Source organism: Calypte anna, chromosome 13, assembly GCF_003957555.1.
Source record: "Calypte anna isolate BGI_N300 chromosome 13, bCalAnn1_v1.p, whole genome shotgun sequence".
Lineage (NCBI taxonomy): Eukaryota > Metazoa > Chordata > Aves > Apodiformes > Trochilidae > Calypte > Calypte anna.
In genome coordinates, this window is record NC_044259.1 from 5,089,583 (window position 1) to 5,328,611 (window position 239,029).

Sequence of the window (239,029 nt, forward strand, 5' to 3'; positions counted from 1 at the left end):
CGCACCCCGGCCCCGGCGAGCCCCGAGCGAGAGGCAGCGAGGCCCCGGCGAGCCCCGGCGCTGCCCTCCCCCTCTGCCCCCCCACTCCTGCCGCCCCCGGCCCCTCCGCCGGTCAGGCTGGCCCGCACCGCGCCCGCCCGGGCCCGCGATGCCAGCCCCGCTCCCGCGGCGGGGCATTGCCGGAGAGGTCGGGGTGCCGGGGCTCTCCCGGCCCTGCATGGGCGCTCCGACACAGCTCGCCTGCCCTCCAGCGGCCACTCCGCCGACCCGCACCCGCAGGAACGCTCGTGCAGGCCGCGCTGGAGCCGAGCGGGCTTCCCCCGCCTGGGCTTTTGCTTCAGGTAAAGAAAAAATTTCACACGCTGAGAGCGTGCGGTAACTCTTTCCCCGACTTCGAAAGCTCGTTTATAGCAGAAAAAAATGCCAGGAACTGTTAACCTCCACACATAGTCTAACTCTCCGAAGAGAGCCTAACGTCAGTTAACACCTTATTAAGTGAGAACATAACCATAGCTCGTAACTCCAAGCTTTCCAAATTCTCCACTCAAATAACAGCGCACATTGGGGAGGCATGTTGGGTCCTGCTGCTCCCAAGTCTGCAGGGACCGAAGTGCTCGTTCCCCCCATGTTCTCAGCCAGAAATCAAGCAGCATCTTAAATCCCTAGAGTTAACCACAGGGAACCCTTCAGACACCAGATCAGTGTTTTTCAGCCTATAGCTTCAGGCCCAAGAGGCATAGAAAACATTAAGAAGTTTGAAAATAATGACCAAAGAAGCTCATCTAAAATCTCCACAACTGTGGAGATTTTACACGTGATACATGTGTAAACATGTAAAACAACATGTAAACGTGTAAAACAACACGTGATACATCAAATGGACTTCACACTTCTGGTCTTATGGAACCACAAGTCAAATAAAAAAAAAAAAAAAAAAAAAAAGGAAAAGAAATGCAGACCAGAGTCAATTACTGATGCCATCATTATCAGTGGCACCGTGCAGTCCTGTCAGGGCAGTCCCACAGCTGCAGGTGAAAAGGCTGTCTCCAAGGTCGGCTGAGACCATCAGAGCCACTTTCCTGAGCCTTGCAAGCTGATCTCACTGAGAGGCCTGTGCAGAAATGGTACAAGCAGAATTTGGAGACTTGCAGGATGAGAGCTTTTAAGCTTGGACGTGAAAATGTTCAATATATTCCTAATCACCGCCAGTGGTCAAACCCAGCATTTCCACATCCATCAGCCCATGGCCCTGCTAAGTCCAGGATCTGCTGCTCTAGGAGACCCTGCACAACACATACAGCAGTTCTGCAAAGCCAGGACACAAACATTTGCAGACTGTCAGTAGTTGTGTATGCATGAGCTTCTATTGCCCCCTCTCAGCTTTCCTGACCACTAAAACTCAGAGCAATCAGAAAATTAACCTGAACTGTCTCAGAAACAGCCTCCAGGCAGGAGTTGGGCCCCGATGGGTTTCTTTGTCTCTCCTTAGGTAATTTTTTTTCCTTTAACTCTTCTTTAGGCACAATTGCAAGGCTGCAAAATTGATCTGCCCTAAATCACATGTGAAAGGGAAAGATGGCAAAGGTTGTGTCTTCTCCATCCAGCAGAGCTCCTCCTTTGTCTCTTTCCAACCTGAGTTATCCTGAAGGAAGCAGGATCCATGCAGAAAGGAGTACCTGAAACATGGTCCCTTGCTTGCCATGGTGATGCCAAGATGCTGTTCTGTTGCCATTAGGGCTTTGGTCCATCCTGCCAAGCCTCAGATCTCAGTCTTCCATACAGGTGACATTTTTGTGCAAGTTGAAAACATCCTCTTTACCTCCTTCTCCAGGAACAGAAAATATTCAGCACCCATAATACAGGCATCAGGATTTCTCAGGGAGGTTTTGAAATCCAAAGCATCCCACAAAACCTTCTCTCCTACACCAGCAAAGCCTTCAACATACATCAGCTGCTTCACATTACCAACATGTGGGCCGGCCTGGAGGACCTCAGGGTCTTTGGGTTGGATGGTGTTTAATACCTGAACATCCCAGTGAGGCAAATGGAATCTCCTGCTTTCTTTTACCTGGTGCCTTTGTAAGGGCAATCTGATGTGGAAATGTCATTGGTGATGCACTGCAGAGAGGATTAGAATTCCTACAGTGGCCACAAGCACCTGTCCCACTACTTCAGGGCCTTGCATCATGGCAGTCCCACCAACTGACTCTGTGAAAAGGCTCCTTGGTGACTGATGCCATTGTCCAAGGCTGCTGTGCTCCTTTTTTCCTTTCAAAACACACTTTCTTTGCAATTTCATGAGTTCTTCATTTGAACTAGTTCCATGTTTTGTACCCCAGTGGTCTGACAAAGCCATTTAATCTTTAAAAGAGATTAATAAAAGAAAGTAAAATCTGGATAATATCAATATTAAGTGAATCTTGAGCTACCAGCCTTAAAAAACAAGAGTTGAACACAGAAAATAGATGAGGCAGCTCACATGCATGTGGGGAAAATTAGAAATGCATGTTGTTATTAAGATACACATATGTCTGTGTAATATTAAGAGTACTGCACTCTTGCCTAACTCTTCACCTCTGAAGAGGTCCCATGAACGGTTTGCTCCTCTTGTCTTCTGCATCTTCAGTCTCAGATCATTTCATAATGCAGTTCTTACTATAAATCCACTTGAAGAGGATTTCTACATTTCAAACCCTCAGTGGAAGGAAAGACAACTTCTAGAAGGGCTATGGTACACGTTTTGTCTTTATCCAGTTTACACACAAACAGACAACCCCAGGTAAGAAGGTATTTTAGCAACACACAGCCTGGACAGGGAAGGAGGGAGGGGATGCTTTGCAGTTACTGCTATTTGAGAAGAGACATCTCAAAACAACCCTGACCTGATACCCAAGAGGACAGGACTTAAGCCTTAGCACCATGACACTGAGCCACAACATTGCCTGGTGAAGAACAGTCAGTAAGGACTGGGATTCAGCCAGCCACAAAGCACTGGGCTAAAGCCCTCATCTGAGGCTGGAAAGCTGCTGGGTGCTGGTCCTCAGCCCCTGAAGCTCCCAGATTTCCCTGCATCCCAGAAGGCGTGGGGAAGGCTCGCTTATCATTTAACTCCAGATGAAATTTAGATTTTAGAACACTGAAGTTTCTCCTCAGATATAAGCAGACCACATGTGGAAGAACAAAAGCAACCCAAACCATATATTGTTTACTTTGACACTGGGATTTCACCAAGCTCTGAGCCAGGGAGATCAGCATAGACCCAACATGTGCCTGCAGTTTCAGAGGACTCTGCCTCTGAAAATGCATGGAGACAGAGGGCATGAGCTATCTAGGAAACAACAGAACAAAAGTGTAAATATAGTGAAGGCAGAAATGCTGAATTCCAACACCAAGTGTAAACACTAAATCAGAACATGCGTAACAGAGCTTCTCCTTCACTACACCAAAAAACAAAAAAAACCAAAACAAAACAAACCCACAAAACAAACAAACAAACAAACAAAAACCTAAACCAAAACCCACCCAACCTAAAATGGTGCTTGTGCTGCTGGGGTCTTATGCTCACTGAGTTTTGACCTTGTGACTGTTGAGCTGTGCTTCATAACCCCCAGAAATCAGATGCCACCCTGGAACATGTGCACTGCATCTCCCCATGCCAGGCAGCAGGGATGCTGACATTAATAGTCAGACATTAATCCTACAAATACAAAACTATCAATCCCATACAGTGACCAGAAGCTGGGTGGGTTAAAGTCTGAGTCAAGAGACCTGAAGACTAGCACGAGTGAGATACTGGTGTGGTGTGAAGCCATCTTTTTAGCAAGAGTATTTGCTATTTAAAAGCTGCTGGAAAGGCCAGTTGGAAAGAGGTGAAGGTCTAACTGGAGCCTGGATGAAAATAACACATCCATCATTCGTCATCGAGGAGAGAATAGCTGTGAGGAATGAACTGAAGTCCCCTAATGGTGAAGAAGAGCTCACAGATGTATAGCTCAGCTCCACTGGAATTTTCCCTGTCATGACCAGGGGTGGCCTCTTTTAGCTACCAGGAACAGAGGCCTTTCTGGGAGTTCTTGGGGATGGAGGCAAGAGCTGCATCTCTTCCAGCTCAAGACCATCTGCATGTCTCTTGCCCCCATGGAGGAGAACCCAGGGGGCTACAACCCCTACTCTAATGTGTATCACCACAGGGAAAAAAAAAATAAAGAGAACCCCCCAAAAAACCTGGACTAACAAACCCTCTTGTTCAGCAGCCAGGGTTCAGGGTTTGCAAGGCTTTTCTGTACCAAACACCTTCTGGATTTCAGTGGGAGGTGGGAACTGAAACCTCTGATTCCTCTGAAAGCTTCAGCACACTCATTAAATAAACTTCAGTGCCTTATTAGAAGAGGAAGGAGTAGAACAAAAACACTGGAAATGGTGGGCACCTCCATCTAAGAGAGAGACCAGGGGACTAGCTCAACACATTGGTGTCCCAGGTAGCCCAGCTCCAATTGCCCAGGTTCCCTCAGCCTGCACATGCACCCCAGCCTGGCCACCTCTGCTCTTGTGTCCTCCCTGTCCTGCACAGGAAGGATGCCCACGGGCTTTTCTTGGCCCTGTTACCCAGGAGCATTGCAGCCCCTCTCTGAAAGCATGTGGCAGCTGCTTGAGTACTTCTGAAGGATGGCAAGAAGAGACAAACCTCCACAGACAACCCTACAAAAACCGGAGGGAAATTCTACTTTCCAGCCTTTGCAGTACTACATTAAATCCTAGGGCTTGGCTTCCTAGATTTATATTCCTCCCTGGTTTCATTTTTCCCTAAAAAAAAAAATTGAAAAAAGAAAGGGGAAAAAAAAGAAGGGAAAAGAAGGGAAAAGAAGGGAAAAGAAGGGAAAAGAAGGGAAAAGAAGGGAAAAGAAGGGAAAAGAAGGGAAAAGAAGGGAAAAGAAGGGAAAAGAAGGGAAAAGAAGGGAAAGAAGGGAAAAGAAGGGAAAAGAAGGGAAAAGAAGGGAAAAGAAGGGAAAAGAAGGGAAAAGAAGGGAAAAGAAGGGAAAAGAAGGGAAAAGAAGGGAAAAGAAGGGGAAAGAAGGGGAAAGAAGGGGAAAGAAGGGGAAAGAAGGGGAAAGAAGGGAAAGAAGGGGAAAAAAGGGGAAAAAGGGGGAAAAAGGGGAAAGGGGAAAAAGGGAAAAAGGGGGAAAAAACGGGGAAAAAGGGAAAGGGGAGGAAAAATAGGGAGAAATGGGGAAAAAAGGGGGAAAATGGGGGAAAAAAGGGGGAAAAAGGGGGAAAAAGGGGAAAAGGGGGAAAAAGGGGGAAAAAGGGGGAAAAAGGGGGAAAAGGGGGAAAAAGGGGGAAAAGGGGGAAAAAGGGGGAAAAAGGGGAAACAAGGGGGGAAAAAGGGGGAAAAAGGGGAAAAAGGGGGAAAAAGGGGGAAAAAGGGGGAAAAAGGGGGAAAAAAAGGGAAAAAAAGGGAAAAAGGGAAAAAAGAAGGGAAAAAAAAGGGAAAAAAAGGGAAAAAAAAGGGAAAAAAAGGGGGAAAAAACAAGGGAAAAAAAGGGAAAAAAAGGGAAAAAAAGGGAAAAAAAGGGAAAAAAAGGGAAAAAAAGGGGAAAAAAAGGGGAAAAAAGGGGAAAAAAGGGGGAAAAAGGGGAAAGAAAGGGGAAAAAAGGGAAAAAAGGGAAAAAAAGGGAAAAAAAGGGAAAAAAGGGAAAAAAGGGAAAAAAGGGAAAAAAGGGAAAAAGGGAAAAAAAGGAAAAAAGGGAAAAAAGGGAAAAAAGGGAAAAAAGGGAAAAAAGGGAAAAAAGGGAAAAAATCTCAACCCCCATCTGCATAGCAAGAAGTAGAAATGGGAATGAGGTTAAAGGGACTATCAAGAATCATAAAGCTAGAGGGAACCTGCAGAACCCTATCTCCTAATTAAAGGAGAAAAAAAGTAGCCAAGATCCCCCAAACTCACTTTTCTTCTATGGTGTCTGGAGATCACAATTGCTGAGTCCCCTTAATGTGAGCCCATGACAAGTTATTGCTTTGAAGGGGGTCATTTAGTTAAATCTATTTCTGTATGGAAAATACGAAGGAAATAATGTATGGGGAAAAGAGTTAAGGGGCAGGGAATAATGTCCTAAAGGTCAGAGTTGGCCTAATTATTAAATAGAAAGCTCTGCCTGGCTGCCTGCAGTTCTTAGGGTCCCCACACACACACATTTACATACAAAGAACAGAAAAAGCAAGTACTTGAGGAAGCAACAGTCAAACACTAAGATAGTATCCACTAGATCAATATAGAGAGATCTGTGTCAGTAGAAGCCTCCAATTAAGGACATTTTAGGGAAAACATCACAACTACAAGCTTTGGGACAATCTTGAGGAGTAATAGGAAACATTACATGAATCAGGCACGAAAAAGGTGGCAGTGACCAAGTACCTTGACAAGCTACAATAAGCCTTCAACTTCCCATGCAGTTATTTAAAAAACAAAAATCACAGGCTTAATATGAAAACGGCTTTGAAAATTTGTGTCCTTATTCAAGAGGAAACTACTGTATTTTGAATACCAGATGAGACAACAGAATTGGATGGGGATCAGCAGTCTTAGAGCCCCAGCAATTAATTGAAGGGATCTCAAATAAGATTGCAGGACTCTCTTCACAGAACTACTTTCAGTTCTAAAAAAGATTGCTTTTAGTACCAGCATAAAGCAAACAGAGTCTACAATGAACCAGGCACATCAGTTCTTTTTTTGAGTAGCCTGATTATGTTGCCTTCTCTTGCCATTTCCTTTCTGGGCAGTAGGACAGCCCTGCCTGCATGGCCACCTCTGGAAGTGGTAGTCACTGTCAGAGGTACCCTGCTGAGCATCCCACTTGGTCCCATTTTTCTACTTCTCACTTTTGATCCTAAACAAGCTGCTTTTTTTGTTTGCTTTTTTTTTTTTTATACATTGCCCTTTCTTCTTCTGTCATCCCAGAATTATTTTCCTATAAAGGCTCTCCTGGCATGCTTGAGGAGAGCTGTTGGAAGTGGTGGCAGGGGAAAGAGTTTCTGAAGAAAGTAAGGAGCAGAGCAAAAGTCATCCCCATACAAGTGACCACAGGCCATGCATGCATACAATTAGGATTCCAGCAGCCTCCACGGCACAGTTCCATCATATTAATAAACACTTAATATTTTGGTAACTCTATTTTGTCCAAATGAGGCATGACCTAAAATCCACTTCTGTGACAGAAAATCCAACAGCCTCTGAAGAGCGGATCCAAAACAATACACAGAATTGCTCCCAAAAGTGTAAATGTAGATAAAAACCAACCAGGCAGAGAAGGAGATTTCCCTCTGGCGTCTGCAATGGGAAGGACAATCCAGGCCCTTTCAGACACTCCTCCAAGTCCCGTATCTCTTTCCTGTGCCCCATCACACAAGCTCAGCTCTCTTCATTCAGATAAGGAGAGCCAGGGCTAAGAGAAAGCAACCCGTAAGAACAGATCCCAAAACCTCCAAACCTCACTCTACACAACCAACTCTACTTGCTTCTGCTTGCCAGGACCTACTGCCCACCCACCAAGGCCAGGGAAGAAAGGTGCTCCAACTCATTTGCAGCTTTTTCTAGGACATTTCATCAGTCAGATCCAGTCTTTAATTTCCCTTTGGGAAAACAGCAAGAGGAATAAGAATCTATGTATTTGTTCCAAAGGAAAAGAAGAAGGGAAAGTTGGGAGAGTTTGGCTGCTTGTGAGTAATGGCACACCAGAATGAGACAGGACATAGCTCGGGGTATCTGGGTAAGATTTCTCCAGAAGGAGAGGACAGAGAGCATATTCCAGCATGAACTTAGCCCCCAGGGGACTGTCTGGGTGGCAAGAAGCCCAGAACCACCACCCATCCTGGCCCTGTTTTGCATTACCTCAGCCCACACACACTCTCAGCCGCCCTGCTGCCAGCCATGCTCCGCTTGTTCCTCACCAAGGGAGAACAGAGCCCCACACCCATCATGGTGCTTGGGGCTGCGGTGCCATTCTGGTAAGTTGCTTTGATTCACAGGAGTCAACAGAACCCTGAGACAGGCCTAAGGTTAGGGGTAGGCACTTTCCTTGGACTCCCCAAGGAGCAAGCACCATGGCTTAGGCCCAGACAGCGGCAGAGGAGCACAGGGCTGCTCCCTCAGTACTCACCCACTGTGGAATGGGGGAGAAGATGAATAACAGGTCATGGGTAGAGGCAGGGACAGGGAGGGATCACTCACTAATTGTGGTCAAAGGCAAACTTGACTTCCCCATCCCTCTTCCCAGGGCCCAAACCACTTCACTCCCCATTTCTTACCTTCTCCCTGCCAGCAGCACTGGGGGACCACGGGAACGGGGTTTGCAGTCTGCTCCTCACACATAATCTCTGCTGCTCCTTCCTCCTCAGGCAGAGAACTCCTCACACCCTTCCCCCTGGGTCCATCACACAGGAGAGAGCCCTTCAAGGACCCTTCTGACACGAGTCTCACACCAAGTGCAGTCCCCTCAGGAGCAGACTGCTCCAGCAGGGGCTGCCTGCAGTCACAGCTGCTCCGGGCTGTCACCTCCCCTGGTATAGGGTCCTCCAAGGCTGCAGGACCCCAACTGCTTCACCATGGAACTTTCAGAGGCTGCAAGCCCCCCTCAGCTTCCCCGTGCCCCTCCAGAGGCTGCTGTCTCATCCCTGCTCTGGCACCTCTGCCCCCGCTGTCCTGGTGCTCAGGTGCTGCTCTAACCTCACCCTCTCCTCCCTCCTGCAGGTGTTACTTTGCAGTTTCCTTTACCCCTTCTTCAAGATGTTGACCCCAGGGGAACACCACTCACCACCTGTTGATCGTGAGGAACAGTCTGACTTGCATTGTTACCTTGGCTACAGCATAGAAACATTTTCCTTGAGAACTCCCCCACAGGCTCCACCTTCCTCCCGGAATCCACAGCCCCAGTTTGGCCAGTGCCCCGCAGACAGACACCACCCTGGTTCATCTGAGAAGTCTAATACTCGAGGGTATTTTATGGGCTGGATAGCCTCTTACTGAAATTACAGCACAATTTTCACTTGTTTCAAGCCAAAAATTGAGGGCAATTTTGCTTAAATAAGCCTGTCTGTGCCATTAGCTCTATTTCACCAGGGAAATTCGCTCTTACTTGTGCGTATGACATCATCTATTGACACAACCCCACCAAAACAGGCATTTCAAAACCTTACTCTGCTGCTTCACATGCTGCAATTATACTCAAGCTTAAATGAATCTCTGACATTACACCTGCACTGTTTCACTCCTCTACCATGCTCTTTGCTGGGCTTTTGTTCCAAAAAAAGAAATAGTTGCTTCTGGAGACATGCAACACTTTCTCTAACACTCAGAATCCCAAATAGCAAAAGTTGGTTTTAATAGTAAACCTTAAAAAATATTTTCAATGACAATTTTGCAAACCCTGTTACACATTCTGCTTCTGTAACAACTTGGAAAAAAAAAAAAACATCCAGTAAAAGAAAGGAGACTCCATGCTTAATCAGTATAAGCCCAAAGGTTTATACTGTATCTTGCATAGGCAACCACTTTAGTACCCCAACTGTGCAATTCCTTCAAGTGGAAAAAAAGCTCAGGCTGCTAAATCTGCTTTAATAACCTTCTGTTCTCAAAAAAGATTCTGCTGTGAATAAAACCAATTTACACTCTCACACATAGCAAGGATTAAATAAGTTTAATAGTTACAACTTCTTAAATGTTTGTAATACTCGTCTTCATACCATTACTGCAGTTACAACACAGATACAACATTCAAGCATTTGGAGTGATACAGCTTCAAGAGCCTTAAAGAAGAGTTCAGTGCCAGATATGATATCCCTGTTTTCCTTCATCTGAAAAAGCCTTTATACCTTGGCATCCTTACTTTGTATGGTCCAAAAATTGGTTTTAACTTAGCCTCTTAATACCATTGACAGGCAATAATCAGAAAAGACCAAAGGAACCGTAATAGGGACTACCTACCCATCTGAGCTTTTGGGATATGCTGGAGATTAGCTCTTCATCATTCCCAGAAATTTATCCACTGGCACTGATCCCTTAGAGTAAGCTCTCCAGGCACACCCTACAGCATTCAAAAGTTAATTCTGTTCTCCACAAAACCCTCACACGAGTCATTACGTGAGACAACCTCAGAGGCTGCAGCCCCTCAGAGGAACAGCAATACTGAAATAAAAAGTATTACATTTTACAAGTGGAGTCATGAGCCCTACAAACTCCATTTTCAGAGAGAAACCATAAACCAGAGAGCAATGAAGTGGGTCAGAAATCCAAGATGCAGGAAAGGCTGTTTTAAGCAATTATACAATTAGTGGTCACTTCCAGACAAGAATAAAGTTGCCATTTAAGTCTCTCACCAGTCATCTGCTCCACAGCTGTAAGGCTCATGGAGGTTAAAGTAAAGTTGTTTTTAAAGTTGACAACATAAATGAGATTATCTCATGCATACTTGATAAAGAGAAGTAGCTAAAATACTTAGCAGTAGTTCCTAAGAGAAATTTAAAGCCCTGTTATCTTCCAGGCTCAGTATGCAGACTAACCCCAACCCATAAAAAAAAAAGAAACGATAGTACTTTATTAAAATACTAAATTTTATTTTTTTTTCCACGTACATTTAGTCTCCCCACCATTTCCATTTTTCTGACCACCACCATGCCTTATCAAAACATTCCATACATAGTTAAAATGAAGCTGAGGGTGGAGTCCTGTCTTTAAAAACTAAACAGGCATTTTGGACAACACATTCTTGGCAAGGTAATCTGGATGACATTTATCAGACATGGTAAGGAAAGCTCTTTCAGCATTTGAAAAAGGACAGCCAAATAATAGTTACAGAAATAAGACTGCAGATTTCAATGAAATGTTTAAACTGTTTTCTTTTCTTACAGAGTCTGTCTCCACTGCCAGAGAGCTTGAATGACCTGCAAGCGTACACAGAAAGTTAGAAATCGAAATCTAATTTTCTAATTATTTTCAGTTTACTATCTCCATTTACTCCTCCAAATATTGACATCAAATTACACAAACCCGCCCTCCTTTCAAAGAAAATCAAGTCAAAAGCAAGATGCTAGGTCCTGCTGCTAGAAGACTTAATTCAAAGCCACCATAGTAAGAATTTAGTGAAAGTAAAAGAGAGGATGGGTGTGGACCAGCCAGGCAAATATTGGCTGAACTCTGCCTACCCTGGCTAATGTCAGACCAACTCCAGTACCTGAGGCAAATTGCTTTTAAACATTCATTCAACAACTATCAATTTGTCTATCAGACAAGTTTACTCTGAACCACTGAAGGAAGCAGGAAAGCATAAAGAATTCTGTCACTTGAAGAAAGTTTTAACTCAGAGGAATTTTGATGGGGAAAATCTAAGACATTTTCAGCCTGTGTATGTTGAGTAAAAACTAATTCAGTAACTTGCTTCCTGACACCACCTTTTGGCTTGCCCTCTTACAAGATTTCAGTTGACTTTGGGAGAAAATGTAGCAAGCAAGCCATAATCTCAATCACAAAACAGTCTCCCCTCCCAGACACCCACCCCAACAAAAGGCTGAACAGCAGACTGGCCTAGGTGGCCAACTTCAGCAGCAAGGAAAACCACAGCTCATTTCCTTAGCTAATGTGATGCCAAAAGGAAAATTCTGTGGGTTCAATAAGCAAGAGATAATTTACCAACCATATAAAAGCTAGAAAAATGTAATAAAATATTAGCTTTCCCATCTTAACCAACTAAACCCTTAAAACTGTGCCCATTTAATTTGAAGTATTGTTTGTGGTTTGTAACCCTTTGAAACAGTCCAGAGCTTGTAAAGATTAAGAAGTGGAAAAGAATCCCTAAGTCAGGATATAAAAGTTTTTGGACTTCAAAGTTCCAATAAATTCAGTTACCTTCTGGTCCTCTGTTCTGAAGCAATTCTTAACATAGTTGGCAAATTTGGGTTCCAGCTTAGGAAGGGTAGCACCCTATTTTGAAAAAAGCAAGCTTTATTGTACATAAAAGTCATTTATAATCCCAGTAATAACTTAAGAAGCTTCAACCCTTTGAAATACTTTCAACTGCTTTTAAACCATTTGACAAAGTTTGCTTCTCTACAGCACCCAGGTATTTCTCATAGGAACATGGTCTACACACCAAAATGGCTGTACAAACATCTTAACTCGCGCTCATGTCATAACAAGCATTTTAAACCTCAGAGAACCTAGACTGTGGCCAAGATCATATGCTATTCAGCTAAACCAGAACCAATTCCTTATTTATGGATTCTTACTACAGCAGGCACCTTGAGACATTATTATCCATCAAAGGCTAATCTCACACCTACCCTTTCAGGCTCATTATAATACATTAGTTCTATAAATTAGAAGAACTGTTCTAGACACATGTGCTTTAATCTCTGAATGTCTTTGTACAGACTCAAATGTTCAGAACAGATTCAGCAATTCAGGCAAAGTTTTTCATGTTTTCATCTTTCTCAAGGCAAAAAAGTGTTTAAGAGACACCCATTTACTTTCACATGCTACTGCCCCATCAGTAGCATCTTTTGATTTTTCAGGTCCATCAGTTGGAATACATCTAACCAACTGTGATAGTACACTTAGCTGCTACTCAGCAATGTTAAAGAAAACAATGCTACACTAGGAATACCTGAAACTGCAATATTACAGTCAAAAAGCTTGGATTGTACTGATGCTTTCCTGTTAGATTGCTTGAACTTACTTTATGTCTACTTACTACATATTACAGCAGAGTTCCACTCTAATAATTCAATAATTTTAAGCTTCTAACCTGCAGGCTGTTGACACACAAGCCAAGGTATGATCTAGCACCATCTAACAAATAAAACTGCTCTTGCTTCTACTTATGTGCTTATACATAATTCCCCAGTAAAAACTCTCCAGCAACAGAAGCCACTTGACAGTTACCTGGTCTGCATGTGTCCTTCCATAGGGACATCTGTGTGCTGTAAGCAGCTCAGCTACTGCTTACACTGCAGAAACAACATGAACCACAGCTCCTCTGAGTCATGAAAGAAACCACCCAAGCATCCACTAGATCCAAGAGGTTAGTTTGACCCAACAAAATGAGACCATCCATCACCATGCCACATTCACAGTTTAGGGATACCCTTGTCCATCCTGATCACTAACTGACATTGCTCACTCTGCAACTGCCCTATACTGAACCACTTTGTCTTATTTTGCATTCCTGTGACAAAACTGCCTTAGAACATGAAGATTCTTAGCAGAAGAAAATCCCAGTTTTTTAGGTGACTTGGTTGCCCATGTAAGGGGCAAAAAGGTTATCATCTCAAAAAAAAACCTGAAAAATCCAGAATTGTTCACAGCAGTGTATTTTTGTCTCCAAAGAACTATCTGCTTCAGCCATAAACCAGCATAGAATCTCTAAGTGCACTGCTGAGCTAGTGCAGTAAAACCAGGACTCATCTAGCCTAGATGTCAGACACTTGACTCTGCAGTACAGATGTTTACTGAACTGCACCACCAGCTAGCATACTGGTTTCCCATCTTGCCTGAGGGAGAAAAAAATGTTATTACATTGTAGTGTAAAAACACAACAAGTAATTTCCTTTTCATACTTAAATAGCAGCCAAAGAGAATAGTCATAATAATTAATTCAAAGCTGACAGCAACCAAAAGCCCAGTGACCGCCATGACCTTCTAAAAATGAAACATCCATTGACAAAGATAATCAATACCAAACCTCCAGTTCAGAAGGTAAATAAACATTTATGTCTTCATTGATTCAGTAATGCCTATCACAAGCACTTATCTCCCCCTTCTGGAAGTTACAACACCTTACAAACATCTGAGTATCTAAGCTGGATGCTGCTTTTTATGTACAAAGGAAGAAATTCCAAGCATGAGAACTCTGTTTTTGTTTTACTATAGTTGCTCAAAACAAAATGCACTCACTAGTTGAGGCAACTTTAGAATACATATCACACCAAGCCTGTTGCTCTAGGGTTGTTTTTTGTACTGAGTTTTCATTTCTGAGCTTCAATGTCAACATACTCTAACAGCTTGGCAATCAGTGACACGTAAGCATTTCTTGAAAGCTTCTGATCTGTGGAAGTGTGAAAGTAAGGCTGACAAACCTGAAGTCTCCACAACTCACCTTATCTACAGACGCTTGCATTTTTGCTTTAATCTCCTCTAACGACAGAGGAACTTTTGGTGTTTTTGGAGTTAGAGATTTATCCTTCTTGGAATCTGGAGTCTGAAAAAATATTCCATTTGTTAAGAACTTGCACATACATAAAGATGCTTAGTCTACAAGGTCAAGTTCTCTATAAAAAGCCTTTTTAAAGCCTACCTGTGAATTTATACAGAACATTCAAGTTTGGATTTACCACAGTTAGCATAGCTTATCTGTGCCTACACAGCTCTTACTCCCAACAGAATGAAGCTGAAAATAATCCAAGCATTCAGTTTAGATTTGCCCCATTACTGCATCCAGACAAGGCCTTAAAAAGTACACACCTGTAGTGCTTTTTGGATGCCATCCATCCCACACTAATTATCAACCTTCTTTGCATGTATTTTTAAGCACATTCAGCAAGGAAAACCTGCATACGGAAGCTTGACAAACAGAAATCAAGTGAACAAGAGAACTTAGCTCTTCCATGGATCAGCTAAGTGAGAATCCTTTATTAGCAGCCAACAGTTGGCACCCATCTTCTTGCACATGCAATATCCCCAGCATGCTTTATATGAAAATTCAAAAACTTATCTGCATTATTTCAAGTTACCATTAAGCAAGAAAACTAGCTTGTACACTAGAATTAACATTAGGTTTCTCATTTTCTTCACCCACTTTTGATTTAGATGCTGGTGTGGAGGGCTTAGAGTCTTTTCCATTTTGCTTTGCTTTCTGCATATTTTTTCCTGCAGCTTCACGGACAGGCTGAAAAGAAAGCATTCAAGTTCCTTTGTCATGAAAAACTGCTAGTAAATGTTAAGTTCATTAACATAATACTCAGACCTTTGCTCATGCAACATGCCCAGGGTCCACTGCACTAAAGAAACGAGCCTGTATACTACAGGAACTCAAATTAAGAACTATTGGTGTACCACAACACGTAACCAAGTTGTTACGATGCTATAACTCTACATGGGACACCACTCATCTGACACAGTACTTTTTTTTTGCAACACAACCATCACCTAGTTTGGCATGTCGTACACAAGTATCACCTGGGACACATGTCAGCAACGCAGTGTATATAATTAAGAACTGGGTCCTTATATTCCTATATAAATCAGGGAACCATTCAATTCAGCCACATTAGGTTTCATTAGATGGCAGGAAATGTGCAGCTCAGGTATCACCTATAGAAATTCATTAGGACAGAGCAGCATACAGTGAAGTAAAACATGTTTGTTTCTAAGCAGCATATATGCATATACAAATCCAAGCTAAAGTACCCCAAGTTAAAAAAAATTTATACTTCTACAGTAGCTAAGCTGTCTTAGCTTATTTTACCACCAGATGGCACTGAGGGACAGATGTAATTTGCAGTGCTTGGCTGCCTGAATCCTGCCCTTTCGAAGGGCTCACACATTTAGATACTTTTATTGCATGTTTCATTGCTGAAAAAAGATCTCACAGCATGCAAAACTAACTGAACTGGCAAACCACAACCCACATGTTTGAGGAGGATTGTTTGCTGCCCAACAGTCACACACACAATCATCCCAGGATGACAACTGCAGTTGAATCTTAGGAACCCAGCTACCCCTCTGCTGTAAATAAATCAAGGACTGGATACACTTTCACACTGATGTATTCTAATGTCCTATTACAATTTCCTTAATCAGACAAAGCCAAATCAAAAGTATCCCATTCACACACTCCAAATAACTCACTGATTGAAGGGACCATCTGCCCAATTACTGTCACCCCTTGTACAGACACCTAGTCCAATCATCAAACAGAACACTGCACTGAAGAGGAAGCTTCAACTAGCTTCTGCATTACAGTAAAAGCAGAAGTTCAAATCTGAACAGCTACAACAGCAAACACAGCCCTACCCTCCCTTCTGCTTTAGAGGTCTTTGTATGAATCCCTTAAGACAATTCAAATCAGGACAGTTAATTTAACACCTATTAGTAACTTAAGAGGTGTTATCACTTGCTCCCCCTGTCTGAATAAACTCAGATGCAGATAGGAAGTCCATTTGGTGTTACCTTCCCAGTTCATTAAACAGGCTGTTTAATCCCTCAGCAGTGAGGAGGGTCACAATGTGTGTGTAAATATATTATCTGCCACTTACTTTCTTCATTGGTGTTTTCACTTCTTCCTCATCATCCTCTAAGTCATCCTCATCACTACAATTAGAAAGGTACTCATCAGAACTTAAATTCATGCTCACATCTTTCACCACATTAGGAATCAAGTCTTCAACCTCCACCCAATAATATGTATTATTCATGAAAGAAGCAAGTCTAACTTTATACTTTGCTTCAACACATGGCAAGATGTTAGCCCAAATCATCTACTTAGTACTGGGCTACAGCAGTTCAGTGTGTTCCCTTATACTTTAAATACTGAAGGCACATTATTTTAGGACTTTCACTACTGCCAATAAAGAAATTCTGTATTGACTAAGAGCTAATGAACTACATGAAGCTATACTTGATAATCCAGTATCAAGTATAATTTCAGTAACGCTAATTTAGATTGCATCGCAGAGATTTCCTAGGCTACAAAAGCAGAGAAGCACCACAAGTAGAGCTTGGCTCATTTAACATCCTGTTATGACACATAATTCTATTCTGAAACAGTTAACCTGTATTATTTCAGCATGCGCTATCAGAGCAAGAATACGTACTCATCATCCTCATCCTCATCTTCATCATCATCCTCATCTTCTGATAATTTCGCTTTTTTCTTTAAAAAAAAGTATGTAAAGTGTCAATACTGCTTTGTCTTAATGAACAGCAACCTTGATCCAAAAGTTTGTGGTACAATTACAAGACTGTTTTCCATCAATTTAGCTTACAATAAAGTTACAGCTGCCAACTCAAGCAGAGAAAAATTTACAGCACGCCCTTGTGCTGTACACACACAAACTGAGCATTATGAACCTTTCCTGTCCACACTGCAGAGCTTTCATCAGCATTTAAACTGTTGCACTATGCTGTTATGCCAGAATCTGCACACACCTAGTTACTGTGATGGACAAAATGTCTATATAGAAGTAGCTTTCCTACCAGACCTCCTCCAGCAAAGCTTTGGAAAATACCCGTGTTTAACTTCACTTCTGTAACTTAGTACTTGTGAAGATCCAACTACAAAATTATCCTTCCACACAGGTATCAACAGACTACATATTAAGTAAAGCACAGCAGACAATAGAACAACTTAGTCCTAAAGGCAGCTTTAATACCAAACTGAAATAAAATACTGCAGACCAGTTGATTATTTATACCTGTGGTGGTTTAGCTCCTCCTCCACTTGCTGGTCTCTTTGCTGAAGTATTCACAATTTTTGCATCATCTTCCTCGTCATCTGATTCTGGTTCCTCCTCTAATGCTGTTGAAGTGATGGCAATGTGTAAAAAACCCAATTTAATGGTATTTAAAATAAAAATTGCTCTTAAGAAACAAATAGCAGAGTAGCACCCATAGCTCAATAGGCAATGCCTAACTGAGGTGCTGAACTGGCACGAGGAAACTTCCTGCTAGAAACCTAATCACTGAAATAAAAAACTTTTCCAGCTGACTGCAGATACTACACAGAAATCCAAAATGAGAGAATAACCATCTATATACTGCCTGGAAAGTTCCCCACAGAAAAGAAGCCGTAGAAAGACAACAATAAGATTTTCTCCATTTCTGTAAGTGATCTCTGAAAGATCAGTTTCAAAGGCAACCCTACAAAGTAAAAAGGCTGGTCCTGCCTAAGTTTTTAGTGTAAACTCCAAAACAATTTAATGGGCTCTTTTCCCCTCTTTTCCCCCCCAGGAATCTAATATCCCAGGAATCTAATATCCATTTTTAAGGGGAGAAATCAGAACTCAAATTGCAAGTGAAATGGTGAACTCCCCTTAACCACACAACATCAGAGATGCAGAAAGGTATGCAAGCATTCCTTCAAACTCTTCTGTCCTGCAGTTACCTCCTGCCTCTAAGGACTGTGAGTTAAGGATTCAGAGTGTTAAGAGAAAGCACTGCCTGACGTACCAGGTACATCCCAAGTGCTGTTGGGGATGACAAGCAGCAATACACAACACATACCTACAAGATGTTGACCGCTGACGTAAACAGGCCCCGAGCCACATTTCAACCTCAAGACCACAGGTGGTGTGATCTCAAAGCCACCTAATGAAACCTACATGAAAAAGCATTGTTATTTATTCAAGTATTTAATACCAAGTGAACTTAACCCCTCCAATCTGTAGACTCCAAAGCTAATGCAATTACTTCCAATTTGAGAGAATTCCATAAGTGTTTGGTCAAATGAGCCACAAGAGGGCTTACACTACACTTTTGTTGCTTACTGTAATTAAAGCACACTTTTCACCATCAGACCAGTCCACATTTGTTTCTGATCTTGGCAGCAACATTAATTTGAACATTATCCACCTGCCCTCAGCACTGTGCAGTTCCAGTTGTAGACCACAAGCAGCACTGATTCAAATTACATTCCCAATGGTAGGAATGACAAGCAACATGACCTTAAATCAAGGAAGGGTAGCAGTCATCTTCAGTACCTCCTAAGATCTTGGGATTTGCAGGAAAACCAGGTTTTTATCATCCCAGCCTCAAAAAAGCAGTTGTCTATAAGTGCTTCTGCTTGCCAACACATTTGGCTACATTGAGAGGACATGCATAATTACTATCACTTCTTTTAAGACTTGTGTATTTCACTCAGAAGTCTATCGTGACCACATGACTAGAGTAAATCTAAGAGGCCAAGAAAAAAAATAATTAAAAATTCACATTTTGCTAGTACTTACTACACATGCCAGAACTGACACTGTCTGAAATCACTGACCACCATGCAGTTTCATTAAAGTTCAGCCAACAAAAACCTTCCCAAAGTCATCTTTTTCTCACTTAAGACCTGTTTTTCAGTAGTTTTTCAAGTTCCTGTACTTACCGTAGGCTGCACTGACATTTTCAGAGATGCCAGTACTACTTTAACAGGGTTGCCTTCATAGTCCAATGCTTCTGCTTCTACAACATGTAATTCATCTTTGGCACCAGCCCCTAAAGTAACCTGTGAAGTAGAGTGCAGGTTTTGAGAACTTTCCCTAATATTCTGAGGTCTTTCAACTGCTCTCTTTAACACTATCATTTATGCACATGCTTTCTGCATTAACTTCACCATGGACTGAGTGCTGCTATCCCAAAGCATTTCAAAACTGAAGTGCCAGGATTCCTTACACAAGTCTGGCACTTTGTGAATGTTAAAAAGCCATAGCTGCAGGGAGGGAAATGAGTGGCAGACACAGGATAGGCCTGATATTCCAGTTCTCTGGAACTCTGGCATCTTGAGTCAGGCTTACATTAAGGAGATATGAAAACCAAGTATCCCTTGAAGTAATGCAGTAATTTCCAAGACAACTGAACAAGGTTCCCCATTTCCTCTCCCAATGCTCATAAAAATAAACTTTTCAGCCTCACTGGAAGATGTGGGTGTAGACTTCAGACAGTGGCATGCAACTAGAATTTCCTTTCTCCAAGGGATGAGTTTAGGCAGGCTGCAATGCTCAGACTGAAGGATAAGAAACATGAATAGGATTCACAGAAACTTTTGTTGCTGTAAATTAAAAGTGGTTCAATTTGGTCTCTGCTTTCACCTCTCAAATAGTCTAGCAGCAACACTGGACCAGCTGCTGGGACTGCCCAGCAGTACAGGAATTTCAGAGCATGCCCTCCACCCCCAGTCACACCAGGTTCAAGCAATACTCTTAATTTCACTTTACAATTAATTCATGCCTGGCAAGCACCCACTTGTGTGCTTTAACTTCTACGCTGAAGGAATGCACACTGGCAATAAATATGTAATGAAGCAGTGCCCATGCCTCTGTGTTCTCAGCTATCATTGGCAAGGCATCTACTGAAGCCCTAATGCCAGTTTCTACCTCTACTTGCATAGATCCTTCTCCCTTTTCACTTCCATCCTTTTTTATTGCCACTTTATATGGATTGACTCATTTTTGTCTAACGTGTCTGTCAATTCTTCTACCTCTGGTCTTTTATCAGGTGCACAGATCCATCACCTGCTATTTGCTGCCTTCATACTTTATTTTCCAATACTTCCTCCTGCTCACCAAGGCATTTCTGTTTGTTGCTATGTGTCAGTTCTTCCAAGCCTCTTAAACATTTCCAGTTTGACATGTGTTATTTCAAAGCTCATTTCTCAGGTGTATCATTTGTCTTTAAAAAAACAGGTTATTGAATTACAACTTTTTCCCCACAACCCTAAAAACTGAAGCACTGGTATGCATTCAGCCTGCTTCATCCCCCGTGAGGAGTGCACAGCACCAGAAGATGCACTATGTGTAATTTTCCAAAACCAGAATCTTTGGAGAAAGCCATAGATCTGAAGTATAACTCAGTGACTTGTATTACCTATATAGCAGAAATGGTAACTTCTATGGCAGACATTGTAACTATCCACATGAACCTCTCCTGTGCATACTTAACCTGTTATATTCTGCCCTCAAAAGAAAATTCTAATGAAGAACAAGTTAGTAATTGTCAAGCCTAGGCTGTGATTTCATAAAATTCAAGACTTGAAGGCACATGATTCAAAAAACTGTAACACCCATGTTAAGGTATTCTAAGTGTCACTGTAAGTGTGGGGAACATAATTGTACGAGGCTCCTGTAAGAAGCAATCCATTAATATACAGTTCTTTTGTTCTCAGGTATCATCATAGTCTCTTTCATATTTAAACAAACCCAGAAAGAAACTATAAAGTAGAAAGATGCTACAACTCCTCAGTTTCTTTCCTGTAGTTGTTGCATGGTATCTTTCTACTAACCAAGCCTAACATACTCAGGCCAGAACAAAAGCCTTGACTCTTATGTCCTGCCTGCTGTGCTATAGGACACAACCAAGAGACCTCCATGTACAAACTCTGATTTCCAGGAGAACTGTGCTCAGCAAAGAGTCCCTTAGATTCACTATTTGAAAAGTATTTTTTTTCCCAGTACATAAAAATTTTCAAGAGACATGGTATGCCCCACTCCCAATAACGACTTATTATATAGTTTTGCATTAAAAAGACACTAAGACACAATTTTAAGGAAATAAAGGTGCATGATAAAAACCCCACTTCTCATATCACTGCACACCACTGCCTACAAAGAACCAAAGCCCGACCAATACTTGCCGTTCTCAAGGACAGCTGATGCTCATTTTCTTCATCATCTACTTTGAACTGATACTCCTTATCTGCTTTAAGCTCGCAGCCTGTAAAAATAATGTAATTATCAGTGCCCCGTTTGACCAAGGCGCGGGCCCTTCCCCACCCACTCGGCGCTTCGAGCCCCGGTGCTCGCACAGAGAACCGACAGCCCTCCACGAGGCCCGGAACACGTGGGCCGGGGAAACTCCAGCGCATCCCACGGCCTACTGCCGCCGCCCCACTCCCACCAGGGCCCTTCCCGCGCATTCTGTGTCCGAGCCCTTCCCGCTCACCTCCCCCCGGGGCTTTACCACCTCTCGGGTCTCCTGCTGGGGAGTCCCGGGCCTGTCCCAGGCCGGAAGGGGGAGGTGATGTGGTCCGGGGGCCCGGGCCCATCCGGCGCCGTCCCCGCCACGTGCTCGGCGCGGCCGTTCCGGCGGGAACGAGCGGGCAGCGCGGAACAAAAGCGCGCGCGTGGCCGGACCAGGCCGCGCCACCGCCACGTGCCCGCAGCGCGCCACGTGGGGCGGGAGCCGCGGGCGGCGGTACCAGGCTCGGGCACGGCGAGCTCCTACACCCGCATTCCACCCCGCAACGCCCCGCAAAGATGAAGCGCGGAGCCAGGCCGGCACCGGGCCCGCGGGCCCTCGCCGCCATCGGCCGCCTAACAGCTCGGTCTGGCCAGGCGGGGCCCGAAGGCTCGGAGCAGCGCCGAGGGGCCGGCAAGCGGCGGAAGGCGGTTACCGAACAGGAAGGTCTGTGGGCGCAGAGGGCCCATGCTCTCCATGTCCATGGCGCTGTCCTCCATCTTCTCGGCCTGCTGGGGCGGGCGGCACGGGACAGGATACGGCGCTGCGGGCGGACGCGCTCCAAAGGAACCCCTGTCCCCGCCCACCCGCGGTTATACCCCGCGTGCTCTCGCGAGACCCGGCGCGCCGGCACGCCCCCTCGGCGCGCGATAGCTTCTGCGCACGCGCGTCCCGTTCCCCGCCTCCCAGCACACGCAAACACCCACCCCCTCCCTCGCCCCCTCTGCTCGTGGCGCCGCGTGCACACGCAGGGAGGGGGCGCGAGGCGGGGTGGGCGGGGCCGTCGCGGCATGGAGGCGGTGCGCGGGGAGGGAACCCCTGGGCCCGGCTGGTACCGCTGGTACCGGCAGCTGGGTACCCTGAGAGGACGCGAGGGAGGTGGCCCAGAGAGGTGTCAGCGCCCGGCCGCGATCCTCTGGTGACTGATGGGATGACTGACAGACAGACTGACACCGAGTGACTGACAGACTGACTGACAGACTGACTGACTGACACTGACTGACTGACACTAACTGACTGACTGACAGGCAGACTGACACACTGACTGACACAATGACTGACACGGACTGACTGACGGACTGACTGACAGACAGACTGACTGACTCACTGACTGACAGACAGACAGCTCTGTGGAGGACAGGCCTCCCTGTGGGGTGAGCTGTTCCCCCCATCCCAGCTCCATTCCCCTCCAGCAGCCTGAGTGACCCCGAGCTGAGGAGCAGCGCTACAGAGGGCTGAGAGTGCTGTGGGGCATCCACTGGGGCTCTGCCATGTACAGGAAGGTCCCTGCTCCAGTGAAACATGCTCACCACAGGATCTCAGAATGGTTTACGTTGGAAGAGACCTCCAAGCTCATCCAGTCCAACCTTTGACGAACACCATAGTCTAACTGCTAAACCATGTATTTCCTTAAGGACCAGATCCAAACGCCTTTTAAATGCCTCCAGGGATGGTGCAGCTTCCATCCATTCCCTCTGCTCCTTTCACAGTTCACTCAGGAGCAGAGGCTGTTCCCCTCCTCGCCCCAGCCTCCCTCGAGGTGGTTGAAGAGAGCCATAAGGTCCCCTCTCACCTCCTCTTCTCCAGACCAAACACCCCCAGCTCTCTCAGCTCCTCACAGGATTTGTGCTCCAGGCCCTTCATGTTTTGTTGCCTTTCTCTGGACACCTTTCTCTGGACCTCCAGCACCTCCATGTCACTCCTATAGTGAGGTGCCCAGAACTGAACACAGGACTCACCAGAGCTGAGTGCAGAGGGATAATCACCTCCCTGTTCCTGATGGCCACAGTGTTCCTAACACAAGCCAGGATGCCATTGGCCTTCTTGGCCACCTCCACACACTGCTGACTCGTATTAAGTCGACTGCCAACCAATACCACCAGGTCCTCGTCCAGCTCACAGCTCTCTAACTATACTTCCCCAGGTCTGTAGCTCCCCATGGGGTTGTTATGACCCAGGTGCAGGACGTGGCATTTGGCCTTGTTAAATCTCCTACAGTTAACCTTGACCCATTGGTCCAACCTGTCTGGGTCTTGCTATAAGGCTTCCCTACTCTCCAGCAGATCCACACAGCCACCTCATTTGGTGTCATCTGCAAATTTACTGAGGGTACACTCAAAGGTAGAAGAAATTCTTCTACAGCTCCTGTCAGCTCTGATTAAACAAAATAGAAGCAGCCCCTGTTCCTGACTCCACACCTCTGAAGATGAGCTGCCAGTCTCAGTCTGTTCTCCTGTACCACTGGGCTCTGAGGACCAGGGACCAACAGATACTTTGGGACACCCCCCTCTTTCAGCTGGCACATCGGGTGGGACCTGCTCCATGTGAACTGGCACGGGGGAAAATCAAAAATCAGGTTTTTGTACTGAGCCACAAGTCCTGGAAGTGCCTGTGTGTGCATTACCACCAGAAGCCCATCACTGGGATGTCTTTGAGGCACTGTCCCAGGCTGTCCTTATGTTCAGATGTGTCTGGGTGCTGTAAACTAGCTAATCTTGAGATATCTTTACCTGAACCCCCAACTCTTCAAAAACAAATGTATATAGCCTATGAGTGTTTACGTCTTGCCATTAATTGGAAATGTGTAGTTTGTATTTGTAATACCTGCATTCATATTCATAGAGTAAGAAAATCAAATTATTTTGCTGGAAATGAGACAAACTGAAACTAAAAAGAAGTGATGCAGTAGTAAGATAAATCTTACCTGTCAAAACATGGCATTCACCTTCTTTCTAGCTCCCTCAAAAGCTCACCCCTTTGAAAAACAGTAAATACTGTTCCATAGTCCATATGCATTCGGCTTATTTTCAAATCTAAAGCCTCCTATTTGCAAGACACAATTAGTTTCCCACACACGAGGTTACCTGAGCCATGGGTGCACCAGGATACATCCCTCTACAATCCTGTTAACATTAAAGCAATCGTCTGCTGATGTGTTGTCAAGTGGATTGCCACAGGCTAACTAAAATACAATAATAATAAAATTGACTTGTATGTGAAGACAAGGTACAGCAATAAATAGTAGTGCAGGTGGGGGATTTGGGCTGCTGAGAGATCTCGCTTTGCGTGTCACAGGATAATGCCTTCTGAAGTCACCTCTGGAGGCCACCTGGCCTGGCACTCCACTTTGCTGTCACACCAGCACCATCCAGGGCTCTGTCTCTGCAGGGTGTCTGGGCTGGATCGCTGCAGCACCCAACACTAATTACAGCTGGTTCAGAAAGGCTGAGGCAGGTTCAGATTAATGGTTTGGGGTTTTGCTATTTCTCTTCCCGTCTTCCTACCAGCTCTTCCCCTTACATACAAAGTAACGCACCTGTGGCATTTGACAAGAGTATTTAAGCAAAAAGATAAAAACATAGCAATCTTTCCTTTGCATTCTGTAGTACAGGCATGGTTGGTGTGGGAGCTGAGCATCACCTGTGTGTACAGAAGTCGCACCCTGATGGAGGCTGAGTCAGAGGAGAGCAGAGCAATCACTTGAGCACCACGAGCTACCCTTCCCTTTCACTGCACTTGAAATTGCCCTAGGAAACAGGAGCAGTGTTTATTTAATTTTGTAACTTTTGGGTTGGTTCCTTTGGTATTATCTTTAAGAAGTAAATTACTTCTGAAGAGAAGCCTTTCACATAAGAAGAGTGGCAGCTTGGCAGAGCAGCACAGGAAAGATCTGCACAGGGATCCAGAGGCAGGGAAACCCAACATGTATAGTGGATGGTGTCATTGGCAGATTGGTCACACATCTCAGCCAAGAGGAGACCTACAGATGCAGGGAAGATATTGCTTCAATTTGGCTTGAAAATGGGAAGGAGTATCCAAATTTTAAATTAAGTTTTGGCATCATCTGAATAACAAGCAAACTGGAGCAGGAAGGTGAATTCTCCATGGTAATGGTGGATGAACTCTTTGCACACTCTTGCTGCAACTCTTTGCACACACAGCTGGGGTAATACCACCAGAGGTCCATGGCTACTGGTCCAAACCTGCTCACAGAGCAGACCCTGGGCACACAACTCGCGCAGAGCAGTGTAGTCACTGCACAGCCTTGTGCTACAGAGTCACTTTTAATTCAATTACAGTCTTCCATTACTGAGGAAATAAATGTGGGAGGAAACAAAGGACAGACACTGAGAAGCAAAACAGGGGTAGGAAGTAGGAGATATATGTTTACTGCATCTTGCTTGGCTCCATGAGGCTTTAGAAGGGCTGTCATACATCATGACATGTATTATTTCTGTCATGTACTAGGCTGAAAAGTCCATTACATTATCGATCATTTTACTCTGCTCAGCTCTACTCTGCGTAATACTCAGCATAGCTGAAAAAGCTTCCAAGCGATTTAGAAATAGCTGTACAGGGAGAATTGAGGAAGAAATCGGAGTCAAAACGGCTTCCCTTAATGGAATTCTCTTTTAGTAAGCTTTTACAAAACTTCGGAAATTGCATTTTAAAAGTGGTTAGAGCCACAGCACAATCACAGGCAATCGGGAGCTACAGACACAATAAAGATTTCCTATGCAATTTTAATTTATACGGTGACATAATGACAAAATCTCCAGCTGTGTTACTGTCTTACCTGCAGCTGGCTTCTCACTTCTGATCCTGCCATGTGTGGACACTACAACATATATCTGAAAATAGGTCCCTTAACAACAACACATCAAATCTGTACACTAAGTTTTCTTGCATGAAGCTGGGGTTCAGATGTGGCTCTACTCGTGTCCCAGTGGTGGCACTAGCCTGGATCTCAGCTAAGTGTTTGCAATTCTAAATGGAGACTTGGACCAGGTCACAGACCAGAATACATCCTAGGTCAGGACTCTGAGTGCCACAAGAGCTAGATGTTGGAGTACCTGACTTAGTGTGGCCATATTTTGGGAAGAATGGGAGGAAAGAAGACAGGGTGCACGAAGAATGCTCCTTCTGTTGAGTTCTGTGATGTGATGCAGGGATGAGCTGTCTCTGCTTGCCTGCCTTCATGCTGGCCAAGCATTAGAGCCATATCTTGAGAGAAAGAGGAGAAAACTCTGTACCAGATACAACTCAAGAAGAAATAGTCGCCTGAATATTTTCCCCAGCCCTTGCTGGACAGTCCATAACAACTGAGAATCTCTGGTCCTTAAAGAGGATGTCATCAGCAGATAAACTGAATTCTGCCAACTTCTGTAACTTGTGCATATGCATTGCTTTGCAGCAACATTTTAGATGTGGGATCCTGCCTGCACTCCCAGGTGCTGTTTCTTCCCGGGGAACCATGACTCCAGGGCATATCTTGCATACAGATTGTTTCTCCACCTGCACAGGTTTCTGGATTTTAATCCTGGAAAACAAATGGTCCTAAAATCAACATACTTTGAGCCCTGTTGGTCCCAAAGGTGAGACCATCTCCCAGTAGGAGCAGTACACATTTGGAACTGGTATGATATGGGCATGAAAAGCTGGCAAGGTTGCCTGCTGAGTTCCTGGGATGCCAGATGCCCTTGTCCCATGAGCTTGTCTACAACATGTCCCCCTGGAATATCATTTGCTGCTGTACACAGTTACTATACCTGCTGCCAGCCCATCTTCCTGTTTTGCTTATGTAGCAGGCAGTGCTTTAAGCTTTGGAAACTTTGGCCTAGCTGAACTAGTGCTTTGCCCTTGAAGCAAAAGCATTTAACAACTTCAAGTAAGAAGAATGTAGGCAACAGACATAACAAGACCTTGGCAAAAGAATAGACTAACTCATATTTTGCTGATTAGGAAGATTACATTAACCAATTAGAGAAGGCTCCGCTTCTCATGGACAGCTTGTTATAACCTCTAGGCTTTGGATTTCTGGCATGTGAACAACTTGTAATGGCTGGTTATAAAATAACAGGAGCTATGCCTGTACTCATGGACAAGTGTAAATGACAAGTATAAAACCAGAGATGTTTCACAGAATAAACACTGATGCTCAGAAGGATCCCTGGGTGTCAGTCACTCACTGTTGCAGCATGATTATTTAACCTAAAGAACTCCATCCCAAGGTGATGCTCTGCATCACTGAGCTCTGCTGACCACCTCAAGTGACCAAGGCCAGCTGGAGGTGGAAAAGAATACATGGTACTCCATATGGAATTCCAGACTAGTTTGGGTTGGAAGGGACCTTGAGGACCATCTAGTTATATGGTATGAAAAGAACACCTCCTGCCAGAGAAGGTTGCTCAATGTCCTGTCCAGTCTGGGCTGGAACATTTTGTCCTGGTTTGGGCCAGGATAAAGGTGATTTTCTATCTTGTACTTTTGCTTTTAGTTAAGTCTCTTGTAAGTAGTTGGGCTTGCTGAAATTAACAGCAAGTTTCTCAGACAGTGTCTGCTTCTAGGACTGATAACACTTGATGTTTATAGTTACTGCTAGAGACTGGTATGCAGAGCCAAGGACACTGCTCAGCTTTGAGGAACATTTTACTCTCCAGAAGGAATAAAGAGGTCCCACCTGCAACCCTCCTTTGGGGAGGAATGGACAAGATAGATGCCAGAAATTACCAAACAGAGTATTCCATCCCATATACATCATACTCAGTATAAATTTGAGGGATCACGAGGGCCAAGCCGTCCTTCCAGCTTCCTGCCTTTTCCTGCTTCCCTTTCTTCACCAGTTCTCTGGTTCCTTCAGCATCCTGGGAGGATTCCGTCCGTTCGTCTGCCTGTGGTCCTGATCCATTCCAGCCTGAATCTGTGTGTTCCTGCCTCCAGTTCCTGACTGCTGCTGGCCCCAGGAGTCCAGCCTGGACTTTCCCAGGGCTGCCCTGCCGCCTTGGTGGTGACGTGAGGGTTATTGGGGGGGGGGGGTTAGGAGAGGGGTACGTGGTATCAATTTTCCTGTATATTTGTATATATTTAGTAATTTTTCCTATTTATCATTACTGTTTCATTAAAGTTGTGTAGTTTAGTTTCCAACCCATAAGTCTCTCCCTTATTCTCTCTCTTTTCTTTATCAGGGAGGAGAGAGAGATTAATAGAGAGCGTCTGTTACTCAGACGGGCCAGTGTTAAATGCCGGGCCAGTGTTAAACCGTGACACACTTGCAGGGATCACATAAGAGCCTGTCCTGGTGGCCACTTTGATATGTACTTCTTCTTTAATCCAGGCTTTAAAATAGCCCCTGCCTGGCTCCTGCAGGCTCTAGGAAGGGCCCAGCTGAGGCCCCAGGCTGGGGCTGCAGCACACATCCAGTTCCTGATTTTCCTCCATCAGTTGTATTCCTTCACTGCCAGGCTCTCAGGTGCAGGTCCATCAGATCATAGAATCATAGAATCATAGAATTGGCTGGGTTGGAAGGGACCTCAGAGATCATCGAGTCCAACCCTTTTACCACTGTTGCGGTTGCTAGACCATGGCACTGAGTGCCACATCCAGTCTCTTTTTAAATATCTCCAGGGACGGAGAATCCACTACTTCCCTGGGCAGCCCATTCCAATGTCTGATCACTCTCTCCGTAAAGAAATTCTTTCTAATATCTAACCTAAATTTCCCCTGGCACAACTTAAGACCATGCCCTCTTGTCTTGTTGAAAGTCGTCTGGCAAAAGAGACCAACGTCCACCCGGTTACAACCTCCTTTCAGGTAGTTGTAGACAGCGACGAGGTCTCCCCTGAGCCTCTTCTCCAGGCTGAACAGCCCCAGCTCTCTCAGCCTCTCCTCATAGGGTCTGTGCTCGAGTCCCTTCACCAGCCTGGTTGCCCTCCTTTGGACCTGCTCCAAGACCTCGATATCCTTCCTGAACTGAGGGGCCCAGAACTGGACACAGTACTTGAGGTGTGGCCTCACCAGGGCTGAGTATAGGGGCAGAATCACTTCCTTGGACCTGCTGGATGGTTGGGCAGCATGTAAGGAGGGCTCAGTCAGCCATCGTCCAGGGCAGATGCTCCGAGTTCAAGAGTGAACTTCTCTCTCCCCAGAGCTGTCTGATCTCATTTCAAGGCCGGCAGCACCATCTAGTGACCCCAGAGCCATCTCTCACAGGCCACATGCTCCCCCAGTGAGGTCTGGCCCCAGCTACGCCTTTCCTGCTGGAAGAACCCTTACTGGGTTCTTACTCCACCCTTACTCCAACCCTTACTCCACTCAGACAGAGTGGAGTCTGAGGGGACTCAGCCACAGTCAGGGATTTTTAGCATTGCAGCAGCATTCCAGTGTGGTTTAAAGGACTTCTGAACACAAAACATCCACAGTTCACCTTATATGCTTACTTATAGAGATGTTTATATGCTTGTAGGCTTCTGGAGGCTGTTGGACAAAGATATTTACAGCACAAATGGACATTTATCACATTTTCAAGCTACAGGTCTGAAAATTTTATAGATGAAGCAGTGGACTCTGGTCTGACCTCTGATCACAAATGTGACCAGAGATGTAGCACACAGCTCGATGATCTGTCTGAAGCACTGCAAAGGTCAAAAAATCAAATTGAATGTTAGGAATTTACTGGGAGAGAAATAGAAAATAGAATTAGGTCAGTGTATGAGTGCAGGGTACAGCCACATCTTCACCACTATAAGAGGCAATAGTCCTGTTGTGAAAAAACAAAATAAAGGACTATTTAGTAACAAGTAGCATGGAGAATGAGAAACAACCATCTGCTGTCCCTACTAGTAAAAGAAACAGGGGACATAAAATGAAACTTGTAGGTGGCAGATTAAATATAAATTTTAAAAATAAAAATTAGAAAAAAATTAAAAATTTTAAAAATTAAAAAAGAAAAAAGAAAAAAAGGAAAGAGAAAGAAAGGAGAAGGCAGATCCTCACCGAACAGGTGGCAGAGCTCTGGATGTCACAGCCACGGGATGATGGGGACACCAGACCTGTACGTGCAAACACTGTTTGGGACGATATTCTGGTGACAATATCACTGTAGCTGTAACCTGCTGTCATTCATTTCTTCACAAAGTTTTACAAGCACCTGGATTTGTTAGAGGGAAGACAGAGGGCGATGCATTGGGCATATCTGTACACCAGAGGGCACTCCGAAATTACATATGTTGAGGGAAAATTTATTAAATTATTGGGCTAGAAAAAGATCAGGAATAGCAGGAGGAGTGGAGCTTGCACCTGTGAACAAAGAACGCTTAACCTTTCTGCCACAATGTAAGGGTGACTTGAATATTTTAAAGTCTCTATTAGAGAAAGAGCAGATTTTGGTAACAAAACATTTTTGAAGCCTTCAAGTCAGCCCTTAACAGTGTTTATGGTGTGGTTTCCTTTGCCTTTCATTTTTGAGGCTGTCACTTAGCAGCAACTTTGCTGGAATCAGACCCAAGTCATCAACATTACATCTGCTTTTCCGGGCATCTTGACCTGTTATGGACAACTCTGCCTTCCTGCAAAAAAACAAACAAACAAAAAAAAAATCCAACAAACTGCACTGTACCATCACCTTTCCCGAATCAGCCAGGGAGCACCAGGAAATTGCTTCAGGTAAAATCCCTGTGCTCTCTAAGCAGGTCTGAATGAATAACACCTGGGACTGTGGGGCCTGTGGCAGCTGGACCTGCCCTGGCCATCCTGCTTCTGGAAGGCAGCAGCAGACACCCAGAGCACCAGATCAGCTTTCTCCAGCCCTGGAAACACTCCCCTGGGACACAGGACATTGCCACCCTGGGCTCTGTGTGCAGGTGTCTCCTCTGTCACTGTCAGGACAGCATCTGTCACCAGCGTTAGTGTTGGTGATGATTTCCTGCTTGTGCTGTAACAACTTGACTGTGTCACAGCAAACCCAAAAAGGATGAAATCTGCAGGCAAGTGGAGGACTGCCCGGTGGGTTCAGGCAAGCCCTGGAGCAGGTCAAATCCCGCAGGTTTCCTGAGGAAGGGAATCCTGGAAATGGAGGGATCTCTGTAAATCAGTCCAAGGATCCCAGCTCAATAACAGGGAGACAGATAATAGCATTTGAACACTATCTTCTCCAATTCAATTGCATTGATTTATTGCCTGTCCAATGAAGCCATCAAGTTTACAAAATGGTTAATCTGATATTTCTTTTTTTTCCTGCTGTCTTGGCAGGAGAGTGAAGTTGCAAACACAGACCCAGGCAGGGGCAGTGGGGTGGGGGGGTGGTGGTGGTGTGAATATTTACCTTTTTTCACAGCTGATGCTGCAGCATGTCTGTATGTCTACCCTGTTTTAGCATGGGGCAGAGGAAGGACACACGGTCATCCCACTTCAGGCTCCCACTGTGCAGTTGCTCCACTTGCACAAACCTCACTGGTGTCACTGGGAGCATCAGCAAAGCCTGTGAGACCCCAGACCCACCTGGGGGCTTCTGGGCTCCCTCCTCCTGTCCAGACAGGGGGGGTAAGTGAGGGGAACAATATTCCAGCCCGTACAAGCAGACCCAAAACATGCAGGAGATTTCTGTTGTTTGAAACAAGCCACTTCAAAATGGAGGGTGGCACATCAGGCTGGGGTTAGCACATCCGCGGTGCTGGACAGCTGGGAGAGAAGGAAAATAATTTATTTTTTTAAGAGTTTTTCTTTCAAAATGTACATTTGCAATTAAAGGCTAAGTATGCTGTATATTTTATTGATGATGTGGGATAGTGAAGTATTTTAAAGCTCTCTTTTGTTTTGATCATAATTTTTTTGGAGGAGGAGGACAGGAAGGGATTGAAATGGAAAGCTTAACACATAATTTCAAAAATTTGGCTTATATTTTAGGTTCTGGTAACATGCAATTACAGGCACTTAGAAAGAATTCCCTTTTTTGTACTATGCCCTAGAGCATAAAATTAAGAGGCCAATTCAGGCTTTGTACTGCTTTCAGAGGCAGTTTGCTGCTGCATAGATCAACATGGAGACTGACTGTCGCCTTTCTATTGAATTAGGTCTATATTTTTGACAAGTATGGCAGCAATATCATCACTTTAATCACCAACAATCCATTGTGTCTCTTTATGCTAATAAATAAAACATTCTGTGTTAAATATTTCCCAGTAAGCTCTTGAAGACCTGCAATCACCACTCCTTCTGTATGTTCCCAAGTAAAATAATATAATGGTAATAAAATCAAATGATGTCTAGGAGTTTTATAGACAACTAATAGCAGTTATTGCAAAGTGCACATCAGATACCAGTTGAAGGTTACATTTCTCTTTAATATAATATAGCATGCATATTTCACTAACTGCCTCTATATATCAAATGAATTAAACAATATGATGATATAGGTCAAAAATGGAGTTCTTTAGGCCTTAAGGTGAAAGAGTTTTACAGGAGCTGTGTGTAAAGAGTGGGAGCCTCTGCAGTGCTGGATGCAAATCACAGCAAAGTGATCTTAGTTCCAGAGAAATTGCCAGAGAAACCTCCTGCCCTTCCCAGCCAGCTTATGTCCTCCTGAGGGCAGGGCCAGCCACACGCTGGGGCTTTGCTCGAGGGGCTGACAGTGGCAAGAGTCTTGCAAGTCATCACAGAATGGCCAGGAAGGACCCCCAGCCCATCACCCTGGCTTCTGTTCTGCAGGAACACTCCAGTCCAAGACTCACTCCTGGAAACCTCATCACAAAGTTGAGATGTAGGCCTTAAAAGAAATTAATCCAGATCAACAGCGAGCAAAAGAAAGCACCCAAGCATCCTGCCCCATGGGACCCTGCCAGCAGCCCAGCCAGGACTCAGGGCTGTGCTCCAGCAACATCCCCTGGCTACCAGGGACACAGGGTGTACCCCAAGGGCTCCATGGTCTGCATTACCCTACTGACACACTGCCCCTTGCTGCCAGGCCATCCTGGGGCTCTGGGGGCCCTGCAGCCCCTTTGCTGCTGGAGCAGCTCCCATGTCATAGCGTGGGACTCCTGGTACAGCTCTGAGAATAAACCTTGTCTTCATTCTCCCTGATTTCCCTGGCTTCATTCCCACACTTTCCTATGAAGTCCAGGAGCCTTGGAGTCACACTAAAGCAACCTTCCCTGAACCTCAGATCAGTTTGTTGAGAGATTAATTTTTTTTCCCATCCCCATTATTGATATACCTAATATATTTGAAGGGCTCTGCCTCACTCAACATGAATTTTAAACCATTTCTCTAATCCCTTCGACAATACCCATCCCCAAACCTTTTTTTTCTGTCTTAATTAGATATTCCATCCCTTTGGTTTAAAATAGTATTTAATTTCACTTAATGATTTCAACAAAAAATATTAGGATTCCCCAAACAGACATGTTCCCTCTGAATTCTCTCATTCTTTTTTTCAAAGGCTTCAGTTTCATCTTTTTGTTGCTTTGTCAAAACACAGCTAATTGACTGTCCTAAACGTACAATTTTAGTAATTTCTCTCAATGAAGCATCGCCGCCTCCTCTATTAACACTGCCTAATTGGACTTTGAATCCCCAGCCAGTGAATTCACCCATGCTACAGGCCCAGATCACTGCAACAGTAAATATCAGCATCCCAGTTAAATGCAGGCTGGCTCACATTCCCCCAAAATTGGCTTTCTGCTCCTCAGAGTCCAATCTGATGTAATATTACATTAAACTTTTTTTTCTTTTTTCTTTTTTTTTTCTTTTTTTTTTTTTTGTCTCGGGGAACTGGGGGAAGGGAGGAGAAGCTGCAGCTCAGATCTGCATTTCATCTCCTCAGTAAAAGCGCCCTCGCTCCCCAGCGCCGGCGAGGAGGGAGCTCTGCTGCCTGGCAGAGCCTGGAGGGAGCTTTTCCAACCTCCCTGCCATCATTTCCAAGTTTGTTTCCAGCAGCTACAACTCCAGAGAGCACACCAGGCAAGGAGATGGTCCCCGTGGGGCTCCAGAGTGGCAACCAGTGCCCCATCCCTGGCACATCACCTGGAGACAGATCCCTGGACAACTCTGCTGAGGGCAGTGGAAAACATTTCCCATTTTCTTCCCCCTCATTCTGCAAAATGCATGCTCCGTGGCACATGGTTTTCAACCTCTGAAGATCCTGGTGTGTTCCAGGGGGGCCTGGGAAGGTTGAATCCATCACCCCAGTGTCAATGCAGCATCTCCTTATCTTACAGCATCTGCTATTAAAACACAAATGTCAGGCCAAGCTACAAGTAGAAAAAAGAAGCAGAACTCCTCCTTGATGCCTGTAATAGGCACCAAAGGCATATAATTGCATAAATGCTAATTGTTATTACCAGTGCAGGTGATGCCAGCATCACCCAGAGATGCTTCTCACTGCCCTGCGGGAGTTGTTAGGGCACCAAATCCCCCCAGGACCAGGGGCATTTCCTTGGGCAGAGACCAAACCCTGATCCCACTGACCCTGCTCAGGCCATGCCACCAAGTCTGCAAGGGGCAAAATTACGGGCAAGATGAAGTCCAAGATGAAAGCAGGGGGCATATTTAGGAGAGAGGGGCTTCTGCAGCCCCAGTGCTGGACAAAGCACTCACCACACCACAGCTTTCAGCTCCCGCAGAGAAACCCTCCAGGGCCTAATGCAGCCACTTGACCTCTTGCTACCTCCATTCTCCCAGCTGCAAAAGAGGGAATTAACACTCCTGACAGCCAGGCAGGCAAGGCAGTGGTGGGTTTGGCAGGGCTGCCCCTGCCCCACTCACAGCTTCAAGGGGGGCTGCAACCCTGCAGCATAAAAGCAGTTACATGCATACTCGTCATGCAGGGTTTGGAGAGCAATTTAAGATACAAAACACTTTTTTTTTTTTCCCTTTGCTGCAGCATGCCTTTGCCCTCAGTAGGGATCAGCCACAACCTGAGTCTGTATTTCTGAAATACTCTGGATTTTCCATTGCTGATGCTCAGGCAGCTCCCCGATCCACACTTCTCAAGTTTGAAGTCCTTACAAATCCTACCAAGAAAACCTATTTCTACTCCATACTTACACAACCCACTCACAAACTGACAGCCAGCTGAGCCCTTGCTCCTCCAAAGCCATTCACAGGGCAGCTTCTCCTTGCCAAAAGTCCAGGGGGGAGGCAGACAGCTCTGGGGGGTGGGAGGGTGGTGTTTTAACACTGATCCAGATTATTTGGTGCTGAGGAGGGGGGCTGTGGAGCACAGCACAGGGCACTCCAGTCCCTGTGCCCACCCAGCCCAGCCAGGAGGACCCATCTTAAAAGATGTTGCTATCAGCTCTTCCCTTATTGCAGGCAAGTGCTCCAGCGATAAATGTTTTCTTGTAAACATGCCATAGATGGAGGTAGGAGCCAACAAAATGGAGATGCCAGAAGCTTTTTGTCTTCTTGATTTAGTTTCTTATTAGAACATGCTACTGGGAAGGAAAAGATATCATTGATAAGACTGACATTACAGTCAGCCAGTAAAATGAAAACCCCAAGGTCTGGCCTGGCCCTTTGCTTGTCAGGCAGGGATACAGATTCTCTGCCGAACTGACATTTTAAGGTACTCATAAATGGTAGGGATAAAACTTTCAAAATAAAAAATAAAGGATTTTTTCTGCCTTCAGTTTTAGCAGAACAGTTGCAGATGCTTTACAGGGCCTGAATCTCCATCTCAGCACCCAACCTCCTGCCCCTGCGGAGGACCCAGACCCAGGGAGGTGCCAGCAGCCCTGGGCTCAGGGCTGGAAGCATCTTGTGTTTCCATATCCTTCCAAACAGCTTTGGTCTAATGACCAAAAGCAAGCCTCAAAGCTCCCTGGGGAACTTGTAGTTGCATCCAGAGCTTGAAAGTGCATGAGCAAAGGGTTCTTATAGACAAAACCACTTCCAGTGCCTGTTCCTCTTGATGTTTGCAGGCTCACGAAGCTAGAGCAGGAGGTATCACAGCCTGAGATCAGAGGTGTTGGGAGTTTTGTTCCTGGCCAAATCTCCAGTTACTTCTCCAAGGTCAAATAAGTGCTCTGACACTCTGACTGACCTGATTCTTCTCTTTCATTTGTCCACAGAGAAAACCTCCTGTGCAGAAAGCACATTTTTGCACAACAGGGTGAACAGTCCATCCTGTGTCTGGGTCCTTTATTTCAGGGCACAAAGTACCAAGCTTTGAAATCCATCCTTGTAGTGAAATGAGGCAACCAGGTACCCCTAATTGCCAGGTAGTGGGCATGAGCTTGTGTTAAGCCCACCTGTGCCTGATTAGGGCGGGCCCCCACTGCGCATGAGCAGGATTAGGGGGCCAATAAAAGGTGAGGCTCAAACTCACAGGCTCAGCTCAGTCCTGAGCAAGCCACAGGGAGGTTAGCTGCTCTAGGGGATAGCAATAGCACTGATCTATGCTAGTCAGCCCTGGGGGCAATAGACTCAGAGCACTGTTTGTGAGTTTCTGCTGGAACACCTGGTTGCCTCATTTCACTGCACATCCTGGTGTGGATGAGCACCTTGTGCCCTGAACAGAAGCTCCAACCTTGCATCCTGCACTTTGCTGTCATTTGGACCCTCTCGAGATTCCCCTGCAGCAGGTGCCTCAGCAGCTCTGTGTACAGCGGAGTCCAGGATGAGCCCAGGGGGCTGCATCTGCTTCATCTCCTAAAAGTTATGGGGGGGATCCTATATGTGCCCTGCTCACATGTGGATCTCACTGAGCACTGCTCCTTGTGCTTGCACGTTTTAAGGAGGTGTTTATCTTCTAAACAAGTTCTTACAACAGATCTTATGAGAGATTGTTTCAACAAGATGTACCAATCTTCTAGAAAGCACTGAAAAGAACCTGACAAACAAGCCCTTCTCCATCTTCAACTTATAAGCACGAGGGAGGTGATGGGACTTAACCCCACCTCTGATTTTGCAGCATCAGCCCCCTGGCCACACGCTGGCAGCGAAGCAGCAGCAGCAGTAGCGAACCAGCTCACGAGAGGGCTCGCTTAATAAATTCTGATTAATAGAGAACAAGTTCCTCCTCTCCCTGCCCCTTTTCGCAGCCTGGCGAAAAGCAGCCACCCCAGCCCGGCTCCACACGTGTGTACCACCTGAGTCCTCCACCACTGCTCCAGGTCATTAACAAAACATAAACCAGCGGTCACATCTTAACGGGAAAAGTTAAATCTCTTTATGTAGTTAAATAAAGATACCTCGTGCAGTCATTAAGAAGTGATTAGCTTATCTAAGAAATAACAGCCCTAGCGCTGTCAGGCTGGCACACAAACACTAAAAAGAGCAGGGATCAGATATCACATTAGGTTAATTAGAAAGAGAAGGAAAGACAAGCAGAAGCATAAAATAGCCATGTGGACAGTATTTTCTGGATTTTTTTTTTTCTTTGCACGGAAAAGGGCTAAACACATTCTGCAAAAGAGAAATTCGGGTAGTAAAAAAAAAATAAATTCCTCTTCCAGTTTTATTCCTTTACTTCTGGAAACAAGAGGGCCCTTTTTTTTTGAGATTTTTGAGATTTATTGTAGATCCTGATGTGTCCACCAGAATCCCTGTGCCCAGCCCTGAAGTCTAGAGGTTATTACTTTTCATCAGCAAGCAGCTAAACATCCTTTCTGCTGTTCCTACCCTATTTACACTCCTAGACCTGTGCCTGAATGACTGGTAAAGCCAGAAATATCTGGTCAGTGTGGGGGGGTGAAGGGAGGTGGGTTTCCATTTTTAACATTTGCATCCTTTTGAAAGGTTTTATTTGCCAAAATCTAATATTAATAATAATGACAGATCCTATTTTCCTTGAAGTAATGCCAATTTTAATGTATTTTTTTAAACATAACTATAGTATTATTGAGGAACAAATAGTAAGTGATGGATACTTTAATGTAATATGAGTCAATATGTATTTATATGTACTTTATGTCTTGATCGATATTGCTACATTAGCAAGAATAAATATGGTGTTTCCTTTTCTGGACTTGGAAAGGACAAATAAAGAAAGTCACATTATGAAGTTCAGGAATTAATAAAATGTCTGCATTTTGCAGACAATTCAGTAACTCTGAGATATGTTTGTCTGGCTAAAGATGCTCAGAACAAGTCTCAAATTGGACCAGTGTCCTTCAGTGTCACCCAGCACGCCTTCTGCCCCTGCCACAACACCCAAGCAGTCATTCACTCAAAAACCTCCTTCCAGCATCAAAAGATTTGTATTTAAGATGGATGGTTCACTGCCTTCCCTCACCAGCACCAACCTGACCAGTAGTGATCAGCCCAGCTCCACCAGAACTCATCCATCTTCACTTCTGGTCAGCCACAGGCTCAGCCTTGGGCAGAGACCATCCCTGTACCACAGGGCCTTAGCTGCAAGGTGAACCTGAGATATTTGTCACCTGAGATACCAGCTGATATGCTCCTATAGAAGAATGAACCTCTGGAAATTCAGCTACTGTTTACTACTTCTGCCTTTGGCTGAAGACAAGCTGGTTCTGCCCCCATCCTCCACCACTGGCTTTCTGGGCTCAAAACATGGACTTTCTTCCTAGACCTCGGCTAAAACGTAGTGCCAGAAATGCTGAAGTTCCTGCTAGACCCACCTTGGGCTAGCTGTGGTTTGCTTCTTCCAGGCAGGAGCTGCCTGCTCCCACCCCAGTGGCACCAAGTGAATGAGGTGCATCCCCCTCCACCATGGGAGGCTTCTCCATCCCTTCCCAGCACACCAGGGTGACCCCCTTGGGCTATCCTCTTGCCATGCAGGGTTTAACCTGGATTCTGAAGGGTTAGAGCCTGACCTTACAGATTACAGAGCCAAGACTGGTGTAAGGATAGGAGCAGGAAAAAAAAATAATCTCTCTCTTCCATTTGAAGAGTTTGGCAGGATTTGTTTATTTTTAACAAATCATCACTGCCAAATTTCAGATGTTTTCCTGCTGTGATTGTTAGAACTCTTAACTGGGTCATAAATCTTTTATTAACATTTGATATTATACTAATTAAAACTGCTCCACATATGTTTTATTAATTTCTCCAGCACTTCTTGAAAGGGTGACGTTTTTAGCTGGCTTAGCAGAATGCACCATAGTAAATAAGGAGAAACTCATTTCCAGGCAATTAGGCTTGCAGAAAAATAAGTTTCTTAATGGAGGGCATGATCATTACAAATTTTACCTAAATAAACAGGGTTTCTTAATGGTAACTCTTCAAGATAAGTAAACAGATTGGTGTGGTAATGTCCTAAGCAATACTTAAATGTAACTGTTTAATAAATTGGTAAATTACTCATTTCATCTTAGAACAAAATGGTAATACTGTAGTAATAACCTAGCATATATTCTGTAAATATGAAGCATTATCACTTTAGCTCTGAAGAAATCACCACAGTGATATGTCAGCATTGATCTAAAACTGCAGCATTTTATCTCAAGTTTATTACCCATTTTTGAGAATCGCTGAGATTTTCAGAGCATAATGGCAATAAAAGAAGAATTTAAAAAGCGCTTAAATGTGCATAAGTTAATCAGAGGTATCCTCGGGGGGAAAAGGAAATTTGGTAAAACATGAATTATAAGCATCATTTAAACTTACTTTGGACACTAGAGATAATAAATGGCACCATAATTTAGAAATAGCTTTTAACATCAATGACTGTAAGTAGCACTTTACTGTTCATAAGAATTGCAAAGCAATGGTGCTGAGGCCAATTTTATTAGCCATTTTTTCTTTATAAAAGCAATCCAACCATTTCCAAACTGAGCAGACAGGAACAAGAGTTCCGTGTTAATATGCAAAATGCATTTGGGTTTTGGTTTTTGGTGTTGGTTTTTTTTTGTTTGCTTGTTGGTTGGTTTTGTTTTGGGGATTTTTGTTTGTTTATTTTTGTTTGGTTAGGTTTTGTTTTTGTTTGTTTGTTTGTTTTTGCTTTTTGTTGTGGGGTTTGGTTTGGTTTTTGGTTTTTTTTTTCGTGTTGTGCTTGGTTTTGGTTTTGGTTTTAATAGCCAGCAATAAATTTGCCAAAAGATATAGTCTGGAGACAACTAAATGATCACTGAAGAAGAATAAAGCTTTGTCAGAGGTTACATGTTGGGGAAGAGGGGATAAAAGGAGGAAAAGCAGGCAGAGAAAATCGTTCGTACATCCCTATTTCCTGGGGAATGCGGCAGCACTTCCGAAGCGGAGGCGAGCGGCAGTAAATCAGAGGGAGCAGCGCCGGAGGAACAAGGCTTCTCCTTGCTAACTTTTCAGCACTGACAAAGCATCCGAGGGGTCCACACAATACCCCATTAACACCCCTCCCTTCCCGGCCACTGAGCAGCCCACAAAGCAGCTTTCAGAGCCACCATTTATCAGCCCCCTTGCCAATAAATTTTGGCCAGGCAGGACAAGAGCCGCTTTGACCCAATGGCAACAGAGGAATTATTTTGGGGGGTGCCATATCCCAGCCTGGCCCCGGGGAACACCGCACCCTCAGGTATTCCCCCTCTCCCCAGCACCCTGCAGAGGACGCACAAGCCCAGGCTTCCCCCTGCCCTGCCTGTGTGCTCACCAGACTGGCAAACGAGCAGAGCTGAAGAATTACAATTTATTTCATTTGTTTTCAGACTAATCCTCTGACTCAAGAATAAGAGAGATTAATATTCTTGGGGCTTTCCCTGTTGGAAGCATCCTCGATCCTTGACACATGGAGTAGAGCCCTGCTTGGCAGAATAGGGTTGTTAACACTGAAACTCAGGAGAAAACAAATATCTATATTTTAATTATTTCACTCCTGACCACTTTAGTATAATCAAGATCTAACGACAGTCATTACCCCACATTGCCAAACTGACTCCTCTGGGCTTTCAGAGCTGTTCGGAGTTTCAGCTCTCCTGTTTGTCCCCCAACAATTTCTGGGGTATGATGTGGTTAGGAACTATCCCAAGGTCACCTGTGTCATTTCCCAGGGAAATAAATCCAAGCTGTGCTGGTAACTACTGCTGATTCTGTGTTAATGCTAAAAAGATCAGGAAGAGCCTCAGCACAAGACCAAAGCTGTACAACAGAATATGTAAGAAAGAGGAGGCTTCACACTGATTCACCAGACCATCTCTGCTCCAGGATTTTGCACCTTTCCAGCAGGAGAAACCCCTCTGGAAGTAAAGAGAGTGGATGGGAAGCACTTTTTGCTAGGGTGAACAAAAGGAAAACCAGGAGGTGAAGTAAATCTGAGTATCCAGTGAGGGACTCTGAAATGGCAGGACTAAGCAAACAAGAAATGTTTATTCCAACAGCTAACAGCTAAAATTGTACACTTTTAAGGAAAAAAAAACCAAAAACCAAAACAAACAAAAAATACCACCCACAGCAACAATAACAACAACAAAAGAAACCAAAACCAAACCAAAGCAAAACAACAAAACAAAAACGGAAGCAAGAGTCATTTTTACCATGGCTATGATTGGGCACTTAAATTTCAAATCAATTCACCATCATGAGGAATATTTCATTAAAGACTGACTTACTTTTTAAATTGTATCAAATAAGATTGTATCCAGGAGAAATGTAATACCTGTGTATTAAGGCACTGGATTAAGATGAATATGCTGTGGAACAACTATGTTTTAATTTACTCTTCATAAATAAAAGCAAATCTCTGAATACCTTAGGCTTATTTTTTTAAGCATCCATTTTTATCTTCCTGTAGTTCTAAGTGGATATCTTAAAAGACCACAGGTAGGTACATAAAAAATATCCAAACACTGAGATCCCTTGATTCCTGGAGACACATTTTTAATTAGAGAACTCGACTGTTGGGCTCCATCAGCTGGGAAAGCTCAGCTGAATGGAGGAGTCTCACAGCCCTTTTTAAGCCTCCTTTCAGACTGGGGTGGACAGGAGGACAGATGGACGGGCTTCCGTGGGATGCCATGACCCCACAAAGGTGCTGCACCACCTCCAGCTCCCAGTGGCCCTGACTCATATGAAACCAGCTCTGCCATAGCTGGCACCAAAAGGAGCAGCACTAAGCTTGGTTTGTGCATGGAAACTGCAACATTTCCACCTACTCTTTTTTTGTTTCCCATCAGTAGATACTTTGGCTTGGGGCACCAGCAGCAAAACTGCTATTTGAATGCAGCTTTCAGATCATTGCATTCAGATCTCTGTTTGCTCTCTGCATCTGTAAGCAGTACAGACAGAAGGGGTGATACCCAGAGCAGCACTTGAGGGGCACACAAAGCCCTGGTAGGGTTAGGACCCAACCTCCCACCCAAAACAGGACAGCTGACTCCAGTCCCAGAGCCAGATCTGCCATCTCTCCCTTCCCCCAGCTCCCTACCAACTCCTGGCAGTCTAGACAAGCATTGGTGCACACAATCAGGAAAACTAAATGCATGCAGTTATGAAGATGAAAACTCAAACCAGAAACGTGCACGGAAGCATTTGGCAACCATCAGGATTATTAAATGGTACCCAGGAGCCAGATTGTCAGGAAATCGGAGCAGCTCTATGGATGCTCTGTCCCAGCACACGAGTAATTCTACAAGTGCTCAGAAAAGAGACTTGTACAGCAACCACCAGGACACAGAGAGCTCCTCCTATTACCCCCCATCGGTGAGACCCTGTTGTTCCTTGCCTGCACTTAGAGAGAGGGAGGGGGGGGGAAATAACTCTCTCCCCCTGAGTTACAGCAGGGCCGATGGGAAGTGAATGGCCTGAATTTATTTGTGTTATTCTGAATTGACTTTGGACTCTAAACCAGAGCTCTGTTCCTTGAGAACCCTTACTTAGGAAGGGTGTGGGAGGCTGAATCCTGGGCTCTTCTCTGTGCCCCTCAGTCCATTCACTTCCCAGCATGAGCAGTGCCAATTCAGATCAAACCCTATTGACAATAATGACACTCAGACAGCACAAGCCAAGTGCTGGGAGCAGCTGAGCTCTCCCACTGCCTGGTGGGTTCAGGAGGAGTTACAGGTGTAAGATTTGGCTTGGCTGCTTTGTTTTTCCCCTCATCTATTTTCATCCATGTTTGTTTCTTCCGTGACACATTGCTAAGTTCCAGACAAAAAAATCATCCTAAAACAGATTTTTTTTTTTTTTTTTTTACAGTTAAGGAAAAAAAATTGCCCCCCTCTCTAACCAAATGAAATCTATAAAAGGTAAAACACAACTACTCTAGGATTGCCTTCCCCAGCCCAACCCCCATCAGCAGGTGCCAGCCCCAGGCCCTACCTGGGGACACAGTGGCCGCTGCTGCTCCGGTGGCAGCGCAGCACCCGGGGCGGCCCCGGGGGACGGGTGGGGAGCAGGTGGCTGCAGGCACTGCCTCTCCCACCTGCTGCCCCGTGCAGAGCCACAATGAACTTGTCAGGCCCTGCTATTGTCACCGAGCACAGATGTCGGCTGGGCAGGCATCGCCCGCACCCCGCTTTGCCCGGGTGTGCTCCAGCCCCTCGCTGCCACAGCCACTTCCAGGAACATCCTGTTGTTCAGGGAATTCCTCATGCACCACTGCTCTTCTTTCTACCCAGCTTCTTCCACTGCGTGTGTAGCCAGGGCTTTCTCCACTCTGTGGGATTTTTGAGACCTTCTTGCCATGTTTTAGAATGTCTGCTGCCTGCTTGCCTGCTCAGTGATTCAGTAGTTTCACCTCAGAGCTATCCCAGCACTACCTGGCTGGTGGGATCCCAAAACACCATGCACAGAACACATGGGTGCACACCATGCTTCCTCCTTGCCCCTCAGTCCAAACTCAACCAAAGCCTCTCCAGATCTCACATACAGCCCCACTGCACCACAGTTTTAAACACAAAAAAGATTTATTTTCCAGCTGAACAAGTCCTACAGCAGAACTTCCCACTGCTGAGTCTCCACACAACCCTTCCCTTGCTCTCTTCCAGCCAGCCATTCCCATCACTCCCACCTCCTGCTCTGCTTGTTGTTTCCATTCCTGGAAACCTCCATCCTCCATCCTTCTCTGGTTTCCATGCCTGAACAGAGGCCTGGGATGTCTCCTCTTGCTAATCGTCCTCTGCATTTCACCCACTTGCTCCACTTGCACTTCTCCCTCCTCACCAGCTCTCACTCCATCCATCCTTCCTCCATCAGAGCTTTCTTGCCTCACTCTCCATGCCACAGCCAAGATGGCCGGAGTGTGGATCATACCTCACTTGCATTTCTGCCTCTTCTGACATTGTTAATTTTAAGTAATAAGAAGGAAGAATCTTGGACAGGGAAGAAGACAAAGTTCCCTGTAAAGAGGACCCAATGCTACAGGGTTACATCCAGGTTGCAGTTGGAAAGCTGCAGGACAGCATCACAAGCAGGCAAAGAGGCAGAAGTAAATCAGGATGGACAAGGCTGAGGAAGGTTCTCCTTTTTTCCATCTGAAACAGTGATTTGTGCAATGCACTTGGACCCTCAGTTGCCTGAGGTTTAGGTCTCACCTGAGCTGTAGAACCTCAGCCTGGGTCTGGACAAAGAATTGAAAGACAAAACAACCACTTTTGCAGAGCAGCTGGCAGAGGGAAGAGGGAAAATCAGTAGTTCATGTGATTTTTGAGGAGCACAGAAGAAAAAATCTTGAACTGTGGAAAAGGAGGTTTGTGTCAGACAGAAGCTTCCTCTGCCTAGCAGCAGTCTGAGAGTCAGTCGTGCAGAGGAGGTTGGGAGCTTGATCCAAGAAGGTTTTTCGACAAGTGTCTGCAGTTTGAGAGTCCTGGCAAGAAGGGGCACAGGCTGCTGTGTTTTCCCTTCCCTATTCAGTATGGCAGTGAAAAGAGTGATTTCACTCCACCTCTCCACAGGAGGACTGTGTCCTCCCCCTCTGAGAACTTATAAGAGACTGAAAAAGAGAACAGCAACTTCAACAAGATCAATGTAGCAAAGCCACAGGCATGACAAGGCAGAAAAAAAAAAAAAAAAAAAAAAAAAAGCCCTAAATCCCTCCAATTTCTGCCCTTGATGAGTTTAGAGGAGGATCACGTTTCAGACCTCCAAAAAAGTCCTGCAAGTGGTCTCTTCCTGAACACTTCATGTATTCCAGATACTCCAAAAATACTTCAGCCTGGGAGAGCCTGTTTGAGCTCTGAGGGGCAATTTCCTCTTGCCACACAGAGGTGTAGCACAAGGTATACGTGTGTGTGTGTGTACTCTGGGCTCCATCTAAAACAGAGTTTCAAAACAAAACCACTGCCTCTAATCTGTCAAATTAGGGAGAGAAAAACCTCCTTAACCCCAGCCCCATGCTCACCTTTGGCCTCCTGCTGAATAAAGGGGTCAAATTCAAGTCCAAAGCCTTGACAGACAGGAGAATTGTCTGAAGACACAGGAACCTCCACAGCTCCTGAAGCTGTGCCGGGTAAAGCAGCTGCTCCTCTGGGGCACTGCAGTGGCAAAGTTCCCCTGTGCAACACGACAGCTTCAGTGAGCAAATCCCTGACTGTGCGGACTGCTTTCCAAATCAATTAGCCACCTCAGACTTTTCTGGGCAAGATGCAACATCCCACTTCTTTCTTTTTTTTCCCCCGCAACCTTAAAAAAGAAGACAGAGAAATGCTGGGATGCCATTTTAGCAGGAAAATGCTAAGAGGGTCTTGGCTCCAGGCAGAGAGCAAAGGTGTCCTGGTGCAGAGAGGAAAACCGGGAGGAGGCTGATCAGCAGCCACCAAAGAACTGGGCAAAAATAAAGGCTGAGGAACCTCACGAGGCCAGAAAGACACAGGCTGTGAACTGATGGAGGCAACACATGCTGCAGCCCAGGGCAAGAGGCAACCCAGAGACAAAGTGCCTGCTGAAAACGCAGCCCTCAGGCGGGGGAGAACAAACATTTTAAAAGACTCTAGGAAAAGCATGGCCAAGCACTGCTCTGAAGCTCTCCTCAGGAGAATCTATGAAGTAAGGTGCAAGACTGCAGCTCCCCAGAGCTATTTTTAGATGCCACAACCATTATGAGATGAAGTACCAAGAGGTCTCTGCTGCTTATGAAGCTCCTATGCATCAACCCTGCAGATACCCACATCCCACCAGTGCACCCATCCATGTGACAGTCTCAAGGGTGTGAAAAGCACAGGACAGCAGATGTGGGAAAAAGGCTTGAAGGGGCACTGGTGTCTTCTCCCAGACCTGCAGCCCTGTGACAGCTACATCCATCCCTGTCCTCTTTCTTTCTCCCCAGCTGCCAGAGCTGGGCATACATTTAGAGGGGACAGGCAAAGAGCTGGTGTAGAGGAACAGCACAGCCTGGAACCTCTTCCCGGGGGGCTGTGGACAGGAGGCTTCATCTCAAGTTGCTCCTGGGATGCATTTGTCTGGACTTAGAAAAACATTTTGCTGTGACAAAATTCCATATTTTCCAGATTTTCAAGGAATAGACAGCTCAGACCATGGCTACCAGAAATGCTGCTCCCCTCTCCCTCCAGGCAGGGTGCCTGGAGCACCCACCGAAGCACCAGTGCAGGCACCCTCAGAGCTCTCACTCTTTCCCCTCAGTCCAAAGCGAAGATTCGAAGCCTTCTTTAATTATTAACCATTTTGCTTTGTTTTCCCTCTCTCCGTTACAGCACTGGCTCTTTGGAGGCCAGAGAGCAGCTCCAGGCAGCGCCAGGGGCCGGTCCCGGCACCAGCCGAACCCACCCGCCGCTGCCGCTGCCGCTGCCCGTACCGGCTGCTCCCATTACCAGTAATGGGAACGATGTGTGCGGAGGAACGGAGGAGAGAGTCTAATGCCTTTATATTCTACCACCAATTAAGTACCCAGGGTCATGTCCTCAGCTGATGTAAAGTAGCTGAGATCCACTGAACTTAATGGATCTCTGCTGATTTACACCAGATGAAGCGCTGGCCCTCTCTTTGCCTGTATTAAACCAAACTTCTCCAGCACTCCTTGTGTTGAACAGCTTCGTGCTCTAGCCAGGCTTTGCTATCACTCCACTCCATAAACCACAAGCTTTATTAACTAATAATTAGTTTTTCAGGTTAAGTTTCACTGCCGTGTTTTAAGAACTGCTGCCCTCAGGGCAGGTGGGGAGTTCTGGAGAGTCTTGGAGTGATGAACGTGAAGCAGAGCAGAGGCACTGCTTGGGCGGCTTGGGGGATCAGTCCTTGACTATGCAGGGGGTCTGTTCACAGGTTCATAGAATCATAACATCATTTAGCTTGGGAAATACATTTAAGATCATCGAGTCCAACCGTTAACCCAGCACTGCCAAGCTCACCACTAAGCCGTGTCCCTCAGCACCACATCTACAGGACTTTTAACATGTTAGTGCCTCCTGCCTGGAGTTACACACCCTGAATTCAAGCCGAGGCATTTTTCTTGCAAACAGAGCAGGTTTTAACTGCGTGACCAGCCTCCTGGACTTTAACGAGCTGTGAGCTTGTTAAAACCGAGCTGTGCAAAGGGAAGCCTGGATGCAAGCACCTGCCAAACAAAGTATGAACACTGGGACCATGCCCTGTAAAGGACTGCCTACACATTCAGCCCTTATTGGCACGGGGCAAGCAGGGAGATCTGGACAGACACACTAACAATTCCCCTCATTTTTTTTCCAGCTGTACATAACTGATCATTGAGCAGAAAAATGGTGTGGTGCTGGGTCCCATCCTTCCCTTGTCTGTCTGCATACTCCCCTATCTTAAATATGCCAGGCTAATAAAGGAGCTAAACTTGAGAAACATATTGGAATAAATTATAAATAAAATAGTATTTTTCCAATCATAGATAATTTACTCCCCAACTAAAATACAACTTCCCAAACCTGTATATGCCAGCTTCAGCAAGCGTGCAGCTTGCTCCTTCCTTTGATAGCTGGATTGAATAAAGAACATTTAGTGCATTTCTGCCAGCAAAAGGAATAAAAGCAGCATGCTGTAGAGAACTGGGGGGGAATCACGACAGTCTGATAACAGAAATGTTCTCAACAAGGAATGTAATATGGACTGCTCTTACAGAGACAGTTCTTGTGCAATAACTTAAACAGTACAGATTACTACTTGGGGAAATAAAAGACAACATAACTTCGAAACTTGAAAAGCTCTTGCTTCGTTGTAATCAATTGCAATAATCCATGTCAGTGATTTAGATGAAGATCAACTTTACCTTTCTTTGCTGATGACACAAAACTAAGAGCAATAAAAATCTTAAGTGCATTTGCGCACAACTAATGGATTGGATGTGGCATGTGCCAATGGAAGTTGGTATGTATAATGCAGCATACACTGGATGCCAAATTAATGGGATCATTTGGGAATTCTGGAACACTTGTGGCATCGATCTTAAGTCATTTAAGGAGCCTGGCAAGGGTTTATGACCTTCCATTTTTCCAAAGGCTGAAGAAGCTTAGTAATATTGTAGGCAAAACACAACAATGAAGTTTGTCCTGTCCATCCAGATGCTGCTTAGTTCAAAGCTGAATGATGATAAAACCAAGGCAATGAGACTGTGCTTGGTGTCCTTAATAAAAAATAGATTAAAATGGAGGTAGGGAGCTGAAGGGTTAGGCACAGGTGATAGGCCAGTTGTGCATCTGAAGTCAGACCTGTGCTGGGCCAGGGGGCTGGCACCGCTTCCCCAAGGTGTTCACTTCCTACCTGCATTAGGTCCTGAAGGAAGCCAATAAAAGTACAGATGGAAATGCATCCCATGGCCAACAAGTAACATTCAAAATTACCTGACAAGGTGCAGAGATTCATTCAAGCAGCTCATATGAGTGACAGAGCTGGAGATATGGCAGTTTTCTCCCACTTCCCCCTTCCCTTCCCTCGCACTGCAGCACGCTGCTCCTGAATGCTGCCAGATGCCTAAATACCATTGCAGTTCTGGCCTTCCCAGCAGTTTTGAGACCACTGAAATGCCTAGAAATGCAGAGAACCACCCCCCAAAAAAAGGAGGGAAAGCACATAAGTGCCAAATTGCCACAAACTGTGCTATAGGCCTGTCATGAAAACTAACTGGGTGCCTCTTGGAGGCAAAAAGAGATGAGCACCCATTAGAAATACTTATTCTGCTGCTGCTAGTCAGGAAAAAGACTGAAAGTAAATGGACTTGAGAGTGGGCAGGAAAAATAGAGCATCAAAGAAAAATGCCCAAATAACCTAAAGAAAATCATATACATATTTCCTCTACCAAAATGCCCACCTGCACAGAAGACAAATACTTTTATTCCCCCATTCCAGCTTGCTCAGACCACACATGAGGAGAGATTCTACCAGTGGAAGAAGAGCAGTTATATAAGCAAGCGCTCACCTGAGTGAGTCAGGGCCCTTAAATTCATCAGCAGTGATGATGATTGCAGGGCAGAAATATTTGCTTCAAGGAAAACTCATAGGTGTGAAGTTTAAATCTCAGTATTATTTTCATTAGCTATGAATGAGTTAAATTATGACCCAGCTGAGCAAAACACTTTTGTAAACCAAAGCTTTGAATATTGTGTAGTTTGCATGTTTAACAGGACTGGGCTTTCATCAAGGAGTGGAGAGGGAGAGCTAATAACCCATTGATTTTAAGGCCCATTTAAGAAAAGAATTGCCTTTACAGATCTGATCACCATGCATTACTTTGTAACATCTAATACCCTGGGCACAAAATAATGCTGAGAGATGCAAGTTATGGAGCCATTTTTATCCTGAGAGGGTTTATGCCTGGGTTTTGGCTTAACATAAAGTCAGGAGGGACTGAGGAAATGGTTCTGGTTACCCTGAGCCCTGCCTTGTGCATCCACCCACTCAGCTGCTCAGCCCTACAAGGGAGATCACTTAGGTACACGAGAAAGCAAAGTTAAGGCAGTGATCTGCCCAAAGTGAAGTCTCGCTGATAATTCCATGATCCTGAATTCTCATTTCCTTTTTCCATCCCTGCTCAACAAACACATATTTTCCTAGGTTTAAAACTTTCAAACAGGAGTGAACATGAGCACACATCATGGGCAGAGACACACATCATATGCACGTGCAGAGACAGCATTTCACTTGCAGATTTAAAACTGCATTTTTTTTTTTTTCTTTTATGAAAGACCATACAAAAGCTTGGAATCATCAGTTTTTCAGAAGCATCAAGCATCAATGTATTAAACCCAGCTTGATGCTATGAGCAGCATCTCCAGTGCTCTCAGACTACATCTCTATCACCAGGCTTACACCACCTAAACTCAAATGACTGCCCCGAGTCAGCCGAGCTTTGGTACAATTGCAGGAGCTGCTACCACTCTCACATTGCCTGCACACCACGGGTCTTTATCCTCTGCCAAGTGGGGTGTTTTAAGAAGTCTCCCAAAGGGGTAAGAGGAGCACAAGTGGGAGGATGGGGGATAAACCACACTCCCTCGCAACTAGGCAGAGCTCACACTGCAGAAAAGCTGTTTCAGAACTTGGGAGGTCAAACTGCGGCTCGTACACAGCAGCCTGGGCTACAGCTGTCCAAAACGCAGTACAAGCACAGTATGTGAGTAGAAACATAAACTGGATCAGAACAACAGCCAGCCCACCTCCAGAAGGTGTCGTCTCCTGCACGGGGCACCCACATCCCCCGGGATTACGTTCCTTGGGACGGTGAGGCTCAAACTGGTACGGTCCGAAGTCTGTGCAAGTCCATACGGGTAGCTTTTTCTGTTGATGGTCCTTTAGAGATACACAGCAGGGACGCTATGGCACCTGAATCAGACTGGCAGGGAACAGTGCTCTCAGCCACAGAGAGGGAAACTGTGTATTTGTTCCCACCAGTGTTTCCCTGAGGTTCCACTAAACGCTGGGTTTACTGGGCAGAGTACCCTTAGGTAGCACCCCCCTTCTGCCCCCTCCGGCACAACCACTCACACCAGTACCCCAGTGCCACCCATGCAATCTTAAGTGATGTGGGTGCAGGAGGCAGCCCACCTCCCTCGTCCTCAGCACAGCTCTAAACCTCAAGACCAGCTTCCCAGCAACAAAGACGCCAGCAATAACCCCAGCGAGCCCAAGTGCGCAGATCCCACTATGAGCCCCAGTACCCAGCAGCTGTTCAGACGGCTGAAGGGAAGCTACCGCTTTCTTAAGTCCTTTGGACAGTTGGTACACCCTCAGCCTTGATCCCACTGCCTGTAGAAGAGCCCCGAGAGCAGCGGGGAGGAGAGCCCGGGACGGCACGGCCGAGCTTGGACCCTCTTGTACTGCCTTTAATAACCGGGCTATAATCGCTCGGTGGCTTTACACTAGATCCTCACCTGTCACGCAGCTGATGACTGCAGCACGCAGCATCATTATGCTCTCTGCAAATACAAACCTTTTGGCTTGCAGCAGTTTCGGGGAAGACGGCAGAGAAATCGGGGACACGGGAGTTCAGTTTATGGGTACGGGATGCTCACACAGTTAAAGAGCAAAGGTTGTTTGGAAACAATGCGGTTTATAGACATTAGGGGGTACAGATAAAGCAGAACAGCAAATACACGTGTGAGTATGGGTATCTATTTATTCCAATCCCCTTGCGCTGCTCAGAGCCACGTTTTGTCTAACACACGGAATCCGTCCCGGCTGTCCTGTCGTAGCTACTTCGGGTCTCTATCCCTCTGCTCTGTAGTCGGGGCTAACGTCGAGAGTAACGCGATGACAAACCCAAGGTCGAGCTGTGCCCCCCGATGTGGTCCCAGCCCCGCTCCCGCCTGGCACCAGCAGCCGCAGCCCGGCAGATAAACGCGGTGGGGAAAGGAATGAACCAAACGGGGAACGGGTTCCGCTACTGCACAGCAGCGACCGGACTATGCCTAGGGGCAGGGGCAGGGCCACGCACCTCGGGGGTACGGGGTTTACCCACCCAGGCCCTGCAGCCAGGTATAAATTCTTTTTTTTTTTTTTTCCTTTTTTTTTTTTTTTTTTTCCTTTTTTTTTTTTGTTTGTTTGTTTGATTTTGTTTGCTTGGTTTTTCTGTTTGTTTGGTATTGGCTTTGTTTTTTTCCACCTTCCCTGCCAGACACCTCCCCTCCATCGGTGCTTTCCAGTACACGCTGATGAACGGTACCAGTCCACGTTTCCAGCACCATCACGCACTGTGTGCCAGGATTTGGCCCTGCCTTTGGACCACCACAACCTTCCCCCGACAAACCAAGTTCTGGCGACAGCCCGAGCCCGTACCGTATCCCGGTACCGCTGGGACAAGGGCCGGCTGGGGACATATTTTCGAAATCCCTCGTCCTGCCTGCCTGCCCGCCCGTAAAATGCCCGTTCCAGTGGCCGGGCCGGGGAAACACCAGAGCCCAGGGCTGGGAACGCCTTAGAACTTCTGCCGAGTTAGGGAGGCTGGAGCTGAGCTGCGCTTCCCGCTGGGGTAGAGGCCGAGCCCACCCCTCCAGACGCCCACAGGGGGCTCGAGGTCCCGCCCGTAGCAGAGGAAAACCCGCCTGGACCATCGCTGCTTTCTAAAAAAATGCCATTTTTACAGTTTCCCCACTCGCTGAAGACAGAACACCGGCAGAACTGTGGGCGTTTTTTCTTTTAAAAAAATAACCCCCGCACACAGGTAGTTAAACGAGACCCGCTGCAGGCAAACACCGAGAGGCCGGTAGCCACGGTCAGGGCCGTAGCGAAGGCCAGGAAACGAAACCCTCCAGGTGCCTGCAGAGGGGCGGCTCGGAACCGCAGGTTTGGGCTGGGAACGTTACCAGGAACCAGCACCATCCCGCCGGCCGTTCCCTGTCCCCCAGCACCTACAGAGCGCCTGGGAGCCCAGGGAACAGCCGCCCCCGCTCCCGGCAATGCTCCCCTCGCCCCCGCCGGCTCCTCACCTCCGTCTCCGCTGAAGAACCGCGGCAGCCTCCGGCTGCTGCCCACCCTGCAGCCACCCGGCCCGGCGGCGGGCTCGGCTCTTCCCCGGCGCGGCGGCAGGCAGGATGAGGAGAGGAGGTTGTAAAGAAAACGTTTTATTTACACGTCTTGGAAAGTACAAAGTATTATACATGGTCTGTGTCAACCCCAAATCTTCTTTATTATGAAACATAAGGCGCTTTCTCAAGAGTCGGTGGCGAAAGGAGAGGGTGCGGGTGCTGTTTCGGTACGCTAAAGCTCATCGGCTGGAAAGGTGAGGACGAAACCGAGTATGTGTTGACTGAAAGGAGCCCTTATTACTACTGTGAATAAATTACAGCTGACATTAACTTCACCTGGGACAGATGGAAGCTACCGCTTTTCAGCTTATTAGGGTTTCCGAAGCTAATGAGTCATCACCGGCTCCATTTAGTCCCCTCTGCTAAGTGATAGGTAGATTTTTTTTTTCTTTAGACTATCCTCAGAACAGGAAAAAAAATAGCCTTTTGTTCCAAAGCCAACACAAAATACCTATGTTCAGTTTTCGATATAAATAATCGAGGTTTTATATAATTCCATATCAATAGTGCCCAAAATCTCAATGCATAAATAAATTAAATTATTAACACTTCTTACAAAAAGTGACATATTTCCCTTCCTAGTGGAACATCGACACGAATATACAAGCGGAGCGCAGGGCCCCGCCACGGCAGTGCCCGGCGGCTCCGCTTCTCGCCGGCCCCGGAGAAGTGCCGCTGGGGGTCCCGCTGGGGGCCCCTGAGGGTCCCGCTCGCCACCCCCCGCGCCCCCCGTCTGCGGCGGGGCGAGCCGCCGGCCGAGCTCCGCGGGCCAGTCCGCTGCGTGCCCCGGGGATGCCGGGCTCAGACGAGGGAGGTGACCGGGGGGATCTTGGCGCTCTCCTCCTCCCAGGGCTGCAGGTTCTGCAGCGCGAACAGCGATGAGTTGTGCAGGCACAGCGGGTCGGGCTGGATCGACTCGTTCAGCGACTTCTGGAAAGCGTCGTGCTGCAGCTGCAGCATCAGCCGGCTCGCCTGCTGCCGCTCGGCCTCCCGCTCCTCCGCCGTCTGCCGCCTGCGAGGGACACGCTCAGCCCAAGCCCCGGAAAGCCCCGGGATTCTACAACCGGGATACTCGGTGGCCACCGGCCACTTCGCTGGAGGGGCCGCGGGAACCGAGCGCGGGGCTGCCGGTGCATCCCCAGCGGGCAAGAGAGGTGGTACGGGCATCACCGGTACACCCGCAGCACGCCGCTCCCTACCAGGGCCGGGCACTGCCGGGCGGGCGGCAGCCGCTCGGCCTGTAACGGAGGAATTCGGGGCGGCAAAAAACGCCTGGGAGCCCCCCTGTTTCCCATTCATACCTCGTTTCCAAATATTCCCGTTTTCCCAGTATTGCCACGGTTTTATCTAATAATTACGCGTTTGTTTTTATTTTTTTCCCCAATATCTGCCCTTTTTTTCAAGCAATTCCCCGTTCTTACTAACAATTCCCCGGTTGCCAAACTGTGGACCATAAAAGAAGAAAACCATAAAAATAAATAACAACAATAATAATACGGTAATACTATAAATTCCTCCCCCAACCGTTTCTCTGCCGGCAGCCGGCGAGTGGTGCACTCCCGGCCGGAGCCGGGGCTTCCCGGGATGCCGGGCCGGGGGAGGGGGCGCCCGCCGGGGGTGGTGGTGGGCCGGGGCGGCCCCGGGGACGCGGGACTCACCGCCACTTGGTGCGCCGGTTCTGGAACCAGGTCTTCACCTGGGCGTCGGTCATCTTGAGAGACTTGGCGAGGGCAGCACGCTCGGCGGACGCCAGGTACTTCTGCCGATGGAAGCGCTTCTCCAGCTCGCAGATCTGCACCCGGGAGAAGGATGTCCGCGGCTTCTTGCGCTTCGGCGGGGTCCGGTTCTGGTAGGGATGCCCGATCCGCCGTGTCACCGTGAAGGGTGTCAGAGCCGCCGCCGCTGCCCGGGTGGGAAGCACAGGGGTCAGCTCCGCGCTCGCACGGTGCCGGCCGGCCGCCCCCCTCCCCTGGGCCGGGACTCTGCCCGACGGCCGCCTCGCCGTCCCCTGAAGGGACCGGGTCCTCCCCAGCTCCAGCTTCCACACCGGGACGAAGGGATGTGGAGGCGAACGGGCCCCGGCCGCCCCCCTGGGACGCCCCGCCGCTAGACCCGCGCTGGCCACGCCGGAGGGAGAGCGATTTTTTTCGGGTCTCTGCAAGCGAGAGCGGGGGAGGGAAACATAAAGCGAGCCGCTTTCGCTTTTATTATTAGTGCTATCAATCTCATTATTTCGTTTTCTCGTTTTTATTCGCCCTTCCGTTCGTTGCCGGAGAGGGTTCCCCCGCTCCGTTCCGGAGCCTTACCTGTGAACCTGTCCTTGACGAAGCGCCTGCTGCTCTCCATCCAGGGGAAGTTGAGGCTGCCCAGGCTGGGCACGGCGGGCATGGCCGGGATAGCGTTGGAGATGGGCGGCGGCACGGCCCCGGGGATGGGCCTGTGCGCCGGCACCCGGATCACGCCGGCCGGGGCCAGGCTGAGGTTCACACTGTAAGATCCCGACTCCTCGAAGGGCGCGGCGATGGCCGGGAAGGGGGCCGGCAGGGCCGGGTAGGGCGCGCCGCCGCGGCCGCCGGGGCCGCCCAGGAAGGTCGCGCCGTCGGGGCCCCGGGGGGGCGGCGGGGGAGCGGTCTCCTGCTCGGGGCTGTTGAGGATTTGGTCGATGCCGAAGCTGATGGGCTCGTGCTGGTGCTGGCCCTGCGCGCCCGCCGGCGAATCCATCCTCCTCCTCCTCCTCCGCCGCCTCCTCCGCCGCTGCCGCCGCCCCGCTCCCCTCGGTTCCCGCTCTCAGCCCCTCCGCCTCCTCTCTCCGCTCCGCGGCCCGCCCGGACCCGCCGCGCGCAGCCACCAAACTTTGCCGAGCGCGCGCCGCCCCAGCAGCCGCCCCGTCATCTCCTCGGGGCCGCCGCGCGCCCCGCGCCGCGTGCTGCCCCCGCCGCCGCCATTGGCCGCCGCCGCCCATCCTCTGCTCTCCCATTGGCTCCCGACGAGCGGGCACCGGCCTCGCGCCCTGGCGCGGGGGGCTCCGCCGCCGCCGCCACCGCGGTGACATCACTGGGGCGCGCGAACAATGGGGCCGCGCGCGGCGGGCGGGGGCGGGGCGGCCGGACCGGGGTCAGGGTCGGGCCGCACGTCGGGGGCACCGTCCTGCTCCCTCCCGACACCCTCGACGCCTCCTGACCCCGGACACTCCCTTTCCCGACGGCCGCTCCGCGGTGCCCATCCCGCCGCCGAACGTCATCGGCCGGACCAAGAGTCCGGCACGGTGGCAGCGCGGAGCGGGGGCCAGGGGCGGTGCCCGAGGGGGTTCCGGGGCCCCGCGGGGCGAGATTCCGTTTGTGTTTCGTTCGCAGCCCGGCGCGGCCGGCGAGCGAGTTTGCAGATGCTCCCTAAAGTCCAAATTGGACTTAAGGCGTTAAAAATTAAATAACGTTCAGCCGCATTTACTTAGGTTCCCTCTTATAAAGGGAAATGAAAACAGGGAATAGAATTTCCCTGTTAATAGAATGTAATGGCATTTGATCAGCACCTGGCAGGGTGATCCCGGGATGCCGGAGCGGTGACAGGAGGGACTTGATTAGTTTTTAAACCTTAGCATTCAATTACCAGAACGCGCCGAATCGTTCCGGCGGCAACGAACGCAAACGAACCCGTCGAGCCTTCCGTTCTGGCGCACGGAGCCCGCCCGAGGCGGGGGAGTGGCGGGTGCTACCCGAGGGCCGCGGTCCCGCTCCCCGCTAGCTCGCCTGGTGGGCCGGGGATGCTTTTCCCACGCCCCCGTCCCGCTGGGGTGCGAGGTCCAGCTGGGCCTCGGTCTCGACGGGACTCGACGGGCCCCGCCGGCCGCCGGCTGAAGTTTCTCGGCGCTGAGCGGGGAGAGGCGGCGAATCCCTGACGGCGGCCGTCGGGGGGTTCCCCCGGCTCAGCGCATGGCGGGACCCCGGCCCCGCCCCGCCCGGCGGTCATTAACACGGCTTTTAAACACCCGCCCCTCCTGGGGGGACCGACCGGTACCCCCTCCGGTCAGCATAATCCGATTGTCCCCGCTCGGTGCGGCGGGTGCGAGCGGAGCCGCCATCAGCCGCCGCTCCCTCGGAGCGGAGCTAATCGGATTGAGACGATCCCGGCAAAATGGTGCGGGACCGGGCGGGGCCACCGAGAAGAGCCGCGGGGCGACCAGCTCTAGGGGTTCCGCTGCGGCCGGCCCGGCGGGGAGGGCGGGGAGCTGGCGGGAGGAAGGAGAGAAAAGGAGGAGGAAAAAGGGGGGGGTGGGAAAGGCAACGGGGGGAGGATAAATAAATAAATAAAGTGACACCCAGTCCTGAATCAGGGCAGGCTTTGTTAGAGAAAATTGCAGCTTGATCTGCATAATGGGAACTCGGGCTGCCCAAGGCTATCTTTTTATTGCGTATGTGTCTGCTGTTATCAATTTTGTGAACGATTTCACAGGGAGCCTGGCAGACTTGAGCTGAAATAATATGCAAAGATGAGCTTTGAATAATGAATGATGTGCTTTTAAACCAATTCCAAAGTGTCTGTGATAGTACAATATGAAAAGGGGTGGTAAGTAATAGTATATTTAAAAGGCGCTAGTATGTTTTTATTACTATATTTAAAAAGATATCTATATTATTTTTGTGAAATGGATAATATATCACAAAGTCTTTGATAATCAGCTAAACAATACATTTTTCTTTGGGAAAACTCTCCTGGTTTTACACAGTTAAATATAGAGTATCAGTGTACAGCTTTGTAACGCTCGGCTACCTTATTAAATATTAACTCTATTTTAATATTAGCTTTTAAATTTAATATGTTGACATTCTGCAGTTTTACTTTAATTATGTTTTATAATTAATAACCCGGGACGTATGGTATCCTTAAATGCATCTTTCCCGAAGCCGCCTCGCCTCCCTCTCCCCTCCGCGGGTTGGGGGCTCGTAGCCCCGCGGCACCGCTCCCAAATCCGCATCCGCTTTGCCAAGCGCAGCGTTCGGTGGCTCCACGCCCGCCTCCCCGTCCCCTCCTTGGGACCCCAAGCCCGCCGGCACGGAAAAGAGCGGAGCTGCGGCCCCGACGGCGCGGCCCGGCCCGGAGCGGGTTCCCCAGGTCCCCCCGGGTCCCCCGGAGAGGCAAAAGTGCTGCCCACCCCCAGCAGTGCCTGGGGCCGGGAGAGTGCCTGCTGGGGTGACCCTGGTGAGGGGATGAACGCGTCCATCGAAACCCGGGCTTCTCCGTGCCGTCCGGGAGCCAGACCCAGCTCAGGGCACCTCAAGGCAGGGGGAGACATGGGACCCCGGTGCAGCCACCGGGGACCTGCAGTGTGTCCCCACTGCCCTATGCCGAGGCAGTTCCTGATCAGAGGGGTGGAGCTGGGAGCCCTGGACCCCTCTGGGCTTCAGCCAGTCCCCCACCAGGGCACAGCATGGCATGGCAGGGTCTTTGCATGGCACAAGGCATGGCATGGCACAACACAGCATGACACAGTACAGCATGGCATGGGCTCTGCATGGGACAACATGGGACGACACAGCACAGCGTGGTGTGGCCTCTGGATGGCATGAGGCCAGCCTGCAAGTGCCCAACTACAAGCTGCAGGGTTACCTCTAAGCCAGGCACAGGGAAGTTGAATGGGTGAACCATCTGCAGGACAGTGTCCAGCTGAGTAGGGGTGCACAGCCAGCATCCCACAGCCAGCCAGCCCCACAGCACCAGTGGGGCAGCCCCGGAACCCTATGGGCAGGGGGAGGCTGAGAAGGCAGAGGTCCAGGGGGAGGTTGTGGGGAGGGTATTGTCATTCCCTGTAAAACTCAGCACATTGTAAAATATCAGCTGTGATGCAGAGCTGAGTGTGCAGTGCTGGCAGAAAGCAGAACAGTGCAGCCTTGCTGAGGCACAGATCCCCCAGCACTCTAAGGGAGCTGGGCTGGGCTGGCATGGCAGTGTTTGGGTTCAAAGCCTGCTGCACACAGCTGCCTGCAAAGACAAGGGCATAGTTAAGAGGGGGAAAAAAGTAAGTACTGCTATATAAGAGGAGTGACCACCTCCCCAGTACCACTGAGCAGAAGGTACCCTCTTCCAGTTTATCCCCAGGACTCACTGGGGGAAGAAAAGCATCATCCACCTCATCTGTCCCTAAACCCCAGAGCTGCTTCCAGGCCTTGCTGCCATGGGGGAATATGCAGGGGGATGTGCCACAGCCTCCCATGGTCACCAGGTTTGCTTACAGTGTGCAGGTGCACTCCTCAGCCCCAGGAACACCTCTGGACCTCACAGGGAGGGTGCCCTCACAGGATCTGCATCCTCACAGGGTCTGCCACCTGTTCTACAACAGCTCATACCACCATTCAGCTTCTCAAGTGATTCCTGTAGGGTGAGATAATGAAAACATGTGATGAAATATGCACTGACCCGACCTCATTTACCTCTGTATTTCCAAAGCAAGGCAGCTCCATTACTCCCCTTCCACTGCAGCACCAGACATTGCTGTATGCTGTATGCTCCACATTTGGAGCAGATTTGCCAGCAGTGACCCCAGCTGTGCCCCAGTACGTGCACTGCAGGCACCAACCTCTGCTGCATCCATGGCCAGGTCCGCAGGATGTGCTGCAAAGAGGAAGAAAGGGCGCTGCAAACCTGGTAGCTGCAGCCATCCCTGGAAAGCAGAGGAGTGACAGGGCTGGTCCCCTCTCCTGGGCACATCCCAGCACCATAGAGAACAAAACCCCCTTGGGAGGACGTTGGCAGTGCCAGAATGTCATGTAGTGCCCAGGAGTGATAAGGACAGGGGGTTGGCACAGGGCTGGTGGGTAATGGAGACCAAACAAGAGAAGGGCCATTGCCCACAGCCTCATGCTTCCCTCCCACTCCATCATCTTCCCACCGTGTGGTACAACAGGGACCCAGATGAGACCACAGATTTAAAGCTGGCTGCACCTTGGGAGGGTCCCATGCTGGGCAGCATCCCTCCCTGCAGCTCTCTGCAGCTCTGCTGTAAAGGAGCCTCAGTTACATTTTTACTGTCAAAATTTAGCAGGGCCTAAATGATCCATCACACTTTTTTTTTTTTTTTTTTTTTTTTTTTTTTTTTTTTTTTTTTTTATCTCTACCAATAATTATTTTTGAAAATGAGGCATTTTGTTTCTAAGGTGAGAGGGACAAGTCTCTGGGCACGAGACCAAGAGAAACCACTGCGGGGCTCCTCCAGCCTTTTCAAACCAGGAGGCAGCATTTTATAATAATGAGCTGCTAATTGATGGCGCATTACTGCGCAACTCCGGCCGAGCCGCCTGGCGCAGCCGCCTGAGAGCAGGGATCTGCAGCGTGATTGATGGATGCTCTCCCAGGGTACCCGGGGGCAGGGGGTCTGTTTGGACACTCAGTTGAGCTCCAGCAGCTGCAGCGAGGCTGTGCCCAGACCAGGGGGCTGCTAAACCCTTCCTGTGCCCGCTGTGGCTGCTCGCACGTGGGCTGGAGTGGAGAAAGCACCCTGGGACTGGGGACTATCCATCTCGGTGCATCCCAAACTGCCCTCCCTGACTCACTGTCCTGCATATCCGGGTGTCCAGAAGCTCTGATTTCTCCAAAGACTCCTTCATTTGGGGCCTGGGACCCGCAATGGCCCGGTGACCCTTGCCTGAGGTGCTTCCCAACAGTGGGAGGAGAAGGAGCTTAGAGAAGAGGGGTCTGACCATTCTTACCAGCAGCTCTGGTCTTCAGCAGCACCTTCATGCTGCCTCACCGGCTGTCACAATTCAGTTCTTTTTCTGTATCTGGCACTAAAGGCTGTATCATCTTGCATGAATCAAACTCCTCGGTTGTTCTCAGACCCTCCTTTATCAGGCAGGAATTCACAGGTTGGGAACTGGTCACTATCCCCAGCAGCTGGGAAGCCTGGGGAGGGGGAGCCTGCTGCCAGAGCTCAGTGTGGAGCTGCTGGGGACACTGGTGGCTGCAGGGAGATGCCAGCACCCGTGGCTTCAGGTTTTGTCTCTTCCCATAAGGTAACAGGAACCTCTCACTGCATGAGAATGTAGCAGCAGATACTGAGATTTTCTTTGCAGTAGCTCCTGGTTTTGGCAGCAGATCATGCAGTGTGCAAAGTCAGTCCTGTTCTCCACAGCCTTTTCTAGAGGGATACTGTGGGGTGAGGCTTCATACTAAACAAAATTGCTGCATAAACTCAACATATTTTTTGAGTGTTCAGCACACCACTGTTACATAAGATTTATGTGCTAATCAGTATGAGAAGACACAAAGGATTTGCTCCTCACCTGTAGCACTCTAAGTAGGATCACTGGGGGCCTCTGAAATGGTACCATTGTTGAGGCTGCAGAGGGACATGGGTGCTCTGCATGCTGGCATGGGAAGGGGGATAAGGAGGTGACTGTAAAAAGCAGTTTATGTGCAGCAAGCTGCTGCCTGATCTCTGCCTGTGCCCTCTTGGGGGGACACGCTGGAGAGCAGGGGCTGGGGTGTGCACACAAGAGATTGATGTGTTCCTGCCCGTTTTACCTTCTCCTGTAGGGCCCTGGGAGACACTGTGGGTCCCCCCACCAGGGCTGAGCCCCCTTGGGTGCAGGTCACCATGGCCAACAAGCCCCAGGACCAAGCACTGGTCTCACTACTATGTCCTGGTGACAGAAAGGGACTCTGGGGTGCCATGCCTGTGGCCATGCTCTCACAGGCAGGCAGCTCCCTTCCTTGGGGAACAATGCCAGGGTCAGGCACTCAGCTCTAGGGGCAGTTCTGTCAAGCCCCAAGGGTTAAATCAGCTGCTCCCTTCCTGAGGCAAGAGTCATGGTGTAAAGCTCATTCCCCTCTGCTCCTCTCAGCCCAGGGGCTGCCCCTCTCCCCTGAAGCTGGGGAGATCTTCACCCCACACTAGCAGAGGGGGAGGGCTGAGGAGCTGAAGCCCACCCTCACCAGCCCTTTCCCCAATGGATATTTCCCATCCCCTCTAAGGAGCTCAATGCACCAGCACAGTGATAAACCAATAAAACTTCCCATCCTCTGTATCCCTGTAGGTGAAAACAGGTAAACCCCACAGTGAGTGGCACCCTCTGCCTCAGTGGCTTCCATTTGCATTTCAAAGCTCATCCTGATTGGGTTGGTAACCCATAACCATTACATTAAAAAATCCCAAACAGTTTTAGCCCAGAATCTGTGCATCAGTCCCTGAACACCTGAGAGCAGATGGAACAGGAAGGATACGAGGGAAGGCCTGGGGAAGAACAGCCAGGGAAGGGAGCTCAGGGGGTGATGGACAAACAGGGCTCAATTTCTTTCTGTCATCTCTGATAAAAATAAAGCTGACTGGGGACATCCCAGTGCCAGGGACAAACCCTGACAGACAGAAAGGCATTCGGTCTCCCTGAGCAGCAGCACCCACCCCAGTGGAAGGAGAAGGCTGGAAGGTATTGCAGGTCCATGCCTAAGCCCAGGAAAGCTGCTCATGTTTCAACTGGGCTTTCTTCTCTCTCCTATTCTTATTTTATACACCAACAAGCTGCTGCTGCCAGATTTTTCTACTAAATATGACTTTTGTTGGGCAAATTACATTAGGATGGATGCCGCAGGTATCCATTAAGGTTTATTTATCGTGATAGTGTTTGGATCTCATGCTTATAAATAACTTATGTTATGGCTTTTGTTTGTAGAAGTGTAACTTACATATTTTATTATGCTTTCTGTAAACCTCAAAAAGAATGTTGTCAAAGAAGCACCTCTTAACAGCAGTCTAAACTACAGTACATAAAGTCTACTCTAACATTATTTTTTAATACAGCAAGGAAGCATGTTATCCCTCTACAGTTTGAAAGGTTTGCTGTCATCATAAACTCGTACTACAATAAAACATTAACAAGTCTAAAGAATTATTTTGTAAGGTGTGCATATACTGGCAGCTGAGTTTCTCTGAAGCCTCGTTATGCAAGCAGGGCAAGAGATGAGAACTTGTTTTCCCCAGGCAGAGCCTGAGTTCACTGGAGTGAGCTGAGCCTGTGGGATGCCAGGCTGCTCTCAGGGGGTTTGCTCACCCTCACAGAGGGGCAGACACCTACCTGAGGTTCAGCTGTCAGTGCTTTTCACTGTACCAATATAAAAATGCAGCTGAGGGAGAGTCAGAGCTCTTTTACAGTCCCAAGTTGTTTGTATCATCAGGCAGCCTCGCACTGGTTTCCAAAGATGAAACCATTCATGGTCTGAGTGGTGTTTCCCTTCTGACATTTTCATTCTGTTGTTACCTTTTTTTTTATTTTTTAAAATTTATTTTATTTTTAATTTAAAAAAAATAATTTTTTTTTTACAGAAGAAAACAATCCATCCTAAGGCTTCATGGGCTGTATCCCCTTTGACAGTGCCCTTTTAAAAAGCTGCCAGTAAAGTCTCTCAACAAAGAATCTGGAATCATAAAACACACTTTTTGCTATGCCATCCATTTCCTAACCTAAAAGCAAGCCTATTTATTCGACCAACAACTCTAAATAAGTTCCTCTTGTCAATTGTTAACCAAGGTTGAATTGCTGCTCAAATATCTGTCATGAGCTTACCTAGTTTGTAAGATGCTCTTTAGAATCTCACTTGTAAGATATAATAAGGGATATGTTTGAAGGGAAATTTCAGAGATGTATTTGCGAGCCCAGGGGTGGAAACAGCAATAAAAATATTAAAGCAATCCTTAAAATCTGAGTGATGAGCCATAGGGGCACACAGTCCCCTCCTTTTCAATACGCCAAATCCCAGTCCCCAGCAGAGCAGATAGTTTTGGCAGTAACCAGGCTGGCTGGTGAGCACAGATAGGGAATTAGTAGTTATGTCCACCATAGGACAAAGAAAAAGGAGTCACACAACCCATTTGCTTTCACTTGAGCCTTTAAAGCCAATGTATGGAGCTGCAAGGCCAGAGAAAGGTTCAGAAGGATGCAGCACTGCTCAGCACCATGCTCTGCACCCACCAGCAAGGTGACAGGGAGAAACCCTTTCCCAAAGCCCCGCTTACCCCACCCCTTCACAGGTCACTCTGACAGCTTTAAAAACATGACTTAGCAGCACAGACTCCTTTAAGGACCAAAATGGAAAGGGAAATGGGACAGGGAATGACTGTATTAATCCCTATGTGTTTGTGTTGCTAATGATCATATACATTCTGCAAAGTTTTCAAACCTCAGCATACAGCATCAGGCTGCATGTAGAAACACCCCAAATCTGCAGCTCTTTCATAATCTCACAATTGTTTTCTCAAGTTTTTCCTCAACTACTCATCACACTTGGAAATCAAACCCTTTGGCTGCAGATTAAATACTTTCTCCAGCTGAGCTTAAATATAAACTGCTTACCAAAATTACTCCCTTTCAGCTTTACCTCCCACGACTTAAAAATGTTCAGAAAAGCAACAGGTGCAAAGAAAACACTGGAAAAAAAGCTGCATGAAATTTGGTTATGAACTTTTCCTCCCCGATGGCCTAAATTAAAAAATCCCGTTCTTATCTAAACAGTAGTGAAATGTTACTAAATACCCAAATGTAAGCAAGAGTGAAAAACACGATATCAATTATTTACATAAGGAAAAAACCCACAAACAATACAATTCAAACCCAATAGCAACAGTTTGCAATTGCACATAATAGCTTTTCGACATTGTAAACTAGTTGGCTTATTGCTTCAATAGTTATTTTTTTTTCAGATCTTGCTTCAATAATTTGTGTATTTCCTCAGCCCCCACACAGGACCTGCTGCCCACCACAGAGCTATATTCATTGTTCCCCACAAATCCAGCATGGTGAGTGGGAGCTTTGGCCTGGAGAAGGGATTTTGTTCTGGTACCCACCAACCTCTGCACCATCTCTGAGTGCTGAAGATAAATCTGTGGAATTTGCTGTTTCAGATGCACGAGTTCATCTTCACTGTGCCACACGCTGTTTAAATAGGGGCCGTAAGTCTCTCTAACTATCTGCTTTCTTTTTTGTTGTGGTGGATAGATTTTTTTCTTTTTCTTTTCTTATACAGTATACTAGCAACTTTATTTTCTTTTTTTCAATTCAGAAAGATGTGGAAATTGTGTGCTTGTGAAATTAAAATATTATTGGTAGTTCATTAAGGCTTGCTCCATCATGTCTTATTTTACTTCATGCCATAAATGCTCAATGTTCTTACTATACTTATAGTAAAAAACATTTATTTTTAGCTTCCTGATTTGTTGTCCATATTGTCATTAACCGTTGGTGTTGAAACAAAATATATAACATTTGGTAGAAAAATAATAATTTTATTATTTCAAAAATATGTCATACAAAATTGAAACAGTTTTCATCTAGTTTTCAAACAAATATGACCTCAGTCAGAGTAAGCCTGGAGTTTTTAACTGATGAGATGCTATTTATTGAAAATTATCAACTGATACCAGTTTGGAAGGCTTGTATATTTATTTTGTTCTTTGGTTAAGCACTGCTTCTACACCATTTTAGAAAGCAAAGATAATAAATGTGGATAAGAAAGGCTGAAAATGTTCTTCAAACCAAGTCTGATTTGCCATTGTTTTCACTAGTATAAATCCTTACATTTAGGCCAGAGATATAAAAAGGCAGAAGGTATCTTAAAAAAAGTTTTCACACGGGTCAAAAATCTGTCTAACAATATAACAGGGTCCCAGACTTTCAGAGTTGATTTGTTAGTGCTTGGCTTCCAAATTCACCATCAACTCATCACATCTGCAGGGCCAGGCTCCACGGTCACTTCACTGTGCAGAGCTTCAGCCCCATCTCTGACAGATAGACACCTCCTGAGTGAATCTGAAACAAGGAAAGCCAGATGTTTGGGTAAGGAGACCTGATATTAAGAGATGTATTTCAAATATGGGTAAAAAGAATAACTCTAAGGTTAATTTTAAATGGAGGGAACTCCTAAACATAATCACGAGGTTCCCTTGAAAACCAGCCTTACAAAATAATGATGAACACGTTAAAACCTATGGGAACCATTATCAGCTCAGCCTACCAATGGTGAGAAACATTTAAAAAGTCATCTGAGAAATTAAGGCAATGAGAAACCTTTCTCTCTCATGCGACTCAGAACATGTCCTTTCTCCCCACGCTCCAGAAAGGGCTCTTGGGGACATGTCCAGATGGTCACCAAGGCCAGGCTCTCTCAGACTTACCTTTCTCCCTCCCAAGTGGTGTCACAGTACAACCTGTCTATCAGTGAAATGTGGTACCATCACCCATCTGGCACAGATTAAATGCACAAAAATATTCCCCAATAGTTCTCTACTGGCAGGTGTAGGATGAGGAATCCATCCGGTGCCATTGCACCCTGTCACAGCTCTGACCCAGCTTGTGTGACAGCCCAAATCTGATCTGCTTCCTTGGTCTGCCCCGACCCAAAATTAAGAATTAATTGCCATTTATCACATCTCAGGTATGTATATAAAAAATCAACAGCCAAAATCAGATTTAAAGTGTCAGAAACAGATATTGCAGCCTGCATTTAGGGTTTTTCAAATGTTCTTTTGCTTGTTGCCTCAATGCTTTTTGCTTTGATTGTGTCAGACTGTGCCAGCCCACTCTAGCAGAGCTAATAAAGGTTCCTGAAGAACAGCTCCTTAGGGCTCCTTCCTGCAGAGCCCTGGTGGACAGGTGCTTGCAAAACTGATGGGGTCTCTTTGCAGGACCAGGGGTAATAATCCTTCCTGCCTGCCTCCTCTCTTCTGTACTTTATGGGTATGTCTAGCAGCAGTGTGGTAAACTGGGACTTGCTCTGTGTGGGAACACAGGATGCAATTATCAGTTCATTCTGTACTCTATTCATAATTTTTACGTTTGTGCTTATTTCCTTACTAATGGAAATTGATTTCTGCTCAATTGTAAGCAATCACAGTTAAAGAAAGCCTCTTGTTCTACAGAATAAATCTGAGAAGGATTACAAATCAAGAGCTGAAAACAGAAAAGCCATGGTATTAACTCCTGCTGCTTGCTGAGGAAATAATGGCTTAGAAGTCTTCTCAAGTTAGACAGGCAGATGCTCCTGGGACAGATGAGGTGCTCCTTCAGCTGAGCACCCTCACACCTGCACCCACCCCTTCCACAAAAGCTCTCAGAGAGCTCCTGCACCACTGCCTACCTGGGAGTGCTCCACAGAGCTTTGAGATGAAAATCCCTTTAAATCCATGGATATTTGCATCTGACACGTGCCATACCCAGAATTTGCAGGCAGCCCCTGTGCTGGAAGCCTCTGTGGCTGCCCTAAAGAGGAGAGTGCAGGCAGCAGAGCTGGATGCTCCAGGCTGCCCACCCACCTTGCCCCATCCCTGCCCTCAGCCTGGGCTGGACCACCCCAACCATCCCCAGGTTGGTCTTCAGGTCTGGGAGTCTCAGAATAAGGCAGCTCAGAGAAAACACACAACAAAACCTTTTTTTTTTTTCTCAGAAGACAATGCTGTCTTAAGGACTTCTTGCTTTTAATAAATAGGTAACTGAGAAGCTGTCTAGTTAGAAGAACAAATTTGACTCAGTTTTTCATTTCTTCTTTTTACATCCTTAAGGACTGCTGATGCAAAAGCCTCCCCTTGGCATTACCAGCTCCAGTGTCAGACTGCATCCTACAGTCCATCACTGCCAGCTCTGTTCTTTGTTTGATCAGGAACACTATACCTGCCTGGTGGCTCTCTGCCTTTTTCCTGGGTTTTTGGCTGATCCATAATTTGAGTTACACAGAAAGTCTGACTGATTTATTAGTGCCCATGGACAGTCTGTGCTTCTCTGGGTTCACTTCTAAATTCCCCTGTTTCTGGCTACTTACACTTTAACTACTAGAATTTAATTGGAAAACTAAACAAAATTGTGGTGACTGTAACTTATGCAAACTATTTAAGAATTAAACAAGTTCAACATAATTTTCACACTGACATAGAAGTCAGAGAAATAGTATCACCACATGGGTTTAGCCATCACTTCTCTCCAAGCCCCTTTCCTGTTTGGTTCAAGCTTTCTGGGAAGTTCTCATCTGTACTTGGATTGTTTCTCTGTCCTTCCAAAGTTTGCTCTGGTTGAATAATGCACATGGAAGAGAAAATGCAACTAGCACGGTAACAAAATGTGCACACACATTACATGTTTTATTTCCAGTGTGTGTGTCCATTGGGTCCCTTCTCATTCTGGCACACTGCAAGAGGCTTTGTCAGAGCACCAGCACGGCTGCAGGCTGAAGGAAATGTTTTATTAGAGGGGCTTACGGTTGGAAAGAGGAATCTCTGAGCCTCACCTGCTGACATAAGGCAGTTTTTCCCAAATGAAAAAGCAGCAGCTGCAGCCTGGCAAACTTTGACTTTGGGATTAAATTAGGAAATACATTTCTCTCTGAGGAAATATCTAATGATCAGGCTCTGTTAAGTCTAGGGATAAGTTCTTTGATAGGCTATTGCCTTCCTTTCAAAAGGAACTGAAGTTTAAGGCTACCTGAAATATCTCCTATGTTATAGTATTTTCTAGTTCAGGTTTCCATTTGTCTTTTGTTGCTTCATCTTTCTTATGTGTTATGAACTTACCTGTCCCTATTTTTTACCAAAAGGTTTTGCTCAACTCCTTCCATAAAACTCCTGAAGCACTGGCCAAGGACTTCTCTCTTGTTCTCTGGCTGGCTGGCTCTCAAAGTTGCTCTTAATTCACTGAAGTCCTGTGACAGCAAAGCAGAGAACATAAAAAATGAGGTTTGGAAATTTAAACTAGAGTTACTCATCTACATCCAGAGCATTCCTGATTAAGTGCTTTGCACATTTTACCCTGGGAGAGAAGCCTAGTAAACTGCATGGAGCTCTGTCTGAAGCAGGTTCCAGATGCTGCCTCCCTGCAGGGCACCAGCTTCAGCCCTCAGTGCTACTCACCCACGTGCCACTTCACCAGTGGCTGTTGGCCACGGAACCTGTTCCAGTACAGAGAGCTACCTAGGGGAGGTGACAGAAGCATCCTTGGCTACTTTTCAAGTCTTTTCAGAACGGTGCAAATTTGTGAACTTGGCTGTGCGCTCTGATGACTTCAGTGCTCTGACAAGACAGACTCATCTTTTCTTTAGAAACTAAGAAATCAATATGATTTTTTATATACTACTCCCATTATATTCTGTCATATTTATACACGAGGTAAAATAGAACTTTTTATCACCTTAGAAAAATCTAGGTTTAGTCTTGAAAGACTTAATTGGAGAGAACCTCCAGTGTTACCCACCCACTTACTGCTAAAGCCAAGCAAGCCATGCAGTCCTGGTCAGTCCTTATTACATTGGCTGTGTCAGTCATGTGGCCTTGGGTACAGGCACACATGGTAAAGCACTGATATGTACAATTAGTCAGAGCAGAATGAACTGTTCTGATGAACCTATGCCCAAGTACCTGGCAGAGTTTCTGAGCAGTCTGATATTTCAGTCAAGAATAATATTGCTGGTATTCCCTAAATTTCAGGTGTATAACAAGAGAACTTTTTAAAGGTAGGATGAATGTGCAAAATTTAGTAAACTTTTGAAGTTAATGTAACTTGTAGAGTGTTTTACAGAGTGTCAGTAAGTACAAAAGTCTGATTTGTTTGCTAGATTAAAAAAAAAATCTTTAAAGGGTTGAAGGCTGTTTAAATCTCAAAAAAATCTCAAATTAAACACCCAGCTTTTACATCAAAACTACAGTCTCCTGAACACATGAAAAATATGGGATAACAAAAGAAAATGTGGTAAAACCATAGCACTTTAACACAGCTCTGACAACTCAAGAGGATTTTAAGAAGTGTTTGCTTTAATGCCTGGTTGGCAAATTACTTGCCCTCAGTCCAGCTCATCTCAAACCCCAAACATTCTGTATTATGTATCTTTTGCTAACTGCTGCAGCAGTACTGGAAGTGAATCACAGAATCATAGAAGCACAGAAACACAGAATGGGTGGGATTGAGAGGGACCTTCAAGATCATCTATTCCCAACCCCTTTGCCACAGGACTTGAATACTGCCAGGGATAAGGTATCCACAACTTTCCTGGGCAACCTGTTCCAGGGTCTCACCACCCTCACACTAAAGAATTTTTTCCTAATGTCTAACCTAAATCTCCCCTCTTCCAATTTAAAGCTAGCAGCTGATCCAATAGCTGAGTCCCAAACCACTTAGGAATTCAAAACTAAACATCACTGGGGAGTGAGTCCCCAAATAAACCTGGTGCCTTCCCTTTGAGATGAATCATGGCCAGAGACCTCATTAAAGCAAAAGAGAACATGCAGTAAAACGTGGTAAATGTATGCTTGTTATCTCTGGAGCTGTAGAGACAGAAACCCTACCTGAAATAAAAGAACCCATTTCCAATAAATAAATCTGTCATGCACTGAAATGAGATGGAAAAAAAAAAAAAAAAAAAAGGTGACTTTTACAGCCATATATGTGTACCACCTTTTCCAAACACAAAATAAGTAGCCTTGATGCAAAAGGGGCAATACAGATACTGTAAATTATATTTCCTGTTCCCCACCCTTCCAAAAGAAATGGAAAGCTTGTACCTAAGTAAAGGCTCTTGTACATATCCATGTCTGCTAAGCAAAACACATAATCATTAGAGCTAGTCTAATTTCAGCAAAAAGAACATTCTGCCAGTCACAAATTTATTCCTTATGATTTACAGCTCCATGGTTTTATCTTCAAGTGAGATATTTAATTTCTTCTCATACTGAAGCATCAAAACCACATAATTAATATGTAGTCAGGCTAATACTTAAACACTATAAATCAGAAGCATTATATAAACAAAAGTGTCGTCTTGAACAAGATTTGGAATGCACAAAACTACTTATTTCCCACTTTTATAATGATGCAGTGACTCAGAGCAGATAGAAAATTATTAGTTTTCCTTCCAAAGTAGGAAATATTGCTTCCATCTGTAAAGTATAATATTGTGATGTCATAAAGTTTTCCTAAACACTGAATTTGCCCTTATTCCCTCTCAATCATTTTAAAAGAACTGCTCTCTCTTATAGAGCTTGGATTTAAATCACAATAACACACCACGAAGATGAATGACAGTGCTATTGGATATGGCTAAAATTGGATCCTTCAGCACAGGTGAATGATGAGACAGCGCTTCTCTTCTTGATATATTTTCTTCTTCTATTAGTTTCCTTCCAAAGCTGGGATTTTAGTTTGAATTTTAATGTATGCGGTTGCTGCTAATCTTAGTGTCTTATTTTTTTCCAGCACCCTCTTATTGTATAGACAATTCATTCTCCAAAGCAGTAATACACTGAGGCTTGTGACTGCCAAGAGATAAAGCAATTCAGAATAAAGTTAGAGCTAGCTCTGAAGTATGGAAAGCACAACAGGTCAATATCTTCCAAACAATGCCTTGCCATACAAAAAATTCACACATTTAGATCACTGCACATTCATTTACTTCAATGGTTTCCATTTCAGCCAATATTGTCTCTACTAAGTCACCAGGGAAACATGATGGGTATATCCAAATTCATAGTTTCAGATTTTATTGAAAGGGCAAATTGCAGAATATTTCCTGGTTTACAGAACCTGCCACAGATGCACACAATCCAAATTGCAATCAATGCGAGTACTTAAGTTGTAAGCACTCAGATAATTCCCCCTGAAGCTAGTTGTTCCTGTGAAGCCTTTCAGAAAAAGCAATTGGTTAACTATTTTTCTAGGAAGCAATTTTTCTGATGTGATTTCCACAGCGTTTTTGTTTCATATTACTATCTAAAAGCCAGATGAGTTTGCATAACTTCTAACCCTGCTTAATCCTGGAGAAGGGAAGATGTGGACTTAAAAAAATGGTTAATTATACAGCTGCATAATCTAAGGTTGGGTGTAAAATTTGGGGTAAAAGTTCAAGAGGATGTTTCACCACAATGAAGCTACTCAGCACCTGTGAGCTGATCTGCAAAATACTTACACAGCACATAAGCTGAACCCTCCTCTCCACTCCGAATGCAAGTGTAAGGGAACAAGGTCCCAAGGAAAGAGCTGGGGGATCCAAAGGACAATAGGCATCTTTTTTATATGTGAAATAATGATTTATACTAAGTTTCAACTAGATGAGGAGTATGAATCTGGTGGAAATTTCTTCAATACTTACTTTGTCACTGAGAAGTAGAAGTCCAAGCAGTGGTCTTGACACAGACTGTTGGTTTCTGCAGTCTTCAAATATGATGGGTGTTCATTAGGATTGACATCATCTGAAAGAAAATTCAGAGAGTTTATAGGAATATTGGATACTGTTGTTATACTGTGTGATGTGGTGAGAAGGAAAAATTAATGAAACTTTTACTAACCACACTGAAATCATCGAGAACATGGTATTACAAAAGACATTCTTTCAAACAAATATTTCCATAACAAAAAATAACAGGTTAAGAAAGTTAAAGAAAACAAATGTCAAAGCTCAGCTCAAAAGAAAACATTAAAACAAATATGAATTGAACTGTGTTAATTTAACGTACAGGCGTTGACATTACTATATGGATTGGCCCCTTTGTAATACAGCTTCTAGAAGAGCCACACACATGTGACCTGTAATCTGTATTAGTTTCAGGTGAATCCCCATCTGCTCTTCCAAACTCTGGTTTTCTCACATCCCCCTTTCTTTGCACATGACACTGCAAGGGGCTGGGAAGCAGCACTCCCTTGGTTCCAGGAGGACAATCCCCATCACAGCAAGAACTGGAGGCATCTGTACCATTCCCATTGCTGTTACAAAGCCAGCCTCTGATTTTAGACATTTTACTTTACTTCTGTGACTCACTTTAAGGAGCAGTATGGCAGGGATAAAGCCATCTCATAAACTTTCTAAAGCAGTGAGATCTATCAAGTCATACAGTAAAGTTCCACCGGCATCGAAAGTGAAGGTAAATAATTCACTTTGCTTGTTTGCTGGCATGGAACCAGAGCCTTCAGCTTGTGCCATGGGGGGTGCTCTCCTCTGAGGCCTCTCCTGGTCTTGCTCTGATTCTATACCTCTGGGTAGGCCTTATTTAGGGATTGGCACAACTTTTGCAAAAAGAAATTGCAAAATAACTATAGAGTCCATTTAAAGATAAAATGCTCTAAGATATCCTTGAGACATGTTAGCTCAAAATGCCACAGGCCATAACATGTACAAACCTAAAAACATTACTCAGAGATGAAAGAGTGAAAATTTGTAAAATGTCACCAGTAAGTAGTTTGACTCACATTTATAAAATATCTACACCGTAAACCAAACATAGGGGAAGGAGAAAATCATTAAATCCTTTCTTCTAGCCCAATGAATAGCTCTGAGCAGTCTCCAGAGAGCTGAAACACTGCAAACTAGCCTGTAATAACTGACCAAGGCACACTCAAACAGCATGTTTCACTAAATGAAAAAGGTGAATCCTAGCACTACAAATCACCTGGAACACAGATAACCACAAATTATTTCAGCTTTCAAGGTAGCAACATACAGTCTGGCGTGGGAAAGGCCAATTCTTTACCTGACTTCACAGTTTATATATCAGGCAATCTATTTTTAATTAGTTGTAAGACAAAACCAGTTCTACACTGCTTTCGAACTACTGCAAACAATTCAAAGCCTCTGCACAAGCACTAAGAGGGGCTTGTATTTCAAACAGGAACAATAATTACAACTTCCTATAACTTGTTTATCTCCAGCTTTTCATCTCCATAGCTTGTAACAAAACCAGCTGTCCAGACTGAAACATTTTTTTCAAGTAATCAAACTCTTTCATGATGTGGTTTAGAGCACCACAACAAACAGTCCCAAATTTCTCAGAAAAAAAAGTGTGATGCATATAGGAAGACTTTCTGTGTGATTATTAATCTAAAAAGGGCTGACCCAGAGGGAAGGTGCCACCTCTTCAAACTCCAGCTTTATCAAACACCTCATGAGGATATCTTTAAGCGATTTCTACTAAACTGCAAATATACTGCAAAGCAAATATTCTAGGGAAGATTTTGGCCTAAATATAGAAGATCAAAATATTCAAAACCTACCTGGGAAACACTTATTTGTGCATAAGTATAATGGACTTGCAATATGCAAAGAATATGATGAGTGTTGCAATTCATAATAACAAAGACAACATAAAGCAATCTACAGAGCAGTAACTATCAATTGGGTGTTTTGATACTGGCCAGCCAGGACAGGAAATAGTGAAAACTCCCTCCCACTTCAAAGCATTTCCTCTGATGAGATCCCACTGTCAAAACATGTTTAATTCCGCTTATGACTCTAAGGATTAATGAAAGAGAAACCTGTCAGAAACCCTGCACAAATATGAACGTGGTTTTAACACCTGCCTCTGAGCTCTCCAAACAGTGATTAACGCCGCTTGTGAAGTTATAAAAGTTTATTATTTGCAGAGGTGGACAATTTGGAACGCTATCATGTTGTCTTTGCAGATTTCATGACATTCCACTTCTTGCAAAGATTAAAAAAAATACTCAAGGTGTACAGCTCAGCACTAAAAGCTGCATGCATAAAATTGGGGCAAAGCTCTCTACACTATGCAGACCTCTGTGGGAGGTTCTCAGGAGTGCATCACCACATGGGCAGGAGACAATCAGCAATTCCTGCATCTATTCCCACTAAAATGAGGGGCACCAAAATCCCTAACAGCCTTAAACTTCCTGTTCCTGTTTTCCATGTTTCTTTCTCACAACTATTGCTGCTCCTGTATTTTACTCCATAGTTTTTAGCTTCTGTGCTACTTTTGCATGAGCCTAGAGCAAGTTATTTACATTCTAGATTCTTCTGTGTTTGACAGTGCTGCTGACACACTGCAGGAGAGGCTGCACCCATACGAGTGCTTGGAGAACAGCCCTGCAGGGAAGGACTTTTGTCTTGGGGTGGCAGCCCAGGAGGATTCAGCTGCAAGGCAAGAAAACTGGGCTAGACCAGCCTAACACCACCTGATAACGAAAACATGAAAACCTGCCTCAGCAAACAGCACCTTTCCTGGAGATGTGCCAGACTTGAAATCTTTCTCAGGCAGAGGCAGCACTAATTCTCCCTCTCCCACCTCACTGCTGTTTTCACATTCTGTAGTAGCTTCTTTCTACATTGACAAGGGACAACCTCAGCTTCCTCCTCATGAGATCAAGGATTTGCCTGCTGTCATCAGGAGAAACAGTTTGAGCCAATGCAGGTAAGAATGTCTAGATATATAAATGGCTGTTTTTGTTGCTCCCCTGAGTTGTTCAGGTCATGAAGGAAATGGAACTCTAAGCTTCTGAAGGAGTGTCTGAAACAAAGTGCTGCTTTCTTCGTACTTCACATGCTGAAATGTGTTTACCTATATTTGAATTTATGATGGCAACATGTACAGAAATGATAAACACAATTTTCTGAAGATGAGATCTTGCCCAACACCATCTCCAAGTGAGGAGATAAACACAGTTACCAGCCAGCACCAGGACCCAGGTACAGGAGCAAGTGCTCAGCAGCCAGCAGCAGCACTGTCTGCATTTTCATTCCACTTCTTTTGAGAACTGCACAGTATTTTCCAGATAGTAGTTAGCCTCAAAGAATGCCACTGAGGTACATCAGCATTACCATCACATTTTACAGAGGGGCTAACTGAGGAACAAAGTCTGTGTACAAAGCCACAGCAATGCAGAATGAGCCCGGGAGACCCCCTCAACTTCCTCAACTCCTTCCAACTACCCCCCAACCTTGGTTGTGCTGTTGCTGGAGTCCTACAGTCCCTCTTCCCTGCCAGCAGCAGAAGGTTTTAGGTTTCAGGTAGACTTGCATGCATTTGGGTTGCAGGTGCTGGAGGGAAAGCTGTGCTTTGTTATGCTCTCCTTGCTCCACCTTTGCCAAAAGTCCCATCACCTAACTGCAGATCACAAAGCAACTCAATGGCAAAACAAAGCACAGATGCATCATTGACCAAACATAGGGATTTGTTGTCTTCTAGGTAGAAAATAGTCTATTGTCAGAAACGGAAACACTTTGTTTCAGGGGTTCCTGCCCCAGCCCTGGGGCTCCCCAGGCAGTGGGGAGCTGCCCAGGAGTGGGGCAGAGCTGGGTCCTTGTGCTGACTCAGATGGAAAACAAGGTCTCAGGGTGGGGAGCAAGACATTAAAAAGGATGGAGGTTGGGGGAGCAGAGAATCTATCTTCTGCTTAGTTCAAAACAGCAATCTTGCTTCTGCTCTCTTATCTTAAACATAAAGCATCACTTTATCTAGTTCAATAATGTTTCTCCTGACACATTTGCTCTTTACAAAAGGAACTATTGACAGAAGAGACAAGAATAAAGAGCTGTTCTTCCAATAAATTAATTCTTCAAAGTCTCTCTTCCTTTACAACCTCTTTCATTCTTGGGTTGAGAAGGAAAATGTTGGTCAAGATAATCCTCATTATTAAAACTTTTTCTGAACAAAGCTGGAAAAGAAACTCCCTTTCCATTAAAAAGGGGGGTTTTTGTTTTGTTTTTTTTTTTTTTTTTGCTGCTCCACAAATCTATCATTGTAGATCCCATAACTCATTTTGCCCTCCCATATGTTTGGCTTAATACTTCATTCTGCTGCAACTAATCACATTTTAACATAAAGAACATTATGTTAATACCAGACACAGCACCATGTATTCCTTTAAGAAAGATTTAGAATGGTCTAAGAACATGCACAGTTTTTGACCAAACACTTGGCTAGTAGCCTTTTCTTTTTTTCCATTCATATTTTCATTGTTTAGCATATGAAAGTCAGTAGGTTTTTAGAGCTCTGGCTTAAGACAAGCCCACTCTTAATTTAAGATCTGCAGTTACTAATTCAAATATCCTTTAGAATTCTCAGTTCTTCTTGTATCAACAAATGGATCATAACTTACTAATAATATTAGGAAGATTTACATGGTCCAAGATTATTAAATACCTTAAATTTTCATCTATTGGTTTAAAATATTTATTTTACTAGCAGGCCTTTCAGATTGATATTTTCCATGTTCAAAGCTAGGATTTGCAGACGAAATAAAATAACTAAAGCTTTTATTTATTACGAAAGTGAGAACCAGCCCATTATTCCTGAATGAAGAATATTTAACTGCCAGAAACAGCAAATCAGTTGAGATTTGCAAAATATAGGAGTTTGAGAATCATGCATCTTGGGCCCCTGCATTATGAAATTACATCAAACCAACAAAGAGCTTCCAAGGAGTTGCTTGGGAGCAGCAGAGGGGGAGGTTGGTGCTGCTGGGGCAGCCTCCACCTCCAGCTCCATCAGAGTAGCTTTCCTTCTGGTCACTCCTGCAACTTTGTCCCTGTCCTCCTGCTGATTTTCAGGACATGTAGAGGGAAGAGGGGAGGAGTTTGGGCAGGGTGGGAGAGACAGAAGAGACATCAGCCCAAAACCAGAGGCAGTCCACGAAACTGGGGTAATGCAACCACAGAGCTCTTTCCAACAGCCTTCCACTTGGAGCCTTGAAGCTGCCCTCAGACCAAGCTTTTTTTCAGCCTTTATAGGCTACATTCTTCCAGTTTTCTGTTCACAGACTATAGCATTTGCCCCCAATTTATACATGCTTTCAATATACATATGGAAATAAACATTAGCAACTAAAATTTCATAATTCACCAGCTGAATCTTAGAGAAGCTCCAGGAATTACGAAGATTTAAACTTGGGACCCAATCTTGGATGGAAGCTCCAGGAATTACCAAGATTTAAACTTGGGACCCAATCTTGGATGTCTGTTTGGAATAGTTCAATGAAGTCTGGTCTTTTTGTTTCTTTTTAGGAAAAAATTGAGGTACTGAATGGCTGAAAAAACCCAAACCTACTGTCAGGACAAGGAATCTGGGTGGCACACTGAACACAAGCACCATGAAATGCTTGCAGCTGAGGGGCTGTAATATGATTTAGGCATATCTGTCACAGGGTATTCCTCTTATATGTTACATCCTGCTGGGAGAGGCTTTTCTCCCAGTGTTTTGAAGGGATGGAAAAGGGAGGGCTATGGATGTGAAAAAGGAACAGAGACCATGGAGCTTGGAATTTTCCTGGTTATGTATTTAGGACTGCCCAAAAGGCTGAGTATGGGAGATGTACTTGCAGCAGGTCCAAATCATGAGCCAGCAGAGATAATACTAGGATTGTACTAACTTATGGCAAACATGACTTCATATCTGAAAGAGGAACATGAGCACAGGCTCAGTAGGATCCACTTAGGCTGATGGCTTTACTCTAATTACAAGCATCTGCCATGTGCCCATATTAACCACACCAGATCCACTGCCATTTTGCTGGCTTTTCACTGCTAAAATAAACTGTCCTAGTTACGAGCACAGTAACACAGACCACTAGTGCAAAGTGGACTTGAGCTAAGGCTTGCTTTCCTTATCTCATACCTTTAGCTGCTGACAGGATGGCACAGCAGAGGTTTGTGCTACACCTGGGAGTAACTGCAAGGGAGCAGGAACATGGGCAGCGACATCTTGCACACCAGTTGTGTGCAGCAGCAGAGTCTGCCCTGCACTAGCACATTTTCGAGCAGCAATTTTAATCTCTTCCCTCTAATTTGAGAGCATATGCTAATGTGACAGAAAGTGTTCTATTCAAACCACAGTTGTGTCTGAATTTTTTATGTGAGGGACTACGCTACTTGGTCCAGTCTCACCTAACAGAAATGGATCCCTCTATCCAAAGGGAGCCCATGCTCCTGAGTGAGCTAGCATCCATCAGGGATGGAGAGGAGATGCCAGCCAGTTCCTGAAGACTCATCTGTAGCAAAGCAGTAAATCCCATGGGATGGAACAGCTTTGCCTGGTCTAAGGGCTGGCTATACTAAACCTGGGAGCTCAACAGTTACAGCAACTCTGAAGATGTCTGATGAATGAAATACCTCCTTCTTCTGCAGGGAGGAGGGGATACCTTTCCCTAATTGTTACCTTCCAGGGTGTGATGACTTGCTTCTGTCTGTGCTGAATTTAATGTAAACCCTCTGCTGAATGTCATATACGCAAATGTTGCCTGAAGTGTTAGATTTTGTATTTGGGTATCTGGTGTAGCTGACAGATGTTTACAAATTCGTGTATCTGTATTCTTTTTGTCTATCCATCTGTGCTCCCTCACAGAGAGCAAATTATTCCACCTCAGGCTGGAATAATTTAAAATTGTGACACCAATCCTTAATCTGCATTTTTTAGCTGGTAGCACTCAGATATTTTCAGTTACAGGTACTAAAGATTCATATTAAATTAACCTAAGCTGTTTAAGATTCAGCCATTTCTAACCAAGTGCCCATGACTATTGTCCTGGTTTGGGCCAGGATAAAGGTGATTTTCTGTCTTGTGACAACTATGCAGCTGCTTTTTAAGATGATAGGACTGTGGTTAACCAAAACTTTTGGAATGCACAACTTGTCATAATTTGCAACACAAACAATTTGCTTTGGTGTAGGAGAAAGATGAGCTCTTTAAAACCTTAAAAACCAAATTCACACATTCCCCTCTGCTTTTAGCAGTATGTAAAGAGGCAGCTAGGTTCCAGTCTTTGTAGACCCAGTTAGTCTCACTTCAGAAGATGATCCTTATGTGTTTTTTCCAGTCTGTATGGTGAGAGCCTCTCCCTTCCTTGCACAGCTAGCACTCATATCTGACAGGTGACAAAAGAACAAGTTGGTGTTTGCTACCAGCTTCTCTGACCAAATGACTAGTTACAGATTATTTAATCCTCCTGGGATGAAAGTACAGCAGTTTCACCAGCACCAACACCTTCCAACAAAAGTCTGTCTTCAGGAATGTTAGGGATCCGATGGCCAAATCTTTCAGTCTTCCCCTTAACAACCACTAGGACCAGCAGTGTGAATTTTCTTCAGATTCCCTCAACATGTGCTTCTCATCTACAGCTCTTAAGAAATTCATGGGTGCCTTCCCCTGTGCCAAGTGTTGGGAGTTGTGGCACAAAAAAACCTTGGGATTTTTAATAATGCATCAGGATTTCAGTATAGAAACTGGGATCTTCACCTGCTGAATCATTGTTTTTCTGAAAGAAAGGCATCCTGATCTCAACACTGAGTGTAGGTGTGCTAAGGGACATGCCCCCTGCATGCCAAGGAGCAAGTCCTTAGGCTGGGCTCAAGCTTGCACTCACCTGCAAATCCAGTCCAGCCTGGTATCTATCACATAATTCACCTGGTCTTGCAACAACACTCAGAGTTTTGCAGATCTCCTTTACAAGAGCCCTGATGTTGCTTGCCACAAGGCAGCTGGGCTTTGCAGGCAGCTTGAGTATAGGCTCAAACTGTGTGGATGTCTGCCAGCAGCAGAGCCAGAGGCAGCCCCTCCTCTCCCCCCCCCCTCCCCCCCCAGCCAAACAGTAATCCGTGGTATGAGAAAATTAGAACCAGGGTAATTATTTTACCCGTACTTACCTTAGTTGGGCACAGATACGGAGATAATCAGCAGGGACAGGGAGGCAGGCTGGGCTTCTAAGCCACACCTTGGAGGAAACTGGAATAGAAGAAACCCATAAAGTTGGCTCTAACCACTGCTGGAAGATCATCCATAAAGCAAAGTGCAGCAGAGCAGCGTACTAGTGCAGAACTTAAAAAGACTAATCTAAGATTAATTACCATTTGCCTGGCAGATTTAAAACCTCCTCTGTTTAAAAAGTGTTCATAAATTGATTCTAATCTCTTCTGTGGAACAATTAAAAGTATTTTTGTTATCCTGATGAACTGAGCTGTAACCAATTCTATTGTAAATAAACATAGAAGACAGATGATAAAGATGGTAATAAGCATATTGCTACTGTCTCCTGAATAGTCACCAACACTTCTTAGTGAATATCATCTTTCACAACAACAACAAAGGGTAAGAACACAAGGCTATTTCATGCAATCATCAAAACAAAATGCACTGAATATTATATTTCATACTAAATACATTACCCTGGCAGTTTGACACTCAACATTTCAATAGATATTGCGTCTCTCTAGCATTCTGCCTGAATGTCTGCAGGTGGACTTTTAAGTTTCAATGGAAGATTACTTGTCATGCTAAAAAGATTTTAAAGAATGGTTGCTCACACTTCATTTTTAACTTTTTTTTTTTCTTTTTTTTTTTTTTTAAAGAGAAACAAATAGTGAATTCAGAAACACAGTTCTACAGAAAGGTCAGAGCCCATGTAATGTAGCAGTCCTTTGTGATCTTTCAACAGCTGAACTGTCTCATCTCCAATCGGAAGGATCTGCCAAAGTTAAACTAAGCAAACCCAAACTATGATAAACTAAGCTGACACAAACTTAACAGTTTGTCTCATCAATCTGTCATCATACTGGAATTTAAAAGCAATATACTTAATTTTACTTTTAAAATGTGCAGGTTCCTGGAGACACGCAAATACAGAAGAATCTCACTTCTAGTTAAAAAAACCCAACAAGTAAATACCAGGAAAAGTGGCCCAACAAACCGTGTTACTGGATCTTATTATTTCAGAAGACACCCTGAACACACAAATATATCTCAGGACAAACAAAGCCAAATGGCAATTTATTAGCCTAGGAAAAATATGGATATTGAGGTTCAGTCCCAGAGTCCTGAAAATCATAAATGTGCCACGGTGAAGTGTGACACATATATGACAGTCAGATAGTTTGGGGCAAGGAAAGAGCCTTTTCTGCCTGGCACATAACCTTTCCCTTCGGTCACCCTGAGCACTGTCTGGGTCAGAACGACACAGCAACTGCCTCAGCCAACAGCATCTCCTCTGCTGTAAGCTCTGATGGGCCACTGCTATCATATCCAAAAGAAATTAAGCATCCTTGTAAGATGCTGCTATTCTAGAATTTTGATTTTTTTTTTTTTTTTTTTTTTTTAATGGGGGAAGGTGTTTGTTCACTGAATGCGAGTTTCATTACTCACATGGCAGATCTGCCAGCAGCAGACCACGGAATGGATTGTTACCTTTCCCTATCCATTTTGTAAAGATATTGCTTTCTTTCCAGACTGCAAGCATCAGTTCTAACTGGATTTTGAATTATTATGTGAACTTTACAAAATTATTGGTGCTATTCATATCGCTAGTTAGATTCTACAGAATGGCAGTATTTTTTGCCCTTCCCCAAACCAGCACCTCTTAGTGTTTTATATAAAACAACCACAGCCAGCAGAAATAAAACATTTCCAAGCAATGTAAAGTATTACATTGCACGGAGTAAACAAGGAATAGAACATTCTTATACTTCTCCTTTAACTTATTTGCTTTTTGAAAATGAAAATGCAGCATAGGAAACATGAGGTTACTGAGAAATACAGCCAGGTCCCTCCTCTTTAATTGAAACATTTCTGCTTTTTGTTCCGCTAGCAAAAAGCAGTGAACAGTAATAATTCAAGATGAATATACAAGAAACTTATAAATATGTTTGTAAAACAACATCATCCTAATGTTTTCATTTAATTATCCTGAAATGTATTCTATTTAATATTCATTACTCAAAAGCCAATTTAAAAGACAAAGAGGTGAAGGACTTATTCAGAAAGACGGACTGTCATTCACTGCAATAGTTATCTAATATACAGAAGTTAATAAAGCAGATTAATCTACAAGTCCCTTTAAGCCATCACTGAGTTTTGAACAACTGCCTCTTTGACCTCTAACCCTCCCGCTGTGCACCAGTAGCAGGTGCCAGCTGCACCAAAATGACGCCTGACGCGTTCTAAGGCGAAGTCTTTTCTTACTTTGCTTCTGACCAGCAGCTGACCCTGTAGGAACGATTGTTTTGTGTGCTGGCCTAAAGGCTACATAAACCAGTAACTGATAAACAAAAGCATACATAGAGCAGCTGCCTCGCCCGAGGGTGCACATCCAACACTGACACCTCCAGCAGTTTGTGCTGCCAGCCCCAGCCCCGCTTTTTGTTTCCAGACATGAATTCCCTACAATACTTGTTACTTCGTGGAACGAAACTTCTCTCCATCCCTAAAACAGTTTGCATAAAACTATAGAGCAGCTTGGATGATTAAGAGAAGCATCAAAATTTGATTTAGCACCATTATTAAGAGCGTGAAATCTTCAGATACATCACTAATGATGATGTATTTTAACATTAAAAGTCTTAAAATTAAATTACTCGATTCACATGACAACGAATCACAACAAGGCTTTAAACAAAGCAGAATTAGAACAGACACTAAGCTCATTAATTTTTTTTATTTCTTAATTGACAGTGCTCATGTAGTGCTAGCTATACACTCAGCAATATACTTGAGACTGAGGCTGCTGCTGTCGTTAGACATGGGCGGGAAGAAGTATGTATAAAAGAAGTAATCATATTTTTCATGAAGGTAAGGTGGCTTTGACATTGTTATTTCACTGACACAAATTACACAACAGCCAAAAAAATCAGAGTAATGATAAAATGCAGTTATGTACATGGGAGACTCCTAGTGCAAATGTTAACATATTTAAATGGGTTCCCTTCATTAAAAAAATTATATATGATATTAAACCATCAATCAAATCAAAACACTAGAGTCTAAACGTATTGTCACTGGTTAGAATAAATGACTCAGAGACTGAATTTTGGCTCACTCAATATGGTGCCTTTTCTGTTGCTTAGCCACCCAAGTCTCTGCTGGCTTGGGCTACAGCTGGTATATCTCCATCCCTTTCAATTAATAAAGAAAGTTATGATAGTATTGGATAACATTTTTAAATTGTGCTAAGAGGCTAGAAAACAGATGTCCCAATGAAAATGCCTCTCTCTGTTGTATCAAACCTTTAAGGCAAAAAACTGAGGATTTAGACCTGATTCAGCTGAGACTTTAAACACATTTAATCTTAAGCGTAGGAACAACTGTATCTGTGGGTTTGATCTCTTCTTAAAATTAAGCATATGGTCATATGTATGGCTTAATGTGCTCATCACTTGCACAACTGCCCTCTGTCAGTAAAATTTGGATTTTGTAATGTGCTTGTGTACATGTGCTTCTGTATGGCTCATGAACCATGCATTATAAACACATCTCCTCTTCAGGTTTTATTTCAATTACTATGCATAACTCCACACTAGCTGCATATGGCATTAAGGTTTATCCAGTGAACAAAACCATCTCTGATTTTACTACATAAAAGGGAAAAAAGGAAAGTAGCAATTTATATTATGTTATTTTAGTAACACCACTTGATTTTTCATTGCAACTGGCATCTTTACTTTCTACTATGCATTTGCTATGCAGTGCTGCTGTGCTGCTTCATTTACTGCCTCTGTCACTCGGTAGAGTGACACTAAGGAAATGTCACTCACTTCATTGAACTGAGTCTCCACTGAGCATCCTGGTAATATTGTACCCCTGACCACTAAGCCACAAACCCTCCTGTCACTGCAGTACTGTCCACCTATCCTTGCTCTCTGCTCCAGCACTTCCACACTTAGCATCACACATGGTCTTGAAAATGCAACCAAGTTCTTTGCTTACCCACAATCCCATCTACCTGCTGCAGAACTCCTTTCCTACATTGCATTCATTATTTAATGATGGCTACAGACACAGAGCCTGCTACCTATTGTGTGTGGCTCAGGAACATTAGTCAGAACTACAGTCAAAAGATGCTGAAGACTGATTGGTTTATGGAAAGAACTAAATAGTATTTAACCATACCTAAATTGATATTCATCAAGATAAGCATTAACAGAACATTAAGGTAGCATCTTAAAAAAAATAATTAATTTCATTTATAAAGTGGAGAAAAAACAGCTTCACCTGTTAATCCCAGAATAACAGCATAGAAAAGTAGGAGCCTTCAAAAATTATTAAAGTACTTATAACATAATATAACGTAACAGCAATGGTTGAATGTAATAAACTCAATACCACCTTCTATCCATGTATCTCAAATTACTTTACACGTGTTAATTCAGTTTAGTTGTAAAACACCATCATGAAGCACTTGTTCACAGATTAAGCTCAGACTAAGTAATTCACCCGGGGGAATGAAGCCTGCGGCACAGCAAAAAGTAGGGCCAAAGCACACAGCCACTGTTTATACTTCAAAAGGATGCTATAACTTGTTCCTAAACTTCAGGAAGTTGTTCCACTTCCCAGCCTTGGATATACCCAAGTTACTGAACAGTGTTTGGATGCTGAATCACGATCAGGTGCCGCTGTCCCACCAGCAGCCATGAAATCCTCCTGTTGCCTTTTCAGACACCATTGAGAAGCACTGATGGGCCTTGTGGGCCAGCACATGGATCCCCCAATGATGGGGAGCCAGGAGCAAGGTGGAGGAGCTGCACAAGGCAGGGGACCAGGGCTGCCCCCTCCTCACCCACACTGGGAGAGCCTGGAGACATCCCCCGTCTTTGGGGTAGGGAGAGAAAAACCAGTTGGTCCTTGAGCCCACATGACTGGGGCTGGGCTATTCCTCAAGTGCTACTGGAAATTTTAATTATACAACTACTTCCAGAGACACAACTTGGAAGAAATGTTCCAACTAGTAAATAATTGCAGTTATCGTTGCATCAGTTTAGTTTAAAGAGCTGACAAACCTCTCTAAACTCAAAGCACAATTAGTCATTAGGGTCTAGTTTTTCAGCACTGTTAAGCAATTTGTAACCCATTCCTTTTAATAGGGTTATGCATTACTTAACTGACACAGATGTCTTGAAAACTGAAACCGCTGGTTACGAAGCAGCAACCTTGTTTATTAGCTTCCATGATAGCCAAATCACCTATAAAACCAGTGTTTAATGGCCAGCCGATGAATAATCAATGTCTCACTTTTCATCTGAGTGTGAAAGTGAGAATAATCTAATACACTGGCCCTGTGGTAAAACGCAAATCTTCGGGTTCCGTTTCTATTCAGGGCTGATTTATAATCCAATGGAAACCTGATGTAAACATATGATCAATGAGTACCATCATTGCTGATAATAACCCCCAACCGGCCCACTCCCTCATCTCAAAAGCCATCCCTTTAGGCTATTAGTTTCGTCCAGCTAATCCTCTCTACTGTTTCTGCCTGCTGCTTTTACCTCGGCCATCCGTTCAGTCCAGCAGACTCAGAAGTAATTTTATACGCAGCAGAGAGCGGGTGGAATTGATTTTTCACTCAGTGCTCAGTTCCCATCTGAATAATTATCAATTTTACAGCCTCATAAAGGGAAGAGTCAAAATTTCAAATCAATTCAAAAGAGCTTCTGAGACTACAGAAACTGTGCATGAGAATAAAGGTCAAAGTTGTCAGTGACCTCAGGAGATGATGTCAGATATTAGTACGCTGAGTAGTTGACATCAGAGGCACTCAATATGATACGACTAGTGCTAATGCAAATCATATTTATGCTGACTACTGGAGACCAGCCATTAATATTTAAAAGAGCATGTGAAAGCCTGCATTCAAAATAAATACAACTTATTCAGCAGAATCTGAAGTTAATAAAGACAAAGCACTGCCTGGTCATATGCTGAGAAGTGAAGGATTACAGCATATTAACAGACAAGGTATTACACAAAGACTGCCACAAAAGCAGGGAAGTCCAGATCTCAGGTTGCTGCTCTGTGCTTTACATTCAAGGTGCTGCACACATGGAACAATACAGAGCAATCTGACTTACCTAAATACTAACTTCATTGCTATGAAACCCTGATTAGGCAAGTAAAGCATGAAAACTTGTAAAATGACAAGGGAATCATTATGTTCTGATAATGATGTCAGTAATAAATATCATCAATATTCTCACAATATGCTACACACTGCCAGGAATATATTAGCTACTTTTCACCTGCAATTAGAACAGTAATCAAATGACAACGATAACTGGGGTGATTGTATGCCTATTTTTTTCCAAACAGTGCACCTATTGAGGAAACACAAAGATGGCCACACCAGTCATTTGCATTTTGTTAATAATTTCTGTTTTCACTAAAAGCCTCCAGACCTGTGAAGCATGCATCTTTGCAACTGCATGAGGAATTCAGAGATACTTGTTAATATGCACTTTCAAATAGTTTGATGAGATTGTAAGGGAATGTGGCAGAAAGCAAATGTGAAGATACACATCTCTGAACATCCTGATCTCCCTGTAATGTACTTGGGTTGTAATAAACTGGACAGAGCTGAGAAGATGAAAGCTTTCCTAAGCACTGCAGTGGCCATCTCCTTTCAGAAGCATGACATATAATGTCTATTGTATTTACCTTTAATAGAAAAATATCCCACTGTGTCGCCTAATGAAAAATAAAATATTCCAACTCAATAGCATGCAGGCACTCAATATACACATTTCATTACCAAATGTGTGGTTCATTGCCAGAGTTTGTTCTTCTTTCTCCTAAGATCCTTTGGAGAGCTTTCTTTCTCATTGATCTAGAAAAATGCATTGATGATCATAGACTCATCAAAGAATGGATTAGGCTGGAAGGAACCTAGTTCCAAGCCCCCTGCATGGCAAGGAACACCTCTCACCAGACCAGGTCTCTCAGAGCCCCATCCATTCTGGCCTTGAACACTTCCAACAAATGGGGCAAATGATGAGGGATGATCTCACATTTATAAGCAAAAATGAAGCACCAAGTTTTAAGATACTGTAAAGCCAAATAGAGCATTAAACTTTTTGGTATGACAAAAAGTACCTTCAACCTTGGTTGTCCTGAGAACACATCTGACACTACTCAGGGATGCATACCAGAGTGGGGAGGTTGGTTCTGTTACTAAATAGCCAGTGCTACCCTGGTGTTCATCACAACAAGGTATGAAAATGATGAAAATCCAGAAAGTCAAAAATACTCCATAGAAAAGATTGCTAATTGACCCGCTGTAGCAATTCTGGGTTCTTCTGCATGAAATGAAGCAGCCTCTGTCCATCCTGTGAAATCTCTCTACATCTTGAGTATTCTTGCCTTCTTCAGCAAGGTGCTTGAAGAGGTAGGTGACAATGTAGTCTAAACTAGCACAACAGCTGGAGGAGACAATTGTATCTGTGTAAATAATGGAACACTTTTGAAATTGTTAACATGAAAGAATAATCAATAATGACATTTTATAGTACTTGGAGAACTCAACTCAAGTCTCCAACATTAGACTAATTGATACATGAATAAGACTGTTTTGGATACATGAACTGACCAGCTTTGAAGACTGCTTCTATCGAAACTCAGCAATATTAAGACCTCTAGTTTTGAGTAGCAGGATAGCTCTATTTTCTAAAAATCCTGTAAACTCCAGTGAATTCATACACTCATATATGAATTCTGCTGCCACTCTGACTACTGGAAAGAGCAGGATTAGTGTAGAAATTTTACTGGTATTCAGTTTTACATTCAGGAGGATCTAGATACCCAGAAATTAAAACTGATTTGAACTGCTTTCTGAAAAGGCAGGAACACATCAGTATATGCTGTTGTCCAGATCTTCTCAAGTTTCTCTGCCTCAAATAGCTGACAATCAATGTCAGGCAGCAAACAATGATCGAGGACCATTAAAGGCAATAAAAGGGTGATCACAGAAAGTAATTTTGCTTAACATCTAATAACTCAAGTAGGTTAAAATACATTAAATACAGCTGGCAACAGCATGGGGTATACTGCAAGTCATGGGTAACAGGAGAGGTGCCTGAGGACTGGAGGATAGCAAATGTCACTCCAGTCTACAAGAAGGGCAAGAAGGAAGACCTGGGTAACTACAGACCAGTCAGCCTCACCTCCATCCCTGGAAAGGTGATGGAACAACTTGTTCTTGTCACTATCTCCAGGCATATCAAGGACATGGGGGTCATCAAGAGCAGTCAGCATGGTTTTATCAAGGGTAAATCATGTTTGACTAACCTCATAGCCTTCTATGAGGAAATTACTAGGTGGATAGATTATGGAAGAGCGGTAGATGTGGTTTATCTTGATTTCAGTAAAGCATTTGACACCGTCTCTCACAGCATCCTTGTAGATAAGTTGATCAAGTATGGGTTTGGTGATCAGGTAGTGAGGTGGATCAGGAAGTGGTTGAAAGGAAGGAGTCAGAGAGTTGTAGTCAATGGGGCAGAATCTGGTTGGAGGTGTGTGACTAGTGGAGTCCCTCAGGGGTCAGTACTGGGACCGGTGTTGTTCAATATCTTCATCAACAACTTGGATGAGGGTATAGAATGTACCCTCAGCAAGTTTGCTGATGACACTAAGCTGGGAGGAGTGGCTGACACACCAGAAGGCTCTGCTGCCATTCAGAGAGACTTGGACAGGCTGAAGAGTTGGGCGGAGAGAAACATGATGAAATTCAACAAGGGGAAGTGTAGAGTTTTGCATTTGGGGAAGAACAACAAGATGTCCCAGTATAGGTTGGGGGCTGACCTGCTGGAGAGCAGTGTAGGTGAAAGAGACCTGGGGGTCCTGGTAGACAAGAGGATGACCATGAGCCAGCAATGTGCCCTTGTGGCCAAGAAGGCCAATGGCATCCTGGGGTGCATTAGAAAGGGTGTGGTTAGTAGGTCAAGAGAGGTTCTCCTCCCCCTCTATTCTGCATTGGTGAGGCCGCACCTGGAGTATTGTGTCCAGTTCTGGGCCCCTCAGTTCAAGAAGGACAGGGAAGTGCTTGAAAGAGTCCAGCGCAGAGCTACTAAGATGATTAAGGGAGTGGAACATCTCCCTTATGAGGAAAGGCTGAGGGAGCTGGTTCTCTTTAGTTTGGAGAAAAGGAGACTGAGGGGTGACCTCATCAATGTTTTCAAATATGTAAGGGGTGAGTGTCAGGGAGATGGAGTTAGGCTTTTCTCAGTGATGACCAGTGATAGGACAAGGGGTAATGGGTGTAAATTGGAGCACAGGAGGTTCAAGTTGAATATCTGGAAAAATTTTTTTCCTGTAAGGGTGACAGAGCCCTGGAACAGGCTGCCCAGGGGGGTCGTGGAGTCTCCTTCACTGGAGACATTCAAAACCCGCCTGGACACGTTCCTATGCGAAGTGCTCTAGGTGGCCTTGCTCTGGCAGGGGGGGTTGGACTAGATGATCTTTCGAGGTCCCTTCCAACCCCAAGGATTCTATGATTCTATGATTAACAAATACTACATAGATGTCCCCCAAACTGAAAGTCATCACAGCAAAGGAGGATGCTGTTGAAAAGCAGAAGCAAAAGCCACTTCATATTTTTACTGTTTCTGTAAGTAGAGGAGATTAAAAGTTTAAGCCTATCTGTGGAATAAATAGGTCTGTCTGATTTATGTCAGTTATTTTCTTGCTAGTTGTTGCCTGCTGTGATGCTGCCATGAATGAGGATTCTGCTCATTCCTTGCATCAGCTGATGGTAAGAGCTTACTGGTCCTTAGATTTGACTCACGCTCCTCTCATCTTCCTCTGGAAACCAGTGGTGCACCCTTCCCTCAGCCTGGCTGCAGGCACCGGAGCTCCTCTCTGGCCCTGTCACCAGTGGGTGCCACTCAGACCTTTGCAGCTCCAGTTCTGGTGTCCTGGGCAGACCCAAATGTGTCAACAGCTGCTGGCTACTCCATAAACCAATTTAAGCTCCACATCTAGATGGAGTGGTTTAAGCAGCCAGGTGCATGGTTTAGCCCTAGCTGATAGCCTCTGTAATTTCAAGCATCAGATCCAATTGAGTGGAGCATTCAGGACTCCATTCTGTGACCACCATCTTGAGCTAGAACTTGTCTACGCAGTTTATAGTTCATAGTACTTATTTGAGATGGGCCACTGGAGTAAGGGATGTGTGGGGGTTGCAAAAGGAATTAAACTGTTAAAATGCTCATTCTGAGGGAAAAGGGATTAGAAGGATCCAATTAAATGTACCTTGAATTCTTTAAACTATGCTAATTTGGAGGCCTGCCAACCTTGCAGTGTTCATTTAAACACATCCCTCTAGACACTAAAGTATTTTGATCTGTGTCTGTTTAACTCCTTAAGCTCTGTGCTGCCACTATTAACTCTTTGACAGTCCTAAGACTTGGTCTTCTAAAGTGATCGTCTGACTTAGCAGCAGGAGCTGAAGGTGAGCCAACAGCCTCTAGAAATGGGATGGAGTATCTCTGCTGTCTTCACCAGACCAGTGGCCTTCCCAGGACTGAACTCAACAGGGCAGGAGCTTCAGATACATTGCCTGAAGAGAGCTGAGTTTAACATTAAGGGCCTGGTCAAAGTAAAGACTACAGGTTCTGGCACTCATCTTGTTCTCATCCAAACCAGTCCTGCACATATACTAGAAATGCAGTTCATGGTGGAAGTGAATCACCATCAACAAGTGAGAGATTTGAAAATACATATTTCATAGGAGGGCTCTGCTGTACTTCTGAACCAATGATTAACTCTATTTCTTTTTAAATGAATAATATAAAGTAAACCACTATCATCGGTTTACAAAACAGCAGTAGTTCTAAACATGCTGATCCTGTATAAGTACATATTTTACACTCCACAGTAAGTGATTTTAGCAGGACAGCAGACAGGTCTATACTATCATTTGCCCAGGAGAATCTGATATGAGTGTTAAGAGCTACTTAAATTTGACCATAACTATGTATCAAATATGCTTCCCTATGCTCGTTTTTCCTTTTGATTGCAAAGATATAACAGACAGGGAGCATAAAGCAAACTCCCTTGAATGACTCTTCTGAGCATGTGGAACCTTGTGCTCGAGCAGAAGTGTTCTCACTAAATCTTAGTGAGACAAGCCAGCCAACCAAATAAGCAGAGCAAACAAAAGCAACAAGATGCTACCAGTTCCAGGCTATGGTCAGAAGAAATGGATAGAGAAGACAGAATAGAGATAGAATAATAAAAGAGATTGGGATAAAAGCTTGGGATAACATGGAAAATGCAGTGAAACCACATTTCTCAGTTCTGGTCAATGCAGCTCTATCACCTGTGACCTAATCACATAGATGACAAAGTCAGCAGGCTCTGGTGACAGAACCCCACCCGAGCCAGCTCCAGGGGAGGCAACATCGACCCAGACCCAGCGCAGTAGTTTTGTCAACCAAAACTGAGATCTCTGGGCTTGATTGCTCATGAGGAAGGTGCTGGTGGTGGGCAGAGGACACGGACAACTCTGGTGCCAGTCAAAATCACATTCAACCAGCTCTTTGGCTTTCATTTCTTCACCAGTATGCAACCAGTTCATGCTTTGGGGGCTAACCCTACATACCCTTTCCTATTAGCTGTGTGGTTTTGTCTCGTGTAGGTAATACAAATCAGCCACTTGCTCAACTATCAGGAAGTTGAAAATGTGTGTTAGAAGGGTTGTATTATTTTAAAAAGCCAATTAAAAAAAATCAAACAATGTGAGGATGTCTTTTGGTCTCAAAAATATGACAACAACATGCTGAACAGGAATGACTTTTCATCAGCTTAATGACATGGCTGAACCTCTGCAATTTAAAATATTTTGGTTTGTTGTCCACAAAAAGGCAAGGAGAAGGAGCTAAGCAGTAGTTTCCCTGTCCATCAATTGCTTACAGTTCAATACTGGCATTATTTGCCTTTGAGACTGAACCTGGAAAGTAAATGGATTTAGCAATTTAACATCTAAATTAGGCAGCAAGACAGAAAAAATGTTTTACATTTTCCTCAATGAATAGCATACTACACTATTAATCATATGAGAATTAGAAAAGCTTTGCAGAGATTAGTGACAACCTGCCAGGCAGACTACATTAAAAGGCTCTGAGTCAGCTGTGAAAAAGCCAGGTAAACACCAGAGAGAGAGAACTATTGGAGTGTTTATCCTCGCATTAAAAGCTTAGATGAGGGCTTCCATTACAACTGATTTACAGCTAGGTGCTTCCCCAGGAATACATAGTCTTTCACTGTGCTTATAAAGCACAGAATCAAGCAAGGCATTCACTCAGCATCAGAATGAATACTCCTCAGAAGAGAGGGACTTGGGGAATATTTATCCCACAGCTGACAACAATGAGGGAATCAGAGGTTTCACATTTGTAAAGGGTATAGAGAAAACAGTCAAATGTTTTTTTTCCTGTGAAAAAGTGATCTCCTGGTATTTAATTTTTAAAATAAAAAAGACAGGTATTTCATTTTTATAAACATTTCTGAAAATCACTTGTACGTTCTAATCAGTTTAAAACACAATTCCCCCTCAGATGGCTTATAGCCCTGAGCCTTACTATTCCGAGATGTTCTTGTGGCACTGATATAATTCAGTGAAAAAGGCAATGCTTGGATCTACTTATCCATTTTCCAAGAGCAGAGGGATGTATGTGACCAAATAACACATAAGAAATACATTTATTTTTCACTATGTGACTATTGGTAATGCCCTAAATACCAAAATTTTAAAAGGGATAAAAGATTTGGAAGAAGAACTTGAGAAAATACAGTGAAAGATTGCTAACTCTTGCAAATTATTGTTAGGAGCTACAAACTGACCAAAGAGTAGTTCATCTAGACATGTCAACAAAAGTTCAAAGGTGAAATAGGAAATACATTCTTTTCTTACTCCTCTCCACCTTGAGTGAGAGATCAACACTCTTTTGAGAGGGGAAAAGTAACACATGAATGCTGAGCCTCATGTAACTTTCACATTTTCTCCTCTTTTATAAGAATTCAAAATGGTTTTCAAAAGATGGCTACATTTAACCTAATATGTTAGATTAATAATCAAAATTAATATATCCAATATCTGAAATTGAAGAGATGTAAGGAGGAGTGGTAATAGAGGCCAGGAGAACAGTGCTGGTTAAAGAGGCAGCTGTCAGTCACCACCATTCAGCACAATAAATCTGTTCACAATCAACAGGCCCCCAGCAGAACCAGCAGGAGCTGCTCATCAAGATCCCAGGTGACAAAGCACTCAAAGCACCTGGGAGAAGATGGATTTCAGCATTATATAATAAAATTATCTGAATACTTCTTTACTACTGTTGCTTAGCTATTCACTACCCATTTTCTCTCTAAGAGTAGTTTCCCTCTTACTGCAAAAACTGCTGAATGCATTAAGCATGGCAAATGCTATGAGTCCCAGTGCATTCATACATCCCTATGAGGTTTGACTGACATGTGGTGGTAATGAAAAAAAAACAGCTATTAGAGAGCAACATCTATCTGTGCTGGTATTATACATTCCTATTTTTTCTTCCCTTAATAAGTATCCTAATAAAGAAATACTACTGTAAGGTTTTTGAACAATTTCTTGGTCAAACATTATGTAAGTGCAGGGCATTCCTAGGTAATCAGAATGTAACCGCATCATTTATTCTAAAGTCCCCAAAATGCCCAGTCTCCTTTCTCCATATTTCAAAAGAATTTAGGCTACCAGGCCCTGCTTCCAAAACCCCAAATGTTTGCACAGTCATGTAGTTAAAAAACATAAATTAAACCATGCAAGAAAATGAAATGAACCTCAATCAGACTGCTGCATTTTTATTGCTACTCCAAGAATGCTTCTGTTACACTAATTCTCCTCTAAAGTATATTCAGGAGTTTCTCTTTTCCATTGATAAAGACATTTTTAAATTTTTGAAGTCACATCTCAGCTGTGCAGAACAAGCAATATTTATACAACAGCTAACTTGATCAAATAAGAACAAAACCCCACAGATCCCTGTACACATTTTAATACATTTTACTTCTGAATAACAAATGTATGAATTTTCAGTAGAATCCTAGTGGAGGCACATGAATAATTTTTACAGTTCTGGCTTGCAAGAGGAGACAGTTCAAAAATGCTATCAGTAAAACTCTACCGGTTAGGTGCTTAACTTGGCTTTGTTAACTGAAATAGTCATATACTTAATATAGTCAAGAGCCAGCATCTTTTACTGTCACTTGATATTTTTTTTTGAGACAGGATTTTCTGAAAATCCTGGATACCTCAATTCTTCAATTCTTTATTTAGCTGAGTGGAAGTAATTCTTACCTACTGCAGTAAGTCTGTCAGATATTGAGGTAAGAATACAGATTAGGATGTGAGGTTCTGAACTGTGAAACTGTTTGAAACTCATGTGATCTTGGGTCAGACACTCCACTAAGACTGGCTTAGTTTTCAATATTGCAAAGTACACATCCATAGTAAATACAGATATTACCACTGACTAACATTAACAGATCGTACAGGAATTGTCTCAAATGTATATGATGTGCTTAATTGTAATTTAGCCATTAAATCAGAATACTTAGAGAGACAAAATGTTTTCTTGTCTTCAGGAAATTTAAACTTTTAAGATTTACCATAGGATGTAAGTTTGCCACTAGCTTAAAATAAGCTCAAGATAATGCTCTAACTTTCTCAGACTTTGCCATTCTACAGAGCTCTCAGGCTGTAAAAATAGTATAGACTTCTGCCCAGGTGTGTGTTTTGACAGGATTCCAGCCCACATCTTACCTTCTGCAGGAAATCTTAATAAAAGATTTAACGTAGATTTCCCCAGCTCACCTCAGAGATGCCCTTTCTTTGAGCTGCAGTGAGGTCCTGGACCAGACTGTGTGAAGGCAAAGGGGCTTGCTTGAATCCAGTGGACCAAAGAGCATCTTCCCCTTACGGACTCTTACTCAGAGCATTTATTGTAGGATGGCTGGGGATGTGCCGAACGTGCATGCTTTACTGTACAACCAATACACCCAGTTTCATTGAGAGCAACCTTTCATTTCCAAGGACTCTCTGTAGCAAACATAAATCTGGGTATTATCCATCTTTAACAATACCAAATTTGTCTCTTCAGGCAAGAAAATGACAGTTCTGAACTAAAGCGTCATGAAAAAAGTGCCACAGTTCAAATTTTAGGCTGATACTGCATGATATTTGTTGTCTTCCCACAGAGATGTGGGAACATAGTGTGCTTTAAAATGATGGTTTTACATTTTATGGGGAATACACAGTGACAATTTACAGATTGAAACTAATTGCAGAGTGGCTGAATACATGAGGATATTTTACAGTGCATGCAGGCAACCAAAATGGGTTTGTAATATAGAAAGGAACAAGAATTTGCATTGGTTTCATTTGTGACAAGTTAAAATTCTGTAAAAGCTCCCATTTCACATGGCAGTTCTGTCATACCTGTATTTTAGATGCCACCAGATAAATAAATTCAAATAATTGAACTGAAAACTGCATTTGAGCTATTCCAGATCCCTCTGTCTTTTTATAACAATACAAAGACTGTGGTGGTATTTCATGTTTCATGTAAAGACTCCCAAGATGAGTAATTACTTACTAGCAAGTCACTGTGGGATCCTGAAAGCACCATTTTGACAAAAGCCTGAAGTACATTGTCAAAGTGGTTGTCCCCATACAACTTGAAGATGTCAAAGCTAACATAATTTCCACATAAGGCAGATTTGAGTGAAGCGTAACAGATGGAAATGCCCTTGAGTTTCAACAGCTAAACCTGATCTTTTGACAAAGTCCCAAGAGAGAGGATCTGATTACTTGTTTTCATAGAAAGAAGGAAAGAAGAAGGAAAGAAGAAGGAAAGAGAGAAAGAAAGAGAGAAAGAAGAAAGAGAGAGAAAAAGAAAGAGAAAGAAAGAAAAACAGACAGACAGAAAGACAGAAAGAGAAAGAAAGAAAGAAAGAAAGAAAGAAAGAAAGAAAGAAAGAAAGAAAGAAAGAAAGAAAGAAAGAAAGAAAGAAAGAAAGAAAGAAAGAAAGAAAGAAAAAGAAAGAAAGAAAGAAAGAAAGAAAGAAAGAAAGAAAGAAAGAAAGAAAGAAAGAAAGAAAGAAAGAAAGAAAGAAAGAAAGAAAGAAAGAAAGAAAGAAAGAAAGAAAGAAAGAAAGAAAGAAAGAAAGAAAGAAAGAAAGAAAGAAAAGCAGCTGGAAATCTAAAATAATTTGATGGCACTATGTAAACTGTTTTTTTGTCTTTATTTAAATTACTACTTGGGGAAAAAAGGTTTCTGCATTTGATGTAAAAGATCTGTTAAGAAATCACGACAAGAGCTTATAATCCACCAAGGAATTTGTATACAAAATTTAAAATATGAGCTGTGGAATTCCAGTTGCTGATGTACAGCCAGACCATGACTGGGTCTATCAGCATTAATTCCTTAATTTGAACATGGTTGCAACACTCAGTGTTATAGTTTCTCCTGCTGCAGCAAAGCCTGGTTTTGATCCATTACCATGATGGTCTCTTGGGACAGTTGCTGATATATACACAAAATATATCCCTCAGAAAACAAGTATGTCTATTACAAAAGTCTCTATTTTACCAGTCACAGATGGGAATAACTTTATAATTAAACTTCATGTTTATAATGTAAAAATAATAGCTAATGGTAAATATTTACTGTTGCTATTAACTGTCAATAGTGACTTTTGAATCCACTGAGCAGCAGTGCAGCAGATCCTGCTGCAATCCTCTGTACAAATCTAAATATTCACGAAGCCTCACTACCAAGTTTGTGTCTTGCAATAATTTAATACTCATCTTCACAGCACCCCACAGTTAGTTTGTCTTCATTACAATTTTTTTTTACCTCAAGTAATTGATGAAAGTGAGCTAAACCAGCAGAATGAACACAGCAAAGATTAAGTACTTCAGTTCTACCATGAAGCAGCCTTTACTAGATGGGCCCCATCTGATGCTGACTTTGGTAAGCTTGGCCTGCACAGAACCCAAGTCTCAGACCTTCATTACTCATCATTCTTGGTAATTTTAACTGGAGAAAATAACACAAAGCTGCAAATTTTAAATAATACTCCTACAAATAACAGAGAAACAGTCTACAGATCAGATGTTTGGTTCATCTACTTCCAGTGAGCGGCCCAGGAGTCAGGGCTATGATGACACCTTGGATCAAGCAGCACATTAACTGTTCAGATTTTCAGACATTGCCAGCTGAGACAATGCAGTTTTGCTTTCATAATAATCAATTAAAAATGCTCCTAAACACTTGCCTGAGATAACAGATAGCCTAGAATGTGTATTATTCTTTAATATATATATTGAGATCTAATAGTAAACTGAGTCTGTTTCCACACCACTATCCTTTCTACTCATGCAAATTTCCACTTGAAAATCATTTACTTGCCTCATTTTAATTCTCTTAGAGTTATTAATTACTGGCAATAACTAAGGAATTTACATCATGCAATTAGAGAAATGAGGGGGAAACTCATGTTTCAAAGCCTTGAGTTCATAGCTGAGCTCTCCAAGCAATCCCAGGTCCTCAAAGCATTTGGTGTAATATGCAACAACAGGTGGAAAGAGCTTAGTAGTTGTCGAGGTAATTTTGTACCTACTATGGAAATAAATTGGAAATCGATAGAAAAACCAGAATGATGAGGGAAGAAGTTGAAAAAAACCCCTTGAAATCCCTTAGCCTGGGAAGTCGACTTCTAGTAGAGATATGCTAGTTCTGATCTATTTGCTTTACAAAAAAAAAATCCTCTTATAATTAAAACTTCAAACCCTTTGATCAGCATGAAGCATTCAATACAGAAAGGCACAACTCCTTCTCCCTCCTGCTGTCTCACCCGGGCAGGCAGGGCAGAAGAGGAATTCAGTGCCTATCCCTTCTAATGAAAACACTGGGAAGACTTTGGGCCTAGTGAAAGATTAAAAGCTGCGTTTTGCAAGTAGACAGAGTCCACAGAGAACTGTTCTGTGTTCATGGACTCATTCTAAAAGGGCCTAAGATTTCAAATTAGCAGCAGAGGTGAAAGACCACGAGGTGCCTGTTACCATGCCTCGAGCCATCTGCCTTGGATTACAGGGATGCAGTGCTAGAACAAAAATGAGAGCTTTAGTTATTGAAAAAAATATGAAGTATGGTGCTATGCCTGAATAGTTAAAAAAAAGGCATGATCTACTTGTAACATTTAGCAGGAGCTTCGGGGGACTATTTTTATACTCAATGGATACTACTGAACATAAGTTAATTTACTGAGGTACTTGGAATCAGGTCAAGAACAACTCCTCGGCTACTGAGGATATGCTTACATTTATAATCCCTGTAGTGGAGGACCAAAATATAATTATATAAACTTCTATTGTTATAAAAAACATTTTTAAGGAGTTAATCAACACAAAAGTCACTTTTGACATAATGAATTTAAAAATCATGTTTGAAATTCATAGTTTCTGTCAAAATGCAAACTCTGTAGAGGTCAATCAGTGAAATTTAAGTGTTACTACTGAGTTAAAAATAAAATTAAAAAATCAAACTTGCAACAATTTTGTCTTAATGTGGAAGACATTGTATCACACAATCATAAAAGATACTGTCTTTGAAAATTCTCAGTAACTTCCTTTAACACAAAGTTTTGCTCTGTATTTGACAGCAACGATGCTTCCAGAAATTTTCACCTGGGTCACAGAGGTGCTAAAAATTGTCAGGAATAAGAAAAGGATTTTTAAAGACTTGGGTGACACTGCTAGATAGGAAATAAGGGCTTGAGTTTTGCTAAAAATTTAAGCTTTTCATTACCAAAAAACTCAGTACATAACAAAAGAACTGGAAGAAAGAATTGTTTATTTGGCAGGGGGGGGAATACAAAGCCAGCTGAAAACACCAAGCAGGATGCTCTGACCGCAGATAACATCACCCGGGCTCAGAATCCCACAGGCAATATGCACCAGAGCTCTGTGCACAGCTCATTCCCTCACTCCCTCCCAGCCATGGGAGCATGTCAGGACAGGCAGCTTCCCTTTCAGTTCTCCTCCTTAATTGCTTTTACAGTAGTAGCTATAATACAAAAATGATTTCCTTATGGCTGAGTTTCATTGCAGCAGGGCTTGTTCTAGATTTCAGTCCAATAAGCATGATGTATAATAATACAACTAAATCATGTTTTAACATGTGTGAATGAGATGAAGATAAAAAAAGACTTTGGTGAGATTAAACAAAGGTTGTGAAAATTTATCGCATATATAGAGAAAGAATGTTTCTTGCCTTTTCCCCTTTCCTATTTTTATTATTCACCATTGCCCCATAAAGCAGGTTTTGAATGTGTGCTTTCCAGGCACTCCAAATGCAAGGGCAGGATAAGGGACTGGCCATATATAGAAAAAAAAGGAAAACATGAATCATAAAGATGAGAGCAAGTTTCGAAACATAATTTTTTTCAACCTTCCACAACAACAAAACATGCATGGAGCCTCTCTAATCAGCTCAATGAGCATGCATAGTGCCAAGATAAATTAGCAAAAAGAAACTGGTTATGAAATCTGAGTCAGTAATGAAGAGCAATATATTCTGGACCCACTATAGCAAAAGAGAGTAGAGAAACAGCAGCCATGACCAGTGAGCACTCTGCTTTGAAGCTAAGTTGCTCAATTAAAAATACCTGTTCTACTTTAACCAAAATTTTGAAGAAGAACTGTTATCTTATGTTGCTGGCATTGAATGGATTACCACACCAGTGAAGTTGTGAGATACATGTTCTCGAAGCAATTTAAAGCTCATTAGAAATAATTGTGTCTGGCTACTGGAAAATGTGGTCAAATGTAATCCACATCCAAATGCTACCTGGGCTTCGAGAACAGGAAATTGTTTTGTGCTACTGTGGCTAACCTCATCCCTGACCTTGAGCAGTAACTGCTACAACAGCTGAAAGCTGAAACAAAATTAAAAACTTAGATCAAAGTATATCATGACAGAATGTAGATAAATAAAAACAGCATATTGAAAATATTATTTTTATGTCAGTCTCCTATAATGAAAGGGAAAAGGTTTACTAAAACGTAAAGAAACCACAAAACAAAAATGGATGGTCCCAAGATGCACTGAAACATTATTCCTATACAACTGGGAATTCAAAAACACATAGGAGACTTGCAGACACAGAATTAAAAGTGAAATATACGGGGGATGAATAATGGTGGACTATACTATTCCAACTCCTTTCAATTTTCTCCTCTCAGTTTATTTTCAATCACTATCACTCAGTCAGACCAGCTCGAGCCCTAATGGACAGGACATGACACTCCTTGCCAAGGAGCTGTAGAGCCTGAACAGGGATAATCGAGTACCTAAGTGCTTTTTGTATCCTATGCCAGGCTTTACATCTTCTGAGCATACAGCATTTGTGAAGACATCTTAAAAATATCTTCAGCACTGTATCATTATCAGTGATAAATGAGCAGAAGGATAGGACACACCAGTACTAACTGAATTGCAAAGCTGGATCTGTTAAGCAGAAGTAAACACTCACTGCTGAGTTTGGAAAACACAAAGAATTCATATTTTAAATGTTACTCAGTGACAACAGAGGGTGTTTAGCAGATTTATAAGAAAGGGCATTCCAGATTTTTTTTCTGCTTTGCATTCAAACATATAAAATCAGTAAATGTCAGTCTAGAGAAGAAAAGCCCCTATGGTTTAGTCTAGAACTAAAGAGATTTCACTATCTGGCCTTACAAGCACCCACATATGTTCACACTCCAGAAACACATTTCTACCTTTTCCTACCCCCTTTAATTTTTAGCCCAGGCACAGACCTTGCAGTACATACAGATGGTAAATAGAGGTACTTCTTGGACACAAAAGAGCATCACAAACTTTGGTAAAATTTAAGGTGGAAAGAATGCAACATGTTAGGACACTAAATGTTTGTTCCCCTAACCCATGTGAACAACAGCACAGGGTTTACACAAAACAAATTCACACATAAATTCTAGGTGATTTTCATCCCGCAAAGGCACCCATATTTACAAAGTATCTGTGTTATCCAAAAATGTTTTACCAATGTGGTCAAGACTTAGCAAAAATCAGCTCTGTGTCACTAATCACCCGTGCACTGGGCTCTGATTTTTGTGATTAGAATCACCTAATGCCACCTTGATTCTGTTCCTTTTCTAAGGGCTGACAGGACAGAGGCACATTTGAGATAATGTTTTTATGTACCTATAGGTTTATATAGCAAGAATACTCCCACTGAACCTGAGCCATAACTGAGAATTTTCTTGTTTTGTTTGATGTAGGTGACTTTCTCACATTCAGCATGATTTTCTAGCAGTTTTTGTGTATCATTACATGTGAGAGAGAAGAAGGTAAAATCCTGTTTTAAAACATTTTAAATTTTACTTACCACTGTAAACACAGTCCAGTTAAGCCGTATTTTCATTCATTGCTTATATGTTATATTCTTCTAAGAAAAAGAAGCAGACTACACAACACTGTCTGCAGGAGAGGGACCAAGTCTTTCCCTGGGAAGAAAACTCTCACTGTCCAGACCGTGGCAAGAAGGAGAGTTGGAAGCCTCTGTTCAGACAGGGATTGCCAGAAACAAACCCAGCCAGGTGTCCAGGCAATGCAATGACCTTCTCAGGGCTCAGCAGAGTTTATGGCAACCCACTCAGTCACCGGATTGACTGAAAGGAAGTATCTTCCCACAAGGACAGCATGATGAAAGAAAGAGATATTTGCTTCTATTCTTTCCTCCTCTGTCTCATGTCATCATTTTGTGTCTCTCCTAGTTTAAAAAGGCAATTATTATAGTTGAGACTTCAATAAAATCTATCTTGCGTTTCAAGTGTCTTTTTGATCAGTTCTGAGGAGCTCACTGTGAGTTGCCAGTGTATACAAGAGGCTTGGGTGACTTGGTAAGATAAATGAGCATATACTGTCTGTTGTCATCCCTTGACATTTACTGTGTGTCTTATATTTTCTCTCTAATGCTTCAACCATAAAATCATGCTGAATGTGAGAAAGTCAAGTATTTTCAGAACTTTAAGTTACTTCCAGTAATGGCACAGCAGAAAACCTGAAAACAGAACCCAAGGGTTGGAAGGAATGTATGTATTTGTTCTTTTAACTGAATCAAACAATTTTTCAGTCTGTGAGGCTTGAAGAACTGTTCAAGAACACCAAAGTGAATTTTTGGACCATCACTTGGTTTACTTGTTTATCTTTCTCCAGATGTCTGCCAAGATAATGTAAGCTTGAAAGAAAACTTAATTTTTAGAAAGTTGTAGAATATTATGGATTAAAGACTTTCTTGAAAGCACACTTTAGGTATTGAGGTTTTCAGAGAAGTATTTGAAATTAATGCGAAGTAATTTACTATCAATATTTTTATTATTTTTATGTATATACAATATTTAAGTATATACAATATACAGTATGTCCAAAAGATCATACATAACTAAACTAATGAATTCTTACAACACGTTTCCAGAAAAGTTTTATCTCTCTGTATCCTGGAATGGAAACCTCATAAACTAATAATTAGATAGAAGCTAAAAAAGTTAACAACAATTATTCAAAGCTGATTAATGGTACAACTTGAAATACTTATAGTGGGTAGTAAAATCCTTCCAGACTATGAGCTAGTGACCACTTCAGACCTAGCTGTAGCATTTTGAAGTAACACTGATTTAGGGTGTCTATTACAGTGCCTGCAGCTGAGCCACGAGTGCTTAGCCAGGGCTGCCCGTCTGTGCCACCAAGAGCCAGCTGGATTCATTGAATTTGTTGCTTTAACTGCCCAATTCAGCAAACTGCACTGGGAGGTCTTTCATGTTGATTTTGCAGTGAGACCAGTTTGGAATAAATATTGGCAAGCATCCACAGAAAAGAAAACCTGAACACTTTCTCTAAATGTCGCAACGAAGAAGTGGGAAGATCACTGATGGGACAATTTTGGACATTGATGATAATAATGAAAGTGTTTTAAAAGAAGAATGAAAATAACCCAAACAAACCCATATATATAGTGAATGGCTTTCTCCAACCTTTACAACTTTCCTGCACTTGAAGTTGATAGGTGATTTTAAATTTTACTTTTGGAGGACAGCTCTCCTCTTGTTACTTAAATCTGGGTTGTGTACAATGTCAGCAAAAAAGCCACGAAAGACAGGACAGAGCAGTAGGAGGGAAAGCTCCTTCTTCCCATAGCACACATTTCTCAATAGATGCTAAAGTATCTTTCACAACAAGCATCATTTAACAAATGCCAACAGGTATCTGAGCACAGGCTTTGTCAGACTACACTGTTTAGTTTTAAATCTTGAATCTGCACTGTCTTGAAATTCCCTTTTATGTTGCACAATTAAATTCTACCGTGAGCCAGAAAATGTGGCTACGACAAGAGCTACCAAAACTTGAGGGCTGAGAAATTAATGAACTTCACATTCACACCACCAAAGCTGAAACCAAAAGCAAGAGGTTTCTTTACAAAGTGTATTTAGGCATGAATTAGGAACAAAGCAGGTTGAAACCAACCAGTGTAATTTACTCAGAAGGTTTAAAGAAATTTGATGCCAACAACCAAGATAAATGGATTCCCAGCAATTTGATGTGGTTTTCAGAAGTACAGAAAGGATGGTAAAGGCTGATTGAAATACAATAAGAAGAAAAAAGCCGAAACAAAACAGGAAAAAATGAGTCCAGTGGGATGCTTGTAAGACAAGCAGCACTGAATGCAATGCAGCATCATGCTGCAATATTTTGTGGTTTTTTTACATCATCAAAAGAAAGCTTAGAGCAATGAAGCAGGAAGGCTAACATAAACTGAGTAGTAAAATCTAAACATTTACTTTTTATCTTTTTGTACATGGAGAATGTTGTTCTTATTTTGCTTAATCATTCTAGCAAATTTACTTATGAACATAGCTGGAAAGGTGTGCCAGCTTGCTATGTGGTATACAGAAAAATTATTTTGCATGAACTACAAGTTACTTGAGTATAATTTTTCTGTAATAAAAAAATGCTTTATGCAGTCTGTGTACAGAGTTTCTGTTCCCTACAGATGAAATGCAAAATGACATCTGAGGTTCTTTATACAGAGAGCCAAGTAACTCAGATTTCCAGACCTAAAAAGCAACTTGAATGCAGTAAAAGCAAGTCTGATGCAACAACTTCCTTTAAGAGTAACAGGACATTTATGGTTCTTTTTGATTAGGCAAACTACAAATGCAGTGACCCTTCAAAAACTTGGTTAAGTTCCTTGCAAAATATTTAGACAGCAAAACTGTAAGCTACTGAGTTAGTTGGAGTGTAATATGAACTGCTGGTGTCAAAGACCTGTTGCCGTTGTGTGCATGAGTGGGAGTAGTAAAATGGAGCAACTTATTATAAACACTTTTAACAGTGCTCTAGGGCAAAGCTGTTATGGTTCTATTATGTTTAGGAACTGCTGGAATATAATTTGAATACATAAAATCAGCCCACACCTATCAATCAGTAGTCTAGATCAAACACCTCAGGAGATTTTATAGCTTTGCTGAAATACATTCACAGTTGCTAGAAGATGGGCATTAAAGTTAAAAAAGCAAAACAAGCAACACTGCTACATGAATGAAGCCTGAGCTAGGAAATTTCTGAGTTCCAAAGGCCTGCCATGGAAGCTCTGCACTTTACAAAGGGATGATGCTCCCTGTACTATGTCAGGGTCCTGCTCCATATTCCACAAATCCATTAGTGCTCAGGAATATGACCTAACAGAATTTTTGTATCACAAGATAGGCAAAGAATTGCACTGCAGAGGAAACACTAATGAATACCTACCATATGTACAAATCATTTTACTAGCTTCTCTGAAGAGAAGAATTCCATTTGGAGAGGATACATCAAAATTTAAACGCTGTGATCTAAAAAATAACAGCAAAAATATTCAGGTGGTCATTGAAGCAGAAGAGTACAATGGATTCACACCAAAAATAAAGAAAACATTTGCTGATTACAAAGGACAATTATTTGCTAAACTAGCTTTCAGTGCAATGACATGCATTTTAGTTATCTCCCTGTATTGCCAAAGGAACAGTTCTGAAAAACTCAAAATACTTTTAAGCAAAAAAGGTGAGCAGACAACCTATACACAGCTTTCAGTGACCACTGAACATCTCGTGGTACAAAGGTCCCATGAATCCAAGTGGTTGGGTTAACTTTTACCCTGCTTCTGTGTCTGTAGAGCTTTTGAAAATATACTCATCCCCATTGGTTATTCCACTACATAAAATCTGTGGCAGCCACAAGGCAGTTCTCTGAGTGTACATTTTTAAGACATGCTTTTTATGAACATTCAGACCATGTTGTCTTCCCTCATGCACAGGTATTACCAGAGCCAACACCAAGCACCCAGTCTGAAACTGAACAGAGTCCTTGCCAAAGTCCAAAATGTTTCCTTTGAATATAGGTCTTAAGGTCCTAAGTAACTTGAGCAAAACTTACCCTCAGCATCTGTTTGGACTGAAAGGGAAAGGAGTCCTCATGAAGTGATATAAACCAGAGTACCCTCTGGGCGACCTATCTGGTGGTCACCCACTTTTTTGGGTGCCCTTGCACAGCTCTATCAGAGAAAGTAGCAGGTATCTTCCTTTGCTGCAAGTCCAATTTTTTGAGCCCCTGTTTGCAGGGCCCTTTGCTGCAAACTCTGAAGTAAATCTGGGTGTTTACAAAGGGATAAAAAATTGCCTTGTGTAAAACATTTGTGTCCTCCATATGCACAAAATGGTAACAGCTGGCAGAGACAAAACCCCAAAACCAGCACATGATCTCAATACAAGAGTGACATAATGCACAATCTGAAACTCTGTAACATATTTTAACCATGTCAAAGTATATTGTATAAGGCATTCTAACCTCTAAAAGCTAATGCACTACACAACTTGTCAAAAAACACCATCCCAGATGCTGTTCTCTAAAGGGAACAAGGCAGGTTTCCTGAATAGCAACAGGCAGAAGAAAAAACATGAATATGAAAGTAGCTTGAAGATTTTTTTGCATTAGATTTTTGTCTTTTGCATTAGATTTATTGTTCCAATTCCTCTTTCCTTTTGTTTACCATTATTAGAATTCTGTGTTTATGCTTTAACTATCTCTTCTTTGAAATAAGTTGCAGCACTTTTAGCATATGCTGCCTGTACATTGTACCATAACTAAAGAGGTTAAACCTTCCCAGTAATTGATACTACTAGCAAGGTAAAAGATACAATAGGCCTAAGAAAGAGTCACAGCAAGCAAGTCACCATAAACAAGAAACAGCGAACGCTGCCTTGAGGTTTGTGCAGCCATTCAGGGTTGAGCACACCACACATAGTAGCACTTGAGCCAAGTCTGAATTTTAGGGTGTCTATCTCCTGCTGTTAGATTAAAGTAAATATTTTCTACAAATTTCAAATATTCCAACTTTTTTCCTTGTAAATTTCATTTTCAAGGCAAAATGAGAAACAATGAGAATACCTAATTCTTTGCTGAAATTACTTTGGTCATTAAGATATCCAACACAGAGAGTTTAATTATAAATTTTCCATGGGTTTTTTTTTGGTTGGTGTCTTGGTTTTGTTTTTTTTTTTTGAGCAGTACACTAAAAATTTTCAAGTGTAATTTCAAAAAATTATTTTTCTGTTACTTGTGGTAAAGCAGGAATTTTGTTCTAACTACTACATTGTGAAGTATTGAAATCACCTCCCAGAATCACTCAGGGGCCTTTTTAGTCAGCCCATGGAGATTTTAGATGTGAAAAAGTTACCCACATGCTGATTAGAAAGATTACTGTATTAGATACTATTCTTTCCTATTTTGGCTAAAAGAGTTGAATTGCTAAAGAAAATGTAAGGGGAGTTGTGGTTTTACAGGCACACACATGCTGCTGGGCTTAAGGCAAAATTCAGCCTGCAGCACATCTTGACAGCAGACAATTTTCCAATATTTAATTATAGAGTCAGCATTTACTCCTGGCTAAAGCACACACTTCTACTAACACTGAATATAAAAATCACAATAGTCTCTCATATATATATATATATTTATATTCCTATAATTAATCCTTACATGTAATATTGTAACACCCACCGTTTTGGTAAAACAATGCAACACTGAAAGCTGAGTTCTGCTCATGACATCCCATTGTACTGTTCATCATTGATCTGATTTTCATGAGCTTTTTACTTGTTTTGCATGAATTCTGCCATCATCCTTAAGATGGGAGTTGTGCACACAGGTTCACAGTACCAGAGTTCAATAGCTCTTTGTAGGACAGAACTCTATGCAGAATATCTTCACCACATTGAGTTAACAGACTGATAAAATAACATCCTGCAAAACAACTTCCCCTAAACTGTCCTATACCATTAGGTGGGTGAGCCAGATGTAAATCTTGGCAGCTCATTCTGACAGGGGCACTGCCAGAACAAATACATTTAAGCAAGTTTCTGCTCCAAGGACCAAGTGCTTTGGAAACACTAATGGTTAGGTAGGAAAGAGTTCATAGATCTGAGCTGTAGTGAAGGGAAAACAAAAGCAGTTGAGATACGTGAAGCAAACCTATAGTACATATATAAAATGAGCTTGGATTTTTTAATGAATGGCATGTAACAAATGGCAATCTCATTTAAAACCAGCACAAATTCACATACTAGCAGTTCCTGGGCCTCACATTTTAGTGCCACCTCATACTTATTGTCTTTGCTATATAAACAATTGGGATCAACTTGATCCCAACAACTATGACACTGTCTCCAGAGCATTCAAGAAGGGAATCCTGTCAAACTTTGTGAAGGAGATCAGCAAAGTCAGATTTCTAAAAAAAAAAAAAGCTGTTCGCTCATCAGCATCCAAAAGATATCTGATCTTTTAAAGTAGAACTTTAAAGAATGAAATACAGAAAAAAAAGTTTAGTAGATTGCAATGCATCTAAAAAAATCTTTTGAGTTACTGACAGCCAAACTCTACTGTCAAAATGTAAGTCAGCAGTGTATCTAATAGGATTACTTATCTTAATTGAAAGACTTAAGCAGTGAGTCAACATTCACTGACAAGGAAAGATGGCAGTTAAAGAAAGACTATAGTTAAAGTATATAAAACCTAAGGTCAAAAGGCTTCAGCAATTTATTTTTTTTTTAATCAAATACAGTGGAACAAATGGGTTTTAGACACAATATTATTTTAAAGTGTTTTTAACCACAAGCTTCAAGGAATCTGGCTAATTAATGAACTTGACCATGAAGAGTCAGTTCAAGTTCAAAGGAATTAAAATTGAAATAAAAGATGCTGAGGTCTGAGTCAATGCAACTGCCAATAACAGCTATGACAAACAGATTACTGATCAGGTAACCTTGTTTCATAAGAAATTGTGTTCTTCTACTATCTTGCTATTGGGAAACTTTAATTATTCCTACAGCAGTTTCTTGGGCTCCTTCAAGTTCGTACCCAATCCAGAATCTTTAAAACACATAAAAGTTCTTAAAAAATAAAATTATTTTTAACAAGCTATCTTACTGCTGCACATGGTTTTATTTTGTTGAGAAATAGAGCATGAATTTGGATAAGTATGTAACACTGGCAGTTTGGAGCAAAGATTGTTTTGCTTGTTTTAGTAATCCACATCAGAAGCAGCACACAATCAGACATCTGAATACCTGGGTGAACTTGAACCTTCAGATGATCACCAGATAAAACATTCCAGTGGCCGAGCACTTTCCTATAAACTTAGTGTCTGGTATCTAGCTGACTGCAACTCTGAGTCAACCTAATAATTTAATTCTTGCAACTCATTATCTGACTGCAACCTTGTCCTTTACAAACAACAGAAGTCATTAAATACTGAAAATCAACTGGAAGGAAGACAGAGAAAACTGCCTATGGGTTGCCACCTAACTGTAAGAAACACCAACTGAAAGTAACAAACAAGTGGATATTACCCTGAACTCAGAATTGAATCTCCAAGGAGATATCTGACAGTGAGACCTAGGACCTAGGCATTAGCATGAAAGAAAAACCATCAACATCTTATTCAGGCAGCCTTGAAGTAAATAGCAGAATGAAATACATAAAGAGAATCATCACTGTGAAGAAAAACAGATTTTAGTTCACTAAATTGGTATCCAGGTTGTTTTTTAGGCCATACCTGCATGCTCAGGACTGACCTCCACGTTGCAGAGCCTATGTGTTAGGAATACAAAAGCCAAATAAACTTTCCAAAGCTCTGGTACTGGAATCGCCACTGACAGCTTGACATACCAATATTTCAGGAAGAATAAATGACTTTCATATCCAGGGTTTTGAGTTTTCTGTTTTGTTTGCTTATTTGTGTGATGCTTTTCTTCATCTTTTATTACCGAATACCTTGGCAAGATGGCATACTTAACACCTGAAGCTGCTTAAAATATTTGGAAATATTTTAATGAAGTCTTTTGAGAGATCACCTAATACAACTTTAATACAAATTTTACTATTATTATAAGTATTTTCTCTTCGTCCCTTGCCAGAGGAAAACTATAAATCTTGTCTCGGCTGAATGAACACCATTTATCATATTCATTTTCTTGTCAATACAATTATGAAAAGCCTTTGGCCTTTTTCCAAGGAGCCTTATTTGCTGGAGAAACTCAATTAGTATAAGCAAGCCTGCTAGAAAAGAGTCTTATTTGGCAATCTAGAGCAGCATCAGCATACCTGACGAGTCATCTCTAAACTATCATCGAAGTAACTCAATCATAATGGTAAAATACAAGGCACAACCGTGTCCCTGTGCCTCCTCCCTGGACCAAAGGGACTTAAAACGAATTATTTCTGCTCATTTTTGCCATCTGCTGGACAAAATGTAAATTCTCAATGCTGCAATCTTAAAAAAGGAGAAGAATCTCTCAGTTGAGAGATTACCCAGTACAATGTGTTTTGTTATGGACAGAGCTTAGAACCAAAATATTTACTGCAATCACTTGCAAAGTTTATCAGTACGTTCTTCAACACACAATTAAAAAGAAGTGTCTATTTCTGATAGTCTTCAATAGAGAATAACACAGTCTTATGGCATATTAGAAGCTTAGCCGCTTATCCCTTGCCTCCTTTGCACTCTTTATTTATTGAACAAATGCAAGTAAAACGTTTATTTTGGCTAATAATCTGTATTTTCTATTTTCAATACCAAAATACAAGCTTTTCAAACATAACAGAATAAAATGTTTGAAAAATAGATTTCCTTTGCTATTAAAACCATTTTCCAAGGGTGTATATATGTAGTATCAAATATAAAAGAAATATGCTAATCAAAGGATACTGAAATTTCATGTGATAAAAGATGCATATGACCCTCCCTTCTCCTCCCATTTACCTTTCTGGTTTTATATACAGTAAAGGAGAGTTGAGATAACAGCAAGCTTATTCTGCTATAATGCTTTGGATCAAAACCTGGATGAAGTTGGACTCAGCCAAATGAGGTGAAAGCCACTGACCAGAAACCTGTATTTATCCTCTGCAGCTAAAGGTGAGGAAGAAAAAAAAAACTGAACCTGTGCAAGGGAAAAGAAACTGAGAAGTCCTGAGCTTTGAATTCCCCATAAAGCTACATTTCAATGTATTTTTATTGTTACTACAAAATAATTAAATCCAAAAGTTGGAGGCTGTTTTTATTTACTTGAAATAAACTTAGTTCATAAACTGGAAGGAATAAATGAATTTTAAAACAAAAACCAGTAAAGGATCCTGAGGATTGTATATCCTTGTATAAAAAACTCCTTCATAGATTAATCTATCTCTTTCAAACAGTGAGGTGGTTAAGTCCCTGTTAACTCCTCCTGCAACTGCAGATTTGCACTTCTGCACAGGAGAAGAGCACAATGCTCAAGCTGTGCTAGGAAAAACAAAGTAAAAAGAATTTGAAATGGAAGCAGCACCAATCTGATTTTACACATCTTCCTGGTTTTATTATTAAGTCTTAGGGTAATGAAAGCACAAACAGTACTAACGAAGTTAAATGTACCCAGTGGTGCCCACTACAAAATGAGATGCTAATTCACAGCCTGGCTTCAGTAGGTTTTTGTTGTGGTTTTTGGTTTGTTGGTTTTGGATTGTTGGGTTTTTTTTAATCTCTCTCCCAATTCTCTGAAACTGAAATTAAGGGATGCTTTCCACTGAGTCTAAGAGAAATGAAAAGGACTCTGTATTATGCTTTGGGACTTTCTGCTCAGAGATCACTGCAGGCTTGTGGAGGTCTGAAACAGGGCTTATCTCAATGGTCATCAGGATCCTACTACCCACAATACAAGGACTTCCATCCGAGAATACCAGGTTCTGCTGTACAGCCTTTCAGTCCTTAAAGGCTAATTTCCTAGTTACAATTCTATATGGAAGCATTTCTCTGCCTTAACTGGGAAGATCATTAGTGAGCAGTAGTTTCATTATTTACTGCAAATAAAAAGATTTTTAAAACCTTCATTTCTAGTACAGAATGTAATCGTATTAGAATGTTAACTTTTTTCTGTCCATAAAATAAAAAAAATACATACTTAACTTCAATAGACTTGTGAGATATAAATTATATTTAAAGTATTTTTATAGTTGCTTCACTATGTAATTCAGCAGTTTGCTACTACTATGATTAAAGAGACAGTTAGAACTACTGGTTTTCTAAAATACAAAACATTTCTCCTTAATACTAAGAAAATACCCATATATTATTGTATTTCTGCCATAAAAAATGCACACAATATTTAAAGCAAATAGAGTTCCACTTGCATGACTTACTGAAGAAAACTGCAATCTGATTTTGGTTTTGATTTCAGAGTACATCTTCTTCCTGCTCAAGAAGACTGCAGGTGTTGTGAGATTAATAGAGCTGACATAAATAGAAAGGAACTGACTAAATTAAATACATGATTCGTGCCAGATAGAGAAATCTCCCCAGATAGCACTTGTATAGTACTTTAAAGCACTTTTGATGTTAAACCAAATGTAGGTACATTGTGTTCGGAGTTCAAGGCACAGGGTTGGGTTTTTTGTTTGTTTTGTTTTGTTTTACCCACAAAACCATTATGGATTTATGAAGGGCACAAACCTACTTGGATGTTTTCTAGATTAGTAGTGTGACACAACAACAAAGTGACCTCTCTGTGGTCCTTCCCAGTTAACTGCATGGTTGCCATTGTGCTGTAATTTTAGCTGATTACACATTAGTTCATTTAGCTTTGTTTCCTCTTCCCCACTGTGCCATACTATTAAACTAATGCAAGGGGCCTGGTCTCCCTCTGTGCAACAGAGCTGGTATTGTCACTGGGTAATCAGGATCCATCCAGTGGAACAGCATGGTGTAGCTGGTCTTTGTGTTCAGAGCAAAGGCAATCCCTGGAAGATCCCTTGCCAGCCCGATCAACATACGCTGCCAGTGGGAAGGAGACACAGTAATTGATTTTCACGTTAGCACTGAGCAGATGGAGTAATAATCAGCCAATAATGACCACATATCTGATTTTGATTCATTAGTTTAAATGCCTTGCTCAATTTTTTAAAAATAAAAAATCCCAAAGATTCGCTTAGCAAACAAGTTTTCTAGTGATAACGCCAGTAATATGCTGAGAAAATGCTTTGGATTATTGGATAGGCTCTAATGATTAATGCAAATAAAAACATTAACTATGAATACTGTGTATTAAAGTTTAAAACTGATTCCTGTATTAATATATTTAAAGTACCAATAACAATAAACTGTTACTTTAAGATAGCAATATTTTGAATGAGGTATAAGACTGATATTCATAACAAGCTACAATTAAGGCTGCACCTAATTGTACTGCTATTTTAATATTTTAAAAAAGAAAAAATTTTCCAAGTTAAATTTCTTCAAAAAAGGACTTTGTTTGTTTACAGAAGACCATGCAAATCTGTATCTTTATTCTGAGATGAAGATTTTTTTTTTCCTTTAATGACTGAAGTGTGGCTTCAAAATCCTTCCAGCACAAATGCAGACAACATTTTATGCAGAGATAATTAGCTCCTATTAAAGGGATGTTTTCAGGATAATTAATAGGCAACAATAAGTAACACCAGTGAATGAAAAATATTTTACCAATATAAACAAACTTTTCAATTAACTCAGAGATAAATATTCTTTTTGATAATTAAGTAATTTTAATACATTTTAGTCATGTGTTGCATGTGGGGATTGTATTTTTTTTTCCATAGTAAAAGACCACAGTACTGCAAAGTTCGGTAAATAAAGGGAAAAAAAAATACATAGAAGCATGGGGAGAAAAAAAGCCAATAAGGAGTTCTCTCTTTAAAACCAGAGTTGGCAATAATGTGTACCACTTGGTGCACTGTAATATTTACAGTGTTGAGAAATACAAAGGGCAAGATTCACATGTTAATTTTAATAGATTACATAAAGAGCAAATTATGGCCAGGCCTTGTTAAACTGATAAATGTAATCTTACACAAGGGCTAATTTCTACTTTTCATATACAGACCCATTAGTCCAACTGACCTGGATGGTACACACACAGATTCATCCCAGGATAAATTGATTTATCTGAAAAACTCTGGTGAGGTTGCAAGGAGTATTTTAATATTTGCGTTTCCTTTCTGTTGGGCATTGAAATGGCCTGAACTTGCAAGATGCTCAGAGGTCTCAACTCTCATTAACTTTAATGGGACTCTGAAATCACTAGAGAGGAAGTGTTCAATATGGAGAAGATGCAATAGAAAACTCTAACTTTATATTCATCTGTATTTTCATACTTCTTGTGCTCTGTTGTCTACACAGCAAATAACTGTTTAGCAGACAGACCAGGTGGCCAAAAGGTGATGAAAAGAACTTGTCAGCAAGATTTTATACTTCTTTCTGAAGGGATGCACAGATGCAACAATATCTACAAGGAAGTGGAAATCTTCCAAATGAATTTTGGTTCCTTTGCCCACTCTAGCCCCACAAAAAAGGAGATTAGCAGGACTGTACAAAGGGAATGCTGGAGCAGGGAATAAGTGGAGCTAGACCCAATTTGCCTTCATTGGAGGATGTGCTGAGAGAGGAAGAACTCATCAGTTTACACAGGTCTCCAGAACATGGATTAAAAAGAGAAAACCAGCCAGATCCATACTCCTCTAATATGCTCATTCTGTCTTTATAAAAACAACTGGCTGTAAGAATACACTTTCTTGCAATTAGACTGAAGAAACAGTTTGGGAGACTTTAAAAACTATTAGTAAAAGCAGAGTGCAACTCTTTAAATGATGGTCCCAGATTTCTGGGAACCTACACAAACCCCAGGCAACTTGCATTCCATAAAAAGGAAAACCACCATTATGTAAGCCACATTTCTTGATTTGCTATTCTTTAAATTCAAGTGTTCTTATTACCTTGATTCCTAATGAACAACCCCAAGGTTCAAGGCACCATAATGTTCTTGTCCTGTAAAATCCCAGAGCACTCAGGGATTTAGTTCATCCACCAAAACACAACTTTGTAAAATAACTTTGCCTACAGTTGGCAATGTCTGAGCAGCATATATAATAGCTCACAGAATCCCAAGTCAAATCCATTTAAGTCACTAGGAAAAATACCTGCAGAGTTCAACAGGAGCTAAAAGCACCTTAGATTCCATGCTTGCTTAGGTGACATTTAATAATTAAAAAAAAATATCCCCCAAATCCCAGGACAATCTTGGTTTAGTCTCAGTTTTCAAATAACACTTATATGCATAAAACTTATTAATGGTAGACAACAACATATACATGCACATCTACTTTTTGTCTGTCATCATGTGGGATTCTAAGTTCCTTGCAAACTTAACAGTAAATTTAAGAATCCAGGAAGCTACTGTTTCATTGACAACACAACACCAGCCACGTCTGGGGCAAAGGGATAGCAAATAACATAATCAGTGATTGCAAAATGAGTGAGATGAGAAGTGTAGAACGGTAAATAAAAGAAAGATAGCAAGAGGACCTTTCCAGTAGTGTGTGGAGTTACCCATTGCTTTTCTTGCTAGTGGAACAATTTTGTTCAAATTTCGGTTTTGAAATATTCTAACCTGAATGGGACTGATATGTTTACTTAAGATTAATTAACACATAGCAATCTAAAAAATAAATTAAATATTTTGTTTCAAAGTCCCAAGGAAGATTGGTCCATGATTTTTTCAAACAAAAGGAGCTGAAGATTTAAATATTCACAGAAAAAAAAAACCTCTGACTTGCCAACATGTGCCAAGTGTCTGACTAATACAATTTAAAACAGACAAGACTACTCATGCCACCCACCCCCAAAATGGGGCTTGTAATGGAAAGTCTGACAGACCCTTAACTATAGTGGCACTACTGGGTGCAGCTATAATATTACCCTCATAATTCTACTATATAATAACAACAAAGGAAAAAAAAGGTGAAGGGTCATTGCGCTTTGTCTTTAGAATTAAGATGGCTGTCTTCATCCTTACAGCATACTCTTAATTCTGGAGACATGTCTTAATAACCTCTAAATAGTTCCAACAAAAGAGCCATGTCAGAGGAATGAGCAGGCCCCAAGGTGTTTCAACTGGAGTGTTTTCATCTGCCTTTATTGCTCTATCCCTCTCCAGAATTAAGGCAATAACCTGTGATAAATTATTCAGGAACTGCTACAGGGATCAAAGCAAAACCATTCTGTTAAAGTGCTGTTTGCAACATTTGGCACTTAGTGTGAAAACTTTTAATGTGTGCAAGCTGAAAATCAAGGATTTTAAATAATTTAACAGCATGGAGTTTCTACAAACCAGCTAAAGATAGCATGTTTCCATTTAGCTGCTTTTTCCTCGGATCCTTTCTTTCAGGCATTTCTAGCAAATCTGATGATGTCACAACTGAAAGCAAAGTACTCCTGAGATGTGGCTACCCAGTCTATCTGTGACTTAACCAGATTGTCAAGAGAAACATTAAAATTCTAAGAGAAAATTAGCCATTTTTAAAATACTGAAGATTTTTCCTATTAATATAAAAATGTGAAGACGCAAGTATAAAAAAAAAAAAAAGCAATGCAAAGCACATAATTACTTAAGTCATCTTCAATTATATTTGATCTCCCTGCAAAAGGAACCTAAGCATATGTTTGCATGCAGATTTAATGATTACAAGTGTATTTTAAAAAGAAAGAGCTCCCATGCTGTAACTGTTTTTCAATGGTGTATTTCAGAAATATTTAAAAACTGAAAACAACCAAATTCAAGCTAGTTAGAAACTCCTAATAAAAACCACAAATTAAATGAATTTGGCAGTCCTGGACCATTTTCGTAGTGATATTTTAATAGTGTCATCTCCCTGTGGATCAGAATACTAAGCATTTTAGCGAAGAACTGAACTGGTTTTGTTTTCAGTACTTGCAAAATGAAGTACCTGAAAGCACGTTTGCATGTATTTTTTATTCATCATGATAGAAAAATAGCTTTAACCTAATAAATTATGTTTAAGAGAATTTAGAGCAAAAGTTTTGTTTATGATAAAGCAACAGATTTAGTTCTTTATCAGTAGCTTAAAGCACCAAGTTTTCTTTATACAAATTAGACAGATGGTGCTTACAGTAGAATTTACTAAAGGTCTGTCACAACAAATGCAGCCAAGCTGCATATTTAATCACTGCAGAACCTTGTCTACCTGCAGCTGCCAACTGCTAATCCAATTTCCCTGATAAATGTGGCAAGAGACACGATCAGCAATAAAGAGCATCTAACTCCATTTTCCTGCAGGGCGTCTTTTGATGAACATTTAGGACGGAAGCAGGGAGTGCACTGTGTGGCCCTGGCTCGTGGCAGCTGCATGCATTTTGAAGACACAGTTCTCAGGTTACTCACTTAATTCTGCCACTATCATTATGTTGCTATTGATCTCAGTAGCTCTTGTCTACACAGCATTACTCTAGATGAAGCTGAATCAGGCAGTTATCATGCATCAAACTTGCTCAAAAGCCTGGAGATTTCCCCTTAATTACTTGTGATTTTATTTGCAAATACCGTTAAAGTGTAATCAAGCAGTCACTTTCCAGGGTCGTTAAGAACTTGCTAGTTTAGGAATATATCACTGGCACTCCATTAAAATTTCTCTACTAAGATGGTTTCAAGCAAATCAGACAGGAGGATGGCAAAATTATTTTAATAAACTGAATCTTCACAGGAGATAAACACAGTTTATCCTACAGAAAGGATAATGCTATCAAACGACCTCTAATTTTTAGGATTAATAAATGGAAAATATAAGAGATGAATACAAACAAGATAGACAGACAGGACTGAAGATCTTTGATAAATATGAAGTTATTAAATACATAAAGCTACAACAAAAAAAAAAACTAGAATTAAATAATTGTTGAAATAGCCTTAATTATTATTTTAAAAGTATATTATCTTAAATAGATTATTGTGAACTGTGCATTTTCTGGCAATGTCAGAAATGTACTGGAGACAAATTGTTTACTAAATATTTCTAGTGTATTTGTTTATTTTCTTGTGAAAGGAAGTGGCTAAATAAAAAGATTTAGTATTTACATTTCCATCATATTTTAAAATAGCAAATTAAAAATGACAGTTTCTTCAAAATTGCCCTGTGTAGCAGAAGAGAGCACTCCAGTGTGCACTGTTAACTATTTATGCAGAGACAGTAAGAGGGGATTTCTTTAATGCAGTAGTGCTCTAATATATTATCTATCATTCCTGAGCATGCAGTTTGTATCTAGCAGGTCTTTTTCTTCCCTAGAATATACTGTTGTTTCAACATAAACAGCTTGCTACACTTAAGAATTTTAGTAATAAAACATAATGTTGTGTTAGATATTATGACTGTTGCCACAGCTGAACTGACTTGTCAAATCAATCCTAATATGGCTCCCACAGGCACATAAAAACCTTATTTAGCTATCAGTTATCCTAATCACTTTGTTCAGTTTAAGGGTGCAATACTTCAAGACCAGTTCCTACTTATACATATATGCCCAGCCATTTAATAAAGTCGTGATTTATATAATAAATTCTTGTTGAAAAAATACTTTAAAGTAGCAGTGTTTTATCAAGTGAGTTACAACATGTCTCCTCATACCTCCAAATAAATATGGTAATATACACAAAGGATACTTGCATGGCAAAGGGGACTATTAGGTATGAAGCAGATAAGCTATCACTGAAGACAAATTTGTCCCTTTGATAATAAATGGGGATAAAATGGGGTCACTTTATCTGCAAAGCACTGAAAAATACCAAGGCCTTTCTAAAACCTTTGTACAAAGTTTATTTAGTCATTTGCCACCCTTGTAACTCTCCTGTCTACATTTCTAATTATATCTATGCACACAGGTGCAAATATACAAGTATATACATACCACAAGAGACAGATGGGAGAGATGACAAGCTTGTTGCTAAATACTTGCCTCACCATGAGTATTTCCCATCATTAATTTCTTTCCTTATAATTGGAATAAGCTATCTTTTCTGCTTCTTGTTCAAAACTACTGCTGAATATTTGTCATGCTTTCAAACCAAACTGTGTGAGAGGGAGCATGAAATTCTCAGACTCATCCTTGTCTTCACCAACAGGAAAACAAAAAAAACAGCTAAAGCATCACATCATTCTCATGTTGTTGCTTGAAGGGGCAGTGTCAGCTTTTACAGGAAAACCTTGCTGACGCCATGAGAACTTTCATATGACCTACAGGAATGAAAACTTGAGGTCTGACATATTTTTACTGAGCTATAAACAAAACAAATTGTTGATCACAAACAACTTGTATGAGACTGGCACATCTGTGCCTTTCACATCCTTCTCATATTTCTGGTTTCTCTGCTACTGTGACAGCATTTTGGTCAGTACCCTGGAAGAATATTCACAAAAGAAAGTCAAGACTTGAAAGTTAGAAAATGATGTTAAATTTAAAACTGCAACAACAAATGAGTCTCTTTCACATGTGTACTTTGTAGTACAACGTTTACATCACAACATTTTATGATTACATGCTAATTTTTTCTAGCTTGTACTTATGTAGTATACAGGAATGAAGCTGGCATGGAAAGAAATCCAGCCTGTGCCACTATTTGCGTGACACCATTGCCTCATTTGATTCAGATGGGGTGAATCTGGAGTAAAAGACACAAGATGTTGTGGGTAGAGAAAAAAAGAGATTGTCTTGGTGAGACAGTTCAAATACAACCTGGAAATACAGATTGTTTGAGGGTTTTTTGTCATGATGCTGAATAAGAAGATACAAACAAAAACTTCTTAGAAACAGCAATCTGCATGAGGATTGATACACTACTTATCTTCAGGCTCTTTTTTGAGGGTGGCTTCCTTCTTGCATCCAGATTCTTCTTGAAAGTAATTCAGAGTAGGAATTTAATTTATGTTCTTTAAAGAGCTTTTTGTTATAGGGCTTCTCTCTCTTTATTAGCAAAGTCTGACAAACTGAGTTGAAACTGAAATTAGGAAGAGTCTTGTGTGTTTTAAATCGGTTGTGCAAAATTAGTGTAAACTTTAGAGTTCATTTGCTCCACTTCAAATACTCATCTGTAAAATGGCCCTAAATCCAGTCCCTTCTCCCTAGGAATACCTGCAGAGACCAAATCATTCATCCCAGACCAAGAGTAAAAATGACAGAAAAGACCAAGAAGAAAAAAAGCCCAGGAAATGAAAATTGTCCCAACAGAAAACAAAGCATGGATAACATAAATCTATATGACAACACAGAAAAAAGAAACAACATACTCAGCAGCTTCTCATTAAGCTAGGATGACATCTTCTGAACTGAAAGAGGCAAATATCCTCTGAGAGAATCAGTTGTGATCCTGCAATTAAAACTGCTTCATAATGAAGTAAATATTTACAATGGAGAGGAGAATCAAGTTGCAGAGGCAATCCCAATGTTGGCAATCCCTCAGGTCTGAGTAAATGGCTTTGTGACTTCAACTGCTTCCCTTTAATGCAGGGCTTTCTTGCCCAGTTTTCCAGATTGTTTTTAAAAGCACAGGAAATACTTTCACTTACTGCCAGTGCCTGGTCAGCCACAATTACAGAGCCTTCAAATGACAATCATTTAACATCAAGAGGTTTCTTAAACTAGCAAAATAACTGACCAAATCTGTGACTTGCATCCTGCACTTGCAGCAGAGACAAAGAGGGGGAGATGCTTTGTGTTACATTTCAAAATGACTGCTGGCAGCAGAATGACCTGGTGGATTTTAGGACAATCCAATCTTGTCTATCTTTGTCCCTCTGCCATTTTCCCTCTGCTCTTTTCAACCAGAGTCAGTCTTTTTTGTTCTTATTTCTGGGACCTTGTGTCCTCTTCTGAGACTATTCACCCACTTTTTGTTTCTATCTCTGTCCTTTGACAAGTCCAATTTTAACAAGCCCAAGTCTTCCTTGTTTAGGCAACAGAGCGCAGCACACAGAGTTCTGCATTTTACTCCAGTGGCCAAAGGCAGTGCTTGGATTCACAGTGAATGAGTCCCTTGTCACATGGAGCTCTTACAGAGTGCGCTGAGTTTTACACGTGTCCAACCTCCTTGATTTCCCAAGGACAACTCAGAAGGTATCCCAGCAAGTGCATGTTCAATTACTTCTAGCTAAACCTCTTGTCAATGCTTTTATTAAAACTTGGATGGTCTTGTATATTGGGAACTTGCATGATGAAGTGAAATGAAAACCCCTTCTACTAGAAAGCTATTACTCTGGCATTAATCAGTATGTCACCTGGAAACTTATTCCAAGCACTTAATGTTGTAAATCCTCAAACTTAAAACAAAAAGAACTACGCAAAAAATCACTCTTGCTTATTTTTCCAACAGAAGGCAAAGAAACACAGTGCTACTGCTTTATCTCAAAAACTGATATCCAGTGATTTAAATACCAACTATACCATATTTACTGTACAATATAACTACTGTTTGATAGGTTTAGTAATCTTAAAAGTCCATAGTATTACACAAGACAGGCAGGTGTGTCAGGGATGTGGAGGACCTTACCTAAATCTTCCATGAGAAGAGGAGTGAGAGCCATGCAGAAAGAACACTGTCATGCACCTGAAGTCACTGAGGCTGTAATTAGCACTGATGCCCAAGAAAGAGAAGTGTTTACTCTGTTGAAAGATAAGCATATGAAAAGTTAAGTGTTCTCCTAAGTTTACTACACATAATGTTTTTTACCATAGTAAGGAGACTTACTGTGTGGTTCTGAAGCATGAATTTCACAGACTCTATTTTCACAAGCCTTTACAGAAGACTGTAAGTTGCAGGTGTTGAGGAAAAAAACAGCCTTGCAGCATTATGATTACATTATCAGATTGCATAAACTTCCAGGAAATTTTAGTGAGAAAAAATCCTGAAAAATGAATGTTAAAAATTACCTGAATTTCATCTAGAAATTTATGTCATGGAGATATTAATTAGAACATTTTTAAAGACCATAATCTATTATTAATTAAAGCAATTACTTTTCATGGCACATATTCTAGTCACAAAAGAGACAAATGAACTAAATGACTTTTGTAATTAAACAGAGAATTTCTGTTAATAAATGGTGCTGTTTTTTCCCCAGATAGACCCATGTTATCAGTATGTAAAAAAAACCCCAAACACAAACAAAACCAAACAGGGGTTTTGCAGCAGTGCTGAAGACAACTGGTAGCACTCAATGGGACTCAGCAGCAGCCCTAAGCAGCTCTGAAGTGATGGCCTCAAAACCACAGAGGTGATCTACCTGGCCTGTCAAAAACTGGAGTCTACAGATCACGTATTCTGGCACAACTTACAGTTACACCTGATGCAATGTAGTATTTCTAAGGTTCCTTTTTAAAAGCATGAGAAATCCTTTCAAATCAAAAGTTCACAGAATACCTCCAAGTTCAGGCCATTGAGATTTGTTTCCAGTTTGAAACCTTTCCTAGCTGTGGGAATTATCAACCCCTTCAGCAGCATGAGGACACACGAACTCCTTACCTCAGCTGACTGAAGGTGTCAATAGATATTCCTGCAGGAGGCACAGGTACAGAGGTAACTGCTGCCATGAGGGGTGTTTGCAAACAAGGAGTGAGAGAATGGAGAAAGCAATGCCCTGGATTTTCTGACTCCCACTTCTCCTTCATTTGACACCAAATTGCTGCAGGACCCTCAGCAAGTCAGTTAAATTCCACCCTCTCAGTTGTGCATCTGTAAAATGGGGATACAAGAGGCTTTGTGAAATCCAAATATACTAAATAGATTTTTTTCAGGAATGCCATAGGAAAATGCAAACCCCAGAAGGAGTGAAGGCATCAATGGAATGAGGAGGCTTATGGGCTTGTGCATTCTACAACCAATGTTTCACAGCCAGGACTCATTAGTATGCTGAACACCGTTGATCTCTGGCATTGCTGAAGTTCTTTAAGAAACACTTAGTATCACTGCATAATTTGTATGGTGTCTAGAGTCATAATTTGTATGGTATCTAGAGTCATGTACAAATACAGAATATTCTACAAATACCCATAACACTCATTATTGTTACCATTTTTCTTTATTATTATTTTTTGAGCACTTGCATCACTCTGCCATTCCTTCACATAATTGCTTGAAGAGTTCAATTAATTTTATGGGAATAAACAGTATCTCTTTTCCTTTTAAATTCATTAAATTCTTTTTTAACAGTTAAAAGTGTAAGAATAGCTTTTATGGTTGTTATTGGAAAATCTTCTAACCTAATTTTAGGATGCTACTTTGTCAATATGTAACTTAGCATTAGCTGGTTCTATAGCGCAAAGCTAAATTTTTCGGTAATTTTCCCCCTTTTTACAAGGGAGAGCCTTTCATAACATTGTAAGGCTATGCAAAGCATGGATAAAGAATTTTTGAGAGACTATGAATATTTTATCCCAAGCAATATTTTATTGCACAAAAAAACCCAATGAAACTGCAGTTATCTTGTTACAAAAATATACAGTGGAAAAGTTAATTATTAGAAAGAACTAAACATGCATGAGGGAGCACTATGGTTTCAATGACATAAAGGAATGACTAACATATTCCATTATGTAAATGAATTCAAAGATATTTCACGACTGATCAGCTAGGAGGGACATAATGATTTATAATTCAAATAACTGAGCTTTGAAATCAAATTGGGCTAATATATTTCGAAATATGCAAACCTGGAATAATTGTGAAAGTAATGTAAACCAAAACACCAGCTCCAATCATTTGCTGCCTTTGTTGTTAATGCTGTTTTGGGTTTTTTCCTTCTTTTTCCCCCCCTGTTACACAGCACTGTTGCTGCAATTATGGTTTGCTTTTAATTCTAGATTATCATTGAGAAAAGATTCCTATACACAAGAAAAAAAAAAAAAAAGAAAAAATACCAATTTATAAGACTGTGTAGAAGGTGATTGACATACAGGACAGTACTGAAATTTAATAAACTATTATTTTAACTTTTCAGGCTAGCCACAATTTAATCTATATCAAAGACTGAAAATTGATCCACTGGATCCAGCATCTTAAGAACACACTCTTTCAAAGCAATATATACTTAATGCCTTTTAAAAAAACCCTAATAGAATGTGAAAAGGCCAAAGTTTGCAATGCCAGGTAGTAGTTATAAACTACTTCATATGTTTGAAATAAAAAGTATTTCAGTATTATTATTAAAAAAAAACTATTGGTAGAGTTTTTTATAAGAAAAAAATACATATCTTTAAAAGCCAAAATGACCAGTGAAATTGGGTTGTACATCATTTTCTGGGAAAAAGGAAAAACAGCCTCGACAGGTGTAATTTATCATTTTTCTGATTTAATACCAAAGAAATATATTAAAATAATAAAAAGAATCCTGAAATCCTCAAAATTTGTAGTGATAAATAGCCCTCCCTGTCTTTATTACATTATGCCTACTAACAGAAATATTGCATGGTGGATTTTGCCAGACAAGGACGATTATTTTCCAATAAAAAGTTGCATATTAAATTCCAGCACAAAAGTGGGTGTCTAATACTTTTGAAATCTTTTATGGTTTGCCAGTGAACACAATTTTAAACTTAACTAATACAAGATCCTGGTGAAGTGAACCAGCATTAAAACTGTCTTTGTACAACCCCACCCATCTAAGCAGAAAAGCAACTATTCAGAATTTTTTTTTAAAATATTTCCATTGAAAAATAATTGAATAAAGTTTTGATGTTTATATTTTTAGTTAATCTCTCTTCTTACTAGTCCTCAAAGATTTCACATTGATGCTTAAGATGTATATTAATGAAGGCAGTGCTGGTTTACATCCTGACTATGCACAGGGGTCTGAAACTGCTTTTGCAACAGTAAGCAAGATTTTGAGAAGGAGAACAAACTAAAACAATTTCATCCCCATTCTACTATTCAGGAGAGGTTAAATAATTAAATATCTACTTTTCCATCCTTTCTAGGTTCTGGTGTTATTATATCTATTTCATGAGCAGAAACTCATTTATTGTAATTGTAATTAGAATAATTCAACAAAGGAAAACTATCCAGATATTTCAGACTTGGAAAAGTATTTGCACCAATAATTTATACTCCCCCTCATTTCTGAGAGCTAACAGAGAAATTCATGGCTTTGAAAGCCTCCAGAAGACGGTATGAAATGACATAAAGCTTGTCTGCTTTAGCAGCAATATGAGGCTGATTATTCCAGGAAACACACATGAAAATAAAATTAACAAGCAAGCAATTTAGGTAAGGTACAAAGTATTAAATTTCTTGGTTATTTTCAAAGTGTTTTGAACCCTGCTCCTCCATTTGAGCATTAAGTATACAGAATAAAAGAGGAGAGAGCTTGTTAGTCCCTTCATAAATCTTATGAATGAAATAAATGTCTCCCCTTCTGTTTTTGTCAAACTCCTTAGCAATTTTTTACTTCAAAGTCCTTTCTAGTCCTATTACTATGATGTCATGAGAACATAAAGACATGCATATTTAAAATATCAAGTTAGCTGCTTAATGGTATTTCAAGTAAACATGCAGAAGTACACACTGTATGATTTTCATTAAACAAAATTCACTTATGGAATGTGGAAACCCACACTCATCTTTCAACCCAAGAAAACATATTAAAATTCTTCCTACATGATTAGAGTTCTAAAGAAAAATAAAATTATACCAACTGTCATATTCTATGTGCCTTCCTCTCTGCTTGGCTAACAACCTTCTCTAAAAAAATTACTGAAAAGTTGTTTTTATTTTGAAGTAGTGAAATATTTCAACAGTGAACATTTTCATCAGCTCTCGTAGGTTATTATCTAACATATAGCTTCAAATACTGAGTCACATCAAACCCAACCACTACTTCTAAAAAAATCTTCCTCAGTGGACTAAAGATTAAAAAAGAATACATTCTTCTCCAGTTTATGGTGAGTAAGTGAGGCTTAGAACAAGATCCAAACAACAGACTGCAACAGAAAGCAAGTTGGCATCCATTATTTGGATAAGAATTTCACAAAAATGCTTGAACCCAGACAAAAATCCACATGTAAAGTCATGGCAGTTTTATCAGCACTAAAGATGACACTGACACAGTGAGAAACTTCTAATCAGGCAACAATAAGGCATGTGAAAAGGCTTGTGTTTAAAAACTAACTCATGTTTCATATCTTAATTAATTCATCCTCAAAAGTAGGAAAAATCCTGTTCTCAGTATTGTTGAGTTCCAAGATTGGGTACAGGACAGATAGCTGCAAGAAACTAATTATATAACTTCTCTTTTGTTGCTGAGAAGTACATGGAAATGAGCACCTTTGAAATGCTATGTATAGAAAAAAGAAATCAAATAAATATTAATATCCTACTTAGTTTTAAAATGCGGTATATGAAGCAACTCTCGTTCATTCTTACCTTTTTATTTTAAAATTGTACATTATGCCCTACTCAACAAAAAGGATATCACCAGAAAGGTCATTTAGAAATTGAAGAGTTATTGAAATCACAGTCTCACACCTTCCCCAGAATTTAAGATTTGTAACACCAGAATAAATAAAACAAGAGTGAGATCTTACAACACATTTTCCACTTTGAGACGTGTGTGCAAAAGCTCAGAGCAATAGCACATTATAGTACAATATAGTATAATATAGTATACTATAGTATCTTAGAATTTTTTATGTGAGTCAGGAAATGCTATAAACACATGCTGTGTCTTTCTCCTGAACAAGAGGTGCAAACATTTTTGTAATTCTGTAACAATACATTCATTAAAAAAACTCAAAGAAAATACCAAACAAAAACAACAACCCATCATCTGTCATAATGAATCGAATTATCTGAAGCTTACCCCTACTTATATCTCTCTCACTTTTCAATACAGTATCTGGCTACTTGACTTCTGTAGTATTTATCTCCGCAATTTGTCACAAGATCAAACCAAACTGCTATGAATTCCCTTGGAAAACTTCCACAGGAGAAATGGGGCATAGAAAAACTAAGGGCAAATCCACAGAGCTACCAATAAATACATCCAGCTCCCAGGAAAATTTGAACCTGAAGTCCTTGTACTAATCCATATTTTTCCTGTTCCCTACACCAAACACTTACCTAAAATAAAAATTCATAGGGGATGCTGCATTTCCCTAATTGCAACCCCTCTCAGACACAGGCATTTAGGAAGCATACTCTGCTTAATGAAGCTATGCATAAATTATGATATAGGATAATACTAGGTCTATTATCAGTCCTTGGGGAACAACTTTGCATTTTTGACAGGGAGGTCATAGAGCTAACAGCAGGTGATGAAGCCTTGGCTGTTCCACCTTGCAGTATGTTAAGCAGGACACATGCAGCCTAGACCCAGGACCTTCTATAGCTGCTTCTGTGTTCTGTGCAGGTCTGGGCAAAGCTACTCAAGGGACTTGGGATGGAATCTTTGCAGTTCACCTGCTCAGGTGAAGAGGTGACATTAACCTTCAGATGAAAGGGGTAAATTCAAGGCAGCAAACTGGAGGAACATAATTATTTTGTTTGTTTCTTTCTTTTTGAGAATCCAAGTTGGGCTGATCAGCCTGTAACAATCTGGTTTCTCTTATTTCTCTTTTTTGAAGGCATAAACTGTGCCCTACTCTGCCGGGACACCCACCATCCCCCCAATTGCTCCAAGTCCCAAAAGAAACCTGAATGCCCCCTCACTCCAGACAGGGAGAGGAGGCTGCATGAAGATTCATACCAGAGCTTCTGGTATTGGATTCATCTGGAGAAATAAGAACAGGCCAGTGCAGACTTCTGAAACAGCCCATAGAAATGAAAAAGAAAACCACTTCTGGCTCAGTAGCCCTGCACCTATTTCTGATGGTGTTATCTCAACCTGACAGGTGATCAAGAGTAAGGAATTTCAGATTTGTGTGCTTCAGTTTCCCTGTCTGTAGAGAATGCACAATTGGTTCTGATCTTAAGCTGTCAGCTCTACTGATGAAAGCTCACAATGTAAGAGGTATAATCAGTCCTGGGTATTTATAATGAGAGGCAAATTTTAATTTTGGGCATATAGAAACTGAAGAAGAGATGTTAAATACCATAAAATCAGCATTGATTATTGTTTCTATATATTCATTGGCTAAGGAATGTACTACACCACATAAACTACATCTCTTTTTCAGGAAGTTATGAACTCAGGAATGCAGTTGAAAGCATAATACTAATTATTTAGTATCATTTGCTCAGGAAAAGGCAAATAACAATGCATTTACAAAACCAGTGTTCTTCAATTTAGATTTACAAATAAACATTGGTTTACGTTATTAAATCTTTATGAAGAGCTACAGAGGTTCAGATTGCCTTAAAGAAATAGCCCATTCCAGGAAATCCATAATTCACAGTTTATCCCTACTATGGGGAGTTCTGGAGATGTTTATAGTTGCACTAAATCCTTAACAAGCATATACCACACAAAGCAATAAAAATGAATTTGGACAATCCAGATTTGACATCAACATAAAAATCATACAAATGTTATTTTGAAAAAGAGCAAAATCTTTGTCCTTTAGTAGCCAGATGTAAGACATTTCAAGAAAAACAAGAAGTTAGTGACGGTTTGTTGAGAAAATTCAGACTGTATAAGGAAGGCTCCTCATCCAACATCCACGGTACTCTTGCATACATCTGTTCTTTCAGTTCATGGTTTTATGTGGATGAGGAAAGATGGGGTAATAATATGAAAGCTAGAAAGTAAATTTCACTTGAGATTAGGTATTTTTTCAGTTCGCCTTTCCCCTTCCACAGATACACCCTGTAAGGTGATGGTCAAGGCAAGCAGATACAATGGATACTAAAAGAGCTACCCTATAAAATTTCTAGTGAGACTATGATGAAAATACAGACATTAATGGATATTCTGACTATATAAAACTCCATCCCTTCAGAAATGGTTGAACAAGAATTCAGTTAAAGGCACGTTCATTAACTTCCAATGAAAAGGTGATAAAAGGTCTAGAATCTGATGTGACAGTAGTACTTTAAAAAACTGTCAGAAGGTCTAAAGGACACCTATAACCTTGACAAATCTCGAAAGATGTCTGTACTTTGAAGGATATCTATTTCATACAGCCTTTAATCCATAAACTGAGCAGTGGCTACTGGAGCTACTAGTAGCTATAACACAAGAATTTCAAACTGTTTTCTGTTAATGACAGAACTACTGAGTTTGATGATCAGACCTCCACTGCAAAGCTGCTGCTAATGAATTCAAAAGAACAGATTAAAGCTACATAGATGAAAATACACTAAAAAAGCAAAAACAAACAGAGACATCTGAGGAAGGCAGCTCAATAGAAAACGCATTCAAAATCTCACTAAATCAAAGGAAAATGCCATTTATCCATCTAAATATCAGTGAGCTAATGTGGTGCTTCAGAAAACTAGAAGCTCCATGCGTCAATTACTAAGTTATCACAAACAGAGGTTAAGTTTCTAACAGCCAAACAAAAAAAAGTAATTAATGTGCCCTGACAGCCTACAACTTTGTTGGCCACGATTAATCCAGTTGCTACGTTTACTTCTCACACCGAATATTAAATGCTTCCTGCATGCATCCTTCATTGGATTCCTTAATCACAAAGTGGAAGGAAATAACTTGAAATGGTCTTCTGATCATCCCCCAGTGCTAATGGCAGATTATGATAAGGTACCTTCTCTAACACTTTCTGATTTGAAAGTCTGATTGTCATTAGCCAGGCAACACCACTCTTTCATGTGTAATTCCTCTCCTTGACATAATGCTCAGCATTATTGATACAGAAATTATAGTCTTAAACATTGTTGTACAGTTACTACTCAAGAATACCATCACTTTAAAAATAAATTCCCCAGTATTTCTTTTTAATCCAGGATGTCCAAGAATAATTTATGACAATTTTTACCTACCTAAAGAAAAAATTGGATCTGTAGGATACAACAGAATAGTAGATGAGTGGCTTTCTAAAATAACAGTGTAGTTAAAAATACTGACAACACCCACAAGAGAAAAAGTGGTTCTGTGAGTGTGTTCTCAGAATGATATCCCACCCACTGCTGTTACAAATGTGCTAAGATTATTCTCACTAACAGAGGATCAAAATGCTGCCACACTGGATTGCCCATCAGGCCTTGGTTTTTGGATTATTTATCAGTATGCTATGGTTTCACACCTAGATTTTCCAATTGACATGCTACCACTGGGTAGCTCATTTATTTTAACTAACACAAACATGCATGTGTTTATTCAGTGGTTTCACAGCTAACTCGTAAAGCTGTAACATTCATTCTGTAAAATTAAATTGATCTTCAATCTAATCAATGAACAATTCATGTTTTTAGGAAACTGCAGTAGGCCATGAGGAAAGAAAACATAAAATTAAGAGTATGTAATCTAAAAAGCAGCAATGATTTTAGCTTTTTATGTAACTAGTTTTCTTTTAAAAATTTTCATTTAAAATTAAAATACCATGTTTTTTCCTTAATTTGCATTACTTGTGCAAATACAGCCCTATCCAATCTTAACACATGTAGTAGTCAACATACATGTTAAATGATAGATACACTGTTATCTCCTCAAGTGGCAAAGGCAACAGAGATTTTGTCTCAACAGCAGCAGCAGGAAGCAGAAAAGAGAAACAAGGTGAGGCATCTGGTCTCCAAACAGTTCCCTTTCCTTCCTTTGGCCTCACTTGTTTAAGTTTTGGTGTTTTTGAAACAATAAAATGAAGTGTAGCAACCTAGTGTGATGAAATTGACTGCTTCCAGAAAATACCCAATAAGTATCCATCAACATTTTTTCCATTCATCACCCTCCATTTACCTGTCTTCAACGCATACTGCAGATAAATACCAAGGTTTGATGAGTACTATTGTTATCCTAAGCAAGATATAACACTTCTGCTTTCAAGGTAGCAAAGCATTTGTGCTTTGTTTTCCACAGAAAAGTTAAGTTACATTAGAAAATGACCTTGTCTTAATTGCTACTATTTCTCAAGGTTGGTAGTCATGGTAGCAAAAGAGAAGTCATGTTTAGTACTGTCCGAACAGGTCATAGATAACCTGGCAACATCAGTGGGGATGTTTCTTTAGTAGGTCAAAACCTGCTTTTGTATTTAAAGGTCTTACAAGTCAGATTTAGAAGCGATAAAGTAAATAACACGATGCAGCATCTTCCTCACCATAGAATAAAGAGGTAAGGTACTTGTTCCTCTTCCTCCAGGCACACACAGAACATATTGTCTCCTGGGGACTCCCAGATTTTTTAGTAGATATTGACAATTTTTCTGAGGGACCATTTTGTCTTGCTTCAAGTGCAAAACTGATTTTAGATGAAACTTTTCTTGAGTCAGGAGAAACTATCACATCTCATGATGGACATAAGTAATAAAAGACAAAATCCTGGCAGTTTTGCTGGCACCCACAGAAAGCGACTGCAGCAGAGGCATGAGAAAAAGTTATCTTCTCCAGATTAATTTTCTAGGATTATTCTTACATGTGAAAGTATTGTAACACTTACCTGCAAACAAATTTTTGCAAGGAAAAAAAAAAAAAAGAAAAAAAGAAAGAAAAAAAAAAGCTCAGTTTAACTTGGTCAGTTCTCTGCTCTAAACTACCATGAAACTTTGCAGGCAATTCCACTGACAGCTGAAGGCCAGGAATGACAAGTGGGGAAGGTGCTTATGCTAGACTGTCCCTGAACATGAATCTATGAAATTCCACCTCTGTTCTCCCATAAACCACTTCCAAAGGTGATGCAGGAACTGTGGAGGCTATAGCTAACTGCAAGTCTTTATGTAAGGGCTCACAGTACATTCAGAAAATAAGATCCTGGTGCTTCTGAAAATGATTGTCCCTTACTTCAAATATTTACAAAAAAAGAATTGTAACAATGAAATAAAACTCAGGCATTATGTAAACATTAAAAACAAGTAAAAAATACATACAAAATAGAAGCCAAGCAGAATCTCACATTTTTGCTATAAAAGTTTCCAAAACATGATTGTCATCTGTTACTCCTAAGTTTTCTGACATTCTGGTGTACACCTGGAAAGAAAGCATTTAAACAGTAACAAATTATAGACATTTAAAAGTACCAACATTTTCATTTATTCTAAAGCTTTCCTTATTTTGATTCTGCATGAGAGAAGTACAGGCACAAATAGCTGAAGCATTGTAAGAGCTGGCTTTTAACTCACTATAGTGTTTTGTGAATTGGGGACTGATGAGCTTTTGTACGTTTTTTCAACAAAGGAGCTGTAAATTTATCACATTCAACTTGCTTTGTTTTTCACATAACAGCACTGTTTCTAGTCAAAAAGCCTGTTCTACTATAAAAAAATGCAAACAGTTGCAGAAGACATTCTTGCATGGGTCTCTGTCCTCAGTGGGCTGTGATTCAGCACTGTCCTGTAGCTTCCTTCTACACTGCCAGTTGTAAAATCTTGTCAACTAGGTACACTTAGACATTTGAGTTTTCAGAGGGAGAAAAAAGGTTTTGGCAGCCAAGTAACTTGTAGTTGTTTACTTTTCCTGTATTTCAGATCAAAGATTTATACATCTAGCCAAGTTTTCCCAGCATCCCACCTATCCAATCAAACTTCTGTTCTGATGCAGTAACAAATGCACAGGGCATACCAGGTATATTTTTTCCTTAGTTTGTAGTCTTCATAAAACTTTCTGGTAGTTTTCCTAGCCTCACACTGAGGTGGGATAAAGAACATTTAGTTGGGCTAAATCAACTTCAGAAACAGAAAGGTAATGTCTACTGCAAAACTTCTTTACAATCCTCTGCCATTTGCTTGACCCTGAGCTCAAGTGACTGCCATTTGCTTAGGAGTGGGCTGTGTGTCTATCCACCAGTCAGCACATATTTCATCAATTTGCAGTGACACTGAAACAAGTATGAGTGGTACTATGTAATCCTTCCATGATGTGACAGGTCTGAGGCATGAGCTGCACCACAGCGACAGCCGGGTGCCATCTAGCTGCCAGCTGCTCCCTGACACCACATGTCCCCCAAATACCAGCAGCCCCTCTGCACTGCTGGGACTGCACTGCTGCTGAGGGAATTGCTTACAATTCAAACCAGTGGAATTCTACCTCTGAGCAAGCAAATCATAATACAAATAATAAATACTACAATAGAAATTGTATTTTCATGTCCAAAAGACTTTAGTTTAATCTGAGCATAATAAAGGAATGAGGAAATAAACTTGAAGCTTTAACCAGAAATTGCACCAAGATCAAGGATAACTTAACTTGTAAATTGACTCATCCTTTTATAATGTATGAATGTAATCTGTTGTGATAAAATCATTAGTGAAAGGGTAAAAGATGTAAAAATTGTAATATACATCACAATCTTTCAACCTTTGCAAAATATTATGTTCACAATCTAACTGGGAAGTTATCATTTATAGTAATTAAACATGGTAAAAATAATATATTCAAATAAAAAAAATAATCTAACAAGAACCCCAAACACCTCTAGTTCACTGCTGAAATGCTACAGCAGCTGCAATTTCAGCAAAGCATAAGAATTTCTGTATTTGACATAAAGAAGACTGAAAAGGAGATAGTGAAGAATGTCAACACATCAGCAAAGCCACATTTCTGTTAGGATGGATCATGTCTTCCTTTCCTTTCCTTTCCTTTCCTTTCCTTTCCTTTCCTTTCCTTTCCTTTCCTTTCCTTTCCTTTCCTTTCCTTTCCTTTCCTTTCCTTTCCTTTCCTTTCCTTTCCTTTCCTTTCCTTTCCTTTCCTTTCCTTTCCTTTCCTTTCCTTTCCTTTCCTTTCCTTTCCTTTCCTTTCCTTTCCTTTCCTTTCCTTTCCTTTCCTTCCCAGGGAACCAGCAGCAGAAACGGAGCTGAGGCAGCGCCTGGGAGATGCTTTGTGCTCAGTTGTCAAAGGAGGCTCTTTCCACATCAGAGTTTAACAAATAAAATACTAAAAGAGCAGACAGTGTTGACAAAGAGCAGTGCTTTAATCCACAATTATCCTTGTAACTCTTACTACTCCTTTTATCATCCATTAGCTTTGATTCCCATTATCCCATCAAGAACTGTGTCAACGCTTTTGTCCCTGGGGATTTCCCACAACTCTGGGGATCTGACAGCCAAGCTTGAGTGCTAAGCAGGATCATTACCTCTTAAATCCACTTATCTGATCCACTGAATAGTAAATTGAAAAGCTCATTAACAGCAACAATCTGATTTGTTTTCACATGTGACAGGGTCATTTCAAGTCAGCATGAATACAGTGCTTATAATAAAAGCTACTACCCATTCAGTTCCTTATTATGACAAATTGTAAGCTAAAATAAATGTGATATTTTTAACACCTTCTTCAAAATAATTTTCAGAACCAACACACACACTTAGCATGTAAAAACAGAAAAGCAAAAATTCTCCAACCACAACAATTAAATGACCCTAGACTTTTAAGGGCTATAAAAAATTAATGACAAAGCATTTTGGATGTATAATAATAGAACACCCTCCAACAACAAAGACCATGCTATGTATTCAAAAGGCAGAGAAAGATACTGTTGAAAGGGGTCATGAAAGGCTGTGGAATCACATATGGAAGTGATCTCACCATCAGCTTGCTTCCATCACAGAGCCAGGAAGGCAAAGGCAGCCCTGGCAAGCACACACCCACTGGGTATCCTCCCCTCCAGACCTCTCCATCCTTCTTCCCACAGGAAAAAATCCAAGGCTTGTTATTTTAGACCTCCCCAGGCACTTCATTCAGGGAAGAAGCAGGACAATTAACTTTCAGTAGTAAACAACCATTTCAAGACTTCTGGAAAACCTTTACGACATCATTCCGAAATCCTGAAAATGGCAGGATTTATAAGTTCCCAAACAAATCCTGCATCAAGACACAATGCTACACTATGCCACGATACCACCAAGATGTAAGCTTAGCAATAAAATATCCCATCATCACCATGTCATTCATACAACGGTTATGAATGTATGCAGAAGTGAAAACATTAGGCTACAAGGCTTGGTGAGCTTCAAAGGGGCAAGTTCTCCAGGTCCTTAAGCAAGCTGGGGCTGCTTGCGACCCATACCCACATGGCATTGCTGCAATCAAAGGGGACAGCAGTGGTCATGGCAGTGAAGAGGAAAAAAAGGCTAGAAAACATCTTCAGTAACAGTCAGTAGTTTCAAACATATTAAAACAAGCATAAAGGCAACAGATACAGAGTTCCTTTTCCTGTGCTCTGTTTGTACCATCAAAACCACCTAAGTGGAATGAGGATGTTTAAGGAGGACAGCAGGTTCACAAGCTCTGGTGCCAGGGAACTTTTTATGATATAGTAGATTTAGCAGTGGTTCCAATTACATAACTGTATACTTCCCAGCTACTAGAACTACCTGCTGCATTGCAAAAGGATGAGAAAGTAAAATTACACAAACAGTATTTTACAAAGCAAAGCACTTGTATGTAAATACGTCTAAGGAAAATGGAAAAATAACTCAGTAATAACAATAAAACTTTATTTTCCTGTCTTCTCTAGTCTTTGGCCATAGATATGTTTAACTTTGCATTGTCTTTTGAGGTCTTCTCTTTTTGGTGCTATTATTATAACTCTGAAGAAGCTAATTATGTCAATTCTTAAATGTGAAGCAGATTACAGAACTGGGAAGCTCAGAATATGAGTTCCTAAAGGTTGTATGGCTATATAATGACAGTCACGGAAATTCAATAACAGCACTGTATGGAATGTACTCAAACGAACCCCATGAAACAAATTAAAACAGAGCAATGAATCTCTCACACTGTGCAAATAAGAAAACGCAAGAAAATGTTGTTTCCTATATGTTTCATAAGGGCTATTATAATGAATTAAGAGTTTGGATAATGAATCTTCAGAAAATTACAGTAAAGTTATTACCCTCAGGCACAGCGTAAATGCTTAAGATATTAGTATTTCCTTGAAGCTCTCCAGACCTTGCTGCAGAGAACTATCACTGCAACATTAAAGTATTTTGTCATGAATATTGAGGGCAAAACCAGTCCCTAACTACACTTACCCCAACTTGACAGAAGCTGAGTGGGGACAGATGCTAGGAGTCAGAAGGTCAAGGAGCCTCCTCCTTCCTCACCCTCTGAAAATGTCTGAGGCTGCCACCCCACCTCTCTAACACACTTGTGCACCAGCTATTTATACACCACATTCATCATGAGTTTCTTTCTTAGTGTCAAGTGCCACCATTCAAAGAATCATTTCCACATTTTTTTTTAAATAAAACTCTAGCATTTTTAATTCTCAGTGTTAAAAAGTTCCATTACAGTGCAGCAGAAATCCAGCTTTCAAATCCCACAGGCAGCTTCTGAAAATCTGACCTGAGTCCCCTAACAGGTGCATCAGAGTGTCTGTCAGTGCATTTGTCTTGACCTCCTGATCAAACTAAGGGCTTAAAAAGCTATTGCTTTCCAAGAGGTAAACCTTGGTCACCTCCACTCCTGATCAGTCATCTCAAAAAATAAGGTCTCCTAACACTACACAGGGTCTCAACAAAGAGAACGGGCTAATCTGTTTTATAGTCAGCTCCCTAAGTGAAAAAGATTCCAAATCAGGCCACAAGAAATTGCCCTAAGTTTCAGATGTGATCTCTGAAGATTAAGTTGGGCTTTAAACTACACAAAAAATAGGCTATTCTCCATTCACTGTTACAAGTAGTGACAGGAATTACATTGATTACATAAATTATATACTATTCACTATCTTACCTATAAACTTTGTTTAATTAAAATCTTGCATATCATTACATATATATATATACAAATATAAAACAACATATATATTTTGTTTATATACAAATATAAAACAACATTTAAAAACTAAGGTATTGTTATTTAAACTGTTATGTTGTACGGGAAAGAGTAAATCTGCTGTGTGGCTCAGACAGTTACGGATGTTATTTCTTTCCCAGTCTATTGAAATACCCTGTTCCCACAAGTTCAGATGGAAAGGCTTTAACAGTTCCTGCAAAGGCTGTTTTCCAGGCCCTCTTCTGCAGTCCCTTCCCCTTAGCTCAAGCATTCAGAGGAGTCTGGGGTGCAAGGTGATTAATTCCTTGCCTCCTGCTCCATAGAGTACCCATGCACTGCCTGCAATAAACCTTTTCTTAAATGGAAATTGATCTCCATTTCAATGACTTTCTCTCTGCCTTTATTTACCTCTTTCTTATTTAATTCCTGTTTGCTGAAAATCTTGAAAGATTTACCATTCTGGTGAACTAACTATAGCAGGCCTACTATGAGCTGTTATGTTATGCAGTATGAGAAGCATCATTCTCTGGAAAAAAAAAGAAACCGGTTTATCTGAGAGGTCTTCAGTTAGCCAATTGATAAAAAGGTGCTCAGCCTTAGAAGTCTTGTTTAGACTTCCATTTTTGTAAAGCACAGTTAGAGAATTCTACTGTCTCTTTTGCTCCCCAAAGGCTTAAAGTACAAATATTATAGTGAACACTGAGCAATACTATTAACAATGATTACTTTTTGAACATCAACCAAAAAATGTCTAGTTTTTGTAGCCCAGTCCTGGCTGTTTTTTCCACCAGAGCTATACGTTGCACTGGGGGGATTCAAGCCACATATGCATTCAGGTATTCGCTTAACAAGGAGCCCAAATGCTGCTTTAAAATCCTCCAGTGACTGAAATGAAACAATATTGTACACATTAGAAGAGTAGATTTGTGCCAGTAAGACAACTCCAGAAGACAAAGTAATATAGGTGCTTCAGTAGTGGTAATTGACACTCTTACTTGCCCCTCTAACTATTAAGAGTGTCCAGCCTGATTTTATTCAGTTGCTTAATTGTATCTAAATTAGTAGTCCAGTCAGCATGCTTATGTGCAACAAACCTCAATGCTAAATCATCTACATTAGTTTGGCACTTAGAAACAAGTAATACAAATCATAGTTACTTATTACAGTTTTTAATTTTCTGCATCAAAAACTGTATCATTGGGCTGACTAACACAGCTGCAGGTGTTCCACATCTCCTAGGATCAAGCCTAAAGTATATGCAATTTAGCAACATCACATATTTTAAGGAGGTTTTGCACCAGAGTTGTACATCAGAGTGTGTTTGCACATTTATCCCACGGCGTAAGGCAAGGTGTTAGAGCCACCACAGCGAATACTTGCAATTTGAACAACCCTCCTTGGCAAGCCAGAAATAAGATAATTGTTCAACATAGGCTGGCTCTTCTGAAATACTGGAAGCATTGCTTGTAATTATAGACATCTGTCATTGCTAGCCACTCAGTAGTAACCCTGACATCAATATACAACTATAACACTAAACTGCCTGCAGGCACAGCAATGGAAGCCAGATACGAGAGGCGGGCAATCATCTGCCTCATTCAAACTATCTGTCAAAGGTTCCTAACCACAAACAGCTCTTATGTTTTGTATCCTTAGGATAATATGTTGATTTATTGTAGATCCTCTAATATTTACAGTCTAGGCTATCTACTAAAATAAAGAAACAAACCTTATGGCTAATGGAGGCAGTTACCGTTCAGAATCATCACGGAAGGTCATAGCTCACCACTCTCACATTAAACACTGATGGCTCTTTTGAACATGCACCTGTAAAGAAACTTTCCCTCGTCCCTCCTCCAAAAACACACACACTCATTTCCAGCTACAATCTACAGTGATTGCTACTCTCCCACCAGCCAACATTTTATCAACCAACCCAAGGAAATATTTACATTTTGAATCTCGAGAATATACATGCAAAAATGCACACAGTAAGTTCCATTATCCTGGAGTTCACCAGGTCAGTACAGAAATGAGAAGAGCTCTGCAAAATTATCTTCAATATATAATTTTAATAAAGGAATTGCATTAATGGTACTATGTATGTTTACAGATCAAATTCTTCTGCAGTTCTTAGTGGGAGGCTGACACACACTCCTAACCAAGGAATAAAGTTTCTTAAAATTTACAGATAAACATGGATAATTTATTTTTAATTCTAAGGTGAAAATCACATTGAAAGCCTCACAGTTCGCTTTTTGTCTTAATTGGAAAATCTATCTCAGAAAAGGGCAAAAAAGATTGTAGGTTTAAACTAATTAGGAATTAACATCCTTACAATTATCATAATTTGTTATTAACAAAACTGAGATTTCTTAGTATGATTCACAACAGTCTCTGCTGAAGAGAAACTATTAATTACAAGACAGACAGTTAGCTTACAAGTGAGCTGCATTTTAAAAACCTCCTTTAAAATACAATTGCTAAATGCCTTACAGTGCTGTAATGTGAGACAGGTTCAAATCTTATTACTTCACTGAAATTAAAACCTAAGTTTTAATACTGTTCAAGTCGAACAATGATTCCACACTTTATTGCTTTTGAAATCCCTTGATGATCATAGGAAAAAATGCCCTCGAGAAAAAGAGACTCTGTTTTCGATAAACAGAAAATACAGTTTGCACTCTTAGCCTCTTTGTCATCACAAAAAAAGGATTTAATGCCAATTCTTTAAAAAAAGACTTTTTTCCACAAAATGTGCACCTTGTGTGCCATTTGTAAAATCAGCTCACTTTCTTTTATTTATTACTGCAGAGCGGAAAGGCAATAAAGAAGCTACTGATAGCTAATAAATTACATGCCTTTTAAAACAATTCTCCAGCTACAAAAACTTGTAACTACAAAGGCTTACATTTACATGGTACACTGTGTGAAATGTCTGTATTTATGTTCTATTTAACCACATAAATAAAATTTGACCCTTTATTAAACAGTTGAGGAGGAAACAGGAGGAAACATGTGAAACCAAACAAAGCGTCATTTTTTAAGGCTTTTCTATAGATTATATAATTAAACAAAATTAGCAAAAAATTGGCCTAAGCAGTTCAGGTATAAAGTATTTTTAAAATAAATGGCATTTTAAAGTATGCCTTTCAGGCAACCTTCAGGAAAAAAGTGATCACTAAGTTTTCAATTATTGCATGACAACAAAGTAAACTCCAATCTAAAATTAGAAGGTTTTAAATACAATTGCAACATATTACTGCAATAAAAAACAATAAATCTCCATTGCATAACATGAAAACCATGATTTTTATTTTTAATGAAACTAAATATCAGAGCTTTGGGAAAGTGTGAGGATTTTTGTTGTTGTTGTTGTTAAAAAAGATTTTAAACAAAACAGCCCTGCAGTCCTATTTCAGCAAGTATTTCTCCGTGAAATGCCTTAGAACTGTACACACATATTAACTGAAGTGCTTTTAAGTATTTTCTCTTCATGGCTTATCTGGAATTCCAAATAATTTGCACAGAATGATGAGGTGCATCATCTCTTACTTTCGTTCTTCCTTATTTTTAGTCTGATGTGCTAAACTGTTTCTATACATTTGTTCCTATCAATTTGGTTGTCTCATAAATCATTAAAGAAATCATTACATAATTTTTAATTGTCTGTATATCACAATGTATCTAAATTTAAGATGTGTAGTTCTAATATAAATTTTCTCTACTCAGTTATTTTTGCAGCATTTGTGGATTTGGTTTCACTTTGCTCACACAACTTTTTCTCATCACTGTATCTCCAAAATGTCAGTTCTTTAATTAAGTGTGAAAACAAAGCTTAACTCCCTACTAATAAAAAAAAACATTTAAAATACGGCTATTGAATGTTAAGACAGCAACCCATGACATGTCAGTAGAGCCGCTGCATAATTCTGAATTCCTCACCAAGCACAGCACCACCATGACTATCAATCATCCTGAATGGAGATGCTGAGGGGCAGATCTTTCAGGGTGACAGCACGGCTCAATGCAAAATGAGATGGGAAATAGTTTGCAGACACTTTTTTACCCTTACTCCTAAAGCCACCCTTCCCTATGGTAACGAAAGCTTTACTTCAGTAATATGCTTTATCATGTGTTTTGTGTTTAAAACATCAAGACAAAACATCCATTACTTAGTATTTTTTTAATATATATTTTTTTTATATTTATATTTATATTTGAAATATATTTATATTTATATTTTTTTATATATTATTTAGATTTCACAAATCAAGCAGCCTCAACAACAAAGCAAAGCAAGGGCCTTGTTTCCTAATGCAGGTTAGTCTGTCTGCTTGTGGGGATGAAATATAGGTGCAATTTTAAGATGGTACAGAATAGAGCATGACTACAGCCTGGTGTATTTACACTGGGAAAATATCCTTTTCATACCAGGATGCCTTGGAAGCACTGTGAAGAGTGGAGAGGGAAGTTAACAGGAGTCTCAAACAATTTGGGGTTCAAGAGGCGTTACAGACATATTTAAATACAAACAATAAATAACAATACTGAGATACTGACAATTCAACAGCTCCTAATTTCACTTAAGAATTTAAGGTAAAACACAGGCACTGAAATCAAGCAAGGTAAGGGATTCTGCATTTGATTTTACTGTACTGATAACACAGAAACAGATCCAACTCTTGATCAGCAGTAGGCACTACAGTTACTTGAGTATTTACTGAAAAGCTTACAATACTAATGAAACTGATCAACCAAAATAAGTCAAGAATCTTTATCAATAATTATCTCAAGTAAAATATAGGCAGTTTCAAACTTCAGCCTCCAATGCCAAAGTCTTCTCAAAAGAAGAAAAGGGTGACAACTCTGGAGTTATGCACAGAAATCTGTACAGCCTAAACTGTATTGGTTCTGGCTGGAAAAAAGAGAGGGAAAATTACAGAACGTAATAAAAAAAGGCCATCTAGTCCAGTATCTGAATTGGTTATACTAGAGCAAATACAGCAAATCCACAGTGGTTCATGTTAGTCAAGAAGCAGCACCTAACAGGCAGCACCAATGACAGTGTGACATTGTACACTGACATCTACAGGTCCTGCATGACTTGAAAGCATGGCTGTATCACCTACAGTCTGCATGTAGTCCTTCACATCATGCCATCTTTTTACAGCATGACTGATAGTAATAGTCTTTAATAATATACAGAGCAATATTTTGGTTCATTTTGCTGACCTCTTAAGCAAACAAGATAATCAAATCTATGCAAACATGATAGATAACAGAATGCCATCAGACATGACTACTGCCTACAGTCTAAGTATCTAAAACACTACACAAAGTGATCTGGTACTGTGTACTATCAGGTGCTGACTCACACTTACTTTAGGGGATTACTGCAAAACTAATTTTTTAGCTCCAACAGCACGTGATTTTTGATGACTACATAAAAATGTAAATAATAATCTAAATGTTCTACTATTCAGCAGCTTAGAATGGAAATGGTTACTAAAGAAAATATATAAACTAGTGGGTCCTTGTGCTGTTAATAGCTCTTTCAGAGATAGTCTATCATACTAATGCTACCTAAATCATCAGTTCCTGTGCTATTCTTACAAATTCTAAATCAATATGATTTTAAATCAACATACATACAATAGTTTCTACATACCTTCTGACAAGCTGCATTACTGTGTAGATGCTATCTATAAAATTAATTTAATACTTAAATTGATATAAAATCCTTTGCTCCAGAAATAAAACTTTTGTTCCCAGAAGACTTCTTTCTCAATAGAGCTGCATGCCTCAAGAAACAACTCGTCAGTAGTGAGAATGCTCTGGAGAAATAATATGGAACTTTCCTCATGGCCCCCAAAACTGCAGTTCTTTTGATCCAAATTGATACCAACTACCAACCCTTCCAACAAAGAAGATACAGATTAACCTATGTGGAAAAGATCACTGAAATACTGCTCTTTTGTTTTGGTTTTTTTCCTCCAGAAAAATGGCAAGTGGCAGAAGACAGACAACTATTTGTCTTCCTATGACATTTAACAACCATACGTTTAAGACTGAGAAGACTACTTTAATAATATATTCCTGTATGTGACAGACTTGTACAAGGACATGGCTAACAATTTTGGCTTACTCTATAAAAACACTAATGCAATATCTCAATAGTCTGATAAAAATAATTTTGGGAGAATCAAATGTATCTAATGAAATATGAAGTACAGCCCAAATGTTGTATGTTCTGCAGATTTGATTTATGTAAGCATATAAGTATATGTAAAATGCTTATAAACAAGGTAACAGTCACCACTGGTACAGCCCTTAAGCTGTCTGGATGAGGCAGCTCTATCATTGCTATTTCACTGCTCAGATGCATGGAGATGAACCAGAGTTCTGCCTTCTACCAACTCCATTAGGTATGGAAAATCACATGCTGGCACCCAAGATACTGACCAAGTCTAACACAAACCTGACCTAGACACTATGAAGACAATGTTTCTTTGCATTTTTTTTTTTTGAACTGAAACATAACGTTTTTGGAAGGGGGAAAAAACCCTTCCTAGATCCAGCACTCCTCATACAAACCCACATGATTCTGCTTTAAATATCAGGACTGTCAGTCTCCCATTCTTTGAACACGTTAAACACAAGCCAAGGAACCCAAGTGGCTCCTGTGGCAACTCTAGGTATTATAAAAAGGACCATTCAACAATTAACTGTGAATTAGCTCTTGATTTTGTTATATGAAAGAAACAGAGCTCTGACAGCTTTCAAACCTTTGGTGTCACCATCTGAACAGGAAGAACTAAAGAAGGAGGGCTTTTTGGACTCTGAGAGGGGCAGAACACAAAGGGAGGGATCTATTCCCTCCAACTTCCTGCTATATTCTATAAAAAATCAGAAACCCAGCAACTCCTCCCTCTTTTTCCTCCCTCTTCCTGCTAGCTGTGTTGCTGTTCATAACTGCCAGCTTGCCACGTGCTGTCTATCTGGTTGTATATTTATGTGTGTGTATATATATATATATTTGTGTATTTTTGTATCTTTTGTTACTTTACCTTTTATGTTATTACCTTTCCCTTGTGTTAATAAAATCTGTACCTAATTGTTTCCAGTTTCCAACTTAAAGTCTCCAGTCTTTATTCCCCTTTTAACTTTTTTTTTTTGGGGGGGGGGGAGGGAGGGATGGGGCAGGGAGAGGGACAATAGAGTAGAATTCTGTTCTAGGTTTGTAGTCCACCCAAACTGCTAAACTGTGACAGTTGGCCACACGGTGTTCCACTAAGTCACCAGAAATACTCAGAATCTATTTCTCCTTTCTCTCACTTAACTTCCTATTTGGTGCTTTTGGCAAAATATGATCAAACAAGAAGAGTTGACATACTATTATTTATTAACTATCTTAATTCATCTTTCATCAACTTGAAGACAGCTAGTGGTTTTTTCCAGAAGAAAGTGCTGCTATTATGGGTCATCATCCTAAGGACTGTTGAAATAAAATTTTGAAATTATTTAATTCTGCCAATTTAGTTATAGAACTACAGAATAAAATTCTGAGAGGGATATTTTTCTTTTTTGGTACAAAATGCTGTAAGCAAACAGTCTCTTCTAGCCTCACTCCCCAAACCTATTCCTATAGCCACCCTTAGATTAAAAAGGAGACACAGCTATAATTATTTCAAATCTGGCTTTATGGACTGCAATTCGAGTTTGCATTGTACTCTAAACCCAGAATAAGAAAAGATACCAATTTATGGCATATTAAGTAGTAAAAATGACCAGCAGATTTGTGCCATATTCCATAGTGCTACAGCCAATGGCTAATACTATGTGTGATTTCAGCTAAGAGTGGGCTCTGCTTTTTAAGGATTCTTAAAAGGTTTGTTCTCCTTTCCACCAGCAGCACAATGTAATTTAAGATGGCTTTAGAGTAACCTCTTACCCCTCTTACCTTAATATCTGAATGGCTTTTAAATGAGCTGTACTATACATGAGTATGAGCTGTAGTATACGGACAGAGCATCCACAGCAGCTCAAGGGAGCTGATCCTTTCTTTCTGCAAAGCACTAGGGAGACACATCAGTGACACCCTAACATTTTCTTATTGTACTTATTTTTAAAGTACTTCTGTTGTGATTATGAATCTCAAATTTAAATCACTAATGTTAACTCAAATTTAATTCTGTTTTAAGTTTTTACTCTGAGAATTATTTTAATCACTAATTTACATATTAAACCTTCTCTTTAAAAATTAAAGCAGAAAAAAAGGTCAATATTTTTTTTCTGGTAATTCAAGACACATGCACACAAGTAAAAAGTAGGTGTTCTTCCCCTTCCCCCCCCCCAGTTAAATGTAGATTCACAAGTAACAAGATTTTACTGGAGGCAGATGATTAACCTGTGTTTTCAAGTTTCTAGCACCACCAGAATGGCACAAAAGAATTGAAGCAGTATTGCTGCTTCTGAATGCACATTCAGAAGTGCATTACTAAGAATAAAATGACATCAAATAAAAGGTGAGGGAGGCCAGTTTATACACAGCTGTGCTTTTAAGATCCCTCATATGTCCCTGCTGTAATTCTTCAGTACTGTTGCCAAGACTAAAGCATCAGCATTAGCCAGTTTTTGGAATGCCATCCACAAAGCCAGAATATGGATACCAATATTCAACTGATACAGTGAAAAGATAGACTTAATAAATACAACATGACACAGAAGCTGTCAGACTACTCTCTCTCTTGCTACTCTGTCTAAAATCAAGAGACTAATGGCACACAAATTCAGGGTAAGGGATGGAAAGTAGGTAGTTAACTTGTACACTTTTTTTTTTTCTTAATAATAGGTATGAACTTTAAATATCTGCATGGTAAGTGTTGCACCTCTTGATCTAAATACAATCAAACTGGCATATGTGTATGCAACACTCAACTGCTGGACTGTTTTACAAATTTTCTTCTTGCAAAATGCATCTCTATCTATATTTAAAGATTCACTGAATCTTATCTCCAACACTTTGAGAGCTGTAGGAGAAGCCTGGTTTCCTGCCATCCCTGTCAGGCTGGCATTAGGCTCCTTTTTCCAGGAGGGTAATTCTGTCCTGCTGTAAGCCCCCCTGTCTAAACACACAGAGTGCTGTAGACTCAACTGACACAATTAGCCATCTAAACCTGGAACATGGAGAATGCCACTAGAGGGCTCACACATTATTATAAAGAGATCACATCATCTCTCTGCATTAGAGAAGTTTACAGAATCTTCATTGCTACAGTTCTTTTTAAACACAGAAAAACACATTGCTGCCAAATTTGTCATTGGGCCATGGTTTAATCAAAATAATAGACTGAAAATGGTCAACAGTCTATTGAGTACCAACTGTTAAGTCAGCAGAAGATACCTCTGTGCAAACTAAGCTACAATCCTTGCTTTCTGTACAACACAATTCACTATGAAAAGCAGGTCAGTGTCATACATGTAAGGTAATGCTATAACAATATCCTATAGACAGACTTACACACTTCATGGAGACTTATTTTCAGTATCTTTTTAAAATGCAGTTTTTATTGGAATGATTATATTAGAAACTACAAATGTGATAGAGATGCTGTCTCTCTGAACCATTCCATGGAGAACCATACAGAAGAGCATCCTGCAACATGATGATCACTTCTTGTGCTGTGCTGTTCATCCTGGTATAAAGCCTCATGGTGGGCTGGGTTTTAATCGCCCAGAGTCATCAGTTTTCCACTTAAGAGGCCAATACCCAAAACAACAGCAGCAGAGTAACTGCTACAACTAACATTATGCTTAGCCCACAGATAGAACAAGAGAAGATATCTAGCTAAACAGGAATCAACAAGAAGGGAAAGAAACTGAGTGTATATGCACTAGATAGGTGCCAACACATTTTTATTCCTTATCCACACTCAACTGTGCTCCAAGACAGCAAAACCAATGGGAATGAAATATATCTATCAGTTATTAAAAGAATTAACTTAGAAATATTTTTATGCCAAGTGATAGGCTCCAAACAAGTATTTCATTTTAGCGCTAAATACCAATGCTATACACTTTAGACAAAAATATTGTTTGAAAATGCATCCTGTTTGACTTTAAAAAATCAACTAAATAAAAATTAACACAACAGCATGAGAACAAAATTAACAGTCTATGGCAGATGAATCCTCTATTGCACCTGTCCTCCACTGTGCAAAAGAACATCAGCCTGACACTGATTATTTCTTTTTGACATGATTTATCGCCTACTATTCTTTAAACTTGATAAAGCAAATTAATCTTTGATTGCAGGAGCCACTGGAGGTTGTCATTAGTCATGTAGTTTCGTGAGGCTGCATGTGTTTCATTTACCAGTCACAAAGAAATGAAAGCCCAGCAGCCATCACTGGCTGCTTCAAGTGTTTTCCTAATCCACCCAAGAGAAAAGATAAAATTCAGTACATGGGATTTTAAGCAGCAGTTCCAGAACTGACCCATATAAACAGAGCACAGTGTTTGCTTTTCTAGAAAGAATGCTAGTGCCCAAATATTTATGTTCATAGGAAGATAATTGTTAATGAACAATAATTTGATCTGATTAACATATATTTAAAGCTAGCAGTCTACTGAGTTGCACAAGTAACACCATTTTACATCTTAAAAATGAAAATTGAAGCCATCAATAATTGTGTACTCAGAGGACATAATGGAAAAACATGTGCGAGTCTAACAAACGTGCATAGACTGGAAAAAACCTGTAAATTTATGGACTGATGTTGGACTGTCTACATCAGATCTTCTACCTCTCCTGCTCCAGCACATTAGCAGTACTGAGAGGAGTCATTCCAGACAGAAAATAACTGCCAGGTTTAGCTCCCCAGCAGAAGAAGCAGTTGGGCCTGCAGAAGGCTGGAAATGCCCAGGCAGTGCCCGGGATCATGCCCAGGAGAGTCACAGAGCCCATGTTGGGTCCTAAGCCTAAGTCACCAAATGAAACACGACGCAACACTTACCTAGGGAGATATTTCACCAGGAAAGGTCAGTAATTATTTCAGTGGAAAACAAGAAAGAAACAGTTGTTCAAATCAGAGCAACTGCTCCAAATCAAGCGGTAATGGTGTTGTAAGCCTACTGCAAAGTACAGAGCTGAATGACATGAGCTGCAGAGGGCTACTGATTACCTATTCCTGACCATCAAATGACACTTGTCAAAAAAGTTCCAGATAACATATGGACACAAATCTAATAAAGGCAACATTCCTATATTAGGCATTAATATAGTACAGTATGTTTATGTAAAAAACTAAAGTTAATTTATTAACATATGCCTACACATAATAAAAACCTCCAAGCATCTTGTATCTTTCCTTCAGCATCTATTATAACCTCAAGTCTACATGTTAAAGTAGTTTATTAACTGGTGACACATTGCTATTTCTGAAACCAATCATAATTGTGATGTATAAACCCCAAACAATTAAGGGGCTATGCTGTCTACTTCCTTTAAGTTACATATTTTTTAAAAAATAGTGAAATACGCTCAGAAGTTTACAGAACTAGGACAACAAAGGTGCATGCTCAAAAATCTAAAATTTACTGTTGCCATTATTGTTTGCTTCAAGTTGTATTGCAACTCCATATGCTGAAGAAAAAAAAAACCTGAGCTTTTTCCTACCTCTATCTGTAGCTTTTTCTACCTCTATCTGTAGCTTTAAAGTTAAACAGATTTACGAATTGTTGTGGTGTGCTTAATTTGATACAGTACTGTATTTTTTCTTTTTTAAACCAAGTATTTTAATTTGGAAGTGTTTATGTGAAAACAGCATTTTGCTATTAGAGATGAGCTTTGTATTACAGAATTAATAGTAACAGACAACAACTGTTGGAAATATCCTCAAAAATATTCCCACAGTATTCCCTGTAAATACATGAGAAGCAGAATAAAAAAAGACCACCTAACTGTGAATTACAAATAGTAGTTTCCCATGTAAAATCATATTTTAAAAAGGTGAAGACTTCAATAGATGTTCTGGCTTTTTCCTCAGTTGCACAGATAATTCTATGTTTATTTAACAGAAATACAAGTACAATAACTTACTATTCATATATAAATGCACACTTACTGTTTGGCTCCATTGAGAAGCAATAAATTTCATCTATTGAACATTAGCTAAAAAATTACATGTGTTTATCATCTGGATTATTCTCAGATTAATAGAGATAAATGACAAAACATAGTCAGCATCAACTCTGCAACTTAATCATTGCATCTGAGCTATAGGAAACACTTAATTACTCTCATTTACTAGGTGCAATCTAATGAGAAGACATTAGCCAAATGAAAAGAATGCAGTACAAACAAACAAAATACTTATACCATCATTAAAAAGAAACTCTGACAGTGCAGGTGACAGAATATGCAGGATAAATTACCATAATGTCCTAAATGCTGAGCTGTCAGCATGCTAATGCAGTGATCAGACACCCTGGGAATCTCAGCACTATAGCTGTCAGAAACAGGTATCATAAATCACCTCTCTCTACTGTACTGCTCATTATCACAGCTTTCTTATACATGTTTCTCAGCACAATTCAGTACAGACAGGAAAAAAACAGTCACCCTCAAACAACACCGAGCTGCTTCCAGCATCCTTCAGAAAAGAGAACACAGTATCACTGCTGTTAGACTCAGGTCACAATAACAGGCAAAAACACTTTATTGTAGATTTTTGCCTTTTGCACAGAACAAACTAAAACCATCAAACCCCTATGACAGAAAGGGTATTTTCTTCTATTCACACATCCAATTATTTCTATTACATTAAGACCATTATTTGCACACATTTGGAATCTTCCCACATATGGGAATTTTTAAAAGGACACACAAATCAGGAAACAACTGTAGAATTGCACACCCAAGTGTGCAGTTCTGCCATGCCTTCCTGTATGTGTAGTTTCCCTATAGACACTTTCAAATTAAAGTATTCAGTTTAAAAAAAAGAAAATACAGGAAGTAGCATGCTCACTTTCTTACAAGATATATTATTTTTTTCTGCACTACAACACTGGAAATATAATGGAAAGATGAAATCAGGAAGTACAGCTCCCAGTTTGTGTCTTTAACAACTACACCTGCATTTAATACTGCATAACATATATAACATATATACCCACTGAAGACATCATCCTCGCTAAGGGACACCTAAAGAACATTTTAAAGTGGGCCAAACACTAACTGGGGAAAAAAAAAAAAAATAATACACAGTACCTTGGCATACTGATATTGGAGCACATGTAGGTTAAAATATGCTTCAGGACCTTCCTGGTTTTTATTTAAAGATATGGGCAGATGTAATGGATTCATAGGTCAAATTGTGGATTATGAGATGACTTTAGTGGCTGGGAGTCAGGCACCAGTTACAGGATAATCAAACAGAAGGTATGAGAACATATGGACATCTTGCACCTAGCATCTTTAATAGCAGCAGAAACAGAGTGAAAGAGTTTTTAAGTTCTACAGAGCTGAAGATATACAAGTAGCAAAAAAACCACTAGAAAGCAGGCTTGTGAACAAGGGAGCCTGCAAATTCAGCCAAAATTTTCTGTGATGAGGTTTTATCTCAACTCCAGGACTAACTGAAGACTCAAATATTACTTATGATTCTAGTAAGTTTTGTTCAGAATATATAAGTTTGTGTTCCTCTAAATACTCACTGAAGTCAGCTGTACTACCAGAAGGGGCCAATTCACAAACACAGAACTGTCTCTTGCGATTTTCCCATAGCAATCTTCTACAATAGAAGACAATTTTTTAACCACACTACTCCATTGTGGAGGAGCAAGTAAAGCAAAAACCAAGTATGGTGTTCTCCAAAGAGAATGTGTGCACATTTGCATAAACCACTCCCCAGTGGTGGGGTTTTTTTTCCCTTTCCCTTTAATAAGATAAATCCACTTTTGACAAAAGCTTGCTTCAGATTGCTTTATGCAAGACAAAACCAAGGTATTAGTCACAATTTTTTGGACACAATGGTGTCCAAATCAGTGAAAAAAGAGTGGAATTATGCTTTTGTTTCTGATTTGACCTTTTAGATCTGCTATGCTGAGCACAATATGCATTCATTAAACTTTGAAAACTGTAAAGTTTCAGATACCTGTGGGTTGGTCCAACTGAGAGTTCTTATATACATACACATTCATCTTTCCTTGCCTTTATTTTGAGAATCAAAGTCATAAGTGATGGAAATGCTGGAGAAAATGCACCAGGTTTGACAGGTGAAACTATTTGATCTATAACAGAGCAACCGTAAATCACCCTCAGATTGAGGGAAGAAATGAACTTTAAGAGCTCAAAATGATAAATCTGAGAATTAAAGAATTTTAGGTTCCCAAATACAAGAGAAGAGCTCCTATTATAAGCAATCTGATTTTCAGGTGTGTTAAATTCCTGCTCATCTCCATGACATTAATAATGCTCATTGCTTAAAAAAATTAGGGCAATGGTTTTTCCATTCATGTTTCTTAAATATTGTAGGAAAAGCCCAGTACAGAAAATTTTGCTCTGATATGCAAGCCTCATTTGCAATTTACACAGATAAACTTGTGGGGAAAATTCTTCCTCCTTCCTAATTAGGATGTGGGGGAGGTAAAAGAATGTACAACACATTGAAGAATCCTGTTTATCCCAGATTTTGAGCTTATTGCTTTTTGCACAAGCCAAAAAAGAAACAGGAAGGGCTTTGGTTGATATAATGCAGGTATCACCTATGTGCAAATTTGTTCAAGAGGGATAATTATTTTAATACTGCATTTGATTATTCAAGCAGCTCTTCATATCTTCCTGAAAGTATATTATGAAGTCATTAATTCACTAGGAAAAAGATAAAGGAATGACAGAAAGAAACTGAACAGGTAAGAAAATTTTTTATTTGGTTTCACAGATTCAGAATTAATTTGGGTGACATTTTGTGTGGTGGTGCTTGGTAACTGCAGTCTTTTATACAGGCCCTGAGAACTCTTGCTGAACTTCTAAAGCAATAGTTGCAAAATATAAATCATGGGTCATGGGCTTAAAGGTGCTTGTTTTAAAAAATAAAACAAAACAACCCCCACTGAACTGAGCACTGCCTTCTCATTCCCAACACATCCTTTCACTTGCAGTACCTCAGACAAATTACAACTTCTCCTTAATTACAGAGGGGACAAAGCTGAAGTAGGAAAAATAAGGCCCAGAGTAGGCAGCTAATGTTTGTGGAGAAAGCAGAGTGTGAAAACGTGTATCATTATATACTGATTGAAAACATAATTAAACTTTTTTATGCTGTTTGTTTGTTTGAAATAAAAACTGGTTTTTCTTTCATTTTATGGTTCAGGGGTTTTTCCTGTGTTCTACATAGGAATCAGTAATTTCTTTAAATATAACTAATTATTCTTTCCCCCAGCTCTAACAAGAAAGCATACAGAAAAGAAATGTAACATTTTGACTTCAAGTCCAGGGATGGACAATTTTTAAAAGGAGACTGTGTTTAAACTGTGGACAGGTCAGAAAAGCAAAACAAAAAACCCCAAAACAAACAACAGACACTTTATAAGGCGCCTGTGTTGTGAGGACAAATGGTCTCTTAAAGGTTCCTTACTTGTTTACTGTTGGACAGCCTTATTAAAAATAAAGCTCAAATATCTTTATACCTGTTAACAAATCCATACTTACAGAAAATGAAGTAAGGAAACAGATTCAAGGTAATTTTGAGAAAAGATGCACGGAATGTCAGTATTATTAGAAGGTAAAAGGAGTAACACGTGAAAGACTAAACGTATGTTGTACATCTTCTCATGAAAATAACATTTATTGCCTTTCAAAGATGACATATTCTAGTAATTCTGTGTTTGTTTAAGTGGGTTTTAAAATCAAATTTTCAATACTAAGAAGAGAAAAGATCAAATAAGAATTATTGAAGTGCATGCTAAAAATCTTCTATATATTATGGACATGTAATAGGATTTTTTTCTCTATCATAAGATATTGCAGAGGTAGACAGATAAATTGCTGTCTATATTCATAGAATAATAATGAAAAACTACTCTTAAAGGAAAATCCTTCTAAATCTGTAAAACACTGGTGACAGCAGCAATCAACCTAAGAAAAAACAGTCAGTCCTTGACTGATAGCCTCATTCATTTTTCTGATGAATGAAGTATATCACAGGGAAAACAAGTAAAAGGTTTGTTTAAAAACCCTCTGCATATTCATGCAGTACTGCGTAACAATAAAAAATTAAATCTACCTAAAGTATAATTTGCTTTGGCCGTAACAAAATCAGTAGCTACAAAGCATTATCACTGAGTATTAATAGAAAAAAAATACATAAATTAATTTTATCTGAGGACACTTAATGGACTCAAAGAAGATTTCCACTGATTAAAGGGTTAATCATTGGCAATATGGACCAAACCAATGACTTAAGATCTCACCATATTGATAAAATTCTCATTTTAAAAGTGATTTTCTTTTAATGAAGCAGTCCCTAATTCAGGTTTATAACAGATTTGTGAGCCCTGTCAATGACAAAGTACTGGGTTTGACCTTCTGCGTATAACACATAAAATAAGCTGATATTAAAGCTATCAATTAGATATTGCTTGTATTTATTATTTAATGAATTGTAAGTACTTTTGTTACTTTCTGAGGAAATGAGCAAATTATAATGTCTTTCTCTTCATAAGAGCCCTCTTTGGGCAACTATTAATTGAGTGTGACTGTAATTGATAAGCTAAGCTGATTTTACATTCTGTTACAAATCCTGGTTCAAAAGGTTAATTATGGCCTGGCCACAGCTCATCCGGAAACATGAGGCTGCTTGCTGTATGCCTGCTTAATGAAGATGTACTGCATGGATTACACAGCCCCTGACAAACCAGCAGGACCTCCAACACCACTGCCCATGCATTAACAGCCACTCTGACAGCTTAACTGTCAATGTCGTGGTTTACAACCCTGTCACTCTTTCATTCAAAAAATATATAGAGCTGTTTGTCCTTTCACCTACCAAGCTACCATTTGCTTCATTTTTTTATTCTATTAAATCAAGGGATCAATAAGTCAATTCAAAATGTGTTACTGATTAACATCCCACAGTATTAACAATGGGAAGGATCAACACTCTATAACATTATAAATGAATAGTTTAATTATTTCATCCAGAACACCGGCAAAAATAAAAACTTTTTATATAAAACACAGTTTCTAGTGCCGAAGGGGCTTACACAATGTGTTAATTACACAAAGCTGGTAGTGCGGAAAAAACACCAAACCAAACTCTTCTCTAACCTAAAGGAACCTTGGCACTACAGTAACTGGATCAAACTTCACACTTGTAGCCACATGTAAAATCCTGCTACTCAAATATAAAAAGCAAGCAGCAATCTACCTCAGATGTGCATTTTTTTTAATCCCTGTGTCCTCACAAACTGAAGCTGAGGCAACCCAGTAATATCATGGGGATCCTCAGCAACACAGTCACCTCTGGGGGTACACTGATGAACAGTGTTTTCAAACTTGATTTATATTATGGAGTATGGACTAATAAAATCCTCTTTTGACCTACTGAATAGTATTACTTATGCAAAAGGCAGTCATTGACACTGGCTCAGAAATACACTTAGCAGTGAAATGCCAGCCAGTTGCATTTTTCCAGCTAACTCAGTAAGGATGCTCAATCTGCAGAAACACAACTACATTCTACAGAGGTTCTACCATCTTTGAATCTCCAACTTGAAAATATTATTTTAATTAATTTAATTAAATCTTATTTTTCAAGTTTTATTTTCAGATATTAAAAGGAGACAATACCTTATAATTTATAGTCTATAGATTCTCAAGTATTTACACAAGATTTTACAAAGGAAATATAAAATTAATTTCTGTACTATTCAATTCTGAAAGAACAACTAAAGCACATAAACACACCTAAAATACATAGAAGGGACCTTGTGGATGCTGAGTACAGTTTCTTACCAACACAAGCAACCAGATCACTTAATCCTTTCATAAATTGTTCAAATATCATTTTAAGATCTGTTAATAACTTTCCCTTCACAATTCCCCCTCTGGGAGGCAGTTCTGGAACCTCTGTCTTTGAATGAGTAGAAGGCATTTTTTAATTTCTAGCCAAAGGTTATTGACAGCCATATCCATTTGTTCCTGTGCCAAAAGCATCCTTAGTTTCAAAAGCTCTTTTACCTCCCTAGTGTTTTCAGCCCTGTTCCTCCCCTTCCCCTCTACATAGTTACGGTGATCAATCCCATCCCCTCTCAGCACTTGCTTCCAGGGCTAACCAAAGCAGCAAGACAAGGTCTCCAGTTCATGTTTACAGTCTTTCTTCACATCCATTCTATTATAAATGAAACCCTCTCAAAATCCCTGACATTCCATACAAAAGTATTCAGTTTTCACACATTTTTTAAAATTCACTTCTGCAACTAGATAGAAATCCTCAGATAACAGATTGCTGTATCTCAGGCACTGAGCAATTAAGCCACTATATACTTTGTCATCATCTCTCTGTGACGCTATTAAAAAGATAAGCCTAATAAAAACTCTGGACCTCCAGGCCAAAGGAAGTGTTGTGGGGTTTTTTGTTTGGGTTTGCTTGTTTTGGTTTTTTTTAAGGTAACACAATCTATGTAAATGGATGTAAAAAGGAAAAAATTAAATTGAGAAACAGAAAGTTCCCAGCTTGCTACTGAGGCATTTAATGGTTACTTAATCCACAGACATCATCTTACTCATCTTTAGTAAAACTTCATAAAATAATCCAAAAATGCTACTAAAAATATTCATATTTGACAATATCTCGCAGACAATAAAATCCTAAAAAGTCTGCAAGATGGTTAAAGGTTGAAAAACATTACAAGAAAAGGTTGCTACTCAGGGAAAACCTCCAAAGAAGCCCAAACTTCTGGCCCTGAAAGAGCCAAGTATCCATGTTTTTCTTGTTAAAATAATGAAAAAGAACTAAAGGCAAAACTTCAAGCTGTCATCACAGAGCAAGCATTCCCTGAACGTATGAAAATGTACTTACAAGGTAAGCAAAATTATCTATTTAACAATGGCAAACCTAGGACATGACCAGATAAAATATTTAACATAAGCTAAAGAGCTGGCATATTATATGAATATTTCTCTTTCCTATGTTGCTTTGCTATATATTATTATATACTAAAAAATAGATTTTACATTTAAAGGCATCAAAGTCATAAAAAAACCCCAAATTTCAGTCCTAAAATATCACTGCCAATTCCGTTATTTTAGGGATTAGTTTTATGGTAAAATGAAAACAAGACTACCTACAGCCCTCAAAATCCACATACTGTAATATACATAGGAAAAAGCTTATAAAGCTGCCCTCTAAGGACAATTTTCCTTATCTTCTGTGCGCTGTTCTCAGATTTGTGTTCTCTGCAATGTGTTTGCTGGCTAACAGGACATCAAGACTGACTGAACACCTACACCCTTCCCACAGGTAAATAATCCCGCAGGTTTCAGGAGTTCTACAGCTGTGCTCAACAAAAAGCATGTGCTTAAAAAGAAGCATGTGCTTAAGCAATGTGCTGTCTGAGTTCAGGTTTCCCAGCACCCTTAGGAAAACCCCGTTACTCTGATCCAGCTTTCTTACAGCTCCCCCAGCACGCACTGCAGAGAAAGGCAGGAAGCTGAACACAACGTGGGCAGAGAAAGGCTGCAGCCCCAGAAATGAGGAGGAATGGCTTGAAATGCTTTCCCCACTCTCTGCTCAATATGGCTAATCAATTGAGATAAACTACTGAAAATATTCCATCAGCTTGCATGTAATAACTCCGGTTTAATAATCATCGAACGCAGTTGTAGCCTAAGTACTGCAACCTTAAATCAAAGATCACTTCATATCTGGAGGTCTTAAGGGACAATTTTGTTCAAGAGTATATGTGGCATGCTTAGATATTAGCATAAAACTACAGCTGCTACAGTTACATTCAATATAAAAGGTTGTCAACAAATCAAAATTAAATCCCCTTCACTTTATTCAGAGTAAACAGCTGCATAAGGATGCAAACAAATTAAATGAAAGCTTGAAAGTCAAGTTCTCAATTACTATTTAGCAGCAACTTTACTGTATTTAAATATAATTTACTGTATACTTACCCGTTTTGCAATGGAATCCAATACTGTATAATAAAACCCCAAATAGCACAACAAATGATTGATGATGTAAATGTATGAATACTTGGGTCTGAATAGTGCTATTTGAGGATATATTGCTAAATACTGTACCATCCTAGCATCTAATAAATCATTCATGAAAAGCAAAACTACATAATTTGTTGTGCAGCTGCCCAAAACCTGCATCTTTTCTAAATGACTGCTGATGCAATGACTTTAGAGCAGCTTTTATTCTCTGTTATTAAAAGAAGTTGAGAACTCCCACTTAAAAAAAGCTATTTCTATTGACATGGGGAAAGCATTTAAAACCAGAAAAGTTATAAACAGCAGGCATTATCATGGCAGAAGAAAGACATGAGTTCATCAGTTTAAATGCTATTAAATACACATAAAATTATTTCACTGACCTACACCATCCATCAATTAGCAGTGTTATGAAGCAGTACCACACTTCTGGGTGTTAAAATACTAAACATCTGCATTATCATAGTGAGACATATAACATCATCTTTATAATAATGATGAAGTGTCCTATGCAGAGTGTTCTATTTGCAGCAGTGATTCATTATGCTAGGGGAAAAAAAAATGCTGACACTTAAGAAGATATTTTCCCGTAAAAGGCTGAAGTCCTTAAGCAGCAAAAAACACCAACGTCCATCATCTTTAAATTCTATTGATTTCTGGTGAAGATTTAAAAGGCTGTTTACTTATTTCCCATCATTTCTGTCAGAGCTGTAACAGTTCTTTTCCCATTGAATAAACCTCTCATGATCCTCCTGGTGATTAAGGTCAGACAAAATGTCAAACTCCTAATACTAAGTGCTTTCACATTAAAAATTAATACCAAATCACCAAGTAAAATCCAAACAAGAAGTCAGACATGTAAACAGTACACAATAAGGGTAATACTGGCCATTACAAAAAAGAGCTATAATGCATACATGAAAAAACATTTGGCAACAGGTAAGAGCACATTCTTTCACTTTTGCATCTTTAACCCTCTTTCTTATTTTAGAGTTATTGTACTATGTTTGACACAGTCCTTTAAAAATCCTTTTTCCATTAAAGCTTGCAGTCCTCTCCTTTATTTACCCCCAAATGCTATTTACTATGTGACTCAAGTATTAGGAGGATTGTTTTTATTTTATTCTGAACTTCACCCAGGAAGCAAGCATTATTTTTACAGCTGCTGCTGAACACAAAGCCAATATACAGTAAACCAGACATCCAAACGATGCTCTAACCCAAACCAAAATTAATTACTAATGACCAAAATTATTTTAAACTATAAACAAATGTATGCTTGAATATATACATACATGAACAGAGGAATTCAGAACACAGCCCTAAAAGAAGTTTCCCACATCTACGTATCCAGACCTGCTGCTACTTCAGGCAACCAGAGCATATTACTTCATTCATAAACTCATCAAGTTCAATCCTAAAACTAATTACTTTCTTCAACCTTTTAAACAGCTACTCATATCCTGAGGAAAAGCATGGAACCAACATGTGTACCAAGTAACTAAATAATAAGCTGTGAAGGTAAATCTTAACTAAGGTACAAAGACAGCCAAAGGTGAAAATAACAGTTTTTTATAACTAACTGTGTGTTTATTTAAGCAGATAACTTGAAAGTTTTGGTTTGGCTTGCCAATCTAACTATAAAATATTGCTCTAGTTTAGAATACATTAACAATGTAAATGATGTATTCAAAGGCATTAGCACATGGAAAGTATCTCTTCATACTCACTGGGTTCTATGGGACAAAACTTAAGCCATTTTTGCTTTTATGATGTTGTCTATAAGGAGTAAGGGACCGTTCAGTCCTTTTGTCTTTGAGTTGATTGACCAAGCACACAGTATTTGCATCTTGTAGTGAAAATAACTGAATTTATTTATTCATGATTCTTAGCTATGTAACTCTGCATGTATTTTGTGCACCTGCCAAGCAAATGATGAAGAAAATAAGAGCATCGCAGCTGGATTTTTCTAAACCCTTAGAAGACTTAGCCACTTATCAGCAAAACCAACCGACTTAGTATCACCTCTTACCTCATCTTATTACGATTTTATTGTACTGAGATATGATAGGTACAACAGGCCATCATAGTAGAGAAAAATAAAGATGATTCTGTGATAGGCTCTAACATCAAGTTAGGAATATTTATAAAACAACATCAGTTTTCACCACAGACCATTAAAAATCACAAAGAATAATAAAAACAAAGTTGTTACACTTCTAATTAATAACTAATTGGTTAGCTTTTCAAATCATAACAACTACTTAGGGAATTATGATTTGTTATATGCCATGTTTTTTGAGTTCTACTTTGCTTCTTCATGACTCTGATGTGAAGAAGAAATGTTTGTGAAGGGTCACAACCCTTGACTGTAAACTACAACATTAACACAACTTGTTCCCTTCGTGCTGAGAACTGGTAAGATCTGCATTTGTTCTGCAATATATTTAACAAGGAATAATGAATTTTACCATAAAATATTCCTTGAGAAGCACAATAAGCACCACAATTCTACCTAAGTGTGTGTTCAAACTGCAGATGAAATTATCAGAAAAAAAATAAAGCCCCCTAAAAATATCACCATTATATTTGTTATACATTGCAGATGCTATGTTAACAGCAACAGAGTGTGAAACTTTATACACATTTTGTATATATCCCACTATCATGTTGGATAAACATATAATTACAAATATTTAGCCTACAACACACCTTAGAAATCTGTCAATCAATGAAGTGGAACATGCTTATTCAGAATGCTGAATATGGTAATGAAGAGCACTTAACTTGTGCTAAGTATATTATACATATCTTGTAGTTACTACAACTTTAAAACTTGATATTTGTGCTATTAAAAAAATCAAACCAAACTAAAATTTTAAAAATGTAAAGGTGAACTGTTTTGAAAGCCAGAGAAAGAAATTCTGTTGATCTGAGCAGAAAAGCAATATTTAGTTCTGGACCTCCAAAACCAAAATTCCTGTGGTTGCTGGGGTGTGAGGAATTCTCCTGCCATCATGAACAAGAATGCTGAGTAGGAGGCACTCCCAAAACCTTGAAGCGTAAATGCAAGGCAATCCTCAAGACAGTTGTCAGACTTTCACTGACTTTAATCAGATTTAACTGAGAAAATCTGATACATAAGTAGAGCCCAGGGAATTCCTAGACTTTACTTTTTATTTTCATCAATCTACAGCAGTGCAAGGACTCCTATATTCTCAATAAGTAAGACAGGTTATCCTGAGGACAGATGGCTTCTAGAGCTTACAGAAGGTGACAAGAATCTAAACAGCCCCCCTGTAATCCAAAGGAAACAGTCAGTGATCTACTGAACTGCTTGGATCCCCACAAATCTATGGGACCAGATGGGATCCACCCAAGGGTGGTGAGAGAGCTGGCAGAAGAGCTCGCCAAGCCTCTCTCTGTCATCTACCAACAGTCCTGGCTCACTGGGGACATCCCAGATGACTGGAAGTTGGCGAATGTCACACCAATCCACAAAAAGGGCCGGAAGGAGAACCCAGGAAACTACAGGCCCGTCAGCCTGACCTCAGTGCCTGGCAGGGTTATGGAACAGATCATCCTCAGTGTAATCACAAAGCACCTGCAGGATGGGCAAGGGATTAGACCCAGCCAGCAAGGGTTTAGGAAGGGCAGGTCATGCCTGACCAACCTGATCTCCTTTTATGATCAGGTGACCCGTAGAGTGGATGAGGGGAAGGCTGTGGATGTGGTCTACCTGGACTTCAGCAAGGCCTGTTGACACCGTCTCCCACAGCATCCTCCTGAAAAAGCTGTCAGCCCACAGCTTGGACAGGAGCACCCTGTGCTGGGTTAGGAACTGGCTGGAGGGCCGAGCCCAGAGAGTGGTGCTGAACGGGGCTGCATCCAGTTGGCGGCCGGTCACTAGTGGTGTCCCCCAGGGACCAGTGTTGGGCCCAGTTCTGCTCAATATCTTTATTGATGATTTAGATGAGGGGATTGAGTCCATCACCAGCAAATTTGCAGATGACACTAAGATGGGGAGGAAGTGTCGATCAGCTGGAAGGCAGGAGGGCTCTGCAGAGGGACCTGGACAGACTGGAGAGTTGGGCTGATTCCAATGGGATGAGGTTCAACAAGGCCAAGTGCCGGGTCCTGCACTTTGGCCACAACAACCCCATGGGGAGCTCCAGGCTGGGGACAGAGTGGTTGGAGAGCAGCCAGACAGAGAGGGACCTTGGAGTTTGGGTTGATAGGAAGCTGAACATGAGCCAACAGTGTGCCCAGGTAGCCAAGAAGGCCAATGGCATCCTGGCCTGTATCAGGAACAGCGTCACCAGCAGGTCCAAGGGAGTGATTCTGCCCCTGTACTCAGCACTGGTGAGGCCACACCTCGAGTACTGTGTCCAGTTCTGGGCCCCTCAGTTCAGAAAGGAGATTGAGGTCCTGGAGCAGATCCGAAGGAGGGCAACCAGGCTGGTGAAAGGACTCCAGCACAGATCCTATGAAGAGAGGCTGAGGGAGCTGGGGGTGTTCAGCCTGGAGAAGAGGAGGCTCAGAGGAGACCTCATCACTCTCTACAACTCCCTGAAAGGAGGTTGGAGCCAGGGGGGGGTTGACCTCTTTTCCCAGGCAACTCTCAGCAAGACAAGAGGGCACAAAAGGTCTTAAGTTGTGCCGGGGGGGGGTTTAGGTTGGATATTAGAAAGAATTTCTTTATGGAGAGGGTGATCAGACATTGGAATGGGCTGCCCACTGAAGTGGTGGATTCTCCATGTCTGGAGATATTTCAAAAGAGCCTGGATGTGGCACTGAGTGCCATGGTCTAGTAACTGCAGCAGTAGTGGATCAAGGGTTGGACTTGATGATCTCTGAGGTTCCTTCCAACCCAGCCAATTCTACGATTCTATGATTCTATGAATACCTTGGCTCTCAAAATTCTCTTTGAGACTCACAGCAAGTTATGCTACTGATGAGTATACAAATGCCTGCTCAAGAATTATTCTTTACCTGGGTAGATAATCAGGAAATACAGAAGAGTGAGGTAGCCATATATCAGAAAGAATTTATGAGAATGTGTCAACAGATAATACGAAAGTTTTTAATACTGTACCCTCTCCAAAGATATAGCTAACTTGCCATTTTGTAGCAGTTTTCTGTCACTCAAATAGAGACAGGACAATCATCTTCAAAGCAGAAATATATGCACACAAATCTTTACTTTTTGAACTCAGAACACAAATCCATGTGGCTATGACCACACGTTGACAAAACAAAAAAGATGGCCCTCATTTCTTCACTGGATTTTCAGGTATCTGTAAAACTAAGTTGCCTAAAATAGTTGAAGAAATGCAAGGTAAAAGACTGTCAAAATGAAAACTTTATGTGCAAGAAGAAAAAACAAAATAGATTAGGTCCTGCTTTTATAAACCTGAGATTAATCATGAAGGAATATAATTAAGAACACCTAAATTAACCTTTCACTAATAACACTTTGCTTTCAACACTAATTCAGCCTCAAACAACAGCCCTCTCATGTACATTTTATATTCAAATTTTGTAAATCTTCTGCAGATGTTTTAAAAAGTCTTTTTTTGTTTAGTTGGTTTTTTTAAGGAAAGAGGAGATTATTTGGACCAAATCTACTGGAAGCTTTTAAGATCAGCTCTTCTTAGTTTTAATGTGTAGATTTTAATCTACTAATGCAATTAAGCATGTGCTTAACCTCTGAAAACAGTGGAATTTAATTGTATTTGTGTTTTATATTCTACATGGATAATCCACTGATCTGGAACCTCAGGGAATTGCAGTACTCCATGATTTAGTTTGACCCCATCCCCGAGGAGAAGAAAATGGTCTTTCCTTTGCTTGATAACCATTCAAGAATCTTGAACCATATCAACTTTTCTGAACTGTACTTTTCAAGAAAAAGAAATTATTTTACCTCACATTTCAAAATCTTTCTATACCAAGAATTTCTTCATTATCTGAGTATTTTGAAAATAGAAATGTGTTTTACAGATTATAAGAATTACAAAACTGTTGATGCTGTTTACCTTATATATTCTAATTAGTATGGCAGAGCTAATACAAATTATGTTTACAGACTAACAATAATAAAATCGAAGTACTAGTTAAATATCTAAAATAATTAAAGGAATCATTTTTACCCTGGCATAATTAGCTAATGCACTTTATAAGCATTTATTAAAATGAATTCACATGCTATATTCCATAGGTAGTTACACAATAGTGTTTATACAGGAAAAATATAATGAACCAAACTCTTTGTATCCAGCCCTCCACAATTAAAACGAACACTCCCCAAGTAATATCAATCTAGGATAGACTAATTAAGTTTGGTTTGATAACCATTCATTTCTTCTATTGCCTCTGAGCAAATTGTTTATTAGAGAAAGTTATTTTACACAAATCAAATCAAACTGGGTAAACCATTATATTTGAGAGAAACCTTAGCCATCAGTCAATTAATCCATCATTTTCTCCAGACACTTTTGTTTAACGAGCAGATCATATTATCAACAATTTAGATATACTATGATTAAATTATGACAGAAAATTTATTGACAGTTTCTCTAATACTTGTTATGAATAAATATTAAATGTTCTCCACTTTTGATGAGCGAACCAAATGCAATCATGACTTAAATCTAATACTCAAAACCTGAGTGATACAAATGAAATGTTTTTTAAAATTTGAAACCAAAATAATTTTGTAAAAAAATATGTACCTCACAATTCTAAAGAACAAACAAGTTAGTTGATTTCCAATAGCTAAATGAAAAGACACATATAAGAACATTTATGTATGTACAGATTTAACACCAAAAAATGGCTCTGCATAGCATTCTATGAGACAAAAGTAATTTTTATGTAAAGATGGAATTACTATAACATCAAGTTAGAAACTCCTTCTGCAACTACAGGAAAAAATGCTATTAGAAATAGATTCTCCAAACCTAATACGAAGATATTTGTTGTTAGGCATCATATCTATTAAAAAAAAAAACAAAAAACCCAAACACAATTGGCAAGATGTTTATAATTACAGCTATCTTACACTCAAAAAAATATTGCCTACCAAAGATTACTCCCAGAATATTCAAACCTCTTGACAGATATCTCTTGTTGAAGAAATAAAATACTGACTCATTTACAGCTGAGCTAAACAATTCATGATGAAAGGACCAGAGGACAATAGAAAAGCTCTATCTAAACTAATGTCCATTAAAGAGATAATGGAATTACACAAACTTCTATCAATATATTAGAACATACTTATTACATCAATGTATTTTTCCTTGAGACAAGGAAGTTACTTTTATAATAAGGGAGACTGTAAGTAGGTTTGCAAAGGAGAAGTACTGCAGCTGAATCTCATGGAGTTAAGTATCCTCATAATGAAAGCAGAGCACACAGTTACTGTCTGTCAGCATCTAAATGGCAAAAACTGCTTTGCAGTGACTAAAAGGTGTTCATGTGAACCTCAGACAAAAGATCTCCTCATGTCTTCCAGGTTTAGTGCATCCTATTCATAAGAAGCAAACATGGTTTTCTACATAGATTCCATACCAGTAATATCTCCTGGCCATTTCTTAATAAGGATTGCTCTCATTGAGTATGTCCTAGTTAAAAATACCCTAAATACATGCTTTACGGTCAAACATCTATAAAATACAACAAAGCCACTTCCTAAGCTATCCATACCTCCTATTTGGGCTGGTATATAATAACCTATTGTGGTTTACAGACATTGCCACTACTTTTTTAAGAACAGAAATGACATTGTGAATTTATGCCAAAGAGATGAAAAAGAAAGATCAAATATACTTTATTAAAAAGCAAAAAATTCCAAATACCCCAGCAAAAGTGACTTCACATAAAGTCTACTACCTGCCACTCAGAAATGACATACTCCACACTGATGGTTTTCCTAGTTCTTAATAAGAAGTCCAGAAACAATCATACAGAAATATGGAATATTACTATTATTTGATATTCTGAAAGTTGAATTGCCAGGTATATTACATTACTTATAGTAAATATACTGTTTTACAGAACTCAAAAGGACTCTTCATGTACTTAAAGGCTTTTACTTCCATATAAGCATAGAAGTCCTGATGCATCTGTGTTGCAACACACTTCAGAGAAAATTGGTGTCTCAAAAAGTTTTAGTGGCAATAACTGCTCAGCTGTGATGAAGCCAACAGTAAGAACTACTAAGTTATTTCAATATCACTCCCAAATTAAAATCTCTTACTTTAATTGGAAACCTGTAATTGCAGAGAAAGTTATAAATTTATTGAATGAATTTAAAAATTGCTTTCTGACAGCTGCACATATGCCTGAAAGTAGCAGTGATTAATCAATGTATTTTTCCACAAGACTGATTGACAGTCAGACAGTCACCTCTATGGTAGCTCCCACCTTCTTTCTTGCACGGATTCTGGCAGTTTTGCAGTCAGGACCAAAAGTTCATCTTCAGAAGCAGAAACAGTGATAACTATGCAACTATACAAACTGCACTGAGAACTCACGCATCACAGAAAAAGGGCAGGCAATTTTACCTTTTCAGCAGTAGAGTGGTTTTACATCAACTTAGATGGACTATGAAACTGTAGTATCAAACTTCATTAAGTGTGATTTCGAGGGCTGTGACATCTACATTGATTCCCCCTCCAAGAGATCTTATTTCAACCATATGTGCATTTCAAGCTTTAGATAAGCATTTTAATCAAATGAGACTTCTCACCAGCACTCAGCACTCCCTACAGTCTAAGATGCCCTTATGAGTCTTTTTAAATTTAGCCTATTATTTAATTATAGGGGTTTTTTCCCTTTGATAAACATATTGTACCTACAAGATGAAACTCAAACCTTGACTGCTGCCTGTGTGACAAGACTGCTTAATGCAAGGTATGTCCAGCACCATTTCACCAAGGGTTAGAAATAAGTGGTCTTAGAAAGGGAAGAAAGACAGGAAGTAAATGCATATTTCAACTATGCATCTCAGAGATTCCTTTTACTGGTATGTAATTCCTTTTTTTTTTTTCCTTTTTTTGAATAATAACTTAGATGGATATTTACAGTGAGAAAATATAACACTGATTCATACTTATGTTATAGAAAGCTCCATGTAGCTGCTCAGCAGATAAGAATGAAGGAACTTTTCTTGAATGACATAAATGTAGGTTTATCCCTGGAATAAAGAACTGGGACAAATGGACAAAGCCTTGTTTTTGATAACCTGTGAGAAGTTTGGTCACTGTGTGACCTTTTTAAGCAACTTCTGCATGGAGATAACCAAGCCCTAAGGATCTCCTCTGCCAACACCTCAGCATACAAATGCTTAAAAGCCTTGGTCACGCAAAATTCAGCTACTCCTAAATTCCAGAAGCAGCATCTACCTTCCAAAAATGAAAAAGAGTTACCTCATTTTGCTCCAGCACTCTAAAAAGTCTAGAAAACCTGAATATTGATGAAAGATGGCTACAGCACAAATTTAGAAGGGTGTGAGTATTTGGATACTTCCGAGGAGGTAAGTAGCAAGGATGGTACAACATTGCTGAAGGATGTTGACAGCTTCTTGTCACTGTAACAGACTGTTATGTCTTTTCTTTCAGAACCTATCTTTGAAATCTCATGGTATCAAATAAGGAGTATGAAGAGTTGCTTCCTTCTCTAAATATCTCATGGCTGGAAGGCCTCAATACCTGTCATCAGTAAATAAGAGCTGAAATCTATTTTGCTTTTTGGATCTGTCACACTAAGCCAAATGGTTGAAAACATCCCTCTCCATCCTAAACATCTATTACAATCAATGCTGCCAAAACTGGCTTTGTCAGGGCTTAGCTACCAAATGTGCCTTACACAAGATTTCAGGAAAAGCAGTAGGGTACTTCAACCTGTAATATATGTGTGCTTTTGTGAATCCATGATGAATAATTATTTGAATAGTTATTAAGTGTTTACTAACCCTGCTTTTATAAAGTGTTTGCTAACCTAACTTTTATAAAGTATTTTGCTAACCCCATTTTGAAAGTACTAATAATATATCTGCCTTCACCATTGTGAAAGAAGCAAAAGTTACACAAAGTTCTTTGTGTAACTACAAGGCTTAGGGGAACAAGAAACAAGACATCCACAGTTTCTGCACCTTGAAAACGCTACAATGTATATTCCGTTGTGCTAATTCAAGCTGATTTTTCTGCTCACCACATAGCGTGGCAACTTAAGGTGGTTTTACTGCTGACTGCAGCGTGTTGCACAGGAAAGAGCGAATGTGCGGAATCGAGGGGTAACAAGAGGGCAAACTGAGGAAGACTACTGACTTCATCCAACGACCACCAGATGGGGGTCAAAAAGACCCTCAGAGAGAAAATGGGCATGCGCCTTTGAAGGACCACCTCTTTAAGAACTAATAAACATAATCCAGCCTATTCCTAGAACAGTCATGAATATGTATTAGAATAGTTATGAATATGTATTAAGATACGTAATATAAACTAAAAGATTAAACTTTACGGGTGCGTGTGAGTGGAGCGGAGACTCCCCATGCACCCAGCACTGTTTTGCTCAATGCAACTTTATTAATTAAATTAAACCATTAACAGAAGAATATTGAGTCTCGGTCATTTTTAACAAACCTTTAGGTCTCAGATGGAAAAACTTTTCAGCTAAAGACAGAGGAAATAATTTTTTTTGATGTGCCCTGCATCTGAGAAAGCAACCAAAGGAATGAAGTTTAAGACCTGAATGTCCACACGTGAAGCGTCATAAATGAGCACACACATGGACAGAATCACATCCATGTTACAGTTAGGACAGTGCTGAACACGATTTCTTCGTTGTAGTGAATGTAGGGAAAGGATTATCCCAGAAAACAATGAGGTCTTTCTGTGGGATCAACAGTCATTAATTTGTAAGGAGAGTAACAAACATTTGAGTTTACCAGAAAGTACAGAGCTTATCTCACTTTTTAACTTATCAACAGTGAAGTATATCAACACTTTTCTGTGAAGAAAATCCCGAAGATTCTTGCAGCAAGAATATGGCTTAATGGGCATGCAGATCTTAAAAGTGGGAAGAAAATGCGCTTACATTTCAAGGGATATGCTTCCCACAGAACAGGCAGACAAAAACTCCCTTCACTTGGCTTGTTAGTTCAGGAGAAGTGACCAAATTGGAACACTTGAATGATTTGGAAGGCCAGGGCTGGAACTGAAAGAATAGATGAAGATATAAAAACTTTTACCGCAAGAGACTGTTAGATGCCTGAAGTCCAAATTCAGTGTGTTTTCTCCTCTTTTAAGACCAAGGTATCATGAATTCTTCCACTACAGTTCCTAAAAATCCTGTAGCTTTTGCATTTGTCTGTCTGGAGAATTTAATCAGTTCTCAGCAGCTGATGTCTGTTGCTGCAGTTTTTCATGATGCAAGTGTGCACTGCCACCCATGCCTTGCCACTCACCTTACCCCTCCACAGCCACTGGTACTTCAAAAGCTGTTGTTACTCTCTCTGTAGTTGGGTGTTGCAGTGCAATTCCTGGGCTTTAAATGCTCTGAAATATGAAAAGGATATGATTCATGAAATAAGGAAACAGTAACTTAACCATAACAAATGTATTTGACCTTTAAAGTAGTAACAACAAACATTAAAAACACTCAAGTTCTCCTTTGCTGCCAAGTTTATTTTCCTCATAAGTTGTGCCCCATTATGCTACAATAATCCCTCATTATTCCAGTACAATAATGCACAGTCTGTCGTCTACCTATAGTTGTCTGGTGTCTATTTAGTTTTACAGCAAGCAAGCAATTTGAGAATATGGTAATAAAGCCTCAATCACAGTAATGATGTATGATGGGCTGTAATTTCTGTGTGCTAATGGGTTACAAACAGCATCACAATGATGACGGGAATCTCATTGATTCATTATGAGTGCAATAATACAAAAATGACTTAATATAGATCACTATTTACTCATGCACACACTGATAACAACCTCTATACATTTCTATATACAGATATATAGAAACAAAATTAGTATTAGTCTTTCCACATAAAAGTTCACACAGCACAAAACATTTTGTGTTGAGTTTCCTAAATCAATGTTTAAAGTTGAAATTACTGCATTGAACAGGTTCTTTGAAAAGCAACCCATTGATTTTAATCTGCTTGAAGCAATCAATTACTCCCTGTCCTCTTTATTCCTAACTGTAATGAAAACTAAACTGCGTTGTCTTGAAAACTAAATGTGAAGATGATCATAAACAGAATTTAAACTCCATGGATTATTCATATCTACCCATTTAGATTTGCCATTTCCATTATGAGTACATTTGCCATGAGCATTTAATGGACATCTAAAAGGGAATTCATTAAAGCAGGAGCTGTTGGCAGCACTTACAGGCTTCAGACTGCTTTATGTTTGCCTTTAATAGCTCACTATTATAAAAGTGATATATTGTGTTCATCCCATTAGTAGTTTGCAGAAAGGTCTGTAAGACATAACAAATCCTTTTGAGTATTGTCAGAATCAAAACTAAATCACTGGATATTTTTTTTCAAGCAGCATATTACGACCCCAATGAAGAACCATTTTAGGTCATCTCAACTTTGATGATCTTTGCCAAGTAAGAATATAATGACCCTAAAGACAGTTAGGGGTCTTTTTTGTGTTTGTTTGTGTTTTTTTTTTTTAATGAAACATGCATGAACTATTAATGCTATCTCAAATGCACAGATTTTTTAAAACTTGTCGTATCTATTAAGGTTAAGTATGCTTAAAAATGAAATATGTTTTCTCAGAAGTATTCTCCTACTTGTTTGGGGCCAAAGTAGTGTGATGGCCAGTGGGCAGTGTAATGCACAAGCAGCCTCTAACCACCAGTTCCTTCCTCCTGGTCCTCCAGAGCTGAACAGCAGGGATACATTTGCCCAAGGCACTTGCTTATTAGCAAATGAGGCAAGGAAAAGCCAAAGCAGAACCAAGTCAAACTGCCTCATAATCAACTGCTAAGAGTAACCCAAGGTTTGCAAGAGAAACCCTCCTACGTATCACAGTTCAGCTCTACTTGACAGTTCTGTATGCCCCTAGAAACACCATAATACTGTTTGCCATCGAAGTGTATTCAAGCTGGCAGTATGAAAGCATTAGTATGATTAAATCTTTACATAACACAAAAGAAACAAGGTATGAGATTACACACTGCTTGTTCACCAGAACCATTACCATCACCAGTCCCTCACACTGAATATACTTCTGTTTAACTTGTGCTCCCTCTGCTGACTTTCTAGTTGTAAGACATTCTGTATATCCAGTAGATGCTGTTTATTTACTTGTAAAGAAAATTGTGGATTTCATAACGTGTATAACTAAACCTTTCCACTTTGAAAAGAATTATCACAAGTACTAATAAATCTGAGTCACAAATTGTCTCTCTAGTTCTAGATATTTACTCTACAAAATATGAACTTCATTTAAATCCAACTTGTTAAGGAGAACATCTTTTCTCTTAACTTCAAAGGGTACTGGCAGCTTTACAAAGTAGCCCTGGGACTATACTAAATTTAGCCACCATACCATGACACTCAGAAATCACTTCTAAAGAAGGACTGGAGCAACTAACATCAGTTGCAAAGTTGTAAAGTTGCAGTTACAATTCTATTGTAATATTGACATACTGTAATTATTGTATTATTGTATTGCAATATTGATATATAGATATTGAAACCTATCTCCACACTTTCAGCAAAGAACTTTTAGAAAAGTTGACAATGGTTAGGAAATAAGCTGCATTTATCACCTCCCAATGAATTTGCTGAAGTGACTGACATGGTGCAAATGACTTTAGCACGTTCAGAAATTCCTGATTAGCAAGAATCTTACAGCTGATGGCTACTATGACCTCAAGACTGAAAACCATGGCTGACCAGTTAGTCATCAGGAAGGAGTGCTGGTGAGAGCATTTTAAAAAGATTTAAATCCTGAATCTCATAATGTCTGAAATTTCATTTATTTGACACTAGTAACAGTATACACAAGGTAGGTAGATAATAAATGAGAAAAAGAAATGGACAGTCCATATTAAAATTATTGAATATGGCAGGAGAAAGCTAGAACCACCTACACCAACAGGAGAGACAGAATCATTTTGGTTGGAAAATGTCTTTAAAATCAAGTCCACAGCTAAGCCATGTTCTTAAGTATGGTTCAATTCTTTATTCTGTATTTGCAAATAAATTTTACTAAAGCTGGCTTTGCCTGGAATATCTTAATTCAATAGAGTATATCTATAACCTGATGAAAAAAGAGTGTTGGCATTATTAAAATCTTTAGCTGAGCCATGTATTTAGAACTAGGAACAGAAAAGCATTCTGGAAGCCCCTGCCTTGACTGAACAAAAGGCATTTTCTACAGAGATTTCTGTGCAGCCCTCTAAGTAATCTTCACACAGCTAAAAGGAATGCTATAGGTAAGATATTTCTCTCGCAGAGGAAACCCTTCAATTAATTCATTATGAAGCATTTTACAATCATGTGGATGGTTTCTTTCCTGTGCTAATCTCAGACAGCTATCAGTCCACTTACATAAGAGAAATATAATACAAATAGAAAAGAACTTGATTCAGAAATCTGATGATTTCATCAACCTGGAAAGTTTCCAGGTCAAAGGAACTGCAAAATAGAGGAAGTAACTGAAGCCTCAATTATATCTCAAACTCCAAAAGGTTTCTTATAGTATATCCTGGATATGACTGCTGCTGCTATGCAGGAAATTGTCCGCAACAATTCAGCTTCATTGACTTCACCTCTTCTAGAGTGGAAGTGACGTATTGCTGGTTAGCCCAGATAGTTAGGTGACAACAGCTTCATAAAAAGAGACAAAGCTTTCTGTACATACTGCTCTGCAAGTGCTTGCTGTCTTAATATTTAAAGGATCAGGTCAAAATTGATAATTCAATACAAATAATTTTAAATAAGTCTCAAAAGAGTGAAAAATATTATAATATATAATTATAAATATATATAATTATAATATTATAAATATTATAATAACCATGATAGCAGGAATGCAAACTATCCAATTCTGTTTTTAACAAAAATAAAAGGAGTAGAGATATGAGACAGAGGTAAAAAAATTTAACAATATTCTTGAAAATTCTGGATTATTCCCAGAACTTGTGCCTAGAACATAACAAGCAGAAAATAATCTGAGTGGAAGCTTACATGCAATTTACAACACAGGTCAAAACCAAATGATTTTGAAGTCAAGGAATGGAATTTTATGTTTTTTACCTACTCAATTATCACATTTGTTTCATGTGTAAGAATATAAGATGTGAGCGGATAAAGCTACCTGGAAGGATTATTACTTGGCGAAAAGATTTCCATGGGGCAGGAGGGGAATAAAGTATTTAAAATTAATCTAAAATTAATCTAAGTTACTGCTCTAGAACAATTCCTATTTAAGAACACTGCTATACAGATACACATCTCCTATATAAATCTACAGTGACAAAACCATTCAAAAGGAAAGCGTAGAGGATCATCTAGGACTATTTTAGTAATATACTAGTCCCTGGTAACTAAATTAACTTCCTATCTAATTTTGAAGGAGATGCTAAACAGCTGATCAGCTAAATTAAACAACCTTTTAGCATTGCTGAGAAGTGCAGACTATGACCACAGTGCCTAAACTGAAGGATGTATAATTCAAACAGTATCAACAAGAGTAATATAACCTCCTAGGATTCTACTGTTTTGTTCTTTTTTGACAGATGTACTTATTATGTGTTATTTTGCATATTTTTCCTCTCTGGATTAAACAAATATGCAATAAGCAATTTCATAATTAAGTTTAACTTGAGTCATAAAAATTGCTGAAGTCTAATATTAAAGAATTATTCACTCTGCGCTGAACTCTGATGGTTAATTTACTTACTGCAAGGTCTGGGAAATTAATTCATTAAACTACTTAAATAATGAGAATATGTGGCCAACATATAGCAACAAACCCAATGTATTTTAGATGAGTAAGTCACAAGACAGCCTGGGCTTTTTCCCCAAGATGCTCTGTCTCCAGTTTATTCCTTCTTGCTAACATGGTATGGGACATACAGCATAGGTGGAAAGGTCCAGCAGTTACAAGATAAGAAATATAAATATGTATTTAAGTGATATGGACAAAAAGCTTAAGTATTGTCATTACAACTGAGTCCAGTCTCTGACAAACCAGAGGCAGGTAAGCCAAAAAGTACATGAAAGCAAAAATTTAAATGGCTTTAGTAAAGAAGAAATACTAGGCTACACCAGATAAAAATCACTAAGCAATGTAATAGTTCCTCTGTGCTACAAAAACTTTAGATATGTTTGCATTCAAAATTAGATGAAAAATGCTGTCAGATTGATTCTGTTTAATGTGTACCCCACCAACAGCATTCTCTATATCTCAATTTCTGAGACTAGCAAATAAATTCAAACTAACAGCTATCACTCAAGAGAACAAAAAATTACTTTATATAAATACTTGAAAGCCAACTATTACCATGCCTGTATTGCATATTAAAAAGTTAAAAAATGGCATTTCATTATAGAACCAAATGTCTCCACATGTGTGGAACTGCAGGTGACTTAACCACCTAACTTCAGAGGAAATTTCAGGTTCTTCCATCAGCATAAATGTGAGTATTTTTCAGCAAGCAAATCAGTGAACAAACATACTCTTATTCCTCTTTAAAACACACTTGTAACATTACTAAGCAAGTCTTTCCTTATTCTCTTCTTTGCATAAAATTGAGGGGCTTTTGGCAGTTAAACTAACTGCTATACTGAATTGTCTGAAATGCAACTCTAAACAAGAAAAAATTATTCGTGCTGGCAGCATTTTGTAACACACAGTACTGCTGTTCACCAGCATTTTGCTGTTAATGCAGCTGCTCTCTCTCCTCCTGCCACCAGCTCAATTTGTTCTGGGCAGTCGCTATTAGAAAAACAGTAGTGTCTCCCAAATCATAAATTATACTTACATCCAAACAACCCAATAATATATTTGCCAAACACTTAAGTAGTCAATAATTTGGAGTGGAAGTAGGATTACTTTTTAAGTTCACAAGTGATGGTATCAATTCTGAAATGTTTAAATATTAGTTTACAAATATTGCTTATAGCTTAATAGCATCATAGACGTAACTTCAGAAAGATATTTGCTCTAGACAGTAATTATATCCTCAGCCTAATGTTGCAGTTAATGGACATACACATTTCAATGATAATTGCAATGCCTGAACATGATAATGTGCCTTTATTAGCAGCTACAAAATAAAGCTTGGTTATAGCCAAGTGCAGAACTGAACTGTGCTAATTATTTAAGACTGATTTGTGTTTTAAAGTTCTAAAATAAAATAGCACAGCACTTTATTTAAACTAGCGCTTTATTTGCAAACATGTGACTGAATAATATCTATATAAAGATTCATGCTTGTTTTGTCATGAGCAATGAGCCAAGACAAATTAGTAAGATAAAGGTGTGAGTAACTTAACAGCAAATAAACTGCACTTTAAAAAAATAAACTCCCCCAGAAAAAACAGAAGAGAAAGTGCTGTGTAGTCCAAGAAAAAATATTGATTCCTGCCTAAAACAACCAAGTAAAAATTGACAGTTGAGGATATGTAAAATGAACAATCATTGTTTAGAACTCAACTTGATGAGGAAACTTAATATTTCTGACTCTGCAAAAGTTCTTCATGTTTGTCTTTATGTCCCAGTAGGCAATGTGCAGAATTTTCAAGTAATGGAGAAATTTAATAATTAATGTTCTAAAAACAGTTAAAGATTAATGGTTGTCAGTGTGAGAGACAATCCAAAATTCAAAATAATTGCATGTTTTTAGAAGCAATGGCCAAAGTGACTTAGCTTGTCCAAAAATTTAGATAACTAAGTGTAAATATTTGTTCAGCATTATTTGCTGAAAGCTTTTTCTGATCAAAGTACCATAGAAACTATAACAGAAAATTTGAAAGGAGTCCCATCTGAGATTATTTACTTAAGTAAATCTTTTCTACCTCCTAAACTTGCTAGAAATTGCGAAGTCAGTCACCAAGAATTTGAGTCCCAAAGAGCAGAGAACCAAAGTAATTCACATACATATAAAGCAACATTTTTTTTCTGACAACTACAGTAAGAAAACCAACCCACACTGCAAATTCTTTTGTCCAAAAAATCAATGAATTATGACCAGTGAGCTGCAGCAAGCTAAAATGGCAACTCCAACCCCACAATAATATCTGACACTTAAAAGTTTGAGCTGCAGATGTGACTACTTTTGTGGTTGTCTCCATGCTGGAAGACAGATTTTAGCTGAAGAAACATTACATGTTCTCATTTGATTTTTGCTCTTTAAAGCTTTGGAAAGAAGATTACTCTCTGAAGGTATGAATAAAATTACAAAAACATCACTTGCCTAATAATGCTATTGTATTTGTTCACTTCAGTCATATCTTTATCATGTTTTGACAACACTAAAAGGTAAAAATATGTAAATTGCTTGAAAAGTTTTTGGAATGTATACTGGTACTTTGTAAACCTTGTGAGTTATGTAAATTAGCATAATAACTTACTTGCTCTGTTTTAAAACTAAAAATATTTAGATGAGTTCACTAAACAGTCATTCATAAGATTTCTTATAATGTTTGTATCAGTTCTATGGATTTAGAGAAATCCTGCAATACTTTGATAACCCATCCATCAATATACTTTTACTTCTGTACTAGCAATTCTATTCTGTTTAATTCAGCACAGACAATTACATGAACCTGGAGGCTTTTATGAACACCACTACGAAGTGTTTCCCTCCCATCACTTCTGTGGAAAACACAGGTACCTGCTGTATTTGCTAAAACAAACCCTGTTTTGCTTGTGGCATTCCTTTCCTGCCCATATAACCACAGAGGGAAGGCTACAGGCTGCCTCAAAAGGAAAGAATTCTGCAACAGCTGTTGTAGCTTTCATCAGCACCAGATGGATCCAAGCCCCACTGAAGTTAATTCCTGCATTCTTTTCCTACATGAACTGCAAGGAGATTGGCTGAGAACAGTGTGGCAGGTATGAAATTGAATAAAAATGAGATTTGGCCCAGTGCAGTGACAAATACCAGTCACAATGCTTTTCTTCTGAAACAACCATTCTTTATTCTTCCTAGAATATGCCATAAAAATAAGTTGTACCCAATTCTCACTTTGATGCTTCCTTAACAAACTCCATGTTAAACTTAAATGAGAGGCATTTCATGCAATCTGAAAAATATTCAATTAAAAATAATTGATGCATGGTGAAATAATTCTTCCCAAAGCTGCTGTAAAATCTTCAAAAAAATAAAGCTAGTTAATAATTTTCATCTCCTACAGGCTAGAGAGAAGCATTATTGCATATTAAAAATTGGAGTGTGGTTTTCCCAGAGGTAAAAGAAAGTTATTAAAACAACCTATTTATTGTTGATGTAACTATCCATTTGTGCTACACAAAAAGTAACAATTTCAGTACATTAAAAGAAAAGCTAATTAAGGCATAATTAGTATATTCTATGTTTTGATAATTAAGGGTTAGTTGGCTATTTCTTTTCAGATTTCTATTTGATGTACCCCAACAATGTCTTTAATGAGCATCTAACACTTATTGAATCCCTGATGGCTAAGGAGTTTAGTGACCACTACTACATTACTTCCATTTATCACTGCCTCTTTACCTATAAATTAAAGTACCCCTGTAGCTATGTTGATCTACTTTATATCAATTTCTTCATCCATATCAGCTGAATATGTATGGCATTAACCTCATTTACTGTTTTCGAAAAGCTGAATTAAAATGAGATCTAATTTCTAGTGCACAGAACAATTTCAAAACTGCCTGGTAATTCCCAGCACCTGTCAGTGATCTTCACCTCACTGTAAAAATAAAACAGTATATATATTTTACAGCTCAGAAAAGGATAATCATTCATAAGTGTTAAGATATCATTAATCATGAGGATCCTAGGACCTTTTATGAGATATACATAGATCAACCCCTATGCTTGCAAAGATCCCCACTAAAGTCATTGGGCTGCTGTGGATCTCTATTTCTAGAGTCACATTCTGTAGAACTGTTTTGTTGGGGGGGGGGGGCTGGGGTTTTTTATTTGGGTTTTGGTTGTTGATTTTTTTTTTTTGCTAGGTCATGCTTCTGTGTCTGCAGGCAATGCAATCAAAGAAATATACATGAAAAGACATGCCTCTGCTCAGTGGTTAAATGATATCTGGTCATGTGTTTTTTGCTTTCAGCTCCTGCAAAAAACATAGAGCAAAGAAATTACATTTGTCCTCTGTTCTAAACACACTGCAGTCTAAATTCTGAACCTTTCAGGTATTTTTATCATAATGTAGATCTACCTCATATGTCAAGTCTGTAATTTAAAAGCTTTTAAAACACATAGAGATGCAATCCTAAATATTAGTACAGTAGCTCCTTTCTATTGACCACATAAGGAAATATGTGCAAGATTCAGTAAGATATCCCATCTAAATCCCCCCCCCACCCCACATTATAATCATGCTTCAAACTGTCTAAAGGTTCTTTATGAAACATTTATCCATACTCCTACTCCTTCTTCACTCGCATCTGCCCTAGACTGAAAGGAGAGATGGGATTCCCCAGGCTGGGTCACAGCTGTAATGCTTCACTTGTACATGGGGCTCTTCCCCAGAATTTGACTCTTCTGTTTCTAATTCCTACTTATTTTCTAATTCCTACTTATTTATCTGGGGTCTCTATCACTTTAAGGCTGGGCCAAAAAAAAAGCATGGCTTGCTGGAACAACCTCCTGTCCAGGATCTTCACTCTGAAGGCATTCCTCAAACTAGGGCTATCTCCAGGGTACTCTAAACTACCTCCAGACTTCTTTAAACACAGTCAGGGCTGCTGTTTGATTAGAAAGAACAGAACATGAAACCACTAATTGCATCACAGTGGAGGCAGATAAGCTAAGTGCATTTTCACCAACAAATTCTTTTTAATATACAAAACAAACACCAACCTTGAAAGTATAACTATTCTGGTAAAGATTATGGGTGGGATTTCTACAAAATTGTTGTGCTTGTAAAAGCTGAAAACAAAACTTCAGAAATAATCTGCAATGAGCCTCTGCTAAAGAGGCATGGCACAGCCTCAGTCACCTGCTATCATTAACGTTTTCACCATGCTACTCTTATTTACGAGGTGAATAGGTTTCAGTTTAGTTTCAGGAATGGCCTGAAAACTGAACGCTGGCGTAACTCCAGTTAAATATCACCATATGCTATAGAAAGTAAACATGACAAGTGCAAAATGAAGAAGAAAAAATCCTGTCAGTTAGAATGCCACAAAGGAGCGTAAGTGACATGACAGGCAGTTCTACATCCTAACTTCAGATTTACTTCAGATTTACTCATTAAAATAATATTTTAAATCTAATTTCTTTCTCATATATACAGTCTCTGTAATTGTCCACTAAATCTGTTTTCCATCACAAAATATTTGACACCTAAACTGAAATCCCTCAGAAACTGAAGATGCAAAGTCATAAAAAACCGCAAACCACCTGATTTATGCATGCATACATTTTTTCAAGAACATAGAAAAGTTCAAGAACACTAGAAAAGTTTTCAACCAAAACCATTTTTCACAGGAAATAATTATAAACTGTACAGATATGAAAAACTGACCTGAACACTGTTCAAAGTGTCAGGACTCCAAATTATAAAGATGCCTTAATGTTTCAAATTAAAGACAGAATTGTAAGTTAACATGAGAAATTTTAGCTAAACTGATTTCCTATGATATACAGAAGTTATCCAACAAGTTACAGTTTGATTTACTCTTGGTAATCTCTCACTAACAATGAGAGAGAGGGAGAGCCAGAGTAGTCCCTCCCTGCCATTCTCCCTGCTCCAGCCTCTCCCTGGGGCCAAGTTTGGGATGGAAGCAGTTTGTTTGCACCACTCTAGGGAAATCCAGGAACTCTTAATGTGAGAGCTGCCATGGAGAGAAGCTGAGACTCCAACTTCAGTAAAGCACAGTGCAATGGGTTTGCAGCCAACTTATCTTCTACTACCCTGCCAGTATCCGTATCAGCATTTTTTCCATAAAAAAGAGATCAGCATTAAAACAGAATATGTATTGATAGACAAATAGATATTAATAATGCTGCACAGTACCAGAGAATCTAGTCTAGTATTCAACAGAAATATATGTATACTCACTCAGAGGTTCATCATATCCAGAAGAAAGAATCTGGATGTATTATTTTTGTATTGGAAATGTAATGGTGCTGAAATTATAATACAGTATCATGGAAGACATCTCCAAGGTTTTGCTGTTCTTCCTTAGACAGCAAACCCCCAGTTTAATAAGACTACATTCATTTACCTAACGAATTTTCTTTTTTTATAATGAATTTGCTTTTATTATACACACATACTTAAGAATGAGATAATAAATGAACAAAATCTGTATATTTATATAGAAGATTTGTTCTACAATTCCACAGTACTATTCAGCCTTCTCTAACCACTTCCTGTTTTCTGTATGCAAGCATATGATCAAATAGTCTCAACAATTATTCCAATATGGCTGAAGCATGCAGAATTTCCATTATCCATCCTGTAAATAAAACAATTCAAGCAATCCTGAATATATATATATATATATGTGCATGAGCTTAATCATTTGATATATGTCTGATTTTTCTGCTTCCAAGTGTGCGTCTTTCTACTGTGTACTTGTAGTTAACTGCCAGCAAGAGACAGTACCAGAGGATTTACAACTCTGAGGGTAGAATGCCATCTGCTGCTATACTTGCTGCTACAGCAGGATGAAACAGAAAAATCATGCAAGTGCTGTCTTCTCTTAAGTGCAAAATGTACACAAACATCTCATTTTGTTTTATTAAAAATTTAAAACCCAAAAACTAGGGAGCTCAAATGCTTTTCCACATAGCTTTTGTTATGTTTTGTAAAATAATGTGATAAGGACCACAGGATTCTATAAAAGCAAATGAGAAGCTGTTATATCAGGGCTACTAAAACAACAAAAAAAACCCCAATGTAATTTGACTGCAAAGTAAATTATACTAGTAGATAATGTAACCAAACCATTAAAAAAAGCATACTTGGAAAATGTATTTGCAGGGAACTATGGAGCTGCTACACGGCAGCTGGAAATACCTCTTGAACCTGAAAATTCCCACTTTCTCATCCTGGTTACATACAAGACACATGTCATAAGCAAAGGCAATACCCAGTATAGGGTATATTACTAATTTGATTGATGTCCAGTTATTGGGGCATAGAGGAAAAAACAAAACAATAAAGCAAAACCAACACAAAACCATTTTCTTGAAATCATCCTAAAGTTTTCTCTGATGCGGAAAAAGTTTTGGTAGACACATTAATTCTTCCTGTTCAAAGTGCTCTTCCATAAATCAAGTGAAAAAATTACCCAGCATTTTACTCAATAATTAACCATTCTATTATTAATTTCCACACAAATGCAATTGCCAAGACAGTCTTATGGCTATTCAAAACACATTGCTGAGCAGAATAAATTCATATGTATTGAACTCTGTACTCTGGTAGCTGGCAAACATTCAGATTTTACATTTTTTTTCCCATGACAATAAAGCTCAAGGCGATTAAGTATAAATAATGCATTTCAGTATTTTGCCTGCTGCTTCACCCACATACAAATGCTTCTTCCAGATTTCTATAAGGACTGACACAGAGAGCTTGGGTATACAATCTCCTATAATAATCTGTTACAGAAATCTATATACTGAGAGGACTTCTCCAGCCAGAGTAGAAGCTGAAACCAAAACCCCCAAAATAGGATAGACAAAAATAATTAGGAAACTACAGCTACTCTAGAGCCATGTGGCCTTTGAATTGCCAAGAGGAGGCAGGCAAACAGGAGGTTTGCTAATGAAAGTACCAGGAGCACAAGCACATTTTTACTGCATACCTTCTGTTACTAAGCATTAGAGCATTGTACCATATTTAAACATAACAAATGGACTTTGACAATTGAAAGGAGCACAACGCTTTCACCAAAAAAAGTAATTCAGTCTGGCGTAAAACTTTAAATATGAAGTGAGGACTGTTCAATAAAGTTGAAATACAGCTCAGACCTGAAGGGATAAAAGAATTCTTGAGATTGGTGTCCATTCACCAGAAAGCAGGGCTAAAGTACCACAAAGTAAAACCAAATCTAAGTCACTATCACAATTCTTGCTAAAGATTTGCTTGGGGCTCCAACAGAATTCTTTCAGTCTTTCCCAAGATCAACTGATCTCATCTTACTGACATTCTCTTTATAATATCCGTATTATGACTGTCCCCTACAGTTAAGGTGAATTAACTGCTGCTTCTTCAAAAATGCATCTTACTTTCCCCTCTTCCCTATTTAAAATGCCGAAAAGCCAGCTAATGTGAGAAATACAATGAAAACCACATAAATGAGTAACTGTCAAAAGAACAGAACTATTAAAAGAATAAATCTTGTGTACCCAGCTGTGAAATATAACACAATCTAGAAGAACCCAGCTAAATGTTTGGAATCAAAAATTGAAACGCACAGGAACCTAAAATTGTTTAACGAGCATAGCTGTTGAAATATTAACTCCTTGCATGCCAAAACTCAAAAGCATTCATGGTAGGAAGCTTGCTCAGAGAGACACCACCTTATTAACTTACCTAGTTGTCCATCTAACCAAGCAGCTACCAGCTAAGCTCTTATGCATAAGATATATTGAAAGGTCAATTTTGGAACCAGCTTTTTTACTTCAAATGTAATTTACAGCCAATATTTACCTTCGAGGTGGGCTGAAGCTGGTCTTCCACGTATGTTTTACAGAACTGATCCATGAACCACAAAATTGCCAGTTCTTCTTTTTCATTATTAGAGTGTGGTAAGTGGGCGTCCATCAAAGATACTAGCTGAAAAACTCTTAATGACAGAAAAAAAAGCATTTTCAGGAAGAACTCTCAAATTAATTTATATTGTCACAGCTAATCTGTTTAGGAATCCAACAGCCATTTTTTGTTTGCTTCAGTTTCTTCAAGGATTTTGTTCTGAATAGATGCTAATTATGCTGATTGATCACTGTCAGATATAAGCATAATTCTTTTCTAATTGCTTTGTCATTTGCAGTTTTCTCAGATACATATGTTATACAGCCATGCATATATAAAATGTTTCTTTTTTCTTAGAGCATCAATTCCATGATGAACAAGACAAATTTGAGAAGCATCAGTCTCAAACTGCAGGTTCAAGATAAGAGATGTTCAAGTTCCCTGAAAACTGAAACAACTGTTGGGTAAGTTTACATACACAGTGTATAACCCACTGTCTGCTTTGTTTCTTCCCAATTCTCTCTCCTAAAAAATCTCACAGGTGTTTTCTGCCTTCAGTCCCTACTAGGTACATATCTCCACATTACCAGGACTGATTTCAAAGAATCATTTTCAGTTTATGTCAGCTATGAAAATGAAATACTTAAAAAAAAAATTAATTATTCCTTTCTTTAATTTCCCATGTTCTTCTGCTATCTGTTCTTTGAAATCTTAACTCCCTACCAATAAAAAAAAATAAACTTTTGCCAATTCTGAAACACATAGGCACTGGATTAGAAGTCATTAGCTACTTCACCTGTAATGCTGTATATCAAAACACTCATTTTTAATAAAAATGTAGATCACTAACACCACAGAGCCCCAGGGCAGATGAGAAAGGCAAGAAATAAAAGAGAAAATTTAAAGTTGTTTATCCAATTCTAAGTTGTATGGCCTTTTCCATGTGCTAGCTAAAGGACGTGAATAACAGGATCATATATGCATGCCTTCAACATACTTGGAGGTGAAAACAAGAATTAAGGTGTTTGCCACAAGGAATACATGGGATTCACAAAGATCTTGCAGAAAGATTCTATTATGCACATTTCTAAACCTAGACCCTTCTTTTTTATTTCAAGCTCTAGACAAATCTAAGTCTAAATTTTCAATGTTTTACCAAGAGTTCCTCTGCACTTTTTCACTTGCAATAATTAATGTAAAAGAGGTATCACAGTTAATAAGAGCCACAAGTCATATCTGATAAAACTAACTCTTGTATATACAACTTTTAACGCTCAAATGAAAACAGGTAACTATGTGGGCATATCTAAACACTGCTTATACTAGGAGACGTATTTTCCTTTAACCCTTTTCTTTTCCTCTGAAACAGTTTTGAAATGACAGCCTCAATGACTCCTTCATTTCTTAAGATCATGAAAATTAGTAAAGAACAAAGACAGAGGAACGATCCTAACCCATAGTAAGTCTGTTACAGTCCTTTAGCACAAACCATCCAAAAATTGGACAAAAATTGAGACATTTAAATTCAAAATATCTGCTGAGACAAAATGTAAATAAGACAAAGTAAATCATTCAGAAGAAGCAGTACATACCGACAGGATAAAACCATCCATGGCATCGTGTTCATCAGCATTACCATGTGTTAAATCACTCTCTCACAAAAGCACCCACAAAACAGATAAGCCATGCCAGACAGCCTAACATTAAAAAGAAGAAAAGAACAGTAAAGGATTATAAGCCATTATGCTCACACAGTAGCCTTCCTTATGGCACCAGCACTTGTACAAGGCATCAGACTATGGAATGCTCAGGTTTCTGCCTGTATCAGATTGAAAACCTATCCAGACAAATCAGCTGAGAAAAAGTCCTCAGTAGAACTGACAGGTAAACTGTAACTGCCCATTGACCTGGACATGCTGATAAGTAAAACACAAAGGAATTAACCTAAAATACAAACTAAACCAACTCAGACTGGTGAGATTAGATACACATTTGATCTACTATTCTCACTTGCCTGCCACAAGTTACTTCAAGGCATGAACAATTTTATCTACAGAGGGACCAATACTTGATCTTATCATAGAATTAGGAAGTAATTGAGACTCAGTACAATCTACTTATTTCTCTTTCAGATAAAGAATTCATAGTAATATTAAACTATAATCTAAAGTGATTTGCACATAAGAAAATTATTGTCATAAGTCAGCCATATTCTTCAATAGAAGAGCTTGTGAACTACCACACAGCTTAGAAAGTCTCTCTGGAAAGACAGAGCTCATCCATTTCCAGCCATGCTGCCATGCCTTCCAATCTTCCAGATTATTTAACTCTTGCTTTCCACTACAGCACTTACAGGATCCACTGGCAAAGTCCTGAGGAAGTCAAGTACAATGGAAAGATGATGATTTCTGTAAAGCTAAGGTTCCATAAGTAAGTCTTTGAGTTGTATTTTCTACAGATTTTCAAATACTGAAATCCAGCTTTATAAATATGGAACTCTTAAATTAACAAACTGTGAACTCAGGGGAATTATTTTGGCCTCTCTCTGATGGAAAATCACTGCCATGTTGCAAAACCTGGATTATTTGAGTATCTCTGGCACATTAAGGTAGAATTACCTTAAATTTGACCAAGCAATACCTACTCAAGCAATGCAGACTACTACTTCAGCTTTTAAAGCTGTGAAGCCAGCACGAAATTGCATCCTCTCTTAGGAAAGATGCAGATTTTTTCCTTAAAGTAAGAACAAAGCTTAGATCTGCATAGCAAAGTAACATACAGACCCATTAAAACTTCAGGATACCACTAAAGGTTTCTTCTCAACTGAAATGCACTGACACCATAGAACACTATGGACTTCATTTGGCAAAAGATAATTTGTTATGAATTAAAATTAATTGCTTGAACATAAGGAAAAAAAACCAACAACAAATAAACAAACAAAAAAGACAACTTGGAAGTTGTCTTTTAACTTTCCATGTGAGTTAAATCAAACAAGGCTCCTCAATAAGTGAGATATTTATATAATCTACATGTCTTGGCCTCATTACTAGGATTGTGTACGGAATAAGATGCAGAGGATTCCAACACAAGTACAGGAAATCATTCAAGCTTATCTTAAATCTCAGTCTTATTAAAAAAAACCAAAACAACAAACAAACCCCATGTATATGTAGTACAACCTGAGACCTGATATAGAAAGCACTTTGAGATAGGACTTTGACTTCTAAGATAAAACGAAATATATGAGGAAGATTTCCAAATATCTTCTCATTATGTTCCATTCCTAATAATCAGGAAGGAAAGCCTCAGCTGTCCCATAATCAACATAATTCCTTGTTTTAAGACCTGAGTTTCTTCACAAACAGGACACTTCCAAGGAAAATCTCATCAGACACCCTACACACTGCAGTATGAACAGCTGTTAATTTAGGACTTTAGGACATTGCACTATAATTAGCAAAACACCAAGGAGTTGAAACGTCTGAGATAACAGACATTGCTCAAATGAATTTAGCATTAACAGAAGAATTAAATGGAGATGGATTAAAATGCAACTGTGAAGGGTTGCTAGCTGGCTCAGAGAGCAGAGCCACCACTTTGGCCAATAATCTTTTTAAAAAGAAAAACCTGTCTTACTCTTCACAAATCACAGAAGCTCATTTTTAAGTACATAGCTATTTTTCTGATGATTGCCCTCTTTTCTCTTAGCTTAATACAAAATTAATAGGTATGACTTCTTTCCCTCTTTTATACTTTCACTACTTAAATTTTCAGCGCATTAACTTTTGCAATTACTGAGACAGATAGCATCTTTTCTTTTATAAAATAATAATTTCTGTAATAATCTGTAATTATGGTTTATAACAGCAATAATCCCAAAGAAATCAGTCATTAACATAGATCACAAGTAATCATTAACTACTGTAATGACCCATTTCTTGGGGATTATTTTAGTAAACCATGACTGCATCACTATTGATACAGAGAGCAAGACAGTATAATAAAAAGAATTTAATATTACATTAACTTATTTTGTAACATTAAAAGCCATTAAACATCTAAATTCAACTATGTACATCTAGGGGATACAACAGTTATTGTTCAATATGAGCACAAATGTTTAGTTTGCAGAAAAGAAACACAATAGTTTAACTTCAGCAAATATTTTCTAATGCACAACAGCAACTCCCAGAGCACTCACATGTAAAGCCTCCAGCTGATTGTCTCCTTTTCACCCCCCTCCCCAGGTCTAGGGAATGGAGTATAAATTCAGACTGCAGCTGCTCAATGAAATCAGGTAATTTATGAAAGGTCTTTCAGATAAAAGTTGATAGGTGCATGGAAGAAAGTGAAAGCAATAAAAACAGATAAGCAGGAGGTTGTACATATATTAGTAAAAAAATGGCTCCTTCCCCCAAAATCAGTATATTCAAACTGATAACAAAGAATAGCAAAATAAATCACAGACATTTAATAGCATGCAAAAAACCAGCTGTATAACTCACTAACCTGTCTCACCTTTTCAAAACACCACCATTTATCCATGTAAAGATGCAGCAGCCATAAGATAATGATATTAGGAAAGAACCAGTAGTTATACAGACAATTTAAGTGAGACAGAGAGAACCAAAATAGGCATATGAATAAAAAAATAAAAAGTATTTCTTATTTCTAAAACTTACACTGCAATTAATAACTTGAGTTACTTCAAAATTAGGTAATTCATCCTAACAGAGTGGTATAAAATAAATCAAGGCTTTGAATGTTAAATTAATTTTTATAGACAGAGAAATGCAAAAAGAATTAAAGTTAACATCCTAATTTTCAAAAAATTGTTCATCAAGTTTCATCTGGTTCCTGTGAGGGCACATGGGACACTACAATGTTGATTTTTAGAAATAAAAAGTTATTACAGCTCTCTCTTTATTCTAAAGATGCAACAAGATGTTGAAACAAATACATCAAGTGCCAATGTAGCCTGCTTAATAAACTGACAAGTCATTAATTCCTGGTTTGAGAAAAGGTCTAGACCATAAGATCACCACTCTTTTTCATATCCAAATATGAGGTTATTGGCATATAAAACACAGTCTAAAAATTAAGTTAAATACTAACCATCCTGAACTGTGATTTCTAATTCAGTACAAGACCATGATAAAAAAGCCAATAAGCAAGCTTCACGCAACTACTTTATAAATCTCTATTCCATTCTGCTGTAAACAAGCTATGACCCTATGGAATGCCTGAGACCAATAGCTCTTGCCATGAAGTGTAACTGTATTTGTTACACAAAACACAGCAGAAAAGGTTTATTAATCAGCAGGTTGCTCTTTTATTGCAGAGGAAACAAACATCCTACAGATAAAGAAAACATCCAAAAAGCTAACAAAGCTCACAATGCCAACATCCAAACTTTGAGAGACACATTGGCTGGAACTCCTCTAATATTAATAATGGGCTGAAACAGACCTCTTCAGGTATTTACAAATATTTGAAATAAAACTTCCCTTTCTAGTTTGTAGGAAAGCATCTTCTTGTAGACCCTTTGTAAAAAAATCTTTAGTTCTCCACTCATCCTTACACAAAAGGGAGAATAGCTATTCAAACCCCTCAAAAGAACAAAAGTAACTTTCCTTATATTGATCCAACCTACTTCTTTTGTCTGTCTGAAGGATCAGCTGGATGGCTCCTGAATGGAGAAGGATGTTATATACTATATTGGTTTTTAAGAAAAAGGTCATCCCAGAATACAACATGCATTTGCAAACATTTCAATTAATCTCCTTGAAGCAAATGGAAGAAACCTTATGAAATCAGCTCCCCAATATGCCATTTTTCTCAAGAATGGTCTAACATTTGATATCAAAATCTACAATTGATATTGCTGCCCACAGGAACACCACAACTGAGAATCTTCATCATATGAGACAATATGACCACAGTGGTACACAAATCACTTCAAGCTATGAACTGATACATGCCAGCAGGTTACCAAGACTGTCTTTAGAATGATACACACTGGCAGGAGATCAGTACTGTCCTTATCTCCTTGCTATATTTTTTCACAGATTAGAAAGCTCACTCCTTCAGAATATAACAAGGACATGCAAAAGAGTCACTCACCAGTGCCAAACAATGACAGTGAATTTTCAGTGTTGATGGTGATGAAGACAACAGCACATTTCAGTGGAGCCTGTTATATTAGATGGTTTGACCCTACTCAGTGCTTCAAGTCTGGAAGCTGATGTGGAATGAACCATTCAGTAGAGAAGAAAGCTGAGACACAAAGGTTCAGCTCTGAGATTCCATTACAGACATACTGAACAGAGAAGATAACTTAAAAATGCTGAAAGAAGCACAGCCTGGTTGAGAGAAAGCCCAGGAGAGCTGACTGCACCTGCAATTAGCTGGTTGTCCTTCTCTGTCCTAGCACTTGACCACTGGGAGCTCCCCCAGGTACTATCAATTCTTGATCCTGAGACAATGAAGAAGGTCACAATTTCAGATCATTCGGAAATCAGCCTTTAACATACGTATGGGGATAACAGAAGACAAATACCACCAACTATATCTTAGTCACCAAACAGTAAAATTACAGATTACTTAATCTGCAGACCTGAGATTAAGGCTAAACTGAGACAGAAGGACAATGATGGTGAAGCTGAACGTACTTTGTCACACAAAATGAACAAATGATGTTGTCTCAGCAATGTAAAATAGAAAAGGAAAAGTGGATGTGGCTTGTTCAGCAGTCTTGTAGCCTGAAAGGAGATCCTATTAGCAGGAATTCATAAAAGCCCCTGCACTAAATTAAATCCTTTCAGCAATTTAAACATTTTTTCTTATTTTCTGTATGACAATGTTGACTGTAAGGCCATTTACTTAAACTGTTAAAAATACAGATTTCGACTAAGAAACTTCAAATTGGCCAGTTTCAATCCTGCCACTCTCTACCTTGTTCTATTTGTCTCACCCTTTCTTGTGTATGAGGTTCATTCCACTTTTCCCCATTACTCAACTCCATGGCCCTAGAAAGTGACTCATCAAGAAAACATGTCATAGCTAAACAATACAGTTCATTTAGATAGTCTTAAAAAAAAGACAACTTTGTGGTTTTTCAAAACACAGAGGCCCATGAGAAGAAAAACAATTAGAATTTACATTTGATTTTAGTCTGGATTTAATAAACAAAAGTGGTAAAATTACATCAGCTAATTAAGATAAACTGAAGAAATCACTATGGTAATGAGAACCAGCGTATTCAGCTTTTAAACATGATCAAAACATAATATGCCAACAAAGTAGTAAATTAAACATTCCATATTACAGTTTAAAGTTGCAATTACAAGTTTACCTTATAACTTCAGGCACACATTCCAGTCTAGAAGTAATATAAGCTTTTGTTATCTGGGGTGCACATGTATCTAAGAAGTGGGGTTCTGCTGTTTGCACACAGATGCTACCATTCTTTGCTAGAGTTTGCAACTAATGAACACTATTTGGAGCAAACTCCCAGTGCTATAAAAAAAACAAAACATACTTCTGCTAAAGCATTCGAGTATGAAATTCTACTTGTGAAACACGATGCCTTTATCTTAAATAGTCCTATTAATTCACACAGCTACTGAAAGAGCCAGGCAGAACTGAGAGGTATTGTGGCACACATTACAGAGCAGAACCAGAACTGCCTGTGGGCACTCTTGTGTCCTTCAAGAGAAATTCAGAATTCAAGGTCGAGATTCTTACATAGTGCATGGTGAGGTTAAAGTGCTATAATATGGCCACTCAAAAATTCTAAATGTTGAATGGGAAACCAGGTCTAGAACCACCTAATAGGAAACATAAAGAACAGAAATACATCTCAACTTTATTTTCTCTTCCAAGCTTGCAGAGCTGATGTTAGCAACAGAGTAATTCAAAGATCAAAATCTTCTCCTACAGGACACTATTGTTACTGTAAAGACAAGAGAAAATGCTAAGATAACAATTGTACTGTTACTAAAATAGTGTGCACACCTTTATCTTGGTGTGTTTCAAAAATAAGTTCATAAAATTTTTAACACTGAGAATCTTGTTCCTGCAATATGTGTCCTTCTCATGCAGACAGGGGTACCTCAAATGTTCAGACATTATTCCCCACAGCTTCTAAACCCTGCTCAGATGGGAGCTTAGCACTCAGCAGCTCAGCACATGGGCATCTGTGTGTATTTGTGTGTGTGTGTACTGTGTGCAGTGAGTGTGTGAGTGCAGAACTCAGTAACCTAGACAGTGTAGGGACTTCAAAGTTTACATAGCAGCACAGGTCTAATTATTTTGGGGTTGGATAAAGGGTTTAGTTTGTTGGGACTTTTTTTGAGGGTGAGGACTAACGCTGGAGGATGAACATCCATCTATCTCCAACTTCAGTTGTCATCTTCTTTAAATCTGCTGTCATTTCAAAACTTCACAAGAGTGGAAACCAGTTCTAGAGAATTTAGAAATCTGAGTTACATCACTGACAGAATATATTTTTACAGAACGACAAACCTCACTTTATATACTTTAAACACCAAGCCACTGAATCACAGTGTGGAATTGATGTGTGGAATCACATCAAATGAACTATAACATTACCTTGTTTTATGGAGGTATAATAAAAGGGTAGAAATAGGTCACCAATAATTCATTAATAATTAATCCCACAAATTACATAACATTTCAAAATTGTTCCATTTATAAGCACTATTTTATATGAAGACATGTAAAATAAAGCATCATATTACAAAGGTTAATTTTCTTAGGCACTCTTCGTGTTTAATGACTAAAGGTAGATCCCTCCATGGACAATTTAAAGTATATAAAGTAAAATCTTGGGAAAACCTATCCCTTTCTTCCTAGGGCATCCTGGAAAGTTACCTCACTTGCTCAAATTCAGCCTTTTTGTCAGTATTCCCCTGCTTGCCATATACTACTGCTCTTCTCTCATACAGCAATTAGAGGCTACCGTACATTAAGGGTGAAGGAACAGAGTTATGTATGGAAAGTGATAAAGATTAGTATAGCTGAACTGGGGAGGAATTTAAGACACTACAGAGTGCCATACCACACACGTAATCCAGATTTAAACCCCTCCTCATGGCGATGGGAAATTGTGTATCTGCTTTAGTTCAATGTAACCAAATTGCAGTCAGGCTCATTTCTTATGCCAAGCAGTGGGATAAATTAGCCTACAAGGAGCTTCATGCTGCTTGTGTTAATCTGCGTCCATTACCCAGGGTAACTTCATCAAAGCTAGCTTGGACATATTTAAACTAGACTGCCATCTGCACTGCTTAAGCCCAGGAAGTCAAACCCCTAGAACCTAGAAACCAAGATGCAACCCTTCTGCTGCCTTCATCAACAAGCTCTCATAGAGCAAATAAGCACAGTTTAAAAAAAAAAAAAATTAGAAAAAAATTATCAGTTTTCCCAGACAAAAAAGGGCTTGCTAGATATGCTGCACCTCCTCGAGATACTCATATGCCAGGGATGAGAATAGTATTTGGTGCTAATTAGAGTAATATGATTTCTTGTGAATACCTACATTATAGACTACATTTATTATTTCTATCTGTAAAAACAACAATAGGAAAAATGTGAGAGAAATAGCAGAAGAAGTTTTGCCAATAACCCACCAGCAAAAATGTCTGCTCCACATTAAAAATTTTATTTGCACGTATTGTGCAAAAAAAAAAAAGTTACAGACTCCACAGAGTATAAACTTCAGACTACTAACAGTGATGTTCTTTTCTTACTTGTTCTCCAGTTTGTTGGAACCTGCACAGTGCATAGGTCATCGGCAGATTCATCAGCTGAATTTCCAATGATATAAAAATTAAGGTGGTTTAGTACAAGTTTCAAAAGCTGCACTGCTGGATTTCGTTGCTGTTGGTCCTGAAGAGTTAAAGGCGTTACCAAGAGCTAAGAAGAAAAGAAATCTTTAGGTGACCTGAATAGAATGTGCTTTAAAAACAATTTTGAAAAGGAAAATGTATATAAAAATTTGAAGTTCGGATCAAGAGAACACATACTCAGAGAAAAATAAACCCTTCAGCTATATAAGGTACACTATTTCCTTAAAGACAAAGGGAATATTATTATTACTACCTTAGAGACAACTGCTATATCAAGCTAAAATCATGTTTTAAAGCCTGGTGAAACTTTCCTTTTGCATAAACTACTTACAGGTAAAACTCAGCATGTCATTAATACTGCCTGTTAAAACAGTGCTAACATTACTGCAAAAATAAAATGCAAGGTTCCATGTATTTTTCAGTTACTCCAGACCAGCGTGAAGTGCAGGTCACATACATTGTATGGGTAAAAAATATCTCAACACTTGGTTATTTTCCAGCTTTATGCTGAGGCTGCTAAATGGTTTCACAGTATACATGCTAAAAGGCTGCTCCTTTAGTAAGTCTAGAAAAACCCAGTATTAATTAAGTGAACAGCCTGTAATATGAATGTAGCAATTTACAATACTTGTAGAAACCTAGCTCTCAGTGTCTCTACGGCTTTCTAATTCCTGCACTGTCATAATAAAAAGGTGCTTTTTAAGCAAAACAAGTTGTTGTGATTTGGAAATCTATACTCAATATATTCTGCATAAGAGTATAATTTTGTCCATCCCCTTTTGTAGTTATTGTAACTTAAATGACATTTTTATCTTGAAGAAGTAACTACCTCAATACTACACACACAACATAAAGGCACTGAAAATAAAGCTCAGATTCATCAGTCACTGATGCAATTAATGAACATTAAAATGGAAATAGACATCATTTTGTCTAGAAAAAAAAATCTAGTCATCTAGTTTATCCGCTCCGTATTTAAATCCAACGTCTTATCCCTTAATTTAACAAACAGTTTTTAAATTCAGATGGCAGGAATTAAAAACAACCATGTGTCATCAGATACCCCATTAATTTGATAATTATTATTGCTCCACATTAGAATTGACACTAAACTATTAATTCTGCTTTGAGATCAACATTGAATATCTATATATTTCATACAAAGATAACCTGTTTTGCCCCCTGTAACTTTAATCTCTTGAAATTATTTCAGTGAAAACACATTTGCTAGCCGAGTCTATTTTTCAATGTATTACATGTATTGAATTATTTCTAATATCAGCTTTATACACTGAAGTTGGCATTACAAAGTGACTTACTATAATCTTCTTGTGTTTCTGACTGGCAATCTGTGTGATGACACTCAGACAAACCTTTGAGAGACTAAAAAAAGTACCTGAAGACCAGCTGAACTCGAAGAAAGCTAGGAATTGGCTACTGCAGAATACAGGCTCTCAAAAATACATTTATTGTTTTGAGTGGAATGGGGTTTACTGTATCTAAGATGATTCTTAAAAAAATATCCAATTCTTCCTTTAAATTACACAGTATTTATCTCCAAATATCCGATTCCAGCACTTATTTTAAAAATCCTGCATACATCAGGAGAGCATGCCCTCCCTAGAACTGAGTTTAACTTTATCTTAACCGGGAGTCATGAAATCCATGAAATACAGAATTCCTAATCTCAGAACATATTAAGGACTCAAAGTGGGACAATTATTATGTTAACAATTTAGTCTCACCTCCTTCAAAGGAGAGCATGCAGTATGTCCTTTAGAAAGGTGTCCCAGAATGAGGTAGCTATTTTTTGATGTTTTGCTGAAGGTATTGAATAATCAACCTAAGAAAAGGTAAGAGATAATAAACAATGCTTCTTTCTTCATTAAAACTAGAAGATAGGTATATCTGGCAGATTAATTATTTGACAGTAGAAATTAGAATTATGATCCAGCACTAAATCTACAACTTGACAGCTTCCTGAGGCACCTCCTTTTGTCACTTGAAGGATGTCTTTCTGGACAGAGAGATCTGAGGCAACTCCTCAGGTTAAGATGTAAACAAGAAAATGATTGGCAGAAATACAACTGAAAAAGTTGATCATTCACTTTGCTTTAATTGTTCTAGTGACTGTGATAGGATAAACTCTAACTCATGTCAGACAGGGTACACAGAGTCTCTGCATGAAGAATTTTTTCTCCATATATTTTGGCAGTGGAAGGAAGGCATAGAAACATTCAATATACTGCTTATTAACAATACAGATATCCCTTGAAGAAAGAAAAAAACAAACACACTTACTAGATTAATTTCCTGAGTCAGTTCTGAGAGAATCATTTTTCCTATTATACAATGGTCCACAGTGCCCTACAGAAAAAACCCCAAACAAATAGGACTGCTCAAACATCATAGCTTGTATTTACTATTTTCCAACACCTCTAGATTGAAGGATAATTTTTTAGGCTGAAATATGCTAAAATGGTCAGAGGGCTTCCATGTCAAATTCTGCCAACATTAACAGAACTAGACCTTATAACACCCTAAAATTACTTCTGGAAAAAAACAACTTCATCATGAATTTTAAGAATTGCAGGATAAAAAAAGCTATCTGAAAACAGACCACAATCTAGAAGCTCCCTATTACATGTTTCTCAGTGGTCTGATCAGTATTCTGGAACTGCTAAGGCAAGCTGCATGACATTCAAATCATGAAAAAATTTAATTTGTGCATGTAGGAACATTACAGAAAAAAAAGAAGAGAAATTTTGAAATGCTACCTATAATAAGAACTTAATTTACTTCCCTCCACACAACTATAAAATGCATTGCTTTGAACTGAGAATTTATGTATAAAACATAAAACAGTAGGTGTCAAATATTTGCATTTGAGAGCGAAATCTGATCATCAGTATGTAAGCTCCCTGGAATGTTTCAAAATTCAGAAACAAAACAGAATTTGAATTTAATTAATAAAATTTAGCTGTCTTCACTGAAATAGTACAAAGCATTTATAGCAAAATTAAATCTGTTTGTTTAAAAAAATTAAAATCAACTGCAATTAGGACTTACATTGAGGCAGGGAGATGTCTACATTTGTTTTCACAGCTGCAGTCTGGAGCTTCAGTGTCCATCCTTGTCACAATTTTCCAGTATTTGCCACAGATACACTGATTTTCACCACCCTAAAGATCACCCATAGTTCAACTAACAAAGAATCTGGCTACTTACTAAGGGGCCCAAGTGGTTCACTGTCATCTAGTCTGCATTATTACATGCACCAAAGCAAATCAGAAGTAAAAGTTTAGAGAATCTCACACAAAAATTATATTGTTGCCCTATTCAGTAACATTAAACAGCTTACACTGTAATTTAAAAAAAACTTTCCTATACAATTCAGATTCTTAGAAGAGTCTGTATAAATGCTCCTTAGACTGCACGAATCTGCAAGAATGGAAAATGAAACCTGCCTTTTTCATAGTTGTGAAAAGCTGAGTGATGAATTATGAAGGAATTGGGAACAGAGCTGCAGACTTAGCTGCTAATCCCTTTTTCAATATCAAGTCACACTCAAATTCACACTGGATGAACTTCAACCTGGAATGATATAGCCGTATTTAAGAATACTATATGTTACTTATTAACATACACAAGTATTGTTTAGAGATTACTTTTTCAATTTTTGTCTAGAATTTAATTCTGTAGTAGATCAATGGCTTAATTTTCTTTTCTACAGAAATTCTTAATTTAACTAAAGAAATCTCTTAAGAAGATAAGTTTTGTATTTAAATCTCCATTTTAATGAGCTACACACTGAAGAGTCACACTGCAATTATTTTAATAATAAATGCAAAATCCAATTACAGTACATCCATTAAAGTAACAGCAAAACGGTAGAGAAGTATACTTGAGTTTGTTTTTAATAAGCAGAATATTGCAACTTATCTTTTATTAGACATTTCCAATGTAACTCACAAAAGTACATTAACTTGAACACAATTATAAACAAAATAAGACTGGAAAACAAACAGAAACTCATTGGCAAGAAACAAACTTTTGATATTTTCTTGTTGAGTTGTCAGGGACACAAATAACAAACAATGGATCATTTTGGAAATACTTGTCCAAGTAACAAATTTTCTGATTCTCTCAAATAAGCACTAGCCTTTACATTTACGGAGACACTCAGAAAGATTATCAGTATTAACTTTTTTAGCAGATTAGCCATCCACAAGAAAACTTTTAAAAAACCTTTTAAACACATTAAATGTGTGAAATAACCAGGTCTGGCTAATAACCATGACATCCAATCACTTTCTTCAAACAGTCACAGAAGATGCTATATATCCTACACCTCTAGTCATTGTGTCTGACAGTACTTTATATTTGACAGGTAAATTTGCAGTGTCCAGTATATAGCAAATGACTGCACTCTGACATTAGGAGTCTCACTGGGAAACAGTGACACTTGCAGTGGAAGAACAGGAAACACCATGGAAGAAAGCAAAACAAGAACATTCCTGCCATCCAGTTACTGGAGAAGAAAGATGAGTGCTCTTCCTTCTCAAACTTGCCCATATTCCTATGTACAGTGCATAATTTTAGTCATAAGTTAGATTTAAATACATAAGCTGAAGTAGGTAAAGTCATAAAAACACTTTAGAATTATTATCTATCTTCCTATATTGTATATCAACAACCCTAGGAGTGACAGATTATCTTTTACTTTTTTTCTTTCACTTCTCTACATGCATGGACAGAGACCATATGTTTATGCACTTCTCTAAGTAACCACACAAAAATATAAATCAATTTCTCATGAAGTAAAAAAGGAATGGGGGAAATCTTGCAATTTCATGTACCACAATTCTACCTTTACACAAGCTTTCCTCAATAACTTCAGAAGCAGGGGTATCTAGTTATTTCTGCTAAAACCTAAACTACAGGTGAAGTCCCACACACTCGTCTGCTTATGAAGAAAAGCACCGATGTAAGATCACAACAGTGAACACTCAAATGGTTTATAAAGTTACCTTTTTGACCAACCTTCCATGACACTTGAAAAAATACAAACTAGGTTATTGCTGTACAATTTTAGTGGTCACTATTACAAGAATCACAATCAGCCTTACGCTTTAAAACATTTGTCAGTCTTACTCTTCATATGGTGCAGTACCAGTGTGCCTATCCAGGTAACTGGAGGTAACATTATATCCATGTATCTCTACAGCAGTCAAAACTAAGGCACCAAATAGAATAGCTTGACAGGGGATGATGGTTTACAGCCACATTATAAAAAACAGCACTATGGATACACTGAGGAACCAAACCCCATAAACTCAAGTATCAGCCTCACCCCTGGTTCTCCATTGTAGGGCCATCTTGTGTTTTATGCAATGCTCTTTACACTTTCTCCATTCACATACAGAACAACTAAGTAACACACCATGCCACGCACTAAAAATGAAGAGGTCCAAACAAACAAAAATGGTAGAAGTGAACGGTTGTTTCCTACCTGAAAAATTTTTTTTTAAATCAGCAATAACATCTCTGAAGATGAAATGTTTCAGTACCTCAAACAATCCCGATTTTGTAATTTTAGCAATGACTTGAACAAGAGCCAGTTAGGGTTGAGATGCTACGTAGGTCAGAATGTAATTTCCTGTAAAGAGGGATTTTAAAATCTGCAACACAAGTATTTTTCTCAAGAAAATAATCAAATGGTTCTAATGAAAAATTAAGTCACAGGCTATTTGAAAAAAAACCAACAAAAAATTTTCCTATGGTTCATACCGTAACGGTAATTAAAGTTAAATCAGTAAATACAGCAAAATATCTAGTAACACAAAGCACACTACATACATGACCATTATTCTAAGACATATATAACAGTTTGTGACTTGACAACAGTGGCAGGTAGAACAGTAATTTTTAATTACAATCCCATATTCTGGGCACTGATTATTTCACTGTGTAACAGTATCTCTCACAGACAACTCAAAATACACAAAACTTTTTCAGACAAGAGTCCCTACTGAATGTTCTAAATTCAATCTAAAACAACTTATGTTTGAGATGCACACTGCATCTGCAGAAACTCCTAACTAGATGGAAGTTAATCTGCTCCAAAAGTTGTTGACATGTATCAAAATAAAGTTGGCTTAAGTTAATTTTTAACTAATTAAAGGCAGGGACAAATAGTCAAAACCTGATAAATAACTGAAAAAGGTAAGGTTTCTTAAGTGTATAATTTTTTAAAAATGTATTTATTAATGTATTTGTTTCATTATAAATAAACATTAACTATAAAACATTAGTAAAATTGTGGAGACCTAAAACTGTCATCCCCTTTAATGGAAATCACTTATCTAAAAGCAATTTCACTATTCAGTGGAGTTCTTTAGTTTTGAAACCTGTTTTTAAATCACTTGATAATTTAGAACCACAAGATGATTACACATGGTTCTGGCCCTGGATTACAGATATTTTCAAATGGATTTCCTCTTTTGCTTTCTCTCTTTGAATGATCAGAAAAACACAGCAAGAATTATACTGGACATAGCTTGGACTATCAAATCAGAATCAACTTCCCTGTCACTTTAATCAGAGTTAGTTACAAAATCAAACTCCAGAAATGAAACCGAGTTATGGTAAGAAAATGGCTTAAACTAACACACAACAAATGAGCAGTTTAAGGATTTTTAAAATATATATATTTTTCATTATCTAGCTAATAGCAAGAAACAAGAACAAGGTGATGGTTCAAACACCCCACAGTGCCCCTACAAGGCTCTTCAGATGACACACAACCCATGACCAAAGTCCTTCTGACAGTTCTAAAAGCTGATTTCCCTTTTTGTCCCTGACATGTCTAATGCAAGGCTTTGTCATTTTTACAAAGATCACCTCCAAATGACATAAATTCTAGAGTCATTTATGAAGCAGAATATGTACAAAATAGGGAAAAGCATTTTGCCTTTACTGTACGGATATGAGCTTCCAAGAGCGTGATTATGTTGCTGTGTAACACACCTTTCAGATACTTACCATTACTTGTTCTAACAGAAGTCTGCACTGGCTAAGACATCCTGGACTGTCAATAAGCTCCAAGAGGACCTTCTCTGCTTGCATTTGCTGGGCTCCATCAGTGCCTTCATATAGGTGGCTGCTAAACAGTACTTCTGGTTCTGACAGAGTCTGTTGGGAAAGACCACAGATGAAACTGACATGAAGATCCCTAAATTATGCAACCATTTCTTTCAGTGTTTAACTTACTATACTATAACAATAACATGAACTTCTACTTAGGCTAATTTTTCAGGTTGATTCACATTTGAATCACCAAGAAATGGGAAGGCTTTCTGTGACCAGAAGCCAAAAATAACTCTGAAAATTTAGTTGCCATTTCTTATTCTCTCAGCTGCCACAGTATTTTTCAATATAGTTCAATCCATCTGTTTTTCTCAGTGTTCAGATGGGAAGTCCATAGGTTTTCCAAAGAGAAATGAAAAGATGGAGAACAGCGAACAGTTTGAGCTATGCTCAACTTCTGACAAATTTAATTTTAAAAGATGTAAATTACTCATCAAATTACTGTGCCTACAAAAAATAAGCATTGTGTATACCTGTTGATGCAAATATCAGTGAAAGATGGAACAAGTCAGAAGCCATAGAAGAGAAAAAAAATACTCAGAGAAACTAATAAGAAGTCAAAAACTAGTCCTGTGTATTAGATATATTCTTTCTTCAAGAAAACAGAAAACTCTCACAATCCCTGCTTTGTTGTGAGACAAAACATGCTAAACTGACACCTTCAGATACCTCCTTTGCTCAAATCCTCACAATCTGAAAGATGATTCCTACAAAAACAATAGTGTCAGTGAAGAGGATCTGGCAGTCAGATGCTGGCTGCTTCAGGTGAGTCAGAAGTAGAAGCACACCTGTGTAAGAAGTGGCATTTTCAGTCACATAGAATTGTAATGTTTTCCAAGGAAGAGTTTGACATTCTAACAAAAAAGTTTAGATACTGTGGGGTTTTTTTCCTGCTGGCCACACTGTGATAATATTCAAGAATAAGCTAAATAAAGTTCTCCAGCTCACAGGAGTTCCTGGAGGTTCTACTAGCCTGTGGAAGAGCCAAGAGCTGGAAATGGTGGGGGCCTGCCTCTGCAGCAACCCACCAGGCAGGCAGCCAAGGAGCCAAGCAAACTGGCAGGAAACCAGGTAGGTTCCTGATTAAAGTTTTGCTGACACTGAAAAATTCCCACAGATATTTTTATTTTAATCAGTGTTTTTTGACGGAAAACATCCTAGTAAGAACGTTCCACCAGCTCGGTGTAAAAGCAACGGGATGGGCATAACTGCTGAAAAAAAAAAAAAAAAAAGAAAGGAAAAAAAAAAAATAAAGCCCTTGGGTATGATTGCTAAGAAAAGATACTTTAGCGATCCTTTCGTGTAGCATGCCAGGTGTCCGAGTATTTAAATAAACGCCTAAAATGGCCTCTCTACCACTGTCAGAGCCTGCTACCCCCATCCCGCCAGGGATGAAACCGCCAGGGACAGGGGATGAATGATGAACAAACACCGCAGCAAGGCTCTTCCGGGGCGCTTTTCCCAGCCCAATTCCTCCGTTGCAGACAGACGCAGCCAGAGCGGCTGCTGCTCATCTCGGGCCGCTCCTGCAGAGCGGCTGCCTCTGCACTTCAGGGGAGAAGCGGAGCCGGCAGCCAGCGATGCCTCTCGGCAGCAGTGACAGCGGAGGAGCAGGTGCGGCTGGCTCACAGGGGCGTGAGCAGCCATAAAGGCGGCGTCCCAAGCTGACACAGGCGAAGGGGATGGGAAGTATGACAGCCACCACCCAGCCCGTAGGTGCCACTGCCACACCGGCACCGCACGCCAGGGATGCCGCGGCTGTGCCAGCCCCGCCGCCAGATACCGGCCGCCCGCCTGACAAGTCCCGCCGAGACCGCGACCTGGGCGCAGCGCTCCGAGCTGCCCCCCGCCTCACCGCGGCTCCCGGGCAACTTCTACCAGGGCGAAACCTCCGCACGCCACAGCCCCCTCCTACACCGCTCGCCACGCATCGCTCCGCGCGCTCCCCCGCCTCTCAGGACCTACCTACCTACTACCTCTGTTCTCCCCAGCTCCCGAACCGCCACAGCCCCCCGCGGCCCCGCCGCGACACAACCCGGCGCTCCCCCATGCGTAGGGCAGGTCCCCGCCGCTCTGCTTGCCGGGCCGCCGCGGGCGTACGAGCCTCCTCACGAAGCGCCATCTTCCCGGAGCGGCGCGGGGAGAGGCGGCGGCCCGTCCCGAGGTGTGGGAAGCGCGAAGCCGGGTGCGGGCGGGCGCGGGGGGCGGAGCGGGACCGCACCGCAGGCAGCCGGAGGGGGGGGCGGGGCCGCAGCGGGGCCGGCCGTTGGGCGAGTGGGCGGTGCGTGCGCTCGGCAGCGCCATTTTGTGCGTGCGGCCCCCAGAGAGTCCGGGATCTGTTCCTTTTTCTGGCGGTAGAGTAGCTAAGCGGAGGGCTCTCCCCTGACTGGAAAGGAGCCGGTTTTCAGCAGTTATAACGTTTAAGAAGTGCTGCGAATCTGTTTTGCTTTGCACAATGCAGACCACGGTACAGTTTCCAAAGAATTTACTCTTGAGGTGGTGAAAGGGCATGCAAAAGGAGAGCTCACTTCAGTGGGCATGGGAGCTTCAGGTCGCACAGTCCATGAGTGATTGTCAGAATATACGTAGTTCACCTCCAGTAATTCACAGGTTGCATGGACCTTTAGTCAATATCTCAAGAATTTCATACGTTTCTCAGTGAATAGCAATAAACGTGAGTGGTCCAGAACAGCCTGATGATGTATTAGTGCTGCTTAAAAGGTCGAAACCAATGTCTGTGGTGCTGAGGCAGCTCATGGTAGAAGTCAGGAGTTTCATTCTGCTTTAGAAAGTGGTGGAAGACTGCTGAGAGTGGGAAAACCCAACAGTGCCATGTTGAGAAAGCTTAAGATGCAGCATGTGAAAAATGAGGGGTTTAAAATTGCAGTTTATTGTTTTGTTGAGTGTATCTCAGTTTAATAATGTTTGTTTGGTCAGTTTGTTGAGGCGGTTTGTTGTATCATATTGTTTTGGGGTGTGTTTGTAAGTGTACGTTTAAGGAAGAAAAGCCAGAAAAACAGGACGAGAGGTCGACTGCAGGGGCCCGCGAAACAGGGACGTGACATGAAACCATTCCCCTCAGCAGCAGAGCGAAGCCCGCGAAACGTGGAACTGTTCCCATTGGCAACAGAGAGAAGCCCGCGAAGCGAGAACCAGTGCTGGGAGAGCCCGCGGGATGGGAACCAATGATGAACTGATGGGAGTCTGAGGGGAAGGGCTTTATGAAAAGTATAAAGGGCCGGCTTCACCTTACTGAAGGCGCGAGCCGGTGGGGGGGCTGCGGCCCCCCCCCCGGCCGCCCAGCTTGCTGCAGCACGCTGCTTTACTTACATCTCTCTCAATAAAAAGTTTTTAAACATGTCAGCACTCAGGTGGTCCCATCTGTGTCTGAAGGGACATTGTCCACTGAAATAACTGGCACCAAAGGAGAGTGTGTTCCCTGTCACTCAAGAGTGGATCTCTTCCTAAAAGGTTGATGCTGTTAGGAACACCAGTTGCTGTCTTGGACAGAAATTGGTGCTGTTGTCTGGCATGGGTTACAGAGCCTGTCAGAGGCTCTGTACACCTTTGAATCCTATGCAGAGAACAGGAAGCTCTAATGAAGAAACCTAAAAAAGGCCAATGCAGGAGAAACATCTCTCCATTCCTTGTCCTGCTGAAGGTGAGCGATGATATAACACAGCATGGAGTCAGAACAGAACCTAGGGTAAATTTCAGCTGTTGATTTAGGCTTTATGACACACTTCTAGAGTCAGTGGTATGAGAAGGAAGGAGGATTAACTGAGGTCTGTTAGATGGGAGATGTGAGGACTACTGCTATAGCCATCAGACAGCATTTATGAATATTGCATCCAATAAGCTTGAAATTTTTGTGGGGCACACTGCTGTTCGATGTTTTAACAGGGAAGAATATGTGCCTTGACCTCTGCTCTGAACACCATGGTGCTAAAAAGTCAGTGTCCCTTTTATTCTGGTTAATAGATGATCCAGGGCCTGAGCAGTTTGTGTAAAATTATTCATGATTCCTTGCCTCCCCATCGCCCACTGTAAAAATTCCCATGGGAAGCCTGCTAGTCCCAAAGAAAATGCCTAAACTATTAGAATTTCTCTGGAAATGGAAGGTGCTTTAGTCTGGGAATGAAAAAATGAATTAGTAATAATATCTAACCAGAGTCACCTTCTAGCACTGGGATTGAGAACCAGTTAAGACAGTCTAGTTGGAAGATTCATTTCTTTATACATATGAGTTATGGCGGTTATATGAATGTATCATCACTAAACCATATGCTTTTGAACAAAATACCTTCATTTACTATTGGAGAGTGATGCAAATTCAAAATGGGAGGTGATTTGAAGTAGTTTCTTCTTCTCTTGCCCTTACAAACTGACTGTGGCTGGCACTTCTGGAAGTCAAATGGATAGAAACCTGGCTCAGATTACCCACTCCCCTAATGACTGCCTCAGTCCTGGTGTATGCCTTAACTCAAATATTTTATCCTTTCCCTTTTGAAGAAATAGAGTATTTTATCTACAGCCATAGTCTAAAATGAAGGAAAAATAACAAAACATACCAGGAGCAGAATAAAAGTACTGGTGGTAGACACACAGAAGAAAGGGAATAGGAAGAATTTATAGGGAGAGCAGAGGAACAGATCAAAACAGGAATTCCCGGGACTGAGGAATAGGGAGTGAAATGGTGACTGGGGGTGGGGGAAAAGTTAGTCAGAACTTATAATGGGGAAACTGTGGGAGACCTCCTGATGCAGTACAATTCCAAGCTGTCTGAAGAACTAGAAGCAGTTTGCCAATGCTGGCAAAGGTAAAACAAAGACCTTGCCCCTCTGAGCAGAGCATCAGTTCCAGGAATGACTCTGAATCCTGCTGTGGTGGACCATTGCCTGGGCTGTGCTGCTAAGCTATGCAAAGCATGCAGAAATGAGGTTATAAGTAGATTTAAGAGTTGAGTGTGATCTCTGTACAGGGTAGGTAGCTAAGTGTGGGCTGAGCTTGTGGTTTCTGTAGCAATGAGCCAGTTCGCCGCTTGTCTGCAGTGACTGTGTTCTTACCCAGAAACACCCATTCCCCACTCCTGCCCCCCCAGGCCCAGGGCCGGGTCTCTTTTCTGTGTTGATATTTGAGCATGGACAGAAGTTGATAACACAAAGCATGCACCATGATGTAGGCAGGGAGGACTTACTCAGCTGTGTGCCCATCTGCAGAGAAGCCACGTGACTGCTTGTACTTTAGTTAATCATCAGCTGAATAATTTTAATCTCTGAGACATAGACAAATTGCATTTCTTTATCCGATTTCTGTCTACTTCTTCTGCCTGATTATTTTAAGGGAGGAAAATTGGTCTAGCTAAAGAATTAATGGATTCCTAGACCAATACCTGACAAAACTCCTGAGATATAACACAGAAAGTAAGAATGTTAGATTGTGAAACTACCCCAGACTATTGTAGAGTCTGAGCCCAAAGAAGGAAGCTGCATGGAGTGTAATTTATTTAGGAAATTTTATACACAAGAGGGGGAAATGACATTGTGAAGATGCTTATGTGGCAGGCATCAAGAGGAGGAAGTTTTGCCATGAAACTGAGACCTTTCGTGGAAGATAACAATAAAATTCCTGCTGTGTTCAGTGAAAGCTGAACTAAAGAGTTGAGATCTGCCTCACAAGATACAGTACTGAGAACTCCCTGCAGTATTCAGACACAGTTTCCAGATAAAGTCTGTCTCAATTTCTGCTAGGTGGGATAAAAACCAACTTCCTAAATTTGCTGTTACTTTGGATTATGTGCATATATCTGTTGCTACATGTGTGCATTCACAATTAGATCAATTCATTGCCATGGCAGCTTAGAGAGGGCTGAATTTTTTTTGTTTTGCTTTTCAGTTTAAGAGACTTGATTAAATCATATAAACAAAACCAGCTATTTCTGTCCCCCCAAAAAGGAGTTCCTTCTTTTTTTTTTTTTTTTTTATATCACAAACAGATTTTTCCTAAAATGGAGGACTTACTGAAAGGAATGGCTGATAATTTTAATTAAAAAATATTAAATATATAAAAAAAATACATGCAGAGACAAATACAATATATTTAATTTAGAACACTCTGTTCTGGGAAGATTAGCTTTTTTTAAGTAGACACGTTCCATCAAGCCAAACACTCACAGACAGGTGTTTGGTATGGTTCTTATACATATTTTTGCATTCAGACATTCTTTTCTTTCTATTTTTCACTTTACAATAACAACAGCAAAAGGCCCTGAAGAATTCTAATATATTTCTATGGTTTTTGATTTCAAGATCATTTTCAGTGCCATGTATTGCCACAATTTAGTGATTGGTCTAGTAATCTAATTAATTCATTCATTTGCAATGCAGATCACAAGCAACCTTGAATATGTGTCTGCAGATTAAATAGTGATATATACCAGACAGTTTTATATAGAAATAAACATGAAGTGAGTAAGCAAAAAAAGTTATTAAACATTAGGAAAAGACCCATAACAACACAATCAGTACTTAAATATGAAGCCATTTCATACTCTTAATTACACCTAATTAATGTTTTCAGTGACACAATGGCATGCTTTCTGTTCTGAAATTGACAATACTGCAAGGAGTCTGAAACAAAATAAATTACTCTTTGCTTGTTTACTACCTGGAAGAAGTTAATACTTAAGGGCAAACACAGTCTTATATCCAATTTCTTCATGCAATTCAAGTTGAAAGGAAAAATCTTCCTAATGTCAAATAAGCTGAAACCAGCACATTAAAGGAGGAATTTTTGGTACACTATATACACATTAAAAAATATTGGATTGCCCTTAAAGCTTCCTTAACACTACTAATTCAACTGTCAAGTTACTTCAGTGTGTGAAGTGATTACTACATGGTTTTGTGCATAAAGAAGGCTGCAGATACCAAAAGCCTGAACTTTTTGCTTCCTTAATCATTAGTATCATTCTGTAATTTACTGCTATTCATCTGTCCTTGGCCAATGGGAACCAACACGTATAACTCCCAAAAGTAGTCTTCATAATGTAGTATATTCTGTCGCCCATTAATGCAGATCAGCTTTCATATAATTAGTTAATTACAGAAACTGGAGAAAGTTTTCAGGGTGATCACTTTACACCCAAGTCTTGGGCAGTCCAAGACAAAGGACAGATACCGGCTCTGTTGTGCAGATCTCTGTGTGTTTGAAGGACGTGTGCTCAGCTCCAGAACAGCTGCCTTCTTTAGTAATTCTTTTCAAACATGATGCTGTTCAGACTAAAAATATGGATCCAGAATCTTGAGCCTAGGCTGGTGGGAAGGAGCCAGCACTGTTAGGAGTAGCACTAGAGCTGTTACAAAAAGAAGTCAAAAGGTGTGCTTATTTCTTTGAATGCACAAGAAACATTTTCTGCATATTTTCAGTATTGTAACTAAAAAGAGCACTTACTTGTTTTAGGCCATGATTGCTTCATGTATATATTAAAAGTAAACAACCCCCCAAGAGACAAATAACTCTCCCTTGATGAGACCAGCCATGGAAAACTTCAAATGAGAAAGATCTTGCTGAAACTTATGAGAAAACATTAACTAAGGAGATGAAAGTCTCATTGGCAACTTCATACTTAGACCTGTTACCATGTGAATGATCTCTTGATATTTCTTTGTACATATAGAAAAAAGGAAATTGATACAAGGTAAAAATTTTATTTACCTACAGACAGTTTTGCTAGACATATTAGAACATTTGAAGGAAATTGTAACAGAATTTATATTTTAAAAATTAATATAAAATTTGATCCCTTCAGTGTACTTAGTAGACAGGTACATGTTTAAGAATTTTGTTTATCAGTCTAAATCTATGGATTTACAGATGTTATTTCTGTAAGTAGCATGATACTCTTCACCCAAAGTTGAATTTTGGGAAGGTAGATACTCAAATAAATACCTGTGTTATCAGAGGAGCTGTACAGCACAGAAACTACTTGTAAATAGAAGAATGTGGAAAGTATTGGATAACAGATGTATAAAATTACTATTCAGAGTTGTTTCAATTTTCATAGTCCCCAGATTCATATTCTTCCTCATCTTCATCATCAGAATGGTCATAATACTCCCCATATTCGATGCTGTAGCTTACACTTCTACTGCCAGCAGTAAGTGCAAACGCAGATGAACCTGCAAGACACAATTGAATCCAGGTTAAAGTAACTGTAGATAGGAAAAAAGAAAAGAGGAAGGTATATGTCTGTTCTGTGCAGCAAGATCAGTGTTTCTGAAACCTTGTTTTCCATTGAAAGCAGAAGGTTTTTATAGAATGACTTGACTTCATACTGCTGAAGTTCATGAGGTATGAGCAGATTTCTATATCATTCACAGCTTAAGATGTTGAATACACATTTAATGCCCAATACTTTAAACAATGAGTTCAGTCCTCTAGATCCTATGCACCTGAAAATTTCAAAGCCAAGAAAGCTTTGAAAGCCAAGGTTAGTGACAAACTAGATTAGTGACAAACTCCTCTAGGCCAGGAGGTAAACAGGGAGACAATGTGCATCCTTTATCCTGTATTTGCCAGGAAACCCAATTCTCCCCTGCAGAAGAAGGATGTTACTCTGCAGCACTAAGCCCAATGGAAAACAACTGTAAAGCTATTTCTTACATCTTTCCAAACACTCTCATTAAGGAGTAACAACTGTTTCCTTCTGAAGATTTTGAAAAATAAAGAGCTAAGCAGAACTGCCATGACTCAGTGAGTTCCTCAGCTACAAGAGTTGTTCTGGGTGCAGAGTTTCTACTAACATCCAAGAACTTCTGTAGGATGAGGACAATACAATATGCATCTCAGCTGTACACTGAAAATTTCTGTTTTCAAATTTGCAGCAAAATATTACCATATTAACATATTAGGGAAAAAAGTAAAAGGAAAAACCACAGGAAAATTAAAATATGGACGTATTTAAGTAATTTCTCATATCCTTCATTTGCATCCTTTGCAGCCTGCTTGTATGCATTTTAATGTTCTTTACATAAAATAAAAAAAAAAATACCATCAATGACTTTCAGTCTTGCAGAGGCATATGTTGCACCAAACTTATTTTTGGTGTGGCAGATGTAAATGCCTTCATCTGATTTTTTGAGGCCTTGAATCTGCAGCCAGCCTGTCACACCATACTTCTGAGGCCCACCTCTTGCCTTTGAGAAGAGAAAGAAATAGTTGAAATTAAGCAGCCAGGAGACATCATGGTATTTCTCAAAAGAATTGTGTATGGATTAAACATCATTCTAACCTTTGCTTTTTGTTACTGCCATCATGCTTTGATTCCCTTTTTTTCCTACTGCTCTATATTTTAATTTCTTCCTGCCTTGTGCCTCTGAGTTCATGCTTCCCCATCTCTGTTGTTTGAACTTCATTGCCTTTCCCAGTTCTTTTCATTCCTGTTCCTTTTCATGCTACTGATTACCAGCACTCCTCCTGTCTCTTGTCCCAGCACCATACCACTTCTTGCTGTTGCATCCAGGCTTTACTACTTGTTCTCAATCTCATAAATCTCTTCAGGATGGAAGAGGCAGGTGGGTCTGGGTGAGCTGTATTAGGGCTGAGGGGCCTGACCAAGCTGGCACTCAGCATCCAGGTTTCCATGGATTGTCATGACTTACCAGGAGCTTTCACACATCATGACAGTCTGTTTCAACTGGGTATGGATAAAGCCTCTTTAAAGGGGTGAGCTTTCTTTTCCAAACAAATAACAGAAAAAACATGATGCTACTTCAGTTTTTCTGTCTCCCCTTTTGTTCAGGTTGTGCCTCATGTGTGCTAAACCTTACAGCTCTTGGATTGTGTATCCAGAAAGTCAGATTTGTCGTGCATCTCTGTGCATGGTCTCTGTTCATATTCTTTGCCTGTTGGAGAAGGCATGCAGATGCAGGCTTCAGCCTTAGTGCAGTCTGCCTGTACATCTGGCTTTGTTAGTTTATCCCCCTAGAATGTTATTTCAATTTGAAAGAATTAGCATTTTGATTTATTTATTTTTATTTATTTTTTTTAGCTCCAATCTTCAGGCTATTTCTAGATTTGCTTGAAGCCTACACCTATGCCATTTTACTCTTCCCCCCTAGATGTAAACAGTGTCCTCTGTGAAATGCTCAAGTTTTTTTGCTTTCTGAATGCCTCAGGGACTGAACCCAAATAGCAGGTTGCCAGCAACAGCATCTTGCAAAGGAAAGGTTTAAATACCTGCCAGAATTGTGCTCGTGCATCAAGAATAGAAAAATTGCTGCCAGCAGCCATCCTTCCCATAATGCACCTGCTTCAGGCAGTAGCCTAAATGGTTCCATTTATCTTTTCATTCAGTATTTCCACAGTTATGCTATGTAAGGAGAATCTTCCATCTTTTCTTTCCCTGAAGTGGACCATGTAGTACCCTGGCTGTTATTTCTTCTGCTTGGACTGCCAAAGCAATGATCCTTGCACTGATTGAAATAAAAAATCTTTGTGTAGTCAGAGGGTCCCTGTTGGAAATCTGTTTATTGCAATGGTATTGTATTCTGTAGGAGGAATTTGCTGACCCCCCTGCTCCTCACTCCAAACCACATGACATGGAAAACTCAAGTTTTACCTGTACTGAGATGTGGGTGTCATCTCCTGGCAGAGACATTTTATACCCCTTTTTTTCCATTCAAGGTGTGGCATAGGATAGGCTGACACCTCACAGCCAAAAATGACATCATCACCTGTGAAATTCTGGGCATCCTGAGGTGGCGTAGAAATAACAGGAGCTGCAAAGAACCCATGGAACAGTGCTTTAGGAGACAGCCAGCAAAAGCTAACACAAACCCATGTAACATTAATTCCTATTTTACATAATAAAGCAGTTGCTTTTCTCATCTCACACATTCTGAAGAGCGACATGATTCCAAGCAGCTTTTAAAGCTCAGAACACCTAGTGACCCATTAAAGGCTGAACAGGATTTTTGCAAACACTTGATTCAAATGACTCATCTGTTCTTCCCCTTGCACATGATTGTGAAAGTGAAGTTGAAATTAAAACTTTAATGAGCATTCATCATGGATTAAAAGTTTCATTACTGAGATTGCTAGCTTCTTGAAGTTTGTTTTCAGAGTATACTATTGCCTGCTACTTGCTAAAGCTTGCCCACCTCTGATACCAATGGAACTCCTAGCAGCAAGTTACAGATACAGCATTAATATGTTTCACACTTATCTTCAATTGCTATCAATTTCATCTGGTCTTCTTGTTATGTGAGAAGTACTAAGTGATTGAAATCCAATTATTTTATAAGGTTTTGTGTCATTTTTATTATAATAATTAGATTTCCACTTATGTGCTTCCTCTTGCTCTCTTCATCTGCCTCCACTGTTTCTTCATTGCCTCTGAATTATCCTTGCCCACTTTTTCCCACAGAAAAAGCTGATGTTAACCACGAGAGGGAGCCAGTCCAGGGATCTGAAGACAGTAAAATAAAACCTGTTTCTGTCATATGTGATTTAGGTTCTTATCCTTCTGTAAGCATATGTGAGCATACTAAGTGTTGACAGATTATGATAATAAGGATCAGAGAAAAAAAGTAACATATTTACTGTTATCACAGCTTTTCTATTTTGAATATATCTCCTTTTTTCCCTGTTGTATTTCTCCCCTGCAAGAAATTATTTCTGAAGTTGTCTTTCTGTTCTTCTAAAGTTTTCTTTACATTTCCATAACAGTGTTTAAAATTTGAATACATTTTCTGGGCAATTAAACTTGTATTTAAATACCGCTTTTATATTTGTATTTATCCCAGATGATTAGAAACAGAAACTTAAATAGTACATTTTTATTTGTAATATTTGAATCACTGTGTAGGTACAGCATCTATGCTTCAGCATTTGAGATTATAACAGTTTGTTCCAGCTTTTCAAGCAATTTCCTAATACATCTGTCAGATTAAATTTTTGCTAATCTATTTCTGGTTTGATGAAAATGGCATCGTGAAAATTTTGTAGCTTGTTTATTTGGAGTTTATTTCAAAATTTACATTTAAAATAAATTATGTGGCACAGTGAAGTATAAAGAGAATCCCTGCTACATTGTTCTGTTACTTTGTTAAATGTGAAGGGGGATGGATTAAATGTGGAGGATCTGTAGGAGATGAATGTACTTAGTAACCTTGGTAAATTATTAGATAAACTGATCAAAACTAGTTTTCAGAAAAGGAAGGGTTTTTTAGTGTTTCTTTAGGAAGCCATGCCTTTTTCTTCCCCTTTTTTCTGGTGATAGATGAAAGATAAAAGGCTATACTCTTCTGATGAAAGGATTTTATTGTTATTTATTTATTCATTGGTTGCTGTATACAATTAATCCATTTGGCATCAATGGGAAACAGCAGATGCTTTGAAGGAGAAATAACAAAGTGCCTTGAGATGAGTGAAGGTTATATTTATAGCTTGGTACCAAAACCCCACAGCGTTCAGTCTTTGTTTCTCATGCAAATTGGAGTCAGCAGAAATTCAGTGCCACAGTGAGGATGCTGCTCTTAGAGCCAGAATCCCCATTGCCTTTTGTCATCAGTTGCAGCCATGAAAAAAACAGCTTAAGTCACACTGCATTGTAACATGCCCGCAGTGCTTCTGGGGCAAAAAGGGGGCTCACTGGGAGACTTCCACGGGGAACTGAGGTGTTGTGCTCCTACAGTAGCACCTCTGCACCCTGCTGCTTGCTGAAAGGGCAAAGTGCCTTCCAGGGTCTAAAATACAACTTACAAACCTAGCCTGATGAGCTGCTCTGAAAGGGGTTGGCAGGGGGGGCCATGATGCTGACCACCCCAGCCAGCCCAGCACCCACCTCGGGCTAAAGTGCTGTGATGCAGTGGGGTGCTCACACCTGTACAAGAGCCAAGGAGACAGGCCCTCATTTTTCTGAACTAAACTCTGCACAGCACTGACATGGCTATGAACTTTCTCCCAGGCTTCCGAGCAATTCCGTAAGCAGAGCCATCCTAGGAAGTTTCTCTGCATTCCTGAAGAGAGGGTCCAGCCTGCCTGGGAGCCAGGGAAGCAATGGGACAGTGCTGGAGGATGATGCCTGCATGCAGAGCATCTGAGCTCACTACTTCTGCTTGATGAGAGGGGTTATGCACCTCAGAGGTAACTGCAAGGCCCAGTGGATGACAACATCAGCAATTAAAAGTGGTAGTAGTTCCAAATTTAAGCTTTTTGTATGTGGCCAGTTATATTAATTAATGAGAACAGACCCTTGCTCTAAGTCTGTATGCCTGTACAGCTACCTCTGCTGCAAACAGTTGCTACTAGAGTGGCACATCTATAAGAAATATTCCTGAAGGGGTTATGCTGCAAGAACTAGTGCTATTTTAATCCTAGATAAGAACACATACCCGAGGGCTAATAGGCTTTCAGTTGTACTGTGGCTGGTGTGCACTGAGTTTTCTGAAAGTCTCTTTACTGACAAGCCTCATTTCCCAGCTTAATACCCTATTGGCAAATAGGGGATTCTTTAATGGATGTTTCTCTTGCAACTAGAGAAAGACAAAAGAAGTCTGGTATTGTTCACCAGTTTTCCTTGTAAGTATTCAATATCTACCATTCATTCAATATAAAAGCACAGCTTATAGTCTAAATGGGAGGCAACATATTGCTAGCAAGGTCTGGGCAAAATAGACCTGAGTTATTCTTCTATATGGACATTTGCCAGAGATGCAATTTTGGATTCCCAGACCTGTGACCTACATGTGACCCAGAGACTGCTTCTACCTACTCAATTTGATGAAAGATTTCATTAACTTCAAAAAAACCAAAACTAACAAGTTAAAATATTTCTCATGCAGAAAACAAAAGCCTGTTTACTTTTTCCTGTTTGTTTTATATTCACCTGACTCAGGTGAAAGATGCCCAGGAGTAAAGACTTGTAATAATGTGAAGAATGGGGACAGCGTAGGAGCTTGAAGGCAGGATTCCCCCATACAAACTGGCTAAGAATTCTTCCACTAACACTCATTGCAGGGAACTGTTCATGCACTGTAAGTTTCCATTTGATTTTGTTCTAATTACACTTCTATTTCATGAGTTTGCTAGATTTTATGATTATACAAAATTGGATTATTTTGGACTTTTTTGTGAGAAAAATGGACCTGTTAATTAAGCCCTATCTTCTATTACTTCTGCTTCCCTGATTAACATCTATACACTCACATGGATACACACATACATACAAAAATATATACATATATACATGGATGTATGTGTGTATATATATGAAGGAGGTTGGCCTTGCTATTCCATTGTAATATCAAGTCAGCCCTCAAATAGTAATAATAATTATTATTTTTCCAGTCCTCACAGACTATCCTATCTGTTTACCTACTTTGAAATACTCATACAATTTTTGTAGAAAATATCTCATACTCTTCTTCAGAGAAGAAGTAGACTGTAGATCTATGGCTTTTGAGTTGCCATGAGATTTAAATCCACTCATCTAATATAGAGGCTTGAAACACAAGATTACCAGCTGCTGAACTACATGTTTAACAGACTACTATTATAACAAAATAACAATTATAAGAAAAAATACAGACCTAGTAAAATAAAGTTAGACTAGAGTGCCTAGTAACATCTCAAAATAAACACCCGATCTTTTTTTCAGTTTGGAACTGCCTCCGGTATGTATTACCTGATTCACAGGGTCCTTTATGTTTCATGCTGATATTTCTTTTCATAGGATAAGCCTTGTTGAATTGACAGATGTTCTCATAGGTTTTCCCTTCAGGTCCACAGATGCTCTCTTGAGACTTGCACACACACTGGGGCTCAGGGACTTCCCCAAACCTTGCTTCATCAGCATTCAACCTGCACTCAAGGTTGTCCCCACATTGCCCATAGAAATGATTGCCCTGATCCAAATCGCAGATCTGACCTTCTGCATTCCCACATTCAGGACAGCAGCCACAGCGGTCCAATACAGTCCCAGCTGGACAATCCTGAGGCTCAGAGCAAAGTGCCAAATCACATTTTCCACAGTTATCTCCTTCCCTTAACAGCCTCCACCAGCTTCGGTGGTACAAGGCAGGGAAACTCTGAGAAACTTGCACCAGTACTACCAGCACTGCTGTAGCCATCGGGTGCTTCATCTTGAGAATGTAAAAAGAAGAAAAAGTCCTTGGAGTTAAGCCAGGGGATGCAGGGGGAAATAAAATAATAGAAAGAAAAGGAAAAAACAAAAAAAGAGGAAAAAAAAAGAGCTAGTGAGAGAAAAACATCACAATCCTTTTTTTAGTTTTGTTTTTGTTTTATAATATAACTTCTTCTGCAAACATAGGCTTTAAAAAGAAACTATCATCAAATTCTTAATCTGGAACTGATAATAAAAATGTACACAAACCCACTGGCTTTTCTCTAATGCAGTTTGGAATGCAGTATTGCTTATACAGAAACCAAACTGCCCCTTCTGACAGCTGAGTTGAAGCTCTCTGAAAAGCTGTTTGCTCAGTATCTCCCTGATAATAATTTGCAAAGCATTGCTCTATCGAAACAACATTATATTGCAGCTACTGTAGGAAGAAAAACAGTAAATTAGTGTAAAATGAAGAAGTTAACTGCCATGAGGCTTTTTCACCCCTCGACATTTGAAAAGGAGAGTCACACAAAGGTTAAAGTGGATATAAAGCGGTACCCAAGATACTAGTACTCTAGAGCTGAGCCAGTGTTTCATACACTGGAGAAAGGTTTAGCACCAAATTTCATCCATTAGTGGTCCCAGCTAGGAGGTTCAGAATTACCAATTTACTTACCTGCTCTTTACAAGCAAGGGACAATCCAAGATAGCTGGAACTGACTATAAACTCTTGAATTTAAGATGAGAGGTGCCTGCATCCATTAAAGAACTCATTGTTCTTTCTGCATTTAACTTCTTTTCAGTGTTTCTGAGTGTCTGTGGTTTGCAACCCAAAGTAACGTGGTCCTCATTTGGCTCAAAGAACAAAGTGCAAAAGGTTTAGAACACTGACAAACACAAGCAAGCTGCCACAGCATCTCTAGATGCACCAGAAGGAGGTTTTGCTTAAGTATTAGGTGCATCACTCATTTTTTCATAGCACTTTTCTGTCTTTGTTTTTTAAGAGACAGTTAAAAGTTACAAAGGAGGATGAAAGAGGTAACTGATTTCTTTTCCCACTTTTTCTGTGCATAAATTTCTGCCAGTTCAGGGAGTTAGGTTTCATGTCCATAGACCAGGCTGTTCAAACCTTGTGCTGCCCAGCAGAGATGCACTTACTGTCTGTTGGAGGTAGAAGTGAAGCATAGTGGACTTACAGACCCTGCAAGTATGGCTCAACAGCATCGGTCAAGGATAACCACTCCCTACAAATAATACATCTTTGTGAGATTTTTAGTTTACATAATTTTGCGTGCACCACACTTTAAAGATATATGTATAAGGCACTGTTAATATAAAATATAAGAGAATTCATTCATTCATGTGCCATCTTTTCCTGAAATCATCCACAAGCAGATTTATTCTTTTTCTACTCATGGTACTTAGCTGCTTGTATAAGCTCAGTGAAGGATGCATTTTGTTGTACCTGCCTTACATCCTCTGGTCACGTCCTCAAAGGCAAATCTTTTGGAAACATGCTTACTTTCCATTCCAAAAATCTTCATGTTGTTTCCCAAGTTCAGCTTCATACCTTCTGCACCTTACCTCTTGCTTTGAGTGCAGTAGCAGTCTGCTTTAAAACCACTTGCTTCTCCCAGGCTGTGTACAATGTGATTTCTTTCTGGCTTGTGTTGGTGACGTCCTTCTTAAAGCCAGCCTGGAGAGACATACAGAGCACTGCTCATTTCCCTGTGATGCCTTGAGCTAATTCATATTCTGCAATCCATGTTCTTGCTTTGAACACAGAATCAGACTATAAATAAGTAAACTGTGTGTGCAATTGATGCTTTTGAGAGTAAAAAATAGGTAACCACTGAATTTAATGGGAAATTGATTTCTTGTCCCGCCTTCTTATTGTTAATGTAGTTTATTTCACTCACATATTAATTCTAATTAGGCATTTACAGTCTACTCATCCCTGTCTTTTTTATTATTTTTGCCTGCAGCTATAAGGGATGAGTATCTATAGGACAAGGATTTACTAAGGCTCATATACAGTAAAAAAAAAACCTCTTACAGTGATGGAACCATACATGCAAAGTGAAGTCAGAGCAGAGTGGGGCTGCAAGTCAGCCCTGCCACTGGAAGGCTGAACTTTGCCTGTCATGTTCCAGGAAACACGTGAGGGCTGTAAAACAGGAGCATACAAGGAAGTACCTCATGTCCTGGCACTGAGGAAACCTGTCATAAATATCTGAGAAACCATTTTTGGCATTTATCTAATATAATCTGAGTTCTTGGTGGGTTCAGCCTCTGTGTTAAGAACTGGATATACACGTGGCCTCGAGGGAACAGCTATGCCTTGGCACCTCATCTTCAGCTGAAGGGTATTTGGCCACTGATTCCTGAGCTCACTGGAAACAAATTGGGGTGGGGGGGAGGGTAAAGCACTGTGGCAGAACGTGAAGAGATGGTCTGATATCTGAGAGGACAGTTGGGAAGAGGGCTGCTGTAACTCTGCACACTGTAGTGCATGAGCAGAGCTTTCCATCACAGCTGTAAACTAATTTTTCAGTGACTTCTTTCTTGAACAGGCAGGTTGAACAACATTAATGTTCCTTGGTCTCAGAGAGCAAGGTAATGCTGGCTATGCAGCAGTTTCACAGACTTTTTCTGGGTCTTTCCATATGGTGTTGTCAGTGAAAGAAGTTCTGCCACTGTCTTGTGGAAGGAACAATAGCTGAGTTGGATGATGGGCAGTGAGATGACAAGGCAGAATGGCCCAGGTCTTCCTGTACTCTCAGACTGCATCTTCCACCAGGACATAGGAAACATCTTGAAGAGTAATTCCTGTATGTGAATTTTTAAGGAAATTGTATTCCTATTCATTTCCTGCTACCTTCTTGGGGCCTGGTGTTATGCTAAACTACTAACTTGTAGTGCATTACTCTGCTTTGCATGGTAAATAAATGAGATATGTGGCTGATGCAACTTCAAATCCTATTGCTAGTGATTCCTGAGCTACTGCTTTTTCAGACAAAATGTGGTCAGGTATTTTTTCTGTTTTTATCAATGTTAGTTTTATTTAAGTACACGTTTCCAAATCTGGCCCTGCCAGACTCACAGGTCTGCTTCTTACACAGAAATGTACAGGGGCCCCTTGAGGAGTAACAGCAAAATACAAAGTTTTGAAGTGTGCCTTCTACCCTCTCTGGCCTGCAATCTCTCCTCTTTCTAAACACATGCTTGGAAATTGATAGTGCTCTGTCTCTTAGATTGCAATAAATACCTATTCTTGAGTTTCCTCTAGACAGGGTAAATCTTTATTGACTCAACCTGTTTTCATCCATGAAACTTTACACTTTTATTATAAGCACAAATGAAGGATTGAAGCAAAATGATGTTTAGTCTGTTACGCTGGGTAGTGGCATACAGGTGGCTGTGCATTTGGTATATGCATTACTTGATACTGCACCAATGTCTTAGGATAATTTTTCTCTCCACAGGATCCAGAATTGAGCTTCAGTTGAGGTGCACAGCTCACCTGAAAACAGTATTTGGTTTGGTAGGAAAAAGTGGCAAATGGTGGAGATTAATGATAGATGAGGCAAAACAATTTTTGAATGCTCTTTATGGGTCCTAGCAGAACTGCTGACTGGCAGTGGTACAGGCACAGGCAGTCAAGGAATCTCCAAATGTTGCCTTTTTTGGTGCCTATTTGCTGACACATTGCTTTCATGATTCTTGTAATTAGTGCTGTAAGCACACACATGAAGTATAAGTTAATGCCACAGTAACATGATTATTAAATCCATAAATCAAAAGGCAGGAGATCCGTAATTAACTTATTCTCCAGCATCAAGTAAATGATTCTGCTGTGAGCTTTAAGAAAGCAAATGTGAAATACAGGTTGCTGACTATGAGGCTGTGTAATTATATAATTGAATTATAAATTTTACATATTTTAGTAACATGTATTTTAATTATTTTCTTTGTAAAGTTAAAATGGAGGATCATTATTTTTGCTGGGTATGTTTGGTTTTTTTCTCCTTTTTTCCCCCTTATCTTGAGCTTTTACATGTAGTTTATAAAAAATGAAGGGAAATGTGTCTGAAAGTGACTGTTTTCATGTAGGGCTTTGGCTCATCTTCTGGTTACTCACCTTGGACCTATCTCCAGCAGTGGCTGACTACAGATTTCTTCTGTTTCACATTTCAGCATCATTGTTGATGGCTGTAGGCTTTAAATTTTAACTCGTAAAGGCAAAAGAAGGGCCTGCTAGCACTGTTCTAGCACTAAGTGCTTTGGTTTCATTTAGTATAGCTCAGGGATTCCTTTTCACACAGACAAGTCTGGAAATCCCTTTTCACGAGTTAGTATTTCCTTTCAAGAGGCCAGGTATTTACAAGGGTTCTTCTCAAGTCTGCTTCACATCTCTGTTGTCCTTTAAGTAGACCAGATTTCTGAAAGCTTTGTGGTTTTACACAGAAACACATGAGCCTCCTGACACCTCAGGAAGGTGACACTGGAAACATATAGGGTAGTCAGCAGTATAGGCAGTCAAGCATTTTCCTGAAGCTGTTCTTTTGAGAGGTACAGTGAGGAAAAAGTGTCATGAGTGTCATCTCATGTGTCCTGCCCACATTTCCAGCCTGGCAAATCTTAGTTGCTCATCATACACTGTCTCTATACTTTTTAATTGCAAGTACAATATGGAAGCAATAGTCAGCATCATTTTCCTTCCTCTTGAAGGAGGGAGGCATGAAGGTTTGTCTACCTTGAGCTTTAATTTTCAAGACTGCTAATGGAAAAGCATCTCCTGTATTTTGTGCAGACCCACAGTATTTTCAGGTGGTGTATTCTGCTGCAACAGATACTATAGCTTAAAGTAGAGTAAAAAAAATTGTGTCTAATGCAGTTGCTGTCTAAATCAACACAGCAACACAGTACTGCTTTTAGGTACAGCAGGGCTTCAAAGACAGAAGCTGGGGAACATATATCAAAACTCATCACATAAAAGCAAACAACAAATGAAGAGCAAAAGAAAGTCCTTTCTTGTACAAGCAACAGGAAAGAAATGGGGCAATGTGCTGGGGGACTTGGTCCCCAGCCTGTCCCAGAGTTGAGAGGGGCATGGACTTACCCATGGCATCAAGGTGTGAGTGTGAGGGGCTAGCAACATCCATGGGTGGCCCTTGCTATTCTTAACCCCTCCTGAGTGCAACTTGAAGCAGAAGGTTTGAAGATTGACCTTGTCCTTATTGTGGACGTGCAAAAACATACTCTAAGCATTTGGAGAGGAGCTGAAAGTAAAAATCAACCAACCCACAAAACCCTCAAACAAGCCCACGAGCCAAAAAAAGTCATTTTGTCTCTGCCAATATTTTGCAGTGCTTTAACCTAACAAAGCCTTAAAAGAAATGTGGTTCTGGCCAGTGGCTTCTGAGAGCCAGGTGTGTTTGTGTGTATCTGTCCATCCATTTGCCACCCAAGAGAGGAGACAGAGATGAGTAGGTTTAAACCTGAAGATGACACTACTAGTCCTAGCAGTTGCCTGTACTGGCAAAGTGGAGTGTTTCCTGGGAAAGCCTTATAGAGAAATCTCTGAAACTTGCAGACAGTGAATATAAAGTAATTTTTCTTGGCAGCCTTAATGTTGATGGATAGGATGGTTTGCCGTGTCCAGTTTATATAAGAGCAGTTGATATAAAATGACTTCATAGCTGGATATTTCTGAGAAGTTTCATTTCAAATAATACAGTTCTTGCCTCTGGCAGTGCTGTGGTTTAGCCCTGTTATTACTGGGAACTAAATCTTTAGGATATTCTAACTATAACTGCAGGGCCTGTTTGATCTACACAGCAAAGTTGATACTTTCCAAAGCTATGGAAACTTTATAATGGAAAGTCTTATTAGCAGAAACTACTTGCCCCTAAAAACAGACAGGAAATCAGACACAGAGAGGAAACTTGGGGGATTTTCCTATAGTTTTCTCTCTCACAGCAATTCTGATGAAAGTACTGGTTTCCATGACAGTGAATGTACACATAGACCGTAACACTACTTCTCTAGAAAAGCCACTAGAAACCAATTTCTGATATAAATTCTCTAAGCTTGTCTCTGATGCACATGGATATTGCATAATATACTTGTACCTCTTGAGGGAAATAGGATTCACCCTTGGTGCTAGACCCTCCACCCTGGGAGATCTATGCAGCAGAAAGGCTAAGGAGGAAGGAGGAATTAGTATTCCCACTGGAACTTTCAAAGCTGTTTTTCAAAGTTCACATTTCTAGCAGTTTGTGCCAGAGCAGTTGTATAAATGGGATATTCTCAAATGATTCTCTCACCCCTTTGATGTGTGCAAGGCTAAGGACTGAAGCAGAGAAGTTCACAGCCTGCATGGTGCTGGTAGGGCCTCTGTAGTCCCACACCAGCCTGGAAAGGCAGAGTAGGACCTCCTGGAGCTGCCAGCTGGTGTGAAGCCTCTTTCCTCAGGCTAAACCATGAACTGGACTCCAGCTCCTTCTTCTTTCTCTTTTAAAGGCACAGTGAGCTCTGACTGTTGTTACAAAGCAAAATAAGTCTGCAACAGCCTTAGATTCAGGCTGTGAGCTCTGCTAATACAGCTTTCAATTAAGTCTTGCAAAAAGCCAGTTTCCTAAACAACAGTGTTCATGAACCAGCAAAGAGGAGAGAAGGAATCTTCCTCTCAGTACTGTGCTTTTATTTGGAATTGTTCCAGAATTTAACACTTCTGACAAACATATATGCTTATCTGTGATCAGAGAGCTTGAAAAGAAGCTGTGCTGTCCAGTGGAGGGAACACCCAGGCTGTGTCTGGGGAAATGAGGGGAGGCTTCACTGGCTTTAGTCTGGGATGGTTTGTGGACCCATGAGAGGTGCAGTGGTAGGAGGTGGAAACTGAGAGAGGAGAGGAGGAAGCATCAGAGTTAATAAGGACAGAAAGCAGGGCTTGAGACAAGCTCAGATAGGCAGCACTTACCACTGAAAGAAGGGCTGAGGTCACAGGTATTGCCTCTGCTGTTGGAATTTCCACTGTTCTCAGGACTCCGTGTGTTGTCTCTAGAAAACTGGACTGTATCATCCTACAGGTTGGCATCCCTCCAGATAAGAACATTCATCTAAATACTTGAAGATTAAAACAAAAAAATCAACAGTGGAGCTCTATCACAAATGCTGAAGACCCCTGGGAAGATGAGGCTTGTCTAGGGATATTTGCTACTCCTACCTTTCATTAATGCTTCTGCTCTTGGGGTCAGGGTATAGGTTTGGATTTTATAGTTTCTAGGAGCCCTGCACTAGTTCTGGCCCCTTTACTATCCTGTTGTTGATAAGGGTCATAGTAATGGGAGTAGGTCATCTGTGATAGATTTTAGCTTTGCTTGTTTAATTCTAATAAGAGGCATGGAACCTAGAAAAAGCATTAACTGAGGGAACATGAATGAAAAATGAGTGTGAGCAGTTAAGAAGTAAACACCTGAGCATATTTAAATCGATAGCCAAACTCCCATTAACTTAAATGGGCTCAGGATTCCACCCAGGGCTTTTAGCTTAGCTGTTTGAGTCAGCAGCTCAAACATCTTGGTCCCTGTCCAGCAGATGGCAGGGTGACGTCTTAGCAGCAATGAGCAACAACTGCATGGTCTGACCCTACCTGTGGAGCTTTAATTCCATCTTCTCCAAAATGTGTGGATTTGCTATCTGGGGATCTCAGTAGGTTTGACTAAATGGAAGGACTCTGTGTGACTGAAAATAAAACCCTTTCAGCATACTGGAAAAAACAAACCCAGATGACAGTTGGAGTCACAAGCTTCTAGAGGGACAACTTCTCAGGTCATGCCCCCTGACAGTTCAGTGCTGGGAAGATGCAGCTGCCCAGTGGACACAATTAAAGCCCTGTCCCTGCAAAGCAGTCAGGAGCTCTTGGTGCTCATACACCCTGACTCTAAAAATCTCTTGTTTCAAGACTGTGCCAGTATACACGTGTCTCTGCTTAGGATCTGGGATCTCCCAGTAGAGAACACTGACATTACACAAAAGCCTTTCTTTTTCGAGGAGAAAAAAAGCAACTCTTTATTTAGAACTAAATTTGCTTCTTCTTAGTTCCCAATTCATAACTGGCATGAATGATCAATGAAATGTTAGCTCCCAAAATATGGATTTCTTGTTGGCAGTTGCAAGTAGCTGCGGTAGTATGAAGAAAATAAGATATAACACAGATTTTTGGGCCCAGCCAAAGCAGCTTGCAGTTCAAGCCTGAATTCTCCTGCTGAACTGCTAACCAAGTAAGACAGAATTAAAAAGCTTCAGACTACAGGAATTTTGAGGAAAACTGCAGGTTGTTTGAGATAGATATCTCAAAAAGGAAGGGAGACAGAAAGAAAATGCATCAAATTATTGACAGACTGAACACTCTCCTTAGGTTACCAAGAAGCCCATTGTCTGATCCTAAGTGTAAAAACAGGTTGTAATATAAAGCAGCTTTTATTAATTAATGAATATAGAAGTTATTTCAGTAAGAAAACCTGTGCCAATTATCAGCACTAAACAGTCTTTCCTGTTAAAGATATGGCTTGCTGGCTGCATGTTCTGACACTAAAATACAGTAAGAAAATGAGAACAATTTCTGCTACCAGTTCCATCAGTTGGTTTGAAAAAGAATTAGCCTTTTAAAAAATGCAAAGTATTCCTTACAGCAGATGGTAGTGTTTGCATATACAAATACCTTTTGGAAATGGTAATGTAAACCACATGCTGTGGAACAATAGGATTCCTGAGATGAATCCTTCATCCTGAATTTGGAAAAAAAAAAAACCAAACAAACTACTCTCAAAGCTCAGCCTGGTGGCTGCTGTAGCAGGAGCAGCTCCTGCATATGCTAGGGTGAAGTAAGCACAAGAAGAGTTGGGTGGAATCTGAGGGGATGGGGGTAGCAGGGAATAGAGGGAAGCAGGTGAATGTTGGAATGTACATAAAAGTGGAATTTTTTATCACTCTCTGCTACACTTTTAGATGTACGCATTACATGTTAGCCTCTCTTACTCTCCTCTGTGGTGCAGCTTTTTTCTATTTTAAATGGTAAATTAATCCCCAAAATGCTGCTGTGCCAGAATGCTCTTGGTCCCTGTGCTTTCTTCTGTGTAGTATGGTATGAGGCTTTATATTCCCTCGGGTTGCACCAGATACAAGCATCTGCATCTCTTGAGCTCATCAGGTGACCCATGTTACCTGATTGCTTCTCACTATCCATCATGCTTACCTCTGCTAGCTCACATGCACAAATGTTTGTCCACAGAGGCTTAAAGTACAAATGCTTTTAAAAAGAGGCAGAGATTCCAGAAGCTGCAGATTTAGGAAGTATATGTAAGGCAAGGTTACCACAGGCCAGAACATCACTGCAAAGCAGAACTGTCTCAAGAAGCAAGTCAGTCTTTTCCTCCATACATTCACATTCTACCAAGAGCACAAACCTGGCACCGTGGCAAAATAGTAAACATCAGGAGTAACTCTGTCCTGTGGCTCATCCAGGTTTGTGGTGCCAAGTCTCTCAGAGATATAGGGCAGACATGGTGGATGGGAGGTGAAAGAGCTCTCATCAAAGCTCAAGAACCATCAGCCTAGAAGATGTTTCATGGGGTAGGCCACTACTTAACACCCCTCCTCTTCCCTGTAGAGCCTAGGCAAGGCTGACCCCTTAAGCAGAGCTGTGTGCAGTGCTTACCTGTGGCTTTGTCCTCACCTGCAGCTCACATGTTACAAACCAGTCTTGTGGAAAAGGCTGACTTTTCAGTTGGTGTCTATTAAAATACTGGGGCTTGTCTTTGCATACCAGAATCACAGAAGCTGCTGTACACTCCAAATATATCAAGTTGTGAAAGTATCCTCTTGAATTCAGTGGTGCTTCTAGTTTGTATTGGACAGAACCTTGAAACAGGAAAGACTTGAGACTGTGCAGCACCTCATCCTGACCACTCTGCAGAACCTATGTTCATCACACCACTCGTCTGTCACTGCCCTCTGCCAAGTGTCATATGTGGGACAGCAGCAACACCAGGCTGCTCCTGGACACCAGTGCAACTAAGCTGACTTGTTTCACTGTAGAATGTATTAATTTTGGTCCCTCTGACATGACTGATGTACCTACAGTAGGCTAGAGGCTCAGTGGCTTCCTTTGTCTCTTAATTTCCATATCTGGTTCTTGCTGAGCACCACTTTAACCACTGGAAAGGCCTTTGGACTGCTCTGTGCACCCCAATGGGGCCAGAGTTAGGGCAAAAAACAGAAAATATTTTGGTGCACAGAGGCATATGTAAAGGCACACTTAGAACAAGTCCTGAGCAACTTCAAAGCATCCAAGTAGTAATAAAAGCTGCAGCTGATGAAAGCAAGCCTTGAGAGTGACAGTCTACTATAACATACAAAGAAATGCCTTTTGTTTGATATTAATATTTGGTGGGCAGTGTAGAACACATAAGGGCACTTTAGCTGGGTTTTAAAGAAAAAAAATTGACACAGAAAGAAAGTAATGATTTTTTTTTTTTAATAGAGGATCTCTCTGGGGGGTTTGTGTTCATATCACAAACATTCACTTTATTACATTTTATGGAATGGACTTTAAATGCCAGTATATACAAGCCAACATTTCATTATTGGAGTTCTGTGTTTATTCACTTGCCATTGTCAGTCTGTTCCCTTTTGTCTTCTTGCACTGCACTTTGTAAAAGCTATGATTTATGAATATGTGGTTTAGATCCTTCACAATACAGTGTGGTGAAGTGGTTCAATAAAAAGTTATTAAAGAAAAAAATCTATAGCTTTGTGTGCTTTGCCCACCTTCTAGAGGAAACCCCAGTAAGAGACTCTGACACTGAACAAACCCTGTGTGCATGCTACAGTAATATCAGATACATGCTGAGCGGCCTCACTCTGCCAGAACTCCTGCTGAATGGCAGCCACTGCAGGCAATTAGCATTTTGTCTACATAACTGCAGGAATATGCCCTCAAAGTTATTGAAGTTGCATACACCAAAAAAAGAAGAGGAGTGGGGGATGGAAATCTACCATAAAACATGCTTTAAAAGCAGGAAAGACAGACTTCCAGTAGCTTTAATCTACACAGTTCCAAATGGCATTTGGTTCTCAAACATAACTGTGTGTGTGTGCTACTCATTTTTTTCCAAAACAAATCTCAGTCCTGATGATTACAGGATAAACAAAGCTGACTGGCAGTTTACAGAGCCCAAAATTTCTACACAAATGTAACACTTTGAGCCTAAAATAGGGTGAAAACTGGTTTAGAACATGGTACTTGAGCCTATGTGTGCGTTTGTCACCCAACAGGACTGCTGACTTGTCACAGCTGCACAGCCACTTATAGAAGGAGCTGACAAATTGGCCACTCTTGCATATGGCAGACAAGAAACAAGAGCTGCTTATAGCAGTGAAAGCTGAAGGAGACACTCTCTAGGGTAAAGAATAATCTCTGTGAGGAAGACACTGAAGATGCAGCACAACAGGAAGAATACAAGAGATGGGTTACAAAAGCCTGTATTTTGTGTAACCAACCTCTGAAAAAATATAGCTCTAGAAATGAAAAGCCCTGTGTTTGCCTCATGGACCCATAGGCAGTGAGGGTTACCTCAGTGCATCTGGCAGGTATTCAGAGCAATAGGCATAGCCCTGCACCCGTGCCAGCACAACTGGAGTCACTGTTCTGCCATCATCTCATCCCCAGGACAAGGAAGCACCATGCATGGGAGCTCTTCCTCTCTGAGCTTACACACTGCTGCCCTCCAGTTCTCTGAACAGAGGCACTATTGAGACAGCAATCACCATCCTTCTGTAATTGAAACCTCTGGCAAACAAAGAGTAACAGCTATAATTCTACTTACTCTTGGAGATCTAAACTAGAAGGTTCCAACCTACTTCAGACTACGAAGACAATTTTTCCACCTACAGTGCTCCATGGCCTGCCATGTGCAGTCCTACATACCCTCTTCCAGCCAGGTGAGAGGCTGGATGCTGGGATGAAAAACAGGTATGAGCACAAGAGCCCAGCACAGCCACTCAGCTGAACAAGCAGTTGTCCAGAATCAACATTGCTAATGCTGAAGCACCAAGAAGGCTTTGCATCTTGCATACCTCACACACTCTTCTATTCTCTACCTCAGGAAACACAACAGAGCATTTTGTTCATGTTGGATTCACTGTGGTTAGGTACCTAGATACCCACTGGCAAGATTTGTCTCCTGCTGACACAGGAGAATGAAGCAACTCATTTATACTAAAAATATAGGTAATAAGCCCAATAAAACACATTGACCAGCATGAAAAACAAAGGAAAAAGCACTCTGGAGTAGTGGTCCACATTGCTGGGGTTCTGAATTGTGAAATAACTAATAATCCTGTGTATTCTATTTCTCAAGACACATTTGATTTTCTCATGAGTTTTCATGGTCAAGCCACTGTAGTTAAGATTATTGCTGGAAATATCAATGCTTGGAAGGCTGAGTTTCTGCTTATAGCTGGCAATGGAGCTGTTAAGGATGTTAGTGATGTTGACTTCTTCCATTTCTTTAGCAAGTTCATTTGCAGGGCCCTAGGGAACAAGACAGTACAGTTAGTTTTAGGGTTTGGCTTCTGCAGAGGGAGAGTGTTTTAATCAATAAGGAAACCAAAAGGATAATAAAAGAACACAGCTTCAAATGTGTTAGCCAAAACTCCTGATACTCAAATGTGCCTTTCAGATGCTGTCTGTTTTTAAGGCTGCCTGAAGTCCCACAGATGCCTGTGTTTCCACCCGTGTATTTATAGAGCTATTTTGAGATCTTAGAGCAAGTCTTGCTCTCAGCAACCCAACATTCATCTCCTGCAAGACATCCATCTCTTTACTTAGCAGCAAGGTGGGAAACCTCTTTTTTCTCTGACAAGATTCGAAACTTTGATGACCACTGGATTATAATAATACTTGACTATTTAATTTCTTCCACTAAATAAGCACTTTGAGCAATTCACTTTGTCTCTCAACCCCCCAATAACATTGTGGGACTAAAAACTGGAGCCGAGCAGAATTATTACACAGAAGAGTGAAGAGCTGTGTTATACCAGCTTTTCTTTGGCTGTTATTTGAAATAAAAAGAGGTGCTTCATGGTCTCCCATGAGCTCAGCTCAGGGCTTTAGACCCAGTTCGAGTGCAAGTGCCTTCTTGAATGTGATCCTGCACAGCTAAGGCTGTCACTGCTTCAGCTGATGTGCAGAAGTCTTTGTCAGAGAGCCGGAGGTTTAGTGCCCTTCACGGTTTGTTGCACTGAAAAATTCAGATTTAGTGGCAATTAGGAGAAGCAATTGTCACTATATCCGTAACAGGAAGACCATTTGTCTTCTTCAGTTAATGGAGGCCTGATTGTTGATCCAAGATAACGAGGCTTATAAAGGGAGATCAGGTCTTACCTCTTGTGGTGCTTTAGCTGCACGCTTTTGTGATGAGCTGTAATGAGCCACTGCATATTCCACAAGGGCACCAAAGATGAAGCTGAAGCAGATGCCAAGGTAAACATCAATGGCTTTAATGAAGCAGCTGGTTTTTGAAAGTGAGCTTCGGGAGCCAATCATCAGAGTTGTCATGGAAAGCACAGTCGTGACTCCTTGGAAAGCAAAAAGACCTCTTATGGACACTTAGGAAAAGACTTGGCCTGTCCTCCTGCACTTGCTGTCACTGTTGCTAGCTAGGTAGAGCACACTATTACTTAGAAAATCTATATCATCCATCAACTGAAATGCTTTTGTAGCACTAGCTACCTACCAGCTTCACACAGTCTGTCCCTGCCTTTGACAACTTGGCTCCAGAAGGCACTTGGCTCTTCTTTTTCTTGCTTTCAGTAAAAAAATCTTCCCCCATGACCCTGATCTCTTCCAGAGCACATCCCACAGGACATCTGCTCTTTGTTCGGCTGTGAATGTGCTGGGAGCCTTGGCCACACACAGCTCCACAAGTGGGCAAATGCAGCAGCCACAGCAAATCTTCTGCACTTGGTACTGCTAACCCAGCTCTGCCACAACTAAAAGCAGAATGTGAGCAGGTTATTTATCACTGAGCAGAGAGCTCTGGAAAACTACAATCTAAGCAACCCTCAGCAGTTCCCCTGCCTGCTTAAATCTCCTTTAACCAGGCAGTGCCTCACCAATGCAGGTTCTTGCAGGCACTGAGTCCAGTGTGATCCAAAAAGAAACCCAGGACAACATGACGAGCAGCGTGGAGGGCACGTAGGTCTCCAAAATGAAGTAAAGGACATTTCTTCTCAGCTCAAACTGCAGTATGAGCCGTGGGTAACTGCCTGTTCCCAAAAGGAAGAAACAAAGTGATCGTTTTTCTCCCCAGGGCCCTTGAACTGAGACTGGGACAGCCCAGGACCAGGCCTTCCACTGTGGTACATCAGCAGAGCTGCACTGGAACTGGGGGATTTGGATTCCTTACACAAGCTTGACTTCTTGCCTCAGGTCATACTGAGCTATATTTCCTAGATGAGAGGGCACACCCAGAGAGCACTGCTGGACATGGGACATCTAATATTTGCAACAGGGTTTCCGAACTTAATCCACAGTGGAAACATTTTATACTAGTGTCTTAATTTAGAGTAGAGAGAAGGGATGATGCTTTCCCATGGTTTCTTGGCACAGCACATTATTTCCAATAGCTGCTTTGAAGAGGAATTACCAAGTTACCTGATGGCTAAGAAAGAAAGAGATTTTTCTCTCAATTTAAGCAGGTCCTGGCTCACATTCCAAAGCCTCCAAATACCATCATGGGGAATTAGACTCTCTATATTCATTAACAATTTGTTATCTTAGATAACTGTTTCTTTTTGCGCTCAAAAAACCTCAGTCAATCTTTAAAAATCAATTTACCATAATACTAATGTAAGGGTTCCCGGGCTGGATTGCTAGCATTTTCAGGACATATTTCTGTTGTTTAAACAATAGTTCCCTTTGAGACAGAAACAAAACCCACGTTGTTTGTGAGCTGTGTATGCTACAGTAAACAAGAAAACATTGTTATTTTTTTAAACTTGGTCATTCTAAGGAAATTTCGCACCCTTTCATGGTGTCTGTGATTGGAGAGAGGAAACTCATGATGAAAAAGACATGGAATTCTGATATGCAAAGGGATCTTATTCCATCATAACATGATAAAATTCTAATTTTCAAACAAAAGTATATTTTAAAAGCTAATTTTACTCCCATTCACTGTAAACACAGCTCTCCAGAGTATTTATACTCTTCACACTTGGAAGTAAGGGAGAGGTATGGGTGGAGAAGGAAAGAAATGGAGAGAATTAAAAATCAACTGAAAGTTCATTAAATGACTTGAGCATATACTCTCTCTTCTCGTTATTCTGATTTGCCAAAGACTTTGCTGGTTCACCCTTAGCTAAAAATGTACTGTCCCACATAAGAGAAGGGAGGTGGTAGGGGAAATACTGGAGAGCTTTTCTTGTTTTTCACTTTCACTGATTTACCTGTTTCCTGCTGTGACTTTGAGACCAGGGTGTAGTATCGTTCCACTGTGTACTGAGAGAGCCTCAACTTTTCTATGCCATGGACCGAGTCATTTCCTCTCAGCCACGTGAAGATGACATCATTTTCATCATATCCCCCTAAGGAAAACATCAAGACCCAAATTAATGTGGATTAGACAGTAAAAGCCCAGCTATTGCTCTGCCCTGTCTCCTTCATGGGAACATAAGCACTATCTGGGCATTGCAGGCTGGAAAAAGACCCTTTTAACTCTGTTAGACGAGGGGGTTGGCTACTAGTTGGCAACTCTTTTGTTGCTGTAGTTTCTGTCAGCTTTCTGTCAGATTTCAATAGGACCACATCAGCTGTGAATGATGCACAACATGCAGGGCTGCTGAGAACATATTACAATCATTTACATGAGGTATTTCTATCTTAAACTATTTTAGCATTAAAAATACCAGAAAAGGCATTTTCAGCAGCTGAGACTGCTCTGCAGTTATGAACCAGGCTCTTCTGATTTTATAGGCATTGTCCCAAAAACTATCCTCCTGTCTCCAAAGGCTTCAGGTTACTGAGGACATAAAAATGCATCCAACATTCAGGTAACACTGAATTCCTGCCTCAAAGTGGTAGGACAGATGAGATCAACACTTCAAGGAGTTATCAGTAAACTCCATGTATGCTGAGTAACTACCTTCAGAAGTGTAAATGACAGCTTAATGTGACCTCAGTGTAATGAGGGATAAAGCTTGATCTGAGTCACCAACCTGCCATTCAGTCAAAAAATGTCACTTAATTTAGGAAACAAGCCCATCAATCTCACTAATTTGATTATTTTATTAAGAGCCCTTCTTTGAGAAAATGAGTAGGAACACTTTGGTTCTGATAGTGACCTGTTCATCCTGATAGAAGGAGTAAGCTGCAGTTGGAGTTCTATTTTATCTAATTGTATTTTCTTACTAGACACAAATGACCAGAGCTTGAGTGTGATGAACTCCTAAATTAGTTGTCCAGGGTATGAATCCCTAAGGAGAATCCTGAGCATGTGATTTTTAAAAGTTTCTAAGCAGTTTTATAAATTGTGGTTAGTCAAGAAAATTTTATAATAAATGATAGATTATTGTTAATTTGTCTGGCCTCTATTTAAATAGCATTATTTCTGGGCACTTATTCTAATGAAATCTCCAGTGGGCAAAGTGCATGTAATTTCATTGGAATTACACAGCAACTGTGCATGATGTAAGACACAATCACTTTGAAAAGAGGCCCAAACAAACCATGCTTTAGCAGAAGAGGCCAATCATTATTATTCCAGGAGCTATTCTTTGTAATTAAGTTAACCATGTTGAACTAATGTGATTTTAATGTGAAAATGATATGTGCTTCCATAGGTGCTTCGTAACCCTAGAAGTTAAAATCTGTTTAGGTTTTTTTTTTTTTGAGGGGGGGTGTTTCAGTATCAAGTTTTAGCTGTTCCTCTTTTGTGATGGGAAGTGGGACATGGTTGTTTGCTTGTGGAGCTTCACATGTACAGAACAGCAGCACTGCTTTTGCTGAGCTACTGTGTAAAAGCCCTATAGTGCCCTAAATTTTTAAGGAGTCTCTCCCAGCAAGCTTTGCCATGGATGAACCTTTAACTTAATTGAGAGCAAAATCACTGATTATTCCTTTTTTTGAGACTTCTAAGACTGAGACTGTGTTGGGATGAGACATACGAAATTTACAAAAACAGTTTTTTGTCTCAAATGTTATACTTACAGCTTTCCAGCTGCAGTCTGCATGTTTGTGTGTCCATGGGATATTTTGACAGGTCCATGTTACAGGCAACAGTAGTAGTGATTCTGCAGGAAGAGAAAGAACTCCAAAAGTTGCAATAAAAGCATGCAATAAAATATCTCATTTTTCATAGCTGAGGCACAGTAACTGCTGTTACATTCTCTGACTTGCTGTAATATGGAAGGTAGATGAGATAATTTATATCAGCTTTACTTTGCAATTCAGGTAGCTGGGGCACAGTTACTTTGAGCAGAGGAGAGAGAACACTAAGTATCTTACACAATTACAGGGCACATATCTGCAGTGCATGTACAAATATGCTTTTTGCTAAAAAAGCAGAAATTGCAGCTACATGCCACTGGATAAGCAGAGTTTCCTACTATTTACTGGGAACACTGTTTCCAGTACTTTACTGTTACAATGTCCTCCCCTTCATTCTTCCCTCACCTTGGTCTGACTCAACTTTTCCTGAGTAACTAAAATTCTAACTTTTGAAGCAGGCACTGTGCTCAGGACAAAGCATGGCTCATGATGGGAACCTGATCCTTGACTGGGCTCTCCAGGTGTCTGGGACAGAGGGATATGGATCAGAAGACTAAGGTCACACCTGGCTTGTTGACTCCAAGCTCATTACCCAGGACAGTTGGTATCTGCTCCCGTCCAGCATGATTCTTGCAATCTATTCTAAACCACTGCCATCAGCAAAGACAAAGGTTGATCTACCTTAAGGCATACAAGATAGTGCCATTAGAGAACAGTCGTATGAGGCGGTTCCCCACAGTGACTTCATGCAGAAAGGACCTTTTTGACTCCACAATGTATGTGTCTGGGACCCAGAGCAATTCCACGAGGCGAGCATCCAGTGTGAAGCTCTTGTTGCCGTGAAAAACCAACCGGGGGTCTGTCCAGCACTGCCGCAAATATATGGTGGCTGTGTAATCCTGGGAAAGGGATGAAATCCTGTGAGGGTATGTGTCCAACACGCCTGTACAGCACAGCTCTGAGTCTGCCACATGCCACAAGAAGCAGAGCTCATAACCTATCAAAGCTCAGCTTCACATACATACAGAAAATCTGTTAGATTTTCATCACAGATATTAATTACTGCGTTACATTTCTCATATACCCTCAGGTGTAGTGTTTGAGGACTAAGGATTATTCTCATAATACTTTTTAAATGAGCAATTACTCTAATTGATATTTTTGTTTCCATTTTGTATGTAAAAGAACAAATACTGCATGCTTCAGGCCACTTGGCAAGTCACTGACATTAAAAATCAGTCATCATCTAGAATGGAAAATTATACACGTACTATAACTGTGATCATGAAAGAGACCTCAGCACTTTGGAAAAAAAAAGGTAAGGAAATCCAGCCTGTCATTTTATCAGGGTCTTAAAAAAACCCAAGCCAGTGGAAAAAAACCAAAACTTGTCACATCTTTTTTCATAGGAGTTTTGAATCTAAAGATGCTAGGTTTAACTTGAGTTTGGCCTGCCAGAATCCACTTGCTGTGGCTGGAGTATTTGAACTTATTTAATTTGCTGTAATTTATTTACTTTATCAAGTAGCCTTTAGTTTTGGTCAATTTGAAAGAAGAATTTTCAGCAAGCAGTGTATATTTGAACTTTTTTTTGGGAGAGGGGCAGATGGTCAGCCCCTTAGCCTCAGACAGTGTTGCAGCTTGAAACATCATTTCTCCTCCTTGAGAAGAAACTCTGCTCTGTCTTCAGTCAGTGCCAGCACCTCAAACACAGGCCACTCCTGCTCTACACAGAGGGCTCCTACAGTGAAGAAAGGTAGGGGGAAGAAAATGCCACACAAGATTGATATTTTTCTATTTCAAAGGGGCCTAGGTTTCCTGGAGGTGCTGAGTTTCTGACCAGTAGGACCTTTGGAGCCATCTCTATTTACAAGCCCACATTACTATGGTATTTACACAGTCTGTAGTCATAAGTATGAGTCCTGTTCTCATCACACCTCTGAGAGTGGTCTCAAGGCACAGAAAAAGCAGCTTAAATAGGCCTGTTAGCTCCTGTGCTGAATGCAGAGGGATTTATGAGCAACCTCTCAGGCAAGTCCTACTCTTATCTCTTGTAAAATAAAAAAATCTTTCACTTACCATGTCACTCTCAGATATACTAGAAATACTTGCAATATCCAGACTCATTGCAATTTGAACAGGTTGTCCTATGGAGAGAAACAAAATCATCAGCAGAGAGAAGGGAAGAGTGAAAGGCACAGTAGAACTGCTCAGGAAGCTGTGCAGTGTGGGCAGTGCTGACAGCATCCTGTGCCCACCTGCAGAAGCCCAAAGGGTTACACACAGTTTGAGAACACGAGGCTCACAAATGACATCGTGATCCAAAATAAAGTATCTCACTGTTAGGGAGCTGAAGTTCTGTATTTGGTGATGGTAACAGAGACCAAATCCGTACCAGCACTGAAGATGAGCAAGTTTAGAGAGGCAGCATTTTGGTGGCATTTGCTGCCAGCCAGCCAGAGACAGTTTCTCTCTTGTTGCCCAGCCTACAACTCCTGCCCAGCAGCAAGAGCAGAACAGGAGACTTTGTCCAAGGCATTTCGCCTGCACAGCTCTCAGATAACTCTCCACAGAAAGACAGCAATCAGCATCCCTTTTTCTCAAGCAGGAAAAACTAGGAGGCACAGAAATTCTCTTCTGTTTACAAGAAAATTCTCCGCATTCAAGTCCTGAATCCTGGCAGTCTGTTTTCTAACAGTAACTCATGAAATCCACCACAAGAGGGCAGCTCTTCCCCAGGAAACGTCTAGGGTGGGGCTGAGGAGGGCTCACCGTGTCCTGCCGCAAAGCAGCAGTCTCGGGAGTACAATTGGTACATGAGCTGAAAGACAAAAACTTTCCCTTAGCTCCTGCCTGGTTTGACTGATCCCCGGGATGATTTGGGGGCTCTGAGCAGGGCTTGGTGCTTCTCGAGACAGCCCTGTCTGACTTGGTGAAAACACAGCAACCCCTGTCGTTGTGGGACTTGCTAAGATTCCTTTTCATCATCTCAATCACATTTAGGCAAGTCTAAGGCACAGTTTCTGTATCTTCTTAACAGGTGGTTTTGGTCTTTTGGCTTATTTGTTTTAAACTGTTCCAAAATGTGTTTCATTTGCAAAAGATACGTCTTTTTTAAAGTAGCTGTCATTCACATCCTCCATGGTGTTTTTAGATATTTAGCCCACTAAAATTAATGACCAAAAGGTAGAGCTGTGAGGACCCAGGGCCTCTGTGGGGGGTCAAGCCCAAGTCCTGAACCATTTTGTTAACATTTATGGCTCTGACATAGGCATAGGGTGGTGTAGATGCTGTTAATCTCTGTTACATAATTCAGAAGTATCTATTCACTGATGTGACAAGATCTAAAGAAGCTTTCCTATTCTTGCCAAAGATCAGACATTCTAGGCATAACAAGCTGGTAAATTCTCTGTCCCGGGAGTTTGTTACCATGCTCAGAAAAAGAAAAAGACTTAAAGCTGCCAGTAGCAGAAGGTCAGCCTGCAGGAGATACAATATGGAAACTTCCAAGTCCTGGTGAAAGCTGCTGGGGAATTTTTCTATTGAGCATAGTTTCATTAATTTTCTGGCAGAAAAGCAAAGCTGAGCAAATAAAAGTTTTCACAGCTGTTTTTTAAACTTTGATCAATATTTTTCAAGTGCTGAATGTCATTCTGAGAAACCCTTTCCTCTGTGTCATTCCAGCACTCACCTGGAGTGAGACCTGACACCCAAACTGAACAATAGCATCAGGTAAGGTCCTAAATACCTAGGAGTCCTTCAGGTGCTCCCTACTCTCCAGTGTCTCTCAAGGGCTTAAAGCAGGTTTAGTTTGTGGGTCACTGTGAAACGAAAGCATGTGTCAAAACAAATATTTCTAGCAAGGAGAATGGCTTTACTCTTCTGTAGCCTCAATCTACTAAATAGATACATGTGAGAAAAACAAAGCAGAAAATCACAAAGGTCAGATTCTAAACAAAAGCTTGTACTATTAGAGCAGGATGTAGTTATTCTGTCAGGTCTTTCACGGACTTATTGAAGTTCATAAACTCCCTGTTCTTAACTTCATAAATGGACACATTCTCATGCCCCGCACCTTCATGTATAACCTATTCAAGCCAACAGTGAATACACAGAAATTAGGGCAGCCTTGGCTCCTAGCTCTTTTAAAAAGAACACAACCTTTTAAACTGGGGCATCCAAAATAAAGCTTAAAGTATGCTCTCCCCGCTCCACAAGACTGACAGGCTATTCTTCAGTCAAATGCATGAAGCCAACATACCACCAAAGTAGGGCCTGAGGTATTTGTTGTATCCCATGGTGAGGTTCTCAAATCCAGGGAGGGATGTTGCCATGCTGCCCTGCAAGTCGGGGATGTGACCTAGGGAGCAACTCCTGGTGACAGAAGTACATCCTGTTAAGTGTGGCTGGGCACATCTGGTGTGCAGCTGCATTTCCAGCAAACAAACTGCATAAAATGCATATTAAAATTATTAGATACTTGAAATCATAATCACTTGCTCACATTGCTTATACTGGCTGCTTATAACTAGCACCCTGAAGAGGTGGGAAGATGACAAATTACCTCAGCTGACAGCGACATGTTTGCACACATAGTAGCTTAAGGAGAGCCTCAGACTATCCTTAAAATGTCCCAGACAAATCAAGGAAGGTCTATGTTTCACGGCTGCTACCAATAACCCACAAGCTCCCCCTTCCAACTCCTTCTCTTATAGACCTTTTATACAGACATGCATTGCTTTTTTCTTCCTGCTTATGACAGCCTAAGACAAATCTTGCTGATCTACAGCTCCTCCTCCCTCATCACTACCTTCCATCCTCATACATTTTTGTCAGGCAGCATCCCTATAGCTACCATCAGCAGTAAAACTACTGAGTACACCCAGAGGGGAAAGGCACTGAGCACTTCACAGACACCACTCCCAGCTGCTCTGCACACAGAGGGGTCAACCCTACAGTGTCAAAATCAGTGTTTTGTGGGTGGGCAACAAAGCAAATACCTGACATGAGGCTCACAGATCTGTACCATCCTGTACACAGGTAGAGTCAGGGTAAGGTAAGGTAAATCAAGTCATGTAAAGGTCAGGACATGACATGGTGGTCATGTGCTCACTTGATGAAAATGTGAATGAGTGAATCATTAACAGATTGTTACTGCTGTGTGAAGGGTTGAAGGAGGTGCAAGTACCTCTGTCTCCCCAGGGTCTCAGAACCTGAGAGAACAGGTTCAGAACCCCCAGCAATGCAACTTAATCAAAGCTCTGATGATTTTTTTTCATTTTTAAACTGAGTTACTAGTCCTTGGAGCTTTGCTGCACCTTTTAGACTGAAAAGGACCTTATAGCATCCAGTCAGTGCACAGCATTAACCACTCAAGGGATGCTAAAAACACAGCTGGGAGTCCTGTGGGGGACTCCAGGAAGAACTGAGATCCATTCTGGTGCTGAACAGGGAATAAGGGGTTGTACTGTTTGTGAATGAGCTGTGTTTTGGGGTCTATGCAGGTTGCTCTAATCTGTGCCACATCCCAGCAGCAGTAATGGTGAATAACTGGAAGATTAGTTTCTTTTTGACCCACAGAATATTTATATGAAGCATAATTCAGACATTTCCTGTAAAATAAAATAAACACTGCTTACCCTTGAGTTGGAAGGAAAAGATATACACCAAGGAAGCAAAAATACTGGCAGAACATCTCCGGAGATTATTTCTGTATTTTCTTCACTTGTCTGTGAAGCAGAAAAGAAAGGCAAATCTTTGTGATATAAGAAAAACTATTTTAAAGGAACAGAAAAAAGAAACCCTGCAGTCAGGGCCCCTCAGTATGTGATGCTGAACACTCCTTGATCTTTTTTTTTTTTTCTAGTTTTTGTTGTTGTTCAGCACCATACTATCTTAACACTTCCCATATTAAAGACACTAATGGCAACCCAGGTCTTCAGGTCAAGAACAGAGTCATCAAATTTTACCTACCTCTTGGTTTTAGATAGGGCTGTCTTCTTTGAGCATGGGATGGCAATTAGCTGATGTTAAGAATGGGAACAGATTTAATAAACAGAAAGATGTTTAGGCATTTCCTAAAGGCAGTCAGACTCTGAAGCCAAGTGTGATCCTGCTCACCCACTATGACAGATTTAGCATCTTTTAGCCCAGGGCTCCACTAATCAGCTCCACAGAAATACCATAGCTCCATGCTCCATTAATTTGTACCTGGGATAAACCCCTGCTACTAATAGTAATGATGGCAAGTTGTTCAGCATGCAGTACAAGATGAAATCATTCCACTGTAAATGAGTTTCGTTGACTTTACTGGGAGTGGAACCAAATCTTGGCTTCTGGCCTGAGACTCCCATGGGCTCATGCTGGCTTTGGAGCAGGTACCAGAATGGGCAACTCCTCATTGTGCACACCTTGGTTCCTGCTGGAACTGTTGCATCAATTGCACACCTTTTTTTCAGCATATGGGTGGTGATTAGCCACATGTGTGATGCCACAGCAACCTGATGCAGGATGGGCTGCTGGGTACAACATGGCCACAGCTGCCCAGAGGAGATCATTATTCAGACATCATTGGTTTGAAATAGAGACACAAAAATGCTCTGCCTGCTCCACCACACAATTGGAAGTGCACCCTGTGTGTCAGCTTTCCTACAGATACTGGCTAGACATTATAATTCTTGGATGGATACAAGTCTTTGTCATATTGGTACAAATTGGGAATGACTGTGAAAACCTTTAGCTCTTTCCCCTGGGCACCACTGAGAACAAGATCTCAGCTTCAGATTCAACCCCTTTCCCATTCTGCATGGCAGTTAGGGCCTCAACTTGGCTGTAATACAATAACCCAAATATCAGGAATTTTGTGCTTGTGTTAGCTTCTTCCTGTGGTAGCTCACTCCCAAGCAGAGGACACTCTACCTTCTCAGCTAGTTGTACAGATCTGGTGCTGTGCCATGGGACCAGGAGGGCTCCAGGCAAGAACATCTTTGCCCATACAGAGCCAATAAAAACACCTGAATATTGGAACACCCCAAATGCAGGGCAACCCACTGGAAAAAGAATGTTTTTCAAAATAAAATATGCTTTAATATCTGTCCAATATCTGAATTCTTAACAAGGCTTTGCACTTCTAGCCCTTTTTCTGCACGTGGTGTTCAGATGTTATAGATGTCATTGAGTGCTCCTCACTATAATGTCACCGTGCAGGGCTAGAGAGAGAATCATCTACCCACTCACAGCACTGTTAGACCACAGTTTTGGTTGGAAAGAAGGGTTGATCCAAGTAGCTTAAATAATTTCTTTCAGGAAGAAAAAGGTAAAGT

At 40.4% G+C, this 239,029-nt stretch overlaps 5 protein-coding genes across 6 annotated transcripts; all 5 read right to left on the reverse strand.

Annotated features, from left to right (window-relative positions):
• Positions 1–10,578: 10,578 nt before the first annotated feature.
• On the reverse strand, positions 10,579–22,279 carry NPM1 (nucleophosmin 1). 2 transcript variants are annotated; one of them, XM_030459125.1, is made up of 11 exons: positions 22,131–22,270; positions 21,372–21,451; positions 19,128–19,247; positions 18,263–18,356; positions 17,455–17,558; positions 16,855–16,913; positions 16,297–16,351; positions 14,838–14,927; positions 14,139–14,240; positions 11,891–11,965; positions 10,579–10,929 (listed from the first exon to the last, which is right to left on the reverse strand). In XM_030459125.1, exons 1-11 carry the CDS (start codon positions 22,192–22,194, stop codon positions 10,891–10,893), a joined length of 882 nt encoding a protein of 293 aa, XP_030314985.1. In that variant the 5' UTR covers positions 22,195–22,270; the 3' UTR covers positions 10,579–10,890. The 2 variants fall into 2 exon arrangements, with proteins under 2 accessions (XP_030314985.1, XP_030314984.1); XM_030459124.1 differs by lacking the exons at positions 16,297–16,351; positions 16,855–16,913 and having other exon boundaries at positions 22,131–22,279.
• A 31,802-nt stretch (positions 22,280–54,081) lies between these two features.
• Positions 54,082–56,001, reverse strand: TLX3 (T cell leukemia homeobox 3). Its single transcript, XM_030459253.1, has 3 exons — positions 55,587–56,001; positions 54,939–55,182; positions 54,082–54,292 (listed from the first exon to the last, which is right to left on the reverse strand). The coding sequence occupies exons 1-3, from the start codon at positions 55,999–56,001 to the stop codon at positions 54,082–54,084; spliced, it is 870 nt and encodes a 289-aa protein (XP_030315113.1).
• Positions 56,002–65,785: 9,784 nt separating this feature from the next.
• On the reverse strand, positions 65,786–201,425 carry RANBP17 (RAN binding protein 17). The gene is given in 35 exon segments (XM_030459397.1): positions 65,786–66,043; positions 66,045–66,068; positions 68,819–68,946; positions 72,382–72,456; positions 72,458–72,481; positions 88,039–88,115; positions 88,118–88,204; positions 95,094–95,211; positions 95,426–95,461; positions 96,391–96,604; positions 105,624–105,710; positions 108,010–108,104; positions 113,111–113,215; positions 119,275–119,422; positions 119,645–119,662; positions 121,845–121,921; positions 122,007–122,070; positions 126,624–126,627; positions 126,727–126,830; positions 132,250–132,323; positions 182,174–182,309; positions 183,808–183,819; positions 183,821–183,870; positions 183,872–183,912; positions 187,334–187,351; positions 188,616–188,693; positions 189,173–189,246; positions 189,573–189,736; positions 191,966–192,157; positions 193,836–193,858; positions 193,861–193,933; positions 194,392–194,466; positions 197,613–197,771; positions 199,135–199,284; positions 201,209–201,425. Coding segments are annotated over 34 exon segments (2,808 nt in total). The 5' UTR covers positions 199,219–199,284; positions 201,209–201,425; the 3' UTR covers positions 65,786–65,973.
• Positions 201,426–207,227: 5,802 nt separating this feature from the next.
• Positions 207,228–214,385, reverse strand: LOC103532912 (kazal-type serine protease inhibitor domain-containing protein 1). The gene is given in 5 exon segments (XM_008498724.2): positions 207,228–207,419; positions 208,292–208,436; positions 209,861–209,904; positions 209,907–210,020; positions 213,929–214,385. Coding segments are annotated over 5 exon segments (888 nt in total). The 3' UTR covers positions 207,228–207,291.
• A 12,270-nt stretch (positions 214,386–226,655) lies between these two features.
• On the reverse strand, positions 226,656–237,402 carry GABRP (gamma-aminobutyric acid type A receptor pi subunit). The gene is made up of 9 exons (XM_008498722.2): positions 237,347–237,402; positions 235,969–236,081; positions 233,787–233,854; positions 232,389–232,606; positions 231,648–231,730; positions 229,889–230,026; positions 228,554–228,706; positions 227,823–228,016; positions 226,656–226,970 (listed from the first exon to the last, which is right to left on the reverse strand). The coding sequence occupies exons 1-9, from the start codon at positions 237,400–237,402 to the stop codon at positions 226,656–226,658; spliced, it is 1,338 nt and encodes a 445-aa protein (XP_008496944.2).
• Between the last annotated feature and the right edge of the window lie 1,627 nt (positions 237,403–239,029).

Coding starts and splice junctions, on each gene's coding strand:
- NPM1 (XM_030459125.1), bottom strand. CDS start 22,194: ATGGAGGACAGCGCCATGGACATGGAGAGCATGGGCCCTCTGCGCCCA. Junction 14,928..16,296: donor TGAAAACACCAATGAAGAAA/GTAAGTGGCAGA, acceptor CTTTCTTTTCAG/CCTGTCCGTGAAGCTGCAGG. Junction 10,930..11,890: donor TCAGAACAGAGGACCAGAAG/GTAACTGAATTT, acceptor GTACGCTTGCAG/GTCATTCAAGCTCTCTGGCA.
- TLX3 (XM_030459253.1), bottom strand. CDS start 56,001: ATGGATTCGCCGGCGGGCGCGCAGGGCCAGCACCAGCACGAGCCCATC. Junction 55,183..55,586: donor CGTCAAGGACAGGTTCACAG/GTAAGGCTCCGG, acceptor CCACCCGGGCAG/CGGCGGCGGCTCTGACACCC. Junction 54,293..54,938: donor AACCGGCGCACCAAGTGGCG/GTGAGTCCCGCG, acceptor TGTCCCTCGCAG/GCGGCAGACGGCGGAGGAGC.
- GABRP (XM_008498722.2), bottom strand. CDS start 237,402: ATGTTCTGCCAGTATTTTTGCTTCCTTGGTGTATATCTTTTCCTTCCA. Junction 228,707..229,888: donor AAAGTCACAGCAGGAAACAG/GTAAATCAGTGA, acceptor TTTTGGGAACAG/GCAGTTACCCACGGCTCATA. Junction 226,971..227,822: donor CAGCTAAAGCACCACAAGAG/GTAAGACCTGAT, acceptor CTTGTTCCCTAG/GGCCCTGCAAATGAACTTGC.